This window comes from Tympanuchus pallidicinctus, unplaced genomic scaffold (assembly GCF_026119805.1).
Source record: "Tympanuchus pallidicinctus isolate F22 unplaced genomic scaffold, pur_lepc_1.0 scaffold7, whole genome shotgun sequence".
Classification (NCBI taxonomy): Eukaryota; Metazoa; Chordata; class Aves; order Galliformes; family Phasianidae; genus Tympanuchus; species Tympanuchus pallidicinctus.
In genome coordinates, this window is record NW_026294791.1 from 12,283,338 (window position 1) to 12,571,695 (window position 288,358).

At 36.8% G+C, this 288,358-nt stretch overlaps 1 protein-coding gene and 2 long non-coding RNA genes across 19 annotated transcripts; 1 reads left to right on the forward strand and 2 right to left on the reverse strand.

Moving 5' to 3' along the window:
• Positions 1–15,684: 15,684 nt before the first annotated feature.
• Positions 15,685–171,478, forward strand: ADGRL2 (adhesion G protein-coupled receptor L2). Of its 14 annotated transcripts, XM_052667109.1 has the most exons (23): positions 45,197–45,372; positions 98,427–98,640; positions 118,393–118,502; positions 124,081–124,881; positions 133,368–133,664; positions 134,206–134,309; positions 135,127–135,312; positions 136,360–136,398; positions 139,288–139,471; positions 141,385–141,507; positions 141,762–141,967; positions 143,020–143,193; positions 144,227–144,436; positions 145,427–145,647; positions 146,920–146,986; positions 154,732–154,823; positions 155,660–155,704; positions 155,993–156,019; positions 156,687–156,855; positions 160,413–160,541; positions 160,957–161,053; positions 163,697–163,825; positions 167,108–171,478. In XM_052667109.1, exons 1-23 carry the CDS (start codon positions 45,297–45,299, stop codon positions 167,860–167,862), a joined length of 4,455 nt encoding a protein of 1,484 aa, XP_052523069.1. In that variant the 5' UTR covers positions 45,197–45,296; the 3' UTR covers positions 167,863–171,478. The 14 variants fall into 14 exon arrangements, with proteins under 14 accessions (XP_052523055.1, XP_052523056.1, XP_052523057.1 ...); XM_052667095.1 differs by lacking the exons at positions 155,660–155,704; positions 155,993–156,019 and adding an exon at positions 15,685–15,793; XM_052667096.1 differs by lacking the exons at positions 155,660–155,704; positions 155,993–156,019 and adding an exon at positions 25,187–25,530.
• An 11,538-nt stretch (positions 171,479–183,016) lies between these two features.
• Positions 183,017–195,857, reverse strand: LOC128072708 (uncharacterized). Of its 3 annotated transcripts, none has more exons than XR_008202409.1 (3): positions 195,505–195,857; positions 188,731–188,860; positions 183,017–186,770 (listed from the first exon to the last, which is right to left on the reverse strand). It is a non-coding gene; the product is annotated as an uncharacterized LOC128072708 (long non-coding RNA). The 3 variants fall into 3 exon arrangements; XR_008202410.1 differs by lacking the exon at positions 195,505–195,857 and adding an exon at positions 193,970–194,218; XR_008202411.1 differs by lacking the exon at positions 195,505–195,857 and adding an exon at positions 192,586–192,682.
• A 12,658-nt stretch (positions 195,858–208,515) lies between these two features.
• LOC128072527 (uncharacterized) lies at positions 208,516–215,033 on the reverse strand. Of its 2 annotated transcripts, none has more exons than XR_008202327.1 (4): positions 214,827–215,033; positions 211,821–211,915; positions 210,161–210,234; positions 208,516–208,677 (listed from the first exon to the last, which is right to left on the reverse strand). It is a non-coding gene; the product is annotated as an uncharacterized LOC128072527 (long non-coding RNA). The 2 variants fall into 2 exon arrangements; XR_008202326.1 differs by lacking the exon at positions 208,516–208,677 and adding an exon at positions 208,891–209,493.
• Between the last annotated feature and the right edge of the window lie 73,325 nt (positions 215,034–288,358).

The following is a 288,358-nucleotide window of genomic DNA, read 5'->3' on the forward strand; positions in this document are numbered from 1 at the left end:
TGTGTTTCAGCAAAAGTTAAAGAATTGTGGGTGATATTATGTGAATGTCTGAGTGCAGGATAAAGCGAATTAAGATAAACTAATTGGCTGAAGACTGATTTCTCTGTTTTAGTTATCATCCAGTCAGAGCAGAAGAAGGACTCATTGATCTTAGTGGGGTTTCTTCCCTTATTTAAGAACTGCAGGATTGAGACTGTAGGGCTTCGCTGAATCATCCGTAACAGTATTTCTCCATATTTCTCCTAATAAGGATTGAAAGAGGCTGCCAACAAAGTAGAGAAAATACATTAAGGTGGGATAAAAAATATAGGTTGGATTGGGAATATGGAGATTTTCCCAATCAAATTCATTGAGCTTGCACAAAGAGGTAGATTATGAGCCTTATTAATAAAATACAAAGCCCCAGAATTTATTCGTGGTTTAAATTTCCACGCTTTAGCCAATCCTTTTTTTAAGAGACCCTTCTCCAAAGAAAAGCACAGAGCACTATGTTACAGTAAACACTAGCAACTCTGCCCACAGTCAAATCTAAATAATACTTAAGAAACTAAATCCAAAACATTAGTAATAAAAATACTTAGCATGTATTTCTTTCCTGGGAGCCTACATGGAAATTGAATTCCACCGAGCTGCACTTACATGGCACAGAATTCAATTAAAAAAAAAATCCGTCTGGATTCCATGCTGTGAAAAGCCCTTGCAAATTTATTTTAGGGACTTGGGGTGTGGAGCCTGGACATAGTTTTATTTTATTTTTAATGGAATCAGTCTTAATGTCTAAGGTTATTCTTTACTTGCCTCTGCTGCACAGTTTTCACATATAAACCAACTGAGGACAACTTGTTATTAAAGAAGTCAGCAGGTGTCCTGTGCTCTGAAACATATTAAATAAAGAACTCACCGGGATCATGTTGACTGTAAGCTCCACAAAGGAATTAAATAATGAAGACAGAAGCTCTTCAACTACGACCATTTCTGAATTAGTAAAAATGCCTTGTCAGAAGGTGGAAAGTTCTCTTACAGATTTTTACTGGAATCTCTGTTGTGGTATTTCTGAAAACACACAGTCAATGGTTTTTAGAGACATAAACTTTCTGACCCAGGTCTTACGCAATAAAATGATCAGAATGACAGGAACTGAAGAGACAAAATCTGCCCTTCTCAACAGTCTTATTGCTCAACAAAACAGCCATTGCAAAATGGCCTTGTTATCACTCTAAAGTTTGTTAAATTGTCTTACCCATGTCAATATTAATATAGAGTAGCTGTGGGAAATACAAAGAAAAGAGTAGAAAAGGGTCCATTGTATATTTTTAGTTAATGTTTTTCTAATGGATGAAGCCCTCCAGCCATGGTAACCTTTAAAATACAGTCTCCCTTGAGATTTAAAGTATATTGGGATAAGGTAATTTTAAATCACATTAGCAAGATTCAAAAACAATATAAATACCATTTTGAACTTCCCACTGATTCTGAGTTGCTGTGTAATTGCAAAAGACAAATGTCTTTAGAGTGAGCCTTAATGCAAGAAATCACAAAATGTATTGGATGTTCACTTATTAAAAAAATGTTGTCTTGCAGTAAATGTTTGAAGAAAATTGACAATTAAGAAATGTAACTAAGTCCCTTTTTGAACAAAAATAAAACTTGATTTAATTTTCTTTGAAAAAAAAAAAAAAAAGTCAACTTCAATAGGTCTGAGCATCTCAGACTCAATTGGAAAATAAATTATGCTAAGTGCATCCAGACTCACCCAGCATCTTGAAGAAACCATGTTTATTATAAACCAAAGTCTTCCGACAGCTTAATATGACTTTGAAATAACTAATATGAAAAAAATACTACAAACTCTTTGTTGACCAGGTGTTCCCTTTTTATCACTACGGTTTATTCCTATAATGACCATCCCATGCTCTGTCATTAAAATTTAAGCTTTCCTTCCAGGCGCTCTGCCTCAGACATGTGGAATTCTCATCTGCAGTTTTTACTCCAAGATAATCACACAGGGCTCTGGGAGCAGCAGCTTGCTGCAAACAGCTCCACGCTCTGGGAAACAGCAAGTATGAATTTACAATTGAAAACTCCTTCTCCAAAACCTAACATCATTTTTAATATAAGATGTAAGGTGACATATTTCCTTATATTTACAATTTCTAATATTGTTGATGAAATTCAACAGGCATAACTGCTTGTAGGACCAAGTATAAGGTCTTGGTTCAGCAAAAGTTTGCTCACACAGTTTGCCTGTGTATTTTCAGAAGTGGGACCTCAGCTTCTGTTAAATTGCAGGAGAAAAAGAAATGTGAGGTTCCAAAGTTCTAATGCCATTCATCCTTACAAATATATATATATATATATATCTTTTTTTTTTTTTTTCAAGTAGGAAACAATTCTGTAGTATTAATTCTTCCCTAGGCATAAGATAAACTTTACTTGATTTAGTTACTGTTTGCTAATCTCTTGTTTTTAGCCTTTTGTATTGGTAATTATTTGTTTAGCAGAAACATTTATCAGATAGTTCAAATGAAACTGCAGAACTAGTCCAGTTATATGCACTTCAGCCTCAATGGATCATGAAACATTTTTCTTGCCCTATGTTTTTCAAACCTTCAACTTGCAATTGTCAGATCCCTGGCACAGTGATGCTCATCTTTGCTCACATCAGCCTGCCTGGGTCAAAAATCCTACCAGTGCTGCATCACGATGACCCACAGCAATGCAAAAATACATGTAATGGACCATGTGCTATGCATGCCAAGGGTTGCACTGCTAAAAGTGAAAGCAGATTTTGGAGCAGTAAGTAGACAGAGTTATGCTTGTGGCTTAGTCTGTATGGCCGTCTAATGCTATAATCCCAACTCAAAGAAGGCAGTAGGGAACTTATTCTTGTAGATCTCTTGAGTGATGCACAAACGGCACTTCTCTAAGTGCACTGGAAGAGTGACTGACCAAATAAATTGAATGCATTCAATCACTTTTAAGACATCTCATCCGTGTGTAGCATTTTGATCCTGTGCTTCAGTAAATGTATGATTAAACTTTTATTAAAAGGTAATGCTCCTGTTTTAATGATGGTTAATTATATGTAATTAAAACGAAAGGATTAATAATATTAAACATTTCTTCAGAGGTAACGATAAATATAAATACATATATTGTAGTATGATTACATATGAATATATAATACTGAGCATATATTACCCTCAATGCATTATGTAAAATAGGAAATGAATAATATAATACATAAAATAAAATTATGCTCTGGGTATTATTTATATTAAAGGCCTGGTTCAGCGCTTCTATGTCCATAAAATCTATTTGATTTTTTTGGGGTGCAGTATGCAAAGAATCTTTGAGGTAACCTAAAAAAAAAAAATTATAAAAACGTCCCTACACAAAATAAATCTTCTGTGGAGTCATGCATTAGAATTTGGAAATACCTCATTTCCAGCTAAACCCAAAGTTATGCATCTCTATAGGCTTAACTTCTATTGATTTTCAGAATCTTTGCATCAGTCCTTAAATACTCATATACAGGCTTTTCCTCTTCTGTGCCATTTGTTTATGTCCAACACATCTCATTTTGCCTCATCCTTATAAAATTCCATATTTAGTGAAGCTGACTTCACTTTGTAGATAGACTATGTTTTAAGTTATGCCTTTCATTCCAGTTGTCATCTCTGTCCTTAGACAGAGAATCATAAAATCATTAAGGTTGGAAAGACCACTAAGATCATCTAGTCCAACCATCAACCAATGTCTGTGCCTGCTCTAAACCTCACCACTCTGTAAGACATTGACTCTTTTCTTGAGTACCTCCAGGACAGTAACTCCACCACCTTCCTGAGCAGCCTGTTCCGATGTATCGCCAATCTTTCTAATAATTTTTTTAATATCCACCCTGAACCTGCCCTGGTGCAGCTTAAGGCCATTACCTATTGTCCTATCACTAGTTACCTGGAAGAAGAGGCGAACCCACATCTTGCCACAGCCTCCTTTCAGGGAATTGCAGGGAGCAAAATTCTCTATCTTCATATCTAAACTGTAATGCATCCGTTCAACCTTTGTCCTGTAAAGTTTTGTGTTTTAGCACAGTCTAATAAGCTGAGAAATACATTAGCTTTTAAAATAAATCTTTAAATTGTGTCATTTAAAATCAGAGATATATTTTGGTCTCTAAAAACTCTAAGGAGGTAGTATTTGTCTAAAAAGACCCCAAGACCCTCAGAAGAATTTTAAGGATTTTTATGAACCTCTCCATGCATTCCTTAGCTAGATTTTGGCAGAGCTTCAGTGTAACTCCAGTACAACTCAATCAGTTTACTTTATAATTAAAAAGAGGGAAATAGTAACAAAAATACATAATATATGGTACTCGTGTTTATTATAGAAACATCCATAAAGAAAGAAACATGTTCTAACTCTTCTCATTACCCCAAAGGGAATTGCATCTTTAATCACACAAAGCACAACGGCTTTCTAATTTTGTTTAAAGTGTTTCAGTACTTACAAAAACCAGATCAGGTTATTGTAAATCTAGAGCAAATTAGAATCATTGGCCTCTGCTCAGCTGTATTCAGGAATACTATGTAAATCATAAATTTAATGGCATACTAAGACACACATCTGTTTCTATTTTGTGGAAGTTAATAATCTAACTTCAGAGTATTTAAACATTACTTGCATTAACTGGAAAATTGTGAAGAACAGAGACTGTTATAAGTCATAATGTGTGATGCATTATGCAAAGGAAAATATAAAAGTTGCAAGCCTGTACAAACAGAATAATTTTCTGAGAGATATATGCCATTTTCCGTCTCATGACCTTGCATCTCCTCTGTTTACTTAGAAAAACATCACTTACACCAATAGAGCTGCATGGCTAAGTAGAATCTGCACCTGCACACAGTAGATGTTAATATATATTTTTAGTAGCAAATGTCTTTCACAACAAGGAATAGATGATGCCTAAATATCCTGAGACTACATAATGACCTGGTGACTTTTCTCATAGTTAGAATGCAAATAATCCAACTAAATAATCTGCAGATCAGTAAGTGTATCGCTACTGATTTGAAGTAAATTTTCATCACTAAAACTGAAAACAATTGATTTTCAACATATATTCATTTTGTAAAATTTAATTTGGGGTCTTGAGTGTGCAATATCTCATAAGTTGCTTCGTACTAATATTCTTATGGAACAATTGTACTAATCTTGTACTAATCTTTTAGAAAATGCATTTGAACTCAGTTGCAAGGCAGAACTGAGTTGGCTGGCTAGCTTTAGTGCTGTAATAAAAGATCTAATTGGTAAGGTTTACTATGGTAATGGATTGTAAGGTGATAAATTTTGACCAATAACTTCCTTGGAAACTCAGAATTTCATTGCATTAAGTGGCAGAGTTAAAATATGCAGAATACTAAAGTAAATAAAGATAACAATGTCAAAAATGTAATTTCTTATGGAATTTTTTCTTTCCATATAATCCGTTTATTTAAAGACACTGAATCTTTGCGAAATCAGATGTCACTTCTGTGCTGTTTCGCATGTGCTAAAATTACCTGCGGTTGTAGATACTTTGCATTAAAGCTTAGGGTGCATAAAGTTGAATGGGATTTATGTAAATAACTGTATGAATATGTATCTCACCTTTTACCAGTACTAATTTTAATGAGCTGTATTTGAGAGGGAATTATATTAATATATACAACTGATAGGGAATTTGCACATTCATTTTACTATCAACAAAAATTCTAAAGAAAGCAAATTAAACCAATGCATCCATAATAGCGAGGGGACAAGAAGAGAAAACAGAAAGGCAAAATTGGGCACATAAATGGCATAATGCAAATTTGTGGTTTATTCTTCTTCAGTAAGAGTCAGTGGCTGCATATGCAGGAAGTTCTCCCTCTCCTGTGTAAATGCATACGGAGTTCTTACTTTGCTTTCCAAGCATGCGATAAAAGCTTAACTGATACATTAAATGCAGAACTGTGATTTACCTGATAAAATAAAAAAAGTCATACTTTGGTGATGATTATTCCAAGGACAGCAGCCAGTGCTTATAGTGGGATAGAAAGTAGCATCTTAATTAATTATTGAATATATTTTAATATTTATAATTAGCAGTAATACTAAGCAGTCAATAGATGTTCCTCATAACAGGAGCATGGTAGTAACATCATTCTTTGACTGCAGTGTGTTTAGGAAGGCGTAGCCATACCTTCAATCAGATTCAAATACTATTTGTCAAAAACATTGAGGTCTGTCAGAAGTAAATGATCATTTAATTAGAGATAAAAAGGTGGAATATCTTTGATCCCTATATTTTAGTGATATTAATTTCTGTGTGCACCAGGTGTTTGTAATGTATAACACATCATTACTGAAACAGAGGCTTTTATAGGCAGTTTCAATGAAGGAAAAATGACTGTTCTTACAGCTACAAGTTACACCTGGCAATGTAACATGAGTGTGACAAAATATGAATGAGAAGATGTAAGCCTGGAAACAAATCTGGGTCTCCCTCTCTGTTCTCTGCCCATGCCAGCCAAGATGGATTGCAAAGCAGTACTGATGTATGGAGTAGCTATGGAAGGGGGAGACTGACTGTGCTGCTGTTCCATCACTCCCTGACCAGTGATCCATGATGCATCTCTGGTATCTGCTCCAGAGGGAGCCAATCACGTAACTGTCAGCATCTCAATGGCAATCAGCACCAAGAGGAAAAAATAGATTCTTGTAAAAAACATAGAAGGGACCAAGTCCTTGGCTTAAACCACAAAACAAAATCAAAGCAAATATAACAAATCAACTTTGGGTTATGAGCTCTTCCAGAGCAGCATGGGAAACTGAGAGCAGAACCAGATGACATGTACTTAAAGCATCGTGCTGCCTTGATTAAAACTACCAATGGAACATTTTAAATAAAACTCAATAAAAATATCGACAACAACAAAAACATTCACACAAAAGAACAACAAAAATAACAAAAACAAAAAACAACAAAACCCCACACTTGTTCGTACAGAATAAAAGCTGGTGGAATACTGAAAAAACAGTAGATACGAACTAGAACATGTAAGTTTGGAAGCAAATATGGCTCTCTCAAGCCCTGCCTTTTGATAAGGGAATTTGAAAGTTGCAATCATGAGGTGAGGAATACCCAGTGTGAGATTCTTTTATTTCATGATTGATCCTGAACACCCTGTTCTTTCTTGTTCATAATCTATTACCATATCTCCGAACTTGATGATTATGATTATGGACCAGATTTTCATTAGGCATTGTATAGAACTCCGACAGCTAAACTATAAAGGAGAAACGTGGAAGGAATATAAGCCCTTAAGCTTAAAAATTTCTTTGCTTCAATGCTGCCTACTTGGGGAGGACATCCCTGTTCAGTAGGCATTTCCATTGATTTTTGCTGAATATTCCTGCAGCTCTAATGCTCATTATGCCAAATACTGCTTCAGTCAAGACAAATCAAACTAAGAAGGTCTATGTCTATGCCATCGCTAAGACTGTCTGTAAAACAGAACTGAGCATCTAACGAGCACCTGGCACCCACCAACACAGCTATCCTGTCAGAAATTCATCAGTAATCACCACTTTCCCTTAAAGGTGTACCTTTATTCTACAGCTGGCAGTAGGAGACTTGTCCTTTGTGAAATAGGATCAGTTCTCTCCTGCCAGAAGGGACTCACTGGCACCTCACTTTCCAGTTAACAAGTTCTCTAACCCACAGCTTGATCACAGATGGAGATATTCTTCACTTTTCCTGTTAAAACTGTGTACCAGGCAGAAAGCAATTCAGGATTCACTGGGTCAGAAAGAGAGAGCACCAGAGGGAACATGACTGTAGTTCAGTGGTCTGGGTAGTTAGTTGGAATGGGGAGGCCTGAGTTCTGGCTGGTGGTCCAATAAGTTGCTGTATTTTATGCCATAACTTCTTAAGAAAGTAATCTTACACCAAGTAGGGGCATTTAAATCTTCATGGGTTCGTAGAGCCCTGTAGATAAAGATGAATATTTACCCAGGAAACTCCAGGCTAGTCAGCCTCGCCTCCATGCCTGTGAAGATGATGGAACAATTTATTCTGGATATCATCTTTAAGCAAATAGAAGAAAAGAAGTTTATCAGGAGATGTCACCAAGGGGAAATCATGTTTGACAAATCCAGTAACTTTCTATGATGACTATGACGGGTAGATGAGGGGAAAGTGGTGGATGTTGTAGACCTTCATTTCAGCAGGGCTTTTGATGCTGTCTCCCATAACATCCTGTAGGTAAGCTTAGGTTGTGTGGTATAGATGAGTAGACAGTGAGATGTATTGAGAACTGAATGATTGGCAGAGATCAGAGGGTTTTGATCAGTGGTGCAGATTCTAGTTGGAGGCCTATAAATGGTATTGTTCCATAGGGATTGGTACTGAGTCTACTCTTGTTCAACGTCTTCATCTATGACCTGGATGAAGGAATAGAATGTGCCCTCAGCAAGTTTGCTGATGATACGAAGCTGGGAGGAGTGGCTGACACACCAGGTTTTGCTGCTATTCTGCAAGACCTGGACAGGCAGGAGAGCTGGATGTAGAGGAACATTATGAGGTTCAAAATGGATAAATGTAGAGTCCTATACCTGTGGAGGAAAAAACATAGACATCAGTGCAACTTAAGGGCTGACCCGCTGGAAAGGAGCTCTGTGGAGAAGTATCTGGGTGTTCTGGTGGCCAAGAGTTTGTCCATGGGTCAGCAGTGTACCTTTGTGGCCAAGAACACCAATTATATCCTGGTGCATTAAAAAGAGCGTGGTTGGCAGGTCGAGGGCAGTGATCCTCCCCCTCTACTCTGCCCTGTGGAGGCCACAACTGAAATACTGTGTCCAGTTCTGAGCTTTCCAGTTCAAGAAAGGCACGGAACTTCTAGACAGAGTCCAGCAGAGGACCAGAAAGATGATGAGGACCCTGGAGCACCTCCCTTATGAGGAAAGCCTGAGAGACCTGTGGCTGTTCAGGCTCAAGAAAAGGAGGCTGAGAAGGGATCTTATTAATGTATATAATTATCTAAAGTGTGGGTGTCAAATGGATGGGGCTGGGCTCTTTTCTATGGCTGCCCGGTGACAAAACAAGGGGCAGTGCCACAAACTGGAAAACAGGAAGTTCCATCTGAACATGAGAAAAAACTTCTTTACTGTCAGGGTGACAGAGCACTGAAATAGGCTGTCCAGAGAGGTTGTGAAGTCTCTTCTGGAGATATTCCAAACCCACCTGGACACTATTCTGTTTGTAACTTACTGTAGGGAACCTGCCTTAGGAGGGGTGTTGAACTCAGTGATCTCTAGAGGTCCCTTCCAACCCCTCCAATTCTATGACATAAATAACATGGATTTTAGTAATACCTATGTTGATTATATAAGATTCTTGGGTAAGAACAGAAAAGTCTTCATGGACTCATAATGACAAATATGGTTTGTCTTTGAATTCTCCATAATTTGTTCACCTTTTTTGCATCATCTTTCATTTTGTGGCATGAGACTGACCAGCTGTACTAGATAATATTCTAGTTAAAAGCACTCTTTAATGGATGTAACCTTTAGATCCACAGCAGGAGATTCATAAAGCAAATCATAAGAGATAGAATGGTTTGGCATAGACAACCAGTTCTTCCTGCATCCAGTTTGAAATCTTCCTGCTGTTACATCAAGTGGTAGGGCAGTGAAGCAAGGAGAGGTGTGAGAACACACTGAGATCTCCACACGTTCCCCTCTGAGATATGGGACACTCCTCTGGCTGCAAGTTAGTGACTGAAAGAAATATAGAGATTGAGCAAAGTCATAACAAACTGTATGCAAGAGGGAAGAGGAGAAGAAGCTTGCTACCTGCCAGACAAAATTACATTTATTTTAAATAGAAAAATATACTTAATTTCTTACAATTCTCCTGAGCCTTCCTTCTTTCCATAAGAAATGTTATTTGCTGGCTAAATACAGAAATAATGCCTAAGCAGATATAGAAGTTGGATAAAAGGAAACCTAGAAAAGTGCAAGACTAGTTAAAGAATTAGGATCTCATTACACATCTCTTTCCACAAAAGCTCAGACTGTAGCTCCTCTTCTGATATCACTGTTTCAGTTCCTGTACTGAGCTTTTATATGAAAACAGGGAATTGTACTTGTCTTTTTATAAGCATGTTCTGCTACATGACTCCTAACAGCTCAATTTTGAAAACTCTTTGGCCTTTATACATGCTTGTAGAATTAAACTGTAAACTCTTGTCCACCAACATATACACACAAATACCCAAAGCCTCTAGTAGACAATGTACTTCTTCGACAACACAGAGCTGTATCACTCCCCTACATTTACTTTTCATAAAGAAGAAAGACAACTGTAATATCTTAGCATGAACATAAAAACATGCATCTGAATGTTAAAAATCTTATTGATGTCTTCTTATTTCTTAATGTGATACAAGAATCCTGTTTCAGCATACCTCGTTAATATGGAATACACATGTTTTTGTTTCATAGATGCATTTTCTGTGAACAAGGTTGCTTCTAATATTACTTAATTAAACCAAATTAAATTAATTTCTATCTAAGAAACAAGAAACAACAGCTTTGTTGAATAAAATGATCTTCATTTTCTTGAAGCTATTTAAATTAGAAACATGAGTTTCTACAGTTGGAAAAAAAACATCCATGGTTAAAATGTTTGAAGCCCATCAATCTCTTTAACCACACAGCTAATGTGTTCCTTCTGTTTTCTTTGAATGAAATCACCATGAGTGGTTAGATGTTGATTTAACATAAAGCAAATGGAAATGGGTGTTTCCCTAGTCATGTGTAGAATTTATTTTAAAAAACAATTAGCAAGCGTTATGAGTAAGTCAATGATTTTGTCATTTCTTAAATAATGATATAGATTATAAGTCACTGAAATTGATTACTGAAGTAAACTATGTTTAATGCAAATTCATATTGTGTTTATTTGTTAGGAACAGCTGCAGAATTCTCTCACTTTATTGATGAATTTAATTTTTTTCCCCAAGTGACACTTAAATCAATTACTTAGTTTAAAAGACCAGTAATTGTAAAGATATATTTCCAAAGTTTTAAAACAATACATTACATATTTCCTATTATAGTTTATATCATTTGCACTTTGTTTGCATACATTTGTCTGGAAAAATAATTGGTGGTTTTTTTTTTTGAAATGAAGCAAGCAAAATTTGGCCTTCTCATTTGAGCTGAAATGCTGAGATCGTAGAATAGTTTGCTACCTTTACATGCACAAATTAAACCACATCTTTACATCACACCACTTTTAGATGATGCTACTATACTGTATATATTCAACCTCTTCCATCAGTCTTTGCTAATGTTACATCTAATTATTTGTTCGTTGATACGTTGTTCACACAAGTACATACATTTAGGAGGAAATGTCAGCCGCTAGTATTTAAAGTTCAGTCATTTCATAAAACTTCAGTAATGTAAAAATAGGTTGCATAAAACCCATGCTAACCATTTCTCGTGGAACAACTGACTGTTAGAGTAATACACAAAATATTTATCAAGATACCCAAACGTTTTGAAATATTTTTTTAAGGAGAGGCAGATGTAAGATGCACTTCTAGGGTAAAAACTCTAGGGAACTCTCCCTCTGGGGAAGTCAGCAGTATCATATTTGTAGACATCACAATTTGGCTATTGTTTGCCATAACTTAAATAATTTTTCTCAGATACACCATCTCCAAGCACACAGTTGACAATCACATCTCTTCTAGTTCTTACCATCCTATAGACAGTCCCTAGAAATGCTTACTGACATACAGATCTTGTGCTTATTCCAAAAATTACAATGAATTTGCTTTTAGCTTTTCAAGGACACAAGCCAGCAGGTTCACCAAAGTAATTTGATAGCAAAGCACGCAGAATATACGGCTTAAGCTGGAACATTACAAAATTTAATGTTAGTGAAAGGAGTAAGTAAAAATGTTATTGAGTGGTCTTACTAGGAATATGACATTGCTTGCAGTATTTCTAAGCTTGACATTTTGTGATGTAGCAGAAAAGCAAGAATTTAAGGGAAATCTACTTTCTGTAGATTTACGTGTGGGGTCTTGGAATGAAGTACTCATTTTATAGGGATGCAGCAAAAAGCAAACAATGAGCAGTTTCAATGGTGAAAAGAGACTTGATTTGTTGCAACTCCTTTTTGTGTATCTTAATATTCAAATCTGGCACTAATTGTGGCCAAGTAAAAAACAAAGGATCAGATTTAAGGATGCTGTGACTACAAGTGTATAGAATTTTCCTGCTTTAAAGAAACAGATGCTGATTCATACGAAGTCAAATTAATTGCTTGAATAATAATGTTTTACTTGCCAAAAGGATATACGCTTCTGCCAGGTATTTTTATATCCTAGTTTGGATTCAGTGAGAATTATGGAAACATGTTTTCTGAAGAAATGCTGAAAGGTGTCTATTTACATTTTTACCAATTGTTTAAAACTCACTTTTACAACTCAGAGCTGTAAAACTCCCTTCCTGCATGCAGAAATAAATACGATTCCAGAAGTTTTTAATGAAAATGGGGAAAATAAACTTCAGTCCTGCAGCTGAATCCGTGTAGGTGAATCCACTTCAGCAGACATTAACACAAGCCCCAGCTCTGCAGATATTTTCAACCTTTGGGGAGGGTAAAAATGTCTTACAGAAACCAGTTGATTTTTTTGCTCTAAATGGAAGATTTCCTCTCTCTTGCTTCCTCTCCAAGGAAAACTGCCAACCCCACATAATTCTTGTTGTATTCTCAACTGTTTTCTGGCTAAGTCCTGATCTCATCAACTAAGGAAAAGACTGTTAGCTCAGGGCAACTTCTGTTTATCTGCAAGTGCATTTATTTGACAAAAAGTAGGATGTGTTAATTATATATGTTGGATATATGGTAAAATGAGAGCTAATTGATACGGATCTCTTTACATCTCTGTGGTTCCCTTTTTAAGGATGTCTCCATAAGAGATGCGTCCAGTTGTCTCAAGGAAAACATTTCTGATAAAATATATCCAAACGCCTTTATGATTGAATCCCAATTAGGGCATAAGGGGTTCTTTAGGTTTCTAAAAAGATATCTATAGGGATATTTTCAGCAAGAAAGGGCATACAGCTATACTGGTGATGTACAGAGAACTTAAAAAATGTGTGGAAAAAAATAGAAAACCTGCTCTTTCACTTCATTTTGCACTCATGTAACCCATCCTTTTTACTTTTAGCTATACATAGCAGGTATAAAACTATCACACAGACACACGATCTCCTCTCCTCCCATGCTGAGCTTGTTTCAAGGCAGCCTGCAGATTTAACCCAGCTGAAGCTGGCTTCGGGAAGACGTCTCACAACACCTCCTTTGGTGCCAGGCAGTGGGGGCTGCTCCCCACATCCCTGGGCTGTGGCTGGAGGAAGGCCAGTGTGGTGTGCAGGGGCTTCCAGGGACTGATCAACAACATTACTGCTGTTCAAAACTTCCTGTAGGTTTGAAGTGCCCTGGGCCCATTCTGTGATTCTTACAACCTCCTGTGGCAAGGACTTAACAATCCAGTTTCCTTTAAATATGTCATGTTTGTCTTAGTACATGTTAAAATTTTCAGAACTGGAGCACCAATTGCATAGGTATGCAGCGGAGTCCAAATAATGAAGTTAAAAAATAAGCCGTCAGCATTAACAAAAGGTAACTACCCCGATTTCCTGGTGTGGTGTGGGCGTTTTAAGCTGAATTGTCAATGCGCTTTGGACCTAGAAGAGTTTAACAAGCCCTGGGTCTTGTGCCAGAGATCCTGTGGGCAGATGCAATTGAGAGGGTTTGTGTTTCACTGCTGCAGCTAGAAAAGGGAGGGAATGGTTTAAACTAACTGAATAAATAACTGGTGGGCTGATCAGGCCAGGTCTGCGCCGCTTTGATCTTCCGCTGTGCCCCTCCGGCCACCGCAGCAGCCCCAGCCCGGGAACCGCGCACGGGCGCTCCCAGTGGCCCCCGTCCCCCGTGTCCTCCCCGCCAGAACGAGCCGTGCAGTGCTCAGCTGCTTCTCGTTGACCTTGAGAGCCGGGCCCCGTGCATGTGGCACAGCCCGAAACGTCGGAGTAGATCCTCACAATTTTGCATCAACACGGAGGGCAAAAAACAAAAAAACAAACAAAAAAAAACAATCCCAAACCCTCATTTCTAAGATGGGATTTGGAGAAGGAATGCAACAGCGCTGCCAACCTGCATTCTGCATCAGAGCAGAAGAATGAGTCAACTTAGCATCCTTTAAATCGCTTCCAAGTGTGTTGTTTACCCTGCCCTGACACGTTTTCCCCAGCGCATCGCTTCGCAGCGCCGGCCCTGGCGACGTCTGCGGGAGGAGGGAGAGCCGGGGGAAATCTGGCGAAGGGAGAGCCGCGGGAGAGGCGAGGAGCTGGGGGAGCCGCAAGGCGGGCGGGAAGGAGTCGCCGGTTCCCTGCCCGGCCACCCCGCCGCACGGTGCGTTCGGCGTCAGCGGGGGAGAGCCGGGCTGCAGCAACCGTCACGCCGCGCCGCACCTGGGCCCGGGCCGGCCGCACAAGTTGGGCAGCGCGACGCGCAGGGCACGACCAAGGAGAAAGTGCGGCGGAGACGCCTGCCGGCCTGCGGCGCTCCGGCAGCCAGCGGGGCCGAGGGGAGGCGGCGGCGGGCGGGCGGCCGACCCCGCTCTCAAGCAGCGGCGGGCCCCCAGTAGCCGGGCGGCCGTACTGCGTTCCCCTGCAGCCCCGCACCGGGCCGGGAGCGGCGGGCGCCGAGCGCTCGGCCTTGGATGCGAGCGGCCGCCGGGCGGGTGCTGGCCTTAACCCCCGCGGCTGGGAGAAGGGAGGGGGGAGGGAAGGAAAACAAAAAGGAAGGAAGGGAGAGATTTTTGTCCTTCGCCGGTGCCGCTCTACGTGCTAATATGTTTATATGATTAGCTGAGCCCAGGGGTGGGGAGGCAGAGAGAGAGGGGAGGAGATTGGAGGGGGAGGAGGCTGGAGGTGACTCCAGTTCAGAGCCGCCGGAGAGTCTGTGTCAGGACTTGGCGATCCCCAGTCACACACGGAGAGGTGCATGAGCAAAAAGGAGGCTGCGATACGATTCATTGGGGTTTTTTCCTGCTGTGTACGTACTGCGTTTTTCCCAGTGCCGCGCGGTGCCCGCCCGCTCTCCGGCCGCCGGCGGGGCAGCAGGGCCGGGAGGACGGCGGGTAGCAGCGGCGGGGCCGCGCGAGGCCGGAGCCTGCCGAGGAGATGTGAATTAGGTCGCCGCGAACGCCAGAGAGGCAGAGGAGGGGGGGCTCGTCGCAAAATTTGTGAGTTGCTCCCCGCTACTCCTGCCGCCGGCATCGCCTCGGCTCCCTCCTCCCGATCGCTGCGCAGAAAGGACTCCAACCAAGGCTGGGCGCACCCGGCGCGCCGCACCTCGTCCCCTCCGCTCCTTTCGCCGTTTAATTGAATTTTTCCTTCGCCTGCCTGCGGGAGCCTGGCTGCATCGTACGTTTCGCGCGGAGCGGAGCGTCGGGAACCGCAGGAAAATGTTGACTTAACCGCGGCGAAGCCTCCCGGCCGGCTGCGCGGAGAAGCCACCGTGCGCGCAGCCCCAGCCCGCCGCGCCGCAGCGCCCAGCTCCCGCCCGCCGCCCCGAGCCGCCGACGCCGCCCGGGGCTGACCCCGCGCCGCCGCCCGCTCGGCGGGGCCGCCGGTCCCGCTGGGGCCACAGAGACCGGCCCGCCTTCGGCTTAGGGAGGTAAGCGCAGCCCCGCGCCGCGGCTCCTCTCCCGCCGCTCGCTCGGCGCTGGGCACGCGTTGCCCGCGGCCCCTCCGCCAGAGGCGGAACGCGCCCTTCGGCGAGGCCCATTGCCCGCGGCGCGGCCCCGCACCTCCTCGCTCAGCCCCGCGAAGGTTCCCTCGCAGCCCCCCCCCCCCCCCCGTCTCTGCGGAGGCCCCGCGCCTCCCCTTCCTCCCCCCCGCCGAGCTGCGGGGCCCCCGGAGCAGAACAGGCCCCGGTGCGGCTCCCACGAGGGGAAAGTTGCGTCGGTGCTCGCTAAATGATTACCTGTTGCGGGTTTATTTGTGTGCAAGTCGGCCGAGCGCCCTTACGTGCGAGGCGGAGAAAGGGGGGGGGGGGGAGAAGAGGAATAAATCGCCCTTTGTCGGTTGTGGAGTGAGAACAACTTTTTTTTTTTTTTTTTTTTTTTTTTTTTTTTTTTTTTTTGGCTATTTATTTTCACATATAGAAATCTGGGGCCATCTGGAGACAGAACGCAGAGCGTGTCAGGAGGCAGCGCTGCTGTGTCTGCCTCTAAAAATACCACCGGGCTGCTTCGGCCGGGCCCGGGCGGGCGGGCGGCATGGCCGAGGCAGCCGGGCTCAGGTATTGCTCCGCCGTGCAGTGCCCCGGTGCGGGCCGGGTCGGAGGACGGGGAAGAGGTGGCCACGCTGCACTCCGCTGCCCCCGGCCCCCGCCACCCCCCTCCTTTTGTCGCCCGCCCCCTCCTCCTTCTCCTCCTCCCCCCCCCCCCCCCCCCCCCCCCAAGAGGTGCCATTTCTCATCGTTCTGCACAAATTGTTGGAATTAATGCGAGTGTGAATCCGTACCGTTTGAAGGGGAGTATTAGCATATCAAAGGGCTCTCGGCTCCGGCTCAATTGAGAAAACTTCAGTTCGTCTTCCATTTGCTTCCAAGCGGAGGCCCAAAGGGCAGCAGGGATTGAAAAGGGGCAAAATGGGGAGGTGGGTGTGGGTGATGTTTCTGAACTTCGGCTGTTTTGCAATTACGCGAGTGAAAACCAGGGTCCGTTCGCTGCAAGCGCTCAGACAATTCTATTCTATTGATTAATGGTTTGCTCCGAGAAAAGGAAAAGTGACCTTTAGTGACGGCTCCCACTGCCTGCTGAGGGCTCCGCGCGGGGGGATGTGCGGATGGACGGGGCCGTGTGGTGCGAGACCACTCGTGCGGAGCCGGTCAGCCAGCCCGCCCGCTCCTCATGGCCTCGTGCCGTGCTGTACGGGGTGCCTCGAGAAGTTAGGAGCGCCACCGGCCTTATGCTTCCATTTACTTTCTCTGCTGGGGGGAGGGAAAAAAAAAAAGAAAAAAAAAAAAAAAAGAAAGTGAAAATGAGCTTTTCTTGTAATCTCATTTAATCAGTTATAGTGAGTTTGCTGAGATAACTTCATTTGCAATTACTATTACCTCGTAAAATACTTTGATAACAGATACGGTAAAGCGTTCTGGTGGCGGTGAGGAACGTGTACCGCCGTTGTACATGGCCAAACGTGCGCAGCTTTGGGCCGTTTGTGACTATTTCCATGGGTATGAAGGGGAGTAGGCCGGCCTGGCCTTTCATTATCTTTGCAAATCAACGCTCATAATCCACCAGCCCAAAAGCCAACCCAAATCCAGTTATCTGTCAGCATGATGGGGACCTCTTCCAGGGGCCAGATGCCTCTCAGGGACAGAGGGGCCACGCTGCTCTGTGTCTCTGGTAGGAATTAAAAATAAACAAAACAACAAAACAAACTTCCTTGGTCTTGATTTCCTATTCCTCTATTTCTTCCTTCCATACCTTGCAGTTAAGGGGTACAAACATGGAGATAAATATTTTGTTTTCAGAAACGTGTTTCAAGTGTTTGGTATGTAGCAATTGTTTATTTATTCATTTATTTATCTTTCTGGTGGGGGTGGTTCCTCATTTGATGATTGGGAGGGTGCTTTTATTTTTTATTGTTATTATTATTTTCTTTTCAAGCCCTGTAAGCGCTGTGCCTTTAGAGCAGGATGTCCTCACTCTTGCTGCAGTTTCCTTTCATTTAATGAAGGAACTGAGTAGATATGGTATGCCTTGCGAAACCCCCTGCAATTAAATAATTCATATAGATTTCTGTTATCCTTAAATGAGCGTTTGGGCATTTTGTAAATAGGCGTGTTTAGTGGTCCTAAAATTGCACATCATTACTTTCCGGTAATTTTCAGGGGTTTATTTATCTAGCATCTTCAGCTGTCTGGAGCAGTACCTTTTGGTTGTACAAAAGGAACATATTGGTGTAATTGCCTTTATCACACTTAAGTTGCTGTTAAGTAGTCTGCTCGGGATGCAGAGTGCTGGGAAGAAAGCGCATTATCCTTACAGCTATAAGGGATAATCTAAAAATTGTACTGAAGATGTTATGCTTCAGTTTATATGATGGCAACTCCAAATTTGACAAATCTCCCAAGATTTGGAAGAAAAAAAAAAAAAAAAAAAGTAGTGGAAAGAAAATTTTCAGCGTTCAGATGACAAAATTGGACCACTTAGAGAAAAATTAATGTGCTGCAGCAGCGCTTCAGCTGCCATTTTCAATCAGTGTAGGTTGGCAACAGAAAAAAAGTGCAGACGACGTTCAGCTGGCTCAGGGCGCTGGTGGCTGGGGGAACCGGGATATGGGATCATGTGGGGTAGGAGAAACCAATTACTTCAGGTTTTGACTTGAGAATTTCCAGTAAATGTTTTTTTTTTTCTGGCTTTTGGCTCTCCTGCTCATTAATAGACCAACATCAAAGCAGGCAACCAAACTTCCAAATGTTATAAAAACTAATGTAAAGATACAGATCTCACATGTAGTCTTGCAAGTCTTAATTTAAGACAAGCAGTTGGAGTTTTTATTGCTGCAATTTTCACAATCAGCAGAGACATTAACACCAGGCTGCTGGGTGTTTCCCTTCTCAAAATGAGCAAGAGGAGAGCTCTGAAAAAAGCAAAGTTTGCGTAGTCCTTGTGTGATAGCTTCAGAAGCTTTCTCAATGTTTTATTTATCTCTCACTGCTTGTAATGCTTAAAGTCAAGAAAGGGCTGCTCAGGAATTCCAGTATCTTGTAAGGAGGCACCTTATTAAAATCTGAGTAAACTAGATAGTGCAGTCCTAGGAGCGAGTAGCTGTTATGGTTAATAATGTGTGTTGAACTGTTAGTTTTGTTTTTAAAAAGACATTATGTATAGCTGACACTAAGGCGATATTAAAAAAAAAAAAAAAAATAGAATAGTTCTGATGAAGAAAAAATGTTCCAGTCTTGAGTTAGAGCTTTTTAGAAAGGTCCATGACTTTCACTGAAATGAATGTTAGAAAGAGAGGTCTCTAGCTAGGGAAAACGTTTTTCCAAGTTGTTCATGCAATACAACCATGTAGTATGTCATAAATTCAGACACATAGATAGTAATATTCATCCAATACGAGGTGGTATAATTTAATGGTTTGAATGGGTAGATTTTTTTATTTTTATTTTTTACTTGAAATTTGGTCTAAAAAGGTTACATATTTCCAAGAGAATGAGAGCTCATCCCGTGTCCACCTGAAATGTTGGCATGCATATAAGAAAAACCGTTCAGTTTTACTGCAACTCTCATTGAGAACAGGGCTGTGCCTGGGAGTAATGGGAAAAAAACAAACCTACCGGTGCCCACCTGGAGATATTTTGTATCAAAAATCGCTGCTTGTCTTCTCTGCCTTCCTCTGAGGAACCTGTGTGGATGACTGATAATAGAAGAATTTGGTGTAGCAGTTAAGGGTTTTAGCTGGTGAACGCGAGGGAAGTTAAACTACATCTGGTATGTAATTGAAATAGTCTTCATGCATAGGTAGACAAGCAGTCAATTACAGAGCAGTGAACTTAAGGGCATAGGTTCATATTCAGACGTGTTACTTGGAGATGTCATGTTAAACAGACAGCTTTGAAGCATTTTTTTAGGATTGATGTTTGCGATGTACAAATGAGAAGCTGAATAATGTGTAATTTCAAATCACAAGTATTTGTGTATTGCTTTTAGTCTTAAAAGCTGTTGTTTTTTGTTTTTTGTTTTTTTTTAAACTCAGTTTGAAACAAGTAGAAGATTTGGGCCATCACGGTTGTAATTGGATGTCAAGAAAACGGGAAAAACAAAAAGCTATTTTAGGGCCATTCTCAGTAGTCATAACAGTCATGTTTAATATTTAAGTAGTTTTCAAAGATATGCATTTTGTTTCCAACATTTCTGAAAATGAAAGTACTAGTGGGTCTGTTGGAATACAGATGGAACGTGCGATATTATGTGACTATATAGCTGGCTTAGGAATTACTTCCAGCTTTGCTTCATCAAATACGATTCTTTTCTTTTAATCGTTCTTCATATTAAAGCTGAAAGATGGCAGGCTTAGAGCCCCTTCCAGTCAAACATTTTCTTGGATTTCATATTTTTTTCTGCCATTAATGTATGAGATATGTTTCTACAGCAAGGATTGCGAAGACTGTATTCCAAGCAGTTTAGTTACAGAAATACATTTCCTTAATGAATATTCAGATTTTACAGCATTCTGTAGATAGACAATCATAGTTAACCAGAAATGGATTGCTTAAAAAAAAGAATCTTGTTCTAATTTGGAATTGTAACATCTCCAGGTTATGGATCGTTGAATTAAATGGGTTTTTGTATGGGTTTTTGAAGAATGTGTAATTTGTGCACGCCACAGTTTTTCTTTTTGATTTTTTTTTTCATGAGGTGCTGTAATGATTCAACTTCCTCTAGCCTGCTATTTCCAAAATTATTTAGAAAGGCTTAATAATAAAAAAGAAAAAAGTCACAGGCTGACTGAGGCAAGCACAATGCTTAACACCTGCATGTAGAGTGCAGTCTCCAACAAAATGCTATTGATTGTTATCCTGGCAGAAAGCAAGCTTAAATACAGCTTGCTTAATTACCACAAAAATGCTCTTTTATGAGTAAGGTGCTTCATGTTTGGAGGTTTTTTCGTATGTTGTCTGCTAAGTAAAATCCCATCACACTTGTATAAGTTTGCTCAATTATCAGAGCGGCTAAGAGGAGGGAAAAAAAATCAATTTACCCTGAAAAGCGCAAGAAATAAGATTACCTTGGTAGGTAGGAACTTGCCAGCACTGTCCAAATTGCTTAATATTATCAAACATTGCCTTTTTTCATGTTCAGTAAGAAGGATATTGACTATTCTCCATGTCCAGGTCTGCTATTTGGCTGTTTCTTTATAAGATATAAGCATGTCTTATTTTTATTCCTACAATAGCGATTATAGATAAATCAGAGGATCTAACAATAACTTTATAAAATAGATGGAATAATACCATTCACTGGAGAAATAGTATTTACTTGAGATAAGTGATCACCACCAGTTTTTTTTTTCTCCTGTCCAACTTGTTGTTCTTTTAACAGACAAATGTAAATACCTTAGCAGACATTTCAGAGTGAAAGGCAAGAGATAAAATGTAATTACTTTTCGGAGTGGCCCTGACGATGCTCGTGTTCTTGTCTGTAATACAAGAAAAATCTGTGCTCATCACCTCAGAATATGAAGGCCATTGTTACCCCTGAATATAAAAATATTTTCTGATTTTTAATGTTGACCTCAGTATTTATCTTCAGCTCTTCTGTGTAAGCTGGAATCCTTATAGCCGTAAATTGTAGTCGCTCTTATCCAACCGAGCATTTAATAGAGCACCTAATGGACTCTGCTCCTGTATTTTTCTTGAATGCATAACATCTTGCTTCATTCAGTCACCAAAACCAACTTTGCTACAAGGACAGGCTACACGACAAGTTAGAATCAATGGACCGTTTGTATGTCACAGAGTCAGTTTACTGGAATTTCAGAGGAAACTGGTTGAAAAGAGAGGACAAATGTCACTTTGAATAGAGATGTTTAAATCAGACTTCTGCCTTAGGGTAAAATTTAGGTCTGTTGTAGCCTAGATGTAATGTCTCCCTCTACAGAGCACAGCATTAATCATGGCTTGACAAGTGATCATGGCTGAGAAAAATAGGGCCTGTCTTGGTTCTGCAGGTTTTTGTGGGCTTTTTTTTTTTTTTTTTTTTTTCTCCCTTAATCTCTTAGGAGCACATTATAAGCACTAACATTTACACAGAAAGGTTTAAGTATTGGTGCCTGTGTTTCAGTCATGTGAAGAGCTGGCTTCAGAGGAGATCCAGTTTGAGCTATTGAGAAGCTGCTTAGGTTTCTTAGGTAGATTCAGTATCAAGAATATTTTCCTTCCAAAGTAATGCAGCATTTTTTCTCATAGCAGATTCATCTTACTCCATTTCATCATACAAACACTGTAAAGTTTAGGCCTGTTTTGTCCTGTGATCTGTGAAACTCCTCTGAAGTGACTGTTATTGCTGCTGCGTAACCACTGTCCTGCACTGTTTTATTGTGTAAGAGAGGTGCTCCCTTTTTCCTGAAGGGCCAGCATGGGGTGACAGTAGATTAGTTTTAATGTAAAGTGGCTGACTTGATGCTGATAAATGTGTGTGAGTTTTTTTATACTATGTTTATATTTTAGTGATACATTACTTGGCCACCACAAGCTACAAATGCTTGAATGAGGTAAGAGGAGCAAAGGCTGCTATTTAAGATCCTGAGTTCTGATACTGTACAGATGGAAGCAAGTTTTATATGTTAATTCTTACATTACGGAGGCCTTGATGCACAGATTAGGTGTTGGGAGTGCTCATACCTTTTATGGTAAAGAAGATTGGTAATGAATTAACACTGTGAATAAGCAAATTGTGGTGCCTTTGCTATTTTCTCTAGTGGAGATAGCATGTAGAGCAGCTTAGCATTCCATATGCATGCCTTCCAGAGAGGTACACCTTTATAACGTGCAATTAGATTTGTATCTGTGACTGTTGAAAAATAAAGATAATCAAGTAGGACCAAAACAAATCATCACTGGCGAACCGTGCTTTTAAAAATTATACTCTGTTTATTTATTTGCCTCTGGATGTGATAAAATCCAAAATCTCATTTCGAGCAGGAAGCTGCTTTCCTTTTTGCCCTCCGTTGGTATTTTTGCATCAGTCAACACCTCAAACCAATTATTGCTCTAGATGACAGAATAATCTAACACCGATTACTGTAAGAATTGTTTCTGGCAGCTGGGGAGAGGATGACCAACCTTGTTCCTGGTGGTGATGCTTTCCTTGTTGCTGGTGGGATCCGGTGTGAATAGGGAGGCTGGCTCTGGAATCAGTGCAGTGGTAGTGTGAGGGGTCACATGCAGAAGGAGACTGGAGTTCACCTTTCTCTATATTTTCTTGCTGTATGTATCTATTGCTTTTTTAATATAGCACTCTATAATGGCGTGAACAGTGTCCAAAATTATTCCTGAGCAATAGGTGCTGTCGGCTTTAAATAAAGCGATTAAAACATCGATTTATCGCTTTAAAGAAGGATTCCCAACGAGAAGTTCTGCTGTTGATGTTGCATTTCTCTGACAAATCTACAAACCCTGTTTTTATGGTAGGCATAATTCTTTTCGTCTGGTCCAGACGTCCCTGTGTTCAGTCTTTGAAGTTTAATTTAGACTTTTTCCTATGCAAAGTGACTGAATTGGAAAATTCTTTCACAGAATGAGTAACGATGCATCTTCCCTTTGAACAGCATGCATTTTATCCAGAAGACCAATCCATAAGTATTTTCCTGGTAAATCTGTCATTTAAATATTGAAGGGAGGGAGGTATCTCGGTGGCTGTGATGTGCCTCCCTGCTGCAGGTACCACTCCCGGCAGCGGGTCCCTGCCTGCAGAGCACTGCAGGGTGCAGGAGGGAGAGAGAGAAGGAGGCTCGCAGCATGCAGGGGAGGGGGCAGCTGGGGCTGGGAGCCATGTGAAAGGCACTTGAATGCTGACATTATTTGAAAATGAGAATAAATCCTTTTGCCCTTCTGGCAGTTGTACCCTGTGATGGAACAGAGTATCATCTCTTCCCAAATGTTGGATTTTTTCTGCTTCATCTCCTTCCTCATTCTTTTCCTCATTTGAGGAGGTGTATAATAGTATCTAATAATACGTGGTTGTGGATCTAACTGCCAAAGGTGTTCTGGCAGCAAGGAAGAGCTCTGGATGCAGCCATCAGCATCTTGAGGTGAACGCCTCAAATCTGCCCTACATCTGTCCCTTAGAATGCCTGTAAACTTAATAGAATATCACGAGCCTACTTCTGTCTTTTTCTGCTGGGGTTTTTATTTTTTATTTTTATTTTTAATCGCATACTGAATGCTTGAAACATTTTATTTTGGAGCTTATTTTTCCAGCAAAATTCATGTAGGGCCTAATTTTTTATTTTATGAATATACTTGATTAATCTAATGGCATTACCCGTTGAAGGAAAGAAAGTGGGATTTGGCTTTATAAGAGAAATAAAAACCCCAGCATACTTCCATTCTTTCCCTGTTAGCAGAGAAATGGACAGTGCCTCGTGTTTTCCCAGGTTTTTGATGGTGTGTGGGTGCTAAAGGGTAGCAGGACGGAGACTTAATTTTGGTCTGCTTAATATTTATAGCTTTATTCATTGAAGCTTCTTTGCATTTGTGTTGGTGGAATTTTTATCTGAAAACTTGTGTTATTAGGAAGAACAAACTTAAGATACTTTAAGGTAAGATAATGCCTTTCATAAGAAAAGCAATTTTAATCCAATTGAGTGAAAATTACCTTGCTACTTCATTATTTGATATCAACTGCTAGAAACATTGTTGATTTTTGACGTAAGCTTAACCATTCAGTTCAACTGATTTTTAAATTTGGATGGCATGTGTGTCTCATTGCACCCAACAGTGGCACTGGGTGTTGTCTCACAGCAGTAAATGCAGTGATGGCTTGGGTTTGGGTTAGGCAGACTCATCGGATAGCATTGCTTTGTTTTTTTTCTTTGGGGTGAGCTTTTGTTTCTCTTTGGTTCTAGATAAGCAGTACATCTTTTAATTCTTATATTTTTTTTCTTCCATAAAAGGATTTAGATGACTGTAAAAGAAACACGTATGTTTCGATCCGGGGAAGACTAAAGCTGAATGTTTTAATTTTGAGGGAAAAGAACAGACACAGACATGAGGAGTGAAGTGTTTTCTGTGTTAACTCTTTATGTCAGGTAACAGTCAAGAAGGATTGCTGAGGGGATTCCTTTTAAATAGTCAGTGAGTTTTTGGGTTCCTGTTCCAGCTGTTACCCACATTTTTCACATATTTTTGCTAATTCTTCTTACTGCCTGCAGAGGGAGCTTGCATATGAGATAATCAGAGTAATCAGGACATTCAGGGCTGAATTGTTTCCAGTAAGTACAATTTCCTTCTGCTGTGCATGCTTTGCTATGCACGGCAGAAAGGCTCTGCAAGACAGCTTTTAGAAAGATTGTCCATCAGTAGCAGTAAATAACAATGGGAAAAAAAATAAAATCGTTAGTAAGCAAGAGCTGGCATAAATGCTACTTTTTTTTTTGTTTTTTGAAGGAGTGCCTCTATATTGGAGGTGTGAGAAGGAACGGAGTGAAACAGTTCTTGCGTGTCGAGGTACAGGAGAACAGTTTTGGTGCTCTGTATGACAGGGAGCAGATTTCAGTTGCATAAACTGTCTTCTCTGATTCTGAAAATGTCATGTCAGCATGAGAGACAACACAGTGCTAAGGGCTTCAGTTCCTCTTGAGCAGAGTAGTGCGCTAGCCAAAAAGCAATAGGTAAGTCTTTTCTATTTATGCAAGCGGTGTTGTGAATCATAATCATGGTGATTGAAGATGCAAAGCTAACTCTTAATTTTGCTTTTTCTGTATTATAAAAATGTGGATGATTCTATCCTGGTACGGTTGATGAATTTATACAGTTGTGCTTAAGCAGGCAAACGGTGGAAGGTTTTCTAGTTTAAGCTTTTAACAAAAATACAGACAAGAAAGAGTAAGGAGTATCAGAACATAACTTTATTTGTAAATAGTGAAAAATCAGAAATGCTTTTAATTGTTACTTTTTAATCTAGCACAATGAATGAAATGTTCTAGTGTACTATAGGTTTTACAATTTGTATTATAATTGACGGTGAAAGCATATGATCCTTCAAAAAAGTTGAGACCTTTTTAATGAAGAAAACAATTCATTTATACTACAGTTTTGCTTTCCAAACAAAAGCATAATAGACGGAACTTAGATGCGTTCTACACTTTTTATCTCTGGGAAAACAGTGGCAATCAATTTATTGTAAAATATTCAAGTAAATTTGAAGATGATTTACTGTGATACTTTTAGGAGATAAAGCAGTATGCATGCACATTCCATAAGACAGACACAGCATTCTGTAATATGCTCTCCTGTAATAAATCTGCCACGTAAATTGATATGAGAGTTGAATTTTTTTGTTGTTGTTTTGTTAAGCTTAAAGTTTTTATAGCTTAAACTAACATGTTCAGCCTCAGTCTGGTCTTAGGGTTTCAATTTGGATTTTCTTTTTAAACACCAGGAAAGACTTACCATATCTAAAAGAGCAGCAACTCAGTGTCGATTTATTATTTATACTGGCTAATCCTTGCTAATGTGAAAAGTCAGCTTGTTATTGTAACACCAAATGGCCCTCTAAGTAGGGAAACAGTTAAGTAGATCTCCTGTAATAGGTTGTTGTCTAATAAAGAGATTTATGGTATTGGCAAAGGCTATTGTATAGGTATTACCCTCTCACAGCATGATCATGTATTATCTTAACAACTCAGTGCCACATTTATGTTGAGCATTTTCATAACAGAGTAAGAATATTAGCCACAGCAATTACACTCCAATAGGATTATAATGGTAAGACTTACAGAAAATGTATAAATGATGTCTTTTGTAGAGATTTTGGTATGTACTGGGAGTTGAAAAGTTACAACTTCATTTTTGCACTTAAGGATACTGATGTATTTGCCATGATGAAGAAAGTGGTTTCTTAATTTGTAGTTTGCTGAGGAATTTTGGGGAGGCAGTGGACATGATCTTTCTTGTGTCTTTTACTTTCCCTGTGAGGTAAGGGCATTTCAGAAATTTAGTTCAGTGGAAATTGCTGTACAGTACAAAAATTGAGATGTGTATATATAACTCCAATTGTGCTGTAGGGATAATATGGCTGAGATTAAGATACATTCTTGTACAGCCTTGTGTTTGGAAGGTAGAACAATGATAATTTACTTGCTACACTGAAGAGCCTACTTGAATAAAGTCATATTCCTTCATTTTAGCAGCAGTGTAACTCATTTTCTGTTCCATCAGGTCTGTTTTTTTATAGTGATAAGTAACTTAGATACTTTAAAAAATGGCTACAAACAACAAAAATGACAATAATGTCATACTTGTACAGTTTTCATGGAAGTGACATTCAAGCTGTTCCTTAATTCTTAGAAAAATTCCATCTGTTTAAAAAAAAAAGATGTTAATATTCACTCACTTTGCAGAAGCAACACGTAAGCCACATTTAATAAAACTAATTATGTTTTATCAATAAAAAAAACACAGTGAATGATTGAACAAAATACATTAGATTGTGCTGGCATTTATGAATAACTGCGCTAAGTGTAACAGCAGTCAGAATTACTAAGGGTAGCTAAATTGCCATATATTTTAAGATGTTACCTTGAGACATTTCAGTAAATAATGAACATATACACAAACATACCGTTCTTCCTTAGTGTGCTGTAACAGAATGATAACTGGGGTTATTCCAATTTAAGAATATGTGTAGATGGCAGTTATTGTTGTAAAGAACTTCCCAGTATATGTTCTGCGTATTATATATGTCCATGAGTAGTATTAGCTAAAGTTGAGGAATGTGTTTCCTAGATGTATGGGATTAATTGTATGTATAACACTTCATGTAGAAAGATCTTGTGTTTATCTGTCTTAAATTGTTATTGATTACCTGAAGTAAGAGGTAAGATACTCCTGTTTCTTTTCACAATAAATACTTTTTATCAGTGTGTTTTAGAAGCGTTGCACACAGAGTTAAGCGTTTTCTGGTGGATTATTAGATGATAGTTGAGGATTGAAAATTGCATATTCAGCGCTGAATATTCAAAAGTTGGTTACTTCTGTAACCGTTACAGCACTGTATGACTTACATTTCTTCAGTAATTCATACATCTTGTATTTACACATCTAGAACAACAACAACAAAAAAAAAACTGTAGAGCTCTTTTAGTGTTATATTCAGAACAAGAATTATGATCTGAAATTTTTTTTTTTCAATTTTAGAAAAACTTCCATAGCTTCTTCGATTGGCTTTACATCATTCATTCTGAGCTGTGAAAAACTATTGTATCTTTTATCTGTAAGTAAAAAGTAAATGCATAAGGATGAATGTTAGTTACCCCCTGATGAACGTGGAGCTCCAACCCATTTAAGAGCATGAATTGTGGAGAGCAGAGCTTGACTTGTAGATGGTAACTAGGAAGCAGATAGGAACAGGAAGAAAAATGCATAAAAATTCCATAGCAGTTAAAGCAATTTTTTCAATGTTTTGATTGTTAGAATTCTTTATAATTTCTTAAAGTATTACAAATAAGATACAGTAAGTTTGTTTTATACATTTCTATCACTGTAAAATGTTTTCTAATATTTTAGAAGGAAAAAATACGTACAGAATTCCTCTTGATTGTTATCTATGTGCTTCTTAAACCACTTATAGAGTGCATATATATAACCGTGAGATAAAGACTATGCATTTTTCTTTCTGTACAAATCCCATAATGAATAGCTGCTTAAAATTAGAATTCTTCTGCTTATGAGACAATAAATCAAAGCACAAATCCACATTGCAGTCATTTTACTTGTGGCATGAATTAGAAATGAAGCCACACTAAGTCATACTTAACTGCCCCTGGACAACTAACCCTGGAGAAGGGATAAGTGTCTTTTTTTTTTTTTTTTTTTTTTTTTAAATTATAATATATATCTCTTTGTCTGTTTGGAACAGCAGTGTTGTTATGACTAATAAGGGTTTTGTATTTGGCAAATTGAATGCAAGTGATCAGTAGTTTTTGGCTCATGACTGAAAAATCTGCCGAACAGAGCACAGAAAGGCAGTCTAACATTTAAAATATACCTGTGAATGAAATTCATCTTTATGCTTCTGTCACTTGCACACAATTCCTGTATCATCATCACTTGATAGGATTTCTGGTGATCGTGGTATTTACATCAGTGTTTCAATACTAGCACGATTAGAAAGTACGTTTTCAGCCTGCTTGTTCAGCCGCTTAGTTTTTTTTTTCATTATTATTATTATTATCTAGGGAATATAGTGACTTAGAGTGAAATCAGCTTTTGTTACCTATCTATTTAATAGTCATTTTAAAGTTCGGTATATTTCAATTATATTCAGCTTAATTCTTTGTCCAGCCTTGATCTTTGTATACGTTGTCTTGCCAAGAGTCTAAAACCAGTAAATTTCTTGCTCCTAGTTTATTTTTCACAGGAACACTGGATGGAATGAAAAAGACTAACTTTACCTGAAAGAACACTTATTTGTTGTAGTTTTATGTATTTATTAAGTGCTTATTGAAATTCCTGTGCGGTAATTGAAGAAAAGTAAATGAAAGATCAGCTAGGACTCAACATAGTATTTATACTTATTTCTAAGGTATTTATGTCATAACCAATGTGTCAAATAAAGCTATGGTATTAACATTATTAAAACTCATCCGTAGGGATTTTATGAAAAATACTAGGTACACTGGAAAAAATTGTTGTATCTTCAGTGCTGTGTTTAAGCAGTTTTTTCATGACTTCTGCACAATTGAGAGATACGATTAATGTCTCCAGAATTACTTTTTTTTCAGCCATTACTATGGCTTAGGCGTTGTTCAAGTACTGCGTGCTGCCAAAACAAATTTTAAAATGTAGAAAATACATACATAGAATATTTAATAATATATACATCCAACTATGCTCTGTGGAATTTTCTTTGATTCACAAATGGAACACAGAAGGAGCTTCCCAGTGCTGAACTCTGAGATGTGTGGTTTCTTTGGTCGAGTCCATTTGACCCTTGAACACAAGGTGTCTTTTTCTTAAAGTGTTAATGAAAAATGGTGGGTACAACATGTTTTAATCTGAGTTAAAAACAGGTGCACTTTTTTTTTTTTTTTTTTTTTTAATACTGTTGGCTGGTGATTGAGAGCTTTCTGATGACATTGCCTGATGCTTATCTCTTGTCGCCTTGCATGCAGTGGCGGCCCTGTCATGGCTGCCCCTTGGGTCTTTGTGGAAGTGTGACTCTTCCCGTGATGCAGATCTTAACGCAGGGCCAGGTGCTTTCGGTTGCTTTGTAGTGAAACAAAGCTGCAATCGGTGCTAGTTCAGCTAATCGTCGGGGACTGAAACAGCTCCGTTGCCCCTCCCTTGCCTCCACAAAATCGTTGTGATACAAAATATCTGAGATGAACGCCGAAGTCTGAGATGAGCTGTCTTCCGATGATGGTACTCAGAACCCAAGTTTGTCCTTTTTCTGTTATTCACAGTCAAAAAGTCAAAATCTCCATTTTAATGAAGACATTTCAAAGAACAGACAGGCTTAGAAAGACATTGTATATCTTTACATGCTCCTTCCTTTTAAACATGGAAGGAACCCTGAGGCTATAAATTAGAGTTTTATGTTTGGTAGTTGATCGCTGACTGCCCAATAGCAAGGAATAGTTAAAAGTTCTATAAAAAAAAAAAAAAAAAAAAGTTGTAAATGGCTTGGTGGTTTCATGCTTTTCAGTTTGTGGTTATCTTATGTGCCCCTCATGTCATGTTTTTGTCAATATTTTTCTTTCACCTAAGAACTATAGCAAGTGGGAGGAAAAGTAACTTGCTTGAAAGAATGTAATTATACCAGAGATGCATTTTCATGTGGGAACCTTTATACTGCCTTCATGTAAATGAAGTTTACTATGGAAACCATAAGAGCTCTTCTGAGCAGAAGACTTTATCCCATGTTTCATGGGAAGCACTAGTTTGCTTCACTCTCTTCCCAGAAACGAGAGGTGCACGCACGGCGGCTGGAGCGGATCAGTTCTGTGGTGCTGTGGATGGGTTGCCTGGGGACTCCTGAGTGATGGTCTTGGGTGACAGAGTGCAGGATTCTCTGCACTTTCAGTAATGTGCAGGAATTAGAGCCACCTAAGTGGATAATCCTGTTTTAAGGTTTTTATTTTTTTCTTGGTAGGTTGTTACGTTCTTTCTTTTTTCCCCTAAGTCAGTGTGTTCTCAGGCATGCTCATTGACATTCACTTCATCTGAATGCTTATTTCTGGAGACGGAAACTACTGCGCAACAGATTTAAAACCAGTAAATTCTCAAGCCGTGCTGACAAACCTTTTGCACTACAGCGTAGTGCTCAGCATCCAGTAGTACCCTGGTGTGATGCAGACAGCGGTGCCGCAGCCTCTGCTGTTTGGGCTGTGGGGTTAGTCCTGTGGACTGTGGCTTCTGTGATCCACTTTTCTTCACCTGGTACAAGGAGAGACATAGATGGTTTTATTTCAAAGGCTCTGCGTTTCTGAGGTTTGTGTACAATTTTAAATATTTCTGTGATGTTTTCTGTTCTTCAAAGTTAATAATCTCTTGAAATACTGTTTCCTAATCAATTTGAATTATTGACGTTTTGGTCCTTAGTAGAAGGACTCTGGTACTTTTTGTCGCAGACAACCAGTTTAATGAATTATACCTTTGTATCTGTAAGGGAATAGGGAAATGAAAAAGAAATTTATAATTATACTGCATGGGGCTCAAAATGAAAAATAGCACATAGCCTTTTGTGTAGGCATATGCGCGCATAAGTGTGCATCTCCTTGTGTGCTTGTGGTGGCCTCTCTGGTAACATTTGGTGCGTTACCTTTCTCTGTGTAACATCTTCAAATTGTTATTCAGAGAGATATGTGCCTTCTGCTGTGGATTAGAGGACTTTTTTGGGTGGATCACAAAGCTTACAGCTGCAGTTAGCATGGCTTGCTCTTAAGTTTGGTCTTGTGCGTTGGGTTATGGGCAAGTGGAGCTGTTGGCAATCCAGTTGGAGGAGGTGGCATTATGTACCCCCTCACTTATCCTTTGCTTTGTGCACTGCTCTGAGTGCTCTGTGCTCACTGTTGGCTCGTGTCCCACTGCTGTCAGTCTTGTCGTGCTCCCTCAGCCACTGCCACACCCTGTGCATCCCTTCTGCTGCCGCCACAGGACCAGGGCATTGGGATGTTGTGCCTCCCTCAGGCTTTCACATCCACCTGCTCTCTGGCATTCCTGCTGCCACCTGCGGTGGAGTTCCATGGAGCTCTGCCTGCTTCCCTTTCTGCTTTTTTTTTTCCCTTTCTTCTCTTTTCATCTTTGTTAACGCACAGTGTGACTCTCACTGACTACTGGTGAGTAATCGTTCAGTCCATGGTTGACTGTCTGATGGGGAATTCCTCCTGGGCTGGATTTGTAATCTGAGGCTGAAGTGCTTTCAATGCATGAGGTTGTATTATTTCATGTTACAAAGCCAATCTGTTTAAATGTGTAGAGTGCCACTTAGATTGGTTTGCCTTACTGAGTAGCTATGGCTGATGTGGCTTAGTAAGTGAAGATTTTCAACAATGAAGTGTCTTTGGGCAAGGTGTGAAATAGGTATTGCTTAGGTATTGCTATCATACCTGCAATACCTTGCTATCATATAATACCTTAGGTATTGCTATCATTCTCCATATTGATTGGTGAATGAGAAGCTGGTAAAATGGCTTGTGTTTTCTAACTGGGGACAGCAGTTCTTCAGTTTACTTCCTGTCTGTTGTGCTGTCAGCCTCCCTATCGCTGTTGGTGTGATAGCTGAAGGCTTAAAAATGTATTTGTGAAAGCAAGAATTCGTTGCATTTCAAATAAATTGCTATTTTTCTTATAAATAGAAGATCAGACCTAAAGGTTAGACTATCTTCAAAGTGGCGGTAAAAATATGTTTAAGACCCCATTCTGTTCTCTGCTATCACAAGACAAGATGACTTGTAAATTGCCTTGCATGAAAGTGAGTTTGATTTAAGGTATTAATAAAATCTAAATTTGTGCGTTCTTGCTGTGGGGACTGAAGATTTTAATTTAGTGAAATGCCAGAACAGGTTTCTTTGTACGCAGTTTGATGAGTGTTATGTGAGAACTCCATCCTACTAAATTAGGGCAGACATCTATATTACACTGTTTACAAACTGCTATGATTAAAACCTGTTAAATTTCATATTTAATATTCAGTCATCTTTGAGCAGAAACGTCGTCTAGATTTCGCCTCAGCACTGATTCTTGTGTTAAAACAGATGTAATGGCAAAAGCTAATCTGAGTGGTAGCGAGAAGCCTGGCATGTGGCAGGGAGGGCATGTATGGTGACGGCCTGAACGAGAGCCTGGTGCCACCATTGTCTTTACTATGCTAAACGGAAAGGGTATGAATTTGTCACTTTAATGTAGAGCTGTGTTTTTACAGGCAGCAAGAAGTAATTTAAACATTTTTATTTTAAAATGCTAATCTAAAAGTCAAGTGTCTTTGCAAAGAAAGACTTTGCGGCGCTGAAGCATTTGGGCTCTTAATTCCCATGCACTGCTTCCAGTGACAGGGATTCCTGTCCTTGAAATGTGTGTGGGAATTGTAGGCGCAGGCTTCAACATAAAGAAACCATTGGTCCAAAGAATAAATAAATATTAAATGTGCTTACATTTTGTAAATACACTTTTCCATCAGTGCCTAAATTCAGCCCCGGTTGCAGATATTTTATAACCTGATGGCATCAGAAGGTCCTGAATGGTAGTTGTCAAGCATAGATATTGCTACTCTTTTTAGTATCTTACTACTTCAGTTTTCTTCATCTCTCTCTTAACATGTCAAATAAGAATGTAGGAGATGTCAGGAGAATATGATAATAATTATTTTTTAAAGCAATGTTTTGACTTAAAAATAATGTTAAAACAATCATGTTTAAACAATTCATAATGCAAGCATCTGGGGAGATTCGTTGCTAATTAAAAAGAAAAGCAAATTAAATATATTCTGCATACTTGTTTGATCCAGTTTGCTGCTCTTTTATATCTCTAGGTACTTCGATACAAATTTCATTTTGAATGAAAGAAGGAAATGAGCTTGCTGATACTGCCCCATATGTGTTCATACAACGAGGTGATGCTGGCAAAGTTATTTCAAGTGTTATATTCTCAACTATTGCAAATTTGGTTATCGATTCTTTTCAATTAATAAAGAAACAGTAAGAATGTAGGGCTTACAAAGTGTTCTGGAAATAACCCCTCTTTCTTTCTTTCTTTCTTCTTTCTTTCTTCTTTTTTTTTAAAGGCATTTTTAAAATTGCCAATACTCTCAAATGATAATACCAGCTGGAGTATGACTGTCTCATTCAGGGTGTAGTAGGGTGATTGGCAGGCTCTGCTATTTAGCTGTCCACAGCTGAGCTGCAGGGGTTGAGAGGCACTGGCAGGGCTGCATGTAAAAGTTTCTGCTGTGTTTGCCAACTGTGCTCTTGGCTCCAGCTGACATTACGCAGCTCTCGGTTCCAAAGCACGCTCGTTTGCCAAATTCTACCTAAAAATTTATTCTGAAATTCCTAATTAAATAAAACCTTTGATGTTTATTTTATGTCTTAGAAAGGCATGCCTTCGTTCACAGTGGATTCTGCTTTGGTGGAAATACAAATGAAAATTAAAAAAGCCCAGTGTGGATTAAAAAGCTATAACTGGTATTAGCAAAGAAATTGACTCTTGGAGGTAGAGTGCAAGCTTCAGTTTCTTGTAGTATTTAAATTATGGGACTTTACCATGTTCTTCCCTGCAATTCTTTGCATGCATATGTTTTTATATTTCGAATGTTGTGAAAATTGTTCTACTTTGAATGATAATTGCATATACAATTTGGTTGATTTTTTTCCACTATATAGCAAGATAGCTACCTTACTGTTGCCACAAGCTAAAGTTATCAGTTGCGTGATAAAGGTATAATTTATGCCAAACCAGTCTAGAAGCTTTTTCAGAAGACTGATAACAACTGCTTTTATACATATTGCTATGTAAAATGCTTATTAATGTTAGCAGATGTTGCACTTTAATCCCCCAGAATGATTGTTTGGTAGCAGCAGGAGATTTATTAAGCTTGAGTTGTGTGAAATTGTGTGTGCATAAGCTGCTATTTAGATTGTAAAAATGCCATTGAAAACTGTTAAAAAGTTCTAACTGTAATTGGCAGAGAGGTATTAGCTGTTCTAAAAGAAGTGTATGTATACGGTTGGCCTGTGTGCTGTAACCTCTTTTATCATTTATCTTCTTGTATTAATGTCACTGAATTATTAATTCATGAGCAGGGTTGGATAGGGTGAAGGCACTATTTAAATGTGTGGCACATGTATTCTTATCGCTGTAGACTTGAAAAGAGTCATTTTGTGTTATCTATAAAATGGAAAGGACATTTAAAATTTCATTTACAGTAATCCACTTCACTTCCCAGTAAAACACCTAGATTATTGCTACCGTAATATAATGTTCATATTTAAATTTTGTAATCTTTCCACTCTGTTCACTTATAAATATTGTTGATAGACAAATGTAGACTTTTTTTCTCTTTTTAGTTACACTTAGAGTTCATGAGCTGGAGCAGAACATACAAAAAGCAAGATTTTATTAAAAAAAAAAGAAGAGAGAATTCCTTTCTTTTCTGGTAAAAAACTATAGATAAAAGCCATCAAGTGTTTGTAATCAGGAAAGGCTAACTAAGCTATCATTTAAAACCATAACCTAACCCAATTAAAGAAAAAACAATATTTTTTTCAAAGTAGAGATGTCTGTCACGTTGAGCTAACGAGACCTGCATTATTTACAAGAAACTGTAAACGTGTGACAGAGTTCTTAGTCTGCTAGATAAAACCATGTAACGTTAGAGGGCTTGTGTTCATTTGATGCTCTAACTTCTAACTTTACCAGTGATATGTGGAATATGAAATATATATTTTATATATTTATATTATACATATATATATATACAAAAATATATTAAATATGTAATGTTTTCTTTCACTCCACTGAATAATTTTCCATTCATTCTTTTATGAAATTATTTGAGTGAAAGTGACTGAGTGATCCTGTATCCTCAAACACTCGCTGTGGCTGTTACAGCGGTGCTGGAGATGACCTACATTCCATTTTGTTTAATGATGAGAATATATCACTTCACAGTTCCCTTTCCACGGTGCATGGCCCAGACCTTAACTATTTCCAAAATACGTTTTTTTTTTTTTTCCTTCACAGGGAAGAGGAAACACTACGTAAGATGGTAGGGAGGTGTGCCAGTTTTAGACAGTGGTACATGCAAGCAGTAGGAACTTTTCTGTGAAATTATTATTTAGAGTTCTTTTTGCTTGTAACTGCTCCAAGTTTAATCATTGTAGTTTTTCAACTTAACCTTTTTACAAAGGGAATTTAAAAGTTGACTGAAATAGCTTTGTATTTTCCCATTATAGTACAAACAAATAAAAATGCCCATGGCTTACCTCAATTCAGTGACTGGTATTCATCCAGTTGCCTTGCTCAGTGAAGAATAGTCATGTAAATGCTCATTGCTCATTAAATTCTACAATAAAATACTTTTAACTGTAGTTGTGCCATTAGGTAGCTTTGTAGAACCAGTAGCAGAGATGGGCTCTTCATGGGGGTTGGACTCGATGATCTCTGGAGGTCCCTTCCAACTCCTACAATTCTGTGATTCTGTGATTTATTTGCAGAATCAAGGACTTTTTGTTAAGATACTGAAGATTCTATGATTATCCACACCCATCGCATATGTTTCATGCAGTCTTGGTGATATGTAAGCAGTAGTGGGGCAGAGCGTATGTATTTGTGTGTAGATGCAAGGAAGCATTAGTGCTGTCTACACAACACTGGCGTATTTGACTTTTGAGTGATTATTTCTTTTCTTGATTTTGCTGTGCGTGTGTGTTAGAAAAGCTAATTATAAGTGAAGGAAAAAAGATAGTTGATTATTTTTATTTCACAGGTTTTGAGATTTAAGCTTCCTAACTTTAAGTGCTACTGGTATAAAGAAAAATCTAGTAGGTCTTCTGCCAGTGTTTGCTTTATCTGTGTGTAAGTCTTCCAAAGGGCTATATAAGTTCAGAGACATTTCTACCTGTAAATCTTGCTTACCTGGAGAATTTCAGATGTGTTTAAAAAGTAGTTGGAAGACCTTTCTTGGTTGATATTTCTTTCAAAGATGACACAGTTGAACCGCCTGCAATTTCTTTCCCTCTTCTGTTGTCAGCATTTCAGATTTTGATAATGCTATGGCTCATGACTGTGATTTGGAGATAATTGTACGCAGCACTTTGCAGATTTCTCTGCCACCTTTTAATGACTAAATGGTTTGTCACATACATGAGAGATAAGGCATTATGAAGTGTTTGTTGTTGGCTTTTTTTGGAACTAATATGTAGACTTCTGGAGCTTTTGACTGTCAGGCTGCTGATTTGAAAATAAATAAATAAATAAAAAGGCAAACAACCTAAACTGATTAACATATCACACAAAACACAAACAAAGCTAGTGACATATCAAGAAGGGATTATTTGAAAGAAGAACAGTTCTCAAGTACAGCGTGCTTTAAAACTTAATTATAAGTATGTATCATTGAAATAGTCTTACAGCAAATGCACTATTGTGATGCTATAGTAAAGGCTAATACTTGAGAAAATGATGAAAGAAAAGGTATTTGAAAGTACCTTTCTCCTACTGTCTGTATTTAGCCAGAGGCTTTTTCACATTTCTTTGCAAACTCGTCTGATATATTTTATCCTGGATTACCTCATTGCTCCCAAGAAATCCTTTTTGGTAATATTGATAACCTAATATGTGACAGATTTTTGGTCATTATTATTTCATTTAGTGGTCATATATATAGACCAAGAGGGAATCTGAATATTGATTCACTGAATGGCAAGTAACAGTGATTTATGAGTCACGGATTCAGTGCAGTGAGCCAAACACAGCGGAGATTACATCTTATGTGCCACCATTGATTTTGTTTCATATTTCGCTGCACAGTGATTAGGCCAGGGCCTCACAGATGTTGACATTGGAACCACATTCCTCTGTAAGCATAAAATATACTGCAAATTACACCTACTGTGCTGTGTACATATTTATTTACCACCTGCTTCTGATTTTGAAAAAATGATAAATACTTTGTACTTCTGGATGAGCTGGTATTTTTATGGTGACATCAAAAGATTTTGACAGAATTTTTAAAAGTAATCAAAAGGGACTTTGCTGTCCATACAGTTCTTTCAAAACTTGAATGGTGTCATTTATATTGAATGCAGACTGTATATACTGACCTTAAGTTCCACTGATAGAAAATAAGGTACTTTAAAATGGATGCTATTGCAGGCCTTTATTAATCATGATGATATTCTTTGGGTATATGCAGAAATGCAGTCATTTCGGGGAACTGGTGCTCCCAAATAGAGATTTGCACATGACAAAAACCAGCAACCGTGTACTGGAGCTGAACAACTCTCTTAGCCTGAGTTAAAATTCCATGCTCTTGTCGACATGAGACCACAGCTTGTTTTTGGAAGTTAGTAAACCAAGTACATGTTACTCATGGCAATCTGAGAATCTAATGAGTGTGTTCCGCCTCCATGTCAGCTGTACAAAGTGTATCTGAGCCCAGTTGTCTGCTGGTGCCCAGCAATGGAAGGTTGGAAGGCAGATGAGGCCCCCTGCCACCCCAGCACTTGACCACACAGGCCAGAGGTCTGTTGGGGCCTGTCGGACTGCTGCCTCGACTTGCTTCCACATTGGTTTGCTTTGTCAGTCTGCTTCCACTACAGACAAGCGCTCTGCTGTGAAAAATGCTGGATGGGGCTGGGGGAGAGATCGGCTAAGTGGCATAACAGCTTTAAGAAATATGGGCCTTTGCAAAGCCTTGTCAAGGCTGTCAGCGAACAGTTTACTGTCTTACAAGACTGTGGTGTCTTTGGTTGATGTTAGTGCAGTGATTTTTTTCACGAGAAAGGAATGATATCTTTTAATATAAATAGATTATTTTGAGGATCTCTCTTTTGTGAGTAGTTTGAAAAGCCTTTGAATTTTCTTCAGCTGTTACGATTACTGCTTTCAGATTGTCATCTGGTTCTCTGTGTGTTTTTTATAGCTATTCATTATTTTCTTGTTTATTCTTGATGTTCATAAAGTCTGTACTACGCAGGTTTGAAAATGAGAGCTATTTGTTTTACAGTTTAATGAAGAGAAGGGCAAACAGCCTCAGACTGTGCCTCTGGTGTCCAAAGCGATCAGCATATTTAACATGCTCAGCGTGACACTCAGATATTACAGCCGATAAGGGTTGTAATTGACTTGCAGCATCTCTTTCCCTCCCCCGCTCTTTGGATACTGGGGATTTATCTCGGAGACCCCAGGAAGATCTCATGACACAGAGGGCAGCAGTGTTAAAAAAGGTTTTACCTTAGCTGTTTGAACTGACATGGTACTGCTCAATCAGACCACCTCAATTCAAATGAAATACAGGAAATTTGTAATGAGGATTGAGTGACACCCCTACCCCCTTCTTATTCAGGAGCATTTAGCAAAAGCAGAAAAGAGAAATTGAGTCTTGGCAAAAGGAGAGTGCCTGAAGCCAAAAAAAGCCATTCTTATTAGTGCTAGCAAAGGTTTACTTTGCTGGCTTATTGAATGAAAACTCCCTAGAGTGTCCAAGCTTTATCCTGTGTTAACAAGACGGGGCAAAGCAGCCTTGTTCAGAATGGAGCTTGGGTAGGATGTCTGTAAAGCACAAGAGTGAGTCCAAGCTGGGCTAAATGAGAAAGAAAAATCTTCATTTCTTCCTCTTAAATCCTATTTATTTTCTCTGTGAATGAATGAGGTAGACCACTGAGCTGCAGTGTACTGATGGACTGAATTCTTGTCTTGCACTGTTAAAGTCGTGTCAGTGCACTGTTTAGTGTCCAGTCTTGCATAGCTAGGTCTCGTGTTTTGGATAATCTGCTGTTCTCATTAACTGGGAACCCAGAATTGGTGAGGGTGGGCATTTTTGTGTTAATTCTAAGTTTAAGATACAACTGTTTATTGCACACTATTTCAGGCTTTCCTCCAGTGAGGAGATGTCACTTCAGAGCACAAGGCAGCTAAATGCATAGAAATCTCTGTTTCTGTTTTAAGATTGTATGACCTTGGGCAAGTCATGTTCATTATTGTGCTGTTCCCTTCCCTGATACATATTCCTTCCATGCAGCTTGGGAAGAGTTGTTTTGGGTTAAAAATCCAGTGTTCAAAATGTTAATTAATGGGGGCTCTTGAATACAGAGTGGAAGATAAGGCTCTGGTACATTTTTAGCATTGAGTTGCTTTTAATGGAAAATAAATGTTAATTAATGGCAGGTTTAGCCTTTCCTTTCTTCTCTCAACGTGTGACTTGTTTAATTGGAACTGATCAGGTATTGATTCTTTATCATAGCTGCCACAAATACGCTAACTAAAGCAGTATGGGGTCTTGCTTGACCTCAGTTTTGTTTTGTTTTTCCAAGACTTTGAAGTCTTGAAAATGTTATGCAATCTGATCCTGTAGCCCTAATGTGAAAGTTATTCAAAAGTTGGCTTACATTAATAACCTTATTGAGAATTGGGGAGTAACTAATTGTATATATCTGTAAGTATGTTAAATGTAACAAACTAGACCTAGTTCTTTGTCAGTCTGTTCTTGTAAGTGCTTATAATGCTATGTATCTTGGATCATAGTCTCATTCTATTATTTTACTAGAGTAGCTTAGAAGCTTTTACTAATCACACTGCACTAATTGAATTCTCATGTTACAGACTACAAGTTTAACTTTTTTTTTTTTTTTTTTTTTTTTGATTGGGAAGGTCTCATGATGGGAAGGCACATGGACACATGATTTCCCAGGAGACAGTGCAGTTTATTATAATGTATGAATATATATCTACTCAAACATGCCTCTTCTTCCCCCTCCTTTCCACTGCAGAATGTCTCAGATATAATACAGAATTACTTCGTTTCATAAACTGGGTTATGAAAGGCTGTGGGAGTGTTGCATATGTGGCAAGGTAGGTCATACAAGATTTATAAGGAGCACTAGCTGGCTTGTGCTCAGCATGTATAAGCTGTATGGCTGTGGCTGCCATTCCTTACTTCGCTGTGCACCATTGTCAGTAAAGCTAGTGTAATTCTTATTTGTGTAATAGAGACATTAGAGCTTAACTAAGATTGCAAGCGCTTTGTAGTTTCTAAGACCGTTTGGAAAATTAAACACTATGTTGTGAAATACATCACTGTTAGTCTGAAAGACTTTTAGCTAGAGGAAAACATACTTGCTTAGCTGGAGGCATCTCTGCAGTCCTGTTTGGCTTAATTGCCTTAAAAGCTTGGAACTGGAGGGGAAAGACAGCTCTTAAGCATGCTGTGTCAGTTGTCCGGAAGCTCTTAAAAGACCCTTTTTTTGGCTTTTGAAAATAAAGTCTTGGGAAGGTTAAACAGAGTAGAGTTGGGAAGTGGCAGTCCTTTAGAGGCCTTTCTCTTCTAAGATGAAAGTATTTCAAGGACTATGCTTGGAGCAGCTTTCTCTTATCTCTGGGGTGCTCTTGAGAGCAAGCTTGTGGGGAGGGAGCTGGCTGGCAGTGGCACGTATTCTGCAACACTGTTTTGTCTGTAAGAAGTTTTAGAAGTACTGAGGAACAAGGCAGCAAGGCAAGGTGCTAAGATGTTGGGGACTTGGAGCACGGTTTATGGATACAGTATTAAGAGATGCCCAGTACCTTTGCAGTGTGCAGGTCTGAACATCAACTCTACCATTACTGATCTAGCCTCCTTTAACAGCACATATGCAAAGGAACTTAACAAAGTGAACCTTTCTGTTAGCAGCAGTCTTTTTGTTTTCCTGTCAGAGACCACAGCATGGCCCAGAGGTAGAGATTTAAGTTACAACTGAAATTTTCTGTGCAGCTTTTATTGCTCTCTGAAATTCAAGCAACCTTTTCCTCTAGGGAGTCTCTCTCTGCTCCACCCACAAGCCCGAGCAGTCAGTGATCCAGAGAAAAGGTTTATTAAGGTCTGAGGGGAAATAAGTTATTTGCGCAGGATAGCCACTTGCCATTGTCTACTTCTGTTTACAGAGAAGTAACTTAATATGGCTTTTCCTGGTGCTGCTTGTTTGGTTTGGGATTTGTTGTTGTTGTTAGGTTCCACTGACAGTCTCCGTATCTCTGACAGATGCATAGTCAGGAAGACACGAGTGACGGCAGCGTCTGGAGTCAAAGTGGGCTTTGGCTCCAGCTCATGTCTGGGTACCTTTTTCAGGGTTAGTCTTTGCTGTGTTGATAAATAGCTGGTCCAGGATGGTAGCAGTGCACATTTGTTTGAAGGCACAGAGAGCTACTCAAGTAGATAGGTTGCATTAAAAATTGTTCACTGGGAAGTAGTTAATTTTTAGTAAGAAAAAAACAAAACTAAAACCTGTTTCCTCTGTTTTAAAACATTGACAAATTTATTTTTGCTTTTTTAGAAAAACGTGTCATTGGTTACAGGCAGGTTAGTTTATTTTGAATTCTATTTGGAGCAGCGTGCTGTGTTGAATTTTATGTCTGTATGCTACGGCAATCTAGAGAGAACAATACATTGCACAGAGTACATACGTTTGTCCTAAAAGTAATTTGCACTTATTCCTAGTTGAACAGTTTTTGCTGACTTTGATATGACAAAACCATCAATATGCTTTCAGAAACATTTCTTATTAGAATAGTTAAAGTTAGTGGGTTTACAAGGTCAGAAGAAACAAATAACAAAACAAAAAAGCAAGTATTTGCCGTGAATTTTGCAGCTGTTTCCTGGGAAGATCTTAGATGCTTCTGGTGCTGCTCTGATTTTTGCTTTTGTTTTTAACACAATGCTTCCGTATTCCTCCCAGATAAAGAAACCACAAGATGCAATGAGGTGAAGGATGCTAAAGTGCAGGTATGTCACTATCCGCTTGAAGGTGAAAGAAGATATCTCAGAATCTGGGAATGCAGCTGTATGTTGTGGAAATTATGCTAAAAATGGAGTCTCAGGAAGTCAAAATCTTCTGGTCAGCCTGGGAGCAATCAGGAGACTGGCAATTTCAGATGTAGCCATTATTGTTCCTCATTTATTCTCTTGGATTATTCTGATTGCTTACTGAATTTATACTGATTAGTCTGTAGCGTCTGTGAAGTAATTCTGTGACTTTTCCTTTGAGTGCTACAGGTTAAAAAATAATTTGGGTTGTTCCCAAGCTTTAGCCAAACTATCTTCGGGCATGGTGGGTTTGCTTGTTTTTGTTGTAATTTCTGGTGAATGCAGCGCATCCTTTGCAGATTTTTAGATGTGTATTTTTTTTTCAGTTGCAAAATGCTCTCAGCCCAATGTGAAAGGTCTAGAGATACAATATGAGTCTCTTCATGACTGCTTCTGGTTGTCCTATAGCAGATGGTGTCTCACCCTCTGAGTTGAGGGTGCAGCTTTTACCTGCAGACACATGGGACTGTGCCAAGGAGAACCCTCCAACTGACCTGCCCTAACACACCCGCTTGCTGTTGCGTGCTGTTTGTTCAGATACATGTGGGTAAAAGCACCTGTGATTGAGAAGCACTTGCTTGTAGTTGGGAATTGGGAAAAGGGTTTGTTTTTATGTGTAAATAAACATAAATCAGTTGCCCTCAGATGTCAGTTCCCTTTCATTTTCCTGTGTGTGAAATCACAAGCGTGCTTGTACACTGCAAGGGGGATGCCTGCACTGAGCGGCACTGCTCCTCTTACATAGGAGCCAAGCAAAAAAGCCTACTTTGCAGTTCAGTGATCTCCTCTTCTGTTGCCTTTGTTTACAGCTGGAGAAATTGTTTCATAATGGTGTTTTTTTTGTTTGTTTTTCTGTTTTTTTTTTTTTTTTTTCCCCCTCCCTCATATTTCTGTCCTTGGAGAAAAAATTATCAGTCTGGTCGCTGTCTGTGCGCTCAGGGAACAAACATATCCTTGATTAACAGTAAGATTGACTAATACAAAAGGAGTTAAACTTCTGAAAATGATCTGCATAGAATTTCTTTCCCTGGGATTGTGTGCTTCTCATCCTTTCCAATTCTTTTTGGCAAAAGAGTGAATGTATTTTTAAAGCCATAAACACGTTCCAGTACTCATAAGACTCACAAGTGGCTCTTGGATCCTACCAGTTACATTTTCTTAGGCGTTGGCACAGTCATTGCGTTCTGTTTATAAACTAATGTTAACTTCAGATATTGCAGAAATGTGTCCACACATGGAAGAGCAGTCCTGTTACTAGTCTTGGAGAGACCAAGCCAGTGTGGCACCAGATGCAGCTCTTCAGAGCTGCAATTGCAGCTACGTGCAGTCGTTCTCTGGGAGTCATTCTGTGTATTTGTATAAAACCGTTTTTGCACTTTAAAATAATTTATACTTTTATACTAATTTTATACATATTCTGTGTAGCTTCCCACATTAGCTATAGTAGTTGGAGCATAGCATCACCGTGGTAGTGGGAGGGGGGCGAGGATGTACGTGGGTGCTCAGCTATAATTTTATTTTTCAAATGTGAGTTGATAGTTTTAAGAATTCCTTCTTTGGACATAGCTCACAGGAGCAGTTTGTTTCGTTCTTCTCAGAGACAAATCTTGTCAGAAGCTAATGATGGTAGAGCATTGCTCATTGCTTCCTGTTCTCTGTAGATGCTTGTTGTGTAAAGACCCACTAGACTGTAGTATCCCAACGATGCCTCCTAACCGAACCGCTTTTGTCAGCAGAGTTGCTGTTATTTGTTGGAGGATGTTGTGCATCGCAGCAGGGAGCACCGTAGGCGTGGCGGGCAGTCCTGCAGCAGTGCTGCTGCTGCACAGCTCAGCTGCTCCCTGTGTGCTGTGAATCACTGGGTGTACAGAGTTGCCCTGCACTTAATTTTATTGCTTTTCTTTGAGGTAGGAAAGTGCTGGTTTTGTCAGATTTGGAAGATTGGGAAAAGCTTCACCTAGACATCTACAAATCCAATATATTACATTAAGAGTAAATAGTCTCTTTTTTCGTGCATCTAAGTGCATGTACATCAATAACATTCCTACTTTCAGCTTTAGCGTGTATCATTATTTGGCATTCTGCTTAACGATGACTGACCTTCAGAGATTAGAGCCCACAAACCTGCCAAATTCTCTGCTACAGTACAGGTGTCATGCCAGTTTTTATTAACATTTCTGTCTTCGTGTCAAGTAAAATTTGGTATTCCAAATTATTGGTGTTTCAGCTATTGATGAGCTTTCTTTTTTTTTTTTTTTCTTTTTCCAAATCCTCTCCTCCAGATATGAAGATGAATAATGCAGAGCACTGGTTTCGATGATGCTGGGCTTTTATGACTGGATTCATTAAGGAATACAAAGAAAATTCTTACAGGGATCAATAATGGTGTCTTCTGGTTGCAGAATGCAAAGTTTTTGGTTCCTGCTCATTGTCAGCTTCCTGCAGTGTACTACTGAAGGTAAGCTTTAGTTTATTTTATGCCTGCATTTGGAAATGAGATGAATGGTCTGTACAATTAATTTTGGTTAGGTGACTTAACGCTTTAGGATTTCAAACTAAGAGTATATGTGTCAGTTTCTACGTTGAATTTATAAGACTCAAATTATTCTCTTTTTTAAGAAAAAAAAAAACTTTTTTGCTCTTGTTTTGATGCAGTGTAGTATGCTGTAACTGTAAAGTTCAGGCACCTGAAGAGACAGTATTAATCTCCTTGGTGGGTAGATTCCTCAGCTTTGAATTCATCTATTTATCTTCCATTTTTCTGTTCACATTGTGCCATTTATGAACAATATATACTATTTTAAATGTGACATATAATAACTAAATAGTGCAAATGAAATACCTATTTTGCTTTCCTAATTTGGCTGGCTGGAAATAAAACAGCACTCACTTCATTAAGATCAGAGCTATGCATGTTTAATTTCAGGAAATAGTTCATACAGGAATAGCATCTACTTAAAAATTTTTTGCTTTAAAAAAAAAACAACTTCACTGCTATCAAATGTACTGTTTAAAATAGCTGTTGAATTAAGGAGATAAGGAAGAAAAAAACGTTTTTAAAGAAAACTTCATAAACTCCATTTTATTTAATTAGTCTGTCTTCCCAGCTGTTCTTATAGCCCTCCCACTTAGTAATAGCCAGAGCAGCATGAATGAATGATCATTGAAACCTGGTTTTTGAATTTCTAATGACGAATATTTGTAAGGAACTTCAGGCTATTTCTGGTTATAATCATTTTATTTTACTAGATTGCAGGTGAAAATTCTGGTTTGGTAATAAAATGGTACTTCTGTGCCTTTCTTACATTATTCAGTAATTGGTATATAAAATATAGGCTGCTTTGGTACATCTGTGGTGTGATCTCACCATCTTTTAAAGCAGACACATACAGACTATTAAAATTCTTTGAATTTTAAGGCTGAATTTTTAGAGATGCTTCAGGAAAGCTGCTGAGCCTCCCCCTCTCTTTCCTCCCAAATCTATATAAACACAAAAGATCTAGTTCCTAAAAATGGTAAAACTAAAGGTTAAAAATATAAATATTGTATAAGGTCTTTCACATTTCCTGTGTAATTTCCTAGCATCTATTCCAGACTAAGACTTGGATCTTGACAGACAAACATTGCTAAAATATATTGTTTTTATATATATATATTTATATGTTATTTTATAAAATAAAATGAACATAGCCAGGAGTATGTATTAAGAGTCTTTCTGAAGGTTTCTGGAATGAAATCTAATTCCATTTAAATCGCTTCCACAGTCAGTTTCTCGTACTTCCCCTATTTCTTCTGAAGCATTGCTAGGATACTATTAGAAATCTGCCTTCAAAAGGCGTACTGCAGCTCTTGCATGATTTCCTCACTGATCATGCCTCCTGATTTAGTACCTGCTGTACTGCTTGCTCTCTTGATGTCTGCCAAGTCTGTGGTCTTGAGTAGAATCTCACTTGTGTAAGAAAAGTCCCAGCTGGAAGGTATGTTACCTTTCAGCCTCTTTAGGCAGGTAGGGAAGATAAATGTGTATTGGGAGAATTACTACCTTTATGAAAGACTGGTTAGTTGGTAATGTGTGATAATTTTAAATGTACTTATGTAGCAAAAGTGGTTGCACTAGTGTGCAGGAATTAGAGATACTCATTTATACTTTAAAATGCTAAGGTTTTATCTCTTACTGTAACAGATATAGGGATTTACAGCAATTGCATTTTAGAAAGATTCACCAGACTACTTGCAGTTTAATACTGTGCGGTGGTTGAAAACTCCTGAAAACAGAAAGGAAAAGGAGATTAACAATTTACTTACTCTGGTTTAGCAACAGTAGCGAACAGCATGCTGCAAGTAGCATTTTATCAGCTGAGTTTGGAAAGGAAGAAGTCAGCTGAGAACTTCTGCAGATTGATTTTTTTTTTTTTCTATTTGCAGAAAGCTAATTTTCATTGTCATCTGTAATATTTCAAGTTCATTTTGTTCTGTCCCTGTTTTTTCTTGCTTTTAGTAGCCAGTAGCAATCTTTTGATGCTTCAGTTGTGAATTTACTTTTTTAAAGTCTGCATGAGAGCTGCTTTTTCAGCTAAAAGAAACAGGGAAAGAAATTGGGAGCAGATAACAGAATCATACCAAATTAATTGTAAATTCTTAAAATAAATGAAATATTGTGGCTCTGTATACTGAAAATGAATATTAATATAGAGTTGGCTTCCAGCCACAGAAGCAAAATGAATACCGCATTATTACACTTTCTCACAAGATTACATTGCCTTCTGCTTCAGTAATAAGTGATGCCAAGTGTAACGTGCTTTAGTAGCACTTCATGCCTGGAAGTACGAACATGAACAAAGGTTAAAATAAGAGCATCTAACTTTTGCTAGAAATAAGAAAATCTTTAACTCTCACTCGGAACTTAGTTTTTTTTTCAATAGAAATCTTCTGTGTGTATGCAGGTTGTTGCAGTAGGTGTGGGAGATGAAACCTGGCTGAATTCCCTGCTGTTACATTTTAATGTTGCTGTAGAGAGAGGGGAAGAAAGGAAAAAGACTCTGGGTGTGGACCAGTGATTCATTTGTTCGTATAATAAGATATTTTCCAATCAAGATAAAGACTTCATTACTCTCACAGCACCTTAACTTTAACTCTCTGGGGAATTAACAAGCACCCATGGTCACAGGAATGCTACAGTTTTATTTTAGTGTCACCTATCTAAATAAGAGTCATATTTTCAGTGGAATAGCTTTTGCTTTTTTTTTTTTTTTTTTTTCCTGGATAGAGTGGTCCGGGTGAGGTTGCTTTTGAAGCAGTCTATCCCTTCAGGTGAAATGAATCTGGAACACACAAGCACTGGCAGCTGGGAGGAGAACAGCACCAAGTTATTATATACTGCTGGTACATTGATCAACAACAGGTCAATATTCTTGTGTAGAGGCTTGGAAAACATTATTGCCATCAACAGCAAGCATTGCAGCCCTAAACAAGGAAAAGATGAGAAGCATGAAAAGGGGATTAAAAGCGGAAGTAATGACTTTGAATATTAACATTATTTCAGAATGTTTTTCTTTCCTTTTTTTCTAGCATATTCTCATAGGTTTATCTTTAAAACTATGGCTTTATTACAAAAGGCAGATTGAGAGGGCAGTCTTGAAAAGTTGCTTGAAGTAGAGGTAGACAGGTGGTTGGGTGAAGCGTGGCCTCATGTCCTGGATGATTGCCCAGGGAGACAAGGCTGAGGCTGCACAAGGCTCTTTCTTTGGGAGGTCAGTGCTGCCCACAGCTGCCCCGCTTAGCTGATTCCTCTTCATTACTTCTCTGTTTCCTTACAATTGCAAGAAAGGAATTAACTTTTGACACCAAGTCTGTCTTTATTTTTTTCTTCATTCCAATTAGGTGAAATCATGCAACACGTTAAAAATTATCTGAGAAAATACAGAAAGTCAGAGATAGTGGGACCACACGTGCCTTGTTTCCATAGCAAAACAGAGTAAAAAGCTTATTATATACTATTGGTTTCTCTTCAAGCAAGTTAAGACAGATACACTAATATGCATATCAAAAAGTAGGTGTCAGAGCTAAACATGATTAAAATTATTTTTTGTGCAGTATAAATTAAACTATTTTAGGCCTTACTGTCATGCAAGTCCACCTTTTCTGCTAATTTTGGATGCGTATATATACTTAATACTCTTCTGATTGAGAAGCACAAGCATTTGGAAAACACTGAAATAATTTTTCTTTGCTTGCATTTTATTTTAATCAAGGTTTAATATAATTTTAATTCATTTTATTATGAATTATTATCTGTGCTTTGTCCAAAGCAAGAAGCATCATGCTTTCATTATCTGTTTCATTCTGTTTCCTTAAACTGCATTAATGTTGTTTAAAAAGAATCCAGCTTGTCTTTGCCTTTGAATGTACGTTTTAATTAACATTACTCTGAGAATAATAATTCCTGTAAATTCCATTTATGCCAGCCAAGAAGCTAAGTATTCAACTGGAAGCAGTTCTAAGTGTATATCATATCCAATGCTAGTGCATTCACTAAAGAAAATACATACGAAATGCAGATATCATGCATTGGGCCACTACGAAGTTGTTCGGTATTTTACTGTATTGCTTCAAACCTTCAGCTTCCTATAAAGCCACTCAGACTGCATAGTGTAGGCACAGGTCACAGGTAGTCAGCAAATGGTAGGAGCACCTCTGTTTTTGCGCTCATGTATAAAGTAGTATTTGGACATTGCTCAGTATAAAAATTCAAACTCTCATACTCTGAGCTTGAGAAGAAATCAACTTCTGTTAATTAGTGGATTTAAGTTCTGCAAGGGGTGAAACCCATTGCAGTCGCACAAGAGCAAATGGGAGTTACTGATTTGATTCCTGGCTGTGGAGCTTAGCACGATGAAGGCTGTGGGGCATGCAGTCAATAGGCAGCTGTTTGGTTTAGTGGAGTTGTGAACCAGCACGGTGGAGCAGTGAGATTATTGCCAGCCTTTTGATAGCTCATCTTAATACACAGCTCAGTTCTGTCTTCGTTTCTATAATGTATACCTAACATTCTTTAGCAATTCTTTTTTTTCTTGATTGGTTAATGTAGATTGCTTAGAAGAAAATACGTGTGAAAGAAGCTGGGATATTGTGCAGGTTTCCACTGGAATATTCTGATTCATACTGCCTACGACTCTTTTCCTTTTCCTGAGGGAGGTGCAGGCACAACATATCTTCTAAAAAGGAAATTGATCCAAACAATGAGATGAGATTTCTTCTTAAGGAAAAATAACTGTTAAACTTTTCAAGTGCATTTTCAGATAACAGGAACTGACAGACTGTCTGGAAAAGCCAGAGATTCTTTAATGTACCGGCAGTGAATATCCTTTCATATGTTCCCTGAGTAAAGAGATCTGCAGGATCCTATGCTATAACCTTATATTTTTTGAAATAGAGCAATACTGCCACTGTTTAAAATGTAGAAGAACCTTGGAGAAAAACACGTGAAGAACCTTTAAAATATTGTGCTGTCTTTTCTGTGAGAATTTTCTAGGAAATGTTAATGTAAGGGTCTTAGTAATTTTATATTTTCCCCCCTTAAATTTTGTTTGATTAGTAATAGTTCTACTGTCCTTTTCTCAGTTACTTAAAAGTGTTCTGCTTTGTGAAGGGGAGATTTGTCATTATCTCAAGCTCAGTATTCAGAAGAAGAAAGGAATGTTGTACCGTTTAAAACTGTATAAAAGCAGCACGTTTCTGCTAGGGACAGATGTTATATTTTTAGAGCCCTCTAAGCTATTAAACCAGTTCACTATTTTTCATTGCAGTAACCTTCTGGGGACTCAGTAGGCAAGGCCAGCAGTGCCACTGACCACTGCAGTGAGAGGGAATTGGCTTAACTTCAGCTAAGCTGGACCAATGCAGTTGCCTGAGGGAATTTTCTTTCCTTTTGATACTAAAATCTTATTATATTTTTGGATCAGTTTATTAAAATACCTTTCCAAGAAGACAGTAGTGGAGTTTGGATATACTTTAAAAGACTTGTAGGCTTCTTAATATTCTATTGACTAAACATGCAAGATACATTAATTATTTTTATTACCAGTTATATTTTTTAAAGTTCTCTATTTTAATTATTTTCATTTTTGTTTTGTGTTAAGTGGAAAGAATGCTTTTTGTTCTGGAAATCAGGTTTTTTATGTAGCTGTCATGACATTACTTTATATTGTACTTTGAAGTCATAGTACAAAACGGAGGTGTAAATACCTGATGCATCTCATATCAGTGAATTTCTCAGTGTTGAATTTCTTATTAGATTTACAATCCTTCTGATGGTGTTATCAAAAATTATCATTAAATATAAAAATTTTGGATTTAATATGCCTTCCCAAATTCTGCAAGCACATAGATGGATTTTATACCAGCTCACAGATCTATTATTGTTTATGGTCTCTGAATAAATAGTATGGAAAGGTAGTTCATTTTATACTTGTGTTTAAATTAAAGTGTAGGTGTTGTATTAGCAGCAAATTATTTAGAATGAGAGTATTACAATAAGAAATTCATTCAGATTCTCAGCTCCAATATAACTTTCATGTATGTGCCTTCCTCATGCTTTGTTTTATTATGTACTGAGTGAGTATAAAATCACAAGAAAGGAAGGTAAGGAAATAAAGCAAGCATGTATATAGTAAGGATTCTTAAATGATTTTGTGGTGCTTAACATTTTCCATAGTACTATGGGTATATTTCATTAAGATCTTACTGCAGGTTTATTATTATTATTAATCATTTCAAATTTGATAAGTTGATAAAGCTGGATCAGCTCCAGTTTTACTAACTTTTATACCTAACATTAGTCTATCCAATGATGCTTTGTTTGGATTGACATTTGTAATGTTCTTCCTGATAATAGGAGCTGAAAGAATCCTTTTGCTGGAAGCTATTTCAAATTTCTGCCCTTCCAGAAAGAGTCCTGAACTACTCCAGTGACTTTCAAAACCCAACTGTTCTAAAGCTCTTTGTGTTTCTGTAATCTCCGCCTCCTGGCTTTCTTTTGAAGTGTAAAGAAATAGAGCTGTATGAATGTTGCTCTAATGGTGGATCTTAGCTTCCTTCAGTGATGGAGACAATTCATCCATGCCCCACTGACACTAAGGCAACCTGCTCAAATGTGTGCGTGTATTTGTGGTTGCACAGAAGATTGGACAAGTTTAGGTAATTGGGAATACTACTTTTTGTTTTCTTGATTTATACTATGATAAATGATGTTTTCTTGGTGTATGAAGTGTTGTGAGGGAAACTAGTTGTGAAGCAAAATGATTTTTTTTTTGGTCTGTTGCCTGAGCAACACACACATATGAGAAATCCAGAGGGACCTCATAACTTTCAGCTGTTGGTTACAGCACTGAGCGAGTTTTATGAGGGATCTTGATGATGGAAGGAGAGCTGTCTTCTTTTGTTCACCATTATCAGGGATTTTGATGTCTCACTCAGGAGTTAGATAGTTTTATTCCATCCTGCTAGAAGGTACAATTAATGTTTAATTTCAGTTCAGTAATACATTTAGGAAATATGATAGGAAGTTGACACTGAAACCAGTTTCTCCTATCTGCTACATTTTAGTTGAAAAAGCAATGAGAAATGTTTTCTTTTTAAAGACTTCAGTGCTATTTCATATAACTTTTAATCATCTTAATATTACTTTTTAATCATCTTCTTAACTAGTTTGAGTCAGACTTGCCTGTTAGCCACTGATCCTGTTTGACTATGCATGTAGATTGATCTTGCAATGTGCTTCACATTACTGTCTCCTGTTTCTCCCCATTGAGCTGTCCTAGTTTTTTTCTCTAACTTAAGCAATTGCCCTTAGTATTGTCTCACTTAAAAAAAAAAAAAATAATAATAATAATAAAAAAAAAAATTATTGTTGTCATAACTTCAAGACTAAAGTCACAGTTTATTCTGCACCAATGCTAACATCCACCATTGTAAGTCTAATGGAAAAAATGTGGTTTTGTGGCTCAGAACTTAACATACTTTTTAGTGGCTTCAAGATAAATATGCCTTTAGTAAACAGAAGAGAATAGCTTGCTGCTTACTCTGTTGCATCATTTAATTTGCAGCAGATAAAGTTGGCATGTGTGAAGAGTGAAGCATGGAAAGTACTAGAGGGTAATTGGATGGTTTGTGATGTGGATTATTACCTGTAAAGATGGATTGTGTCCACAAAGCATCACTTCATGTATTAATGTTCCAACTGAGGGAAAAAAATTATTAGTGTAGCATATCATACATAAACAGTTGTTCTAGGCCTTCAATTCAAATCCTATTCAGTAATCAATAACTTCAGTTCTTCAGTGTCTTTATAGGAGCATAAGGACATGTATCTTTATCTGTATATAAAGCATGCCATGGAATTACATTTTAAGAAAATTCAGAATACAGAAGTTTGGAAGTCATCCAATATAAAAATCTCTTGAAGGGTTTGTAATAGGCAGTGTTTTGTTCTGCAGTATAAACTAAGTGCTGGCTGAAGAACCATCAAGAAATGCATCAAGCCACCAGTGTTTTTCTTTACCAGTTGCACTGCTGTCTAACAATAGAACAATTGTTCTGTTAAGTACAAAGTATAGCAATTAAGTTGCTATATAAGGTATTTTGAATTTCGTACTGTTAAATCAGCAGAGTTTTCAGTTCCGGCAACACCAGCTATACACAACTTTAACTCTTGGGTGCATTATTTTCTAGCTCCTGGGTTTTTTGTTGATCCATTTTACAGTACTTCTGTGTTTCCTTCTTTTTAAAAACATTTTTTTTTAAGTGAAGAGATTTTCTGAATAGTCGCTATGAAATGTTTTTTGTTGTATTAATGCCATTTGTAACAGATTCAATAATTCTAATTTTGTCCTTATCTGTTTCCATTTTTTTAAAGCCTTTTTTTGACATTTTTATTTATTTTCCAATAGTGAAAATAATGGGGAAAAATTTTACTGAGAAAAGTCTTTGATCTAAGTGCAAATGATTGTGATCTGACCAACATTTATGCTCTTGATATTTCACTTAAAATAAGAGATCAAATCATGACAACAACAGCATAAATGTACTCTTAAAAGCATTCAGAGATGTTAAGCAGCAATAAAACCATGTAACTATTTAAATGACAGCAGCTGACTATTTGAATTAACTTTGTGTTTGACTTAATTTGGGGTCCTAATTATTCTTAACTTACGTGAGTAGATTTCAATTATACAATACTGCAGGGATTTGTAGCTAAGGCAACTAGAGGAATCCTTTTACATAAAGTACTTTTGTTCAACTGATGAGGCAAGTTAAAATGGAATGATAGAAAATTGAAACTCTTCTCTGATAAGACCCAGTGAATTGTTTCAGATGACACAATGAAAAAATGACACGAGCTTATTGAAGACTGAAGATTTTGAGAATTTTTTGTGCGTTTGCATCTTGACAGTGTCTTATTATTTTCATGTTATTAGTGAACCGCTTAGAAGCAAATGATTATCATGAGTAGTAACAGCAGATATATCAATAAAAAGTGATTTCACATTTTTGTGGTGCCTTAGTTTTGTCTGCATGAGGCAACCATTTCTAGAAGCTTGTTATCTAAGAACGTAACATTACGTACATAGTTTGATTTTAAAGGTAGTGAAATATTTTAAAAAAAGGAAAAAAAAAAAACCAAGCTTTTAAAAAGAATCTGTGTATGGTCACATGAAAATTCTCTTTTTTTTTTCCTGAATATTCATGAATAAAGTCATGCCTTGTAAATTAAATCTGAAGCCTGGGTAGGTGTCTCTGATGATGGCAGGTTAACATCACTAGACATGGAATGCTTAGGTTTGGTTTTCTCTGGGTTTTTCACAGACGTGTGCTTGGTTTTGTCAACCAGAGTATTGAAGATTAAGGGAATGCTTATTCTGCTGACTCACGAGGACAGGCAACACTATAGTATGTCTGCAGCCTGAACTGCTAAGTTGCTTAATAGACCTTTTAGATTTGCCCGTCTTTTGAGTATACATCTAGAGCTTGTAGTCAGAGACTTTCAGAGAAGCGCTTTAGTTGTTTTCTATGTACCTTATATTTAGGAGAACCTGAAGTAGCTCCAATGAGGTCAAAGTAAGGCTTTGATGTTTTTTTAAAGAAAAAAAAAAAAGCATACAAATCATATGGCTATAATATGTAACAGTAATTTATAGATCTCAAATAAACCTGAGGACTGCTCTGAAAGTACTGCCTTGTATTTTATTATGTTGGCCCTTGATGTCAGAGGCAGATGATGGTGATATGGCAGAGGCACCTTTCCATCGGTACCCAATTACATTTTGCTGCCATGCAACAGATGACAGCAGACAGTACGTGTGAAGCAAAGAGGTGTCATTGAATTCTTTTGTGCAGAAAAAAATGGCACCCATTGACTTTTGTTGATGCTTGCTGAACGTTTGTGGAGATGAAACAGTGGATGCACCATAGTGAGGTTATGGATGGTGCCATTTCAGTGGTGGTGACATCAATGTGAAAGACAAGCCACATTCCAGACAGCAGATTTTTACAAGTCTAACATCCACCTCTTGTTCATTGCTGGCAAAAATTCGTAGCTAGTTGTGGTGACTATGTTAAAAAATGTTATTTTACAGCTGACAATTTGCTCTATCAAATGATGTTATTGTGCTCTTTGTATTTGTTGTAATTTCTGCTGGAAGTAAATAGGAGGCATTACTTTCAGAGCAATGTACATACTTTTTTGTAAAAACAACTGAAATATGTTTTCACACAGATCCACATGCATCTCTTGCCTCCCCCAGCAAATTCCAATTTTCTGTAGTAAATACGTATTTCTGCTCATATATCTGATGTTAACATATTAACACTACACACTTTTAATTAGTACTGCTGACAAATTATTTAGGAAAGTCTCTGGAGCATGTGGAGATGTGCACAGCTTTTCTGTGTCAGGTGTTTGCTTTCCAAAGCGAAATTATTAAGATTTAATTACCAGAAGACGTTTGCAAAAGGCAGGGTAGTGTGCCTTTGCAAGACTTTGAAAGGCAAGGCTGTGGGTGCTTTGCATGCTGGGGCAGGAGAACATCTGTCCCTGATCAGCTATGCAGGTGGGGCATAATCAGTCTTTTGGGCATGACCCAATCTGTGGGGCCAGCTGGCCTACATTGTCTTCATCTGGTTGTGCTGGCTCTAACACCTTTGTCCTGAGATGGGCTGACGGAGTGCAGGACTGGCAGAAGGCACTTGGTCCTGCTTTTAGGGCCATGTTTCTTTTAGGGCCAAATGCCCTTTACTGTCTGATTACCCTGTAATCAGAGTGGCAGTTCATGTCATGGCAGACCTGTCACAGTGCTCTGCCCTTAGGTAGGTGGAACCTGAGTAAGATCTGTGCGTCCGCTGTGCTTGGGAAACCACTGTGCCAGAGGAATAGGTGTGTTATTTTCAGGAGGAAAAACAAGTTCAAAATGTGTCAGGTTTTGTTACAACCTTGTACTGATTTGACTGAGTTAACACAATTAATGTTACTTCATGAGTTTCTGTCATCTATGTAAGTGTATCTAGAGCATGAACCGCCTCGATTTAATTATGAAGATGGCAAAGGATATTTCAGCTTGTCTGCAAGTGTTTTAAGCAGTGAAGGCAAAGATTGGCGTTTGGTTTTACAAGGGTTCTGTTAGGTGGATTTCAACAGAACTGCATCTGATCTCAATCCTAAAGGGAAAACAGTATCTTTCCAGAAGACTCATTTCTCCTATTAGCTAGTCCATTCAAATCTTCTCTAGAGATTTTAAGAGTGTTTACACTTTTACAGGAACTGTAATTTTTTTTTTTTAATCATATGTTTGGTCTTTCTAGTTCAGGTTTGTTTTCTTTCTCTGATAAGTGTAGTGAAATGCTAAATCGCAGTTTGAAACAGTGATTGAGCACCTGGTGGGAAGGCAGGGCCAACCCAGAGAGCTCAGGTGCACACAGTGCCCCTAAGTGACTGGAAGGGGTGGAGCCAGGACCTTTCCAGACCTCATTTAAGTGTTGGCAGCAAGGGTATCTTGCTGGAGATTCTTGTGTACCTGATGCCTTCCAAGGGTAAGCAGTTTTTTTTTTTTTTTTTTTCCTCTCCTTTGTTTTTGTGTCTATGGCTGCTGCATTTGGACTTATCTTCACTTGGTTCAGCCTAAGAATTTGCTTCCCTGCTATCGTTGTTGTGCTTTCCATTGTGTTGCAGTGTTACAGGTAGTATGTGAAGCTTCAGAGGAAAGTGCTAAAATAGTAAAATATGTAAAGTAGCCTGCTTACTTTACGTATGTTTCTTAATTATCCACTGTCAGTGAGTCCTAGTAGATTTATCCTGACTGATTACTCAATTAAATTGCTCAGTTAAAACTTAGGATATAAAAAAAGTATTTATCTTAAGGTTTTTGAGTTCATTACTGTGATCATAAAACTCGTTCTTTTTTTGTAGACTTCACTTCTAGAGGAAATTATCACAGAGGAGACTTCTCACCCCATTTTCAGATCATTTAAAAAGTATGCTGAGCCAACACCATGGCCTTGTAAACTTTGTCATCCTGTTTTTCACCATCAGCCTTTTCTGATGTTCTGCCCCACTTCACAAACATCACTGTGCAGAGGAAATCATTTAGCCTCTCTGCATTGTCTTGCTTATCCTTAAATGATTCTCAAACTCAGCAAACATGTCGTTTATCTCACAGGTTTCCTACTTTTGTTATACTTAAGGAGTTTCTCATTATGAAATAATAAGAGACAATTTTGGAAAAACACCTGTGAGTTTTAGATGTCTGCAGAACATTGGCATGAAAAATATACCTCAGAGTCAGAGATACTTCTGTATTTTGCCATGGTTTAGTTAAATTTCTATAGTTATAAAATTACAGTGCCAGATATTTTTCTTTAATTTTGAAGTATTGTTAAAAATTTTGCTATATCTAATTGCAGCACACTTTTCCTGCTGAGCAGATTTTTCTTCTTGCTTAGCAGGTAGTGTGTTCATATGAATGATACTTAAGTACATGTACTCAGTTTACGGATGTTCAAAAGCTTAGAATTTTCTCTTTAAAGTCAAACATAATTTTATTTTTATTTTTTAATGAAACGATTTTATGGCTAGCACATGCCTCATGGGGGAAGAAGAGAAAGTTACAGATGGTCCAGAGGAGAAGGTCTGCTTCATACACAAAAACTTCACGTCAGCATTTCAAGAGAGCATTTTCTTAGGGTATCTCTGTTATCACTGACACTTTCACATTGACAAGCATATGGGATGTAGTGCTGAATGTGTAAATTGAAATGATCACATCTAGCGTTTCCCTTTACCAGGTGCCAGCTTGCTGCTGCAGCTCTGCACTTAATGTTGAAGGAGGAGTGCTAGGAATAGTTTCATTTGCTAATTATCTCTTATCTCCAGTACATAGTCCTTGGGCAAACAGCTTACCCAGGTGTTTTTGAGAACACCTGTATGGGCATTGCAAGATTGCAGGTGGTCCTGTGGTGACAGTGCAGTGTGAGCAACGTGTGAAAAATCTCTGTCCATCTGTGTATGGATTTTTTTTTTTCAAGTCTTCAGTGAAAAACAGGAGGCAAATTTGAGAGAATTTCTCTCTCTTTATAAAATTTGTCAGTGAAAAGCTGAAGACAGCTGTTTCTCAGACTTAAGAAAAATCTGTGTTGTTTTTTATGTTGTTGGGCTTTTTGATTAAAAAAGTATTAATCGTTCTGTCTTGTGACTTTAGGAGAAGGGAAGTATGTACGATCAGAAGAGTGTTGAAAAGATCTGCAAGTTAAAATAAATAAAAAGTGGTGGTTTAAGGAAGCGGCAGAGGCTAAATTGCCTTTCAGTACTCCTTTTTCAGGATCCAGTTTAACAGGATTATGTAATTTTACTAATGCCTCTTTGATCTGTCGTTTATACAAAAGGGCAGGCTTTCTGAAGCATTTGCCTCACATGTTCTTTTTCAGCTAGACTTAATCACTAGCAGAACCGATTATATTTTCTCATTCTTTAAGAATTGTAGTCTTAATATGACTGTGGTTTCAATGTGGAATGGTAAAAGAAGACTTCTAATACAGTGTCCAGCAATTCAGACTGTTGAGTTTACCAGATACTTACTAAAATGCGTCCAAAGAAACTTCAGAAATGTTGGTGTCACCCAATAGCCATTTTAGTTTTACTGTGAGCTGTTTATAGAAGAGATACATTCCTTACTATGAGCAAATGCAACATCCGTTTCTTTATTATTTCTCCTTGCGTTTTTCTGCAGTTCTCCTGGAAGTCAGTTTTCATTCGCAGCCAGAATTCATGAGCATTTAAGTAATATATGTATACATAGGTTTTAGAGTAGCTGTACCTTCATGCATGCTTTGTTTCTTGCCTCTGGTTTGCAAGTTGATATTTCCTGGCACTTGGGAATCTTTATATAACTCCTTAACAGCAAGTTGAATCTGAGCAGCAGTGCGCCCTGGCAACCAAGGGCTGACTGCACCTTGGGGTGCACCAGGCCCAGCACTGCCTGCAGGAGGTGGGAGTGCACAGTGTGACCTCACCTCCAGTACTGGTAGGGATTGGGATGCGATCTAATTGCAATGCCACTGCTGTGGGCAGGGTCACCAACTGCTAGACCAGACTGTCCAGAGCCACATCAAGCATGGCCTTGAGTGCCTCCAGGGATGGGGTATCCACAACCTCCATGGGCAACCTGTTCCTGTGTGCGTCACCACATTCTGAGTGAAAAGTTTCTTCCTAATATCTAACCTAATGATGCGCTCTTTGAAACAGAATATGAGGAGTTAAAAAAAAAATAAAATAAAATAGAGAAATGCTAGTTTGATCAATAATGATCCTTCAATCTCTAATTCATGCATGATATGTACACACTGCTACATGATTATTTTTGTTTAAAAAATTAAATGATCTTAAGTATATCAAGAAACATTATTATCAATCCTAAAGCATATTTAAAGGTTTCAAGGTTAATTCTCCAATGGCTGTGTGAAAAAAAAATCCATATATCTGTCTACTTCTCTTTCATTTATTCTAACACCCTATTTGGTTTGCAGAGTTACCAAAAGGAAAAAAAAGGAGTTTGTGTTTCAACAGCTAGAAAAAATTGTCATTTTATTATCACTTCGAGTAGAAATAAAACTGTTCAAGCTAATGTCTCAGGTTAATATATGAGGCAAGGCTGACAGTTACAGGTGTAGTTCTGAATCTGTTAGGTGCCAAACTTCCATTTCAATCAGGGTTCTTGTGGTGTTTTAAAAAACTCTTAGATATACAGCCCTTGATGAGAGTTCTCACTTGAGCTGAGAAGAGCTTTCACGTAAATCAATGGATTTGTCTTTGCCATTTTTTTTTTAAATTATGAGGACTAACCAAACAGAAGTTGAATCTATGTAGTGCACATAGTATTACTAAGTTAAACATAACTTCTGTTGCTCCCATCCCAGCTGCATGCATCCCTTGCTGTATTTGAACTGATCCTGCTGCCCAATCTCAGAGAAGTGTTCAGGGGTCTTGTCAAGGATCCGGATTGCTGTGTGGGTAAATCTAGCTGTGTGGCTAACTCAGCAGGTTTGCTCAGCTACACAGCTCACCTTGGACCACCACCAACCCATTAGCCACTGTATTCATTTTCCCTGTTTCTCTAATATTTTCCGCGTAACTTGCTGGACGAGAAAACACAACTTTTATAACAGGAAAGGACAGCTAGGTGCATCCACTCCATTTTATTTTCCCCCTATTAAGACCTGGTTTTGTGTTAATAACCTGCTTCTAAACAGATTTCTTAACTAGAAAAGTAAAAATTAGAAAGAAATTTAGAAAGGAAAATAGAAAAATTACTTGAAAGGAGAGCAGGTGGGAAAGTGCATTACATCTTTGTATTGCAGTGTCTTCAGAACATCTTACGAATCGTAAACTTCTAGTGCTGTTTCATTAGCGTTTCTCTGTTTTATAGATGAATAAATCATGGATTGAAAGGTCAAGTTATTTGCCCTAAATTATAGAGGGAGTAAGTACTGGAACTCTGAGCATCCAGGGGTCCTTTCTTCTTGAACTAAAGATGCTAAAGGAAACATTATTTTAAAAATAAATTAATTCACTTAATGTTGAGTCATTTCCTCTGGCATCTGTTGCATAAAATATGTATTCATAGATGAACAGTTTTAACTAAACACTCAGCAGGTTCCAAAGGGGTAGCAAATATCAGATAAAAAATTATTTTATTTATATATATAGGTAGGAAATTATTTCTAATTGTGAAAGGAGTGCATCTCAAACAATACCCAAGCTTGCAGTTACCTAGTCAAAATCAGACTGCCTTAAAAATCAGTGTATAGGTTTTGATGTAATGGTTTAATCTCTCTTCCCTTTGCATATCTAAACTATTGGCAGTGCATGTTAATGTTTGTGCCAATCTAATGCAGAATAAATGTTCATGATAATTGGTTCCAGCTCCCTGAAATTAATTTAAACTTTCTCCATGTGCTTAATCTGTGTTGTTTTCTGTCCCTGAGTTTGTAGGCAGCAATTCAGCAAGCTCTGAGAACAATTAACTTCTCAAATAATTTTTTCAATCAATTAACTCTAATTTAAATCTGTATATGATTTTAGAGGTGGAATCATCTGGCTCGTTCCTGAGGACTGGAGTTTACTTGAAATGTAGCAGTAGCGTTGGTCAGTTTGCTTCATGGGTTTTGGGGACACAAGTGTTTCCAATCCCACTGGTGATTCTGACCCATTTCATAGTCTGCTGTTGGATTCCTGGGCCGTGAGGGTGGAGTGAAGGGCTGAAAGGTGGTGAGGAGAATGTAGGGTTCACCCTTCCTATGTCAGTCCAGTTTTATCGTGGATTAAATTAACTCTGAAACTATTTCCTTGAATTTTTTTTGATGTCCTAGTTTATCTGCGTTTTAGGTACCTAAAATGTAGTCATGGGGAGACTATGGTAGTATTTTCTAGCTCTTGTTTCTGCTAAAGCGCGTTAGACGGAGAGAAATGGATAAATAGCAGAGACCAAATAGCATCTCATGCATAGGAATTTATGTCAGTCCTCTGAAAAGCTCATTTACCTTGTTCAAGGGGTCACTTCTGTAGGTGACTCCTAGACCAGGAAAAACAGGATTTTCAGAGAATACCTTCAGGCCAGGTAAGGCCCCAGACCTTTTAACTCTGATTTTCATTATAATAGGTTCCCCAGTCCAGACATGAATAGACATCTGGGAAACTGATCTTTTCATCCAGTAATAGCCTGAGTGAGAAGTCAGATCTGCCATTTCTTGTCTTTCTGATATTTATTGTAGCTGTTTCGTAAGTTCTACATGAGATTTATGAGCTCAACTGGGATGGATAATGTAGAAACAAACTGAATTCAGAGAAAGCTGGATGCTTTTGTGAAAAACTTGTCTTTTTCATTGCTTTCTAAAACTTAAAATAGAAAAAAGTGCCTCTAAGCGAAACAAATGGGAACTTTTTAAGTAAAATATTTTCTATTTGGAAAAAGAAGATTTCAAATATTATATTTATGACACCATATGTTAAGTGATAATTTTTAAATTCTTAAAGCAATGAAAAATTTGCTCAATAAGCTACGTTCTTTTTGAACAAGTTCAATTTTCAAATACTGTAATTCAGATTTACTGTTGATTCCTTAGTACTAACAATATAATGATTATTTGAAGGATTTTTATTTCCCTGCTTTTTCACTAGATTACATGGTTGTTTTTTTATCAGCCTTATAACCTTGTATCCGTCATATTCTCTATACACATAAATGTGTAAGGAGATAAGTTGAGCTACAGAAATAAATGATTCCATTGTTTTCATCATACTGATCTTTCCTGTTGTCAACATTTAATTTCCTTTATTTCAATTTTATTTTTTGAGTATATTTGTGTATTCTCAAGTATATTGTTAAGATATCTTTACTCACGTGGCGGTCTGCTGGCCTGAAGACATGGCATTTTCTTCCGTATAGATTGCTGAAAATGCTAGGTATGATGCACAAGGCACTGTCTTTCTATTTAAATTTTTTAAAAGAAAAGCTTGCTTTTATTTTAAGAAAGGTGAACTGTATTCTGTCACCTCCTAACACTTGTATTTTCTGTTTGTGAAGATTAATGAATTTGAACAAAGAAATCAGATTGCTACAACAGTTCTGGAAATAGAGATCTGTCATGTTTGATGTTTTTGCTTAAGATTCAGCTGAAGGGAAATGCATTCTGTAGTGACAGGTCTCCAAAGCTGATACAAAATGGTAATGGATGGTAATCTAGGAAAGGCATCTTGGATGCTAACCCTATTGCTCGTATGTTGCATGCCGCCTCAATGAAATGCTTAAAAAATGGGCATTATGTAATAAGTAAGCTAGGTATATATTGAATGCTTCTGAACGCATAAGATTTGTAATTCAGTGTTTTCCTTCATAGCAACTCTCGAACCTTATTTGAGTGAAACCCGATTCCCTAACGTAAGGAGAGTGGTGTCCTATTTAGTTAAATTTTCATTTTTTTCAATTTTTATTCCGGATAGCAGCAGGGAAAAAATATCGAATTCTCACAGCCATGTTTGGTATGATTATTACTGGAAACAGTGAAAGGACTATATGCCTGATAGGAGGCTAAGGTATTCCACTTTGATCGAAGGGAGAGGAAGGTAGCCCTGAGCAAGTGCTCTGAGCAGCCCTGGGGGGACTCCATCTTTAACAAAACAACAGAGGAAATGTAGCTTCAAGTAACTCTCTGAAGCAAGTTAGATGTGGATAGAGGAGGAGCTTGAAAACCTGCCAAATGAACCAACATAGTGCAGGAGCTATGAAGGATTTCCTTGGGAAGCAAGCTTTAGAATTTCGCATTTGTTACATTTCTTACTTTTTTTTTTTTTTTTTTTTTCCCTCTTACCTAATCCCAATTTTGTAATCAATCTATGCTAAAATCTATGTTAAAATTTTTGTCTCCCTAGTATGTGCAGGGAGAATCTAGGATGCCTGAGAGGCACTGATTTGCTTGAGTGGAGTCAGTGGGGCAATTGGTGCTGAGAGGTGTTAGGCAGAAGGAAGGTGCTCCCCTGACTGATGTCTTGCAGGCAGTGAGATGTCCCTGGTCAGTGAGAGGCTGAGCAGCAAGGAGGGAGGAAGAAAGTACTTTTTATGTAGGGAAAAGCTGCTGCGACCTTTCTGTCCCAACCGTGCTCAAGAGACCTTTGTTATGAGTAACATGGACCATTAAAGCGATGAAAACAAAATAGTAGTTTCCTAGTTAATTTTTGTGAGGTGGAGAGTATTTGAAAGGTGTCAAAAAAGGAGGAAAGCATGCAGTCACCCACTCTGGGTTTTTCCACAGTGGTGTGATTGAGTGGGGTCAATGCAAAACAAAACAAAAAAACCGGCAGCAACCCAAACAAACAATATTTAGTTATGTAAACACCTTATGCTTGTATACTACTAAAACCGATCAGCACAAATGAAATCTTTGCCTGTAATCTGTTTTCGGCATGTAGCTAGTCAGAATTGTTGATACTATAAAGAGTTAGAAATGATAACATGTATCCTGCATCTCTCTGAAGAACTATTAGGTTGTTAGCTATAATAATCTCATGAGAGATCTGAACCCTCTCAACTCTTTATCATTTTAAGGAGTTTCATTTTCCTTCTAATTTCCCCTACAGCTGTTGTTCTCTATTTCTGGTGTGTACAAAAAAAAAAAAAAAAAAAAAATTAGAACTCACTTCTTGTTAATCCCTTTCTTTCACAGTGTTTCCCTTTGGGGCAATTCTTAATCTTCCACAAGTATCAAGGCATTCAAGTCAATGTTGGTTTAGTGGCCAGTCAGGATAAGAGAGCATTCTTTAGCTCATGTTCCCCTATCTTTTTTTTTTTTTTTTTTTTCTTCAGTAGGATTGTAGATTTCCAGAAAGGTTTAGGAGTTGAGACTGCATATTAGTTCAGCTGCTAGTCTCTCCCTCCCACCATCCTCCTCTATTTTCTTGCCAATTGAAACAGCACTTTCCAGATTTTCTTAATGAAATTCAGTTTGCCTTATTCAGACTAAAGTGAGTAGTAGAGGGATGGATTAATTTAACCTAGAAACTTGATCTGTGAGTTATCTGAGATCTGTCAGCCTAGGTGCTTGTTGAGACTTGGATCTGAGTCACGGGAATGAAAAATTCTTGCCAGAAATTTTAACTACAGTCTTAGGCATAGCTAGCATTGTTGAAATATGGAAGAATTAAGTTGTCTCATTACTGTTTGCTTTGCAGACATGAGAAGTGTGTCAGAACCTTCCCACAATAAGTATTTCAGATTAGATATTTTTTTTCTATTATTTGATCTCTTCCACAAGTGGTTATTATTTTTTTCCTTGCCTTGCCTTTTTAAGACTCCTATTGGAATACAAAAACCATGCTGGGCATCTGGGGACAGTGCTTGACCCTTGGGAAGTATTTTACTGCAGGATCTCTACTGTTGTGGTACAAGTCTTGTAATTTGAAATGCCTGTTCTGCATTTTAAACTATAAGAGATGTGATGAAAAATTAGAGACGTGATTGTGAGGTCTTTTTCATCTGCCTGGGAACTAAGGTTCTCTTGTTAATGTTGTTAATATAGTTAGCCAGGAGAGGATCTGGATGAAACAAAGGTAAGTATCAGTAAAACTAGAAATGATGTCAAGATACTAAAGAAAATGGTTACTGAGGTATATCATTTTTTTAAAACTTTATTTTTATTTTGACATAATTATATACATGTTACCGGCATTTCATAAAACAAGATGCACCATTTATACAGGCAACTGAAAGCCAAGCTCTCCCTTATTCTGACTTTAGCAGTATGAATTATATACGTAAGCAGAGCCTTTAATGTAGAATGACTACAGCACTGGTATCATCTTTCATCGGCTTTCCCTTCCCTGTCTCGTAGTTACCTTTAATTTTGAAGAGGTCGTATCTGTTAGTGTAGGTGGTCTCGTATACTGGTATCAATTGTAAGGGAAGGGAAAGGCAAAGGAATCTCTATTGCAGGGAATTACCAATGTTTATTGTTTCGTGTATATTTCAATTATTATTACTTCATTCAATAAATTCTTCTACTGCTGAGAGCAACAGTAAACCAAAATACTCACTTGCTATTAAAGTAAGCCAGCATGAGCACTTTAAAAAGCAGTCCTACTTTTCTCTCTCATTCTTGACACTTGTTTCCAACTTTATTTTACCTGTTGCTACCAAAATGTGGTCTGAACCCTGATCAGTTATGCAGCAAGGTTGATCCGTTTGCTTAGTAAGAAATAATAAAAAAAAATAATTAAAAAATCCAAGAAAACAAAACCCAACCACGTAGCCAAAACAAGGGAGGTGCAGCTAAGATGAAAGATGAAGTGTCCTTTTTTAAATTTTTTTCGGTGGCGGTGCTCATTCGTGCCGTTTGGAAATACAGCCTTAGTCTTTTTAAACTTACTTTGTACTTGGAGAATTAAATTTTCCCAGTGCAGCAGGATATGAAAAGACAAACTGAAGGATAGAACCCACGATATTTTTACTCCCACTTTTGGGAGGAAATAAGAGTTTTTTATGACCCTTTTTATTTAACGAGAAAAATAGAACCCAGGTTGGATTTGATTTTACAAGTATTCCCATGCTTATAGTTTTGAGGTATTATCAGTTTTTATAGGTGGATTTAATTTCCATGGAGTAAAATTGGTGCTAATTTCAACATGTGGCATGCTACTGTAATGTTATTTCTTTTGCTGTCCTAGGATTTCACTTTCTGTTTCTTGATAACTTTTATTGTAAATCCACAAAACAGCTGGCATAATGCACAGATTAAAATTACACTTTTACAAGAAAGATCAAGTGTTAAACTATGCTTACTCTGACACTTTGGGCAGCTGGATTTTAATTATTTGACTGAAGTTGTTAATTCAGCTCAATAAAAGTCATATCCACATGATAGATGTAGATGTCAAAATGCCACAGAGGCTTCCACGTCTTTGATTAGAGGTGTTACTATGATGTTAAACCCAGATTACAAGAGCATCTTAAATTCTATTGATTCTGTCATCCTTCTTTCTAATGTGCTGTTCAAAATCAATATTAAAGAAAAGGGAAAAAAGGCTCAGAATGACACTGTATTCCTCCCCAGACCTGCTGGTTTCTCTGTAAGTTACCAAGAGACAGAACCCACGTCTTTTAGCAAGGAAGGACTTGATGAAACGGGGATTTAGTCTGACTTGGCTGTCGTGCTTTAAGTTTCATTTTGTTATACATGTTTCACCCATCTTGGGACGTTGTATCAGAGCATGTGCTTGGGGGATGCAGCTGTCAAGCATTATTCCAGATAAAAAAGAGCCCAAGCTACATCCTATCAGAGAAACTGTCCAGAAAATCAGATACAGCTTCTTTCAGGGTTAGCTTGACTTTTGCTTACATGTGGCAGAAAAGAGCTTGTGGAAAGGAAGCGCTGTACTTGGCACGTTTTGACTAGTTGCAGATTCATGAATACTCTGTATTCTCTCTTTGTTTAAGGCTTAGTCCTGATGACCGCAAGCAGCCCTTATTCCTTTCCCCTTTGCATTACCCTGCTGTTCTTCTCTCAGGGAGATAACAACAGTAATTCTGCTATGCAAGTGATGCAATTCTTAAAGCCAGTATTATTTAAAAAAAACCAAAACATTAGTGTTTTAGGAGTAGGAGAAAGAGTGTTAGTGTTTATGGGAGTAATCCTGCAGAATACTGGGAATACAAAGTATTTGAATCTTTTCATTTGTTTCTTCCAGTATATTTTGTTTGAACTTTAAGAGCATCACCTTCTAAAAATAACTGTTGAGATCACAACTTATAAAGTAAATATATGGATCAAAATTTGGATTTTGAAGGTGGAAATGCAGTAAGAGAGCTTAATTTCAATTGCATGGAGCAGAACTGTATTTTTTTTTTTTTAAACGTGGATGGTTGTAATCCTAAAGTGCAGTAAGACATGGAAGAATAAAAATTGGAACCAAGTCTTAAACAGTTCACACCATCATGCTGGAAAGAGAAGCTTTGAATATCTGATTCTTTTTCCCTAAGACAAATATTAAAAAGCAGCATGCTTAACTTTATAAAATTTATTTTATATTGGAAATCTGTGGAAACTGTAAATATAGTGCCCTTCAGGTATTTTTACCTGGGTAACTTAATGGCAGTAATACTGTGCAACGTAAAACATTATTGTCCTTGGTTGTTCTCTCAGGACTGTATCATTGCCTGATCTGGTGATTGGGCAACCCTGCTTGTGGCAAATGGGTTGGAACTAGATGATCTTTAAGGTCTGCTCCAAATTAAGCCGTTCGGTCATTATGCACTGTGCCTTGGCCTTTATTGTATTTCAAATTGTAACTGAAATGGATAGTTTACATAGGAATTAAGACAAAATGACTTTTTTTTTTTTTTTTTTTTTTTTTTTTTTTTTTTTTTTTTAATTTAAGTAGTTGCAGGGAATAGTATGAAAATACCATCTTGTAATCATGAATTAGAATGAGTTATACCATGTAGCTGTGGAGGCCATTTAGTATTTCAGCAACACAGCAGGGGACCGTTTTTAAAAGACATAATTAAAAACAACTGATGATATAGGCTGTTATGGATCTTACGTCCCAGGCTTCCAGAATAATGTAAGTTTCTCTCAAGTACCCCTTGCTGTTGCTGCCTGTTAGCATTGCTGTGATATTTCTCTTCAGATAGAGAGATTTCAATAAGTCATGTCTGCATTGGCTGCTTTTGTAACATTTTGGTCAAACATTTTTTCATAGGTTATATAGTTGACCATTTGAGCGAGTATCTGAATAACATACAGGAGTTTTTCTGTTGCAAAAACGTTACCGTAATGAGTACGAAGACCATCCTCTGCCACTGTATGTGAAACTGTTTCTATTGTTAAAGACAAATGGAAAGGTTGTTCAAATGACTAATGGTTAATTTTCCTTAAATAGCTGCCGAAGTTTACAAGAGCTGTGCGCTGCCAGCCCTTGGCTATTTAGTCACAGAGCACTGTGCTTTAAGATAATTCTGCAGAGCTACACAGGGATGTATCTTAAATTTCACTGTAATATCAGCAGTTTTTGCTAGAGACTGTGGTATCAGAAAATTTCTTGTAACTAATTGTGAAGATTCGTGTACGTTTTTCAAAAACAGAGAATGTAAAAAGACGCATAACATCTTCAGTACTGTAACAATATTGCTAACGAATGTTTAATGGGTTTTGAATTGAAACCTTATTCTTTCCCTATTGCAGTGTTGATCTTTAATCGTTATATACCATTCTCTAAATTCCAGTGACATATTCATTGCTGTAGATGTGGGTCAGTAATGTTGTGACACCGACCATTGGCATCTTTAAACAGGATATTGTCTAATACAGTTTATAGCTTCATTCCCTTTACCATTAAATAAATAAAGCATTCAGTGTGTGCATCAGTGCCATCAAGCATGAATACTCTGGTGGACTGGGAATTAAATGCCAAGTGAGGGTCAGAAGCAACAAAGGCTGAATAACACTCAGCAAATGTATACATATTAGGTAAGGAACAGTGCCCTGATGCAGAAGAAATTGAATAAGCACCTTGCAACATCTAGATGGAGCATAAAGACTTCTTTTGTTTGCCTGAGCTGCCGTCGTTGACCCAGGTGGAATATTCCAATATTGAATGAACTGAACAATAGTTTATTACAGGTAAAAGGAAATCTTTGGATTCCAAATTCTGCGGGGATATTACACTGATAGGCTTGATTATTGTAAGCTCTGTAGCCCCTTAGGCCATATTGACGGGCAAAATATATTTTGCAGTATGTTCTCTTAGCTGTCTAAAAATATCATACTTCTGTTAGATTTTCTTTGTCTTAAAAATGCACGTTACTTTGTATTCTTACAGGAGAGAAATAATTGTTGCTGTGCTTATTGTGCTAGTTTCAGTTTTCTAGTTGTTCAGTTCTGTCTCTGTGAAATACTCTGCTTTTTCCAAATTTGAAATGAATATCAAATTGACATTATTGCATTCTGGTTGACCAGCTTGAAGTTACTGCTGAAGCAGCTTTTGCTCATCTAATTTGAACAGTTTTCCTAAATATATCAATTATATTTTATGTTCTAATATAAATGTAAAACATTGTGTCTAGCAAAAGTTCCCAGAGGCTGAATAATGATATTTCTTTCTTGGGTTATGTTTGAACAGTTCCCATAAAGAGACACGTTTTTTGTAAATACTTAAATTGGTTATTCTTCATGATTGTAGTTTGGTTTATTTCATATTAGTCTGTAGTGTACAAATATCTAGAAATAGTATTTTTCTTATTAAGATGTAACAGGAATGAGTGCTTGAAAGAGTTACCTTCTTAGCCTAGAGAATGAATAATGAGCTTTTTGGTCAATCTAATACAGGTCATTTTATTTTAGTATTGAAGTATCTTGTGTAAGCAACTGAAATGAAATGGTAAAAACTGTATTATCAAACCTTTGTTAAAAGAGATGGGCAAAAAATAGTTTGTTTCCTGGTAAGATGAATCAAGGGATAATTATTGTTTTGAATGAGTAGTAACCCAGAATTCTGGAGTAGTGATAACTTTCTGCTTTCCCATAAAACCATTTTCTTCAGTCTTCGTATAGAAGAATTGAGTTGGTTATAACTCTGTCAGTGGGATGGAAGAATAATTGCCAGTAGTTAAAATGGAAAAGCATGGTTATGACCGAGTTTGCCACTCACTTACTTTAATGTGTTCTAAACAAAGAAACTCAGCAGCCGAAAAAGTCAGTGAATTGCCCAAATTGTTGGGAATTTAATCATGATAATTAAATGAAAATTGTTTTGGAAATAAAAATGGAGAGGAAAAAATCAATAACGCATCAAACTGTCATAAGAGGGTATTCAGTTTCTTGCATAGTTTAGGTAATTTATCTCCTGAACTAAACTGGTGGATGTGCTGATATATGATTCTACACACTTACCAAATTTTGTAATTTAATCCACACTGTAACTCAATAGCCTTCTGCCTAAGATGCTGTAATCTCTTTAGGATGTGCTTATCCATGAAAGTAGACACTACCAACTTCTGTAAGACTATATGTGAGCACAGAATTTAGTATCCATTTAAGTAGTCCCATACCCTTTTTGTTAGATAGTTCTAATAGATTTGATTTTTGTATTGTTTTTGTTTTCTTCTCTGAATAGATAAATAAACAGAAATTAATCTAAAGTGAACCAATTAAAACATCATGATAGTATTTTCTGCAGCCAAGAGATGTCAGACGTGATCCTCTTCAGATCAAAACAGGTTTAATTGCTGTAACTTCACTAGTCGTAAATTCAGTGCTAGCTTTCTCTTCCTAAGTTATTTTTTTTTTGTTTGTTTTTTAATGACTGTGAATGTCTTGTTTTTGTGAGAGGTTGAAGATGTGCATATTAAACTCTGGAATCGATGCGTCTTCAGTATCTGCACTGATTCTACGTGCACTTATGTGTTCACAGCTAACAGAAATATGAACAGGTATAATGCTGGGGACTTTCAAGGCTTTTCTGTAACTTCTTTTAGTCTTTTTATTTGTAAATTGGATAGCTGCATGGAAAATGTTGTCTCCTCTTCATTAATTGGTAGCGCAGTGTCTTCAGCAAAGACTACAGTATATTTGCATCTGATCATGAGGAAAATATTTCATGTCTATCATTCACAGCAGTTCTGAAAGTGTAATTAAGGTGTATAAAATAGGGTATTTATGTGGTAGTAATGTGAGGTAGATAATGTTTCAAATTCTAAAAAACCAAAGATTTCTCTGTGACTGGGGCAGTTCACAGTTAAACAAGGGTCTTAAAGTGTACAGTTACAGGAAGGAAAAAAGATCAAGTCCTCCATGTTCTCCCATTATAATAATTATATTACCTTCTTAAAGATAAGCAAAGAATTATCACTTGGATGGAAGTAAATGGAGACTCTTGTGGAAGAGGTAATGTAGATGTGGGAAAATAACATCAAGGTGAGCTTGTAGATATGTCCTCCAAGCTCACAAGAATCTAGGGCCTCACATGGATGGACTCAAATTTTTTTTTTTAATGTGCAGTGAAACTGAAGAGAGACTGTAAAATAAATTTTTAGGCTCAACATTTGTAGGTCAGGAACACTGAAATATGTTCTACCTCCACTTAGTTTCCTCTTAAATGCTAATCTCTTCAGGCCAATCTGTGTGTAAAAGAAGATGCCATTTGGGGGGCATTTTTGTAGCAGTAATAACTATAAATAAAAAACTAATTTGTGGAGATTCTCAATACCATACAATTTGACCCTATTAGATTTCTCAGAACACTTCATCTATCCACATCAATTTATACCTGAAGTTGTTAATTTGTAAAATTATAATTAAGGTTTTGTTAATTAATTTTTTTTATAAGTTTTAATAAGTGTATTGTACCACTATAATGAACGTGCTCAATTTGTGCTTGTATAGCACAATTTCTTCTTAGGTATCCTATAATCTCTGCTTCATTATCCAAACAAGATTTCAACTTCCCTTTCAAGTACATCTTCGTGATTAATTGGGCTATTAACTAGAAGGTACCTCATGCAACTAAAAGGGTAATGTAGCACTGATGATTTGGGATGTGCGCGTGTGTGTCATCTAGAGACCGAAAGAGGCACCCCTAGGGTTCTGTCTATGACAGACTTGAGATAGCCTGCTTATACTTTACTAAGCAATTGAAACAAGTAAACTAGTAATGCATCATTCTAAGTAGTGGATTGTAGTTACTAGAAACTGAAACAGGATTTTATAAAACAACTGCATTAACTTGTAGATTTTTGCTGTAAGTCTGGACTAGATTCAGTAGGTGAGACAATCCTGTTGTACGTGCGTATATCAGATACATGTTGCCTGGTGGATTTGGATTTCAGAGCTGGTTAGAAGGAGCTGCTTTTTGTCTTCACTGCTTAAAAACTTCATTTATTGCTAACAAAGCACTTTATATGTATTTGTCGTGTTTTGCCTGCCTGCATCTTTGCCTTTTCTAGCTGTGTTGAAGGAGACAGTTGCTAGTGAGCTATTCCCACCTGTAGGTACATACACATCAAATCACCTTGTAACTTTCAGCTGAATTGATTTTGTGCCCCATGTAATGGATATTCCTAGATTCTAAGCCATTTCTGTAATTCTGTAATAAACATTTTACCTCAGAAGAGCTACAGCCTTTTACATGCAGGGCCCTCCAGCAGCCCCGCTGCATCTAGCACAAACAAGCCTCTGTGCCAGGGTGCTTCTTTTAAAAAGTCCACATGAGGTTAGTGATGTACATGAAGGCCAGGGCACCAGTGTAAGAATTGAAAAACAAAATGCTGTTTTCTTATCTGGTTGTTCCCCATCAGGCCTTGCCCCAGGGGCCTGCTGCATCCCCACAGAGCATACATGAGCATGCACAAAGGTGTCTCCTCCCTGCTCCAGTCTTCCCAGTGCAGCAGAAGTGGGTCTGCCCTCATCTTGCAAATGCACACAAGATTTACTTTGATGTTGGCTACACAATTTTATTTGCCTTGGTTTACATAGTAACTTCAACAGCTGCCAGAGTATAATGTTGCGTAAAGTGTGAGTGTGCCCAGAACTGCCCAGCTGTGTAACTACTTAACGTTACTCTGCTTCCTTACCCTCCCTGAACCTTGAAGAAAGGCAGTGTAATATTTTATATGCTGTTCCGTGCTTGATCTTGCCGAATGGTAAAACAATAAAATATAAATGCTAACTGATTTTGAAATCAGAGCTGAAGAACAGTTTTGCCCAGGCATGCAACCTGGAGTGCTGCATTAATTCACCCGCTCTGTTCCCTCCTGAGGTGTTGGGGGCTCTTGTCTGTGTCGTGCCAGCTGGTGAGGTACACTTGTTGGGATGAGGATGGCTCTCTTCCAAGTTGCATCGCTTCCAAACATGTTGAAGTGACTAAAATTTGGATTTGAAGTATTTAGTTACTCAGAGCCAGCTCTTCAAGGTTTTCTTCCTCCCATTCCCTGTGTCGTCCTCTTTGTTTGTTGTACTGGGAGGTACAAAAATTGTGGGCTGCTGCTTGGAGACTTGAGCAAAAGCTTCTGATGAAAACCAGATGAAGAAAAAGATTTATTTTATAGATGTTTATATTTCAGTAAAAAAAAAAAAAAAAGCTCTTCCAAAGCTTTTGCAGTGTCAGACTGTTCAGTCTGCTTAAAATTTGTGGATTTTTGATTTTGTAGTGCTTACTTGAGCTTCTGTTTTGACTCTTGGGCTCTCATTAGTTTGGCACATGCCTTGCTCTCGAACCGTGCTATTGAAACTTTATAGAATGCTTGAGGGACTTTTTTCAGTTATTTTTGTTTTTTTCTATTTTCTGTACCCTGTTTATGTGGCTGGTCTTTGCCTTTTTGATACTAGTTTTAATTAGTACGTAATAGTTAATTCTGGAAAGACAATTTTTAGACATTTGCAATATTGATATGGAGGCCTTGAAGTTTGGACACAATTTTATCTTACTTAACATCAGACATCTGGACCCATGCCTTTATTATGTTCTTTGTACCTTTGTATTAACCTCAAATGGAATCTGAAGCTGCTGGTGGCCTGACTTGGAATTGCTCACTGCTAGTCAGTAGGAAAAAAGGGTATTCTGGGACTTTGAGTTAGCTCTCAGGAGTAGATAGGGCACCTCCTTGCTCATGAGAACCTAAACCTAGCATTTGTTCCTGTAATTGCCCTCTTTCAAAGATGAATGTGCCAGGAGGATTCTGTTACTGTCTGCCACCTTTACACAGAAGTACTCCAGTGTGGATGCACTTGCTCAAGGATCTGGAAACTTGCAAAGTGTTTTCTCTGCTTGATAGGAGTGAAAAGTTATCCCCTTGGAGGGGGCACTCTATGCTCCAGGTTGAAGGGGCCTACTCTGTCCTTCCTGTTTTGAATAGCACAAATACTTAGAATGAAATTCCTGAGGCCAGAGCAGTGACTTATGGTGGGGAGGAATGTAAGCTCATCATTGCATAGTTACTAGCACAGCATCAAAAAGTTGCTTGGGCAACTGTGGAACAGACAACACTTCTGTTTTGTTTTGTTATTATGATTTAACCAACTGCAGGGCTATTAAGGCCCAGTGTAGTGATCTACTTTTTCTTAACGGTGTAAACTAACTTGCTCGGAGAGAATACAACATGTAAGATGCAGTTGTATAAGTAGGTTGATGCTGATGTTATGTATGTATCCTCCTACTGTGATCAAGTATAAATTATTTTAAATTGTACAGGCTTGCTGCCAATGATCTCAAATGTGAGTAAAAGCTTTAACTAGGCCACTTAGCTCCTGGTCATGCTTCTGATCAAACAACAGTAATCTATATGTGTTGAATTCTAGGCCAAGTTAGATCTGTAGTCATAGTCAAAATTATTTGTTCAGTCCTAAAATAAAAGAATCTTTGACTGCCTTTGGGTTAAAATTTTATAATAGGTCTCTGAAACAAGCTGGTATTGAGAACTCACAATGGTATTAATGTGTTACCTAGGAAATGCTAATTAATACCTACATATCATTTCTACGAAAAGCAAATGCTGAGTGGTTTATTAACCTTTTATCTGAGGGAGGTGGAGACAAAATGTATGCTCACCATTAATCTGTCCTCCCAGAGAGATGGGCAGAAAGGAGATGAAATTGCAGTTTATTATTTCTCCCCTGTAAGAACGGCTGTGCCAAATGCAGAGTTGATCAGCTTTTGCCTACAGGGAAGCAGGAGAAAGAAGGAAAAAGGGAAAAGTCATTCGTGTCTGCTTAGTAATAGTGATTTTTAGGAGCTGGCCTTGTTAATTCCCCTGTGGATGGGAAGGAAGAACAACCTAGGGGTGGGAGGACAGCCAGGGAGAGGCAACCAGGCACACTTCAGTGATGCTTCTGTGGTTCTTCTACAGAAACATCTTGATTTGTCTTTAACAAGTAACATCCAAGCACAATTTGCTTCTGGTGAATGGTGAAATCATCAGTCTGGAGCAAAAGTTTTGGAGGTGCTACACTAGCTTTCAGCACAAGTAGTGTCTTTTTTGCAGGTGTAGAAATAATTTGGCATTTATTTTTAATTTCCATGTGTTCTGTTTTTTCCGATTCTGTGACAAGTTCATTGAAAATTAATTATCTATAAGTAGGAATTATTGTTTTTTCTATAATTTTTAAGCAAATTTCTGGAGATAAGAGGATGAGACGAACCTGGTTTTAAAATTTTTGGAGGGCCTGTTGCTGAAATTAAGAAATTACTTGGTTTTTTTTTTTTCATTTCAGAAAGTGCTATGCATTTTTAATCCATTTGTAATGAGAGAAAGTTATGCAGATAATTTAAATGGTCTTAGTACATTACAATTGAAAGGGTGCGCCCTTATTTAAATTCTAAGTTTTTTCTCCCCGAAAGGTTCAACATACAAATAAGGTTAAGAATTTGATATTCATTTAATTAAAAAAAAAAAAGACTTAACTATTCTAGTGTAACAAAAAAAAGAGTAATGAATCTAGAAATTGGCAAATGGAAGTGAGAAGCAGTGTAAAATCGATGTTTATCAATGTCTGATTATCAATCACTGAGACATGGTTTCTTTAATAATAAAAATAGATGTAGATCAGAATAAATTGATTTTTTAAATATAGATTTCTTTCTGATGATTTAATTACTGAACTTTGAATTAACAGCAAGTTTAAAGTGATTCAAAGAAACTTGATTTACATTAATTCATTCTGCTTTTCCAAAGCCATAGATGGCAATAGCTGTACTTGTCATCCATTCTTTGTTCATGCAGTTATTCTTGGCTAGAGATTCGATAATTATTGCATCAACAGACTGTTCTTATTTCCTGTATGTAAATATCACAGATGATATTTCGTGTCATATGTAGGAGCAATGTGTGGCAATGGGAACCAAACACCTCTGAGCTTCCCTCTAGATTTCCACATTTCTGAGTTCGGAAAAGCTTCTATTCGTTCTGGGAGTCTGAGGGATGTCCGGGACAATCCTGTCTCTCCACTTCCAAAGGAATGTCTAAGGAACACTTGTCACCGGGAGGGATCTCTTTTATCTTGATGGCTTCCAGTGGAACTTGGTGGAAGTTCTTTTTTTCCTATCAAGTACCCTAGGGGTTTGGCTAAGCACTGTGGAAGTGACCTAAATCTCTGCCTTTATTACAAAATTAACATCATAATTTAGGGGTGGAACATGCTTCATTGTTCTGTGGTTATCTTGAACTCACCTTTTAAGAACAAAAGGTAAAAAGGATCCGAGAATGTGTTTGAGAATGTATTTACTAAACTTAAAGGCAGACAGGAGATTTATAGCACAGGAATAGAATTAGAACGCTGCCTCTGTCTGCTAGTGATTTTAATGAATTCCAAGGGGTTTCTTTTGTCTGTTTCAAGCTGATAGGGCTTTTGTGCAGCCCTGTGATTAGGGATCAACCTCCCAGCAAGGCATTCGATCCTAAAGTTTCCCTTCATGGGGAGAAAAAAAAAAAAAAAAAAAAAAAAAAAAAAACCCAAAACAACAACCACCATATTTGAGGGCTAGAACTCAGACTTGGGGATGTCAGATTTACATTCCCTTCTCTTCTCCAGGTTTCTGTGAATGTAACTTAATTAGTAAGCTGATCTTAACCTTTTCCTGCTGCTGCTTAATTTTTAGAAATGCTAACAACCTTTGGGAATGGTTAGGTGGAGTTATTCCTGTCTAGACAGTAAATACAGCTTAATGACTGTCCTGGTCTTTAAACAATCTTTAACTCCTTGTGAAGTACAGGTTCCCCTATGCTTTGTAGCATAAGGGACTCCTTCAGCATCCTGACATCTCTTTGCATAGAAAAAGAACCCTCTGTTCAACTAGATAAATGTTTATAAGCAATCAAGTGTTATTGAGATCTGGAAATGAGAATGATGCACATTCATTTTTACTAACACTTAACTGAGGCCAGAAGTAGTAGTAAACAGGCAGTCTCATGTTACAGTGAATTTGTGGACCCTGACCCCAGCTTAGTCTTTCAGGGATACTGGAACAGTGTATTATGCTTTCTATGCCCATTCTCCAAAATGTGGAAGCTAATTTGCTATAATCTGTACTGTCTAGGGAGTTATTACTGACCTCTGTGTTTGCTTTCAAAAGACAGCATTCTTTATAGAAGTTTGAAGCCAGACATCAAAGTATTAATTTTGATGGACACTGCATTTCACAGAAATTCTGAGGGAGTTGTCAAAACGTGAAAGCAAACATCACAGAGGAAAAACAACCAAATGCTGGTTTTAGTTGCTTTAATCTATTCTAGTTTTATATAAACACATTTGTGATGTTGCTTACTGCTGGCTCTGTATTCTTTTGGGCGTGAAGATGTCCTTGATTCCTGTCTTAGGCAGTGTGTTTCTTCTCACTTCATCAGAAATTGGTCCTGATTGACAACAGACATTTGTGTTTTTTAAACTGGCTTTTAGGAATAGTCACAGAGCCACAAAGAAAAATAGAAGACATATGTCCCTGGAAGTGTGTAGTGAACGTAATCTATTCAGAGTAGTAGTTTCCAATGGGCTAGCAGCAGGAAAACTTAAACACATGCATCCAAGAGTCAGTCTTCATCTGCTTATCCTAAAAATGTGTGTGTTTAGGGGGAAAAAAAAATCATCCATAGAAATCCATTCCTTGAAGATATTACTCAAACCTTTGGAAGTTTCTGAGGTGATCGTGTCTAACATTCAAGATTAAGGTGACTAAGTATAAAATTTATTTTTTAATGTAGATTAAAATATGAACAAAGTAAGTGCTGTACTTATTCATGTTCTATTACAGCCCACACAAAGAAAACAGGAAAGTTAAGACTCAAGGTCTATTCTATAATTCAGGGTTTTTACTGAAATTTGAAGGCAATTTAAACCACCTACTTATTTCAAAGGTACTATCGATAGACCACCTGCTGTTGACATGCACTAAGAAAGATGGAAGGATGTAAATGAGTTTTAGTGATTTGCCTGTCTTTGAATACAAATGAGGCTAAAAACCTCCTGTCCTGTACTCCAGCAGTTGACTACCAGAATGTTTTCAGCATGCTTTATTGGAAAGTAAGTGTTGTCATCACAAATTATCATTAGACTTCACTGTTGTTGACTACTTGTTAGCAATTGATAATTTGAGTGTAATTCAGAGTATTTCAGAACACAGTTTGTGACATACCTTGGTAACTGCTTTTTTTTGACAATGACAAGTTCCTTCCAACCGAAACTTGGGAAGATGAGTCTGTGCAGAGATAACTTTGGAAGCGTTTCTGGTGGAAAGTCAGATTTCCTCTGAAAGAAGGTAGAGACTAGAAAACTGCCTATCCTGAGGTTGTAAATGTTCTGCCTGGAGAAGATGAGTAAATTTACCCGACAGTAGTCTGCTTTTTTGTTGAGAACACCACTAGCCTTAGAAATTAAAACAATGATTACAGAAATGTCAGTAACTTTCTTTGAATGTGGATGCCTTTGTGATTAATGCATTATTTCTTCCAGTGACTTAATAGAAACTTCCAGTGGCTTAACAAAAAAGTAGGAAACAAACAATTAAGAGCAGGAAGAGCTGAGCTACTTTTTGGGCTGACGAGATAAAAATCTGAACAATTGGGACTGTCCCCTTGGAATAGAACACTTGGCTGCTGTGGAAGGTTTTTGGACTGATTTCCATTCATTGTTTTCAGTGAGCCTCCTTCAAGATTCTGAGAGACGTTTTTAAAGTTAGAACCTCTTCTTTCTTCACTTGTGCAGAGTGCTTTCAAAATACACTAATTCGTCTGTGATTGAAAACTGCCACTAGCTGTCTCCTCCCATAGTACCATCTATTCCTTTGAATGTTTGCCACCTATTCCTTGCTTATGCGTGGCTTCAAAAGCACAAAGAAGCAAGCTGTCCTAAATGACAGCTTTCACTGTCTTTAAGATCACAGGTCAAATGGGAGACAAATTTTCAGTATGATCCAATAGCACAAGATAGTATCTAAATGCCTTTGTATGCTGATTTTACAGTTTAATTCAACACTATAACACTGTAAATCTTCCAAGTGAAAGAAATGTCTCCCAGTCTTTAAATAGACAGCTATTGTAGAAGTAATTTGCTTATGAGACGCTTTTCTTTCTGAAAGACCAGTCTGTCTCAGTTCCTATCAAAAAGAAATCAATTTCCTGTGGAAACTGCCATAAGTCTTTCAGATTGTTTCTTAGCACTTCTGCAGCGTTTGTCAGAGTTGCTGTTAGTTATGTAGCTTCCTATTGTCTCATAATGAATTGTAGCAGTAGATGAAGAAGAAATATTAATCTGTTTTTGTTAATCCTATTTTGTAATTAAATACATCTTTTATATGAATTATGTTAAGATTTGAATGAAAGGGGATTTATGAAAACATGACTTGCTTTTTATAAGATAGTTTTAGGATTATGAAATCAACACAGGGAAAAATAAAAGTTTGACTTGCTCACAGAGCAAGAGATTTTCTCTTTGTTATTCTTGCTTTGCTGGTGCTATAAAAAAAAAAAAAAAAAAAGAGCATTCAAGCTGGGTCGCCTGTGGTTTAACTCTAATTCTATAGGCTGCACACTCTTTCTCCCCAAAATCCCCACAGCAAGTGACCTTGTCAAACAAAAGTGTGGAATAATGGGAGGCAGCCCAGGGACTGTGGCTCATTTACAAGCAGCTGTTTGCTACTGTCAGAACAAAGGCAAATCAAAGTTGCATTAACGGGGTATGACAGGCACAGTGAGCAGCTCCCCAACAATGTTCATCCTCTCGTGTTGTTCTGGTTATAATACTGGTTTGCCTGAAGGAGAACGTGGTCATAAGGTCAAGTCAGACGTGGATGTTTTCAAAAGCCTTTCAAAATTGCGCACATTTTTCAGCTGATCAACTATTGGTGTTTTTTTATCAAAATTAGCATAACAGTAAATAAATACATATTTATGTGTATGCCTCGCTTTTGCTATGAGAATTAAAACCACACAGAGCATTAACAATTATGTCTTCAAGGCAAGATAAGCGTCATTGGTCTTCCCTGGAATCTGAATCATTCAGTCCAAGAAGTAAAGCAATTGTAGGTAAAGCTGCTTTTAAATTCCTAGATGGCATCCAGGCATGGCCGAAGGATTGCTCTGTTCTTTTGTACTTTACTACTTCACTAGAACTTTTCTCTGCACCTTGCAAGACAGCACCAAATTATCTCATACTTCGGTGGAGAAGTTACACATCTTCCTGAAATTCTGTTAAAAGTGTATTCTGAATTCTGAGAAAGTCATGACTCAATGTCTACTGTGCTTAGGTTAAGCTTGATAATATGTGTTGATTGGGAAGATTCAGAAGCACTGAAAGTCAGAGATTCCTTACAAAGTAGTGGGAATACTTAGCTAAAAAGGGCCAACTGTGACTTCATGTAGCATGCAGTAGGATTGTTTTTTAGCTGTGTGAATGAGACTTGTATAAGGTGAGCCTGTGCTGCTCGACAGCAGTCTGTTGTCTGAAATTGCTCTGAATCAGTTAGGCTTGGTGAGAACATGTCTGAAAATGGCTTGGAAGTAACAGAAATTCAAGTAGAAAGGACAGGAGAATTGCTGGACATGAGCTTTATAGCAAGGTACACAATAAGCAGTACATTTCTCAGTGTTTATTGTACCTCATGTAGCATGATAAAGGCTGAAGGCAGTGACTTTAACAGTCCCTGAAGTGCAGTGTTTCCCAAGAAATGCACAGTTTGAAGTGCCAGACTTCCATTATGAAATTTATAAACAAAAATAAAGGAAACAGTAAGACTTATCAAGTTGATACAGTTACAACATCATTAATAGTGGTCAAAAAGTTCTATTTTTTCAAAAAAAAAAAAAAACAGAAAACAACAACAAAAAAAAAAACTGAGAAAGCCTGTTATGTTTCGCAAGTATTTTACTACTGTCATAAATTCCTGAATTACTTGATTACTTTTAGATGGGGAGAGGAAGACTAGGTAGAGCAAAAAGGAAAAAAGCTTTTAAAGTGAAATATCCTCCAGCAATGCAGGCAGCAATGGAGTGCATTTTGTTAATGCCATTTGACATCTGTTGTATTTCACAATTCAACATATGAAAAAGTTCTTCTAGAATTAAAAAATTTGAAGTCCAATTACTTTGTGTTTCAACTCAATTTCTGTTAGACATGGTGGGAATATACAGTTACAAATAATGGAAAGAAAGGCCCATTAAGATGTGACCAATATATCCAGTTCTTCTAACTTTTAGAGATAGCATGCTCTTATGTGATACCTTTTAGGGTAAAACTTTCAAAAGTGCAGTGGTTTGCATGCATACTAAGTTGTACTGACAACATCTTCTAAAGTGCTAACATGAATGTGAATTTAATTTAATTTATTCTCACAAACTTGCAGTTCTAGCTGTATGTGTTATAGTATCATGTACAGGTGCCAGCCAAGATTACAGCTCCATTGAGCTCTACTCATCCAAAAAGTTCTATATTTATCAGCCTGGAGGGCTTGTCGAGTTTCCTCTTCTGCTGCTGTTATCAAGTGTTTTGAAATATTCAAAGCCTTAAGTGATATTGAAAACTTACTCAGTGTTCGAAGCACATTGTATATTTTGAGGTGAGAAACAGAGCTCTACTTGTAGAAGTGTTCTTGCATTTAGCTTAATGCTGAAAATAGAAGAACATAATTTTCATAAGAGACTTGGTAATATTAATTTCTTTAAAATGTTTAGATTTCTTGTGCTACGCTGAATGGCACCATTTTTTGTCATCTTTGTAGTCAGTATATTCAGCAGTAATTAAAGAAATAAAGATTTTATTTTGTTGTGAATCAGTCTGTTAAACTCGCATGATAGTATCCTAAAATCCTTCCAGTTAATGATCCTATTCTTGCTGGGGAAGGAGGACATTTTGTGCATTACTTTGCTTGAATGGTAGTAACAGACTAGCAGATGGTCACTTTCCAACTGGTTTGCCTTGAAAAAAGAAATTAAAATATTATAGTGCCAGGGAGAGATGTTGTAATGTGTCCCTTTCAAATTAACAGGTCGTTTTTTCTACTATTTTATGATTGTAAAATAGCTCAATGTCACATAAAAGGTTAAAAGCTGAAGTAAATGGCATCATGGGAAATTTGAAATAAATAGGGACTCATATGGTTTATGGCTCTATACTTGAACACACAAGGAATATATTTCTTTCCTTTAAAAGGCACTCAGTAAGAGCTTGCCATGTTAATATGAATTGTGGTCACAATAGATTTTATTTTGAGTAGTTTTAATTCACAGGGTAACATGTTTTGTTTACTAAATTACACTTAGTAAAAGACAGTTGTTCAAACTGTTTTCAAGCCTAAGAGAGAATGAAATATATTTGGGAAAAAAAATAAAAATAAAAAAAAAATTGAAACTCTAGATTCCAGTTCATTGCATTATTTTGCTTGTGTCTTAACGGTTACCTTTCATAGAGTGCAGACCTTCAGAACTGATTAAGTTTTAGACTCCAAACTGTCAGATATTTCATATCAGTGCCAAATTTGTTTTTCATGGTAAAACTGTCTCCGCTATGATATTTTGTGAGCCCTTGTTCCAGCAACCCTACTGAGCAAGACTTGAACAAATTTTTTAGTTAGCGTCTGTCCCGATGGCTGCTTTATTGCTATGCAGGTGAAGAGCAGGTTGATGGGAAAGCCGCCATAAAGCTTGTCAGAGTTAGCCCTGAGCTCCTCTGATACACGATCAGCTGGGAGTTGTTATTTTGGATTTTTTTTTCATTCTTGTGCTACACTCATAGAAAGTGGCTTCTGCATAAGTTGACTATAAATGAGCAGCATGGACAAGTTGTTTCAATATCTCTCTAATTTTTCTGTTTTGCTTCCTGCTTCCTTTTGCTCAATATATTTGGTAATCTGTGAGGAAATGCACAATGCGTTGACTTTATTTCTCAGTAGAAGACTAGCAGTTGTAATTGCAAAGATAGGCTATTCAGATAGGTGATGAAGATGTAATTTCACTAAAAGCTAGTTTAGACCAATTAAAATTAATAACCATTTCTCATAACTCCGGCAGAAGGAAGCTGGGGTTTTTGTGTGGGATGTTTTACAGATACATACTGAAGCAGCTTTTGAGCTCGGAACAGGTCAGACCCTGCAGCTGGCCCAGCCCAACCACTGGGCTCTGGTGGCTGGTACTTGGTGTGGAGCTGCCTGCTCCATGGCTCTTAGCTGTCTGCAAGTGCAGATAACTGGAAGTTTAGCTTGAACCTAAGCACAGAGGTAAGGACAAAAAGATGATGGATAGAGTCTGTTCAAACAGATGATATAAACGTTCCAAAGAATTGACAAGTCAAATTGACAAGCTGGAAAACAGTTTAGAGGAGAAATAGCAGGTTGCCATGGCTTCCTACCAACAGAAGAGACTGAGGTATTTTTTTCCACAGTGGATTATGATGGAGCAGGGGTGGGTGTTATTGAACTCATTCTCCAGCATGAGGTGGTGCTGGGAAAGCCAGTCAGACGACATTAGGAGTGATGTTCAAACTCTTGCTTAAAAGAGAGAGGTTGTCATGGAGATGCTTAGCCCTAAAGGTTCAAGATCACTTAAATGTTGCAAAAGACATAAAAATGAGTGGGGTGCCATCATTGTGTTTGGGTACCCAGACTAATTTTTCAAATAAGAATAAAATAGTAGTAAGAGTGTGCCATAGTAAATTATCTGTAAATCAGCTGAAGGCCTTTTTTTTTTTTTTTTTTTTTTCTTCTGATGGATGCTGCATGCGTATGTGGCAAATGAACATGTTTATGCCCAAGTGGCACATTCACTGCTTTTGCATTATCTTTCCTAATGGAAACCTTGATTTGTCTTTTTCATGTTTGTTTTTTTTTTTTTTTCCTTAAGGTTATTGAATTGTAGTGGCAAATGCAGTGATACAGTCACTAATATGCATTATTGTAATTGGCTGTAATTAATCCATAATTGCACCTTTTTAAGAGGGATGACAAGGACAAGTTATTAAATGATGTAGGAATAATTCTTCGTATATACAATTTAGCTTTTTATCTGGAAGAAGTATTTGGATTAAAGAATATTTTGGGTGGGTGAGAGAAGGAAGGAGTCCATTTTGGTCTGAATTATCCAATGATGCTGTGATATTATGACCTATTTTATCAAAAAACTCAAAGATGATTTTGTCCAACTTCACTTTCAAAAAACCTACATCGTACTTCCAGGTAGGGAAATATGTAGAGGGAGTTGTATTCAGTTTGGGAAGGGTTTATTCTGCTTTGAGCTTTATCTGGAACAGCCACTTAATACTTTTTTGTGTTGCAGATTTACAGATCTGTTGAACAAAAAATTTTACCAGTGTTCTTAGTTTATGTTGCAATACTTGAACATTGCAGCAGAAAAATTGTGTTGCGTTGTTTTCTTCAGATGCTTGGCTTATGGATTAGGAATTAAGACCAGATTTATCCATTATTAAAATAGCAAGATGACAGTCAACAAGTTGTAGCATTTCAAACAAGAATCAGTCACAGACCTTCCTTTAGAAGCCCTTTTGGTAGTGTTTATCTCGCTAGTTCCTAAAGGGAGATTTTCTTTTTTCTTTTTTTTTTTCCCACCTAACAATCTTGTCTCACTGGATTTTCTCTTGCTTAAAGATAGCTGGGAACATAATGTACTTGCCTGTTGTTCCTCCTATTTCCTTACTTTGAAGATACTTCCTTTAAAATCTTTCAGGATTTCTTGAGGGATGAGATAGGGACACTAATATAGCATTTTCCCTCTATTGGCCTTCCTGGTGTTGAAGTGCTGGGAACTGTATATGCTCCAACTTTTGTGTGTGTCCAGCAGCGATGTGCAATTCCACCAAAACCAAAAGGAAAAAACAACTTTAGGTATGTTTATAAAAGGTAATGATCATTGTAGGGGGAAAAAAGACAGTAATGCAGTCAGCTAATTAAATGGCTTGGCACTGAATCAATTTTAACCTTTTCTGCTCTGTTTTTTGTTGTTGTTGAAATGTTCATTTTGTTTCAAACTTCCTTTTTCCCTGTGCACCTCTTTTCTATAGCCATCTCACATATCCACAAGTAAAACAGGGAACAATCTCTGATGGGAAGACATGCTTGGGAAGTGGGAGTGCCATGGCAACTGTGGAGGTTCCTGGGACTGTGGTGAGCTGAGATAACCAGGCTCAAGATTTGAGCAGCAGTAAATTAGGGGTGCCCATCTAGTAAACACAGTTGCAGAAACCTTTCAGTGCCACAATCAAGCCAGTCAGTCCCATTTGTAATGTCAGAGGTGACGGAAGCATGCTGGAGTCCTGCAGTTAGCTGCTGTGCAGGTTGGAGGAGTGGCACCGAATGGTGGGTGGCATTGCGGCCTGTCTGTCAGGCCAGCGCCATGCTAGGTGCAGGGCTGCCGGTGAGGAACAGACCAACTACTTCCTCAGTCTCTGACCAGAATGCATGATAAGGCTCGATGTCAAAAAGGGCAAGATTGGGCTCACAGCAATTATGGCAGAGGCATACTAGTTTCCTTGACAACCAGATTGAGGATTCTTTGTGATTTATTATTTGCCACTTCAGACTCTCTTTCTCTGATTTAATTAAGGAAAGGAATTTCCGTAAGCCCCCTCCCTTCCAAATCTGAGTACCCCTTACTATTGTTATGACTAGCCACAACCATCCCAGACCGATGCTGCTTTAAACTGACTGCAAATCAGACTCAGCATTGAGCTTTTAGAATTTCAGGCAGGTTGTTCAGACAGCAGCTAACTGAAATTCAATGAGTATTATGTTGAGTGATGATTTGTTAATCTGCTCTTACTAAAAGGTATAATAGACATCTGCACTCACCACTTCTCCATCCCTGCCCCCCACCCCAGGAGTTTTTCAGAGGCAAGGGACTTCAACAAGTGGCGCTTTTCTCTGTTATCCTTACAGCTGTAGAGCTCTAAGGCACCGGTTTCTTCCCTTGTTTTGGTGCTACGTGATCTTTCAGGTAGTTTCCAATCTAAGCCATTCTATAATTCATGTTATTTTCACCTTGAAGGCCTTATTAACAATAGATCAGCCACAACTGTGTACACTAATAGTGCAGTCTGAGGTTTTTTTTAGTGTACTAATTGCACAGATGTTTGAAAAAGAAATTCTTTTAAACATGCATTAAGATAGGGAGTACTGTTAGTTTGATCTAACGTCATGTGTATTTCAAGTATGTGTTTTCCACATTTATAAAGCATTGGCTAAATCATGATTTGCAGGGCCTATTCTAAGTTTAGTAATTCAGAATAGAATTTTGAACACAATTTAGGTAATAGAGATTTTTTTTATTTAAATATCATTGGCAAATCTGTGTTATTATATTTCAAGACTGAAATTGGGTCCTCCAAAGGGCATTTTTTTCTTGAAGTACTTTCCTGGATTGCATATTTTTTTATTTCGTATTCAGCATGAGGTGTCTGCTGCATTTAATAAAATAAAATGAAGGTCACAGAAGATCACTAGTTTTTTCATAATGTTTCCCAGTGGATGACTGGAAAAAAAGGTAGCAATTGAAATGGGTTGAGGATCCTCCATGCAGATGATATAGAAAATCTGTGTCATTCTGAAATTATAGGGAGGGATTTTAGTTTAGTTTTCATTGTGTTTATTTTACGGTGACTGTTGTTTTTGCACAACCTCAGACATAACTTCAAAAGTTTGTATGTGTTTGGTTGGCTTTAGTGCAGGGTGTTCCTGAAGTAAGTCAGTGGGTGTTGCTTATCCTTTGGATTGAACATGAAGCTCATTGAGTCCCTAAAAAGACTGAGAGTGGCTCAAACTTAAGCTCACTAATACACGTGGTCCTAGATCACTAATGTACCAGTGCCCATTAGGCTCTTGAGAGAACTGACTACTGAAGATTCTTCTTTAAAATGGAGTAGCATAATGAAGCTCATTAATGTATTTTTCATTAGAACAAGAATATTGAGTGTCCAGGTTAAATTCTAAGGAATCTATCCCACAGGTTAATGACAAAGCTCACAATGACATTAGTGGTGCAGGATGAGAACTTAATTGGGGTAATTAAGATTCTCCTTACCTAAAATTCTGTTATTTTCAAGTAGATAAAATATTGTAAAATGAACATTGTTCATTTTGATGAACAAAATGTTGCGTCTCAACACCTCATTCAGAGATGATAGCATTTCAGTGAGAGATAATGTTATTTCTGTATTTTCTGTTTGATTCATAAAGTACCCTTGTCACCTTCTAGAGGCTTGTGCATGTGAAACCATCTTTGAAAGAAGCAGAGCTCTGTCTGGTTTTGCTTTTCCAACTTTTTCTGCATTAAGTTTTTAAAGATAACATGGGCCTTGCATTACTGAAACTGATAAGAATCTGATCTTCAAATTCAGTAGGGGCAGAGAGTGAATAGGCATTGGAGCTCCACCATGGAATTGTGTTTAGTCTCTGACAAAAACTTACTTTGGAGTAGCACAGACTTAAAAGAAATAGTATTTGTACAAAATAAAAATTTTTAAAAATACAGCTTCTTTACTAGGTGTTTTCAAGGGAATCTGAATCCTCAGTTATAAATGACTATGTCAGAATACCTAATTTAAATGGTTACTCTAACACCTGCTCATTCCTGCCTCCTTTGAACACCCCTAACCTTCTCCATTCCTTCTTGGCATTCCCAAAAGATTAGCAACTCCCTCCTTAATTACACTGCCATCATGGCTGCTTTGATCACACTCTCAGCTTGCTCTGGAAATCATCTCGATTAATAAAACTCAGCACTGTTGGAAAAACAACAGTGTGTGCATGGATTGACAAGTTGTGGAACCCTGGCAGGCAGCTGAATGGGGTGGAGTAGGACCTGCAGTCTCACTGGTGCCTCCCACCCGGCCATTAGCTTGCACATCATCCCCTCGGACTTGCTATAGCTACCCGCCTGTTTGTACACCTAAATTATGTATCATGAGAATGTGGTGCTTTCCATAGGAAAGTGATGTTTTGTTGTAAAGAAAAGTGAAGCAATTGCATCTTTTGTACTTCACAGCTGCCTCCTCCAGAAATACTTGCTGTAGACTCTTAGGGAAAGATGTTTTTAAAATAGAACTGTGACCTGGTATGGTGAAAGACTGTAGAATGAATTAATTATTGAGGAAATTTACCTTCCACATCTGTATAAACAGTGTAGTAGTTCTGCCTTGCTTTCTGTTATTACCCTTCAACATTCTACTGTATATTTTTTTCTCCTTCTATGATGCAATTTTCCTGGTTCTTTCTTTTATTATTGGTCTTACTAAGATCAATAAACAACACTGGAAACATGGTCTTTCAGCTATTAGATGTGTACTTCTAAATAGCAGTAATTAGTAAATGCAAAGTTTTCCTTTCTCTAGTGTGTTACAGTGTGTATTCATCCCTTTTGTGACTTTCTGATGTAAATAGCATCAATTATGGAACTCTATCACATAATTAGGGAAATTGTTTACTTTCTGTCTCAGCACACGGGTTTCAGTAATCCTGATTTTTCATTTGTTTCATTTGAGCATGCATTAGATAGTTCTCTTGAAAACTGAGAACATTTCTTGTTCTCGTTTTTAACACTTGTGACAGAAGAAGGAATGAATTCTGATAATAAAAGCAGAACCCGGATTCAGAAGTCCTGAATTTGAGTCCAGGTGGAATTTAGCCTTTCTGTCAATGTATCTCACTCATCCTTTGTATCTGTTTGCAAGAGGCCTATGGATATGTAATCCCTTTGTAGGTCACTAACAGCATTTGGACAGAGTTGCAGAGGTGCGTATTTCCTTTATTTATCTGGGAAATGGTACCTCTGTTGCTATTATTACTCCCTGCTGTGCAAGGGAGCATGGAAGAAATGTGTATATGCCTTAAGACTTCTTAAATCACCTTTTAATTTGTAAACAAATGGTTTCCTTTTTTTCATGAAATTTATTATGCAGAGAATGCTGTCAAGTATCTATGCAGGATTACTACATTATTCCTGGAATTTGCCAGAACTTTAGGTATATTTTAAAAACTACAAATGGTATATCCTCCTCTTCTCTGTAACAGTCTTTCAGAAATCCACACATTTCAAAGAAGGTAAGGTCAGGAAGAAAGCCTTTCACTCTGACAGGCATTTTCTGAGTATTGCTTGCTACTCTTGTCTCATATCTATTTGGGGGAATATTTGAAGTGACGGCACATTTACCTTCAAGTAGATTTTTCATGTTGTTCTTCTACTTGCTTTCAAAACGTATGACTGTGTGTTTTGGGTTCTCAGTTTCATCAGTGGGACCTTAAGCCTTTGTTTCCATGGTCGTCTTTTTACTTCTGAGTCTTCAGTAATATTTTGGAAGCTATACTGAAGAAGAAGGGGTATTGCTTTGCTGTTTGTATACTCATAAGCACTCTGTAAATCTGAAGTGGCTTGCTGTCATTAAAATTAACCACGTAATTTTCCTACTGTAAATTATAATGTGACAATTGACTCCACCCCATCATTTTATTGAAATGAGAGAATATGTGAACTCTTAAATTGTTGCTTGGTTCCACTTCTGATGTATACATAATTCTGTTTATAAACAAGAAAATGCCCCCTTTATGATTTTATAACTATAGTCTCAGATGTTATCACACCTCAGCATTTGTACTGTATTTTTTATTAAATATCTGATAATTGTTTTCAACTATATTTATTTAATATTTTTAAACCATTGCTTGTTGAATGTTGTATTTAAAATGAGCCAAAATGTAAGAGTCAACCAGTTCTCTGCATTTTAGTGAGTTTTGATTTTTCTGGCTAATCTACTTAGGAATCACACCATTGGTTATCACCGACACCACCGTGTCATCTGGAATGATTCAGCTTTCACTCATGTGCTTATTCCCAAAGCACTGGTTAATCTCTGCGTGGTTTCTGAGGTGATGAGGCCTTGGGTTTCTTCAAAATGGAAAAGAGAAACACCAAAAATGTGTCATTTTTGTGAGCTGATTGCTCTAAGTACTACTGATGGAAATCATAACCCTTTCTTCCTCTTCACCCACCCTCCCTCAACAGATGGTTTCCAATAAAAAATGATTGAGGCAAAGGGAAATGCAAATTGTTGTGCAAATACATTTTTATAGAAAATAAAAGAATATTTATTTTTATTCAGCTACCAGTGTCCTGTGTAGAGGAGGAAGTAATTCAATGGGAAATCCTGTTGACACGACATTCCTGACACATCACCCTTTGTGTGTCTTACCTCCTTGTTTCAGAGCTTGTTTCTAATTCAGAAGCTTCTCCTTCCTGACAGGTGGTGTGCTTAGTGAGTTCACAGTTGGTAAACTGGAGATAACCTCCAGGAGGGGGATTTACGGAGACCATGGGACTTATTTGCCTGGAGAAATTTTGAAGCTGCAGTGTATTCAGCGGTGAGAAAGAAAAAGGGTAGTGCTTTCTGTGAGCTGGAAAAGTATCAAGTATGTGTGATGTGAAGGAAAAAAGGAAGGAGATTCTTGCAGCCTGAGAACAGACATCTGGCTGGCAAAAGAAAGGAAATATCATTGACAGATGAAGACCATTTCAAACAGGGGTAATTTTAGATCAAGAGGGCAAAGTTTTGCTCTCGCACATGGAGCTCCCCCTGAAAGGGACAGGAAAGGTGCGTGCAGTTGAGAATAAAAGTTGGTTCTAAGCGAGAACCGAACAACATGCATATTTTTACACTAGATATTTAGACTTTAATGTTTAGATCACATGGTTTCCATCTGCCGTATGTAGGCATTGCTAACACGCTGCCAGGAACCAGGCTCTGGTTTGGTGACTTTCATTAAAGGAATTAGTGGTTTCTTTCCAGTTTCTGTGTGGTGGGATTCAGAGTGCAGAAGCCCATTTTCACAGTTTAGCATTAATTAGCACTCTTGTGGCAGCCTCAGCAGGGAGGTGAAGGATTAAATGGGCATGAAGACCAAACTATCTCTTTTCCCATAGTGGTGATTCCTTCAAAATAGAGTTAAGAAGTGATGAACTAAAATGTGGAAGATTGCCCGGCTGCTGTCTGGCCGTTCTTGTTCCAGGTGATTGAAAGACTTCAGTCTGCAGTTCTGTCAATGTAGCACACTTTTCCCTCCTGCTATTAAAAAAACCCAAACCTCAAACCACAGAAAAGCCACCACCTCCAAAAAAGGGAAGGAGAAAAAATGAGAGCAACTTGGAGAGTCACATTCTCACCCTCTGAATGAGGGGTGAAAGATGTTAGGTAAAATTTAAATGAGGTCTTTGCCAACCATGTGCAGGAAGGATAGGCACATTGAAAAGCTAAGATGCTGCTGCTAACTTATGATTTTGCTGAATCATTCAATGAGCTGTGGAAGGCAGGTGTAAGTTTTTTTTTTTTTGTTTTTTTTTTTTGCTGAAGAGAGCCTCACAGGGATATTTTTGAGAATTGCATGGAGACTGGAAATGCACGAGGAAAATTGTAATAAGTTTCAGTGAACTGGGAGACAGGACTCGTCCTGGTGAGTCAGAGGGTGTAACTTAGCCTTTGTCTTGAATTTCATTAATCAGCTGTATTGTGCTTTGTGTTCGTGCACACTGAATATTAAGTATATAATTACAGAAAATTACTTAGTGTTGTAATTCTGCTGCTCACGCTGAAATTTGACAGATTTTTAAAGTTAAAGGTTTTTTTTAAGGCTAAATCAGTCTAATAAGTTGTAAAAATTGATCAGTAAAAAGCCATCGTTAGTTACTTAATATTTCTAAAAGCTCTGACTGCTAGCAAACCCTATTTCTGTTTTGCAAGAGATAGGTTTCCAGATTTCAGTCAAATAATTAAAATATGCCTGAGTATGTCTGAGAAACTGAATTCTGGAAACCAGTGCTAAAAATCATCCCTCACAATTAATTTATTCAATGAAATGGTTGTCTTGCTTCAGTGTAATTTATGTGCACGTTTAAATGATCAAGTGTGTTCATTAGGGCTTAAGACCTCTTTGTTAAAGTTCCAATTAAGGACGCACTTTCATGTACATTGTTTTCAGTTAATCCCATTTTTATGAATGGGTTAAAAAAAAAAAAGTCTCTTCCTAGAAAATAGATTTCCTTCAATAACTTAATAACTAATTTTTTTTTTTTCTCTAGCTGTCCCCTGCTTGCATCATCTTAAATGAAAATAATGAGTCTATACTTAAAACTACAAAGAATACAGGAGAATAGTTTTGAAATGATCGCTTCCTGCCTAATTTTATCCAGACTGGAACAGTGGGGTTTTGTCTGCCGTGCCACAGCTCTGGCTGTTCGTGTGCTATCTGGTAGCTTTCAGTGAAAGAGGAGCAGAGTGCTGTGAACTCCAGACCTCTGTGCAGTATCAGAAGCTCTCACTGTGCCAGTGTAATCTTTTAATAGACATGCTTGCCAGAAGGACTTTTTTTCCCCTTCAAAGACAGAATTAGAAAGCACAGTTGTCATTTTAAATTGCATCTATCGTTGTAGTTGTTGGTAGTGATCTGCTGACCAGTATTGGATAATTTAAAAGCTGTTTAACAAAATCACATGCTTATCTATATGAAACGTATACGGTGCTGAGAGACAGAGAGAAAAGCCTCCCTTGACATACGTAGTTCCTAGGATTCTTTAGAAAATGCAGGAAGCTGAGGCTTTTTTCAAGAATTATAAATGCTCTGCAGAGCCCATGTTCAGAATTTACACGATTTTCAGATGGTGAAGTGTGTTTGGCTGCCCTGTGTAACATCTGTGCACGCGTCTGCACCTCACCAAGCAACTGAAAGGATGCTGAGTGCAGGTTTTACTGGGCTCTGCGTTTGCTCAACATATATTATTGAAATTCTGCCCAAGATGCATTACTTCATCTTGTGTCGAACTTGAACCATCATGTTTCGTGATTTGGTAAAATAAAAGAGATTGTGAAAGATACAACTGTAAACATTCTGTTTCAAAAGATGTGCTCTTTTTAGAAGACCTTTCTGTTAGAGCCAAATAACACAAAAAGCAGTATTTCCTTACTCACTGAGATTTTATATATATTTCTGCAAAGATTTATTTTGGAACCTCAGTTCTTCCAGTATTCGCATTCTTTGAAATAATTTTATATTTCCATGTTTACTCTCTCAGTGCTTTAAGTTTTAATCAAAGGTTCCTTGCTTCTGATGTTGAGAAGTACTGATGTTAGCCTGTTTACATTCCAGTATTTTTCCTCTGTATGGGGTGAACATTCAAATGTAGTGGCTCCTTTTTGCTTTTATCTACCAAACTTAGCACACACTCTTATTATTGACAGCTCAAAAAGATGGAGTGCTAGTGGGCAGGAAGCTGTGAATTATTAACTTTCCTTTGGACTTTGACAAATTTAGGTTATCTTTCTATAGTCAAATCATTTCTTAGTAAGGAACCAGTGGTAAATAAGGCATTGCAAATTTATATTAAGCGTTTTTTAGCCAAATGTGAATCTGATATATTTCAGAAACACAGTTCTGAGATACATTTCTTTTGTAGGAGATGTATGCTTTAAATTCACAGACTAAAGTACAAGAGGGAAGATTTTTATTTGTGTTGTTTCATTTTGATATTTTTTCTCAGTGTTTCTGTATTGATCAGTGAAGCATTAAAGAATGCTTGTTACCACTGAATATCCCCTCTACCTTTTTTCCTTAAAATGGTGATTTTGTAAAAGAAGTTTTTCTTTTTTTCAGTAAAGAGCTCAACTGATTTGTGAGAAGATAAAATGTGCAGGAAACATGTTTGCCAGGAAGTTTTCTTATAATCAAAACAGTCAGCATGACAGAAACCATGCTCTTTTTTTCAGTAGCTATTATTCTTCCTTCATTTAAAAAAAAAAAAAAAAAAAAAAAGGCAAAACCCATACATGTATACAGCTGAATCAGAGACAGCGTATGCAGTAGCAGATGTGGCATTTGGTAATAGATAAGTAATAGATCTTATGTGGGTTACTGTTCATGATGTATGCAAAGTGCCAGTCCTGGCCCCAGAAGTGTTTGTGGTGATCAGGAAGCTCTTTACAGGGACACTCCTCCTTTGATGTCACTGCTCAGTTTGCCCTGAAGCAATTAGCACAAGGATGGAATGGTGATTTCAGCTGTACAGGACACCCAAACAAAATATATTTTTGCAAGGTATAGCAAAGCAAAGCTGAGCAGGCTGAATGCAGGTTGGTTAGAAAATACGATGTTGGAAGTACTCATGAGGAGTTGCACTGGAAATACGGATTTACTAGTGACAACAGTAATTATTGACAGAGCTACATGTTTATGTCTGAAAAGACCTGGAATAGTGCAGAACTGGGCAGCAGTGTTAAGATGCCGGTCTTTCAGGCTTCCATCCTGTGGCAGTGCATCTGTTTATCGGGAATTATCTCCTGAATGTAAATGAATTTCAGTCCTAAGTCATTGCACCTGTTGCCAAGAGGTATTTATTCCAATCACTTGCCTAAAGCACAGGGAGTTATTGCTTGACATTTTATAGCTCCAAAAAAAGCTGTCGTTTCAAAATCATTTGTTCAGAGAGGAGAAAATGGAGCAAAACAGTTCATTTTACCCTAAGCACTGCTATTTGGCAGTATTCACATTTGCACGACACAAAGCTGCAATATTGATTTTTTGCTCACAGGGCCTCCCACTAGTTCTTTCTTCGATTGTCAGGGTTGCAAGATGGATTGAATTACACTTTGCTTGTTGATATGCTTATTTTTTTTTTCTTTGTTGATAGGGAAAGATTACAGATAAAGCTTCAGAATAAACATTGCAGCAGTTTTCTTAGTGGACTTAAATTTTATTTATTTTATTTAGTTAAAATTCTGTGCCATGACAATTCCTTAGACTAGTCTTCCCACCTAATACATGCTGCATTGTTTGGTTCTATTTACTGCTGCTTTTGCAATATTGCAAGTACATAACAATCTCTGATGTGTCTTGTGTTGCTGGTGGTGACCTAACCTTGGTGTAGTATTTTGAATATTTGTCCTAATACGGAACTTCTCCTAGATGTCTGCAGGGGGAAAAATTACGCATGTTGAAATACATGAACAGTGCTTTCAGCAGTGCCCAAATGCTGCAAATGTTGAAGTCGGATTTGCAGGCAGCTAATCTCTGCAGAAGTATGGCATTCTTGTCTTTGAATTCATCCTGTCTGAAGTACTGGCTGCGCTGCTGGGTCTACAGGAAGGGTTTGATGCTCATCACAACCAGCTTGGTATGGTTGTGTCAGGCTGGCACCGTACCTATCCATATGCTGGACCTCAGGATTATCAGCCTGCAGCCTCTCCTGTTTGGCAGAATTCCCCTTTGGGTAGCAGAACCAGTGGTTTCACTTTCCTTACTGATGGAAACCTGAAGGCAGGGCTGTGCGGTGGCATGCAGGGGGCTCCCGTGGGAGGATGCTGCCTGAGCCCCTGCTGGAGGCAGCTCTGCTGTTTGCAAGGTGTGCAAGCAGCATTTCTGTGAGCTGGAAGGTTCGAGTTTTATGGGGATGGTGTTAAATTTGACAGGATTATTAGGACGTAGGAATGGCAATCACCAGCAGCATTGCTTTTGGTCCCGCTGTGGCTGTCTTGATGGTAATTAATCAAAAAACTGCTGCATGTTTGTGTGGTGTGGGCCTCGTTTGGGCCCCTCTCTGTGCCTATTTCATGCCCTCGGTGAGCTGTGCACAGATTCTGTCTTCATTGTATTAATTTGCTGCATGGGAGGAATACATAGGGTGTTAATGCGATAGATTCGCATTTCAACTCTTTAGAGCTTTCAGCTCATGATACTTCAGCAAGCCTGTAATAATAGTGTTTGTTATTACATATGACATGTTCAGCCAAACCTTCAGCCAGAAGTGCATTTTAAATGGAATTGTGCTTTCCACAGCAACATGGTCTTTTCACTCGTTAGTGAATACTAAAGCATTGGCAGGCAGCAGTTCCCCCTTTTGCATAGGATGCATAAAATTTAAAAGAAGCAAACTCAGCTACGTCCAGAGAGGCTGGGTGCAGTGTGGCCTGGTGCTCATCCTCTGCACATCATCCACTTGAGCAAAAGTCAGTGGTGTTACAGAGAGGAAGACAGGTGGATGGGAAGATGGCTGCTAGGGAGCCATGTCCGGACATCAGCATGGCGGTTACCAGCAGCACTTCCTCAAAATCGTAGCACATCATCACGTTCATATGGTAGGAGTTTGAATCTACAGATCATTAATTCAGCAGAAGAAGTGTCAGCCTCTGGTTCATATGAAAATTTACTATCAAGGGGTTATCTTAAGTTATTCTTGATCTTTTTAGATCCTAGCTTCCTTGCCTCTTCTAACGCATCAGACTTCTTTTTTTTTTTTTTTTTTTTTTTAATAAAAAAAAAAGCTTATTTTCTTTGCTTTCAAAACACTGTAGAGTTCCAACTTTGTATACTTACTAGCTGTTTTTCTTTGCTGTCACAACTTGTCTCCAACAGCCTGCACTGAAATATTAATGGCCTTGTGCTGCTCTCTGAGGGCAACTTTTTTTTAAAAAAAAAAGGAAATACGTGTAATTCTGCTGAAAATTTATCAGAGATCATTTTAAAGATACAGGTATTTATCACTTACCGTGTTACTCAGCTTGTCCTCTAGTTCTTGGTAGTGCCCTCATTTTGTAAGAGACAGAAAGATTCTATTTAATAATAATATACCAGTAGCTATGTACAAGGGATTGTACAGTTTTTTGATATTGTATGTATGTTTTCCATAAATTAATACTACTTCATTAGAGAGAGGTTACCTATTTACTAGAATTTGCTCACGCAGAAAAATGTGTTTTCAAAATAAGAATTCTTTGAAATACTTTTTTGGAGGGAGAGAGACATTCTGTACAGTGCTCATCTGCAGTTTGTTGTACTAGTCATTTATGCATTTGTTCAAAGTCTTTTTGCTCCTCCTGTGGTTTAATTTCTGTAAAACGTATAGCAAGAAGTGAAGTTCAGTTAGGTATCAGAATATATATTAGATCTAGTGTTGCAGACATACCCATGCTGGGGACATAAAGTAGATGAGCAAAAGAAAGTGAACTGTTCTTGGGAATGGAGATAAAAATTAACTTGAAATGGCTTTGTTTCTGTGTGGGGGGGTTTTTCGTTTGTTTTGCTTTGTTTTTTAAATCACTTCTGTTTCTTCAACTCTAGCCTGCTCTACTGCTTCCCCACTTTCCACATGACCAGTGCCCAAAGCAGGGTGAAAGAAGCAGAGAGAAGAGAGGTGAGAGCAGGAATGCACAGAATAACCTTGCAGGCATGCTGCCTTGTCAAGGGTTAGAAGTAGCGAAGAGGAATTTTCTCTCTTCCCAGATTAAGGACACAGCAGAAGTGATGTCAGGATGTGACAGGTTCATGAAGGCTGCTTCACTTGGTAGCGGGTCAAACTGTTTCAAGGTGCACTTCCTTTACCTCTAGCATACTGTTGAGAGTTACTGCCTATGCCACAGAAAAAAAATATATATCCTTTAAACTCAATCTCATTTTTTTTTCTTTTTCAGGTTTCAGCCGAGCAGCACTACCATTTGGTTTGGTTAGGAGAGAGCTCTCCTGTGAAGGCTACTCCATTGACCTCCGGTGTCCAGGAAGTGATGTTATTATGATAGAAAGTGCTAACTATGGACGGACAGATGACAAGATCTGTGATGCTGACCCTTTCCAGATGGAGAACACAGAATGCTTCCTTCCCGATGCCTACAAAATTATGACACAAAGGTAAAAGTATATACGTGATTTTGAGGATCAAAGAGAAAAAAATCTTAAGTGATACTGTACAAAATACTGTATTGCACTTCTAAGTTTGATATTGAGACAGTTTATTTCTATACAGTAGTATTAGAAAGAGTTAACTACTACTAGTTACAATTAAGGAAGTTTTTTTTTTAATTGTGTGCAAAAGGAAAAAGCAAGAATATAAGTGTAAGGAAAATGAAACAATTCACTTACTTGGAGATTCCTTATATTCTTGTCTTTTAAGTTGTCAGAGAGCACTTTGGTATTCAGATTACTGTAGCTTCTACAGGTGATGGAGTCACTGTACTTAGAGGTGTTCAAGAAACATTTGGATGTTGTATTGAGGGACATGATTTAGTGAGAAATATTGGTAATAGGTGGATGACTGGACTGGATGATCTTAGAGGTCTTTTCCAATCTTGGTCATTCTGTGATTCCCTGACAAACATACATATTTCTTCTGAAAGCAGCTAATAATGCGCTTCCCATGCGCATAATTCATAAAGTAGAAAATGCCAGGATGACAGTATGTCATTATACATGTGTATGTATGCATACAAGCACATGCTATATTAGCTACATTAGATGTTAGCAACAGTGACTGTCATATAAGATGGAGGATGAGCCAGTACAGAATTTGCTTCAGAACCAAGATGCAAAGAAATTCTTGTACTGTAGACTGCATATGAGCTTACGTCTGCTCATACTGACAGTTGTCGAAGTGTCAGCACAAATCATTCACTAGCGTTTTTACTCATTAAACTGAAGGATATCCTAAGACTACATGAAATGTATTTGGCCTTCTATTTTTCTCTACAGATAAAAAAGAAATAAAATAATAAATAAAATAAAACTGCTCATAAGTTGAGGGAGCACAGTGAACAAAAATATTCAGGATTAATGGGAGGTTTTTCTCCCATACGGTAGAGTAAAATTAAGGGCATCAAGCCTTTTATTCCTGTTCTGTGTTCAACCTGTGACTTGTTCTGTTATCTGTGAGAGAAAAACTCCATTGTTTAGGTAATAAAAAGGTGATATAACTTCTTTAAATCATGTTTGAATTATCATTTTGTGGTTCTAGTTCGTTGCTGTTAATTAGATCAAGCCAGATTTCCATTGAGACTGCAGCAGCAGTGTCATCATCTTCTAATCTGTCAACTCCCTTTGAAACCCCTTTCAATTGCTTTTGTAAATGTAGTGCCTCTCTGTAGACTTCCTTGTTGTGTAAAATGCATGTTGTGTTTTGATCAAAGTCCTCCTTATGTTCACTGCAAATACACAGATTAAGGCAGTCAGAAACAAATACAGAGGCACAATCTTGCTTAAAGTGACATGAAACTGTTTCTGGAAAGCTGAAATTTCAATCCTCCCCTTTCAGTTTATCAACTGTAGGTTGATGGTAGCAGACAATATTTTTGAACTTCCTTGCTCTTCTAGTCTTACCCTTTTTTCAACAGGCCAAAATAAATATGCGATCGTATGTATGACATTGATTCAGCCTTTTTGTGCTCAAGAAGAATTTATCAATTTCATTCTATTTCATTGTCTGAAGAAATGACAAAGACTGTTTAATGTGCTGCTTTCTATTTTTGTGTGGCATTTATAGTAATTGGAAAGTCTTGTTTCATAGTATTCTTTCTTAGATCCTGTCATTAAGTAGGAAAGCTTGCTTCCTTTGCCTTATTTAATCTTTTTAGAAAACTGGTCAATTTATGCTATATTGAAAGCATAGTAGAATGCTGAAAATGTCTTATGGAAAAATTAAAATTCCTGCATCTCATCTATTTATTGTGGATTGTAATTTTTTTTTTTTTTTTTTTAATTTTTTGTTTGTTTGTTTTCTAAGGCAAACTATTGTTTGGCACTCCTTTCGTGTCTTTGATCTGTTATCTAAAAGTATCACATCAGCTCTTTTTTGATGGCAGTAAGTGCTTAGGAAATATCTCACCTGAAGGACTGTCAGACTCATTGGTTTTCTTTTTCCATTGACTAGAAAAAAATAGTTCATCCATTAGAACAAATGAACACAAAGAAAACTTTTTTCCATACCTTCAGAAATAAGCTGCAATGATTTCTACATTGCTACTTAACGTTTTAGAGTGTTTACTTTTAAGGATTAATGAAATGTTTTTATCGCTTCAGACAGCTGTATCTTTACCACTACTTTTCACCACTCCAAGTCTATTTTAGATCTGTACTTAAAAGTAGTTGAGTCAATTATTAAATACTCATCATTCATTTGCAACATTACTCCACAGCTTTTGTAGAGCAACTACATTTACTCTAGTTACAATGTGAAAACACTAGCTTAATGAGATCAATACTGTGAAATCTAAAGATCGAAAAATAACATGAGCTTTTTTTAAGACAGCCAATCACACCTGCTGCTATGTTTTGAGAGATTTTGAGATTCTAGCAAACTTTGTGTTGCATCAGTTCCTCTTTATCTGAGAAACTTCAGCTATTCTCCCTTCTTTCGTTCTTTTCTACAGTTCTTAGAAGATTTTTTACTTAATGTTTTCCTAGGAAGCCCAGCTAGAACACTAATGACTTCTCTGCTATGCTTTACCTTTATAAAGTGGTTATTAAATTTTTAGTTCCTGATTGAAATTACTTCCCAATTATTCTAGAATAAAGTCTTCCTCATGTATTTAGATTCTAAACTTCAGAGTAGCATGGGTAAAATTGAAGCTTTGAAGAAAAGGGACTAGACCTTCCTTCCCCCCTCCCATACTTCTCTGATAATTAACCCCAGCATTTGTATGTAGTTAAGTTGGAGATCCTACTAGGATTTAAGGCTTAGCATAGAAATAAACTTATTTCTAGTATATTTGGGCAGTCAAACTTCTTGGTGCTCTGCTCTCCTTTACCAGGGACAAATTTTTCCTGCTTCCTTTCTGTTTTAAAAAGGAATTACAGGAACAGGGAAACTGAAGATGTAAAGCAGCTTGAGGAAATTACTGCAGTTGCTCACTCGTAAGGTGTGTTCCTGCGGCTGCAGCTAGAAATTGTCACAAGACTTTGAAGTCGGTAAGGCTGACTAATACTGCTCTTTATAGACGCAGCAGAGATTTGAAAATTAACAGGATAAAATTTACTTACAACCACTTCCATTGTTAGTAGATTGCAGGTGGATTGTTGGAGTTATTTTGAAACTGCCTGGGTGTTGAGGATGTTCTGCCTCCAACCTCCACTTCAAAGCCCCGCTCTGTGAGCTCCAGCTGCACCTGGGCATGGTTTGCTGTTAGGACAGGCACTGAGGATTTCATACATACCACACACTCATTGGATTTCTGTTTTATTAGCTTAAAATAAGAACAGATATTTGAAAGTACGTGTAAGCACATACTCAGTACATTTCAAATGTTCAGAAACATTGCGTATGCAATTTTATATTTTAACACTAAGCTGCAGAGAAGCTTTTTGGCAGTGGAACCTCTCTCTTATGAATTAAAAATGGATATATATATTTTTAATAAAAATAATTTTTCCTAATCCTGAACTTTTTGCTCAGGAAAAGTTCCTGTTTATTTTAAAAATTATACCCCTTGACTACTTTTATGGTTTCAGTACAGTGAATTGAATTTTTTTTAACCTGTGTGTTTAAATGCTTAGTTGGTCTGGCAGATACAATTTACTAACACTGAATCTATGGAATAAATATACACTGAGGCATAATTCAAGCATGTGGAGTGTTGAAAGCTCAATAAATGTTGACTTCAGGACAAAAAGCATTGTTTCTTTCCTAGTAAAAGCTAAAGCTACTTTGAGGTTTTAAAGAGGAATTTCTGATCTGAGCTTTGACTCAGAGACCATAGTTGTAATCATTGAAAAGAAGAAAAATTCCCTATTCTTTAAACTACAAATTTTGCATACATCATTAACAATATAGTTTTACAGTTGATATATTCAATTTATTACTGTTTTGTCACAGAAAGTTGCATCAATCTTGCACTGTGAAATGGTCTTGAAATTTTCATGTTAAAGGTATATGTATCATTCTTCCATATTCAGTAACTATCATTTTCTTTCTTAACTATGCACTAAAAGCAGACTCATTGTAATACATAAGCATAAAGATAAAAATATATAAATTATATACATATTATTATAGATAAACTTGGGGAACTTTAATTCTTCAAAATACCATTTTAAAACCTTACTGTAGAAGGTAAACGGATTAAAAAAGGCATAAATCATTTCCAGCAGTCAGGATGTTGTCTGATGCACTCATCCTGTCCTGTCCCTAGCCTGTGGAACACTTGTACCATCCATTACCATGTCCATCAATGACAGCAGTGAGCAGTTCATGCTTGCGTTCTTGTTATTGTGAACTTTTCTCTCGTGGTAATGCTCATAATCAGTTAGATCCATCATAAGTCCACAGGCCAGTTGCACTCAAGTGAAGGTCTTCAAAATGGAAGTGGAGCGCCTTCTGCCCACAGGGTGATCTAGAAAAAGGTTAAGGAAGGGCTGAAACCATTCCTTTTTCTGAGGTGTTGTTTTCTACTTAATCCCTCCAACATGAGGAATGGGGGAACAGGGATATTTGTTCTTTTTTTTGCATTCACATGTCCAGCAAACACACAATTTTAAAAATACTTTAAACAAATGAGAGTTAAGCATTTTTGGAAGAAAGCAAAATAAGTTCTTGTTTGAAGAAAACACATCTTTGGAGTGTTTTGTCTTTTTCCTGCTTGTCAGGTGTGCAGTAGAAACACTCATACTGTCTTAGTTTTCTTCGAAGTGAAAACGATTTTGATTTCTCACCTAACATGAGTGAATACGGAAGATCTGCCAGTAGGCTGTTGGCTGGGAGGGACAGTAGTACCTCTGCTGTAACTGATTAATCTTCCTCATCAAAGTGAAGCAGCCTGGACAACACAAACCTCAGACAGCACATCTTCTCTAGCAGAAAGCAGAACAAGCTATGGGGTCACTGCAAAACAGAATTAGAGCTCTGGCAGCATTTCCACAAAGAAGCATTTTAACAGTATTATGCCACCCACTTGCATTTCTTAATGTGACTTAAGACAGTTTTCCCGGGCAGGATTTGATCCTCTGCCCTTCAAAACTGCCTGTGTGCCCTTGAAAAAAGCCTGTAATTGTGGTAATGGTGCAGGTTTTCTTTGGGGTCTGCCAGGTTCAGACAAGGCTCTGCTGACCCCTGCTGCCATTCATGCTTTTTCCCTTGCATTTCCTTCTGTGGATGGAGATTGCCTCCCTTCGCTACAGATATTATGTTGTGGAAAGCATCTCAGAGCAAGGGGTATACCTTGACTTTTGCTATTTCTGATCATTAAGCGCTTGCATTTCTGTCCTTTCTGTGTCAGAGAAGCACCAGTATTGATCACAAGATAGCATAGGGTGATGTGTGGAGGGAAATTCTCGGAATTCATGTGCTGCAGAGCAGCTATGGTATTTGTGCATATCTCATCTGTGAGGTTCGCCTTTTGCTTTGGCATGCCAGTAGTATCACCTTCAGCTTGCTGACAGCAGCCTCTCTAAACGTTTACCATACATATAAGGCTATCAAAATTTGATATCTGTTTTAAGTATCCTTAATAAATGAAGGTTTCTGCTCATCTGAAACAGACATAGGTCCTTAGTACAGCTGCCACCCCGTCAGTATTTTTCTGCAGAAGAAACTTAAAATGCTCTTTATTTTTTTTTTGAACTGCATATTTCACAGTACCAGGCCTTGGCCTGATTGATTTTTTGTTTTGTTTTGTTTTGTTTTTTCCTGGGTGTTAGTTTCAAAACTTAGATATGACTCACAGAGAGAAAAAGCAGTAATACACGTAGCATATTTTCATGAAGTAGGCATAATCACAAAGCCTAGAATATTCATGACGCACACCATAGGTCCTTGGCTTTACTGCAGGAAAAAAAACTGGAACAACCATGACTGAGAATAACCTTATCTAACATTGTTCATTTTCACGGTCATTAATGCTTAATATGAAAGTAGTAGGTCTCGTTTGCTCATTAAAAACAGTGTTTGATTTTTTTATTTTTTATTTTTTATTAATGGAGTTGTTCCACTGTGGTATTACGTAGTTGATTAAATACAAACCCTCAAATTCTAAGGTTCTGAACAGTAAGATAAGGTGGAATAGCTTTCAGTAGTACTTACTAGTGTTTTTGTGGTGTGTTCTCTTATTATTTTCTGCAGAGGAAATTATGTTACGCATGTTCAAGCACACACGTGCACTACTGTAATCACAGCATTGGATGAGCTACAAAGAAACAATAAAAGAATCATTGATACCAACTAATGACATTTAAAATTTAGATATAGTTCAAAAAAAATTGAATTAATTATTTTGCCAGGGTGTAGCTTCGTATTTTACTAAGTATTTCCATATATATTTAAGTTGCTTTTATTTCCCTTATTACTGGCAAAAAAAAAATTCAAGCTCTTCTTAGGTCAGCATACATCTTGTCTAGCAAGATGGTATGTATGTATTCATCCCTTTCCTTGCTCTTTATGTGTCAAAGTAAATATAAATATCTATATATGTGTATACATACATTTCTAATCATTTTATAGTGTTGTGTATTTGAGTACTGCATCAAATAGATTCTTCAGACTGTGGCTTTCTTGCATTTACTTTTTTTCAGATTTCTGAAACGATCTGTGCTAGCTGTATGTACTGCTTAGCCTACAACTAATCATATATTATATACTTCCATTATTTAATTACCTTTCTTGAAAATTCACAATTGTGAGGATTTGACATAAGCAATGCTGTCTAACCTTCAGCACCTTGTAGTTAATATTACTTTCTCTTGGACAAAGTTATGTGACTTTTAATATAGTTTCTGAATTTTTAGTGTAGCCCTGAGAAGTTCCAGTTGCATTCATAAGTTCAGTATTAAAAAATTGTAATTTACTTATATATTATTACTGTGTCAAATACAGTTCATATGGAATAATGCTGTAATAATTGAAGCCTATTAATTCCTCCCACCTCAATATATCCTCTGTAACACTGAGCCAAACCAGGCACGTTATCTGATAAGTTGATTTAGGACTTTCTACATGTGTTCATATAACCATTTATCTCAATCCTTGCCGAGGAGACCTTTATTAAGCTGTGATGACTGCTGAATATGAAATGTAACCAAGATTATTTTTTTATTCAAATATAATTTAAATATTCATCAAAGAGGAGTTATGCTTGAAACTGACAGAGACTATTAACATCAAAAAATATAATTAACTGCACTGGGTATCATGAAGCAGAGTTAGCCAAATAGCCGAAAGGTCTAATTGCTCCAGAGTCTGAGAAGCAATAGTTTTATTTTACACTGTTGCTGTGGAATTAATAGTGATGTGGTTTCCTATGCGAGGCAATTAAAAGCTGCCTGTTAAGGTTCATTGCACTATAGGAAATCCGTTGAATATCACTTAGTAAACAGAACTGAGATGGAAAAGGTACATGAAGATGGGCAGAGCAGAGTATAGATCAGAAATTAGAGTAGATTATTATGAATTACATATACGTAAGTAAATTATGGCTACTTGCTAGTATCATAAAGCCAGCTCTCAGAAAGAAAGTGAAAAGTTCATTAGTAACACAAAGGAAATAGAATTTTAAAATTATTACAGTGAAGCTTTTTTATTCAGAAGAGAACAGTAACAATGGTTTAAAAATTAAAACATGTCCACAGAGTAGTATAAAAATGAGCAGATCTCATATTCTGGAAACTTCTTTCTGCCGCAGAATAATCTCCTACTTATAATAAAAAGGACCTTCTGACCTCTGTGGCTCAATTAAGCTTTTTAGTTGAATTCAACAAGAAAAAAAACTTCTTTATTGAATCCCATAGATTACGCGTGTACCCAGGCTATACAGCCTAAAAAGGGGCGGTCATATTCATGACATTTTGACATTAATGAGCTTGCTGAAATGGAAAAGTTTAAGGATCAAAGATACAAGCAATAGCAGTATTTTAAAGCATTTCTCTCTTTTTTTTTTAATCTCTCTAATAAAGAAATTGCAATCTAATTGCTTAATAAATAGGCCATGATTACAGAAAGACACAGATAATTTGACTCTTTCCATTTTATTTCTTACTTATTGCAGAACAATAATTAGCAAAAATTCTATGGCCACAAATGAAAAAGGTCTTCATTTTTTTTCTTTCATACAATAACTAAGGCTGAAATGAGTTTACATGTATATTTTTTAATTTATTGTGATAGATAATTTTTATGTTTAAGAAGCAAGCTTAAGATCTATTATCATACTGGTAAAATAAAATCAAACAAAGAATTCAACTAGAATTACTGCAGTGGATATAAAGATGGGCTGCCTGTTTCATACATAATTTAGCATGCTTACCCTGTTTATATCAGTGACATAAGAGTGCGTGCTACTTTCTCAGAAGAGCGCCGTCTTTGCCGCTTCACAGCACACTGCCTTGTACTCCCAGGCTTGCACATGGTGTTAGCAGATATTTAAAGCACTTCAGCCTAACATTTTATAGGTCATGATGAACTGAGCCTATAAAACAAGTTACTGCAATGAAGTTAATGCAGTCTTGAGAGTGTTACATAGATTGAATACTCACTCAGTATTTGATGTATTTTTAGCCTGGTATAGGCACATCAATGGGGAGGAAAAGCTCTTAAGACACAGAATTCTTCCATGTCAAATGTCTTTCGTAGTACACTGTCAATATAGAATCTTTACTGTGAGTTTAATATTGAGGACTGTGTTTTTTCAGTTATTCACTGAAGTACAGTAACTACAGGAGCCTTTGAATTTTTATTTTCTTCTAGCATGCACACAATGCCCCCTGCTCACTCCAGGTTCTGTAATGTTTGTCAAAGAAGTTAGATAGCAGAATAATTTCACGGAGCAAGTTGCTGTGACCAAAGTCGTACAGTTCTAGCACCTTGCAGGAAAAAGTCTTACTACTACTTAATGACACAGAGCTGTATGTTGTTTCGTATCACAAGATACGTGTTTTGTTGTATGTACAAGAACGTCTGTCCTCTGGTCTTAGTAATAATCTATGCAGCTGTGACCTTTAACCTTACTATTCATTGCTTCTCAGGTATCATGCTCCTTGTCATACACATATATATAAGGAAGAAAACGGTTTTAAAATGACTTTAATGCATGCGTTTTTCCAGCACTCCAAAATTATTGTTCAATACTGCTCAGATTTTGTGCTCCATTTTCTATGTCCATATGATACACGAATTTAGTCTGAGTTATTTAACTGTAACAATAACCTATAACCTTTCCATGTTAACTGAATTTCTTAAGAGTATTGAAATCAGCTCAGCTATTACACTTACGAAGCTGTAGGTGTTTTCTCATCTAGGATGTAGTGGTACTGATACTGCCTTCAAATGTATTATTCTAGTGCCAGAATCACTGATGGGTATGAAAAACATCATTTACTTTGTATATCCAGCTTTCTTAGATAATTTTGCTGCCTTTGTTGGTTGAGTTATAGCAAAAGAACACCTCCTGGAGCCGCATTTAAAACAGGAGCACTTTGGGTAATGTGCTGTAGACAGAACACTTATAAGTTAGTGCTCAGTTATCATGAATGCCATCAGCAATGCCTTGTTGCTTTCTTATCAGCCACTTCCTGCTGTCAGCCCAGTGCTTATTTCAATAGAAAAGGATTTGCATCAAATGTAATACAGTACCATGTATAGCTAACATGGGGTTTTTAATTGTTCAGGCACATGAGACTCCTTCAGTGGTAGACAGTTTGATAAAAGGATTAGATTATGAATATTTTTGACACAATTAAAGATTATCTGTATGTTGACAGTGTCAAGCCACTGAATTTTCTGATGGGTTTCTTACAGAGGTGAATGTGCTTGACTTACATAGAAATAAAAGCCACACAATCCACGGGATTCTTGGAGATGTAAAAGTGAGCAAACAAAAGCAATCCCCTAAGTGTTATTGGGTTTAAAACAGGAAGTTTTAACTTAATCCCTTACCTTCAAGTCACAAAGAAGTGAATTGTGCTTCCCAGACTGGAGCAGAAGGATATGCTTCTGCTGGAGAAGTCCTGTACCTGGAAGCCTAGTGAGCTTTCCACACGATAATTGAATCCAGCCATCACTGTGGGTAATGAATAACAGTGCTTTTGTGGCAGGCGTTCCTCTCAGAAGAAAAGAAAGTACTTATAGTGAGGACTCTTAGACACATTTTAATAGAAAATGATACCACTGTTACATAGTTGGTTAAAGACCTACCAAGGGACAGCATTTCTGGAAAAAAAATGAGCAGATGAAATAAAAAAAGTTGTAATTTTGTTAATAGCTATCAGTTCAATATATATATCGTTAAAGCCATGAGATCCACATAAAGAGTGATGAGCAGAAGGATCGTACCAGCTTGCTAGCAGATTGCACTTTTATAAATCTTGTAAAATAACCAAGTTGTCTTTTGGCCTCTTGCTCAGCACTTTGCTCCACGTTCTGTTGAGCCAAGCAAACAAATCACTCCCCAGCCCTGTGGAGTTGGAAGAGATGCAGTGGTGGCACATGGCCTCTGCTGATGAAAATTATAACCCAAAAAGGGGATATTCCCTTAGGCAAGTTTACGAAAAACAATTTATTTTTTTTCACTCTGTAAAACTCATCTTACATGCAGGATCTCTTGTGTTATTACAAACTCTAATCCTCTGAGTGGGTAATTAACGGACCAGAAAAGCCATTTGTGGAAAGAAAGAGCCATCAGAGTGAAAAATATTTCTCTACTGAATGATCTTTAAGGAGTAAATAATTACAAGAGTGAGAGGTTTGGGATGACCAATCTAAATCTGAACATAATTAGGATGAACACAGTTTGAAAATCGAAGCAGTTGTCATGTGCAACAATTCTCATATCAGAAGACTAATTAAATATTTAAAAGCCCCAAACCCCTCACTATTCACAGAAAAATAACCTGCCACAAAAGGGTCTGTAACTTTGCAGATAATTAGGAAGGGTTACAGAGGGAAAAAATCAGATTGGCTCCAAGGTTCTGCAAGGTCATGTCTTATTATGGTGTATCTTTTATATGGTCTGATAACAAGTTTCTTGCTAATTTAATCTAAGTAGGGCATCCCATAGTGATTTCCCATTTCCCTTGTTAAAAATGTGATGGCTTTTCTATATTCAAACTGCAGTAGGTGAGCATTTTTATAAATAATTGCTCCTAATTGATACAGGTTGTAATATATTTTCATTACTTGGGGGGAGCGTGTGTTAAAGGTCAGGGCCCAAGCCTACACACACGTCCCATTTGAAACTGTGTTCATTCTGCTCTTTTGAAAGGTAAACCAGAGGACCTCATGTTGCCTCAGTGGTCAGTTCTATAATTAGTAAGTTTTGCTTACCTGGAGGCTAAGCTGCAGTTACAGTGGGCATATGTTTCTGCAAGCAGAAGAGCTTTGCTGAGTTTGTGAGACTCACAGTGATTGAAGCCTGCTTTGTGCTGAACTGTCTTGAAGAGTGTGAGTGGTACAGGGGTATCAAGACTTCCATGTTTCAGAAGAATTTCAGTAACAGATCGCCTCTATCATTTAAAGTACTTTAGTAATTAAAATGGGTGATATTTAGAAAAGTATTTAAGATCTGTACAATTTGATGTGAAGGATAAAGCTATGCATTTTCAATAATGTAATTGTTCAAGTTGCTATTCATATGCTATTCAGTAATGATTCAGAAGCTGTCTTAAGTGATTCAACTTTTAACTACATTATGAATTTTCTGAATATCAAGCCTTGGATAACAAAGATCTACAGTGCTGCAAGAACACGTTTTAAAGGGCTTTTACCATTATCCTATGATCTCTGCCTGAGAGTCTCTTCTCTTCTGAGTCTGTTGCAGTTGGGTCTTAGGCACTGTGCTTGAAGATTTGCACTTGGATTTGCTGTGGCTCTGCTCTAGTACTGTGCCTCCTAAGTAAATGCTGCTCGATGAAGCTCGTACGTTCGTACCCAACCCTACCTATTGCATCTATAACCTGCTTGACCCACAGGGCATGATGCTGTGCTCGTGTTCGCTCAGTGTGAACAATCTGTGTAAATTGCCCAGACATTACGATGCTGCACTACTAAAGTTTTCATTAGTAAATAAACATTGCTTTAGGCTATTTATTTTGCTTCAATTGTGAGACATTTAATTGGGTCTTTTGAACTGATTACTTTTCAGCAGTGCCGATCTGCTTAGCTTAGTTTGTGTACTAAGACATTCACTGTCTTTAATCCCTGCTGCATTTTGCTTGCAAAACATACGTGCATGAATAATATGACAGGATTATGAATATGACTGTACTTACATTTCTTCTTCCTTAGGCACAAATATTTTCTCTAAAATGTTGATGTCTCTGCTCTTATAAGGTTTTGGTTTTGGTTGCGTTCCAGACAGAAGTCAGTGTCACTGGCAGATTGTTCCATTTACTTTGTGCAACTAATTGTGGATTTAGTTGTCTGATTTTTCCTGTCTCCGCCTTGCAGTCAGCTCCTTAGAGGCTCTTATGGCTCCTGTAGGCCTTTCACATATGTGATAGAAAGATGGGATTATAAAAGCACTTCAGAAATTATCAAGAGTTGGCACTTACATATTCCACTGGAATCTACATTTCCTTTTTTCTGTGGGTTTTTTTTTTTTTTTCCTTCTATTTTATCTAATGCTGCAGTTTCAGGTTAATAACAATTCCATAATAATAGCTTTTACACAAATAAAGAAAGTACTGGAACAAGAATGACTTGGAACAAGAAAAACTACCACTGGTGTAATAGCTAGTGGGAATAAGAGAAAAGATTTGTCTTTTTAACAAGTGACTGCTTTGAACTCACTGAACAGAAATACTAAAAAGCAAATGGGTCATAACAAAACACATTAAAATTGTAAGAAGAGGTTGAAAGCAAGAAACAAACACTCAGTTAAATTACTTTGTCATACAGTTCTGATACATGTTCATTGATAGTGAATCAGATTGGGTAGCCCTAAGAAAAGGCCTGTGGGAGTTGGTCTTTTCTGCTGCATTTTATTGTCTACTTCAAGTTATCATCCTTAACACGTACCCTTAGATTCCCACAAGATTACATTGTAAAAAGAGAACAAGATTTCATGTTATTGTATATTTATTAGGTAAATGAAAACTATAGTGCACATTCTTGTACAGTAATAAGTGTACACTATTTAGCTTCTTAATAATATGTTTACTCAGAAATTACAAAGATTCAACAAATCATCAGTATTTTGATTTAAAAAGAAAATAAAAACAATTTTGTTAAGCTTCTTTTTTCTCCCAGCTATATTTTATCTGAACTCACCAGGGTTATTGCTTTAGTGATCATGTTTCTAAGTGCATAGGAAATCCCTTGTGAATTTTTCAAACTGATACCTTACTGCTTTCATGGTCACAGGAAGATTTCCAGTGTTGAAGCACAGTTTCTATGGCCAAATTCTGCCTTTGTACGTGCTTCTGCATCTCTCACTTTATTCTTGAATTATGAAAAGTACCACCACAGCCTGCTAAATCTGTTTTCACTTCAAGCTAAGTAAAAGTAGTACTTATTTTCTTTAGCATGTTCATTTCCCTGTAATCGTTTCAGAAATTCTAACTTGAAAATAATTTTTACAAATCTTACACAAGCATAAGCAAACTGCTACTGTGGCATCCTGTTTGTTTGTTTGTCTCAAAGCCAGCTGCAAGTTCATATCCATCACATTCGTCTTGGCTCCCTACAAAGGCTTGTGTTTACTCTTCCTGACTGTGTAGGGTTGCACTTATGCTGCAGAAGTTGCTTTGGAGCTATGGGAGCTGGTTAGCAGCTCTTTTTTTTTTTTTTTTTTTTCAGGCTTTGGTTAGGTCTAGTTGCTAAATAATTAGCTTTCATTTCTGGTTTGTAGTAATGTATTTCTTGTGAGATGAATTTTAAGCTCAGAATTTAAATGCGTTGTTTTAAGTAGTTTCATCTACTGTTGCATGTATGTGTGCAAGCATGTATGTGTAACATTCCTAACATAAAATCACTGTTCTCTGGCTATTTGATATGTAGGTTTTGTACAAGCTTTCTAAGATAAAATTAATAAAACATTACATTTAAGTAATATTTGACATCTTCATACATATGTAACTTAGAGTTTAATAACAGAAGTTGAGGTCTAGTGAATATGCATACGCAAGCAGAAACACATCTCACACAGCAGTTGTAGACTGTTAGGAATACATATGTAAAGATGGACATTTATTCTGGGTAAAGAGGTTCAGAAATTTTTCTATTTAAAATATGCTGTCATTAAAAGTCAATACACGAAACAAATTCATCCCACATTCCTATCTCTTTTTACTCAGACTACAACTCACACAGGGTGAATAAGGAACAAGAAGACCATATGGAGTACGTGATGCTGTAACTCAGAGTTTATGTGCTGCAAGTGGTGTCTGAGCAGGTTGCTGCAGGCAATACGCAAGAACATGCCGTTGTGCTAGCTTTTAAGTATTTAATCAATATGCTGAAAGAGAAATACCTTCAGATCTGACTTAAACATTCCAAAACATACCCAAGTGGATGTTCTAATATATTAAGAATTTTGTAAAAAATTAATTTTATCTATTAAAATAGGGCTCTAGACTATTTTTTTAGCTTTTTAAAGTGAAGTATGCACGACTTTCCTGTATTTGCCATTTTTACCTTGCCTAAAGAAACACTGCATTCACAGAAAGCTGCAACTGGACAGTCTGTCTGTGGATGTTAGACATTAACCTGTACTCTATTCAAACTAGCAGTGATTTTTCTTCTATGTTGCTATCTTTGCCAAAGTTATGTATATAAAACAGAAGCATTTGAAGGGTAAATTGTGATGTGAACATTATTTTGTACAAGTCTTGTGAAACTGCAAGAACCGCTTAGAGAGGAACTGTATGTATCTTATGTGGCATGTGGAACCTACCCATGAAGACGATCTCATGCCTCTCTTTGGCCCATCTCATGCTGAAATCTCAAAAATGTGCTTCTTGGATTCTAGTATTTCGCTTTCTGGTCCAGTCACGATGCACTGGGCTTTTCATTTTAATGCTGGAGTATTTGTTCAAGTCCATAGACTTTGCATTTTTAATCTTCCTTAGAACAGTGGTGAATAATGGCCCTTGGCAGGAGATAATGAAATTTTCTTAATTTATATTTTCAAGCAGAAGCTTCAATTGAAAATGGCATCCTGTGGCCTGGAGACATAGCTCTAGTGCAAGTTTCAGGGGAGCTATAATAATAATGCAGTGCCAGCGGTGACGGAGAATGATAGGACAGTGAAGAAGTAATTTAAGAAAGAAAAGAGAATGTACCAAAGCTTTATTGTAGCATATCTAATGATCTGCTGAAGATTCCCAATAGCTTTTGGAGCATGACAGGGGAAACTAATGTTATCTTGCCAAAACAGAAGCCCCTGCTTAATCAGCAGAACAAGATTATTGATTAAAACACCTCACACAATAGATTGCACATAGAATCTCATCTCCATACATTACAAATGATAAAGCACAATAACGGCCATAAGATAATAAAAAAAGAGCAAAAGCAATTTGTTGGGAATTGTACAAATCAACATTAGAGTTGAAATGCAAACAAATTATTGTGGGAAGTACAGCTGTCCTTAGAGCTCAGCAAGAAGGGGCTTGGCTACACAGTGAGGGGAAGATGCAGGCTAACAGCGCTGCTGAAACTAGTTTACTTCTTTTTTTTATGTAGTCATCTGAAGTGTGAAAGGGCCATTCCTCGTTTGCAGTCTTTCATCCTGAGGTGAAAGGAGTTCAGACACTGTACTGTAACTGTTAATTAAACACTCCATTTGATTTTTAGATTACTTTAAGCGATGCATCTGCATTATGAAAATGTAACCTTTCTTCGTTCATACTAAAATACCGAAGAAATGACTGTTAAGAGTACTCAGTTACTCCTTGCATTCACACGAACAGTGATGTTTCCTACATTCTCCTTCGCAAAACTCATGCTGTGTTAGCACAGGAACTTGAATCATCATTCTTTCAGCGCTACTGTTTGTCTTTCCCTAAGTCGAGTTTCATACTTAATCCGTGCATTACTTTTTCTACATCAGCTGTTTTTTGCAGATCTGCTTTATTTCCTCGTAAATGACAAAGTCACGGTGTCATAAATCTTTGTGAATATCTTGAATGTCTCAAGTGTGGAGATATTTCAGTGTCAGATCATATGAACTTTAAGATTGTACATAAAAATCTGTGAATTTGCATAGTTTAAAATATGCCAAGAAAGTATGCAGTTAACTAGATTACAGAACACTTAAATGATACTTAAAACCAAAGAACACTTAAACACTAGGTTGCAAACACTTAAACATTAAAATGTTTGTGATTTGACTTCTTAAATTCCCAGCAACAACAAATGCTAGTTTGTACCAGTAGGAACAGTTGTAAAACAGTTTGGTTAGATGAACTGAATGAACAGAATGTTGTGTAGTAAAAATAACGCTGGTTAAAATGCATGAAGGACTTCAAGTTAGTTGGCAAGTCTTTTTGTTCTTTTGTTTGTTTCTTTTTGTTTTTGTTTTCTGATGGTGTCTGGGCCAGTTTTTCAAATATCCGGGAATTTTATTTCTGTTAGATCTTATTTTGGAGAATACCATGAAGTAGCCACGTTCATAAAGTTCAAAACGAAATAGAAATCTGCCGGGGGATTATGTTGCACAGATTGTAGCAGTGTAGTATGGTCTTCGTTGGACATAGTGTTTCTAAATGTATAGATTTCCCAAAATTGTGAACCTTTGCTAAAGTGGTAGTAAGGTAACTTAATATTCTGTAGCTCTATAAGATAAGATGCTGTTTTATATAGAGTATCCTTTGGCCAATATATCTGACATAAAGAATGTCAGCTGAGCCCTTTAGCAGTTCGTAGAATGGTCTTTGCAGGCAGCAGCAGAAGCATAGGTCAATAACTAATACTGAAGTTAGTGTCCCAGGTTTTATAGGGGGAAAGAAATAACAATTTTGAAGAAGGAAGACTACTTTGTATCCAGAGAACAAATGACAATACTGTAAATTCTCTGAATGGCTGGTCTCAGAACTACCTCTTCAAAGCCCAAATATCCTTCATCTCTTCTCTAGAACCCTTGAATTAGGACTGAAAACTGCTCTAATTGCTGTTGTTTATGACCAACTTAACTGAGTAACAAACAGTTACTTGAATGTGGATTTTGATTTTTTATTTTTTTTTTACATGTGAATGTATAAATCAAGATACTTTAATTTGAAATGTTAGAAGCATATGGAAATCAGGATCTTATGCCAAAAGATTACAAAGTTTTTAAAAATGCAAGCAGTAGTTTATTCCTAAATACAGGTCAGTGATTTGGATGTAAAATCTTTATTCTTTCAGTTATACACATAATTGCTCTTGCTCTAAATGGGGACGCTTTGAGCAGTACTACTGTGTACTTCAGCAGCAGGCATAGATCATTGCATTTCAGAACTGTGATCTTCATTTTGGCCAAAGGTGAGCAGGAGGTGACCATATGCAGAATACATAAATTCTTACCTATAGAAATAGTCAATAGTCATAGTTTTTACAAAGTCAGCAATTCAGTGCCTGAAATTTGATACTGGCTCTTACTGTAATAAGACAAAAATAGTGCACTTCTGATTTATTATCATTATACATCCTTTTGATACAAGTTTGAAACTGATCTTCATCATTCCTCCCAATGTGTATCCATTTTATTTTGTAATAAATCAATATTTCTTTCTTAATTGCTGCTCTTTCAAGTGTAAGATGAAATTTTCATACAGCTCAAAGCTGTGGAAGCCATTACATTGAGTGATGCACTACAGAGAGTATTTTTGTAGGAATGCTTATGGCTTCATTTTAATTTAAAGAAATTAATTACAAAATATTACTTTTTGTGTGCTGGTTTGTCTGACTTCAGCTGTGGGGTTTAAAATCCTGGTAGAGTGGTAAGACCAAAGAGGTCTGTGAAGTTTAGGATCATGTTGCCTCCTCCTAGTTCTGCAGCCTCCTCTTACATCATGCACCTGAGAGCAGTGCAGTGACTCTGCATCACTTCCACATGGCTCTGAAAACCAGTGTGCATTCTGCTTTCTCCAAACCCTAGTACACTGTGTGGGCTGTTGCAGTGAGTGATGTTGGCAGCCTGAGTGGCACAGTACTGGGCTGACTGACAAGTGATGGCCACAAAGTGAGCTCCTGATCATCTACCTGCCTGCCTATCTTGGCTTGTGTGGGTTATTTGCAATCAGTTTTGAAATTATGAGCATCACAAGACAAAATAAATCGGTTTTTTTTTTTTTTTAATAAAAAAAAAAAGAACAGAAAAAAAGACAAATGATCTAATAAAGTCAGAAAAGATTTTGCTTCTGAGTTTACTCTGCAGGAGTCGCAGTTTGTTTGAACCTGTTCACTGCTAGCTTGATTAGAAGGTAAATAGGAACATTGTTTGTATCTGAGTTCTTCAAATAGGCTTGTTCTACTTCTCATGAGATAGCAAGAATCACTCTTATACCTGTTGGCAAAATACAGCTGGAGAAAGCTGTTGGTAAAAGATAGATTATTTTAGCTTGAGATTTGTTATTCAGTGAGTGTGGGAAGTAGTAGGCAATAGAGAAGCTGATGTACAGCTGGAGTCAAAGGCTAGGTTATTACTTAAGTTCAGACCTCTCTTATTCAGTTTGCTGACAAACAAAAGTAACCCCTGAGAAGATCAGCCAAACTCCCTTTTCTTTTAGTCACCAAACTCCCTGATCTTCTCTTTTCCATTGTAATACTTCTGTTTTTTTCTATATTTCTTTCTGACCATCTCTTCAGAGTTAGGTGATAGATTTTTTCATTTAAAATTCTAATCTTATATTTGGCCTGGAAGTCACAGATAATTATTAAAAAAAAAAAAAAAAAGACACACAAACACACAAAAAAAAAACACTTTAAAAACCATTAAACTCATAAAATTATTATGGCTGGAGGCACTGCAATGAATTTGTTCTTTGCATCAAAATGCGTTGGCTTCTATTGTTCAACAAATCATTTATATTTCAGTATTTTGTCTCCTCTACAATACTTTGTAATTAATTTTCTTGCAGTTCTTCTTAAATTTTTTTCTAATTTCCTCAGACGGTCATTCTTTACTTCTTCCTGTAACTTAACAGGGGAAGCATAAAGAACACCAATTGCTGTTAAAATAATTAAAATTGAAATACTGATGTTCTTTGTCTGCAATAGCTCTTCCAACCAAAATCATGGTTACCTTCAATCGCAACAAACATTTCTCTGAGAAATAAAGCCATTCAAATGTGTATCTGGAGAGATTAAAGGAATTGGTCCTTTGTGTGAATGTACTTTACTCACATTTACACTTCTTTTTTTTTTTTTTTTTTTTTTTTAAGTTGTATATCAACTTAGTATTTTGCTTTGACTTTACTGAGTAGTAGTGTCAAGTCAGTATATGTTTGGGGCAGCTATGCTGGCTACTTGAAATGAGTGATATTTGAGATACCAATGATACTCAAATTTAAGAGTGTTAAGCCTGAACTGAAGTATTGTCTTGAAGCCTCGTTTATGGACTTTGACTGATCTAGTATTAATTAACTTTGTTGTCTTATGGATTGAACTGCCCAAGTGTGAAGAAAGTTAGTGCTGTACATAGCACTTTAGCATGAACTTGCAAATTAAATGTAATCTTAAATTAATTAGCCTGCTTTCTTTTCCCATTACAGGTGCAACAACCGAACACAGTGTATAGTAGTTACTGGGTCAGATGTGTTTCCTGATCCTTGTCCTGGAACATACAAGTATCTAGAAGTTCAATATGAATGCGTTCCTTACAGTAAGTATAATCTTTTTATTCTTATTCACTTCCCCTGGCCCTCACAATTAAAGCTGGAGTGCTGTTCCATGGAAATGAAGCATATGTTTATGGCCCACGGATCCATTATGCATGCAGAGCACTTACAGACTAGGGCCTCCAATTAGCTTCACGAAGTGTGGAAGGAAGCCATGGTGCAATGCTGGCCAAGTGTCTGTCTATGTTCTTAAGTGTTTGGCTTTTAAGGCTACTGTTTTTCCAGAAAACAAACTCAAATTAGCTATTCAATAGGCCAGATAGAAATTTGTACTTTTGCCCAATACAAGTTGCTGACAAATTGGCTTGGCTCACAGACTTCTAAAGAAGAAATTGACTTCAGTTTTAATCATGATCTACTTGAAAGGCTCTCATGGTGAATTTCGGTGCACAGCAAAACCCAGCACTAACACTCCTGCTCAGGAGGTGTTGTAAGAAGACTGTGCTTTAGGGGCACATTCATTAAGTGAACTCACTATGATTTGTGATTCATAGTGAATAATTCATCACTAAGTAACTAAACCACATTTCTTGAAAACAGTGGGAAAAGGAGCAAGAAGAGTTGTTCACTTTTAATAATAATAATAAAGCAAAAAATGTGAATTGTGTCTTCAAATCAGATGTCAAAACAGAACCATTAACAGAAAAAAGTAAATACTGAAAACATTGAGATAAAAAAATAAAGTAATAGCTATTTCAGCAGTTTTGTACAACATTCTTTCTAATGCCAGAATTCACTAGTTTTAGACATGCTACTTATTTTCTTGTAATAATTAATATTTTTTGTTTTTTTTTTTCATTGACATGTATTCACGTGTATAAAATTTCTGCAGATTCAACACTTTTAACTGGTTTTGCTTTCTTGTAAGATCATTCTTTGCAGTGACTAATCTCTCATCCTGTAACTCCACAGAGAAATAGCTGTGCTTGCAATGGAATTTGAGCAGTGCACTGATCATTCCCTTAAGTTATTATTAAGTGTGAATCTCTTGATCTGCAGTAATCCTTAACCAAAGTCACATTTTCTGTTGGTACAGGAAACAGGCCAACTCTGAGATGCAGAAACACTGTGGTGACAGTATACATCCAAAAAGGAAGGAAATGAGTTCTGGCATAAGCAAAGCTATGTCAAAACTGTCCATAGTGTTTACTGCTCAGTTTTTAAATTAAGTTGTTTTAAACTGAAATACTGTTCTGTATTGCTTCACCACATTGATCATTCACTGTTGTTAAAGGCCAAACACAGATCATCTGTTTTCTCTTCATTTCTGCTGTGTCATTGTGAAATGGATGCTTGCTGATTTTTTTTCTGTACCATTTGTAGGATTGGAAGCCTACTGCATACAGTGATCCCAAATATCATTCCTCCTGTGTGTAGTATTGTTGGCTTGTTATGCCTGTTCTTCTTGTGCCACTTTTTAAGAGCGATGTCTTACCCCAGTCTAACCAAAATTTTGTTCCACAAAGATCACTTTTACTTTAGCTCTATTCTCATTTCCAAATTCTCAGAAAGAGGGCAGTGCAACTGTTTCCAAATGATGGGGTCAGTCATATGACAAGAGATCACGTTTCCAGTTCCAGTAGGCTAGTTCATAGAGAAAAGCTATAATGCAAATAATGTTCAAACAATTTTTTATGCTGTTTTAGGAAGAGAACTGTGGATATATTCTACCAATTGGGTATTGCTATCTACAGGAATCTTTTCTTTTCCAGTTTTCAGAAGTATAGCGCGGCCTACCCTGTACTCTAACATGTAGCTATTCTGCTTTTAAAATGTTTATTTTTGTTTACTGTCAATTGCATTGGCCTGCCCCTTGAATTCTGTAATTCTATGTCTATCATAACTCAGGATTCTGGATACTTCTTGTCTTTCCAAGTCCGAGATTTGGAGTTTGTTAACTGCACCATGTACAGTGATGACACTACACCTTTAATTCCAGAATTGTAAGAGGAGTCAAGTGTTGTTACAAGCATCAAAAAAGGTTGACAGCTATTAGAATCAGTTTTGAAGTTTAATTTTAAGCCTCATAGTGCTGCCGTTTTGATTATTGACCATCTTTTTTCCGTGTCCCACAAAGCTTGTCCTGATATTCTTGCAAGTCTTGATCAACATCCATTATCAAGTCTGATAATTTTTTTTCCCTTACTTGTTCCAGGGCTGCCCTTCTAAACATATGGAATGACTGAAATCATTAGGTTTGCAAAGAAGATGGGATAGGCTTTTGTGGGTCTAGGAAGAGAGGTGTTTAGTCATCACAACGCTTCTAACCAAAGTTCAGTTCTGATTTTTACTTTATCTGATTTTACCTTCAATTAATACACAAAATATGCTATGTTGACAACTTTCAGCTCATGAGAGATTACAACTAGCAGTTGTTACTTTTGTGATAAAAGTTGAGAGCTCTTACATGTTGGAGTTGGTGTCACCCTTGTACAAAATGCAGTTTATGAGCAACTCTTATTTTCTGGCCTTCAGAAATATATAGCTGCTTTGCTATCCATGCATATTGACTGAGCTTTCTGTGGGCTCAGTATTCATTGTCCTCATAAGAATGTACTTAATGAAAAGCTTACTTTTTTGCATCTTGTAATGTAGAACTGTTCAGTAGTGTTTTTCTAATCCTGTTTAGCTGAAAAAAAAATCTATTGAAATACTCAGTTGGATCTCCAACAAAACTAAAATTCTAGACAAATTTGATAGGCATTGCTTTGTCTTAAAATAAGAGTGCTATTGATTAAATTACAAAGAAATTGAGAGTATCATACTTGACATTTCTCTCAGTTCTGCTTCGCAGTGTATATTGACACTGACTGAGTAACAGAAGTCTGCCCTTTCATTAAGAAGTACATCAAAAGTACCATTTTGTACATCTGTGCATTTTTATTTTACGCCTTTTTTGGACTCAAGAATTCAATAGAAAATGTTTTAAAGTGCTTTATACTCTCTCTGTCTGTATTGATTGGACTTTGCAGCATTTATTTATTTCAGTAAGCCCATCTGTCCCTGAAAACTGTACAGCTGTACACCAATGCACTCTGAGAAGATGTGCCAGTAACGATTTTAGTTATCCCTATCTTTTTCACACTCTCCTATTACTAATTCTAAGTAGGTACAGTATCAGTATTGCTCTTTGGCAAGGAATAAGCTCATACATGAAAATTCACAAATAGAATCATCTGTAAGTCATTAACACTGAATGTGAAACTCAGAAACTTGCTTAAGAATGCATCTTCTCTTTACTGAAGAATTAGAAAATGTAGAAAAACAGTTGTTACCTAAAGATGCACAAATGAACAAAGGCTAGGAAAACTACTGCTCAGTTTGACAATGTTCCTCCTCCCACTCCCCTCACAGAGTTTTGGAATTGTTCCCCAAACGAACACTAGGCCGGCTCAGTCAATGTCATTCTCCCAAAATAACCATATTTAATTTTGTTAAATGAAACTGAAAATCCAAAACTTCATATGGAACATACAAATACATTTTTCAGGTTAATACCATAATACTGAAAATGTAATAACTGTGCAAATAGTTTTGATACACTTCCTTGGTATCAGCAGTTATTGTTACACAGATTGGTGCATCTGTCATTTTTCAGGTCATTTTATGAAACTAGGAGAACATATTTCAAAGGCTACTGAGTATGTGAAATAGATTTTATTGCAAATAATTATTGGAAAGCTATTTACTATCTGGACTTCAGCTTCCTGTAATAAGTTCCATAAAACTTCCTTGGGGAGAAATTGCTATAGTAATGTAACTTTGTTAATTGGGTTTGATTTATATTTTCCATGTGTGGTGGTGGAATGGATATTTGTTTCAAACATTTAGTATGACTGTCCTCGCATACTAGCTTGCTGTTTCTGGCTTAATCGATGATGCTGGAGAATATTTGAATGAGCTAAATGTTAATTTTTTTCTTCTCTTCTTGCTTACTGTGCTTTTGCTTCCTTTTTCTAGATGTTTTTGCTTATTCCTTCTAGTGTGATTTTGCAGTTATAGATAAAGAAGTGGCAAAAGTTCTCAAGATTACATACAGACAAATAAAATGGGGCTAAGGAGAGCTAAAGGATGCAAGCTGCTTTCTTTACAAGAAGTAAAATTTGAGGGAATATGGGGGGAAATTCAATACGCACGCATACATACCTATATAATTCATATACTGTGTTTTGGATTTATAGTTATCTAATTCATATAATAAGTATATGTGCACTAGCACATATATGATATATTAATGTGTCACTCTTAAAAGTCAACTTGATAGCATTATGCTTTGAGTTTGAGAAGAAAAGTGTATCTAGCATGCATTAGTAAAGTCATTCATTATTTATTCAGGTTCACTAAGTGAAACAACATGCCAACATATCTGTATTGCCTCCTTAATCTACAAAAATGATTGATCCATGTTCACTTATGTAACCATAGAATCTCTCTCCTGCTAGGTTTTCCTGTTGTCTGTTTCTCTTTATCCAATATAGTGCAGTTCTTATTCTCCCTATATTTAGCGTCTGTTACTAATTTAATCTTTAGATTAATAGTCAATTTATGTTAATCTTCTTTCTTTTTTCCTTGCACTTTTTTATTTTTCTTCCGATGCTTAAAATAGAAGTGGAGCAAAAAGGTAAATAACGTATACAGTCCAAACCCCAGCTCCTTGTTATGTGCCTTATGGATGTTAACCTCTTCCCTTCCCCTCCCCACAACACTCTTATATTATGATAATCAGCAGGATCTCATAAGTACACCTCATAAAGAAGTCGACTGTTTGCAATAAAGTGACTTGGCTGCTTAAAGTAGGTGGCGGGGTATAGTGTCTGAAATACTTGGGCTGGAGGGAAGACTCCCTTGCTTTTTTCTCTCCCTTTCTCTTTGTCTTTCTTTCCCTCTATTTCTCTCACCCTTGGGTAAATTCTTGTTAATAAAGTGTCATCTTGCCTGGCTTCCAGAACCCTCTCCATAGCATGCCATGGTTACAGGGTTTCCTGGTCTGTTTCATTCATTGCTTTGGTTGTGTTTTGTTTTATCTGCTCCTAATTGCTTTCTCTATATACCTGATGATTTGTTTTGTTCCTTTATTTTTAATCGAGGCACCTCCTTTTTCAGCCTCACCACTTCTTAAAGTTCTAAACAAGTCGATGTGATTTTTTTTTGGACTGAAATGACCTAGCACACTACTGCACACCAGTTAAAAGCTCTGGAATGTTAATGTGTACTCACTAAAAGTCTAAGATGAAAATGCAAGAGTAGCTCTACATTTTCAGCTGTCTGTGTATGCCATTGAGCCTTGATCTGTACTAGTGAAAGCTGTTCCCATCCACTTTCCAAACTGGTACAGCAAGAACATGGTAACTTTAAGAAAAGTGGATGATAACGGGTGATAATTGCATTAATTATAACATACGGTATTATCTAGTGCCAATTAAATTGATTTTTTTTCTTCCTGACACAGTCATTATGATTTACCTACTTTTTTCTTTTTTCTTTTATTTTTTTCTTTTTTTGGATTATGAGACAGTTTTAATTTGACATAATTCTTGTCTTACTTCTCTCTGTGACTGTTAGTTTTTGTTTGCCCGGGAACGTTGAAAGCAATTGTGGACTCACCGTATTTATATGAAGCTGAACAAAAAGCAGGTGCTTGGTGCAAAGATCCTCTTCAGGCTGCAGATAAAATATACTTCATGCCATGGACTCCGTATCGCACTGATACTTTGATAGAATATGCTTCTTTGGAGGACTTCCAAAATGGACGCCAGCAGACAACGTATAAACTCCCAAATCGAGTGGATGGTACTGGATTTGTAGTATATGATGGCGCTGTATTTTTTAACAAGGAAAGAACTAGGAACATAGTAAAATTTGACTTAAGGACTAGAATTAAGAGTGGAGAGGCCATAATCAATTATGCTAATTACCATGATACTTCCCCATACCGATGGGGAGGAAAGACTGACATTGACTTGGCAGTTGATGAAAATGGCTTATGGGTAATTTATGCTACGGAGCAGAACAATGGGATGATAGTAATTAGCCAGCTGAACCCCTACACCCTACGTTTTGAAGCAACATGGGAGACGACATACGACAAACGGGCAGCATCCAATGCATTTATGATATGTGGTGTCTTGTATGTTGTCCGGTCCGTGTATCAGGACAATGAGAGTGAGACGGGCAGGAACTCCATCGATTACATCTATAACACCAGGTTGAGCAGAGGAGAGCACGTGGATATTCCTTTCCCTAACCAGTACCAGTACATTGCTGCAGTGGATTACAACCCCAGAGACAACCAGCTCTATGTGTGGAATAACAACTTCATTCTCCGATATTCTTTGGAATTTGGCCCACCTGATCCTGCCCAAGGTAAGAGTTGATTTTTCTGACTTTCTTATTCTCATTGTGCATCTATTCGGACAACTATTTCAGATCTCTTTAGTCTTAGACTTAGCTTTTAGCAGAAATGCAAAGAGGATTGGTCTCTGCACAGCTGAGCAGTGCAGTGTTACATTGGTGCAAAGAAAATTTACAGTACTTGTAAAGAGAGAGAATTATTTCATTTAATTTTATTTGGCTTGTGTTTTTGTTTTGTTTTGTTTTGTTTTGTAAAACTGTTTAGCTTTTCTATGTTTTAGAATTACTTACTTTATACCATTAGTTTGACCTTCTATAGATAAAATAAGTTTGAGTTCATTCACACTGAGCTCAAAGCCTGTTCCCTTTGGTTCTGTTACCTGCCTTCTGAATTGATTACACCACATATGCAGACCTTTTAACTTCTTGGTGCCAGCAGCTGAAGAGCAATGTTTATTGATAAGTCCCAGAGGATACATATGGGGTTAATGTGCAATAGCAAGCATAAATACTTTTCTGGAGACCTATTTGCATGGTTACCAATGTTAGTTTAGGCAAGATTATCCAACATCTTTTTTGCTGATTTCTCAATAAGTTCATTATAGCTTCAGCTCCATTGGATTTAGACCAGAAGAGGGAAGAAAAATGGAGATCTTTAGGTCTCAGCTATTTTTAAGAATGACATAAAAAGGCATAGCCACAAATAAACACTTATGGGAGAGAGTATCAAAACAAATGGTCTGGAGCAGCAGAAGTTGTATGTATCAACGGACAAGGTGTTGATAAGCATGTTCAGCAGTAAATTTTTAAACTTTAAAAAAGTAGTAATAGTGACTTCTTCTCATGGAAAGTAACTGTTCTGTTTCAGCTCAGTTAATGAATGCATAGCAGAATAAACCATGTAGTGGAGCACCTCTCTCACAGAGGTTGGTTGAGAGAGCCAGGATTGTTCAGCCTGGAGAGAAGAAGCCTCCGAGGAGACCTTCTTGTGGCTTTTCAGTACTAAAAGAGGCTTACTAGAAAGCTGGAGATTGAGTCTTTATCGAGAGTGTAGCAAGAAGACAAAGGGAAATCGCTTTGAACTAAAAGAGAGGAGATTCGATATTTGGAAGAAATTACTCATGTTGAGGCAGTAGAACAGGTTGCCAGGAGAAGCTGTGGATGCCCCATCACTGGAGGTATTCAGTGCCGTGCTTGATGGGGTTCTGTGCAGTCCAGTCTAGTGGGAGGTTTCACTGCCTGTGGCAAGGGGGTTGGAACCGGTCTTTGAGGTTACTTCCAACTCAAACCATGTTATGATTCTGTATCAACATACATTTAAATTTTTCTATATGTAAAAATACTTAAGAAGCAGCAGAACAAGGCAGTTTAGAACTAAAGCATTAGTAATCTCCAGAGCCACATGAGGGCATTCCCAGTCTGTCCCCCCACACCTCCCCATGTATGATACTAGGCTCAGGCCAGTTCCCGTGTCTAGCTCTAAGCTCCAGCACAGGGAGCTGTTCAGAAGGCCCTGCACCCCGTTTCATTACAGAAGTTGGTGGCTGCTCTTAACAGAGACATACCCACCTATCTCATTAAAAAGCTTTCATTTTCATATGTTCTTAGGCATGTCACTTTTCATTCAGTTTAACTCAGATGAAGTTGTAGTTTAAGTTCTCAAAAGCTTTACAAGTAAGAGAAGAAAAGAGAGGTGCAGGCTCTGCCGTAAATAATGTGATAGAAGCTAATCTTAACATCATTGCATTAAGGGAAGAAGTGTTAAGGATGAACAGGGAGAGAGAAAAAGGCTTTGTATGGTCCTTTCTTTGTGTTAGTAAACACCCAATGTGTCCAATGAAACATTTCATGATGTTTTTATTGTGAGTCTCTAACATAGGATAAAGTACGCATCTCAGCCGCATCCCGTCTAATATCAAAAAGACACTTGTGCATCCACTAGCACCCCCTCATGTCCTGGGGTTTCATGAGAAGAGGCTGGCATGCAAGGCAGAGGGAGAAACACATTATTGCAACCAGACCTAGATGAGAAGGGGCCCGGGGCACGCTGCGGGGTGCTTGTCTCTCTTTTAAGCTTTTTACCCATTCATCCATGAAGATAAAAGAGGAGTATTTTTTGTGAGTGAACTGTGAGATTTTGTTTTAAGTGCATTAAGACATCAGTAAATACATTTTTGATTGTGACCTTTTAAAATATAGAAACTATTTGAATATGTAATACATATATTCACAAAAGATTTTTTCCTCCTATATAAAGCCAATAAACAATATTTTATTTCTATATGGATCTGAATGTGGCAGTTCTAAAAATGTTTCAGTTCATTTGCTCTTTTGCCTAAGCCAATTGCCTTTAGTTAAAGACTACTAAATTAAAGGAAAAATTATCTTGCTTGTCCTTGAGATGTACTGCTATAAAATGAAGATATTCCATACAGTTTATAACTCTATTTTACTTGTATTATATTCTCAGTTCCTCTTTCTTTCAGCATAATATCTATATAAATTAGAGATCAGTTCTTCTATTGTTATGGAACTTAAAAATCTATATGTGTAATATCATGATCATGGAATCATTAAGGTTGGAAAAAATCTCTAAGATTGATCTTGAAGTCCAGCCATCAATCCATCCTCACTATACCCACTAACCAAGTCCTTAAGAAACCACTCCTACACGTTTCTTAAACACTTCCAGGGGTAGTGAATTTGCCGCCTTCCTGGGCAGCCTGTGCCAATGTGTGACCACTATTTCTGAGAAGAAGCTTTTCCTCTTATCTGACCTGAACCTCCCTTCATGCAGCTTGAGGCCATTACTTGTATCCTATTGCTAGTTACCTGGGAGAAGAGACTAACCCCTACCTCATTATAACCTTCTTTCAAGCAGATGTATAGAGCAATAAGGTCTCCCTTGAGTCTCCTCTTCTTCAGACTAAACAAGCACAGTTCCCTCCGCTGCTCCTCATAAGACTTGTTCTCTAGACCCCTCAACAGCTTTGTTTCTCTTCTTCAGACATGCTTCAGTGACTCAGTGTATTTCTGATAGTGAAGGGCCCAAAACTGAACAAAGTGTTTGAGGTGCGGCCTTAGATCAGATTTTCAGTACATTTGACAAAGGATGTGTAAAGGGCATTTTTGTGTTTCTTTTGTGTGCATGTGTGTTTTGGTTGACTTAGATTTCTTAATCATCCACTCAAAGACATAGGTGTTAGGATAAGATTCTTTAAGTCTCCTAGTAGGAGAACCTTCTTTTTGTGTTTTTTGCAATGGTACTTTAATACCAAGTTCTTAATGGTGTCACAAGGTCAGTGGCTCAAAATTGGAAGTCATGGTCTTTTCTGTTTGAGTGGTTAACTTGGGGCCATTGTAGAAAAGTCAGCAATCTGTGTTCCTTCTGTTGCTGTGGGAGCAATAATGATACAGACACTGATTCGTTTTTTCTGTGTCTTGGCTATCAATTCTGGTCTGCACCTGAACTTCCTACTATCAAGTGCTTCAAAAACAACAATCTTCTTCCTTCATAAAAGACAAATTTATCACTTTTGAGTCACATTCTGAACTGCAAGATTTGAGTTTGCTCCCAGGGCCAAAAATTGTGAGACTCACTTGTGACTCGAAACCTGCCTTTTTTCTTTCTATTGTTTCTTTAATTTTTAAATCTGCCTATTGAAATCACAGAAATACCTATATAATTGACCTAATGATGACTTGAACTTCGCTGCAGACCTGTAGCATTTTTGTCCTCCTGTAACTGTGTGTGTTACATGCTCCTCATATCCTTATTTTCGTAATCCTCAGGAAGACTTCTGATTTCTAAAACCACTGCTGCTGCAGCCAAGCTACCATCTTACCCTGGAAACTGGGTCTGCTGCCTTTAGAACTCTCCCCTTAACCTCAGTCTCTGTATGTTTTTTTTTTTTTTTTTCTCTCTCCTCGTGGGAATTGTAATACATAGATGTAGAAATGGCTTTTGGAGCTACAGCTGACAAGTACCACTCAGATACTGCACAAGAGCATATTTTCTAAGGTTAAGTGTAAAAATTGTATTTAAAAGTCAAAACCTTAACTCAGAAATAATTCAGAAGTATATCAGGACCTGCAGAGAAGCAACTACAAAAAAAAGAACATATTTTTATATTTCTGGTAAATTTAGTGTCTGTGTTCCCATATGTGATTTCTAAAGGAGACATCCAAAAATCAAAAAAATCCTAGCTGGAATAGGATTTTTAAAAGGAATTTTAAGTTAAAAGATTAAGAAGATTGAAGGGAATTTTCCCCTTAAAAAGTGAATGAGTATTACATTGTAAGGTTTCCTTGGGAACAAAAAGATAAATCCTTTTGTTCTGTTTCAGTGCGTTAGGGAGAGATTTCATCTACACTCATCCCAATTTGCGCAGACTGTGCAAACTGTTCAAACTGGGGTTGTCTCCCCTTTTGTACCATGATACCCATCATTAAGTTTTATTGGATCACTGCAGGAAAATAAGGATGTTGTGAGTGTTGATAGAACAGAAACTTGTCAGCTGCTATCACCGAGGGCTTGAAGTGACAGTAAGCAAGTGCAAATAAATCTTTATAGCACCAAGAATCTATGACGAAGTCATGCAGCAAATTATTAAGTAAATTAGATCTTTGCTATTTTAGTGAATCTGTTACGCTACAGATTGATTAAAGAGAGGCTGTACAAATACAGATAACCTAATGGGGACCAGATAACACATTCCTCAATCGTAGGCATTTTGTTAATTTTGTTGTGTATTTATTATAATTTTCAGGGTGTACATTTATAAATGGCCATGTAAACATTTCACTTTCAACTAAATGGGATTTTGCAGCATCTGTAGAGTACTGGCCAGCATAATAGCTGGAGCATATAGGTAATTAAGTAAGTCTTAGTGACTTCTCTGGTATTCACTGAAGTGTAAAAACAGGCACATCATGGTAATAAGCAGAAAGCAGGAAAATCTGGGTTTGCCCAAATGTCTGATCCTTGTTGCTTTACACAGCAGCCCAGTGTATGATGCCTTTTGAAAATTAAGGTGTGGAATTAGGTTTTTGAATGTTCAAATATATTGAAATTTCTGGCCTGTAAAAACATATGTTTAAATGAAAAATCCATGCAGCCAATCTAGAAAATGATTTAAGTCGCAGAGATGAAAATGGAACTATTAGTGTTTTCAGAAATGATTAATCATCTGGGCAGCCCAGATCAATTTTGAACGTATGGGTATGGTTATGTTTTGAGGTTTTGGTTTGTTTGTTTTAATGTAGTTAATATCTACTTACAGTAGAAACCTGTTAGCAAATAATACAAAATTGAAGAAAAAATATCTCTAAATCTATTCCTCACTGTCAGTTGGGGAAACAAAGTTACTATTCCCCCGCTGTCCTAAGCAATTGTGTTATGTTTTTTTTTATAGACATCACACTGTTAAGCAGGTGTTAAGTTTTACTCCAGTGATGTCTTAATTTTTAGAAACACAGTACATATATAGCTGTTTAAATCAACTGTTAGGAACTGCATGAAACAAATGTAAGTTAATTACTCTCAAAAAGTCTCTGAATTTACTTCCCACTGATGTTATTTTTTTTTTTATCGTACAAAGACTGTCTTCAACTGATAATGTGACCTGACTATATTAAAAAAAAAAAAAAAAGGAGAAAAAGGTTTGTTTCACCCTGGCACATCAATCATAGAATCATAGACTGGCTTAGGTTGGAAGGGACCTCAAGGTTCATCAAGTTTCAAGCCCTCCTCTACAGGCTGCCAGCCGCCAGATCAAGTCTAGATCAGATTGCCCAGGGCCCCCTCCTCCAAACTAGCCTTGAACACCTCATAGGGCAGGGCATTCACAGGCCCTGCACAACTTGTTCCAGCAATTATGGTCAAGAAGTCACGTGGCATTTTATAAAAAATCTTTAGCCTTCTGCAGACTTTCCCCAGCTGCTCAGAATGATAGGTCAGTGACCCATACAAGAAGTTTGTTTTTCCTTTTACTTGCAGCTTGTAAATCATCAGTATCATTATCTTGTATATGTAAGTGCTCTGCAGGTGCCTGGGAGCCTGTGGGTACCATCACCCTGGGCTTCAAGCATGGGACACATCAGATAGTGGAAGCCATCATGTGTCTTCTTGCAGCTCAGAACAATGACCTTTCAGGTTAAATTCCCCAACAGGTCATTAAAAACAAAATGATCCACCTTCTGAAATCTGGATATATTCCTAATGATGTGTTCCTATTTTTTCAGCCTTCTTCTTCCTGAGCTTTCACACTGTCCTGAAATTTCTTGGTACATTCTTTAATATTCCGACTTCTTAATTTTCTTATTTAAATAAAGAGAAAATATCTTAGATATTGTCTCTTTTTCTTTTTTGTGTGTGAGAGAGAGAGAGAGAGAGAGAGAGAGAGACAGTTGGAGTCTTTTTTCCTAAAAAAGAGATTACAAAGAGATGCTTGGGAATTTATTTCAGTGTGTAGCATTAAGTTGCATAAAGACAGCAGAATATTATAGCTGATGGTACAGCACAAAGTATGTTCTGAAAATTGTTGCCTCACTACTTAACTCTAGAGAATAGCTTTGATTCTTACTGTGGTGTTTTGCTCCTGAGACAAAGGTATCCTAAACATTACAGGTTTGAGCAGTAATTGCAATAATGCTAATACACATTTAAGTGATTAAATACGTACCTATTAGCACAATGTGTTGGGGACTGGATAGAAATAATGGGTTGTCCCTTGCAGCATCCTGTGTCCCCTGCAGCTTCCCATTCCTTAGGACCTGATTCAGAGGCATTGCCTGACACTGCTGCAAGTGATTGCAAATGCTTTTGACAAATGTTAATTGGGAAAGGCTGGATGCATTGTAATCAAAATAAAATTACAGCAGTTTCACAAGATGTCAGGCAAACATTTGCAGAACAGATTCAGAGATTTCAGTAGGTTTCATAGTAGCTGGCTAGGCCACAAATACAGCACAATTACACAGACTGTCATCAGACAGCTGAGAATTGGGCTGAAGAGAAGACAGCCGCTGAAGAAGTTTGTCATTTGTGAGTAAGAAAGAGATAAAAAACATTTCTCTTTATACGGTCTCTAAAAATAGATGTCAGTGTTCAAAATCTATACTCTAAATTCATATAAAAATTAAAAGATTCTTTCCAACTCAAGGCATTCTTTGATTCTATGATAGTTGAGTCTCCTGAAATATTATAAATGAAGTATGGTTTAAATATCTTCCAAACAAGTGAAAGTTAATCTTATCCCATATGCAAACTTAAAAAAAAAAATAAATTTGGTGACAGAAAGCTTAGCAGAACTTCTTTTGATTTTGCTAGTGAACTTACTTAGAGAACATGATAAAAAACATAATTGTCCATGCCTCAGAGGTCAGGGATCTAGCTGCAGCAGAACCCAGCTACAACAAAAAAGTCACCTTCTTCAGTTAAGTTAATCCTAAAATTAGTTTCATTTATTTCTGTATTCGTTAGGATATAAAAAATAGTTGATTTGAGCATATTTAATCTCAGAACAAGGATTTGTGGTTGCCTGTAAAGCACTATGAACACTAATGAAGATTTGGAAATAATTAATGGTGACTGTTTCAGTTACATTACTTGCATTTTTTCAGCTGTTGCTCCATATACATTTCAAGGTAGTGAACAGAAATTACGGACTGTTATCTTCACAAGCATTAAGGAGTGCTATCTCTGCAAAGCCTCACAAAATGAGCCAGGCCCACTGCGCCTCCCTGCCCCAGTAGTACCAGGGAGTGAGCAGTTCTATGTTTCGGTCAGAAATGATTTGGCCCAAACCTATCCGCAAGTGGCATGAAAGACTGCACGAGGTGCTTGCCACCTGGCTTTGCATGAGACATGGCTTCATACCTGCTTTATCAACAAAGGATGTTAGAGCTCGCAATGTTCAAACACCAGAACACCACGTCCGTGCTATGCGTTCGTTCTGCTTGAAGCTAATCAGGCATGCTGCAGCTCTTTCACGCAGAATGACTGCCGGGTAGGAAGATGTAATCGGAATTATTTCCCTGGAAGGTGTGTAGTGGGTGACTTGAAGTTTTTGGATCTGTTTTTAAAATGTGCCTGTTAGTTACAGCCCACTACCTTTGTTTTTAAAGCTGAACTGTACTGTGTATGGCTCTATCTGTCGAGTTCTTTCTTCTGTGGAAGCAGCTAAGTAATCTTTATTTGCTTTGAGCATGTTTGTTTTGTACTGATAACTCCCTAGGACTGCCTTTCCGCCTTTAGAAATGTAACTACCAATTTTTTTTACGGAAGAAAGTGTTTAGAGAATGTGTTGAAACTTCATGCTGGTATGAGTTGGGAGGAAAAAAATTCGTAAGCACTCAGGATAGCAATAACAAAAGAGTAATATTAAGGTTAAAAAAAAAGGAGACACCAGAGAATCCATTAAAACTACACAAATAACTTTTTTAAAAATAATTCTGAAATCATTCACTTTTTTATTACTCTTATTTTCTCTGTGCAGTGCCTACTACAGCAGTGACAATAACTTCTTCAGCAGAGCTATACAAAACCACAGCGTCAACCACTAGCACTACATCACAGAAAGGTCCAGTAAGCACAACATTAGCTGGAGGAACAAAAGAAGGAAGCAGAGGACCCAAGCCACCGCCACCCGTTTCTACAACCAAAATTCCCCCTGTGACGAGTTTTTTCCCTTTGCCAGAAAGATTCTGTGAACCGACTGAGGCAAGGGGGATTAGTTGGCCTCAGACACAAAGAGGAATGATGGTTGAACGGCCTTGCCCCAAAGGAACACGAGGTATTGCCTTTAAAAATATATCATGATTCCAAGCAGACATTTCAAAGGCACTGTGCCACTCTCTCATGGTGATTTTTCTTAAATCTCAGCCTGTCAAACAATTTTTTTTGTTGCTTGGAGAATGCAGTATCTAAAGGCAATGGTCAGGTTCTAATCTACAAACTGCATTTGAGTGTAGATTCAGAATTACTTTGCATGTATGCTTTGAGAATCCAGGTCAAATTTTAGGTCTTTACTTGAGGATTGTTATGAAATATACTTACAGCTGCCTTTCTCATTATGAGCTCCCCTTTGGATGAGCTCCAGGAAAAATCAAAGGCTTTTTGTTTGTTTGCAGAAACCGTCTGGTACTTTTCACTTGACTTTTTTATTGCTGTTTATCATCTACCTTATTTCCTTACGTTTTTGTCAATTATTGTCAACTGCTTATACTAGTGGTATTCAGGATTCAACACTGCTAAGGAGCACATTGTTGCTGATTTCCTGAATGCATGCAGAAAAATGGTTTCAATTTCACTGTAGTTTTCCCCATCTGTTGTAGGAACTGCCTCGTATCTCTGTGTGGTTTTAACGGGAACATGGAACCCCAAAGGCCCTGATCTTAGCAACTGCACCTCACACTGGGTAAATCAGCTGGCTCAGAAGGTTGGTTGAAACCTTTTAATCTGGTGTTCGCTCATTACTAAAGATTTTAACTGCAAGCATTAATAATTGAGCTTGTTGAAGCTGTCCTGATTACTATGTGTTCTTTTGAAAAGGAGTTGCATGTACTTTGTATGTAAAGCATTTAAGAAAAGCGTGGCTCATAAGTCCAGTAAGGCACACTCGTGCTCAGTTATTGAGTGGAGTCTGTACTTACGTGTTTTCATAGCATTTTAAAGCAAAACAGCTCTTCTAGTGTTCTTGCTTAATAAATAAAATATTATAAATCATACAGCAAAAAGTCTGGTATGCAACTAGGTTTATTGGCTCAGGGAGAATTTTACTTGAATAAATAGATTTTTGTACGAGTGCATTAATAACAGTATGATTAGAGCACAGAGCCACTTTCTGTGTTTTCCTTCCCTACTGAGATTTACTAAGTTTATGAAAACTGGATAATTTGTTGTCAGTACCAGGCTACTTGACTTTCAAATGCCTCAAGCACTGGTGTGAACAAATAGATTTCTTACTGTCTGATAATGGCAGAAAAATAAAAGTGAGGATGAACAGAAGATCTAGCCCAAAAGTCCCAGTCTGATTTCTGGTTTTGATGACTGTTAAGAACTGCCTTTGTGTGTCACGGATCTAAGAACCTTTAATCTTCTGAGATAAAGAGAATGTTATTGGTCTCAATTAGTTGCAGATTTCAATGTATGTGCAAATGGTTATTTCACCACAACAAAGGTACGTGGGGAATTGGAATTAGGAGCCGCAAGCAGAACAAGGGACCCTGCTGAGATAATATAAATTGTCATTTCAGATCAGAAGTGGAGAAAATGCTGCTAGTCTGGCCAATGAACTGGCTAAACACACTAAAGGACCAGTCTTCGCTGGCGATGTTAGCTCATCAGTGAGGCTGATGGAGCAGCTTGTGGACATTTTGGATGCTCAGCTGCAGGAACTGCGACCCAGTGAAAAAGATTCTGCTGGAAGGAGTTATAACAAGGTACACAACTATGTTCACCTCCGCTTGCTGGGATAACCATTGCCCTTGATTTTTTTTTTTATCCTTTCAGAAATATTAATCAATACTTTGTTCCTGCGTGTATATAGTTCTGCAATAAACGTGTAAAACAACAGTAGATACACAGCGGAAAGTTGCAATTACCTTCTTTTTAGGGCATAAGATAAAATTCACAGTAGAATAAAATTCACTGGTCCTCAAAGATAGCTGTGTGTCCTTTATTAAAATCTTGTATGCATTATAAATAATGTAGGTAAATGGCCAGTAGCTTACAGAAATCCTCAACCAAAGCAGTATTTTTATTCAGTGAAGATTTTATCCCGAGCAATCAGTGGGATGCAGCATGGTTGCACAGTTTTGCTTTAATCTGAATTGCTGCAAAATAATAGCATTTTCTTAGACGTTTTAAGATGCCAGCATCACTTACAGTTGATCATATCTCCTAGGATGATCTAAACCACAAAGACATAGTTTTTTGTTTTTGTTTTTTTCTTTCTGGAATAGTATTGAGAGAGACATTTCAGAGAAAAATTATGTTGTTGTGTTTTAGGTACAAATCACAAAAGCGTTACCGTTCCAGTTTTTCTCATAAGAAATGCTATATTTCATGGCCTCTTCCTTTCCTCAGCTCAGTCAACAAACTACAAATAAAACATTTTTCAGCCTGCTTTAAAGAGAGCTCCGTGTACTCCTCTGTTGACTGGGCAATAGTTTTATTTACAATCTCTAGCTACACTTAGAAGAGTTTTCCCTTGGATAGATAAAGTGTCTACGCCAGGATTTTCTCCTTTGACCTTTTCACACAAATCCCACTGCTGGGACAAAGATCCCCGGGCACCTTTATAATGGTTGGGAAAAAGGTTTCCTGTTTGATGTTTTTCTGTAGTCATCACTGAATAAAAACTGAATTAACGTCCAAACTCTCCACAGTTCGAATTACGGATTTGAAACACCAGACTAAATTTTGGGTATTTCTGAAGCTTTCCAGAATGTGTCTAACTTCTGATTTTCTTTTCTCTTACTAAAAAGCTCCAAAAACGAGAGAAGACATGCAGGGCTTACCTTAAGGTATCTCTCATGTGCTGTCACCCTGCTTTCTCCCTGCTTCAGCAACCTGCCACGCTTTATCATCTTGCTGCATGATCCTATGTATTTCAGTCTTTGATAAATGTGTATTGTGCCCCATATCAACTGTACAAATGTTGGCTTTGCACAGGTATAACACTCAGAAGAAAAAAAATAAAAATCAAAGTTTATACCTCTCTAACCTCAACTTGTTCCAAAGCAGAAACAGTTATTACCTGAATTGGAAGTAACGTCTCTCTCATAATATGACTTTGGGTAGACAAAAAAGCTGGGAAATGAACAGAAGTGACTTCAGCTTATAGCGTTTTATATCAAAGACTGCTTAGAATTAATTTGCTTGCATGAAGTGTACATTATATAGCCTGCTTTGTTCTTTGTGTATTCTTATACCTAGTAGAATTACTCCATCTTACAGTTTTGAGAGTTGTTACAAAGGCCAATTTCAATGATTTCAGGATAAAATATAAATACAAACTTTTCTCTAGCTTTACTAGTAAAATATGTATCATGTGTCCCATTAGTCAGGCTATATGGAAGGTGCATAACACATTGCTATCTGATTTTCTGTTTCTTTTATCTCTGGTAGAATGGTTGCCCATAGTGGCCAGCTCCTGCTCTGTGATACAATGCCAGTAATTCTACCTCACACCTGTGATAAGGAGAAAAATATGTCCTAGAATAGATTGTGTCTGTGCTTCTGAAAGATTTTATTGCACATTTTTTCAAAGTTTCTTTTAAAATATGGTTTTTACTTGTACCTTCTGTGATAAAATGTAAGAACAATTTTTAAAAAGAACTTTGAAATACTTTGCAACATAATAAATTCAAACTCTTACTGGAGGGACACTTCTCTGTATTAGATGGTCTGTCTTTTATCCTACTGCTTAGAAAATGGGATAAGAGATGTCCAGTTACAGCAAAAATTTGACAAAAAGAGACAAAGATCTGGAGAGAAATGCACTTCTTAAATAATAAATGTAATAGGATTTTATCAGAAAGTAATTTTGAATAGGAGAAGGAAACCCAGCAGACATTGAGCAGACTGAATTTTCATACTTTGTTTTCAATAATAAACATTAACATGAGTAGAGCAATAATTGGCTTGCTTGGACAGCTGTGTCAGAGGGGTTCCACCTCCCTGATTGTCTTTGTCTGAGTGGAGAGAATGCCTCAGAAATATTATTGGACAGGTGATCATTTACCACAGGAAAAATGCAGAGCTAGCTTGTCCTATAATAAATAAAAAATGCTTCATATTAATGAATGCATACCATCAGCACTATATAGAGATACATAAGAAACCGTAGCACAACCTTAATTTTCGACTGGTGTCATTTTCTGTAAGTCTCAGATGGGCTTCTCTGCTTAGATAAGACTAATAACCCTCTTGAAATTACAAATCAAAAGCTGACTTACACTATGCAAATGAAGCAAGTTCCCACTTTGTGACAGAGAATTCATTTGTACCTCAGATTAGAGGCTCCAATCTGTATTTCTTGGTGACTAATGAATCTGGCCTCTGCAGACCAATTTCTGTTCCACTCTAGTTAATGGCTGCAGCAGTATCAGTGTGAGCATTTTGACTATTCTGTCTCCCGTTAGAGAAAGAAAAAAGGCTTTAATGTCACTTCGAAGTATCTTCCACCTGCCAGGAAGGTCGTGGTGGTTCACAACACAGACAGAAAGAGGATATTAAAATGGATTAGGCTAATTAATCTTGCTCTGACAAAAGCCTTGACCAACTTTTCCTATTCTGATTTGCACAATGCAGTATTCCAGACCAACATCTTCCTGTTTGTACACTACATTCTGTTTCCATTCCTGATGCTTTTAAATTGATCAAACAAATTATACATAGGCTTAATGACACATTATGAGTAGGCAAATGGGACAGAGTAAACAGGGTGTTTCAGCAATGCATGGCGTACTCAGTGCACAGCAAACTCAATGCACAGCTACATTATGCATTAATGTAAGTGCCTGCCTTCAATTGATTAACTGATTACTGTGATTGATTGGATTATTTTGTAAAAATAATGTAATCATGTCTCTGAATTCATCTTCTTCCTTATTTACTGTTACTTTATATGCAGCTTAATGAACCTTAAAACATAATGATAGAGTTGTTACAAGAAGGACTTAAAATGGCAGCTTTATTCAGCTTTTCAGTTTTGCCTACACTGATAACAGGGACAGTCAGTGGACATCTTGTTTGCTCTATTGATTTCCTTTTTTAACTGACCTTTGTGCAGGAATGGGAGTTAGTAATTTTTTTTTAAGTATCTAGGAACAGGTACAGGAACAGGAGGGGGAGTGAGAGTGGCCCAGACTAATTTATATCCACTGAGTCAGCTTCATTTCATGCCTCCTGTAATAAAGAAGGCAGTTTGTCATAGACAAGTAGTTTATAGCACAGTGGCTGCATGAGTTGTGCTAAGTTTTCAGAAGAGTATTATTGCCATTTTAGCCTAAGCTGCAGAATGCCAATTTTGGCATTAGTATTTTTAAATAGAATTTGTATATTTTGACATTAATTTTAAGATGAAAGCTTCAGGCAAAATTTCTGGCATTTATTTTTACATTTTTTCAGCACATTAATATGACTGTCTTTATATCTGATACGAGACAAGTCAAATCTGCATGTTTAACACTTATAGACCACACAATGCTAGTGGCTAACTGCACTTCTATTAATGCTAATCCAGCAAGGGAATGGAAAATATTTTTATGTTGAAATAGTTTTCTAGTGCCATTAAATCACAGTAAATCATTCTGACAGTTAAGTATTATAATTGTCACCAGATAATGCTGAAAATTTTCCCCAGCTGCCTAAAGCAATCAGACCTAATGATAGTTTTCTAATGAATGCAGGCAATTGTTGACACAGTGGACAACCTGCTCAGGCCTGAAGCTCTGGAGTCCTGGAAAGACATGAATTCTTCGGAACAAGCCCATGCAGCCACAATGCTACTTGATACATTAGAAGAAGGGGCTTTTGTCTTGGCTGATAATCTCTTAGAACCAACCAGAGTCTCAATGCCCACAGAAAATATCAGTAAGTGAATTTCTTTTCAAGTACTAATTAAAGTGCTGTGAATTGCTTTTACACAAAAAACAAGAACAATTATTCTTTGAAAGCTGAGCTGTGCAACATTTGGTAGAAAGCTGTACTTTACCTGCCGGTGTAGGAAAAGAGTTATTCCTTAGTAGAGGTGAAATGCTTTTGTTTGGTTCTGCAAAATTAGCATTCTTCTTCAGTATCCTCAATACAGTGTAGAATAGAAAGTACTTGATGTTGTGAAGTTGATTTACCACTGAAAAATCATTAGCAGAGCCTATGGATATGAAGAATGCTTAAACGGCAAAGTATGGATTTTTTGAGGTAACTGTTTTCTGTAGGGCTGTGGAAATGCTTTTCTATTTTATATAATCTGTCCTTAATGAATTTAAATTACTTTTTACGATGCACTCTGCCAGTAAAATATTTTAGGCACTCAGAACATAGGCAAAATGTTTATATTAAACATGACTGCCTTCAGGTAAAAATGTGTTCAGTGGACTACATCTCCCATAATGCAGAATAGCTATGCTCCAGAGACTACAAAATAGCTGAAGATAGTTGGAGCATAATTTAGAATTTAAGTGGTGACAGAGAAATGAAAGGATTTGGTATTAGAGATGTGCAAATATTGGTACAGGGGATGTGTTAAAGCAAAAATAATTGCTATGCATAAAATTAAAATTCCTTCATCTTATTGCAAAGATGAATGTAGTTTCAGCGTAAGAGGAAGCTGAAAGTCTTCCAATTTAAAAGTTACCAAAATGGAGACTTGGAGTAGACTGCAGAAATTAGACTTTCCACATTTCAGTATCTGCATATTAACTGTGTAAGATGTTTCTACCTAAGTTTATATTTAAGAAGGAAGATACTGGGAAAGAAATGTGAGGTGTTACAGCTTATCTTAGGAAGCAATGTTCAGACAGTCTACTGAGCTCCATGGAACAGTGTGTACATACTAAGTGAGATGTCTGACTATATGTAAAGGTGCATTTGTCTTAGAAATGAAATACATCGGAGGGAAAAAAGCAAATAACATTTTTCAATTACCAAGTCCAAGTATACTTTCTTATACAAATGAGAGGAAATAAGTAGTTAATTTTGGACTGCATTCTCAGACACTGTTCTGCAATTCTACCTATAAACCATCAGAAACAACTTTGATAACAGGCTGTAGCACATACATTGTGATAGTTGAACCAGTTTAATGTACCACTGATACTTGATACCAAATTGACCACTCTAGTTTATATGTTTTACATATCCAAGAGAATCCAACCTTTAATGTTAATCCCATGAAAGCTCCCCAGTATGCAGTATGATATAAAATTAAAACTGACTGTCTAAGTGGTACCTTAAGTTTTCAGTTTAAATACTATTTTAACATTACTATTTTATTTATCAACCATTCTACAGAATTAGATATAGGGGGGAAAAAAGCAAAATGGTATGAATATTGTTTAGCTAAATACACAGCATAAGTGTACTTAGGCATTTATTTGCTGACTTTTAAAACCTCTTTAAATCAATACTTGAAGTTCTAAATCTGCCAGCTGTGGTTGCTACATAGACATTAGGAGCTTCAAAATTAATGTTTCTCTGCAATACGTATGTTTGCAGTATTTTTAAATGGATTTTTTAGGCCCACACATTAAAGCAAGGTTTGATGTCGTTATTTTCTCTATTAAAGTGCTGTCATTTTCTTTAAACTTTAATTAAACCTAGTGCATACTACTAAAGCAACTGTGTAATTGAAACATTGCAGTACAGATCTCTTTTGATGGCAAATGAGACCAGCAGTGTGATAAAACTGAATATTGATTGGGGAAAAACAATTGTAATCTGGCCAAAAGATGCTTTCTACATCCTTCTTTTTAACACTTTTTTTTTTTCCCCTTGAATCTGCTTAGTTTTGGATGTTGCAGTGCTCATTACTGAGGGCCAGGTGCAGGACTTGAAATTTCCTCAGGGCAGTAAAGGAGGCAACTCAATTCAGCTCTCTGCAAGCACTGTGAAACAAAACAGCAGAAACGGTGAGTCCTGAGCACATAGCATCAAAACTCCATTAAATTCAATACATTACCTTTCCTAGTTAAGAAACGAACACACGCAACAAAACTGTTCTGTGTCTTTTTCTCAAATATAATAGGTACCTAGGCATTTTTCTTCAAATTTGTAGCCTGAAAATGCCTCTGTGTTTTCTGATATTTTCCATTCATTACAGTACAGACTACAGCTTTCCTGTATGTTTCTGTGGCACAATTATGGGATTTCTTTTCTTTTGTAGGGCTAGCAAAGCTGGTTTTCATCATTTACAAAAGTCTGGGGCGTTTTCTTAGCACGGAAAATGCAACCATAAAGCTGGGCAGTGATTTTGCTGGTAGAAACAGTACAATTGCAGTCAACTCCCACGTCATTGCAGCCTCTATCAACAAGGAGTCTAGCCGAGTGTACCTGACTGATCCTGTGTATTTTACTCTGGAACACATTGACGTGAGTTATGTTAATGAATTAATGGGAGGGTCATAAAATCAGCAAGAAAGAAAAGCAATGCAGAAAAATAACCTTTTTTTCCAGTTGAATTTTAGATGTTGGGCTAGGTCAGAGACATGAGCTTGTTTAAGTCTGTGAACATAAAATTAAATGAGCCTGGTTCAGTGATTATTAGAACTTAAGTGTATTCTTAATGAACGCTAATTCAGTAATCAACGTGAAAATGTAAATGACTAATTTGTTTCTAACTGAGAATTAACTCTTACCTCAGTAGCTGGGGAGAAAGTAACCGTTAAGATTCTTGTTTGTCTGACGTGACAAAATAACATAAACTTTCTACAATGATTTTGGACCAAGCTCTGCAAGTCTATACAACAGAATTGTTTTAAATACATTCATAACGAGAAGGAAAGTGTTATATCTGGGTTTTCTATGCTTTCGATCTGTGTATATTGTGTCACGATTTATGTTTCTTTGCTCTTCAGTTTGATCCTTTTTATTTTCGAATCTCACATGGGGAAAGTAAATAATCAGTACAGTGATAGAGAAAATAGTTTGATTTTCCTTTTGCCACTTTTTGTAAGTGTTCCAATTGTTTCTTATCAAAATAGATAGACATTGAGGAATGAGATTTTTCCTGATGTCTATTCACATGACTTTGGCCAGAACATAGGTGGGAATCAAAGGATAGAAAATTCATTTCTCTGTCACTTGTAAAATATCTCTTCAGAATAAACTTGCTGTCCTAATTTCACAGACACCAAAAATGGTTATGTTGTACCATTGGTGCATAAAGTTGTAAGATGGAAATTGTAATTGTTTAAAATTGGGTCTACAGTAATTGGAACTACACTTTAGAGTGTTTCGGACTATAAAGTCCATTCAAACTAGATGTCTTCCTTGTATACATAGTCCACAATTTTGCTGATGAAAACTTTATTGTCCGAAACATGCAAAGTTTAATCGAAATTACTCTTTACACATATTAAACAATTGTTATTGCCATCTTAATGTGTGAAATCCTTATTTTATTTTATCCTTTTATCTCTCAGCCTGACAATTATTTCAATGCAAATTGTTCCTTCTGGAACTACTCTGAGAGGACTATGATGGGATACTGGTCAACTCAAGGCTGCAAACTGGTTGACACAAATAAAACTCATACAACGTGTGCTTGCAGTCACCTTACCAACTTTGCTATTCTTATGGCTCATCGGGAAATTGTGGTAGGTAATGATATTTCTAGCCATGAGCAGGGAACAAGCTTTTAAAGAGTTAGCTTTGAATTTTTAGCAAGATACAAAATTGCTGAAGTTTCTTAAGTATTTATAGTTTCTACCCACTCACTCCAAAACAATTTACTTTCTGTAGCAGTTTTCTTCCTCACCATAAAGTTACAAGTAAAATAACAAAAAAAAACCCCAAAAAACACCAATGAAAGAAGGACAAAAAACTTCTTCCAGTCATATTTTGAAGTAAATGACCAATCTTACAGTCATTTTACAGACTTTGCACTATGACTGGAGGCTTTCTAGGGGGTAAGTATGCAGGTTTTCCCCTGGAAGCATAAGTGTAATCTCCTGAAGCAGGAAGGTCAGAGCTGCTACCGGTTTTCTAATTCCCTTTTTATACTCTGAAATTGTTGCCTAGTTAAGCACTTACTGGATGTTTAGTGGCCAACGAAGATATATTTACAGAGATATGGGGCTTTTCATAAACCCACTATATTCTGAAAGGTAACTGAAAAGATAACTGAGATGACAAAAGTGATTCTGTTACAACTGAAGGAACCATCTTTACCTAAACATGACATTAGATATGGAATTACACATGCAACATATTCTGCATTTTGTTCTAATTGATCTTTGCTTTCTTCTCCACTGTGGAGTTGCAGGTCTATAGGAAAGAACATGTACACTTACAGGAGGTCAAGTAAAAGTTCTCATCTTTGCATCAGAGCCTAACGCTACATTCAAAATGTTGTCTCTTATTACTTTTGCCTCACAAGTTTGCAGAAGATCATAGGAAAACTGAAAATACTATCTAATCAGGCTAAAAATAATCATCTTTTGCTCTCAGACCTGCTCTTCTACTTTTGTTCTTCTGGGAAGCTGATCTGAGATTCAGAAATTACTGAGTACATCTTGCCCATCTCACATGAAGAACAAGCAACTTTTCTGGATGCTACCTATGAAAATAGATTTCTGTTTATACTCATAAGGATTCATATTAATTTTCTCCATTCTTGGTTATTTCTAGTACAAAGATGGAGTACACGAATTGCTCCTCACTGTCATCACCTGGGTGGGAATTGTCATCTCTCTTGTTTGCCTGGCCATCTGCATCTTTACATTCTGTTTTTTCCGTGGCCTGCAAAGCGATCGTAACACTATTCACAAGAACCTTTGTATCAACCTATTCATTGCTGAGTTCATTTTCCTAATAGGCATCGATAAGACAGAGTACACGGTAAGTCTTCTGTGTATGTACTGATGTTTTTCTCTGAAATGACTGTTTGAAACATTTGAATTAAAACATGACAACTGCCAACTTTTCAGCATTCTGACACAGCAAGGCTGAAATAAAAATTGTAAGTGAAAATAAGTAGATATGTTCATAAATAGTACTTACATTCATCAAAAATATACATGGTATTAATTTCTCAGTTAAAGCTCTGTTTTTCACTTTCTATTGAGAAATACCAGCTATTAATGAAGCAGGTGTTTTAAACTTCTGAAAGAGGAACTGAAATGTTGATTTACTAAGAACGTATATTCTCATGTGTCTTAAAAGCTATTGACTGTTTTTCTCACACACACAGGCAGACTTATGCCTTATGTTTTTTGTTGTTGTGTGTGTTTTTTTTTTTTTTTTTTTAAACACTGAACATTCATGCAAGTTCTTTGGCAGTATTCATGACATTTAATTTGTCATTCAGAAGCAATTCATTGTGTTGAAATCTAGTGAAGTGGTAAGAGTTTCATACAGAATTCAACTAAAGAGGAGAGAATTCAGACTGATTCCTGTTATGACAGTAGAAACTTGCAAAATTACAGCAGGCTTGATGGCTGCTTCATATTTAAAATAAGCTGAATTACATTGTGCTTCTGAACCAACTGTTCATGTCTCACATAATCCAAAGTACAAGCCCTAAAATGATACCAATTTAAAAATTAAAGGATTGTATATAAAAATCAAAAAGCACTGCATAAATGAAGACAAGTGAGGGTATGGTTTCTGTATCTGCATTCTGTTTAGTTGAATTTACTTTCTGCACCTACTATATATACATTAATATTGGCAAATGTTCAGCGTATGTTTTCAGGTTAGAAAAATGTTCCTGAATTTGTAAAAGATCTCTGATAGATGTATGTGTTCTTCTATTATGCCCTATTTAATTAGAGATGTAATGATGTAGAGATTTGTGGTTTATATTTCCATCTTTCTTTTTCTTTGCAGATTGCATGTCCAATATTTGCAGGTCTCTTACACTTTTTCTTCCTGGCAGCCTTTGCCTGGATGTGTCTAGAAGGAGTGCAGCTTTATCTAATGCTAGTAGAAGTATTTGAAAGTGAATATTCTAGGAAGAAGTACTATTACGTTGCTGGCTACCTCTTCCCTGCTACAGTAGTTGGTGTCTCAGCAGCTATTGACTATAAGAGCTATGGAACAGAGAAAGCGTAAGTAATTGCAAGTGACCTGAGTGTTTTTCAAGTGAATAATTTTTTAAAGCCTATTAGCTGTCAGGGGGTCCCTGACAGACTAAAATACCATCTGAAAGCTTTATTGGTAAGAGAATGGCAATACTGTGCACAAATTTCAATCAAGTCTTTTGTAATTCTCTAGGTTCAGAGGATTTGTACTCTAGAGAGACAAATTCTAAATTATGGTCTTTCTTTTAGCACAAAAGACTGACCTGAAACAAATTGAAAAAGTAAATAACTTTTTGGCCTCAAATGTATATGAACTAAAAATTCTTCTCAACTTAAAGTATCTGACAGGCTTAACCATCCAGTTTTAAGCTAATGCTTCATTAGATCTCTTTGTTCAACTGGCCCTGTAGCTAACTCTCATCTTGAATATGACAGTACAATATTCTGGCCCATATGGTTCACTTTGATAATATTTTATCATGCGGGTAGAGCAGGATTAAAATTAGCCACTGTCTTTTATTTATAAAAGTACAGATATATATAGGAAGTGACAGAAGGTAGACAGAAAACATTTCTGAGGATTTGAGTTGCTGGAGGCATGAATTTGCCTTGCAGTAGTGTTTACTTTGTCCTTTGATTAAATTAGTTACAGAATGGGAAGATAGTGTTGACTACAAGAAAGCTGCTTGATTTTGCTACTGATGAAAGACAAGTAAGAACAATTCAGTAGGGAACTGCGCTGTATGAAAAACAAATCACTAAGTGAAGTTGGCCCTAATAGGTTTACACGTCATTTGGTTTGGTATCATATGCATTCTTTCTCTCTAGTTTTACTCCCAGTTGGGATGTTTCATTTATACCAGATTGTTTTTCAGCCAAACGTGGTAACAGAATGCTTTCTATCTCATATTCCTCGGAAGTAAGCATGTTGCATATGCTATAGAGTTAAAAGCAGATTCTAAAGATGACTTGGAAAACCTGTGAAAAGTATTTGCTGATGTCAGATTCAGTAGTTCATTACCACTGCAGTGACTAAAGCTTTTGACCATAAGGAATACTCATTTTGATCGTTTCTTCTTCTGTGTTGTTTCTGATAATGGATTTTGATGTACAATGGTTTTATTAAGGAGGACCCACCATAAAAGTTACAGGTTAGGAAACATTGCCTGTGGACTAAATGATACTGTTTGTCATTATTTACCAAGATATTAGTTTAAGAAGTATTTTTGTGTTTTTCATTTACTGGACTGCGGAGCTATTGAAATAGTTCACCTTTCATTTTTGGTTTTTCTTCCACAGTTGCTGGCTCCACGTAGATAACTATTTTATATGGAGTTTCATTGGGCCTGTTACCTTTATTATTCTGGTAAGAGCTTTACTTTTTCTTTTAGACTATCTTGCAGAAAAGTTCAAATGATTAATTGTTAGAGCTCTGGGGGAACTTCAGTATAGCCATTTTTTGCCATTAATGGTTTGAATCTGAAGGTCATATTGACATGTGTAGTCATATGAAAAAATCATTGAAGTACATTAAACACTTTTTTTTTTTTAAGAAAAGGAACTGTTATTATTGCTTTCATTAACTCACTGACTCACTATTATACATGTTTCAGAGTTTAACTGCAAATTTTCCATCATCATTTCAAAAGAGTATTTGAATGCTTTGGATAATTAAGACAATCTTACATCTCAGAGTATTTATACAGTATTTATATCTATATTTGCATATGCATGTTTTTCAAATGACTGCTTCTGTATGTATTTAAGCTGTATGTTATATATATCAGACATATAATAAGTTCATGTGTTTCAGCATAAAAATAGAATATTATGTAACTAAGAGAAAGCTTATAGAACTTTTTTTTTTTTTAGTAAATTTATCATATGTATGCATACCCATATATGCACTCATGCCTGTATGCCCTATTGTCCATTCTAGGTTGAATACTGTATTTATACACCCATCATCTGTTCTCTGAGCACTGCTTCTCAATTTCACGTAAAAAGTGAAGTCATTTGTCATCCCAGGGAATATCTCCCTGTTTTTTTTTTTTTTTTTTTTTTTTTTTTTTTTTTTTTTTTGTTTGTTTGTTTGTTTGTTTGTTTGTTTTTCAGGTTAGTAATGTTAGCACTGTATGATGTAGGAACTTGGAAGAAAAGCAAATGCAAAATATGTATTTTGGTTTTATCTGGTATTTCAGTATCTTTAAACTTCACAATCTTTGAAAAGCATTCTAGAAGGCTAAAGCTAAGCACATAATCTGAGTATAGAGAGAGCTTTTGTCATAACTACTGATAGTTAGAAGGGATGAATTAGTTTTGTTTTAATGTCTTTGAAGTTCTAAATAATTACCTGTTCCCCTACCTCTATTCAGCAGTAGAGTTGTGAAGGGCATGCATCCAGCACAATTTTGAAGTTTTTTAGTTTTATAGAATCATATGCCAGACACAGTTGGAATGTTTTTGTAGCTTTTAGTTTACTTCTGTGTGTAAACATAAACTCATACTTTGATATCAAAAATTTCTATTAAAAATGTAGCTAGCCAATCTTTCATAAGTTCTTTATTCCCTCCTAGTAATTTATATATTGAAATGAGGTTATGTGTATTTTAGGTCAGTTTTTGATGTAAACAGAAAGTAATACTATTTTAACCCTTGAATAAGCAGTTAAGAAAAGATAATTGTGTAGTGTGAAAGGTTTAGTTCATTAGCATATATAATGCAATGGAAAGCATAGCAATGACAGCAGAGTAGCAAGGTCCTAGGCTGTAGCAAGTGAGGATTTGCTCAAACGCAACAGCCACTGACACAGGACTAAAAAAGAAAGATGGTGCTTACCTTTAGAAGCTTATAGATACACAGCAATCTCCAGCACAATACCTTGTCACTGCCAACCCTTAAATGAGGTCTGGGAAGGGGTGGATCCTGGCTCCACCCCTCCTGGTCACTCAGGTGCACCTGAGTTCTCCTGGGTTGGCCCTGCCTTCCCACCAGGTGCTCAATCACTGTTTCAAGCTGTGACTCAGCATTTCTGCTTCAGCACATTTTCAGAGAAATAGTTTTTAATGAGTGTATTAATTGAATTAGAAACATTGAAATATTTGCAAGGTATAAGTCTAGATCTTTATAATAATTATACAGTTTATTCTAAATACATTTAAATTTAATCGAGTATGAGGATAATGGGTGCTTTTTAAAATGAAACCTACAATTACAATTGAAATGCAGTTATTATTTTCAGTATGATAGGAGATATTTTTCAGAACAAAGTTATTCATTGCAGTTGTTGTAATCCTTAGTAAGAAACTGAAGTTTCCTGTAGCTATAGTTCAGTTACCCAAGTCTGATTGTGTGATGAGAATTTCACTTTCTATATCTTGCTTTTTATTTCATTGTTACTGCAAGTATTTTGCTAAGTCACCTCTATTTCTCTCTTGCTTTAAAATAACGTTTCATATGGGAAGCTTTGGGCATTGCTCACGGCTTTTTCACTTCCTCATAACCAGGTCAGAGTGAGAATAGAGGTGAAGGACATTTAATCATATTGACCATGTACAGACATAGTTCACTATTATTTACTGGCCATGACATTATTATCCTCCAGCAAATCATTTAGACTGAGACGCAAAAGGCTTTAGGGAGCAGTATTCCCAACTTCAAAAATATGAAACAGCAGGTAGCAATCACAGCACAGTTCCTGGGAGTAATTCTTCTCTAGCAATTGCTTTGCCCTCTAATCGTCCCAATTGAGAAAGCAAGAGACTGGAAGAAGTGTGAGAAGTGTAATAGCTGAAAAATAATATGTCATGGGCAGTGTAACTAAAGGCAAACCATGGTTGTACAATAGTGTACTTAGTAACATGACAGAATTTCTCCTTAGTAAGCTTTTTTAACATGTTAATCTAAACACTCCTTTTTGACAATCTTGCTTACTTCTCTACTTTACACAATTTTCTCTGAGTTTACAAGTGTTTGCACTAGTATCTGTATACATGTTTAATCAAAATGAGGGTAGAAAAGTAAGGGAGGGAAGTATAAAGTTCCTCAGTATATCTTCTGAGGATCTTCCAGCTTCACTAGTTCCATAGCCTGCCATGCCTTTGGGCACCAGGGTTATTATATCTATGAGAAAAGAACATGTAAGTAATGAGCGATGGGAAACCATTAGTATGCCTGAAATGGCTTAATGAAAGCTTGGATCATGACACGTCAGGAGCTGTTCTTATCATTTGGACAGCTCCATCTGCATCTTTAATAATTAATTCAGTTCAGTAAGAGTTCAGCTTGCACGCTCATTTAGAAGCCTTCTTCAGAGAGTACCTCTCTTGCTGCCAGTCCCAGAGAGAAATAGGCTTCTGCATGGCTAAGAGCAAAGATCTGGAGATACAAGAGCAGTTTTAGAGCTGCATTTGCCAGGTAACAAAAGCTCCAGGGAGTTCAAAAAGGGTCAGAACATGTGCAGTTCAGCTAGGTTACTTCAGAGTGGTGTTTCTGTTCTTCTGTCTAATCATATCCATGTCAGCACTGCAGGCTGTGTGGAATGAATTTTAAACTGCTAAGCTCAGGCAGACGTGATTCAATTGAGCAAGCTGATGGCTATAAAACAAACAGTGCTCTCCTATAATCTGTGGTCAGAAAAGCCAAAGTATTTTGACTTCTATGTAGATCCATGATCATTCATATCCAAGAAATGAAGTTGGTTTGACTTCAATTCAGCCAAAACTACTACAGTATGCTTCTCACAGATGGAGCCAATATATTGGACTACCAAATGCTATTTAAGCAGAAATTCCTAGGCCGGCCTGTTTCCCATTTACATGGGGATGTGTGAGACCAAAATCTGGATGCATACATACAGATGTTCACATATCTATCTATACATTTAAAAACTGTGTTTACAAGCTTATGTATTAAAAATATACGTAAGTATATTTTAGTAGGAGCCACTTGATAAATGGTATTTACCCATTGCTCATGGGGAATTTTATTATAATTATTGCAAAAAGTGGCTTTTTTTGGCTACTAATCAATTGTACCTGAGACTAATTCCAACCCATTCATCTTCTCTGCAGATTATTGCATCCATTTTTTTTGAAAGTTAATTTGACTTGAAGACATTCACTCTTAAAATTACATAGATCCCAGATGCCAAAATTTTACCTTGTTATTTATCATATCCAGTACATTCTGATGTCCAGACCAGAACTGGCATTGTTAGTGTTAGATATGAAAGAAGCATGATCTTACAGGGTACTGCTTTTGATTATTTCCATTAAAATTCTACAATTTTTATATTTTAAAGTAGTTATATTTTAACTTATCTTAATATGTATTTGTCTTTCTTCTGCTTGATTCTATCTAATTACATTTGCCATATCAAGCATTTGATATCAAGGGTAGGAACTGGTACTTTAAAAGGTGCTCATGTTCTTTCTTTTCTGCTTTTACATACATTTCAGAACTGTATGTGTATAGATTAAAGTAATTCTCTATAATTCAGTGTCCTGTGTCTCACAGTGGATAATATATTTTAGCAATTATAACCCAATATAAACATTTCAGCTGTGTATACTGTCGTTGTGTGTATGTTTGCAAGATGAATTTATTTTGGTTGCCACTGAAGGAGAGCAGTATTTTTGGGGTGGAGATTTTGGTTCATCTTGGATGGATGGAGCCCAGTTCTCAGGAGGAGGCCTAGCCCATCAGCAGCCCATTGTGTAATAAGAGTAAGAGAAAGTCATCACTGTCTTAAACCCATTTTTTACCTCAGAACCTTTCAAATACCCATCTTACTGTTCATATGGATCTTTATGTGCCCCAGAATACTGCATGTTTGTGGTGAATGCTCTTCTGAAATAAAAGTGTTCTACTCAGGCCTATCTGTCGAGCTTGGAAAACATCTATGAGTTTATTTGCTTAGTTTAGGAATAGTTTAGTAATCACACATGCATGGAATAATGCAGGTTGGAAAGGTCTTTAGACAATTTGTTGTCCAACCTCCCGCTCCAAACAGGCACAGCTCTGAGCTCAGTACAGCTTACTCAGGGCTGGAAAAGCTTTTCTTATACAAAGTCAGTACAAATGAATGTGGAAGTACTAAATGTGTTACCTTCTTGTACAGACTTTTCTTCCACATTTATTTCTCACCAAGAAAAATGATTTAGCCCTTCCTTCTAGAAGTAATTACTCTCCAACAAGTTCCCTTCTCTCACTGCTTAGTGTCTGGTGTAATAATATGGCAGGATGCCCAAAACTCATGAGTTCCCCCAAAACAATCAATTTCTAGATGAAAAGCTGCGAGGAAGCCAAAAGTGACTACATTTATAGCAGATAGGGTTGCAGTTTTTGTAAGCAGGCAGAGTAGGCTTTTGGTAATGACACAATGTTCTAAAGGATGCCAATGTGTTTGAACAAGCGGCAAATGATGGTCTTTGACTGCTGAAACTATGCAATATTTCACAGTGATGGAGTAACAAGTATCATATGCTCTGTTGTCATAGTTACTTTGTCTTCAAAGTACTGTGTTTTGCTTTCTTTTTTTCTTCTTAAGAAGGCTCCCTCAGCTATTGTGAATTATTTTTAGAGTATTATTTTCTGTCAGTTGTTTTTGGAGCTCTATTTCCTAAATTAGGATTAAAACATGTAGTAAGAAAGTGTTATGCACAGTAGTGCATTCTGTACATTCTGTAGTTCAGTGAGGACATATAAACAGACAGAACTTAGTAGCTACATAAAACCTGAATACACAGGAGCTTGGATAAGGTTCTGTGGTAGGGCCACACCTGCTTGTATGTCACCAAAAGTGCCTCAGTATCTAAACACAGGCTTTTGTTTTTCATATGTCAGACCAACACTACACTCCTACAAAGAATCAGAGGATGAAAACCTCGTGTTTCATAAGGTAGTCATTTATGAACATAATTGAGACTATTGAGTTTTTGATCCAAGAACGATGTCGCAGCTACAATGCAGGATGCTTCAGGGTGGCTCCTTAGGCAAAGAGCTGCCCTGTGAATGCTGTTCTGAACTGGGATTGTGCAATCCCAGAGGCACAGGTTGCAACCAAATTTGATTTCCATATTAGCATTGGCATGGGGCATCTCTTTAGCACTTAATCTGTTTGTTTTCACAAAAATTAAATTGAAGTTAAGCAAGCTGGAGGAGTTCATCTTATACTAGCTACCCAAACGTGCAAATAACTTTTTCAAATACAGAACAATGAAATCTGCCTGACAAGGCATGGAACTGAAGGCCAGAGCCCACTCTCATTTCTGCTACAACGGCCAGAGATAGGAGCAACTTGCTTAGTCATCCAAGTGACATAAGGCTGCACAGTGGAAATGTAGATAAGAGAAACAAAATATCACGATGATGCAATGAAATGTTTCTCAACTGGTTAGTCATAACTCAGTTTATAAAAGACAGTCGACACAGACATGAGATATTAAAACTTTTATTTGTAGCTGTGGAAACTGTGCTTAACCTACTCCTATGTACATACTTGCACTTAACGTTTGCATATTTTCTGTCAGTTCTTCTCAATACTGAGAAGTAAATTGTAAAAGCTTATTTTTGTTATTTGTATCACATACACTTTTTGTGTGAATGTCAAGATGCAATTGTAAAAACATTTTATTTTGAATCAGGACTGATAAGGTCAGAAGCTGACAAATGCTGCTCTGGTGTTGAGAACTCCAGTATGGAACACAGCGTCCATTCTGATTTTGAGGCTGCAGCAGCAGAGATAACATGGTTGCTCTTAGCAGTAGGAATTATTTCTGTAATAAATGTTTTTATTAAACAGACTGGGATCAAAGTCTTCAAAATACTCCTCTTTTTTGTTAAGATCTTCTCTTTATTAGGATTTCAATTACATTTCTGACTATTGTGGCACAGCTGTAGGAACACTTCTGGTATGAACCCAGTGTTAAAAACACTGTGAGGATTTTGATGTCTCAAACCAAAGGCTACCCGAATTAGAAGTATGATCTTGATGACTCTGCGTTAGTCAGCATTTAAAGATACATAGGGAAAATTCAAAGAATGGGGTTATAATTCGTATCTATTTAATATGTCAAAGCATATTCTCCTGTCTTCTATTAGTTTTTGGGTTAGGTGTTTGTGTACTGTTGTACTAAAAGATAGGGATGTATTTTTTTCTTCACAAAAGGATGTGGCTTTTGCTGTTTTCAAACACAGAATTTTATTTGAATTGTTTGCATGACAGGGGACATCAAATGCTAATTATTCAGACTGTTTACAATGTTTCAACCCATTCTTGCAGGCATCCTTCTATTTGGTTTTCTGGGATTCTTCACATGGTTTGAAATCACACAGTGCCTCTGATATCTGTCGTGCCATTTCACAATTGGAGATATGTGAAATAAAGAAACAATAATATAAAAAACTGTTTTCAATATCTTCCTCGGTGTCTATATGTAATGCAAGAATAAGACAGCATAGTCCTTTCTTTCAAGTGGCATGCAGTCTTTAACAGAATCCAGACTACAGAATGAGAGTGGGCAGTAGGGAGGGTATACCCACAGCATATACCTATGGCTTTGTTAAATTTGATGCATTTGCTACATCTTTATATTTCTTTTTCTTTTCTGTTTTTTTCAGTTACATTTTAGCTCTTTTCAAGACCTCAGTGGGATTTGTGAGAATAAAAAGGGAATTTTTTTTTTTAAAAAAAAGGGTGAAACCAGCAAAAATGAAAAATCTTCTGAGGGCAGAATGAGATTGTGAAAAGGCAACTGGTATAGCACAGATGGAAAGCAATGCCAGAGTTTAGAGGTGGAGGTGAACAGGGGTTGAATGCAGCATGCTGGAAGATGGAGCTAGATGGACACTGACACATGTTGGATATGAGCTGAATATGGCTGGTTCATGGCACTGGTCAATTCAGCAAAATTAAGTGAAACAATAATTTAAAACATTTTTGCCCTTCATCTGTATTTGCAATCACTTTTTGCAGACATTCTGATAAAGTTACTCAGTTTCTCTACATATTAGAAAATAAACTATGGAGGTTTTGTTTAGTCTGTAACATCATTATTATTCAACCTTTCACTTGAAGTAGTTTAATTTCATTCTTATCTGTTTTGACAGCTGAATCTTATCTTCTTGGTGATCACATTGTGCAAAATGGTGAAGCACTCAAACACTTTGAAACCAGACTCTAGCAGGTTGGAAAACATTAAGTAAGTGCTTTGTGTTCAAGTATGAGAACTGTGATTATTTTCTGATTGCTGAACTGATTGAAGGCTACTTTCCATTAGTAGCACATGCCATTCTCTCCCAGCAACTGCAGATGTCAATTAGAAGCAAACAGAACCAATCCTGCTTTCGTCACATTGTTTCTGTAATGTCACAAATGCTGGTCAAAATTAGATAATTTCAGCCTGGAAGTAGTGCCAAGAAACTGTTTCATGGAAATACCACTGCACTGTAGTAATTTCATTTGCATTTAAAATGCAGTTCAAAAATGATGTTCCTGTTTGCATGACTGATATGATTATATTAAGTTTATTTTGTTAAATGACTTTTTGATTTAAGGATTCTGAGCAGTTTCTACTCGTAATCCTGTTCTCCCAAGAGAATTGACTCTATTATTATTGTTAACTTGAAGATTATCTGCTGTTTTCATGCTAATTTAGCAAATGTTTACTTTATCTCGGTGCTGTAATGCAGTATCCTTTTTGCAGAGTAATGCAAGTGTTATATAATTAACGAGGTTTTGACAGCTCTTGCTTCTTTAGCTTATAGCTTTATGTTGTACTGAAGGTTCTTGTTATCAACACTGAAGGGATGGTGCAATTTTATAATACTAAGGGTTGGATATGAAAGGGTCTTAGAGATTTACTTTGAATTTTGAAAATGGCAAAGGGAGATTTTCACTAAGGCTAACATTGTGACTAGATGTTATGGATAGGTCAGTATCAGCTTCATTGCATGTTGCATGATGAGAGAGAGAGCTAATCTTTAGCATCTCTCTCTTTTCTTCCTTTTCCTCTTTCTGTCTTCTCATCCACACCAGTAATTACCGTGTTTGTGATGGCTACTATAATACGGACTTACCTGGGTAAGATAGAACCCTACATTAACAAATTTCTGGCATGACTTTTAACTTTACAAACTCGGTCAATATTGTGGATTGCCCTTAATTTTAATTAACTAGTTTTGAGATACCTGATTTGCTAAAGAATTTTTAACTATTATATGCCTTTATAATTTTAAATTGCTTGCCTCTGCATTTTGAATTTCCTAATTTTGACTTATTTTTATAGACAATTGAAAATGCTCTTATTAATTTCTGTTTCAATTCTGTCTAATAATTTTGTTTCTCTTTTCTGCTTATAATGCTTTCTAGCTATGAAGATAATAAGCCATTTATCAAGTAAGATCATTAGTTAGATGTGGAATTCACTGACTAAATTCCCTTTCCCTTTCATTCTGTGCCGTTCTCTACAGTTCCTTTTCCTTAACCTATTCATGATGGAATCTTTTTTACACTATTCTATAGAGCAATTTCCATATTTTTGCCACATTTCAGCAGAGTTTCTTCATGCAGAAGTTAGATCATCTAGCTTCAGTTTAGCTGAGTTTATCAGAGCATTAAAGATTTGGGCTCTAGGCTCTTAATCTGCTGTTTAACCTTTGTGTATTTGTGTTACATTATTTGGTGTCATTTAGCAGCACCACTGTTTAAAATCTATGCTGTGATTAGCGTCTAAGCCAGATTTATCAATCTCTTTTGTAATAGCAGATAAGGCAATGGAGTAGTTGGGGTTTGCACTATACTTCGACATTTCAAAGTATTTTTGACATCCTATGCAGTTCTTGAGAAAGTAAAAGGTCATATCTACTCTTGCTGTTTTCGCTGGAGACTAAAAGTACCAAATGGAATTGTTCTTTCTGTAATAGATGAAAGGTTAAACCCAAGGAATTTTTACAATTGAATATGAACTTAGTAAAAGTCAACTGAAGGAACTGAAATGTTAATATTGGATTTGGCAACATGCAGTCTTATAAGTAATGTTAGTAAAATTAATTTTCTTTTACAGATCCTGGGTCCTGGGTGCATTTGCTCTCCTGTGTCTTCTTGGCCTAACGTGGTCATTTGGCCTACTGTTTATCAATGAGGGAACAGTTGTGATGACGTATCTCTTCACAGTATTTAATGCTTTCCAAGGAATGTTTATTTTCATCTTTCATTGTGCCCTTCAAAAGAAAGTAAGTTACTGCAAACAGAGGCGTGTGCTCTATATGTCCTTAAAAATACCACATATATTTCGTGAAAAAATAGAGTACATTTTGAGAATAGGAGTATTTTGAAGAAGTTTAAGGAAGAGACTAGGATCGAAAACAGTTCTTGCTGCATGTGCTTCTGAGAGTCATTTAACTGCTTTTTGGCCTGCATGAGTTTAAAATGGATGCAGTATTTCCAACTTGGGCTTTAAAGTTTAGAAACTTTGGGACAAAAATACAGAAGCTGTATTTAACATTTGTGATGCGGTATGTATAATTTTGAATCCACAGCCAAAAGTCTTTATGCACTTATGAATCAAATCCTGCCTGCAGCACTGCAAAAAAAGGGATCTTTTACAGTATCAGCCCATCTCAGCCTGGAAACATTCTCGCAGATCAAGGCAAAGACTTCTCATGAGGTCCTATTAAGCTGCCACATAAAACTACAGGTGATAGGCAGGGATTATGCTGCGAGCGCTTGTTCATTACAAAATTAAGTCAGATCTGAAAAGTAATTTCACTGTGAACTTCAGCACACCTAAAGAAAAAGTAGCCATTAACTGCAGACAACTGGTAATGAGGGGAGTTTACTAAGTACACCAGCATGACTACTTGTTTTCAAACATTTGCCTCCCCCTGCACACCAATAGCTAAGTGCTCTTAGCTGGAGAAACTGGTATCCCCTGGCAACTACCTTCCCTAATGAAGAGATGCTCTAAATTAGTTCAGGCCCCCTTTGCCCAGATCTGCTGAATAGAGGGAAGCTCATAGAGGAGAGATAAACAGACAAGTGAGATGGAATTGAAGGACACAGCTAGGCGGGATCAGGTTTCCCACTCTCTCTCTGTGTCCCAGACTGAGAATGGAGAATGTTTTCATGCCTTAGAGATGCTCCAATGAAGGATAAAAGTAAAATGCTCATAGAAAGCACAGCAAATGAAAATAAAGAGTTGAGAGCAGAGGGGAAATGTGTACGTCAGAAAAAGCCCACCACAGACCATAAGATAAAATGCAGTAAGTCCGTTGTTTGGCAACACCCAACTTGCAATATTTAGGTTCTAAATATTTGTACCATTTTTAGGCAGGAGGCCTAGCAGTTATTAACTGCCTTTATAATTAGTTCACCAGAGAAATATTTAACTGATATTTATAAAGTGGTTAAAGATTCTTGGATAAAAGGTTATTACATAAGGGCAAAATCACATTCTTGTGTGTTCTCAGCTCTTAACAGTGCCAGTGTCTCGAGATTTGGTGTAGACAATGGCTTTCAGACATGTTTTGGGAAAAGATGTGGAAGACAGAATGGATTTTATCCAGAGGAAAATCGTATAGCTTTCATTTTGAGATAATAAAAACACACTTGGAGAGGAGAGTGATCATAAGAAAAGAGGGAAGAAATTTTCAAAATGTAAATAATTTCTAGATTAAGGTTTCATATCATGTTGCTTTTTTATCACTTGTGTTGGGCTTGAAAATAAAAAACAGATTCTATTTCTTTTTACAGCTATGCATTGTTTTTTTTTATTAAGTGGAGTCAGCAAAAAGCAATATTAAAATACCAGTCAAGTGTGAAAAAGCATAACCTGGAGCAATAAGATTTATACCTGGAAGAATGTTAAAGATGCCATTTAAGATTTTTAAGTTTCAGTGAGTTTGACTGGATATTATCTGATCCTCTGTCTGCATAGCTAATATAGTCTTTTTATTCTGTTATTACTAGTTGGTCACTAAATTGAACAGAGAAATAGAATTGTGAAAGTGAAAACTATTATGTTTGCAGTTCTGACGGGATGATAGTGCCGTTGTTTCCAACTATTTCCAACAAGCTATAATTTAGAAATAATGACAGAGGAACGCGCTGTAGTGACGGATAATGCACATTCACAGCAATATAGGCATTAGGCAAAACCAGCCCTGGAGGGTGGCATTTGGATGAAAATATAGTTCTGATTGCTATTGTCTCTACTATATAGTGTTCTGGAGCATTTAATATCCATTAATGGTCAGGAATGTGTTTTCTTAAGTGTTACAGACTTTCATTTTTGAGAATGTGAAGATAAAGGTTACAATTCTATGTCCAGGCCTTTCTGTTTTTCCTGTTTTCCTTTTTGTATGTGTGTTTTGTGCTGATATTGGTAGGAGTTAACTTAAAATATATATGATATTCTTTTAAATAGATGAGTTGTTGTCCTCTGGTGGAAATTAAAGCATTAACTATTCAAATTTTCCTGAACTTCATGGTTTATAGAAACACCACATTAGTGGTGATAAAGTTATTGGAGTATTGGCTTATGTAAATTCACAGTTAACTTTTTGCCTTTTTCCTTCCTTCATTTCTCAGTTTTACACACACACAAGTTTATTTCTGTGCCATATATTCTGTAGGCCAAGCAGAATTTACAGATTAGCTGAAATGTCACTTTTCAGAGGAATTTAGAAGTCTCATCGATGCACATGAGACTCCAGGATTATCAAGAATCTGGCAGAAGATTTGTGAATGTAATATTTGGCATCTTTACAAGTTTTATCCAGCGCGTCCTTTCACTGATCATGTTGCCAGGATACATGTGCTCTTTTGTGTTATTGAAAAATAAATAGCAATGTAGCAGTCATCAAACGTGAGAGAATTAAAAGCTCTGTAATATCATCCAGATTATTTCTATGACAGTATTAATGCACATTACAATGTTAATGCACATTACAAAACTAAAGTTTCCAGTAGCTCAATGGAAACAGAAGGTAAATCAGTGCAGGTCAAATACTAAAATTATTAAGCCATCAGAATAATGTTGTTCTGTTAGACAGAAATTTCATATACTTAACAAGTGTGTTCACATCTCTATGGTCAGAAGAGACAATAGCAAAGATTCTACTTTTTGGTCCTAAAAACAAAAGATGCTTAGTTTCCCAGCCTGTACGTTTCAACTCCTGGCTCTGACCTTTGCTGGTGCCCTACTGCTGCAGCTGCTGAGCTAGCGACTATTTGAGTTACCCAGAGTAACTTCATATGAAAAAATGCTCACAGTCCTTGCAGTTTAGACTAAATACAGTCTTCTTGGCATGCTTTCCTAAAAGGAGTAACTTAAATGGGAAGTACTGAGAAGCTCAAAGGCTCGTTGCCTCAGCCTTTCTTGTATGCCAAGATGGGAAGACAGGCTTTCTATGGCTTGTGCACCAAAAACTATTGCAAAAAATGACTATTTTCAGCCAATATTCCATTCAGGTAAACAACTGTATTAATCCACAATATGAAGACAAAACAAAAATAATCCTGTAACAACTCAGCAACAATTATTCATATATGTCTAAATGAAATACATGTATACTTCAGAAATAATTCAAAAATGCTGGCTAACCAATAATGCTGCCATTAAATAAGGCAAAATATCTAATTTTGCTAAAGGCCATCATTTCAGTAGGCAAGAATTATGTATTTGTTCAAAAAGCAGTTGAGTGTTGTCAGTGCAAGATTGATGTCTTTTTTGTCAATAGAGGTGTTTGACACTCTATTTTTTGCGCTAAAGTATTTTTTTTCTCCATAGGTACGTAAGGAATATGGCAAATGCTTCCGACATTCCTACTGCTGTGGTGGACTACCAACTGAGAGTCCTCACAGTTCAGTGAAGGCATCAACAACAAGAACAAGTGCTCGCTATTCCTCTGGCACTCAGGTAACAAAGATTTTGACAACATCTTTTAATTAACCTTATTTATAAAAAGCCCCCTGAGATCTGCTCCAATCAGAAGTACTAATTGTCTTCTCATTATTATCACTTAGGTAGCAAATACATAGTTCTGCATGCTAGAATTGATTTCTTTTTAAAGATTTTATTTTAATTTGGTCTAATGCAAACGCCTTATTTTTCTTATAATTATGGGCTGGTTTATTGGAAGGTTTATACTATCATGTTTCATCTAAATGAAATTTAATAAATTAGAATTGTAATAACAGAGGATGGAGCTTTGCTCTCTACTATAAGAATGGCTTACTTTAGTGCAAAATAAATGAGAATAAATAATAGTACACAAGTAGGAAAAAATCTTCTGTAACTTAATGCGCTCTGTCTTACTGCTTTACATTAACAGAGTCGTATAAGGAGGATGTGGAATGACACTGTGAGAAAACAATCTGAATCTTCTTTTATCTCAGGTGACATCAACAGCACTTCAACACTTAATCAAGGTCAGTCACTGGGAACATTTCAGTTTTAGAAGACAAATTTTTTACAGATTTTATATAATTTAATTTAACACAGAAGAATTGAAAAGAACGTGTTGAAAAAAAAAATCTGTAACAAATGTACTCTAAAAGCAGAGTTTTAAAGTCATCCACCAGCACATTTTAAAGCCATGTTCCCTCAGCTGGCCCCCTGATATAGAAGTTGAATTCCTCCATTCATGGGAGAGCATTTAAATAAGTTTCATCAATAATTTAACTTAAAAGCAAGATCATAATTTTGAATCTTTTCTAACCTTTATAGGTTAAATCTGAAACAGAAATATGAGTGCAGTAACATTTTAATGCATATTTGACTATGATTTTTAGGTGCAGAAATTTTCCCAGTGAAATCTAATTGATATCATTTCTATGCAAAAGATGTCTGTAAAGCATTTATCTTTTTTATTTCAAAGAGCATTGTATCTGTCATATGGGATAGGATCCAGATTTTCAGGCACAGAAGCCAAAACTTTAAGTTTCTTATCTTGATTAGACTTTGAAATCTGTAACTGCATTTTCATGTCCACTTAGAAGACGAGGATATTAATCAACACAGAATGTCCCTTCTTTTTTCTCCATTTTCCCCACCCCTTTTAAAAAAACAAAAACAAAAACAAAAAAAAAACAATTTAAGTAATGGAGGCGAAGAGTGTGAAAGCCAAGCTCACAGCCTATTGTTCCACTCACATCCCTAAGAGACAAACGTAGTTCTGACCAGTTCCTGCTTGGCTTAAAAAGTTTCAAACAGAAAATTCACCATTGTCAGGACTACTGTAAAACCCTTGTGAACCACAAATGGCAAATTTTCTCCCTTGTGCTTTTTTCAAGATTTGGTGGTGGAGACCTGTACTTAACTCATGTTTGCTTTGGAAGTAAAAAGCGTAGTATTTGGCAAAAGACAAGATTTCAAAAAGCATGATCCTACTGGCTTACAGAAATATCTAAGACAACTTGTGTGTCTTATTGTTCCCTCCTGAATCTTTATGTTCTTCTGGCAAAATTAATATATATATATATATCCTTAGTAGAAAATCTATTTCTTATTTCATTTCTTAAAAGCCCACAAATATGTTATAAATATAAAAGTCTGGGATTTCACCATAGGAGGTACACTTTGCCCATGCTACAGCTTCAAGTGGTTCAGAGCTGAGCACAGATCTTGGAGGCTTTTCCCTGCTGTGGAGCTCCAGTCTCATCACTTGAGATGCTCCACAATGGCTAAAAAAAATTAATTGATGCTGTTGTTATTCAATTACAATAATTCTGCTATCTCAGGGGTAAATACCTGTAAGAAAAGTTTAGTGATTATCTAGTAATTAGTGTTTTCTTTAAAATAAAAATCAGCACCTTAAAGTAAAAGAGAAATACTTTGGATTGGATAACAAATTTTGCATACTATAAATAATTCGAGATTGTAATTCAAATAACAATATTAAACATGGTACACAACAAGAAGTATTTCAGTTAGTTTTTCTTGTAGGAATTAGATTACCACTGAAAAAAGCTACAGTGAACCGTTTTGTAGTTGTTCACTGACACAAACTATCATTATCAGGCCCTAGATCTCTGCATCTTAGATTTTTCTGCTTCTGTACAGTACCAAGCATTAATATAGAATATAATATCACTTTTTCCATTGCCAAATAAAAATACAGTATATAGATATAGCTGGCTTATTACTTCCATTCTGATTTGTTGCTGTGCAGTGCAACACAAAAGGAAGTAGAAATTTAACTTTATTGTTTAAAGTAAGTTTTCTTTGTCACTTTTCCAGACAGCTTTTCTTTCAGTATCTAGAAGTCAGAGATTAACTGTCTTTTTAGATCTCAAAAGATGCTTTTTTTTTTTTCATTCTTTAAATGATGTTGCACTAACATTTAAACTGAGTTTTAAAAGGTCCGTTCATTCCTGTAGTATCATGCTTCGCATTACAGTGTTTGTGAACTGATTGTTTAAATAAATTTGTCATTCAAGAAATTCTTTTTTAAAACCTGGCAGATAAATTTGTAGCATGAATGTCCCAGGAGAAAATGTGAATGCTCTGATTTCTTAGAGCAAATATTTTGCTTTCCCCTCAGCATGCATATTTTTGCGTATACTAAGATATGCTTGCAGTTCGTCATCTACTCTGTGTTTGAAAACACAATTCCCTTCCACTCTCCGTGTGTTTGTCATAAAGTGAATAACAGCTCTGATCCTGTCATAAGAGATTTTTCAATACCTTTAGATTTAAGAAACTCAGTTCCCTCCATTCTGGACAGAAACATTCCGTGATACCATTTTAAAAGTTGCAGTAGCTTTATGTAGTACCTTGATCTCTACCCATTTAATTGCTATTCTTATGAACACCAATTTTGTGTACATTAGTAAATGTCACTCTCACCAGATGTTTACTTTGGGGATTTGGACAGCACCTGTGAATTACTGGAATCTAACTGTATTTTCCTACTCCCGTTTCAAACATATAGCTCAGATATACTCAGAAATTTTCATCTGCATTACATTTGACAGGTTCTACATGATTCATGATGAATAAAAATATTCTTTATTGAAACTGTCAGAATAAAATTAAAGAACTGACATTTTTTTCTGTTTCTTTTGCTTCAGGAATGACTGGCAATTACCTACTAACAAACCCTCTTCTTCGACCACACGGCACTAACAACCCCTATAACACATTGCTCGCTGAAACTGTTGTATGTAATGCCCCTTCAGCTCCTGTGTTTAACTCACCAGGTGTGCTTATACTTCCTGAATAAAACCGCTTTTCTTGGCTTGCTCCAAATCCCTTCTTTTCCCTAGGTAGAAACTCAAGTTGCAATACCTTAGCCATACATTCAAAATTTCTGTCAGTTTGAGAAATGCAGTATTACCAATGTCAGCTTGTAAAACTGCACTATATTATAGTAATGCCTTTGCCGTAACAGTATTTACCAATAATTATCCATGTTTTTAACACAGGTGGCATAAATCTTAATATACTATTACAGGACTGACACCACATGGTCCGAGAGTCCATCTTCAAGATATATATCACTTAGAGGTATCATGTCTATACAATGTAAGGTTGACTCTAAAGCTTGATGAGAAAAACCTGCTCACGGAACGGATTAGGTACTAAAGCAATGCAAGGCATCTTGACACCTTTGGATACCGCAGCATAGAAAATTGTATCCAGCGTCAAACAGATCTATAGTATAGTGCAGCTTTATGGTAGATCATTTCCTGTAGGAAAGTCATGAGATTAACAGTTAGAACAGTTTAGTTCTGTCAGCATAAAGGGTGTCATCACTTACCTAACATTTTGTTGTTACATCCTCTAGTTGCTTTTTTTAACTACAGTGCAGTTCATCAGTAAATATCTCGCAGTTTCTGTTAGATGAGTCGTTAAGATCACTTTAGTATTACTGGAACAATAAATCTTTGATAAAGAGCTCATGTTTCCAGATTTTATTTCAAGTTTCCTTTTTAACTGAACTGTAGTTTCTATTTTCATTCTCTTGTTTTCTTACTTTCCTTATGCTTTCCTCTAGCAACCTACAGAGAGACAAGTATGGGAGTAAAACTTAACTTTGCCTATCAAATGTAAATTTTTTCAGCATGATTTTTAATGGGCACAATTAAAACATAACTAGCGGTCATGAAGTAGACTCAGCGGGCAAGTGGTTCACAATTTGCAAATGAAATGTTTCCACATTCAAAAAGTACTTGCATACTGCTTTTTGGAAAACAACATGAGGTCTGTAGCAAACCCCATTGGTAACGGAAGTTATACAATGCTGAAATAATTTGCTGTTCAAAACCAAAGCAGTGTCAAGCAGAAACGCTTAACAATTTACTTATATTTTTACATTCCCACAGTAATCTTGCTACAGGCTATGGAAAGATTTCAAATAATTACCTGATCATGGGCAACAAAATTTGCCTCATCAAACCAATTTAAATATATTTTAGTATGCTTAACTCTGCAGTATATCATAGAAAACTCATTTTGGATTATCAGATACATTTTGGTATCTGCTTAGCAAAAGAAAAGAGAATTAAAATTATAGAATTAAATCACTTTCATGAGGGAAATGAATGCCAGCATGTGGTCCATGTGTTGTCTACTTTTATAAATGCCATATGTTCTGCACAGCTAAAATCCATTGCAAGAAAAAGCCTTAGAACATATATGAAATTGCAAAACTACAAAGTTGTTTAATCAAAGCTTAAGGAGACCTTTCAAACAACCTTCATCTCTGTTTAAATCAGTATACATGAAGAGGAGCTAACAGTAACAGAGTTACAAAATGATTTGCAAATTACTTCAGATTTATTCGGAAATTATTACTCTGCTTTCTAAAGTTGAAGACAAAACTCTTTCATGAGAAAATGCAATTACTTTTTAATTGAAAACAGTATTTTCCAGAGAAGATTGAATTTTCTAGGATAAGCTGCAGCTTTAATTATGCAAAAACAAACAAACAACAACAAAAACAAAAAATGTACAATCTTCTCCAAAACAACTTTTTTCTTATACTCCTCCAAGCCTTGCATATAATGCAGCAGCCTCACAGTGGTCAGTCTCATTTCAGTAGTCACTCCATTCTTTCTTCTGTAGATGAAGTGATTTACTAGGAATGCTCTAACCATCCAACTTTCCATGATTCAGACTGTTTATTTTCTTTCAAAGTTTTTTCTTTTCCTTTGCTTGAGAAGCACTGTGCTGTCATAGTTTACATGTCTTTGTGTCTGTAGGAAATCCTTTTCTTTATTGTGTTATCCCCCCTTACTACCACCAAAAACAAAAAGTCAAAATCAAAGACCTTAATCATCATAAGACTTCATTTTCTCCCCCTAAACTTATTTCATGTTTCTTAGCAGACTTACCCAATCTGTCATTTGTCCAGCAGCTACGAGATATCAGCCATGGCTGATTTCCTCTTCCCATTCCACAACTAATATTTATTCTTTGGTTTAATTTCTGTGACACATACTTACAGAAATTTCTAACATTTCCGCATTTGACTTCCATGCCCATGGTAACTGTGGGCCTAACTCTTAATTAACTATTCCAGTTCATTCAGCGCTGTCACTGTGACTGATGCAGACTGCAGGCAAACTTTGACCTTTAGAAGCCTGGGGCCATTGTTGGCAGACAGAATTAGTACAAAAAAATTACATTAAGTGGGAAAAGAAAAGCTGTTATTGCTTAGTAATCTAATTTGCTGAACCCTTGCTCTGACTAAGTTGCTGAGAAGCTCAGTAATTCTTCATCATGTTACAATAAATCATTTTACTTTCTTTTATATATCAGCTACTCTTAGGCCAGATAGCCTGAGCAGACAGACATGATGTGAGTTGTCCAAAGTGAGTCATTCCACCTGCTGTCTATCGTGTTGTTGGATGGTGCTTGTGGGCCCTGGTCCCTGTAGTGTGAAAGATGGCTGTCCTTGTTTAACATAAATTCTTTGTATTTATCCATTTTTTTTCATTCTTTTCTTTACCTCATCTCAAAAAAAAAAAAAAAAAAAAAAAAGGGAAAAATGTTAGAAACGTGTTAAAGTAGTTGCTTGCCAGTTATGTGGGTTTATGTTGTACATTTACCTTCAGTTATGTCTGTGATCTAATTCCTTTTTAATTTAGTGTTGTTTAGGACAAATTCTGTTAATTTTCTTTCTTCTAAATCATGGTGACGTACTTCAAAACATAGATGTTTCCAAACAAATTGCTTTGCATTACATATGCAAGGGCATGGAGTGAACAGTTCCTTGTGGAAGAGTCACAGAAATGACATTAAATTAAGAAATTAAAATGCCACTATTCCCCACAGGAAATGCATGTTACTATTGTATAAAGGCATCTTTCCTATAAGGCGTGCAACTGTTTACGTTTGGGAATGTTCAATAACCTAACTTTTCTCAAGTCCTACTTTCAAGTACAACTTTGTCCTGAACTACATTAAAGAATTTTGTTTAAAAAAAAAATGTGTTAAGCATATCAGGCAATAACCAGAACCGTCCTTTTCTGTTTCAGGACATTCACTGAACAATGCCAGGGATACAAGTGCCATGGATACTCTACCGCTAAATGGTAATTTCAACAACAGCTACTCTTTGCGCAATGGTGACTATAACGACAGTGTGCAAGTTGTAGACTGTGGACTAAGCCTGAATGATACTGCTTTTGAGAAAATGATCATTTCAGAATTAGTGCACAACAACCTGCGGGGCAACAGCAAGAACCACAACCTGGAGCGCACACTGCCAGCCAAGGCTGTGATCGGTGGGAGTAGCAGCGAAGATGATGCCATCGTGGCAGACGCCTCATCTTTGATGCACAGCGACACCCCTGGGCTGGAGCTGCACCACAAAGAGCTCGAGGCCCCACTTATTCCTCAGCGGACTCACTCCCTTCTGTACCAGCCCCAGAAGAAAGTGAAGACCGAGGGAACTGACAGCTATGTCTCACAGCTGACAGCCGAGGCTGACGACCACCTCCAGTCCCCCAACAGAGACTCTCTCTACACAAGTATGCCCAACCTCAGAGACTCTCCGTACCCAGAGAGCAGCCCCGATGTTGAAGAAGATCTCTCTCCTTCCAGGAGAAGTGAAAACGAGGACGTTTACTACAAGAGCATGCCAAATCTAGGAGCTGGCCATCAGCTTCAGATGTACTATCAAATCAGCAGGGGTAATAGCGACGGCTATATAATTCCCATTAACAAGGAAGGATGTATTCCAGAAGGAGATGTTAGAGAAGGACAAATGCAACTAGTGACAAGCCTTTAATAGTGTAGCAAAGAAATATTAAAGGCCATGTACAAGTATTAAAAAGACTTAATTGGCCCTGTGCAGGCTCCCTCGTATCTGCTTGAAGAGACAATTCTGTTGACCCTGTGGTTCTCCTCTGTAATGGGGATGACTGGACCTCGCAGTTCTGTGAATTTTTATAAAACAAAAACTTTGTATATACACAGAGTATACTAAAATGAATTATTTGTTACAAAGAAAATACCAACAAGGTATTTTAAGATATCTTCTGCTGCTGAATTTAACAAAATTGTGAAAAAAGAAATAAAACACTTTCCAGCCATTTTACTGCAGCAGTTTGTGAACTAAATTTGTAAATATGGCTGCACCATTTTTTTTTTCCTAGGCCTACATTGTATTATATACAAGGCGTAGGCTCTAAAATCCTGTGGGACAAATTTACTGTACCTTACTATTCCTGACAAGACTTGCAAAAGCAGGAGAGATATTCTGCATCAGTTTGCAGTTCACTGCAAATCTTTTCCATTAAGGCAAAGATTGAATACATGTCTAACCACTAGCAATCAAGCCACAGGCCTTATTTCATATATTTCCTCAACTGTACAAGGAACCGTTCTCATGAAAAAAATGGCTAAAGAAATTATATTTTGTTCTATTGCTAGGGTAAAATAAATACATTTGTGTCCAACTGAAATATAATTGTCATTAAAAATAATTTTAAGAGTTTGAAGAAAATATTGTGAATCGCTCTTGGTTGCACATATAAGCTGTTTTTCTTACACTCTGTTCATAGTACAGTAGTAAGTTTAAAATGCAAGTTCTGCCCGTTTTTCACTTATTTTTCACTGTAAACAGTGTTCTGCTTTGACAAGTTAGGTTTTGTTCTTTTCTTTTTTTAATTTTTATTGCCAAAAACATAATTTGGGGAGAAAATTGTTTTAGAAGCCAATTATGCCAAGCCTTGCACAAATTTGGTATAGGTAACAAAGATTGTAACTCAGTTCCCTGTTCATTCTTAACCAGGGTTGGGTGGTAAGGGGCAAAGGGGACACTGGACACTTCTCACAAACTTTCTCGTGAATAAAAGGTGCCTGTCCTTTAAAAAAATAAATAAAACATAACTATTACTCTTCCATATTCCTTCTGTCTATATTTAGTAATTAATTTATTTTATGATAAAAATCTAATGAAATGTAAATTGTTTCAACTAAATTCTGCTTTTTTCATCCCTTTGTGTAAACTTGTTAATAATGAGCCCATCACTAATATCCAGTGTAAAGTTTAACACCTGTTTGACAGTAAATAAATGTGAATTTTTTTCCAAATAGGTAAAATGTGCATTATTATGTACAAAGCATAATTGGCATCAGCAAGTCCTTTGACCCAGCTGTATCCTGCTTAGAATGGCTTCTTTACATTTTATGATTTAAGTGTTGAGAATACAACAGAAACTGTCTGTGTAGTGCTACAGAAGAGTTCATCTTTACTATTCATTACCTTAGTCACAATTAAATAGGATCAAATTCAGACATAGCAGGGTCATTGGGAAAAAGTACTGTAATTTCATATATTTACACAGTTTTTAAGTAGGCATATGTATTGAAATAAAATACCACTATCATAGTCTCAGCAACAGTAATTAGCAGTAATTATTATAGTGATGAAGATATATTCTTGTAGCAGGGAAAACGTAAGCAGCATTTGGGTAGTACTCAGAGTGCTATACAAATAATCAATCCATCACCGTTTTGAATTAGATAAATGAGCATGACTGCCCTCATTTCTATCAGACAGGAAAACTGCAGAAGGCAGTCCAAGATGTTATCTACAAATAAGTGGCAAAATTGGAAGTCTGAAATCTTTGTTTCCTTGGTTCCCAAGCCTCTTTCTGTCCCTCTAACACCAGGGCTTCTCACAGATCATGCCAAGGACTTCATTTGTTACAGCTTCCGAAAATGCTTTCCTTCATTATCACAGAGGCCACTGTTTCACGTGTGGACAGTGTGACTGAATACAGGCATGACAACAGCAAAAATTCATTTGAAAGCCTTATAAATTCTAAGTTGCTTCTAAACTGCTAGTATGTATAAAGCTCCATTAGGAATATATATTGATGCACGATAGTTTTGCATAGGTGCATTTTGAAAAAGTTTGGATTTCAAAAAAATTCTGGGGGCAAGAATTCCTGGTATTGAGACAGATCTAACTCTATAAAAAATACCTGGGTAAAGGTAACCTCATAGCTCAGATAACCTCAGTATATCTGTAATCAGGCCTGTGACTGTAGCAGTTATCACTGAAGACAAAGGCATCTTTACTGTATCCTACTGGTAGTTCTTGCCAGTAAGTTCCTTAATACTTAGAATTTACTATCTTCATGTCAAAGTCATTTAAAATTTAATCAGAAACTGTTTACTTCTGTGTAATAGAGATGCTTTAAAAAAATCTGAAGTCTCTGTGAAGTAAGGGTTTGTTCTGATTCAGGGTATACCAGCAGACAATTTGGAGCAAAATGATTCCCTTGGTCTGCCTGGCAACTTAAAAACATACCTGCTGCCTTCTACCTAGGAAATCACATCTTAGGGATTTAAACCCATGGTGCTCAAGTAATTACAGTACATGACCTAGTAACATCACCAGCTTTCAGCAGAATATTCCACCCTAATTCAAGCGAGTACTCCTTTGTGTCACATTGTCTAACTAGCAGTGGTGAAACTATATGCTGGAAGGTTTGTAGCATTGTGATACTAAAAATATAACCAATTGCAAATGTAACAAGTATTCATAAAATAAAAGAAAATTGAGCTGATGAACCTAAGATGAACCAGCTGAACCTAAGTATCACACCGGAATTCTTTTGTTAGCTTCTTTGTAGTAAAGATGTTGCTTTTTAGCAAGCCTGTTTTTGTTTTTTTTTTTTTTCCTTTTTATTTTTTCTTTTAATGTTTTGATAGTGAAATGTCCTGTGTTTAGCTAGCAGCTAGCAGGCAATAGCTTGCCAAATTTCTGTTGGTGTAACTTCTCAGTGTAGTAGATTACAATATAATTATATAGCCGACAGCTTATTGTAATTTCTTTGTGTTCTCTCTCACGTTCCTGCCATCTTGTCTTGGGATCAGAAGGACAGAAGAATTGAGAGGAAGAGTTCAAGAATGGCAAAATAATGACAGCAGAATTAATGGAAACAAGTGTTTGTCCAGGGTCACCAGTTAACCAGTTCCTACGATGGTGCCAAGGATATGCTGCTATTTTAGGCACTGTCTTTCAGAAGAGCTGTAATTTTCTTATGGCTAGTAATCTCCTGTTAGTATCAGTGTTAACCCTACTGGCTCCATCCAATTCTTCCTTGTAACTTCAGTCCAGTTATATTCCAGCAAAAGATTAAATGGGATGTGCATTTAGTGAACTGTTGTATAATGGTGCTATGCATTGTTTAATATAAAATACATCTCAATTCTACATAAGTGAACCATAACATGAAGAAATGCAACACTGGTAATACCTTTATAGTTAGAATTAACCTTTATCTGTGAACTCTACAATCCACCTTTGCTTCTTTTAAATTGGAAATGAAATTACTAATAAAGTTTACATACATTCACTTACATAGACAATAAAAGGTGTTTCAAATTGACGGAAGTTATGGATAAAATATGTGTCATTTTATGTCCTAATTTTTAAGGAATTTTTCTTTCTGAACTGAACAGACATTAACAGAATAACAAAAATAACTGTTCCCTGTATACTGTTATCCAGTTTTGCCTCAAAACTAACAAAGCCTGTCTTCCATAATTGATTATGTGACAACTTAGGATAAAGTTCTCTCTGAATGTAGCTTTTTAAAAATCAAGAGTAGCTACAGGCAGACAGCTATATATACACGTACACACCTTCACAGGAGTTTCAGCTCACACATTCTAAGGGATGATTGAGAGTGAGAAGCACTGGGAGACATCTGCAGTTCTTCAGTTTCAGCTCTGCTGTAGCCCTACAAAACACTTCAGCCCTTCAAAGAGGGAGCTCACAGTGAAACATACTTCAGATTTTTTTCAAATAGTTGGTGACAATTGACCTCCACATTTATGAAGGGCATTGCTACCATTCCAGGAAGCAAGGGGGTTGCAGCATGGGTCCATATTCATGGCTGCCTGGCATGCTGAGTCTCTACCCCAGAACTACACTAGAGGTTGGAATCCAGCTCCGTACTGAAGTTAGCACAGCCCTGGATGCAAGAGATTTGTGCCTCACGTATATAACCAGTAGGAATTCAATTAACGGATCCAGCTTGGTCATCCAGCTCTGGCAAAAAATCTAGAGTAAGTGTTCATTAGAACCCTGTCCATTTCAAGAAAGCTTTTTTTTTTTTTTTTTCCTTCAGTAAAATACTTCATGTGATTTTTAGAATGACAACTTCCAAATCCCTTTATTCATGCAGGATAAATTCTCAATGGTATTTCATTAATTCATGCCTAAGAGCATTAATATCTCTTCTTACTGTATTATGTCATCATTAATCTCAACTGCACCCCATCAACATTCCTGGCATGTGAAACAGATCACACCAATATGCAGACAGAGTGGGTAGCAGTGCTGCAGACAGCCACACAAGCCCCAGCTCAGCAGCAAGGAAATTTAAAGCACCATTCCATATAACAGACCAGCATGAAATCCCAGACTGAGGAAGTCACAGTGGCAGAAGTAACATTCAGAATAAGTAGTTTTAATCAAGAGAATCCTTCCAAAGCAAATTTGATCTAATTTTTAACCTTTTTTGTTGTTGCACATCACCTCTGCATCTTTGAGTAGGGGACCTGGTACAATGGAATTGCTGCACTGCAAGCCAGTCTGAAGCTTAGGCAGCAAAGCTGAGCACAGGAACACATAGGTACATTAAAAGGTCTGTTCACATCAACCTATATAGTATCTGCATGCATTGTTGTTTTATTTTTAAGGAGAAGTAAACTGATAAGAAACATTCTTTGAGAAAGCCATTCTAGCCTTGTAGAATAAGAATAGTTTTTAAATAGCTTAATGCTGAGTTTTCAGCCTCCAGATTGCTTAGAAGAGTTTCAAAGGTTAACAAGGTTTTCATGAAAATAATTCATTTTCACTCACTTTGAATAGCCCAGTTTGCTTTTTTCCTGCATTAGTGGGATAAATAGAAGTTGCTTAGCTTGCATTCTTCTTAGTACTCATTAAGTATTTCTATACTATCTCCTGCTACTCAACTCCTTTCTAAACAAGTTCTTATTTTCAAACTCCTTCTGTTTCAAAATCATTTAGTTGCCAGAATTACTCATTTCAAGAATGCTGTAAGAGGGAAGACAAGCACAAAATTATTCTTGGGTTGTTTTTGTTGATTTATGGGTGGAATTGTATTTTCTATTCTGTCCTTCTCAACTTCCCCACTCCTCATCCCACATGATATTTTCTTACTATCTATTCACAACACAATTTTTCCTACTAAGCTGATCATGGCAACATAAATAGTTACAGTTAATGTAAAATCCAGGAAAGCTTACAGGATACTTCAATTATTCCTTCAAAACTGTGTCCAACTTTATCAGCATTGCATTTCATCTGCTTCACATGGCCCATTTATTCACTTTGTTAACTCAGGTCATTCCCAATCATCCCTAGCTCTGATTAACTGAAATAATTCTCTGTTAAAAGAAAATGTTGCCACCTCTCAGATAGCATGCTCATCCCCCTCTTCAGATAGCATAAGTTTTAATACAGAGTGTTGGGGTATTATATCATTAGCCTATTGCCATTGATAAAGAAAACCTGACCATTTAATCCTGCTCAACCCCTTAATTTTTAACACACAACTACTTTAACTTCCCAAACTCTGTTCTGCTTTAGTAGCCTCTTGGTAGGCATGTTTTCACAAGAATTTTTCCTTTTAAAATCCAAATAAATTACATCAGCCATATGACTGGCTTAACTTCAGTGTATTAGAGAGGCACCATTTTCTTGCCCTGACTATATCCATCTCTTTCAGCACTGCTTCTTCTAAGCCACATGCTTTTTTTTTTAACCTTATGTATGTATTATGGCATATGGAGACCTCCCTGTCACACGTAAGGAGGGCAGTGATGTCTGAGCAAAAAGTACTTGCCTGATCAAAGTGAAATTCAGATGGAACTTAAGCAGTGAAATTCCAAGGTATATAACTCACAGGCACAACAGATGTCACTTCAGGGACAGAAGTAATTTTAACCTTGCATTTTGTTTTCCTAATTCCTGCTGCTCTGTACATGCAGCCACATGGTTATGGTGAAAACGAGACAGTGAGCACAGTCACTACCCTTCTTACGTGTGACAGGGAGGTCTCCATTTGCCATAATCCATGCATAGGGTTAAAAAAAAGAGACTCCCTTCTCTCCATCTGCTGAAGTTACTGAGTGCACACAGCCCACAGAGACTGTGGGTGCCAGCAATGAAACGCCAAAGCTGGGCCAGGCTTTACAGCAGCTCAGGGCCCAGCAGAGCTCACAGGCTCCACAGGCTCCACAGAGCTTCTAGCTGAAAAACTGAGTCACAGCTGGGCTGCCCAGAGTGCATGGCCCCTCAGCACACTACTGCCAAGCTACTCATAGTGACCTACTTCTTCCTGACCTGTTACAGTCACACTGCTGTCTGAGATGGGCATGCAGCCCACCTGCTGAAATTCTGAGGAGAGCTTCACAGTAGCTGAAATTGCTGGTGACAGGGAGACAGCTCCATGACAAAGCACAAACATGTGCCAACTTGGAGACCAATAGAGGTTTCCAAGCATATTAAAAGGTGCCTGCAGAGCCAGTCATGTTTCACAAAACCCAAGAGGGAAGAGAATGCACAGAGATGGGGGAAGAAAATAAAGGAGTTATCAAACAAGGTACAGGATTAATTTTGCTCTTACTTCCAACGCAGCTAACCACACTCCCCACCAGCTAGGACAGAAAAATCTCATCTGTGTCCATCTATCTGGGCAGTTCAAAGTATTTCAGTTTAGCAAAAAAATTTATAATACTTTAAAGTTATTAGTTCACGTTAACATCCTAAATACTTCATTTTACAGTTATTGCCAGATCCCCAACAGTTGAGAAATTTATCACTCTAAGCATGTCTTGACATTTTCAAAGCAGACTTTCAAAGCTGGATTGATTCAAAACAAATTCTTTCAGTAACCAGAATTCCACCACTCACAAAACCAATGAAAATGAAAAAAACAGCACATTTAGTAAAAGAAATCCAGTTAAGCATTTGCTTCGGCACAGCCTTTCCATGCACCACCCAGCACTAAGAGCATCCCCTCCCTGCCAAGACCCACCAGCACAAGCAAGGCATTGACATCCATCCAGGAGCACCAGTGATTCACAAGCCCAGCATTGATAAAGGAATCTCACCTAAAGGAATATCACCTATACAAACCTATATATCCACCCAATGCTCACCAGTTATATTTAGAGTATTCATTAGCATTTGCTTCGGCACAGCCTTTCCATGCACCACCCAGCACTAAGAGCACCCCCTCCCTGCCAAGACCCACCAGCACAAGCAAGGCATTGACATCCATCCAGGAGCACCAGTGATTCACAAGCCCAGCATTGATAAAGGAATCTCACCTAAAGGAATATCACCTATACAAACCTATATATCCACCCAATGCTCACCAGTTATATTTAGAGTATTCATTAGGCCAGCACTCTTAAGAAAGAAATCAGTATAACTGTGATATCTATAAGGAAGATTAATACTCATTTATGAGCCAAACTTGTCCTACCAAGCACTACATTATTTACTCAGGAGCTTTCATGATCCAACTCACGGTGTGTGCAGAGACTGCTTTTCTCGTGGCTACAGAAAGATTACAGCAGTTTCACCCCAGGCAGTCCAACACTTGAAAGAAGTGGGTACTGGTGCAGGGGGTTCACCAAAGTCTCAGCAAAAGTTTGTTGGAGATTAACTGGCACTTAAGGGATTGCTTGGTCCCCCCACATCAAGACAGAAACATGCTACATGCTGCTTATAACTATAAGTGCTCTAATTAGGCTGACTTGATTATTGTTCTGTGGTTTGATAGATGTTGTATTTAAAGTAATTTCAGGTACTAATTTTCAGACCTTTTTTGTGAACTAGTAAATCAAGTGCAATTTATTCAGAGAATTATTCTTTTCTTTCTTAATGTCTATTCCCTCTGGTTTGCAACTTTAATTAGAACCTGCTATCTGCTCATACTAGTAATGGCAACAGTTGTCACTAGAGTACAGATGCATAGATTCAGCTCATATTGCCACTTTGACTTTATATTTAAAACCTAACAATCTTCCCAGCTATACATGTGAGAATACTGTCCATTAATGCTTTATTTCACTGCCACCCTGAACTCTAGATTCAACACTAACAATCTGATTATTTTCTATATATTATTCAGAAATGCATTTTCTAAAGAATAGAAATAAAAAAAAAAAAAAGGAAAAAAAAAAGCTCTATTTGGAGATAAATATCTGCCTAAAAAGGTTATTCAATCTATCTAGATTTCTTTTTTATTGCTATAGATTTTCCCAAGGCAGTATTGTTTCTTGAATAATTATTGATCTAAGCAATTGTGTGCTAAAGTAGGCTGATTAATTTGTTAAACATATGCACAGAAAAGCTCTTGGTTGCCCTGATAAAACACAAACAATTCCCCTTTTTCTTTCCAGTCTCCAATATGATGACTAGATTAAGATGTAAGCAGTTAATATTTGATTTGCATTTATCAGGAAACAGAAACAAATTACATTTCTAAGGAGCAGAAAAATTATACAAGGCCTGGAGAATCATTCAGAAACCACTAGTCTTGTGTGGTTTGATCCTTTACACACTAGTTTACAAGACTCAGCCTTTGGAAGGGAGTCTCCCAGCAACTAGTTGCAACCAGGTTCTAGAAGCTTGCAAGTTTATTATACAGACAAAATTGCCCTTTTAGTAAATTTAAGTACTTTTTAAGCTTTTGCAGAGAAAAGTTATCCACTCCATATTCTTACATTTCACTGCAGAACTAGACAGGCTGCTTTTGAAGCATTTTGCATACCAGCCAGCGTGCCTCACGTGAGTCCACAATACTAACAGTGAGCAAGGTTAAGAAGGCATCTGCTAGCAAACACTGAAAACACTGACTTCTCTTCATTTTCTTACGTGCTCCTTGGATAGCATGAAGTTGCTTTCAGTCTGGGAATTCACGTCTAGAAATACCAGCACCATTTCTTTGTGAAGAATAAACTTTTCCCCTGCTTAATATTATATTATCCCTTGATAACACTTACGGAACTAAGGGGAAGTATTGCTTCACATCAAATATTTACATTTTGTCATCCTCCAAAACTGGAAAACAGGAAAAAGGACGTACAGAACCTCTCCATGAAATGGTGAATCAGCATGCTGCTGCCTGCTCTGTGCCACACAAAGAAGCAAAGTAGATCATATGCTCAGCCAGATCAAACAAGTAAATTAATGCCAAAAAGGTAGCTCCAGAAAAACAACAGTTCAGAAGTTTTTACCATTGAGCTACACAAATGTGCTCAGTATACTGATATCTGTGAGTCCAGCAAGACTTATAGAAAGCATCCAGTTGAGGAAAAAAGTCACTGTCAGAAATGACATTTAATTTTGTGAGATATTACGAAGATGTCTGATTGGCTTTGGTGAATTACAGAAAAATACCCGTGCCCTACTGATACAGCTTTCAGTGAATATTTTCGCTAAAGTACTGAAGGATTATCACAACCTTCTCAGCATAGGTACAAGGCAGTGCATGCACAGGCATTCTGTTACAACCCAAGATGGTTCAGGACATGCAGACTACACCCAAATACATTTTGAATCAATTTATGTCAATACAAAAATCAGCATATCCTGATTGAGGTCTGAGGGATTATTCCAGACCTGCACCAGTTAACAGCAACAGAGTGATGTTTGCTACATGGTACCATTTCCTGATACTTCTTTGTTACTCATCACCTCCATTTTATTACCTTGTTGCAGAGCCAGTGCTGTTCTACACCCACGTTCTCCTACTTCCAGCATCACTAGTAAGTTTAATGCTCACTGCTTTTCCCTTTCAACAGGTAAGGAATAATTAAAAAAAAAAAAAGGGGGGGGGGGGGAATGATAAGATTTAGTGCATAGCTTCCACTTAAACAATAAGAGAACATTTGTATTTACACATATTCAATTTCTTCCATTTAGTGAAATGACCCAGTAATCTAGTTCAACTAGACAGGCAGGTAGAAAAATCACCTGTGCCCATTACTCCAAGCCCAACTCTGGGCCATAGCAATGTCTTCAGTAGGAGAAAGTGAAAAAATGAGAAGCAATTTCTCCACATATTTTTTGTTGATGTGTTTAATTCTGCAATCATCAGCAGACTACAACAGTAAAGCCTGTAGTGAAGCCCTGACAACCAGTTAATAGCAAAATTTTTGCTGACTTCAGTGAGCACGATTACTCTTCTGAACCACTCCTGTATTTCAGCCTGTTGACTCTTAGTCTGGGGTACTGGCATTTAAAATAAAGACAAACAAGACTTTCATTTTTCAAAGTGTTTCCCAGCCATGGATAAATGCTTTGGTTCTCTTCACTACTTGTAACCTTGTTCCTGCATGCATCACCCCCATAAGTGCTATTTCACAATGGAGAGCATATGCTCTTTTTTTCCCCATCAGATCAATACCTGTCTAAAAGTATTTACCCTCCAAAAGGGCTCCAATCCTTTTCATTATCACCCTTGAACTTTTTTTCTGCTCGATTTTTCCTTTTTTTTTTTTTTTTTTTTTCTTTTACTTCCTGGTTATTGCTTGCCCTTAATAGGATGCTTTTTCTTTGCTCTTCTTTTATCTGAAATTTAGTTTACATCACAGATTCTCCACTTGTTTAATCAGAGTTCATTCATTTAGCACTATAGCTGAAAGGAGACAAGACAATGATGATCTAAATGAGAAATGGAAAAGACTGACCGAGAAACTTGTTTTATAGAAGGAGGAGAAGAAGAGGGCAAGTAATACATACAGGTAAGCCACACTATATTGGAATATGGCAGAACCTATTGTATCATACTACTGTGAAAGTATTCAACTAAACAACTTATATTTTGACTAGCAAAGAATAAAGTTATGAAAGAAACTGGAATGAAAGGATATTAAATAAGTTGACTGCAATATTCACAATGCTTGGAATCCTTTATCTTTTCTGCAGTTGGCCATTGACACATCATTTGTTTTTGAGGAGCTTGTGCTTCTGTCTCTGCCAGAGAAACAGACAAGCCATGCTCACCCTCAGCAGGGATTTAAAACCTGTATTCTTAAAACAGTATCCAGAGAAGAAAAAAGCAGTTTTACACTTCCTTCATCAAACTGAAGGCTTCTTACAGAGTTACAACAGGAAAACTAAGGTATTTATCCTTTTACCACCTTTACCATGCTTTGAATCAGCCAAAAACAATTTAACAAGGAATCCCTCAGCCTGAAAAAGCAGCAGCTAATCACATCAACACCAAGTTCCCAGCAAACATCAGTGCCTTCCCTACTAAACCTAAACACAAAATGACACAAGGTGGCCTGGTTTGGAAGTATGCCTTAAAACAGGACTAGAGGTCAACCACAGGCCAAAACACCATCAATTTCTATAGTGCATGGACTTTACAAGTAGAATATAGACTGGTTTGGGATGGAAGAGACCTTTAAAGTCATTTTAGCTCCAACCCCCCTACTACAAACAGAGACATCTCCTTCTAGCCCATATTACTCAAAGCCTCAACCAGCTTGGCCTGGAACACCTTCAAGGAGGGGGCATCCAAAACCTCCCTGGGCAAACGTTCTATGCAATAACATTAAATATAATATGTAATCTGGTATTTATTAGATGTGTTGAGTACCTAAGGAAACAGCCAAGCTTTACACACAATCCCCCTAGCTGGACTAGATGTAAAACCTTATCATAAACACTTTCTTCTACAGAGAAGTTTTCTTCAGCCAGCACCCCAACCTGGAAGTTTTAATGTGACATTTACCCTACCTGGGAACCTCCTTGATACAGGACAGTTAAAAAAGGAGGTGGTAGTCTCTTATTTCATGTTTTTTGTTGTTGTTGTTTTTTGTTTTTGGATTTTTTATTTTTATTTTTATTTTTTTACAATAATTACCTATACACTGACCTCACTTCTCCTCATTCTGTTCTACTGCACATAGGTAGAATCATTTACAGATGAGATTTTTGACATGAGATACATATAAGACTTTGAAACCTGAAGTGTGCGAATCTCCGTCAGTGCAACTGAAATACTAAGAATACATTTTTTCAAAGAGCAGCATTTTAGCATATTTCTGAACTTGACATAGAATAGCAATTTTGATAGTGCTCTTACATAACAAAATGCATTAATTAATTCACTTTTTCTGATTTCTAGTGGCAGTCACCTTTTTCAACCTTAGCAACTAGTCAGATTGCCATAATTACAAAGAGTACATTGTGCATAATGTATGATCAGAAGCATATAATACACTTGAAGTCTAAAATGCTCCAAAAATAAAGCTAGAATAAATGTATTGTTTATTTATTGGCACAACTGAAATACTAACTGCATTCAAATATCTCTGACACTGAAATAAATGCTTGTGCATAATTCTTGCCATTTGATTGATGTTATTTTTCATTTAAGCTATAGGTTAAAGTTGAAGAAAATTCTAATATGCGACTTACAAAATTACATTCATATTAAGGCAGTGTTTATTTAACCATGATGAATAACCACATAAAGCACCAAAATTCAATTGCCTTCTCAAGACAATCCTCTGTTTTCTGCTCAAAGTCTACTGAAAGGGTATACAAGATGATAGATATAAGAACTGAAAGGTCTTCAGAATTTTTTTTTGTTCTTATATCATCCTTCCAGACTCCAAAGACAATTGTAGTTAATGAGCATTTTGGTTCTGATTTGAGCAGGCTTTAGGTTATCGCACTGCTGCTGCTCTTTCAGCCTCTCTTTGTTCCTATTTGTTACTCACTCATTATAGCTCATCTACAAGGGTCAACTGTAAGCTTTCTTGGGAAATGACTACATCTTCCCCTGTAGGAATGAAAAAGATAATAGACTTTGACAATATAATTAGCATAGCTAAATTCTAATATAAGCACAAACAATAACATGCAATTATTTGCATTCACTGTCTGACACTTCAGCCACAAATTCTAAACTGTCTTAGTATCTGTTCATGTCATCATAACAGGAAAAGTTCATCAAGCCATTAACTTGGCCAAAACAGCAAACAGGCTGCAAGAAGACTAAACAACATTAGTGCTGTGGGGGTTCAAGAACACTTTCAATGATGAGTACTGTAAGAGAACAGGAACATCACATATTACACAGCCACCAAGATAAGATTTTCATACTTCCATATGCTTTTTCATTTACAGTTCTTTCACTTGTTCCAGAGTGAACCTGGGAGGTATTACAAGGCAGAAATATTCTCCTGTTTCATACTGTTTTCTCTTTAAACACCTACAGCAGCAACCTAATGCAGCACAAATGACTTGAAGCATATAATGCCACTTGTAACTTTAGCAGCCCCATAGAACCTTTCCTCACATACCAATAAAATGACTGCAGCTGACTAAGCATCAGCCTGGTTTTAAAAAAAGAACAGCACTGGAGGCAGTATCATATCATTTAGAAATTAGCTGTTGAAGTCAATACAGATTCAAAAAAGATGATAGAACACCTTCATTTTCTACCATCTGCCCTCCCCAAATCCTTCCCCTCACTCCCAAACATTAAACTTACTTCATATGCATAAGATCTGGCAAGGTAGAAATTCCTCATTTCAGAATTAAAATTGGTTGAGCTATTTATCTTATCACCTGCAACCCTAAACTAGAACCAAAAAAAAAAAATATTCTGCCATCTATATATTACTGCAGAACAAATTCCAGTCCAGCTATATTTTCAATAGCATTCTGTGGGTTATAAGCTAGTTTGGCCAGACTATTTCAAGGTGACTGCATTTTTACATAGCATATGCCTGACACCATGGGTACAATTACTACTACCACGTAACTTCAGTTTTCATGGGTAATTAATTGATAAATGACAGCCAGCTCCTTTTTAGCTGCTACATAAGTCCTTTATTAACACATTTAATTCAATAAAGAGCAAGATAATACAAATCATAGTGAAGGACAGAGAATCAATTTATTCATTTTCATACACTGACTTTTGGAGTGCTGAGTAACAGAGCATGGCTCATTGCTTTTTCTTAGGATGGGTCATCTTCATCCAGGGGAAACAAAGCAAAATCAACAAACACCACTCTTTTAACAGAATACTTAAAAATTAAGCTGAGGAAAGGATAAGAATCACTCAAGCCCACCCCTTTAGGTCAGTAATTGTGACTGCAACATCACATGAGGAAAGGTAAATGAAAACACTGAACACAACATGACCCCCTGGAAAACAAAAAAGGAACAAAAAGCAGGATAACAAAAGAGAAACAAAAACTGCAAAAGGAGGATGAGAGCAAAAAGTTGAAAGAAAATTAGACTGTGTTTATAGAAAAACAATGACCTGGGTTAAAAAGGATCACAATGATCATTGAGTTTCAACCCCCCTGCTACGTGCAGGGGCGCCAACCACCAGACCAGGCTGCCCAGAGCCACATCCAGCCTGGCTCTAGGGATGAGGTATCTGCAACCTCCTTGGGCAACCTGTTCCAGTGCGTCCCCACCCTCTGTGTGAAGAGCTTTCTCCTAATATTTAACCTAAACATCCCTTATCTCAGTTTAAAACCATTTCCCCTTGTCCTATCACTATCCACCCTCATAACAGCTGTTCCCCCTCCTATTTACGTGCTCCCTTCAAGTACTAGAAGGCCAGAATGAGGCCTCCCCAGAGCCTTCTCCTCTCCAAGCTAATCAAGCCCAGTTCTCTCAACCTTTCCTCATAGAAGAGGTGCTCCAGCCCTCTGATAATCTTAATGGCCCTCCATCAGGCCTGCTCCAAGAGCTCCACATCCTTCCTGTACTGGAGGCAGTACTCCAGATGGGGCCTCACAAGAGCTGAGAAGAGGGGGACAATCACCTCCCTCTCCCTGCTGGCCACTCCCCTTTTTTAAAAAAAAATAAAAAATAAAAAAAATGCCTAGAACACAGCCTTCAGAGCTGCAAGCACACAACTGCTGGCTCACATCCAGCTTCTCATCTACTAGGAACTCCAAGTTCTTCTCCGCAGGGCCCTCAAGGAGATCTTCCCCCCGTTCATATAAATACCTAGGATTGCCCCGACTCAAGTGCAGCACCCTGCACTTGGCCTTACTGAACCTCATTAGGTTCTCACGGGCCCACTTCTCCAGCCTGTCCAGGTCCCTCTGGATGGCTTCCCTTCCCTCCAGTGTATCAACTGCACCATTCAGCTTGGTGCCATCTGCAAACTTACAGAGGGTGCACTCGATGCCATCATCTATGTCATTATGAAGATGTTGAAGCACTAGTCCCAAGACCAACCCCTGAAGGACACTGCTTGTGACTGGCCTCCTTGTGATTTGACACAGAAACATTGATCACAACCCTTTGGCTGCATCCAGCCAGCCAATTCCTAACCCATCAAACAGTCCGTCCTTCAAATCCACAGCTCTCTAATTTAGAGAGAAGGATGTGGTGAGGAACTATGTCAAAGGCCTTGTAGAAGTTCAAGTAAATGACATCCACCACTCTTCCCTCAGTCACCATAGTTGTCACTCCATCATAGAAGGCCACCAGATTGGTCAGGCACAATCTGCTCTTGGTGAAGCCACACTGGCTATCTCAAAACATCTCTTTATCTCATATGTGTCTTAACATAGCTTCTAGGAGGATCTGCTCCATGATCTTCCCAGGCACAGAGGTGAGGATCAGTAGCTTGTAGTTCCCCAGGTCTTCCTTTCTCCCTTTCTTAAAAATGGGAGTAACATTTCCCTTTTTCCAGTCACCTGGGACTTCAAACAGCCATGATTTTTCAAACATGATGGAGAGCAGCTCGGCAACCACATCAGCTACCTCTTTCAGAATCTTAGGATAGATATCATCTGGCCCCATGGACTGATACACATTCAATTTCATGAGAAGGACTCAGACTTGTTCCACCATTACAGTGGGACAGAAACCACTCCACATACCCTCACCTAGAGGCTCACAGTCCTGGCAGACATGGGAAGCCTGACCACCCATGAAGACTGAGGGAAAGCACTCATTGAGTACCTCAGTTTTTTCTATGTCTATGTCTGAAGAAGCCAGTTCCCTATTACCTACCATCAGAGGGAGAACACACTCCTTGGCCAGTCTCTTCCTGCCCATGTATCTGTAAAACCCCTTCTTGTTATCTTTCACATCTGCTGCCTAGCTCAGCTCCATCTGCACCTTAGCTTTCCTAATCTTATCTCTTTACACACAGACAACAGTCGTGTATTCCTCTCAGGATACACAACCCTGATTCCACTTTCCATATATTTCCCTTCTTTCTCTCAGTTGATGAAGGAGAGTGAAAATTTTAATGATTCACAAAAATATGTACAAGTATTCATCCAGTGAGAGATCTAAGTGTAAAGACAAAGTTATTGAAGGACACTCAAAATAGATTTCACTTCTGTGGCACGAAGAACAAAGAGCTAGTGGAGCCTTTACTGGAGCTAATATGGTATATTTTAATATAAGAACTCCTGCAAAATTTCTAATAAAAGTCATCTATCAGAGCCAGCAAAGCCTCCTTTTCACTTTTGTGAATCCAAATTTTAGTTGGGCATTAAAATAGAGCTATCTAGAAACTCACTATACTGATGTTGTCAAGCTGAAGTGAAACAAATCATTTACACTTCTGAGACTGAATCTGTAAAAGGAATTGCAAAATTGAAATGCACACGTCTAAAGAATACTCCTGATAATGCTAATTACAAACCATGTCCTGTCCTAAACTGTCATCTACAAAACAATGATGACAAAAGTTGTCGAACTGCTTTTTCATAAAGCGAACTGGTTCAGTACCTTCAGACAGGCAGGAAAACACATTTCTGACTGGCTTCCAGGAGAAGTGAAAAGGAGTACTTTTTAATAGTGTCTTTAAGTACCCTAAATGCCTTTAAAATATTTAGAGCAATGAAAAGCTATTGGATAATTATAGTCCTGTTATGATATTGCAGCACTTGTGAAGACTTTGGCTTAGATTTAGGAAACTAGTCAATCAGCTAATATCAACCTCGTAGAGCTTTTAAAATGATTACCTAAATAAAGTTCATTTGGATTAAGATATGACCCAACTACTTTCGTATATACTTTTTCAGGCTTGTGTGGAGGTTCAAAATTGGAGCTACTCTGCTATATTAATCCAAAGAATAAAGATGAATTTAATGTGCATGTAGTAATTCAATACAGAAGTTACTAAGATATGTGAGAATACATTGCTTGTATCAGTAAAGTTTGCCTCAAGATTTTCTCTTAAAATACTTTTCCCTAACTATGAGGAAGAATACTTTCACTAACAGGTATTTTGTTTCTTTGTGCATGTTCAGTCCCTGGAACAATTCATACAAGAAAAACTGGTGGCAAATTTCTCACAGCATATTCCAGATCAAAGACAATGGGGCACAGTTCTTTTTCCACAAAGACAATGGATGGGCATAAACGTAGAGAAAACCAGAAGTATTCCCTAGTGTAGGTTCCTGTTAAAATAAGGCTTCTAAGCAGCTGCTTTCCACACAACCTTTTGCAAGCTTCAGGAACAGCTGTAAAAAAAATCCACAACTTAGATCTGCACTCCAAGGGCAAACCTCCACGGCTGTCTAATTATATCTGAGATTTTTCTACTCCTGTAAGACGCAAGAAGCAACCAAGCAATAAACAATGAAAACAATTCTGTGCTTAAATATTGATATCTAGTGTTACTTTAGACACTGCAAGCAAAGACATCTGCCCAGAGAGCATCTCAGATGGGATTTCAGGGCAATTCTAAGAGACAGGGCAATTGCTGTTACATGTCTAATTCCTTTAACAGAAAGTTTACACTGTTTCCATATTTATTAGTTGAGGCTATGATCCTTAGAGTATCACACACTATTTTACTTCAATCACAACAGAATTACATACAAAGATAAGAACATGCAAGTCCGCTGATCTGGAGGTATTACTAAAATATGTAAGACATATGAAGCCCATAATTTTCACAATATCTGTAAGATTTTAATTCATTTAACCTCATCTTAAATCATCTCATCTCTCAAACATTTTCCTGTTAATGCACAACTGTATGAAGTGGTTTAGCAGAAGAAAGTGGGATATTACAACCTTTGCTATTTTATATTCAAATACATTGCCATACTCTCGTGCAAGGAGATAATCATAACACTCCTTTAATGTTTGTATTAATACTGTAGTTTAAATTGGAAATACTGTGAAATAGGAATCTTCATCTTTGTTCAACCACAAATGTATACCGAAAGACATAAGAAAAGTTACCATACTACGAACAAACCCTGCCCCATTTTTAAAAACATATTCAAGTTTCAGTGACAAAAGTAAACCCAATGTGTAAATACACATTCATCTTTTTTGAAGTCCTAGTCTTTACTCTCAACAGATCAGTGGATCTTTTAACGTCCCCATCCCTACCAGAGGTCAGACACACAGAGAAGAGCAAACTTAAAGAAGGGCAATGGAGATGTAAAAAGTGGTACAAAATGAATGATAACTCTTTGAAGCACTGGTAGAAATGGAGAATTAGTGGTTCAGAGTAAATCCAAATCTTACATCTTTGCTTCAGGCAGGTAAAAAAAAAAATATCATTCTAGTTCAGTAGTAAACTTTACTTCATTTCTCCAGATTTTAGGGCTGAAAATGAATCCTCTGCAGATGTGGTTTTCTGTACTTCTGGAGCTCAGCAGCAGCTGGGGAAGAAAACAGATATAGTTCCTCTTTTTTTCAGATTGCAACTTCCTAAGATTACCCACTTTTCCCTTCTGACCTGGGTTATTGTGTCAGATGAGCTCTCCTCAATAAAAGCAGAGATTTGAGGATACAGTTTTCTATTCCAACCACCTATTTAAAAATAAGGTATTTGGAAGACAATAGCAAGACCTATATGCCTGCTGTCTAAAGCCTGCAAATTATGGCAGGGCAATTGCTTCTCCTGTTGCTAGGAGAACAGCCTGGAAGCACAGGGATTTGCATAGGCTCTCTTCTTCATCACGAAGGGCAAGTTCCATTGGTAAAGATTAGCAAGGAGTGCTATTGTCACCTTACACTGTATTTAGAAATGAGAAGATGAACTTAAATTTGCTTGTATCTTGAGAGTTTCAGTAGTTATTCCTACTTCCCCTCTTTCCATCCTATAATTTTAGCTTTATATGGCATGAGAACAAAAGCTGGAAAAATGCAACCTGACAAGTTTTAAAGTCAGTCCAGGGCTGCAAAATAAATCCTAGGTCAAGATTATTGATTACTTGGCATTCATTGCAGACAGCATCAAAAAGGTAAGAAAGATGAAAATCTAATTTTTTTTTTTTTTAAACCAAGGTTATTGAAAATAAGACAAAGGAATGATTTTTTTTTCCAATTTAAAATGAACGTCTCAACAGCTAAAATATTTGAAAGATAACAGCTAGTAAAGTCATGGACAATTTTAACCTAGTATAGAGTTCTGTCTAAACTTAGTAACTCGAATGAACCAATTAAGTTTCTTTTGTTCATATTTCTATTAACCCTAAAATGTCAAGAACAATTGTAAGTTAATGGGTTGGATGTATTTGACATAGCATGCATTTATATTTGACCACGTGTTCAAGAAGACCAATTACCATTGTACAGGTACCATAAGCTAGAATTAAACCCACTGTCAGCTGCAATTAAAATTTTTTTTTCAGGTAAGCCTGCAACCACATAAAAATTATTTCCTGAACATTACAGGTGGTTAAAAAAATACCCAATTTTTGGATACTAGATTGAAGTCCTTGGGAAGATTTCTCAACAGGTCTCTTCCACTTCTGATAGAATACATCTACTCATGCTGCAATCATTCCTTGATAAGAATTGTTTTTTTGTTTTAAAGACATCTTCAGAAACATACAAAAATTTCTAGTTTCCTTATCTCCTGCTGAATTATCACAAGTACCTGTGCCACAGGTACATATATGTATCACTCATGGGCTTTTCTTTTTTGGCAAGGAAAAACAACATGTATCTACTCCAACAGCAGAGGAGAGTTCTCAGTAGCCCACAGGTTTCTAAATGACTTAGATGACATCAGCTTGTCAGCAGCTGCTACAGCAGGAAACACTATGGCCTGAGAATCCATTTCATAATATTAATTCTAAGCCACAACAGGCCATACAGCATTGCTTAACAGGTAACATTCACCTCACACTGATAGCTAATATAAGTCTAGACAGCTTTCAAGTCACCTGCAGTTCAACATATTTAAGTGAAATTGAGTGGTACATAAACCTTATATAGGATGTTTACACAGGACTAACATTTATTTTGCACATAAAATACAAGCTTGCTGCTGAGTGATGAAAGAGGCAAAGGAGGAAAAAACAGCAGAGATCAGAAATGAGGACAGTTCTAATTAATATAAGCAGAAGTACAGCATAGCATACGAGACAAAATTGCTCTTTGGAGACAAAGGGTGGTTTATTAGCAGTTTCAGAAGAGCAATTTTACACTCTAAGACATCAGTTCAATAGTCTCCAGAGTGAAGGCTACTGCTTTCACTACTGAGCTGTTGTTTGGCTCAGTATTACAGTTCCCAATTTGATCCTGCCTCAAACAGAAGCTTCCATGGTTGGTAGCACTGAAAACACAAATTAAAACTTTGAGAAATTACATTAGCAAGAAAAAACTACTCACCCTTATCTACCACAGCTTTGTTTTGGAGTCAAGGTTGCTTGAACATCTCCAATTTAACTATTCACACCCTGAAAGATTTTCAATTTTCCATACTTACAGAGATCCACCATTGGTCCTCTACTGCTGCAAACTTTAAAGAAACTTAAGTGATTAAGGGAACTATGAAATAAGGAGGATGGTCCCAATATAAGGATATACTAAACTACTATTTGTGAATTAAATAGGTAACAGTAAGAAGCAATATAGTCATACCATTGTGCACTTACACATGCTTGGAAACTCCGATGAGGAACACATTTCGTCATCAATACAATTACTTCAGCAAAGCACCACTCTGTGAACATTGTACTGTTTCTTATACCACCACTAACCTAGTAATCTTTAAACACATCACACTGTAACACAAGTTCTTTCATAGATTATGGAAAGTCAAAGAGCAGAATTGCTTTCAAGACTCCACAGTACTCCTCAGAAATTCATTGTTATCAAATATAATTTTAAGAATTGTTTGCCAGAACTGCCCATTCACCATGAAACTACTTCCAGGAGAAGTAAGCAATGAGTTTAGAATAGTTCTCACTTCACTAACAAAGAGATGTGTTATCTTTGAGTGGATAGAGATAAATCCTGAGGGACAGATCTTTACTGCCTTTTGCTTCTCTGTTTGGCTTTGTCCATTCACTGACAGTTACTGATAGCTATCAATTTAAGAAGCATTCTCAGTCCCTCATCTTAAATTCTCATTCACAGATGACTTATTAGGGCAAAAAGAAATTAAGCAACTAGCAGAAGTACTCAAACTATAGTAACACAGGAAACTACTGTAATACAGACTTCCCTTAGATGCACCGAGCTTTGAGATTTAGCCTGAAGTTTGTACTGTCGCATCCACAACAAGTTAATGAACTGTGTTTGTGCCCCCTATATATTGTTACACTGCATTCAGTTAATGTCAGTAGGAAGCCTGCATACTCTTGCTTTCTCTTTGACTTGAAGAGACATGCATTTCCTGATCTTACTTCCAAGTAGGTTCTAGATATGAGCTTTTCCAAAACTAAAGAGAAAAGCAGAGTCAAGTGAAAGTCCTGTGCTTATCTCATGTATTTTAGAGGAAAGTGCTAGACTTCACTGTGGTTGACCTTGCACAGTCAGTCTATGAGGCTGCTTCATCTTCAGCATGTTTCCCTCCACAGCAGGGGGAAAAAAGAGCAACTTTTGAAGCCACATAGACAGAACCAAGTTTAAGAAAAAATAAAAAACACCACAGAAAAATCTAACAAAGTATTGAATGACAGTACACATTAACTGCTTAGGTCAGTGTTTACTGCAGCTCACCAGGAGCTGAGAAACCAAGCCTCACTGCCCTGCAACTGCTTCTGGATCATGCTAACCCTCCAGCACCTCAAAGCCAAGATCCTTAGGAAGACAAGGTTACACCTTAGAAAGTAAGAGAAACTACGAGCTCTACAGAAGCTGTAAAATCAACAGATACACAGCATTTCACATTTGTAAAAACATCTGCTTCTGGCTTCCAACCCAACTAAATTCAGTGGCAGCTCAGTTGCTAAACCCAATTTCAGGACTAAACTCTCCAGTCAAGTGCTGCCTCATATAAAGCAAGCAAAGATCACAGAGCAAATAAAATGGTACACATATAGCAGCTGTAGTAGTATGGTTCCTATTAACTTATCTCCCTTTACCTCCCATAAGCCTTCTAATTCCTGGATTCCTCTTGGCTTGTACAGAATTCTGCTGACACAGGTAAAGGGGCAAATAGCAATCACTGACTTGCTTGCATTGATTCTGCCACGGAGAAGCATAAACAAAGCCTTCAAAGGGCCTGATCCAACCTCTTACTGGAAAGCCAATGCCATTCCTCACTAAATACATAAGTAACATGTGTCTAAAGGGAAGGTCAAACATCTGTGCACAAGATGTACATAATCCTACACAAAACCACCAATTCATCATCCCCATGCAGACAATATAGATACTTTGCTGAGGAACTCTCAAAGACTTCATTTCTTAGTTCAGCTAGGAATTTGTTCGAGTAACTTCAGGAAACCTAGGGGAAGAGGGAATTATAAAGGTAACAGCAGAAGTAATGTGTGTTTAAATCACTTCCATAATTTTCCTGTGAAACTAAATGTACTGAAGATGCTTTCCGCTCATTTTCAAAGAGCATCTGGTCTTCTCTAAACAGCTGAAGCACAATGAAAGCATCACTCCAAGTAAGGGAAAACACATAGCTTAAGCAATGCCCACATCACACTGTTGTTACTAGCTGTGCTCTGCAGCAAACCTAAACTAAACCAAAAGGTCTGTCAGGAAAAAAGTCTTCTGAATATTTCTTATTTGTATTCAATAAGAAAAATTCATTTGAAGATGCCAAGAAAAACAATTTCTGACAGTAGTTTACTGGTACTACAGATGGTAAAACTCCTGAAGCCTCCAAAACAGAACAACATTTAGCAGTCCATCAATCTAATGAATTGCTTACTTGGGCTACAGACCTAGCTTCATGCCCTGGATCTAGACTTAGCGGAAAGTTGCAAGCAAAGGATAGTATTGCAGTATGCTGGATCCTGTGCTGTGGTAGTATAAATACAGGCCTGTAGGAGCTCACAGATTTTTGCTGTATTTTTGTGTTTAAATAAAATAGAAAGAATAAGAAGTGGCCATATTGTTTCCACTTCAACTAGTTATCCTATAGTTAGGCTTCAAAATGCAGTGTTCTCAGTTTATTTGTAGGATAAGAACAATAGCATCAATAAAGATAACAAGAAAAGACTCAAGACTCTGTAACAGGGCAAGAGAATGAGGTGCCATACAAAATAAATAAGGACCACTAAGTCAGACCTTGTCAATAACATAGGTCAGCAAGAATGTCTAGGAGTAAGCCTGTACAAGGTATTTGCAATTAAGAAAAGACAATCCTTTGACCTCATGACAAGTCTTCCAAGCTGAATTTCCCATGGCTACAATTAAAATTACTGTTTGGATTGGCTAACCCTTTCTGCACACATACCCTGAGCTTTTGTAGTATTTGCTCTTTAAGGTGAAAGGAAGAGATCATGATGGTAAAAGAGGTCGGGTCTAGAACTGAATTGAAATGGGAGTTGCCACTGGCAAATTTCACTTCCCCCCCTTAATTACTAACTTCACTATTAAAAACAAAAAAGAACACAGATTTACTTTCAAGGCAAGATTCATATTGTCTTTTCCCTTGTTTATCCATAAGTTTCATTTTGTTAATTTGATTTAATTAGATCAGCCCACATCTCTCTTAAATAATATTGAGTGTTCAGACTCCAGATGTACATCCAATGACTAATAGTGCTCTCTTAATAGAGGCTAATCATTCTCATAGCTTCCAGTCATGCTCTGGTTTTTCCAGCAATATTCACAAACTCTGCAAACACTATGAAGAAAGTAGAAGACACAGATCATTGTTTAGTGAAAATATGCCTCTACCTATTGTCTGGTGACCTAGAGCAATACCAGCAATGAATGTAGGAATACATCTGCTTGGCATACTGCTATGTGCTTCTTACAGCATTGCATATAATTCTGACACAAACTAATTCAAGAGATGAATTAACTATATCTGCAGTTATTATATATCAACATAGCTTCATTACAGCTAATAGAAATATACCAATTTATGCCACAATACATTTTAATTTTAAAATCTTTAGTAAGCCACAATATGATGCAGAGACATTACTTAATCATTTGTTCCCTTTCTCCAAATTTTCTTCCCAGTGAAATATAACAGCACCGAAAAATTGAAAGGGGCATGGGCACACTCAAAATTGCGTACAACACTGAAGAAGGATGCATAACAGTACTTACCTTGCTCATTGTGCAAGTCACTTTCCTAATCCCACCGTTCTTCTGTGTTTCATCAACTTTGAGAGGGAGAGATTTTACACCCACATGTATATATATATATATATATTTTTTTTTAAAAGTATCCTTCCCCCCCCCCCCCCCCCCATTATTCTATGAACTGGCAAAAAAATCTAGTTGATTACCGCATTGCATGTGGGAAAAAAAAAAAAAAAAGACAAAGAATTGGAAAAGATACAGATTTCCCTGGCTTTCAGAAGATAACATTTCATGCCACAATGATTTTTTAAAAGGAATTGAAAGTCTGAATAGTTTGAGAATAAATTACTCCAATATAAAGTGAGCTCTCATTCACCAATACTCAGAAATAGCTTAAGCAGAGATAAAATAATGTGTATTGTAATTAATATTTTAATTTGCTAAGAAAAGCTAAATAGTGATTAAACCCTTTCTCCTCCTCCTTTCCCCTGGTAATAATGAAGACAGGCAATTTCAAGAGAAGCAGAACAGCCAGGAGTTTAATGTCATTGATTAAGAACATGTTTCCATGGTGGCTATTATGTCCCCCTTTAAAAGAAAAAAACAAAACGAAGCCTTATTTCCTTTTAGACCTACAGGGCTTCTTCAGAGTCTCCATAAGACAGACAACAAGAAAATGTTTAGGGATAATTAAAGGCAATTAGGCTCATCAAGGCTCATTTCTGGTCTAGCTCCACTTCTTCTCCCTACAATGTGTGCTAATTGCTGCTTCAACATACCAAGTAGCATGTTTCTTTCTTTTTTTTTTTTTTATTTCTACAAACAAGACTATTTGGTCATTACCAGCATTTGACAGTGTGAATAAGAGACTCCTGATTAGCTTTTTGTTTGCTTTTTTAAAAGTTTATACTACATGTCCTATTGAATACTATTGATAGTAAAGAATACTAAATTAACTCTTTGCAATTGCGCAGTACCTTCTGCTAGAAGATTTCAAAACTCCAGGCAAACATTAATGAATTAATTCTTTCAACAATTATGCATAATAGGTATCATCACCATAATTTTGCAGACCAGCAAACAGGGACAAAGAGGTTGGGTAGCACATTTAGCATTACAGTCAACATATAATGATGCTGGTTCCCTGTTTGCACAATAAAAATATTAGCTTGCCTGCAATAAGCACACCTCCTGTGTAATTTTATTTCTCTTGTTATATCTACTTTTGGTTCCTTGATAGCCAAGTAATTGAAGATATTTAAATGCTAAACTTTAAAGGTAAGTATTGTTCTGCTCACAGAGAAGTAAAACTGCTTCTGACATGTACTCAGTGATACCAGGCAAGGTATTGAAAGTCAGGTCAATAATCATGCACAGAAAAAAAAGAAAAAAAAAAAGCTGAACTCACCCAACTGATGAATGCACTCTCCAGTCATGCAGCACTTCTCAAGAAGCAGCATAGCTTGAGAGAAACTCTCAGCAGCTGGCTCCATCCGGGGTCCACTCTCTCGTTCACACTGGGAACACAGGTGCAAACAATCTGCCTGTACTCCCTGTGCCAGCCACAGCCCTTCACCAGGTGCTCAATCACTGGCTCAAGCTGCAACCTAACAGTTCCCCAACAAATACCTAGAGAAGAAATTCTTAAGAGGAACTTGTCCAGAACTAGACACAAAAAGATTCAAGTGTTGTAGTAGAGGATGTTCAGTAGCTTAGCCATTGGAAATACAAGAGTTTTATTAGCACTCTTCAACTCCAAATTCACGACAGCACCATTGTGACCAGCTCAACTTCTATAGGTTCCATGAAAAACTGCAATCCACCTACCCAAATCAACATCTTGCCAGTCCTGAAAGTAGTTGGATGACAAATTTAAATTTTTTCATCAGTACACTGTTTTGATAGGTAAGAGAATTGAAATGTACAGAAGAGGAGAGACCTACACTCAGTTTACCACACTATGGCTGTTTAATCCAGCTATGTTAAAAACCACGTAACAAGGTATCACGGTCACAACACCCATTCCATTATCCTGAAAAATATTTAGGATCTTAATGTTTTAAAGACATTATAACATGCTGTTTCAGCTCCAATAACTGAACTACACGGTATCATGTTATGTGACAATGGAGATCCTGCAAAATCCACCCAATAAGCAGGATCCTGCTGCTACTTTTCTGCATTTCACAGGTAGAATTGACACCAGTTCTGCAGCTTTAAAGCACTCTCAGCTATCATCCACTCCCAAGTAATAAAAGTAAGTAATAAAAGTAATAAAAGAAAGTCACTGATGTTACGTTAGCTACACTTAAGTTTTCTTTTGGAGCTTGAGAAATAACAAAGGAAACACCAGACCTTTTACAAAAGTATCATGTGGAAACTGGTATATGCAGGTTTAAGTAGAGATGGCATTACCACTTCCTAGGATAAATAATAAGAAAGCTTTTTTTTGGTGCACAGAAGTATGTTTTCTAACAGATATGGTTGGCTGTAGATTTCAAGCAGTAAGCTGTGCTTCTGTGCAGTCACAAATTGAAGCTGAGAGCTATAGTCTCTCTCCGTGCTTCAAGCACAGCTGTCACTACTACTACTCATCAGTCTTTGCTCAAGGCAAGTAAGGAGGACCACCAAAAACATTTCAGCTGCAATTAAACCATTTCTTCCCCAGTACTAAAAATGACTCCTTCAGACAAGTTTTACTAGCACCACTAAAATCTAAGCATGCCTTAAGTTGTTAAATTAGAATGCGTTTTCTACCTGTTTACATTATAAATCTCAGTGTACCTGTCTCCTCATAGACACCTGTTATTTTCCCAGATATACAAGCAGAGCTATTGTAGCAATTAAACAGATCAATGCTATGAGAAAGCTGTTACAACAAAGGTATGATAACAGAAAGACCAGGACGACAGAGAGGGGCTATAAAGAAAGAAGATTGCTCACCCATTTCAGAAAAGCCCAGATTCATGGAGAAAAGCTTCACTAAAGGGAGGCCTCCAGAAAAAGATTCTTACCTAAGGGCAGTCACCCCTTAAATGAGGCCTAAGAGAGGTGGAACAAGGCTCCACCCCTTCTAGTCACACAGATGAATTGCCTTCACCTGTGCTCCCAGGGCTGAACAGGTCTTTTCTCCAGGTGCTCACTCAGTGGTTCAGCCCATGGCTCAACAGTTACCATACGACTGTGCACTGACTTTAACTGAGAAAATTGAAATAAACCTTGCTTTATGAGTTTGTGCATGAGAGGCCATCTACCTAACAACTCCCAATAAAATGTGTTTTGGGATGAAAATAGAATGATTATACTTTTCCTCAATGGAACTATAGTGTTTTTACAGATATTGTGAAAACAGAAAGCAACGATTTGCATGTTAATAGAAGGATTATGATTTAATAAAAGAATATAGTGCACTTGAAATAGTTAGAGATAAACAAATTGGCATAACTCATTCTTAAAATAAAACTACTTTCTTCACTTCCCAGAAGCTGTTCCCATTCTCAGCATATGCCCCTCCACTCAGATAATGTCTTTACGCTGCTAAAAATTAGATATACAGTGTACTATATTCTTTTAGCTCCTTGGCATTCTGAAGCAGTAGAAACAGAAGAATTTCTCATATTCATAAATCAAATCAGTTTTAAAAACTTTTAAAAAACATTTACATCCACAGTTCTTTTTAGCAGACCTTCTAAGTTATAACTATTACATCTGCATTAACAAGCGTGTGGCCAGTAGGTTGAGGGAGGTTCTCCTCTCCTGCTACACTGCACTGGTGAGGCCACATCTGGAGTACGGTGTCCAGTTCTGGGCTCATCAGTTCAAAAAAGACAGGGATCTGCTGGAGAGAGTCCAGCAGAGTGCCACGAAGATGATTAAGGTCCTGTAGCATTTCCCTTATGGGAAAAGACTGATACAGGATCTGATCAATGTTTACAAATATCTAAAGGGCAGGTGTCGAGTGGATTGGGCCAATCTCTTTTCAGCATTGCCTAGTGACAGACTAAGGGGTAATAAACACAAACTGTCCTATATAAACATGAGAAAAACCATCTCTGAGAGTGACAGAACACTGGAGCAGGCTGCCCAGAGGAGTTGTGGAATCTCCTTCTCTGGAGATATTCAAAATTCACCTGGACAGTTTCCTGTGTAACCCTACTGCAAGGAACCTGCTTTAGCTGGGGGAGTTGGACTAGATGATCTCCAGACATCTCTTCTAACTCTTCTTATCCTGTGACTAAATCCTGAACAATATCTGATCTAAGACCCTATTCAACCATATCCCGCATAAAGCTTTCCACATAGAGGATAACACATTATTTAGTTGCTTAAAGCTGAATGAGAGCTTAATTTTCTACTCCCTGTGTCCTCACATCTTGCACAATTTCATTCATTTATCTCTGGAAGGGCATACTGCATATATATATATATGTATATATAAATACCAGACACCTCATATTTGCACTCCAGGCTTTTAACTGAATCCAGTGTTGGAGCATTCTGCATCTAATGAGAATGAGTATGAGAAACCTAAAGTAGAACTTCCAAAGCCTACCTCAGAGAATCCACTTTACCTACTACACTTTTGATCAGAAACAATAGACATTTTCAAAGACCTCAGCTGAGACAGATCCAAGGTTTTCCTTTGCCTGATAACACAAAGACAACTAGATCTTGATCTCATTTAGTCCATTGAAGATGATCTATTCAGTCTTTAACTACCTCTAATATCAGCTACAAGTTACTGTGAAATAGCATGCTCATGTTTTCTAATACTAAATTTGCTGTCTTAACTGCTTTCAACTCTAATACACTAAATAATGCAGAAACTTTCCCCTTAAATCTTCTCAAAGTGATAGGCTAGATACAAAGATGTTGTATTTCCAGCTGTAACTGCTCCCATATTGCATGAAAACAAAGGTGGGGCAATAGGGCCTTGAAAGAGCTAGAGTTTAAATAGATGAAACACTGCTAAATTACTAGTCACTGTAAGTTTACTTAGCCTGCACTCCCCAGTCAAAGGAAAAGTAATTTCAAGATCCCAAACACATGATTTTATGTCCTCATCCCTTCAGCCAGTATATCCCAACCCCACTTCCCCCAGGTTATGCACTCAACAATAACCCCTTGCTGACCATATGCACTGTGGCATTTTATGGGTGGCACTTAATGATTTATGTGAATGGAGCTGGTCACTTGTGGTAGACGGCCTTTTCTTTTTTCTCCAAATATCCATTTCAGAACAAGCTTCCATTTTCTGTACTAGTTTTCTCAGTTGTACCTGCTGCAAAAGGGGAAATGGGTAACCTAGCCTGCACAATGTGGGTCTGAATTTTTCAAAGTATTGACTGCTTGTATCTGTAAAAAGAGTTACAAACAGGTTTGTGTTTGGTCCACAGTAGGTAAGTACCTGGGACTGTAATTTCTCTGCTGAGGACTCTCAGTAGCTCAGAAATTTTAGTCTCACATACAGTCAGAGCAATAGGCACTCCATCAAAAATCCTATTACTTTGACATAGACTCCCTATGGGAGTTCATGATGAGCCATTTTAAAGACTTAACCTGTTGGAAAGTATCAAACAGATCGAGTACTTGAAACGCTTTTCCCTCTCTTGCCTTTCCTAAGAGTCCAAATCAGATTTGTTTTTCATGATATGTATATTGGTCTTTCTGCAGCCAGGAGTCCACAGTTGTCTCATACTCTCCACAGCATAGAGATCAAGTGCAATTTGGACTGTGCACAATTGGCATTATTCTTTCAAAGAATAAGATACTTTACAGCCATTATCTCTAAAACAATTCTTTACATAAATATGACCTTAGTACTTAAGACAACTTTTTTTTCTTAATGTTATTTCAAAAACCTATAGAATGGGCAAGTAAAATATTTTCACACTGTAATAAATAGAAGGCATCTCTATTTTATTTTAAAAGAATGGGGGATTTTAGAATAAAGGCTGGAGAACCCCTGATACCTATCATGAAAATCAACCCTGCTGGAAAACAAAGCACACAGTTACCTATCATTCAATGATGGCAGGACAAAAAGGGCAAAAATTACAATACCTGTGAAAAAGGAATAGTCATTGTTTCAGATTTCAGCTTCCAACTCCCAGGTATGGTACTTCTATTTTTTATAATATAAGTTTTGCCATGTGCTTCTTATGTTATGAATGAGTCTATTCTGGGGTTGCAGAAGCTGGGTTACAATATGACTAGATACAGGGCAATACAGCAGGAGCGATTTACAACATGTCATTTCTGTGAAAGAAATTGGCACCTAACCTGTAGCATCACTGTTTGTATCTGGTTGAAGGAGATAACACTGTTTGTGAAGTACATCACATTTGTTATCTTGTTATAACATGGATTTCACTGGAAATGACTTGATCTTGTACCACTTGTGAGTAGATGGAAGAAACTTGGCATGGGTGCTTTCATGTAAAGAAGTGAAATGGAAGTCCTTTTGCTAAGATCTCCAATTTAATTTCAAACATACTTACAATTTCATCTGGTAACACAATTCTGACATCATTTACAAATATATTTCTTCAAGAGATCCACAGCATTTTAGTTTTTAATTTGTCCATGATTATAAATCCAGATTATGATCCATGATCAAAATGCTGAGTGCTGAAATCACTCATATGATTTCAATTGCAATTATTACTCAATTGCATATAAGTAATTACACATGAGCGGGAGGAATGGCTGCAAGCATTTCCTTTAATCCTGAAACTTTTCAGAGACTCTGACAGCTTTTGGCTTCTAACTGTTCCTGGAGAATGTCTATTCTGCCTCTCCTGTTTTTCCTTGACATTTTTGTTCTTGTTGTTGTTCTTACTGAGTAAACTGGCTTCAGGATAGATTTAAGAACATTAACATTGCAACCTGAACAAGTTGGTGGAATCTGTTAAAATATAAATTTGCTTATATAAATCTTTTCCCCAGTTTTAATTTAGTGCCAATAAAGGGGGAAAAAAAGCCCCAGAAATGCCAAATTTAATGCTGGTAAAGGAAAATTAACTGAAACCAGCTGGCAAGATTTAATGTACTTAGATTTTCTCTTTGTTTGGTTTGTAGGCTTTTTTTGAAGACTGAGTTAATCAGTCAAAGTTCAGAGATTCCCATCCAATGAAAATGGAAATAGAAAAAGAAAAGGACAAAAAGAAAAAGTGAGGAAGTGAGGGAAGGCCTGAAAATAAAAAGGGCACCTCAGTAGAAAGTAACTCATATACTTCTACATCATAAATTTCACTGTGAGTTGAAAATGCCAGTTGCAGAGTCCAGCTTGCCTGTTTTTTGTTGCTGTTTGGTTTTGTTTTGTTTGTTTTTAATCTCTTCTACATGAATAGTGGTCTCAAGCTAGCAAATTAATAAAACTTTTGTGTTCCTTCTGAACACTTTTTCTTAAGCACTTTTTTATTCTGAGGGTGACTGAGCACGGGAATGGGTTGCTCAGAGAGGTTATGGAGTCTCTTCATTGCAGATCTCCAAAAGCTGCCTGGATGTGATCTTGGGTGTCCCTGCTTGAGCAAGGGGGGAGCAGACACCCAGAGATCATTCTGATCTGATTTCCCCGCCTTTCAAGTAGTGTTGGTTATACCTTCTTGTGCCTGGTCCATACAGCAGCACTTAGCATGTGGTATGCAGCACTTGGCATTTCTACCTCTGCTTGTACTGTACTGTGGGATATATGATCAAATACTGTCTTGGTGCTTTCACTCTTTCCCTTTTTTTCTTTTCAGCCTTCTGAAAATCCATTCTGTGTTGCTTTAGCAGTTAGCAGAGTTGCTTTTCCATCTTTATTAAAATGTTTACATGCTCTAAATGTGAGCTATGAGTTCAGCTAGAAAAGTTAGTTCAGAGATCATCATTTTGGAGTACCAGCAATTGGGAGTAGGAGTTCAGCAGATGTGTACAAGCTGGAAATTACAAAACTTGCAAATGAAATCTTACCCTTATAACTACGAGGAAAACAGATTTTTAGTGGATAGGTACAAACACATCAGCTGAACATTTGCACATACCATGACTAGTCAGGCAAGTTATTTAAATTTGCTGCTACAAACAGAATATTTGCAAAATAAGTAGGCACACAGAATTCTGGGCATATCATACATAATTTAAAAACACTGGTCAAAGGTTTCTTCCCTAATGAATTTTTCCTAAGAAGCAACTATCTTAAAGCCTTTGTTAGAAATGCCTGCGAGAACTACCATTAAAAATCAAACCAAAACAAAATGGATTTCTCTTCTAAATACATTTATATTTCCTTTCACTTTAGAACAGGCACAGCAAGTGTACTTCTTTTCTTGCTGTCTTTACTGCTAAGCTTTCTCAAGATTCTGTACCTAGTCAGACTCCGTTAAAATCATCAGCAAATAGAAATGTCTTCAGCCTAGATTTAAAACCACTGCCCAATCCAATACTTCAGATCTTGGTCAGGAATTTGTTCCACAGTCACCATCCATAATGACTGAGAGGTCAGAGGCTACTTCACTACTCACAACCATAAATGGAACAGCAAATGTACTTCAGTTCACTTGCTGCCAATTGTAAGGCCAAGAGTTGTTTTGCATTAGGGCACGAAAGATTAAAATAATAAAGGAAACTTGCATAGAGGATGGGTCCGAGTGGACTTTGAAGGAAGTAATTACTTTGTAATAATGTACTCCCTTCTTCCTCCCTCTGCTCTTCCATTTCTTTATGTGCTTAATTGTAAATTACCCTCCACTCCTCCTATCCTTGTAGCTTTTCCTTGTAGCAGTGAAGTGACACGGGAGAAAGTGAAAGTGCTGGTACTAAATTCCTCCTGTAAAACCAGTGCCAATATGTGGTGTCTATGATCTTTGGAGCACTTTGAGCACTGGAGCTAGTGACATTACAAAGCTTGTTAGCGTAAAATCTTCTTTGTGTTATATTTTTTGCAATACGTTTTACAAAACCCTACCCTAGGGAGCCAAGGGGCAGTTGCTTCTTCATTACATTTTAGAAGAGTCACATTATTAGCTTTCCAGTCTATATATTATGAAATTAAGTGGATACCCTTGGGGTTAATTCCTTGTTGTAATTGTAATGAAAAGAAACAATTTCTAACCCTCCATTTAAGATCTATAACTATTAAAATCCACTAGTCTTAGTGACTCCTGGGGCCAGTGAAGTACTTCAATGTATATGAAAAAGAGCACTCCTACAGTGTCCAATATCAGTAATTTATAAAAATAACAGCCTCCAAGTGAGAAAACTAACAAATGAGTTTCCATTGAGCCCCTCCCTGCTGTTTACCATTGCTTGCTGGATTCATCAACTACGTAAAATTATATGCATATAGAAATTATGGATCTTGGTTCCAAGATTGTATTTTGCATAGAGTAGAAAAGGTAGAGCAGCAATCATACAACAAAATGATTAAACACAAGAAAAATCACACAACCATAGAGAAACATATAATAAAAAACGTAGAAAAGTAACATTTCTCTGGAGCTAACTATCTCCAACTTTGGCATGCAATTCTCTTTTTTAGTAGCAAAATAAAATACACATCATCAGGTAGTGCTTTTCAACTTAATATTCTTACTAAAATCATTGTTTCTATTAAGCTAAGAAATTGTGTAAGTGTATTATTGTCTAATACAGAACACATTTCCATTTGGTATGCATGCATGCTCAATAGCTATACTAATTTAATAGTAAGAGACTTTCTAGGACTTTGCTAGATTTGCCTTGTGAGAAAAAATCCCCTAAAGATTTCAGGAATGGCCTGCTTTTTTTGATAAAAGTACTTCTTTAGCTGTGATTGATGTAGTTTTATTACCATTTATCTGTCTCTTTTTATTCATCATAGTATAAACTCCCTTAAGAGAAAAGAAAAGGCTCTTACCGGATGTGAAAGTAAGAAATAGTTGTTGCTTTTAAAAATATCATTCTGCCAGTTAATAAAAAATGATATAAGTTGCTGTGTACAGAGGACTTTAGAATCTACCAGTTATTTTTAAGGGAAAAAAGGAATGAGACAATTTTTATACCACCCATCATTGAAAAAATATGTTTATTCTTGTAAGTACGTACTGAAAATTCATGTTAATATCATCTCTTTCTATTGGCAAGCAATGGTGGAGAATGTTCTTATTTCTCCAGTGTTTACAAACCATTTAGAAATCTGATCATTCACAGCTTGTGCACTCTTTAGTCATCATGCCAGCCAGCACCGCCATCTCAGACTGGTATCACAGTGAGATTTAAATTGCCAGCTTGAAAGGACAAGGACCTGTTACTCTTGCCTGCTTTTAAAGGATTAGGGAAGGTTGTAATAAAATAATTGCAATGAAAATAAAATTGGAAAGCTGATAGGGAAAAACAACTGCTTTCATTTTTACCATTGGCATTATTTAATGTGCTGAATATATAGATCTTTAGCAATTGATAATTATTAGAATTTACATAAAATGAGCAGGTGGCCTTCATCTCACCAGACAGATGTTAGCCTCACATCTAATGAAGCTAAATAGAACCACTGTCAATAGAAGGCCTTAAGTTTAACACTCTTCATGATCATTACATCCCTTTTAATAAATCAACAGCTGTTAAAAAAATACATGGCTATCCCTAGGAAGCAGAACATTTTCTAGCATTGATTGTGCAGATGGTAGAAAGGGCTCCACTTCTGAAGAGTGGTTGCTAATTATCCCATATCAAATATGGATAGGATGACTGCTGTGCAAAGGACTGAGCAGAATGTTGATACTAGGAACCTCAACAAGAATTGGAAATCATTAAAAAATTAAGGAGAGAGCTTTGACCTATGAACTTCTGATCATTTTTTCCTTACATCTTCATAGAAATGTTTTTAACCAATAAACAGCCTGACTTCAAATATATGTGCAAGCCTTTATAGTTCCACTTCTGATGATGAGTTGAAGAGCTGCCTAGAACTGAGAGAGGGAGACTTCTTGAACCAAGGATAGAGTAATACACAGGTACAGTTGGGATCATGGAAATCGTTGTCCTGCTTTGTAACAAGAAGCACACCTGTTTTATTCTTGTATCAGAAATCATACACAACTTGGGCATTAATATGCTACCAATAAAACTACATATATGTTGAGAATGGATTCTTGTTATATGTGAGGGAGCAAACATAGGGTGAATGTTAGCTTGATGATAATACCACCAAGATGCTGAGTCTGCAAATTATATCAATTTACTTTGGTAGTTGTAGTGGGGATTGCACTGGTAATGTGTACTGCATGTAGTCAACACAAATTCATGCCAAAAAGCAAAAGTAAACTTAAAACACAGCATAGATGCTAACCACATTCCAACTTAAATAACTGCAGTCTAATGGCCTTAAAATGTCTTATAATTTTAATTCCATAATGCATACCTCTCTTTTCTTTTCTTGCTTGTATTCTCTACTTCTGCAAACATAAGCATCACTAAATTTGTGAAAGAATTTATCCACCATATGGGCATTTGCAAGCTTTGAATAGTAAATACATATACAATTACCAGTGTTGTTTATCTAGTACCAAACATTAAATTGTTAAAAAACTTCAAAGCAAAGCGCTGTGCAAGAGCATTGCGGAAATACAGAAACATTCGTATGTCTACCATTAGTTTTTTTATGAAACATTGACCAACACTAATGTAATGTAATTTTCTTGTTATAGGAAAAAAAAAAAAAATCAAACAGAAAGACACATTCAGTTTAAATAGCTTGCGCTCAATTTTAAACCTTGCAATCTTAGCTACCGATATAATCTTTTTTGGATCCATCCCTAGCTTAAGGTAGCTGTATTTTGTGGAAGGAAAAATAGTCACAAGACAGAATCCTTCCTCTCTTACCATGCTCTGTCAGATCATAAAAGAAACACTACAGTGCTCTTGGGTTATGATGTAAGTTGGTAACACATAAGTAATGAAAAGCTCAGTAGTTCTTATATTTAAACAAACAAAAGCCCACAAAAATCAAACCAACCAAACAAAAAACAGTCCACAAACAAACAAACAAAAACCAACATTGGTCAAATTGGTAAAAATTAGAATAAAATTTTGCCACTGAAGTGAAACTATTTTTTCACTTTAGTAAATGAGCAAATCACACATATATCATTTATTGTTATGTTTTAACTATGAAGCCATGGACAAAATATGGAAAGTAAGAACAAATATTACTTTAGAATTCAATTTTTTCAACACTCACCTGGGGGAAAGGAATTCTGTTTCCAGTTTCTGTATCCAGTCAACATCTTGGCCACCACGGGATGTGGATTACATGTCAAGAATGGACAGAAACTGAAGCCAGGCTGATCATGCTTGTGATGGTTTCAGCACTGCAAAGTGACATTAAGTCAGGTATAGCCTCAAGGGCAGAGAGGGATTATCTAATGCCTTTGACTCTTTTGAGAAGACAGAGAACAAAACAGCTAGCACTGTAGGCCATCTATGTACCCTGAGGAGAGGAGCCCTTGTGGCTCTTCACATATTTTCTTTTGAGGTTAATTTGCAACATGCTTAATCCATGAAGGATTTATTTAAAACAAACAAACAAACAAAAACAATTTAAAGAAAAAAAAAAATCCTGTCATCTCATTGGGGAGGAAATGGGTCTTCAGAGTAGATGATATAACTGAAGAGTTGGTAAGTATTGGCTACCACTACCTCATTCAATTGCATGGGCAATGGCACTCCTTCAAATATTCTGTTTAGAGAGTCTGAGCTGCTTTGTTCTCCACATACATTGAAAGCACATTCATCATTGAGTTAAAGAAAATAACCAAGTACTGCCCCTCCCCTTTTACTCTTGGCATTGTTATAGATGAGTAAGAGAATATTGGATGCTTGCTGCAGAACCTTGGGCTGCTTCCTTTGCAAAAGATACTTGGAGTATTTTGAAAGAAGCATGTCCTAGTTTCAGAAGAAGATATACCTCTATGGAAGTTTCATTTTAATAGCTGGATAAATGCATGAATCTGGCTGCCTGTTATTGTTTTTATTTTTTAAGTGGAACTGTGACAGTTTTCCTTTACACTATGTAAGAAGTAACTAACAAACCTGTCTCTGATCAATGGTGTTCATTTTAAATCTGATTGGGATTTCCCACTTAGAAATATTGAAGGAAATATTCTGCAAAAAAAACCCAACCAAGCAAACAAAACAGTTTGAGAAATGTTTTGACACCTGTGAAAGTAGTGTTAAATTCTAAATGGTAAAAGGGGTCACATTATTTTTGTCAGAATCTTCACACTCTGTACACATTCTATCAGTGACACTTAGAAGTAAAATGCAGGATACCTGTTAGATATTTCCTCCTGAACAAAGCCTGGTACTCCTATCTTAAGCAAATGTATCCACTATTCTTTTTTCAGATCAGCAGTGGCTTGAATCACTCATTAACTCTGGAAGCCTTCTTCAGGCTTGTTGAAAAACTTACTTGTTTAGATATATAATGATTTCCAATTAGATTGCTAATGACCAAAATTTTGAGTTACTATGACTTGACTTACTGGAGATAAATATTTTACTAGCATATACAGTATTTTGAGTGCTCTGTCAGGAGTTTTCAATAGCATTAAGTGCTAGATTCAGGACTCAGAGTTCTTAACAAAATGGAATTAGAATCAGCCCATTCCCACACTAAAACAGAGGGAAGAAATATTTTCTCTGGATCACTCACTGGGCAATGCATTCCCACTTGCAAGCAAAAAGTTTCTGTAGAAAGCAAATAGTTCATTAAATGGAACTGGAACACAGCATTAGTTTGTGAAAACACAACAGAGTACATAAAATAAGCCCACAAACATGACCTATGAGGGCTGTTCTGACCCCTCCTATTTTATTATAAGTGGCCCATGACATCAGAGGCAGATTTTGGAGGGATGGCAGTAGAGGGTGAGCCTTCCTACCAATATTCTACTATATTTTGTTGCTGTGTGACAGAAGGCAGACAGCCTAACAAAATGGCGCCTGACATGGAAGTGTTTGTGAAGCAGAAGTATGCCACCGAGTTACTCCCACAAGTAAAAAATGGTACCCATTGACATTCGTAAATGCTTGCTGAATGCTTATGGAGACCAAACAGTGGATGCGAGCACAGCAAGGCAACAGGTAGGTCACCTCCACTGGTGCAGATTTTTACGAGCACGACATACAGGCTCTTGTTCATAACTGGTGAAAATGCATAGCTATTGTTGTTACTGTGCTAAAAAATAGTGTTTTGTAGCTGAGAATTTGGTCTATTAAATAACATTACTGTACCCTCTGTATCTCTTGTCATTTCCATGGAAATAAGAGGGATTACTTTCAGAGTAACAACATAGAACAACTGACTTTTTGGTTTGGAGTCTGAAGACATTTGTACAGGCTCCTCTTCAGGCTGCAGGAGCAACCATTACTGCACCTCTTCTTACCTGCATTGCTGGCTCAGATCTCTCCTGCTTGCTGATCTCCTGTGCTGAAATGTCATCTCTCTTGCACCATCTTGGCGTCAGTACTTCTATGGGTATTGTGAGGGACTTTTGTGGTGCTGGACTTCTGGGGTGTCCCCAAAGATGCAGTCCCTTCTGCAGCTGCAAGAAGAAGTCCAGGCACTCATCAAACCATAGAATCACAGAATTGCTCAGGTTAAAAAAGACCTTAAGATTGTCAAGTCAAACCACAAACTAACCATATTCCCCTAACTCCAACAACCCACCGCTAAATCATGTCCCATTTATCTAGATGGTTTTTAAACACATCCAGGGATGGTGACTCAACCACCTCCCTGGGGAACCTATTGCAGTGATTCACAACCCTTTCTAAAAAAAGTTTTTCCTGATATTCAAACTAAAGTTTCTCTGGCGCAACTTGATGACCTGTCACCCGTCACCAGTGAGAAGAGATCAACCCTGCTCTCACTGCAATCACCTTCCAGGTATTTGAAGAGAGCAATAAGGTCTCCCCTCAGCCTCCTCTTCCCAGACTAAACAGCCACAGTTCCTTCAGTTGCTGCTCACAGGGCATGTTCTCAAAGCCCTCAACGTGCCTTGTTGCCCTTTGTTGGATCTGCTTCAGCACCTCAATGTCCTTTCTGCCCAATACTGAGCACAGCAATCAAGGTGGGGCCTCACCAGTGCCAAGTACAGGGACAGGATTACTTCCCTAGTCCTGCTCATCACATATTCTGATAGAAGCCAGGATGCCACTGGCTTTCTTGGCCACTTGGATATACTACTGGCTCACATTCAACTGACTGTCCATCAGTACAACAAGGTCCTTTTCTGTCAGGCAGCTTTCCAGCCACTCCTCCCCAAGCCTGTACGGTTGCCTGGGGCTGTTGTGACCAAAATGCACTTTGGCCCTACTGAAACTCACAGTTTTCCTTGGCCCATCAATCCAGTTTGTCCAGGTCCCCCTGTAGTGCCTTTCTCCCCTCAGGCAGATCAACACTCCCTTCCAACTTGGTGTCATCTGCAAACTTACTGAAGGTAATCAGTGATGATCTGTTGCTGCTGGGGAAAGGGAGGTCTCAGGACAGTTTGTTTAGATCCTGAAGTGTTCTACAAACTTCTCATTACCTTCCAACATGCTGTTAAGTCTCTGTTTTCATTCTTGTTCTTATGTTTTGAAAGAAGCTTAACAGAACACTAGAGTGCAGTCTACAGATACACTGTACTGATACACTGAACTCCAGTTTTGTATCCTTAGTGCATCTTCTGGCCAAACTGTTGGAGTAGAACATATACTTCTATTTTTCACAACAAAAAAAAAGAACATACCAAAAACCCAACACTTAAAATTCAAATGGATATTTGTACTGCCACAAGGCTCCTAAATGGCTTTGTTTGTTATGTCCCTTCTTGCATTTAATCGAACATGAACAAGTTTTCAGCTGTCATCTGTACTAAGCAAACTACATCAATAAACACTGCAGTTAAGGTTAGCCACATTTTCATTTTAAGTTGATTTATATTGCATTGTGGTAATTTTAGATGTAGCTCCTATAGCTTTACATTCATCTTTCATTTGTATTTATCGCTTTATTTTGTGCATATAGATGCCGTTAAAAAAAGTTCCTTCCTGGTGACTTCTCATGTGGTGGTTATCTTCTTAAGAAAACTAATGCAACTCCAGATGTATCTGTATTCAGAAATACTAGAATAAGGTGACAAGCAATAAAGTATAACGTAATTGGACATGCATAACTTCTTATCATCATCATATTAGCTCAAGAACACTAAATTAATAAAACATGAAAACCAAAATTCAGATCTTGGTATTTATTTTAATTCCAAATTCTTGTATTATCTGTCAGTCCTCAACTGAAATTACAGAAAATACTCGTGCTAGGAGCATAAAGAGAGTTTTGTTATACATAAATAGAGGATGATAAAAGTCTTCTCTTGCTTCATATTTTATGAATATATGCTTTAAGAGAGACTTGTAGTTTTTACTGTAAGATCACAGATATCCATAATAAAATATACTGAAAACATACTTTGACTCTTTAGTTCTCAGAAACAGACTGAGGTCTGAATATTGCAGGCTGTACAATATTAATACGAAGATCTTTGAGAGTAGTAGCACAGCTTTTCCATCACTTTCGCCACATGGAAAACAATGAAACATCAGAAACAGTTTGGGACAAACCGATATTTTACTACACTAAATAAAGTCAGTCCACATTTTCTACAAGTAACAAGGACAAAAGGAGTAGCTTGAGAGTTGCAACGACTGTGAATCTTTGTTTGTTGGACATGGTTTCATTTCTGTTGTTGCATTCCTCTCCATTGATTTTTTGATAGCTCAGAAAAGAATGGAGTCTTCAAATCTAGGCCAACACATCTGTTGCCCAGATAAGAAAAGAGATAAACAGTCCCATAATAAATGATATCTCAAGGAAGGATACCAGATATCTTGATGAGTACTAAGGAATTCCCATGTGGCGAACAAACACTATTAGAAAAAAGGAAGACATAATAAAATCAAAAACACTTCAGGGATGTGAGGCAAAGAGGAAACTGAGGAAACACAACAGTTGTCTTTGAATCTGTACTGAAAGTTACTCTTTCCATGTAAAATTTTTTTCAACTGGGGATCTGTAGCTTTTATTGAAACCTTTGTTATTTCATTTGGACTCTGAAAATATTCAAGTTAAGATGGATCACAACAGTGTTCTTGCATTGGAATTCCAATATTCTATGAAAGAATGGGAATATTACAAGAACTGTTAGAAATCCATTCTTCTCAAAAACCCTCTGCCTCACCTTTTTTTTTTTTTTTTTTGCCCCTGACATAGATGATGATTAGTGATGAGTATTTAAAAAACAAACAAACAAAACTAAACTAAAACATAATGTTAAAAGGAAACCATTTTCAGAACAACAAAAATTCTATTATATGAACAGTTAATTCAGAATTTTATGGCAGTCACTTTATTGTCCTCACTGCACATAATTCCCATTTAGAAAAGCTTTAACCCTAGAGTTATACTAGAAGCAGTAGTGCTTACGTTAGTATTTCTCTTCCTTAATCCAAGATAAATCTTTATAATTAGAATTGACTGCTTTTTAAAGGAACAGAAATGGCAAGTGGCCCTATCTTAAATTAAAAGATCTATTACCTTTGGTCGTCTAATTCTTCTCAGCAACGTGTTGTCTCTGGAGGCACTTTTTCATCCTTATGAAAACTAACTTACTGTAGGTGCAGAGGGGAAAACAAATCACTGGAGTTATGACTGCATAAGGAAGATATATACAAGTTTACAGCATTTGAAAATAATTGCCAAGTATGTCAGATATGAATATTTTATTTAAAAAATTCTGTAGCATAAGCTACATCAAATAATATGTTGTTATTGAGAGCTACATTCATGCAAATGGGAAAGCAAAGTAAAAACCGAGGTATGCCACTATTTTAGCTACCATGAGTTGAAGGCCTAAATGCTTAGTGGCACTTTTGCTACACCAGAGCTTTGTACAGCCATACCCCAGGACCCCTTCATGCTACACAGAAATACACAGTCTACAGGAAATGCCTCACCACAAACTGCATGCACCTGCAGTTAGCTGTTTATTCCTCTTGCTCCCCTGGTCTTCTTTCTTGTGTTCTGCACAGACAGAAAGCATTCTTTTTAAATTTACCCTTTCCTTTTTTCCCTTTCTGTCCAGCTTTTTATATGTCTGTGGCTTTACATTCTGGACCTTAACGATCCTGTAATTGTGTATATTCATCAGTCTCTCTTTTCCTAGTCAGACAAGCAGCAGATGTCCTAAGGTCTGCCAGAGGATTTGGGATTTTTAAACCCATCATACCTTCAAATTAGTGAACACTGGCAGCATGTACTACAATAACAGTGCTGGAAGCTATCTGTTGGCTTTGATTACAAAGTCATTTATATAGCAGTAACCAACACCATTTGTCTAACTATGCACAACGTTAAATAGATCATATGCATCTCATATTAAAAAGACCAGTTCAGCTTTTGTTTACCTCAAATAAATAAGTAATAATTTTTTTTTTTTTTAAAAGCACACAAGAAACTAACCAAATGAAACACAGCCCCAATGGAAGAATAATTCTCTCACCATCCCGCTCCCTCCTCCAAATGCTTAGTTTTGCTCATTCTGACAATTATTTTATCTAGGTAACATAATGCATTCTATATTTCAGTACTTTCTGCTCTTCAGATCTTTATGTATTGTCCATTAAAACTACATTCTACAAACACACTAGCATCCACAGGAGGGATTTTAGAAATCATCAACAGGCGAGATAGCTTACGGTTGCTGAACACAAGGTATTTTGACTCTCCTGGCTAATTCACTTATTTCAGTAGAGCTGAGCCAACAGTAAATCTGAGCCCTCTATCTAAATTTAATCTGTTCATTACCTCCAAAGACTATTGCAAATAAATAGGCAATCAAGAAGCTGGAAGGACAGAAAAGAGGGATACAGTTTACAATAGGTAACTTTATATAAGACAATTAGATCTCTGATTCCTTTCCTTCCAAGCAACAGACAATAACAGTTCAAACTAATCACCATTCAAATTTTCATTTCCACACTTAATTGATACTCTGGAGAGTTTTTTCAGCTTACTCTAAATTGTTCCCTTGGTAACTGACTTCAGTGATAACTGGATCAACCTGCAGGTAAGAGTGGGACTGGAACCTGTAGAGCATGAAGCTCTTCGCTTTCCATACTGTTGTAAGCTGCTCAAGCACATGCACAGTGTAAGCAGCCATTGGGAAGGAGTCAGATGCCTTGGCAATGTACTTTACCTTTAAATGGCAAAACAAGCTCAGTGTTTACTGAGTTCTTGGCTTCTTCACTCCTGCTGCATTGAGAGCGACACTTGTGAGATCGACATCATTCCCTGGAGAATAACGTGAAGAACAATTCAGTTTACTAACTCCAGGCTATGAAGGACCTTTCAGATAATGTTTCTAGTGAGGACAGTCTGAGATGTCTCTTTACCTGGAGCAACTCACCTCTATTCCCCTGAAGACTCCAGTCACCTGCCTGATACTATCTATTCATTACCAAATAAAATTCTATCTATTTAGAAAATTTCAATAGACATCACTACTTAAAAGACTTTCCAAAGATGTAAGATAGCAGAATGTGTCTTTGGGTCAAAGGAGAATCTTATCTCCCTATGGTTTCTAAATCTGTAAGTTTTTCTGAGGAATGGAGTGTTGAAATCTGATTGCTGAGGCTGTGCAACAAGAATGAAAGCTAAAGAGAAAGATTAAATATGTTTAAAGTTCAGATATATCTTTACTATCTTTCTCAGCACATTGACATAGGGATTAAATACAGTTTCTCAGAAAAGTGAAAAAATCATTTTAATAGAGTTTAGTCAGAATTAGGTAACACAAGGATTGTTATCTGCACACCTACAAAAATATTTTATCACGCAACAGAATAACCCTTGAAGTAGGATATTCACTAATAACACTCCTAAAAGTGCCTGTTTATTTTTTTTATCAGACTTCAGATTTTATTCTATTTTCACCCTTTGGGAAGACATGTATTAAATTTTGGTGTCCTTGCACTGCTGTTTCTGAGTTTTTCTTTGGAAACAGTTAGTTTTTTTTTTTTTAATGTGTTCTCATTCTAAATACCTATAGTGTTATACAAAGGTTTTCCATCTTAGAGCAACAGTAGAGTTCAACCATCTAATGTGTGACATAAGTTTCCATTTTGCTAGACCACCTTGACCAAACGCTTAGTATTTGAGAACTTGTTAGTGCATAACCAGTGTATGGCTAATGACCAACATCTCCTTTGTTCACTGGAAGAAAACCATCTCTCTTGTCTTCTGCAGCTACCCTAGAATTCTGCAGCATAGAATTAATGAGAAACCCTGGAGACAGGGTGGATAAAAATCTGAGAGCAGCACAGGTCTCTACAACATTACCCCTAAGCAATGATCTTTCCTCATAAGGTTATTAGAAGCCCTATCATTGTTATTTGATCTTTGAATAGTTCAATCTTTCTGCCTAATCATTCATAATTGAATTAATTCCCAGCCTTTATCACAGCTGTTTTTAGCAACTGATTACTCAATAAAAAAGGTGTGGGAGACAATGGAGGAGGAAAATGGAGAATTGTAAAAAAGGAAGGGCATTTTAGTCTAAAATATATTTGCATTTCAAAAGATTAGAGTAAATCATATGCACTTAACTGTCACTTGCTTTTTAATTTAATTAATGTCAGAAAGACACTTTAAGACAAAGTGCTCTAAAGGTGGTTGGAAAGAAAAAAATTGTCCCCCAAGTGTCTGCTGTGAAGAGCCCCTGGGTGACACTCAGAGTAATGCACTTTTTGAGTACTTCAACTTACTAGTGTCTTTCAGCACTTAATTAGCATAATTTGACACAATTATAGATATAAACACTTTATAAGCACTTGGTACAAGGAGTGTCAAAAAAGTGTTGATCTCCATCAGTTTTTTACTGGAAACAAAAAGCTCTAGCACTCAAACAAGTGCTTAGAAGTGTTCCACACTATCAACAACTTTCAAAGCAGCAAAGAAGAAAAGCTGCTTTCAAAGTGTTATCCAGATAAATTCTTCAGAGTTTTATACACCCATCTAGGAGGCTAAATCCATTAAAACTATATGAAATGCACAACCAAAGTTACTGAACTCTTCTGCTCACTAACTAGTTGCAATGTCTGGGTGAATAAGTCATTGGGGAAAAAGAAGGAAAACAAAAATGGCACTATTCAGAATTGCACTTATCATCTTATATTTACACATTAGAGGTCTTCTGAAAGAGGACAACGAATATCTTTGTTGTATATGCCCAACTCTTAGAGCTTAGGAAATGATGGAGGGAAGGTATGCCACATGATGTTGGACCTAAAGACGTTTTTTTCTGTTAATGTTCCTTAGCTGAAAATACTGTGAAAAAAAATTTGAAATGAAACGCGCTGCATACTTTCTTCATACAGCTACTGAGTCCTCTATTTGCATTATGCACAGTGAAGAAAATTTTGCCTCCCAGAATACATTGCTGAGAACAGGTTCCAACAGGCAAAGTCTGATCAGCAGTGATTCCACCCAGCTGTCTGATACCTATGCTCCTTGACTGATGAACAAACTTGGGTTTGTGCTGAAAGTTTGTTCTAATCAATGGGGAAAAGAGCAAAGGCACAAAGCTTAGGTTTGCTCAAAGGATACTGCAATATCACCTCTCCCTCTGTTTTGATCCATGGATTTTCTTTTCACAGAAACTGATTTTAATTATTAAAAATTTAATTAATAACTCCTGTGCTGTTCAAAACTTCAAATCAGGATGAGAACTATGTTTTGTGTAAACATATGGTAAAAAGATTTGTTTCTAAAGACTGATCTAAAATTAAAAAAAAAAAAAAAAAAAAAAAAAAAAGCAGCTTGCTTTTTCCTCTTTCCCTTTCTATTTACATTCATAATTTAGCATACATTCACTTAAGTCAGAGGCTGTGCTTTGCAAAGTGAATGAAGCACATAAACCCTTATATATATTATGTCTTTGCATGTGAGGTAGGTCAGATAAATTTATTAATATTTCTCCTGACAGTTACATTAATCATCTTAACACCCTGTAATTTATTTTTGCCAGTGAAGTGCAATGACGATCAATATTAAAGAGCAGTCATCGTATTAAGAAATAACATCTACGTAAACTGAAGCAAACAAAAAGAAGATATGTGACATTTTCAAAATCATAACTTACTTTTGATAGGGTTAACAACTAACTGCTTTCAAAAATAAACTATTGGAAATTGTTCCTGTTTACCTTTATAACTGTTGGTAGTATTTTCCAGTGAGGTCCATCCATTTTGATTTAGAAGATGCCTGATCTGCCTTCAAATTACCAGTGACACTTGTAATTTTTAAAATATGGATTACTCAAGCTCCACCAGAATATTTCTTCATTCAAGTTCATCTTGTTGTTGTTGTTTTTATCTGTTTTGTTTGGTTGTTTGGGAATGGTGTACAACTGAGGACCTGAAGAAGACAAAACAAAACTATAAACCCTCAAAAGAGTAAAAGTAAATTGGAAGCACTAGGAATTACAGGATCATCTGAAGAAATAAAACCAATATTTTAGGCACCTACCAACAGAAATTGCAAAACCTGTGGCCTTCCTTTCTGTGTCTAAAATTTGCCATCTACCAATTTAGGGCACTGTTGCAGCAAAGCACTTAAGCACTGCTCAAATCCTCTTGAAGTCAGAGGGATTTAAGTAAGTGAATAAAATTACATGCATACTGAAGTACTTGGCTGGGCTAGGTTGCATTGTTGAATTTGACCATGGACAATTTTAAAAGATTACTCCAAGACTGAAACTGTTATCTGTAATTTCCTTGACAAAAAAAGATGTATTCTGCCTTTCTCCTTCTAAAACATTTGAGCTAAATAGAACAGAAACAGTTATTTTTCAAGAATACTGGGGGTGCGGGAGGGGGTGACAATCTCTCAGAGAAAAAAAATGCAAGCTGATTTTTTTTATTTCCTTTACGTATAAATATGATTTGTTTCATGTTCTTGATCTATCTTTTCTGAAACAAATGTATTGCAGCCAGTGTTCTCTCTCTGTCTACCAATTTACATGTTATGTCCCTCAGCTTTTTGGGCACTATTTTGAAAAACACTAAAGGCCTGACATCTTAAAAACAAAGCACAAATCCACCCCCTCTTCCCTCAATTTAACTGCAGTTGGGGAAAAGACTAATATTGTAATTCAAAAAGCTCCAGCTTCCCTACTATCTAACTACAGAGGCATCTCTTTTTCTGACTTAGTCTAATTCCTCCAGGATCTATAGGAGTCTGCTTCAGAGCATGTTCAAAACCATTCCAGTTTTAGCAGTTCATTTACTTTGTCTTAAACCTGACAGGAATCCAAAAATTATGCAGAGGATTCCTTAAATCCTGAAGGGAGCAATCAGTGGATGGAAAACATACATAACATACAAAAAGAATTTACTCCCAGTGAAAATACAGCAGAGTATCCTTTGGGAATGAATGTAAGAGAAGGAGGGTTAAGCATCCTAAAAGGAAGAGTACTTGTTACAAATAGGAAATGTGCTGAATTTGTTCATCCTCAGAGGGCTTATACCTATATCTCATAGAAAAACAAAACAAAGTAACCAAAAAGCAAAATCAACCAACCAAACCAACAATAAAATCTTAATCATATGGTTTCATTTCCACAGGCACATTTGAAAGGAAAACTGCTAGTGCTCTGGTCTTCCAAAAAATGGTTCTAGGTGCAAAACCTGGTGGGCTTTGGGACTGCAAGGCAGAGTTCAACCTAAAAACCCTTGATGAATCAATTCAACTCTAGAAAGAGAAGGAATACAAAGATGTTTCTTGAAACATTTCTTACTCACCACACAGGTGTTAAGATAACTTTTTGCAGGTCAGGTAACATGGTGCATGTTCTATTCAGTTAGTGTAGATGTCCTGAACTGATTCTGAGATTAAATAACTACAACTTTGCTCCTGAAGCAAAATCACTTTTGAGTGGTTATGATTTATATTTAACTAATCTATTAGAGACTAGATTTAGCTATCCGCTTGCAACAAATGACTTCAGCTTAATGGTTAGTGCAACTGTAATCTCATTTTTAGTTTTCCTTAGAAAGAAATTACAGAAGTTTTTTTTTCTTTCTTTCTTTTCTAAAGAAAAAAAAAAAAAAGTGGTAAGTCTTATTTTTATATAATATTTAAACTTAATTCCACTAAAAATGCCCTTTCCAGATCTGGTTAAAGGTAAAAAAAAAAAAAAAAAAAAAAAATTAAAAAAAAAACAACAACCACTTGGTAGTGGAAGAATTGATCTAGATGACAACTGTCTGTCCATTACTCCTCAGCTGCCACAGCTTCATGAAAAGCCTGCTGCACTGTAGGACTAGGCTGGTTATACAGCAAACAGGGACCATTTAAACATGCACCATATGTGCAGTGCAATGCCAGATTTCTTAATAGAAGTAGTCCTGGAACAATCAGCCTATTCCTCTGCTCATTTTCAAACCCTGAATTCATTCAGCATATATTATAAATCACTTTGTTCCCTATACAGTAGGTATTTTGGATCCTCTGGCATCCCGAGGTCCTTTATTCAGGAAAGGTCTCATTTTGTCCACTCATAGTTTTTCCCCTCTCAGTTTTAAGTCATTAAACATTTTACTTAGAAGAAATGCATTAAGTGAATACCATTAATGAGTAGGAAGGAATGTGTAAAGGACAAACTAAGAAAAAAATTATAAGAGTTAAAATTGGGAATACATAAAACACTGATAGAATGATTATGACAACACTGAATTATGTTCACATACAAATCTTTATAATGCAAACAATATAGTATTACTTAGTTTGTTGGACTATGTATCCTATGACTGTATTTATGCTATTGAATGAAAAGGTAATAGTTCAGCATGGATTTGACAACAGAACACAGTACTCAAGTGGGAAACATTAAGCAAGCTTAACATCACCACAATCAAACCCACTTAAAACATCATACTGCCACTGCATTTTGGGAGGCAAGCACATTTGTTCAGCATCTATCTTAATATTTTGCATGTGATTAGTCTAGCTCTGTCACACTGTGTAAGCATGCCAATAACATATTCTTGAAGTTAAAGCAGAACAAATGTGGTTTATTTTATTTATTTATTTATTTAGTCAAGGACAATAAGATGCACCCAGCAAATTGCATTACAGCTAGGCCTGAAACTTAAACTGAATTCTGGATATGTATGGAAATCCAGTGCAGCTGAGGTTGATTCTCATTTACCTTCTCTGTGCAGCTGGATTTAATTCACTATTAACTATATACCTCTTTGTCCAAAAGTTTGTTTAATTTTTTTTTTCCCCTAAGATTACCATATGCAGCCTTTTCTTGTTATTAGAAAGCTTTGATGATGGCTTTGACAGGCATCACTTATTTAATAGTCTGAGTTGCTTTCAAATCTTGGCCTGCTTCATTTATTATCTGTCACACATATGTTCCACTGCCAAGCCAACCTTTGCTCAGGTAATGACTGGCCAGCATGGACAAACACATTTTGCCTACACCTGCTGAGAAGATGGCAAGAAAATCTTGTCCTTCCTTTTCTTAAGCCTGTCATATGTTGTTATTAAAACACTGATGCTTCCCTCTTACAAAGGCAGAGCACAAATTTGCAATAATGTAAGCTTAAGAATCTGCACAGAAGGTTTTTTTTTTCCTCCTCAAATCACTCATATCAATCTATGTGTTTCTTTATTCTTTTTCTCCCCACAGGCCTACTGTTTCTAATGAACATAGTCTGCAGGTGCGCAGAACAGGGTGGCTAAAGCCATTCGTGGGGGAAACAGATTTGTGAGAGGCACCACAGAGCTCAGCTACAGAAGAGCTGTGATGGGTGTCACACGCAACAGCTGCAGATCACACAGAAACAGGATGGTTGGCTCCTATTCCAGAGCAGATTTCTGATTGAAATGGATGGGGAAAAAAACAGCTATGTAGGCAAGTGCAATCACTTTATGTGATGCAAGTGAGTGTGCCGTACTCTCTTGTGCTGTTAGATAAGAGGTATAAAAGATCATCCATAATATCCATGTCTTTAGACAGAATGGAGGTTATTGTTTCTGTTTTGTTTAAAAAAAAAAACAACAAAATCCATTAAATCTTTGTGTCTTCATATTTCTTCTCTAAACTCCTCAGTGAGTTTCTTTAATTAAAAATACTTCCTTACAAAGCTAATACACAAAGAGAGGTACGTAATAGGTATTGTTGTGTAGCTAAGTATATCATAGTAGGTAGAATTATAGATCTAAAACTTGAACAGAATCAGTGGTGTGAAAAATCCATTGAATTGTGTTAACAAGGACTCTCCAGATAGGTGAGACATGGTTTTAAGAGATGATACCATGATCCAAACATTGTCCGTATGGATTTTAAACATTAATGAAGTATCAGTGCGCAGCTTTGCATACTTGAAAATGAATTCCAGTTATTTAACTATGTAAAGCTAAACTGATCTTTACTTCCTTACAACTAATGAACCAAGTTTCTGAACACTTACACAATGAATTTATACATACAGGATCAATTTCTAGGTCAATTTTTCATTTATATTTAGCTCTACAACAACAAGTTGTTTCTCCACTATGAAAAATTGCCAATCTAATCATCTCTCATTGCCTTGGAATTTAGCTTTTGTGACATCAATTAGATCATATTTTCTGTATTGGAAGATTAACTTGTGACTGTATTTTTGTTGACAAGTCTTATGCTATTCTTTCTTTCTTTTTTTTTTTTTTTCCAGATAATTACAATGATCAGTTTTCTAGATTATTAATTCCTTTCTCAGTATTAAAAGGATAATCATTGTTTGCCAAGCAAATGTTACTAAACTTTATTAATAGATACAACCAAGGCAAATATATTTCTATTAAGAGACCCTATATCTTTTTCTATTCTATATTTGAAACATGGTAGATAATGGTTAGAAATAGCCATCTGCCTCTATAGATCTTTATTCCTTATTACTGCCTCTTAAAAAAGATTTTCATTGAGAATTTACAGTGTTTTTGTTGACTTCTACACAGAAGGGAACAAGATAACATATATATAAGGCATTGGCATGTCCAATTCCAGGAAAGTCTTGATTCATGGTATGCCTGCATAAAAATACTGGGTCATTCCAAAAGTAATGCCTCCTATTTATTTCCAGGGGAAGCCACAAAGCGCACAATAACTTTTATGGAGCAAATTCTCAGCTACAAAACACCATTTGAATACATAGTCACCACCATTAGCTATGTATTCTCACAAGTGTGAACAACAGCCTGTATGACCTGCACGTAACAATCTGCATCAGTGCAAGTAGTAACTGTCACCGTTGTCACTGCTGAGATGCACCACCAACTGCCTCACTGTGCTCACAGCCACTTTTTGGTCTCTATAAAAGTTCAGCAAGCATCGATGAATGTCAATGAGCCCCATTTTTTTTCCACATGGAGGAATACAGTGACACCCCTTGGCTTAAAGCATGGTTCCACATCAGATGTTATTCTGTCAGGCTGCCTCTCTACTACCGTCTGTCAAATGGCCACAACATGTAACAAAATATTGGTGGGAAGGTTTAACTTCTTCTGCCGTACTACAAACATATGTCCTCAGTGTCGTGGACTGACATAAAATAGGAGGCATTACTTTCAGATAATCCCTCATATTAATAGAAATTAATAAGGATACTTGGGATAATCAAGTTAGCAAGAAGATAGTCATTTTTAGCGCTAGATATGATCTAAATAATAGAAAAATATCTCCTGTCTATGCTATGGAAATTGTTTGAAGTATAAAGGACAACATGATCAGAAGGTAATCAACAGCAGCGCTGCACGTACACAGGACACATTGTCAGAGATCCTGGAGATGTTCACTCTGGAAAGCTGGATAACATTTCCAAACCATTCATTCTCCAGATTATGTAAATAAATATCACATACCACAGAGAAGATTTACCATCTAAAACATACTATTAAAAAAATAATAATTCAAACACATTCTCCCAAGTTACTTTTAAAGTACACTTAGCATGTATTGGGATCAGAAGAAATTTGATTCTATCTAAAATAATAACATTACGTAATATATTATGACATTTCTTCATATTGCATCACTAAGTAACACACACAAAACAGTTGTAAAAAGATACAATAGCATACTGAGTGACATCAGATGCTATCTGTAACAGTGGAAGAAGAAAAAAAATCTTTTGGTTGTAAAGCCAAGACATTGTGAAAGAAATAGACTTAATGAAGGCTAGATAGAACAGCAGGCCATTGACTGGAAGTTTATAGGCATTTCAGATCACTTGCCTTTCCCATCAGTTTTGGGAGCTGAAATCCAAATCTGTACTGCTGAGAAATTTTTAGACACATAACGTTGAATATATAAGGAAAATAGCTAGCAAGATAACATTGGTCAAGCCATAAACAATTCTCAAGCCATTTGCTTATATACATATTATCTACCACAGGATGAAGTACAAGTTCTTGCTGTGCTTTCTTAGTTAGCCTACTGTATAGACTTTGCTCAAAGTGAGTCAAAAGAAGGCTCAATCTTACAAGGTATGCTGCAAGGTATCCAATGATTTTTAATAACTAAAGTGAGAACTTACTTTTAAATTCAGTGGAATCACTGCCTAATGGAAAAAATATATTTCTTCAAGTAATCCTATTTCATAAGAGAATTTCTTTCTGTCGTCGCCTTCAGTGACTAAGTTCTGTTAGAATAAGATCTTTACATTGGTTGCTGTCATTCACTCTAAATGGGCTCACTAGGATCTGGCAGGGAGGAATCAGGCCTAGTCTAGGGAAATGTAAAACAGAATTCCAAAACAATCAGGAGATTAAAATTTCAATCGCACTCAATGTATGGAATTTCTTTGTAGGAAAGAAGCAGATTAATTTAGAGAAGAATATGAATATTTATTTCAAATGACCACAAGCTCTTTGTGAAGTGGGCAAAATCATTGTTAATGATCATAAACAGTAAAAATTAGGGCTCACTCTTTGTTGCTTTTAAATATGTTTCCTCTAAGCTTTGAACTTAGTCCAATTATATCAAAAGTAACCATTAAAAAGGAAATCAATGTACATATTCAAACTAATGACATTTACAGTACATGGAAAATAATAAGTATTGTAAACTTGGGTCGTGAAATATATTTTTCTTGTATAACATACAATTAAGCTCAGGGAATCTTGTGATCACAGTAACACAATAACTCTAGAACAAAAGAAACAAAGCCTTGTTATATTATAAGAAAACACATCAACATACATCAAACAAATTAGACTTCATAGGTATAATAATATGTGTAAACAGGAGAATGAAAGATCAAAACAACTTAATTAATTGTCAGACTTTACAAGCATATCCTCACCTATGATACATAGACTTAAAAGTATATAGGCAAGACTCACAGTAGGAAGCATTCTTGATTTTATTAATTACTGGAATAGCTAAATGGCACTTACTGAAGAAAATAATCATTTAATGGAAATACAAAAGTTCATAACAACATCCAAAGTTAAAAAAAAAAGAGTGATTTGATCTTGTACCAGTTATAGCTAGCTTTTATGAACAAAGTTGGAAAATAGACATAACTAGAAAAAATCAAATTTAAAAGAAGAGAGTACTTTTTGAGCTGATTAAGGAAAAATGACTGGACTATAGAATTCTCAAAAAAGACAAAATCTATTGCAGATTTATTTTAAATTGAGAAAACATCTCAGATATGAGCTGTGCAAACTAGAGCAATGCAGCAAGTTACAGTTCATACAGTCAGTATTTTACACAGTAAAAAATGCAAAATTGCTCTGCCTTGGCACATTTCTGGGATAATATTTTCTTATTCTCATTCTGGAAAACTTTTTAAAAATATAATTTTTTTAATACAGAACATGGCTTCGTAGAACTCTGAATTAACTCCTAACAGAGTGAAATATTAATGGAATGATTTCAGGCTAGATGGCTACAGAAGAAGATATCTAAGACTCCTGCTGAATTCCTGTCAATTCCTTTTTCCACAACCCAAATCCTGCCTTCTTCTTTAGTTGTATTAAATCCAAGATATAATTCAAGTTCACAAAAACAAACAAACAAACAAACAAACAAACAAAAACCATCTTTCCATCTCTTAATTGGTTATTACCTATCCTTACCACACAGAAGTTTCTTCTCAGGAAAAATGAAATTATTGTTCCTATTTTATATAAATATTATTCTCATTAAAAAAAAATAAAAAAATACAGGTAGAGTTCAGTAATAAAATTGTAAGGGAACCAGCCCCAGATGTAGTGATACCAAGTATGCTTTTCCATTGAATTAGAGCCTATGAATGAAATTTGAGACAACTAACCTCAACACACTCAGTTAATTAAGAACTGAGCTAGAACAAAGCTCATGGCTTTCAAATCAAAAGCTGAAATGGTCATTACTGCCATGGTTTTATTATTTTTGGTTTTTGGTGTTCCACATCATAACATCATGTGGGGCACTGGGAGTTTAACTGTTAATGCTCAAGTCCTAGGTACCTGCCTAGAAGAGAACTACATTCCCCAGAGAATTTTGCAGTCACGGAGAGGAGATAGAACTGGCAAGGTCACCTGATGCGCTCTTTTTCGTCTGCTGTTCTTCGTCGGCTCTCCTCCGTCTTTTGGCTGCTCAACTGGACTGCGCATCTCACCCCAGCTTTATGGTGAGACCTATCCACCTTTCGGACATTCTCTCCCTCATTATATTTGATTTATTAGCTTCAATTCTAATTATATTGTATTATGGTGTGTTATCTTGCATCCCAATACCATATTTAGTAAATTAGTTTGTTTCTCCTCAGATCATTGCCTCTGTTTTCAATTATTTTGGGGTCCTCTGTTTCCCTTTTCCAGAGGAGCGGATCCACGGATCCCTCCACCCCACTGGTCACAGAACCGGGCTGAACAAGTCTGTAAACCGTTGACAATTACGTTTCATACCTGTACTAAGCTGGAATGTATGCTTCCCCCACATCCCGTGTTTCTCCACATTGCCTCTGGGCTGTAGTAAATGAGAAAAATAAAAGATTTAGGACAACAAAACAAAATTAGTCTACAGTTAAAGAAAATGGATTCTTTATTTCCAAAATGACAAAAGACATTCTTCCCTCAATGAAGGGGAAGTGCAAAATGTAGATAGAATGCCAGCTATTTATGCAATAATGGTCAGATATTTTATTTTAGTGTTTATAGAACTATTCGTCATTTCATTGTAAGAACAGACAGCTAGCACATTTTTAAATATCTAGTGAAAATGCTGTGGTCATTACGTTTCACACCTGTACAAAGACCTCATGACTCATGCTAGAAAACTTGGGATTTCATAATGTTAGTGAATTAGCCGCCTCTTGAAATTGGTCTCCAATCTTCCCTGACACTATGCTCTATTGTATAAGTAGTCCATTATCTATTCCATGAGGAGATAATCTAATGACCATGATGTAGCTGGTCATTGATACATGAATCACTTTGAATACAAAATATTTATATTATTTAAGCAACTAAGGAACTGTTTTTCCAGTTTCCTTGGCAAACTCAGAAAGAATTGCTAAAAAACTTAAGTGACAACTTCGTGATTGATGGCCATTTACATGTAGAGACTTAGGCAAAGATATTAGGCATGGTTTAGATTAATTTGAAATAGAAGTTTAACTTACAATTGAACAAAAAATTCTACCTCATAATTATGATTAAAGAGAAATCTGTCAATAATGCTCAAACATTTTGCATCAGAAGAACTACTGCATTGTTTTACATATATGGGCAGATGGCATGTTCATAGAATGAATTTTTACCAAGATACCACACTACCTCTATGAAGGAATGAACTCCTGAGGCCCTTGATAAACATCTTTGTTGTGATGGGAAAGAAAAACATAAAAAGGCAATCCACAAGTGAAAATATACCTCCCTTAAAAATAGGACGTGAATTCTGCATTTATACACATTCACCTCATGCCTCCTAAACTAGTAAAGAGGTGAAGATACAAAGGAAGCTGCATGATAGTGCCATGAAGAAACAGCCATTGTTTCTACAATTTAGTTTCAGCATCATGATACCAAAACTTAAAGAAGCAGCAACCCACACCAAGTAAATACTCTACTGCCTATTGTACATTCAAGAAAGAACATAAACTTTCATGAACAAAGTTGTTGTGTTTTTAATTTGTCCTCTACGACATTCATTAATTTATCTGTTCTAAAATCACTCATTATAGATAATAAGTAAAAATCACTGAAATTCATTTCAATTTTTAAATTAAACAGCTTTTATTAATTTTGGTCAGATCTCTGCATTTACTAACTGATTAGCTAATTCAAATTACCAGAAAGAATTTACCATTGCTAAAATTGAATTGCTTTGTATATCTCTGCACTGTTATACTAATCAATTGTGGAACAAAACAGAAATGATAGGATTCTTTTTTCTCTAGAATATTATATATATATAAATGTAGAGATAAACCCACTTAGTATTAGATCTCTTTCTACATCTTATTTTAACTGGCATTATATTGAATATTCTTATTAATCACTGGGTAGTTCCAGTAGCAGCACTGTAATATTAACAAGTATTTTGCAATTTTTAACTGAAATTATTTCAGTAAGGTTAATAATAAGAGTTCTTAGACATCTTTTCAATTTACTAGTCTGCTAAAACTGTAGGACTAGTATTTCATGTTATTAATGTTAATAATTAATGTTAATAATTCTCCAGTCAGGAGTTAAGGATTAAATAATGGATAGAAAAAGACTGGTAGGTTTACAACGTCATTTAATTTTGGTAGACATATGAAAATCAAAAACTGGAACAATGCCCAGAAGAAAAGTTTTAAAATGCTTGAATTTCTCTTTAGTTCTGTTTAACCCTCAGGTTTTTTTTCCTGATAAATATTTGTCCTGATGTCTGTTGGGCAAAGAACAATATGAAATTCACCAAAGCTTCCCAACCTGTATCAGTGGCTCTTCTTGAGTCATTATCTTGCACCTACCGTAAGTAGTAATGAAAAGTGTGATTCCACCACTCTCAATAGGGATTCAGTGCAAAGTATTCTGTATGATGTTTCATACAGAGAAATCAAGATCTAGAAGATCCCTCCTTACCTTTCTAAAGTTAAAAATCTCCAATGCTCAAAGAGAAACTTTCTTAGTACAATTAACATATGTGATTCTGCTTTCTGTCCTGGAGTGAAACTGAAGGCATTATAATTTTACATAGCATATTAAAAAGCATTGGCCTTTAATACATTAAAAGTTTTCCTTTGTTGACAATCTTTTACCTTGGGAATGCCAAAAGTTTGCTTTTCAGCCATAAAAACAATTACTGTGAATCAGGAGGCTGCCTTAGAAATAACTTCTTACCAAATTTACTTTTCCTCTCCCTATATTTTTGATATTCTTAGCCTGAAACAATTTTTAATCTTTAATTTTACCAATATTTAAAATATAGCTAACAGAAAAAGGTTTTGTGTGTGTATGTATATGCACATGCACAAACATATACACAGAATACATGGTTGAAAGAATGATTAATTATTCTCTCCATTGCCTTCAGTGCTTGCAAATCAGACTTCCCAGGAAGAACATTGCTATATTCTACACGTACATTAATAAATACGTAGTATTCTTAGAGAACATACACAGTACAACTGCTCTTCAACCAATTTCAGAGATTCAACAGAGGGTGACTGTAAATAACAGTTTGCATCAATACCATATCCACTTGTGATTGCAATTTGCTTTTAGCTCAGAATGCAAAGTTTCCATCAGTTATCAGATACAGGCAGACCTGCAATAATGCTTTTTAATTAGCAAATATGATAGTAACAGGTTCAGCATTTGCTTCAGCAGCGATAGAGGAAGAGGATGATATTCAGTAATATACACTCAAAAACTAAACAAAAATTAGAGTTCTGCTCTGGAACTAGATTATGTCTGTGACATTTTATCCAAGAATTGTTTCCGTCTCCCTTGCTATTCTTTGGTGGAGATCTGAAGGTATAAAACTTCAAAACTCTTATGGGGACAAAGCTCTGGGGATCAGAGATAGAAAAATAGCCTGCATGAAAGGTCATAAGTTGTGGAAAAGGGCATAAAGTGAAATCCAAACACAAGTACCATGTGTGACAGATTCCTAGGTATATTTCCACTGAAATGATCACTGTCTAAAAATGCACCTAAGTGCACCTAATCACACAGAATAACACATAAACAAGAAAAATATATATATATATCAGTGTCAGAATAAACATAAAAGCTAGGAGACAGTGAATGATAATGAAATGCTGAAGTTATACACAGAGAATACGTCAATGACTTTATAGTTCTTTTGATTGCAATTTTTTGAATTTCATATTCATTTTTAGTAGGAATCTAAGTCTTATTTTAGCCTCTTTTAAACTATAGATTGCTATGCAATAACACTAATTTTTCAATTAAGTAACAGTATACATAGATGAAAATATGTAAATATATTTACATATTTATGTAGATTTATATATACAATATATATAAAGAAAATTCAAATCTTGTCATCATTAAAGTCTATCTGCTACAACTAATTATTTTCAAAAAGGCAAAAATGATCTATCTAGATATCTCTGAATTGGAAAGATATAGATTTGAAGAGTGGTCTATTCAGTGGATAAGGAATTTGTTAAGTGGTCACCTCTCAGGTGCTGTTATCAATTGCTCTAAATCCTGCTGGAGGCTGGTGACAAGAGGTGTCTTCCAAGGGTTTATCTTGGGACTGATGCTCTTCAGTATCTTTATCAATGGTGTGAATAGTGGGATTGAGTGCACCTTCAGCAAGTTTGCTGAAGACACTAAGTTGACTGCTATGGTTGATACAACAGAAAAATGGGATGCCATCCTAGCAGGCTTGGACAAGCTTGAAAAGTGGACCCACATGAATCTGAGAGGTGCTGCACTTGGGTTGTGGCAATTCCAGATATATAGTTACAGACTGGAAGCAGCCATGTAGAGAAGGACTTGGGGGTCCTGGTAGATGAAAAGCTTGACAGAAGCCAACAATGTGCACCTGCAGCCAAGAAGACCAACCATATCCTGGCTGCATCAATAGCCAGGGGTGGCCAGAAGCAAGAGGGAGGCAGTTATTCTCCCCCACTCTATCTCCTCTTAAGGCCCCATCTGGAGTACTGAATCCAGGCCCGAGACCCCTAGTAGAAGGATGTGAAGCTCTTGGAGCAGGTCCAGAGAAGGGCCGCAGAGATTATTAGAGGGCTGGAGCACCTTTCCTATGAAAAAAGGCTGAGGGAGCTGGGCTTGTCTAGAGACAAGAGAAGGGCTTCAGTCTAGAGAAGAGAAGGCTCCAGGGAGACCTCATTTCAGCCTTTCAGTATTTAAAGGAAGTTTATAAGCAGGAGATCAACTTCTTGCATGGTTTGACAGTGACAGGACAAGTGGGAACAGTTTTAAACTAAAAGAGTGGAGGCTTTAGATTATATATTAGAAATAAAGTTTTTACTCAGAGGGTGATGAGGCACTGGAACAGGCTGCCCAGAGAAACTGTACCATCCCTGGAGGCAGTCAAAGTCAGATTGGATGGGGCACTGAACAACCTGATATAGCAGGTAGCAAGCCCGTCCCTTGCAAGGGGACTGGAACCAGATGATCTTTAAAGCTCCTTTCAACTCAAGCCTTTCTATGATTGATTCCATGAAATAGAAAGACGATCCTATGTCATATAACACGATTACTTTTATAGAGTTTTGCATGATTACATCTGAATATATAAGCAGCATTCTGACACACATTAGAAAAAAACACCAAAGTATTAAATGTGAACATATTAAGCTTCAGTTAAAAGTTGCCACATCCACAAGTATAAAATCTCTTATACTACCATTAATAAAATAAAACCAAAAAGTTACTGAGCACAATTTTACAGCCCCATGAAAAAATATTTTTCTAAGTGTAACACATAATCAGATACCAGGCTGTAAAAATCACACATGCTTGTTAAAAGAAATAAATACCCATGTCCCTATGAGAAGACAAATAATTTCATTTCATTAGTTACAACGTGTAAGGCCTTCATCGAACAAAGATTTATGCATGTGCTTACACACACAGTCTTGTGGTTAAATCTAGCATATGTAGTTCAAGACAGACTAGTTGGTAGAGAATCAGATCCCAAATAAGTGCTCACTCAGATGACTGGAAGCTGTTCTTGAGATTGATATGCAGCCATTCTCCATGTTGGCTAAAATTTAATTGAGTAATTCAACTGAGTGCATTAGAATTTTATTACTTGCAGAGTTAATGCTACACAACATAAGAAAAATGGGAGCTTTGCACCATTAGAGATGACAATTTTTGGTTGATAAACGTGAAGGTATAATCATGCTGCAACATTAATGAGAAGCCTGAAAAGGGGAAAGAATCAAAGGAATGTTTCCCTAATTAAAAAATATTTTAAAATCTTTAGTCGTTTTTATCATCAAATTATTTTCATCCATTTTTTGGGACAATTAACTAAGACAAAATTCGAGATACCATAGAGCAAGGTCTTAAAAAGCTATAAATGTGGGACAGAAAATGACTTCAGAGAGTAACGTTAGCATACAGAAGGGGCCAAGACGATTACCTGGCTCAGCTCACAAAGAAACTAATTCAGTACAATGATAAGAAAGATATCTAAGTCATTGTTTACTTTTGAAAGCTTATCTGTCCTGCCATGCCAGTACCAGTTGATGGGTAACAAGGAGCATCAAAGCAAGCTAATTAATGGTAATGTGAGAAAGATACTGCATTTTAATTATGGTATATTAATTGTACCCTGCAAAGGCACACTGTGGATAAATGGTCACTGCAGAAAACATTATTAGTGCAACTTATTCTGATTTTGTGAAACAATTAAATTCTATTTGTCCTCTTAGATTCCACAATTCCAATGAATTGTTTCAGCTCACAACACTTTGTCAGAAATTTTATTTTTGAAAATGATAACTGAACATAAGGCCCACTCCCATAAAATGGTGGCTGAAATAAAATGGCTGCCCCAGGTATGCAGAGAGGGAAACTTCCCAGTCCTTATACCATACAACAGGAAACGGCATGGCTTATGGGGGCAGGCCCTATACTCAGCCTCATCTTGAAGATTAAGACCTGTACACTGTTTATATTTGCTCTGTTATATTCTTATTTCTTATATTTTCCTTATATTTTAAAATTAAATAAAATTTAAAATTGTAATCACGGAGCAACTACATCACATGACATATCCATGATCATCTACATAAAATACACAGTGTGGAACATTCAAAGGCAAAAGGATGTCTGCAAAATTCTGAGTGAAAACCAATTCATCAAAAGAAATCAAATCTTGCTTTCTATAATTCCTAGCAGAAAATTTTATTGTCCAGCATACATGGGATTATTTCCTGACATAGGAGGACGTTTGCTTTCTTTTCAGTATGTAGACAGTGATTCACAGAGAAGTATTTGTAGTACTCTGTGAGGAAAGTGACGGGATTCAGGCCACATTGGACAGACCTTGTTGCACCTCCTTTTAATAGAAGATGTGTATAATTTAATAGAATTATATTCACTTTGGACTTATCTTGAGTGGTTAAAAAGGTGCTGACCAACACTGGCAATGAATTAATGGAGTGTTTCCATCTCTAGTACAATGCAAAGTAATTTCCATCTTAACATCTGATACTGTGCATTCCACCTGGAGAAAATGTGTTTTCAAGCCTGAATTAACCTACTTTTAATTAAGTATTTCATGTGAAATACATAAATGTTTTTAAGCAACAGAAAGAAGATAGATGCCAGAGTTGATTTAGGAGGGCAATTCCAGTTGGACTGACAAGACTTCACCAGGTAAAAGAATGAGGAAGAATTCTAGTTGTGGCTATAAAGTCCAGAAATAACAGTCTATTTTTTAAAGGGAATTTTAAAAAAGAAAATAAGGAAAGAAAAAAAAGAAAATTCATCCTAAAAAAATCTTAAAACTATTTCCACAAGAAAAAGCATTTAAGTTAATAGTCGAAGTGAAAAAGAAAATCCCATATGGAATGAATAATTTTCCTAACATGTCTTTTTTAATTTGAAATAAGATTTGTGATAACAATGTTAATACTGCAGATTTTAAGTGGCAGAATATTATTCTAACACATTCCTTTAAATAGTCTCAAAAAAAAAAAAAAAAAAAAAAGGAAAAAAAAGCTCCTTTGTTAGGCCTAGTTTAGGCCACCTTAAAGCTCCTTTCAATCAAAGTACAGCTTCTCATTAAGGGAAAAATGATTATTAACATCCTCATTTTGCTTCCTCTTGTGAATTATTTGCATTCAAAAATGTGCACGGCATTAGTTTCAGGGTAAATGCAAATATGACAGCAGGATTTCTCACTAAGTTCCTTTTTATTATTAGCTCTTTTTATGCCCTCCATTTATTATTTCCTCATCATTTTTCACAATGTATTAAAATGTTACATTTCATAAAATAATAATATTTTCCTTCATTTGGTAATTGTCTCAGTCCAGTCTACAAAAATCTCCATCACAGTGTCTACTGTCTATAATTTGGAATAGTTTATAATTATTCATCATTGCTCTGGGGAAGACGATTTGGGCATTAGCTATCATGGTTACAGAATTTCTTCTCCCCCACTGAGTACGTGATTATTTTAGATGAAGTTCAGGCGACAGGTGGAAAGGGCAAGAACACTGACAAAGCTTATACTGTGACTCTTGTTCTGTGGTTTGAAGGTAAATTAAGATATTTTTCAGTTTTTAGGCTTCATTTGTCCCATGTCTAACAGAAACAAGATCAGCTCTGAAACAGTATTTTCAGATCACTTTAAATAAAACACCAAGACAAAATAACTAAGCTATTGCTCTGACTCATCTTCCTGACAGAAACGATCTTGGATGCCGAAGATTAGTCAAAACATTGTGTGTTCACTTAGGACAAAATCAGGTTACCAGTGGCATACTCTCTGCCAGGGTTGTGTTTGATAAACTGATTACAATTACTCTTTTTTTTTTTTTTTTTTCCCTGGTCATATTAAAAAAATGGAAATAGATCTGACTAATAAAAGTAAACTAATAAAATCATTTGATCATCCTGATTCACCACACTTCATCGTGCCAAGCTTCCCTGTTGACTCTCAAATTGTTATTATCAAATTCTCAAGCATTTATTACACTCAAGATCATTTATATGTCCCTTTTTTTCTATCGCTGTGCTGATGTCTATCATCAGAACATCATCACCATTTATCTGAAGCCAGGCAAAAGAAAGACCACTCTAATATCACCCTCTGAATATGAGATTCTTTTTTTCTAGAAGAATGTATTCTGCAATAAAATTATCTACTGTGATCTATATTGACATGAACATGCTAATATAAAATTCAGAAATGTATTTAAATACATTTGGAAGACCTCTTAATTGCTCTAATTTTTAAGTTTCTTCAAGGGTCATCTCTAACATTTATTGTTGGATCATTTACCAGAATTACTAGTTGAAACACTGCTACTGAATTTGAATTACTGATGTTGGAAATTACTGAGAGAATTAGTTACTAGTAGGACTTATTTATTCCTTTTGTATGCTTCATTCTGCCTCATTAATTTGCTTTGTACTCCTGAGTGTCAGTAATAGGAGTAATCTATGTAATTCTGAGTTCAAGAAACATAACTTACTACCTCAGCATTTTTTCTTTTTCAAAGAGCTTTCTAAGTTATTGTGGATTGGATTTCAATAAGATTTTGTGGGAAAGACTTAGGTTAACCTAGGGCTTATCATAATACAGGACCACAAGTTGTTGAAGATAATGAAAAAGGCAGATACAAATTGTCCACTTCATTTTGGGTTAACTCACTTAAATTAAAAGTAGCCTAACTGAACTCCAAAGCTTGTTCCACCCATATGCTTGTGCAAAATCAAGAAAAAAATGAACTGGGCTGAGGAGGATGAGACAGTGTTTGTAAAAGCCAGTAGTGAATTCCACACTGAAGTAAGCTTTTGAACCTGAGAAATTCTGAGTGTTCTTATAAACTCTTTCTTTAAAATTGAAGTTATTTCCTTTATTTCCTATAGCTTACTCATGTCTTCCCTTCACTTTCCCCTCCCGTCCCCCCCCCCCCCCTCATTCTGATATAAGGATGTGAAGCAATTACCAATTTTTAAAGACATATTTATCTCTGCTACGATTTTGATATTCTTTAACCACAGGTAATTACATAAATAAATTAACATAAAAGATATCGGTTGCACAGAATTCATTCCCAGTTCTTTTTGGGAGATTCTTCAGAGAACTAAGCTTTTCATTTGGGCAAGTAGTACTGCTTATTAAAATAAATTCACTTTAATGTCACCTAATTCTGCAATAATCAGTTAATTATGGACTCCCATTTATTTTCCAGTCCAAGACTAAGTCACAAAATCTTCAACTGAGATGAGAGGAGCGTGTTTCTATGATTTAAACCATACTGTTGTACTCAGATACAGTTTAAGTAGCTCATTATTTCAGGAGTAGTAAAATTGAAGGTTGCAGCAAAAGGCTGTATTGATTATTTATTAACTTGCGCAAATCAGCACTGCTTCCAATTCCTTCACCTCACCAAGATTTTTTGAACAACACACAAAAATAAAACAATACCTACAGTACAGATGGATCACAAACACAAAATCTGAACTGTCAAAATAAGTAATACAGCGTCATTTTCAAGAAATCATTGATGTGTCTGCTAGAATTTGCAATAGAACCTCTTCTTTTTTTGAGAGAGATGAATTTGATACATTTGATATCTTCTTTTAAAAAGGTAAAAGTTCAACCAATCTTCAAACAATCCTTCCAAAACTTGGGCACTGGTGGTTTCCATCTTTGAACCTGACCTGGATTTCTGTGTAATGCAGTTTTTTTCCTAGTGGAAACTGCAAAGAGTTACTTCAAACATATTTCAGGGAGTTACATTTGAGAATGATTAATCGAGTGATTTCAAGTCTGTCTGCTTCTTTTGTTCTACAAAGCAGAAGGCCTTACAACTTTTTGGCTAGCAAAATAAGAAAAATTTTTCTTTTGCTGCACCAAACTACATTATAAATCTTGCCTCCCTCCCCTTCAGCATTTGTCTTCAGCTGTTTCAAAGCCTATCAGAATGGGACGGTGATCTCTCCCTGGATTTAAGACACACCTAGATGACAAGCTGAGCAACAACCGTCATAACACAGTGAAAGAGGTCAAAAAGATTCACCAGTGGCAAAGTCTACCACAAGGACAAGATACAAACTGAAGTTGTCAGGGTGCTTTTACCACATACAGGCTAAGAATAAACTGTTTTTCTTCATATCTATGAGGCCTGACCTACACAACCACTGCCTTTTGGCTGCATAAATGTTTCCTCTAGACCAAATTTATTGATGTGCAAAATCTTACAGAGCTTCAGGCAGAAGTAGGAGTATGAACAGTAACTCAGCTTTGCTGAGGTCATAGTGTTTACAGAGCTAATAGAAAAGACTGATGTATAGAAATGGCCATTAATTTTCTCTTGTATGATTTTACTTTTCTGACTACATGCAAAGCTTTTGTTCCAGACTCACAGCTATGGCTAAAGGCTGGGGAGAATGTATTTCTGTGAATAAAAGCTCATAAAAAAAAAGCAACAAAAACATGACAAACTGCAACATCAGGGTTGTGGTGGCCCTAATGGTCCACAATGGGTCATAGCCACAAAAATCCACTACACTTAGAAGCATTTAAACTATAAGCAGACATTTCAAAGAACATTACTGACAATTATTTCTATTTCCACAGCTATTTTTATTTACCTATTTCACCTTTTTTTCCCCTTTTCAATCAGGTCAGTGATTAACCCAATAAAAAAATAACCAAGACATTTCCACTCAGTTCAGTACAAGAGGATGCCCTCTATTCATACAGGAATGAGAAAAACTGCTTGAAAATATTTTCTAGGAGAAAACTACATCCTTCATCTACTCTGTATCATAGCATGCATTTGTATATGCACAATTTAATTTGATTTTTATCATATATGCCTTTCTACCTGCCATGGAAATTGACACATTTCTAAGCATATAGCCAAATACACAAAAGGTCTGGTGCTTTTATTAGCACTCATTACTGAATATATACTCTTTTCAGTTGAGCAAAGCTCATCCATGATAGATATACTTCTTTCAGAAGTTTATTGATTGGAAAGAGTTTATTATTAAAGGAAGGGTAAGGCATCCACAACATGTTGGAATGGAAAAAAAAAAAAAAGGAAGAGGAAATTAACAAAATGTAGAGCTGAAAGGACATCCATGAAGAAGCAGCAACAATTCTATCAAACACATCTTCTTCCTAACTTCTCAGAAGATTAAAGAATACCAAATAAAAGAACCAACACAATATTCAACTAGAAAATACTACTTCCATAACAAACAGATATGATACAAACTGTGCTCTAAAAGTGTATTCCCAGGATTGCATCTGTGGGTCTTGAAGCTTGCTCTTCATTGCCTGACAAAGCACAAACAGTGACTTGACTCTTATCAGGGCTGATGAATTCCTTTTGTAATACTTAATGATATAAACAGAAGTCTAGGAAAATTGTGCTATAAGAGAATAAATAATTATAATAAAACCCACCTAGTTACAACAGCATTAAAAACATCAGTGCTACGTACATTCTCTTCTCATTTCCTAATTGCCTATACATATTCTTTTGACCTTCTATAACTTCCTCTTGTTACCATATGATGTCCTACCACTATGCAAGTCTCAGCATCATGCTTTGCTTTGTTATTTGCCTGGAAGTAGCAGAGTGCTGGAAGCATCCAGTTAGCAACAGACGTCATCAGTGGAGCTCAAACAACAGTGGCTACTCCAACAACATGCCTCTACTTGGAGAACAAAAATGCTCACTTTTCAGGCTGTGATAAATTCTGAAAAACATGAACCCCTATGGATTATTGTAGATAACTTTTTTGCACATGAGTTCTAAGTAAGACTACAGTGTATAGAACTCTGCTCAGCTGAACCAAATTTTCTAAACAACTGTTATCCATAAGCTATAGTATGAGAAAAAATAACATAGATACTGTCTATAAAAAAATAAAAGATACTGTCCATTTCATTTTACATACGCAAGGTTCACAGGGTTATGAATTTTACAGATTTTGCATTGTAGCTGGGAAAATCAAATCCTGAAATTTTGCCCTGACAATCTTTTACACAAGAGCAATTATTTCAGATTTCATACTAATGCCTTTATCAGATGAATATTTATTAGTCATATTTATATTAATTTTAGTACTCAGCTTAGTGACACTGCTTTCTAGGGAGCTATCTCCTGGTTTCTTTTCTTTAAAAAAATATAAGCAATTATTTCCACTTATGAGAGCAATGGGAACAGCAATGCACTAAAGATAAAAATATATGAAATTATCCACAGAAAAATTACAGAAAAGCTATAGCTGCAGTAAGTGTTCCTACTAACTACCCATTCACTGACCTTCTTGAATTACTTACTTGAGTGCATGAGGCAACAGAGAGACAAACTGAACTAACATTTCAGATATCAACCTACTGTAATTGTCAGATAAGCTTGCAGAAGAAATTTGTTCATGTTGAGCAACTGCTAAATACCTTAGTACAGTGAAGGCTTAGTAAGCATACAGGATCTACATAAATAAAGGCACAGATCTGCTTGAGTCTTTCTAGCATGATCCCTTTACTTGATATGGAAGTTGTTATTGCACTGGGAAAAGTAGTTTTAAAATGTAAAAAAAAAAAATAAAACGGTGTCTAGAACAATGTTCTGGTTTTGCAATGAAATTATTAAAGGAAGGATTTGTTTATCTAGATGAGTTGGCAGTTGTACAAATGTTATTTGACATTAAAAAGAGATGTATGCAGTGTGATGGTAGAATATACAGACATGCTACATGTTAGTTCTTTTTTTTTTTTTTTTTTTTCAGAAAAGGCAGCACACTTAGTAGAACAGTTTTAGTTCTCAGCAAAATACTATTTTATTTTGTGTCCCTAATTACTGAACCGTGCTTCTACCCTGACAGATGAACCTGTTTAAAATTCTTGTGGAGGCCGAAAACAGGTGATGTATCAAGCCCAAAGCACCTTCCACCACATCTCTGACAACATTCAGCTCAAGGCACTCTGACCCCTTTGTTGATTATCTGTGACTTGACAGTACTGTCTACAAAAGAAACGCCAGAAAATTAGCTTGAATGCTTGTTTTGTATACTTCAAGTACATTATTAGAATTCATTTGTCAAAAGAAGCATGCTATACCATTGTATTCATAATAAATATTCTTTGATTGGTATGACTTTGCTTTTGTAATACACCCAAACAAAGATCTCATTTGTTTTGCTGGCAAAAGCTAATTGGTACAAGGATTTGTTTTAATTATTATTTTCTGCAAAAACTGCCTTTCTGAGGCAAGAGATTGGGATAAAAGCTTCACATGTGTTATCTTTAAGGTACCATGTTAATGAAAGGATTTTAATCATTGACATTGCTATGTGAATTATTATTACGCAAACCCCTGCTGTCGAGTTAGACAAAATTAACCCAGTGTAAGGGGCATTAAAAAAAAAATCACAGATAATTAGTAAGCCAACAGGAACAAAGAGAATGTATAACAAAGATGTTGAGAGGAAGACACTTATGTAAAAACTGTAACTTCCATTTCAACATTGATCTTTCTGTATGGAAATCTTTTTTTTCTGTCTGATTTGTTCCATCAGACCTGAGCATTTTTATGTTTTGTAATTAGTTTTCTAAGCCACAATATCTCACATCTCTCAAACTGTAGAAATCCAAAGGCTCATAATAGAAAATGGAAGATATTTAAAAATGCTTTTAAATTATTTCCCCAGCGATCTATATCAGAAGCATAAAGCAATTCTCTGGATTATTCTAGGAAATTATCTCCATATTCTCTGCTGTTCTCCATGAATTGGAGAATACTTTGACTAATTTAGCCAGGTTCCTTTGGAATGAGCCCTTTATTTTAATGGATTGATACTGTCGTCCAGGTTGCAATTCCATATGGAGCAGATAAACGAAGCTATAGGCTTAAATCACTGCATTCCTTGTCTTCTACCCTCCTAGTCATGCTAATTGCCAATGGGTAACACATCACTGTGCTGATGTAAGAGCCAAGGATGAGACTATCAAACCTCAGAGAGGTATTCATGCTGGGCTCCATTTGTTTATAATTGCTCTTTGTAAGTTATAGTATCAGATAAAGCTCCCAAAATGGAAGGAAGAGAAAATAATAATTAAGTCTGTTTCTCTTTTTGAACATGATAAAGCTTTATTTATTTTTTTTTTAATGTATTTGTCCTTCCATTCACTATTCTACATGTTCCTTCCTCCATTCTCTCTTTTGTTCATCTGGTTTTTCAGTCTGATAATTAAAACTCAAAATATTTGCTACTGTTGTTTTTTTCCATGCCATCATTTGGTTTCTGTTGTAAAAGTGGAACAACAATCATCTAGTTCTCCTGTGTGCTAGTAATTTAGTATTTCAATAATCTCCGAATGTTGAAAGTTTTAAAGCAAATAAACATTTTTAGCAGTTTCCTGTTCTTTGTGGGGGAAAAATATGTGAACATAACATTTACTGCATATACTCTTACATTTCCTTCCCCTTTTTTCTATTATTATTTTTGTGATTTTTATGATGGAATTAAAACACAGGGCAATGGCTGAGCATAAAACAGAAGACTCACTTCAATAAAAAATAACACTTTTGCTCAGAAGCGGTTTTTACAACCAGTATCATTGCTTCAGCTCTGCTTGCGATGGATAATTCCCTTAACTACATATTTTTTAAATCCAAATTCAAGTAAAATAAAAGAAACAGGTAGTATCTAATATATTCTGCAAGGAGTAGTATATTCCTCCTATGTAGAAGTGTCCATGGAAGGATACAACACTGTTTTAGTATTTGCTAACCATGCCAAAGAGGTATAAATAGAAATTGTTTTAATTCCACAACATACATAAAGGCTCCGGGGAACTAGGTGTTAAGCACCTCAGAGCACAGCTAAGAGAGTAATCAAATTTATTTTATTTCCAGAAACCCTGAGAAACATTCTTCTTCCCATTAGGAATTTAATGGATTTAGATATCCATTTGATATAGTACTAAAACTGTTTGCCAGCGACTTGCCCAGAGTCAAGTAAATCAAGTAAGTCGAGTAAAGAACCTACCTGAGAGTCCTCATTCCCAATATATATATATATATTTAATTCAACACTTACTTATCAGGAACTAAACATAATTCTTCCTACATTATGTATTTTCTTATAATACAGCTTTTAGAACTCATAAAGGCAGCAGAAAGTCATTCTAAAATGTTATAAAAATTCACATATGATTCAGCTGAATACCTAGTATGTATATTTGACTTGCAGACAAGGGAGACTGCGGACTGCTCTGATTCCTTTAGAAACTGGAATTGAATCATTAGTCCATTTGAGAAATGACTGGCAGTCACAGAAGTCACCCTTCCCAGTGTGTAACAGACAGCTTTCTGGTCTTAGTAGTGAGGAAATTTTTAGGCAGTGAAAACTAACAAAGCTGCTCAGTAACATAAGCTCTCTCTACAGCCAAAATTCCTGTAATGCCATCCAATCTTTGATTAGATTAAAACCTCTGTCTCTAAAAAAGAGAGCTGTACACATATGGACAAAACTCCTTTGCATAATCACACAATTCACAAACTTCCTTCTAGCTTTTATTCTGACAAGGATTTCCCTAGTCACCAAACTAGGTTACCTTTCCCTTCATGTACTAAATAACTCAACAAAATGACCTCTTGTGAATCTTGTAATGGGAAAAACTATGGACAGTTTTATCTGTAACAGACCCTTACTTACATATCATTCATATTCTGGATTTAACCGAGCATGAATTGAAAATAAGACATCTCATAAAGAGAAAGGGGCAGACTCTCATATGTCCACAGCAAATCTCCATTTTCTACTGAATGCCATTCTTTTACCAATAGTGGATATCTAGAAACTCATGAAAATTAGATACAGGTCTATCTATTTATGTTTTCACATATTTCTGTATGTATGCTTTCACATAAAAATATTTGTGCACTTGCTTGTAAGAACTGCATGAGAAAATTGACTAGAAAAGTAACACTATCAACCCTCAAACATTTGTGATTTTCAGTTTCATATGCTACCAAATTATTTGCACAGATTTCATACTGAAGTCAATGAAAACTGTTCAAGCAATGAATGCATTATATACAATAGAAAATTGTTATTTATAGCAGAGAGATTTACTTCTTCATAAATATTACTTAAGCTAGCCACTAAAATCTGAAAATACAAAGTGCTCCTGACAATGAGTTCTTTGAACAAGGATTTCATGCTATTAAAAATGTTTCTAGCTCTGGTTCTTCAAAGCACCTAAATATATACTTCCATATTACCATGTAGTTAAGTACCTTGCTGAGTGAAGCTGAAATGCTCCTTTCTTTTTTTTTTTTTTTTTAAACATACATACTGAATATTCAAGTGATTAAAAAACAAACAAAAAAAAACCAAAAAAAAAACAAAAAAAAAAAACCCAAAAACAACAACAAAAAAAAAACCCAACAAATCTGCAACCCTACTTTAAGTCTCACATAAATGATTTAGAAAGTTTCTGAATTTTCATTTTTGCTCTGCTGAACTGCAAAGCAGTTATCAGCCCCTATTGTGAACACTTTGGAAAAACACAGCCTGGTGGACAAATTAGTAGTATTTGGTGTTAATATTACTAATTCAACATTTGAAAGGGATACTCACTGGGGGAAAATAACATGTTCTGTAAGTCACAGGAGAAACTAGGGAGATAGTTAATAGGTGTTGGCTGTGCTACCCATATTGTGCACAATGCTGTTCACATTGCACCTGACTGACTGCCAATAGATGTGGAAGTAATTGTCAACAAGATGTATTGTTACTTTCACATTTATACAGTTAGAGAGGGAAGGATGAAAGAGTTTTGTGAAGTTCAGCACTGACTTCTACTGAAACATGGCAACACATACTGATTAGCACTAATGCATATCATTGAAAGAATTTTGCATCTTTGGAGGCCTCAAAAGTCATTATTTCTTGTCAGAGCAAGATCTCCCACAATCCTCAGTAATTTTATTTTGAGATCAATACCTGATCTCTAACTTCAGTTATAGCTCGCAAACTAGCCAATTTTTTCTATGTACAACTGGACTTGGAAACTCCAAACATTTTAACAGAGTTAGGACATCATGACAATTAAAAAGTAACCACTAGAGAGAAACATATGCGTTAACTTTAGGGGGTAAAGGGTGAGGCACTGGATCATCTTTGTCAAGTAAAGACCTCAGCTCACCAGTCTGAAAGAGAACAACGCACTTCTGAAAATGTATAAACTTTGGAGGCATGAATTTCAACTCTTATTTCAGCTTCTGTTCCTGTGGTTTATGCTTCTAGAGAATGATTTTAATCAGGCTTAACTAAGGTAAAACCGATTTACATATCATGTTGTGCAAATATATATACACATACACAAAAGGTCACTCCAAAAGTAAAGTCTCCATTATTTTCATGGAAATGACATCAAAGAACACAATAACACTACTTGATCTTGATAGAACAAATTCTCAGCTACAAAACACTATTTTTCAACAGTCACTACAATTACCTGTGCATTTTCATCTGTGATGAACAAGAGCTTGCATGCTGTACTTATAAAAATCTGCAATAGCAGAGTTAAACCACTTTTTCACAGCTGTTATGATGGTGTATTGCTAGGAAAATGTTGCCCACACAGTCCATCTTTCATTGGCCCAAACAGATGGAAGCCAGAAGGTGCCAAATCCAGGCTGCATGTTGTGTGTGATAGGACAGTCCAGCCAAGACTGGCAATGTACTCCATGGTCTACAAAGTGATATAGTACCTGGTGTTATCATATTGCAACAAAGAAGTTGTCATCTTCTCTGGCCTAATTCAAGTTCAAGCCTTTAGCTCAGTCAGGATTGCAACGTAGCAGTCAGATTTGAAAGTTTGTTTGGGTTCCAGTAAATTCAGAAAATCACCCCTTTCCTATCCCCATCACTTTGTCTGCCAAGAGCTGCACTGAACATCTTTCATGGGGAATTCACATATCGCCACTCCAGAGACTGCTGTTTTGACTTCAGATCTTGTCACCAGTAATGATGTGATGCAAGAGACAATCTTCAGTGTTGTATTAGTTCAATAGGTCCTAACAAACTTGGACACAGTGTTCTTTCTGTTCCTTGTATGAAAATTTGTGGAACCCTCCTGGCTCAAACTTAGCAATATTCCAACATTGCCACCATTGTTTCAAATGCATTGAAGCTGATACTGAGCTCTATATACAGTTCCCTGATTATAATCTGCCAATTAGTGCAAATGAGCTGATTGAGATGCTCTTTATTTGGTGTTGTGAAAGCTGTGCATGGCCATCTGGAGTGTGGCCTATCTTTCTCACTGTCACCACTGCTGAACCACATCACCTACTGCCTCACTGTGCTCATATCCACTGTTCTCCACAAATGTTCAGCAAGCATCAATAAATATCATTTGGTGTGAGTTCTTCTGCATGAAGGAATTCAGTGACACACCTTTACTTTACACACTTCCATGTTAGATGTCCTTTTGTCAGACAGCCCCTCTGTTGCCATCAATTGCACGGCAATAAAAACAGAATATTGGTAGGAAGGTTTAATTTCTACTGCCTTCCCACAAACATCTACCTCTGACTTCAAGGGCCAACATAATAAAATAGAATACATTACTTTCCAAGCAACCCTTGTAAATATTTATATACAGATATTCATTCTATCTTAAAAAGACTAGATTTATTTTACCAAATGCAGACAACTTAATCTGAAACTAAGATGTTGGCAGGTGTAGTCACTTTTGTTTCAGGTGAAAATCAACTGAGTTAAACTTAGTTAAATTTCTGTCTTTAGAAGATGTTTCCAGTTCTGGCATGCTCTTAAGTAACAGCCTGAGACTCTGACAAGCAACAGCCACCCTGATTCTTTCAAACATTTCTGCATGGATGGTCTAACACACAGGAGGGGAGGAGCTACAGCAGAGGGCTTACACAGTGCTGCTGTATGTTGCTTCAGTGTGTATCAAAATCTTTGATAACAAGTAAGAGATGTAGACTCACTTATGCATGAAACATACCCTTATACACATACATAAATAGATCTGTGCAATTACTCCAACTGTGATGAAGGCAATTATCTGCTCATACTCTAAGGTGGAAATCTACATGTTCATTTAGCAGAATTTTTGGTCAGTTTACGTGCACATAATTAGTGCTATTAAAGTCTCTAGTTCTATAGTAGAGATGGTACTGCTGCTGATTATTTTTTAATTTTTATTTTACTTTAAATGTTCAGTGTACCTAAGGACAGTGAGAGTGTTTAAAAGGGCTTCCTGAAAGTAGAATTATGCCTGGTTACAGTTCTGTACCTATCCATTAGGAAGCATGACTCTAATGTGAACGCTGAACATATGCTAGGTAAATAGCTGATAAAAGTCTCTGTATTCCAATTTCAGGTGGCATTTCCAGGCACTGTTACATATGCTCAGAGAATTATCTTGGTAATGAAAGACATCTGGATAAAGAACAAGTGTGTCCAGATACGTGGAAAACTAGAGGGTAAAATAGTTATGGTAGTTTTGGTATGTAGCAGCTCGAAAATGTTCTAACAAATATTAAAAAAAAAAACAAACAAAACAACAACAACAAAACAAAAAGCACAAACAACTACCAACATTTCAGAAATTAAACTTGTTTATATAAACAGGTTTTACCTCCTTCCCCTCCCCTCCCCTCCCCTTCCCTCCCCTCCTCTTCCCTTCCCCAAATTGACTACTATTTAATATTACTGTACATAAGTTCTATACTCATTAAGAAAAGAAAAAAAAGAAAAAAAAAGAGGAGGGATAGTGTATGTGAAAATAATAATATAAATGTTATCTAGGTATAGGAAAAATGACATGCTGAAGGCTCCATAACCCAAAACATGAACACACATGCTCAAACATGCACTCCTGAATTGCCTCTCCAGGTCTGCCTACACTGACTGTCCCTGGGGTCACTAACAAGCCATATATCCTCAGGCAAATTTAGTCCCTTATAGTCAAATAGTACCCAGAATTAGTAGAAGTCTGGATAACGTGGAATTCCTAGAAATCATTGATGACTGTTATGTATCTGCATGTGACTGCAAGAGTCAGAATGAGAGCACTCACATTTTTAAGAGAATCAGAAGGGAAAGCAAGGATAAAGCAGAGTATTAGTAAAGGTAATTTCTGAGAGAATGTGACCAGAGAGTCAAGTAAATGCTACATTGCCACGATGCCCAGAGAAGATTTCCTGTGTCTCTTCAAGATAGTTGTTCTGTGTCCTGCATATGAAATACAGGAAAACTAGCTACAGAAATATGCTAAATGGAGTAGTTCAAATTCAGTGGCTTGGGCAACAGAAATTTGTGCCAATTATTTCTCCTCTGGAGAATTAAATCCAAAGTTTGACCAGATAAGTCTGAACAGCCCTGCAGACTGATAACAGGACTGAAGTTCTACACTGTTTGGTCTTCACCCTGGGTGAAGTCATGAGATACTATTTAAATAACAAGAAAAGCTTTCTCTGTCAAAAGTTAAAATCCTGGCATCTTTCAGGGCTCACATCACTTGTGCCCTCAATATTTAAGTGCTCTGGTTCAAAGAGGAAAAATGGTAAATGTTGTAGGAAAACTTCATAGGATTCAGATCCCGTATCCTTGAAAGTTACTGTGAGCTAATAGGTACAAACATAACAGTTTTGAAAATAAGTTAATTTGTTGGGCCATTAAAGACAATATGCATTGGTACAGATAAAGTTGACCAAATTTAAAAAGAAGTAAGGCAGTGCAACAAGCAATTCAGGAAATGAAAAGAATTAAGCAGTTATGGAACAAAAATACATCCTATGACTGTTTTTTAAGACAGCATTACAGGTCTCTCTCATCAAGCCTACATGATAGAGGCTGTAATGGAAGAGCTACATTGGTCAAAAAGAATCAGTGTAGCACATACTGCTATTTGGCAGCTGACTGGCATTAATGCTGAGTAATGCAGAATGTTTCCAGAGATAATATCTTCATTAACAAGACTACGATGTCCTGCACTGGCTTGCTTTTAGGCCCACGAGGCAGAAACACAAATATTACAGACGAAACCTTCAAATATCATGAACAATTTTGTTCCATGTTTGCTGGAGAGAAAGAAAAAATGTTGAGGTATTGAAAGGTAAGCTGGTGACAGACAGAGAAAGCCATCCAGTGCCCTGTTTTTCTTTCTCCCAATTGCAGCAGAGGTATTCAGCTGTTTGACATCAGCCCCTCACCCCCCCTGCTCACCTTCCCTTTTATGTGTCAGTAAAAACCTAGTACAGATAAATTAAGGTGGTTCAGAGCATATCCCTTGGTTTCATCATCTCTACAGTTACCAGCCATGGGACAGATTACAATTTCACAGATGCTAGGAAAGGAGATATTATAGGAAAGAGTAGTGCCACTACAGATAAGGTTAAGATGGCACTTCCATTATAAACACCTATTTTCAGTGGCTTATAACTTCAGGCTACAAATTTCTCTCAGGCTGAAACCTGGCATATTTGGGCTCAGCTTGGTAATGGCTTTCCCTGTCTCCTCAGACCATTTTGATTAGGTGTTTGCAATACGAGAATGCAAACAAATGTATGTCTCTGGTGGTTTCAAGTGGCACTGAAATACCTTTCTGTTGTGAAAGAGCCTGGAGGGCAGCATGTTCCTGTCATTCTAACACCCATTTTACTGTCGGCTATTTTCCCAAGAAGATCATTTTAAAGTGACAAAATTCACATCATTATTTCCAAAAAGCATTGAGAAGAGCTAAGAAGTATGGTTGCTGCTGGCTGCTCAGAGGGAACCATGTAGCCCTGTGGTGGCAAGGTTGCCGTGCTCACTAAGGCCATGGAGTCCAGGCCAGGCCTGTGATGGAAGCCACCACTGGCAGAGCTGCATCCCTGGCTGTTCAGCGTCTTAAACAAAACTTCCATATTATACACAGATCACATTATTTTAATGAGACATTCATTCTAATTGTCTAATTATTATGAATTCTTCCTCATTATTTAAATCCTTTTTTTTTCTTTTTTCGCCCTGGTCTTTAACAAAGGATGTAATGAAATCCCTTAATACAGTTCAGTCTTTTTCTCTTCTTCTGTCTTTCTCTTTCATAAAGTTTATTATTATTATTATTATTACTATTTTTGCCACAGATGGTTTTTCACCAATCTTCCAAAGCAATAATGTACTGAGACCTGTACATTACTTGTCTGTCCATCTGTCTGTCTCCCTTCATGAATTTCACCAGCTATGCAAAAAATAAGGAACTGCAATAAGCCTAGTGAATGACATTTTTTTAGGGAGTAAAATACAATTTTTTTGTTATTTTTCCTTTGTATTTCACATGTACCAAGCTATGCACTGGATTATTATATCACAAGCAGGGCATGATCTTACGGTGCTTTTAAAGGGCTGAGAGGATGATTTATCAATCAAAGCATAATAATAAAGAGTCACATTGAACAGAGTAGAAGACTACAAAGAAGTGGGAACAGGGAAATCAGAGCAATAAAAGGCATACCAAAATTTGGAGAGGGAATATAATAGTGATTGAACATCAGTTACTGAAATCTTTATTTTTTTCAAAATTTATAATTACCCACATCAATTTAGTTTTTACCAACTATCTAATACACAGCACAATGTCTTTGTAATTATGAAACATGGTACATACATACTTCAGGAAACCAGGTTGTAATAAACCTAATGTGTGCACTCCTCCGGACACCAAGCCTAAACATGCAGGAGAGTGGAGGCAGTCATAATGGCATTATGCTAACTAAATCTCCCTATAGCCTTCTAGGGATATGGTACTGATATTTATTTTAGAAAGTAGACATTCAGATGTGGCAGATAGTGACAATACTATGAAGCACATGGGAAGAGGTGACATCCTTCTTACTCTGGTCACTCTCAACTCAAAACATTTAGCAGGATTGGAAAGACGCCAAAGACAGAAACAATTAAAGATTAAAAGGGGATATGATGAAAGGTTAGAGCAATAAGGGAAGCAAAAGATAATTGGGAAATTCCTGCGTGAAGCATACCCAACAGAAAGACATCCAGAAACAGAAAAGCAATGAATTAAATGTATGTATACACTGTACTGCAAGAGTACATCAGCAATGACTGCAGTACACTAGAGAGATACCCACACCAGCTTTAAACTAGTGAGCCCAGGCACTGCCAGCAGTCAGCTAAGGCAGCGCAGATCTCAGCATGAGCTAATTTACCCAGCTTCTCAGCAAAGTAAATTGGCTGTGCTGAGCTCAGTGCTGCCTTGGTTAGATTGTTACCGGTGTTTGAATTTAAAACTAGCTCAGGTTTCTGCACATTACACTGCAGGCACTTGACTGATTGCTGGATAAACCCACAGAAAGACTTGTACAAAGACAGTTTTTGGATAAATTGTACACCTATGTAACTTCTTCTAAAAATATTATTAACAGTGTAGTGCAGTAAGACTCCAGTCCAAATACTAGATACAGAGGCAGCAGGAACATTCAAGGTTGCATTGCAGAGAATGAAATTGCCAAGGCTATAAGCAAAAGATAGTATGCTTCAGGACATAACCCTCAATTTAAAGCTCCCTTTAAACTGCTGGCCCATATAAGGCTTGGATAACAATCCCATGTAGTATATCTTATACGGATGACAATCTTGTATGGTATATTTTATACTTCTAATTGGATATCCTCATTAACCTTTGCAATGATTGCTGTAGAAGAATCTTTTCAGTATATATAGGCCATCATTACAAACACTGTTTAAAAGCCTAATCTGGTGGAAGGAATAACTTCCTAAATCAATATGGGTATACCAGCAAAAAAAACCCCAACAACCATCAGACAAACCAAAATACTCTAACTTAGGAATGATTAACATGTAGTTCTAAATTCCAGCTCTTAAATGCTGCCATCTATCTCACATGTTAATTTAGTAGTGTGTAGATTTAGATGTTGTGGTCACATCAGAGAAATGTATGTTATATTGAAGCATTCCTTGAAGACATATATGATTTTTCCTCTTTGTAAGAGAGATTGGCAGTGGTTCAATGGGAATGTGAAAATGCTTTTGAATTAGGCATGGTCTGGTGATAATTGTTAGTCACTGAATGTCAATGGGTGAGAGTTGGGAACAACAACATATAATGGCAGATAATGGTATATGAAAGTGCTGGTTGCACTGACAGAGTATCACTCTATCAGACTTTCTAAATGCTGGGCAAATTAAATTATGTTAAATATACGGTTATTTAACAACAGTCAACCAAACATTTCTTTGCTGGATAGCAAATATGGCTTGTATTTAACCAAAGATTAGTACATTCCAATTTTAATATCGATGAAGTTTGTTTTTATAGGAGGATCTAAACAGCACTTTATGTTGACATTTCTACTGCGTATTTAATGAACACATATCAAATATGCATGGCAAATAAACACTGTGTTCCACATAAACCTTTCCCATACACTCCCTATCTTTTCTGCTTTGAAATGTATTTGTTCTCATAAAAATGCATATCACTGCAATGTAACTAAATCTTATTTCATTTTATTTTCCAGACAAGAAACAGAAATTTAGGTCATTATAAGTACAACTGTACTGATATTTAAAAATGTAGCCCTGAACTGTACTCCCACCTCACTCTAATCAGTCATTCTGCTGAGAAAGTACCCTTCTGACAGAACAGACTAAGACTATCTAAAACTCCTTAATCTACTGTCCATACAGAATAGCACTGTGGCATTACAACAGATGCAACCAATAAAAATCAGACCTGGCAGCAGATCCTAGCTATGCTCTCCAGCCTACACAGCTAAATGTTTCTTCGTGCCCAGCAAGACTAGAGGAGCACTTTGTGTGATAGCGACCAGTTTGTTCTATGTACATACAGAGAGTACATTTGCAGCTCAGCATTCAACTTTCCTGGATAAAAGGTTTATCACTCACATCCCAGTGGATTCTAGATGAAGTTTACTTCATTTGGAATTATAGGGGACGTAGAAATATCTGGCAGAAATTTCCTATGTAGGAGCCTAAAATTTCCCTATTGTTCACACATTCCGTTAATCATCCTTTATACAGAATATGCAAACATATATGTCTATTGCACATATCTTCTGGCTACTTGTAAACAAGCCTAAGGTTATGAGAATTTTTTCAAGTTCAGTTTTAAATGACATAATATAATCAATCCATTTTTTGAGTGCCCTGAGTTTCTTACTATTTCTCCTGAACAAAGAGCAAACAATTCCTTTCCTGTGCAGAGATATTAACATACAGGGAGTTAATATTATTATTATTATTATTATTATTTTTACTATTCACAAAGGCTTTCCAAATAATATTGCAGATTTTTAAAAGAAAACACAAACATTGTATTTATTTGGTACCTTTGATTCCAGAAACAAAAACCCCTGAATTTCTTAGCTCAATGGATTCTGACATGAATGCTTATTTCTGCACATCTTCAGCTTCCGGTATTTATAGAGGAGCTTTAACACTCTGCCTAGTAATTCACTATGGGATGTCTTTATATACCACTGACAGTAATACGACTCATTTTGGGTGATTAACTTAACCCCCAGTATTGCAAGTGCCTTTCTACATTAGCATATCTTTCAAGGAATAGTTGCAATGTGAGAAAATTGCCTGTAGGATTATTTGCAACTAGGAACCTGTGAAATGTAAAATAAAACTGAAGACTATAAAGTAAAACATCAAAGCTACCTAAAATATTAATAGCCAGTACTCCAAAAAGTAATTTAGAAGAATTGTATGAGGAAGTGAAAATTACTAATTTAAAAACAGATAGCCTTGGCAAAATAAAGTTGGACATTTTGAATAAACAATAGATGATACAAATTCTTTGTATACACAATATGAAAAGAATGCAAGTGGCACAAGCAACCTTAGTAGCTGAAAAAAGCTAGGAAAAAAACAAACAAACAAACAAACCAAAAACGCCTGACCAAGCAAGCAAGGAGATCTGTACAAACAAAACAACCAAGTCGTAGAATATTGAATTTAGACTTCTGGAGAGTAAGGAAAACAAGTACTCTTTAATCCACCTAGCTTTTGTTACATTTTCATTCTAATTGAACACAGACAAAATTAGTGGGCAGAAGGATTTTCTTTTATAATGGACGCATTTGGAGGTAATAGACATTGTCACGCTGTTCCAAATCATGTTTTCACCTGCTCTCTATGGGGCAAACCATGTTGGAAGTTTCAGTCGGTTTTCTGTAGGAGATTACAAGCTTCAAAGCTAACACTATGAAACCTGTTTCCCTTTTGATATGTACTTTTTCTTTTCATAATTTTCAGAGCAAAGCAATAAACTTAGATGAATCATAAAGGCACAGAAAATAGAGGGAAAATTCTTTAGTCTTGAATCAGGCCCCTTTATGACAGAGCTTCAAGTTGGATTTGTGTTTAATCTTCTTACTAAGCCACCACCTCAGAAAAGTTTTTATGTCCTTACATCGCTTATGGCTCAGAGTGCAAATGCTAGGCTAAGAGTAGAAGAGAACAAACTCCGCATGGGTCATTCAGGCTGGAGCTATCTGGGGCTGTCCAACATCAGCCCAAGCACTTGTCTCAGAACTAGGCAGGCCCAAAGGTGACTGGAAAGCCTCTATAAAATTCAAAGCACATTCAAAACTATTACAAGTTGAACAGAACACCTGCAAGTGAAATCAATGGGACTCTTCTGTCACTGACTATGCTTGACTTTGTATAAGGTGATTCCAGGTAAAGCCGGTAAGAAGCTGTGATGCACCAAAACACACAATTGACTTCTGAAAATCTATAATGTACTGTTGCCAGGGCTGTTTAGTGAAACCACACTGATGTCATAGCAGGTGCAGATTTAAACTCCATCAGTAAAATATATGCTATAAAGCAAGGAGGAATATTTCTGAAGAAATTGCCATACAAGGTCATTTTCTTGTACAACAGAATAGTTCACAGGCATGTTTTACATGTTGTTGTTTTTTTTTTTTACTGAAATGGACAATGCTCTAATGCAGAAGTCTCCCATGATATGACGTTAGTAAATGTTCTACAGAAAACAATATTGTTTTGATTGAAGGGGCACTGACTTAATGAAGAGGTCTTTGTTTAATCTCTCATAACTGATCTTGCTGTTTCCATAGTTGGCCTATAGTAGAAGATAAAAATTGATTTTGTTTGGGAAGACTTGATACTTAAAAAAAAAAATAAAGAATTCTACCAGTTGCTTCTAATACAAGAAAATATTTTTCTGTTTTAAATACTTCAAACTAAATCCTATAATATGCCATATTTTTTTTTTAACATGCTATTAATATATCTCAAGACCCTGTTTGTAATCATACTCACTTTTATCACCATGCAATATGAATGAAATTATTACAAAAAAAGAGCTTATACGATACTTCTAGCTTATATTAATAGTCAGGGATGGAAGTTTTTTCAAACTGACCTACCCATCCAAGTAGCAGATGAAGAAAATGGCAAGAGCTATTTTCAGATGACCTACTCTAGTACTGACTGGAATGCAATACCTTAAAAGAAACTTTTTGCTATTCTTTGAGCTTTAATGCATAGAGCAATAAGGGAAAGGCACCTTAGATTGAATGATTCACTCTCCTATAATAATGTGGCTATCTTGTGCCAGCTTATGCAGTCCTATCAGCAGCAGTATAGCAGCAGTATAGTCACTGCTTTGCCTTTCCTTTGGGCTTTTTTTTTTTTTTGTGAGGTTGCCTGGTCTAGACTGATCTCTACTGAGCTTTTTGTTTTACTGTTCCAAGCACTGGGCACCTCTGTATGCACCAAAAGCAGTACGAAAGGCAAGTGTAGGAAAGACAAATTATGCCATTTCCTTCGAAAATCTGTGCAATATTTACATTATGTGGCTTTTCCATTAGCTGGAGTAGCTAGCACAAAAAAGGTTTGCAACTTAGAAGGGCTTTGTTTTGTGAGGACTTCCATTCTATTTAGGAGCATACAGTTCTACGATTAGTTCTATGTCAGAAATACTTGTTTCTGAAGTACACAGCATTCCTGTAAGAATTTGCACTTCTGTGTGTGTGTGTTGATAACAGTACTATTTATTACAGAAGCCTAAAGTGTCTCTTTAGAAAAGAAATTACCAAACATAATATTTCTCTTTCTACAAATATCCTGTAAAAAGATTATTTTCATGAATAGCAACACTTCAATTTGTATGCCTGTTTGCAGTTTCAAAGGGCCTTTTAGATAGATCAAATTTCTATGAAGATTTGATAAGACAACTCTGAAGAAATACTAAACAGATTCTACTTATAATGGACTTGCTGACTATCAGTCAGAAAAGCCTTTTATGGATGAGGTCTCTACTTTGAATTGATCTTCACTGGGATAAAACTATTATCATAGGATCCTGCTCAGTTCATAAGTATGCAGGGATTTGATTTAATCTGAAAACAGATCTAAGGAAAAAAATTCAGTACTTGTGGAACAGTAGGTAATGTCAGCAAACTGGTTACTGTCTTCTCAATTTCAGGATACTTGGGGAAAACTCAGTGTTGCTCCTTCAATGTCAGAATGGTTTCTCATCTGGTAATATTCAGACTTAACCAGTTTTCCAAAGAATAAGGACCTATCATACATTTCTTTGATTTGCTATTGTTCTTAATAAGGGTTGTGGAATTTATATACTGAAAGATGAAAAGTTCAGGGGCTGACTTTCACAGTAACGGGAATCCCAAGCTTCTACGTGATTGAGTGAGCTGACTGGTGAGTTGCATATGTGAATACGAGGGCTGCTTTGAAAGCAATCCCTCGTATTTTATTTTTATTGGCTGATATGAAAGTACAGGTGGACAATTTGAATCTGCAGGCCCATTCCCACTCAAAACATTTGCTTGTTCATTTGAAGAGCTGATTTATCAAATCTGATTCCCCTAAGATTCAAGGCTCTTTAAAATCCTTCTTATTTTCTTGTTATGTACAGAACTTAATCTGTATAACAGAGATCTATAAATAGTTCAGAGCAACAGTACATTCACTCCTCTGCTAAAACAGCTCTCTAAATGTTTTTCAAGACCAGGGACAGGAAAATGCACAGCAGTGGGAGAGAATCCTTTTCCATAGTAGACAACTGAGTTGCTCTGAAAGTTTCAAGCATGAAGTCATCTCCAGTGCTTCACTGCTTAAGTCTTCCTGCCCCACACCACTGTTACCACCTGATCAGGCTGTCTGTGACAGACTCAGGAAACAGTGCAGAAACAAATGACACAAACATATTTAGAGCAGTTATCTCTAAAATGTTACAAAGGAATTGTAGCTCAATGGTGTAAAAGAGTGGAAAAAAACCTTGACTTTAAAAGCTTTTTTTTTTAACCACTGCAATTTGTTGAAGGAAATAAAAAGTATAAAACACTTCACCATTATTTTAATGGATACATCATGTTCCCCAGCATCAGAATTACAAAGGTGTAATTTGTTGTATTTATAACCTCTATCCTCATTTGCAGTGAAAATCTTATGCATTTTCTTTAAAGAGATTTCACTTGGAATACTTACCTACCTTGCAATTTAGCACTTATTTATGATTATTACATATTTTATTCTATTCTTTGTAAGAAAATAAATGGCAAAAGACAAACTCATTATACAGGATCTCATAAAGCTCTCATATTTCTTCGAAAAAATGGTTTACCTTAAGATTGGTACTGACAAGCACTTTTTTAATTGTTAGTAATGTTTACACAAAGATTACAGTAGATACTATAACTGATAATACTATTGTGGCTATAGTAATTTTCTCTGTAACAGGAGTCCATAATGGCACTTTGTTCTCCAGAGGATATGGCTTGATTAGGACAGTCCCATTGTTTCATCTGAAATCTCAGCAGATTAATACTTTCATCAATTCGTCCCACTTTTCTTTTTGCTGCTCTTTGTGACTGACACAGCCAAAGGAATGCACCTCTTTAAACTGTCATTCAGTTTAACTCCTCCTCTGCAATTATACTGGCATGCATAATACATCATAACAAATTGGATTTTGCAAAGAAGCAACAACAGAAATTATATTTGCTTGTGGCATAAGATAGAAGCTGTTAGAATAAGAGAGGGAGGGGGTAAGTGAGGGATAAAGAAATGTAATGAATTAAAATCACTTACAGAAAACAGTGGTTGCTATTTATTTTCTCAAGGTTTCTTCTTCTTTAGCATAAAAACCAACTGCAAAAGTAAAATGTGGGAAAAAAAGGAAATATTAAGTTAAATACCATTACAATTAGTTAAGGCTTTAGAAAATTGAACAGTATATTTGTTACTCTAGAAAGAAGACTTTCTTCTGGCTTCAGAGATCCAAAATAACTGCCTTATATCAAGGCTTTTTGTTTCTACAAAATTTCTTAAAGAGACATCATCGGATGAAAAATTGTATATTGTATAGAACAAATACTTTTACCGGATCTCCCAGATGGAATAAGGACATTCCTCTTTCCTTTGTAAATATCCCCCCTCCCTCATCTACCAAACTCTGTGTGGGTTTCCCAAGCCTCTAGCAGACTCAGTGGCTCATGATCTTGCTCCTTGCATCTGATTGTCAGAGTTACTGAAGATAAGAAGCAACCCTGAATATCATTCAAGTAGCTGACTAAAGCCAACAATAAATTCCCAGTGTAAATGGAACTTCAAGACAGTAACCAGATTGGCTGTCTGCTCCAGATCCCTCAGAAAAAAAGCCAAACTATGCACTTGGCAGAACATCAGCAAAAAGTCTTTTGGTTTACAAATGAGTTTAGATGAAACAGAGGAATGTTTCCAATGGAATACTGAAACCATTCTAATGCTTTAACTCTGAGATTGCTTTTCTTCAAGATACCATTCAAATCATAAAGTGCATTTTTTTCTCCAAACACTGTTAACTTTGATTAATCTCAATTTTATGGCAAGTGCATCACTTTAAAACAGAAAAGGGGTGGAAAATATCATCTTTGTAGGAATTTGGAAGAATATCTTTGTTCTTTGAAAAATACAGGCATTTTTCACAGTATTTTTGTACAATGTTTAGAAAACAAAATTTTGTGGGTAAAATCTGAACACTTAATGTGGAATTAGAACTGCATTGATCAGAAGGCTTGTCTTTTTTATTATTATTACTATTTATTTTTTTTTATTTTTAGTTCAGACATCTTACTTTAATGACCTAAAAACACACTGGCATGCCACAAAAATGAAAAGAAAGAACTATAAATAAGTAAATGTGAATACAATAACCAAAAACATAAAACCTAAGAACACCAAATGGAGGCATCTATGAAATCCCAAACCTTTTTGACATGTTGACTTCATAGAGTTAGATATTTCCTGGAACTTTTCCTGGAATGTTTCATTTAGGTTGGGAATATGAGTAGCAGTTGTGTAGATGTGACTTTACATGTCACAGCTATAGGTGTCCTAGCTGTAAGGGATTCTATGGATAAACTGATATAAACTGTGAGTTTAGACAAGTGTATAATATTTAAAAATACTCATTTTACAACTATATAGTGTATCTTTATAGATAAGGAATTCATTTTATCTTCTCTATCTGTATTTTACTTTTACTTTAATGATAGACAACAGTTTCAACAGTTGCAAAACCTCACAACACAAAGCACTATAATACCAGTTAGCAGGAGTGTAGAAATTAGCAGTAAGATGACAACTTCTAGACTGATCTTAAAGTAAGTAGGCTCTTTTCTTCCTATAATTAAGCCACGAAGTTCCTTTTCAATTAGACTGGCTGGTGGATATAGTTATTTCCAATAGTATTAGTCTATGTCACAGGAATAGAAATGAACTAAGAACTGAGAAAGAGGACAGCCTTATGTTAACAGGCAAGTTTGGCTGCCAGTTATTTTGGTTGCATTGGCAGCCTGCTATCTGAGATCCTGCTATAGCCAAACGTGAGAAAGTTGATATCTTTGTAACACATTCTGTGTTCATCTACTTGACATCCTAGGATGCGGCATTTGGTTGCTTACACAATTATCATATTAGTGACTGTTTTCAAGAAGTGTCCTCCAGCTGTTTCTTTTCTCACACTAACACTGATAAAATTCAAATCATTTGAATTCCACTATGATTAAAATGAATATATTTTGAGAATGATTAAAGAACAGACTCAAAGCACATTTCTGCAGTTTAATATCATCCTGTCACTAGTCTTTGTTGCAGTAAAACTTTGGCTTGCACATTTATTTTAATACTAATTATGTGACTGCACTGTGACTGTAACTCCCAGATAATTGTGGGAGTTGACAATTAAATTCTCATTTATGTTCAAGCATCAGTCTGCTCTTAGTTCCTTATGCACATGCATAACAGGAAGTCCACCTCTTGTAAACAGCAATATGCTTGATATATGCAGTTATTCTAGTTTATCAGATGTTATTACGCTGAAAACTTCTATTCTCTTCACATTTTTTTTCTACAGTGCAATACTGCATAAGCACATACTACACATATATATTAAGCTTTTTTCAGACCATATTTTAAAGTTCTTTTTTTTAACTTTGAAATAGAAAATAATAATGAAAATCTCCCAGTGGGTTATGTCCAAATATCATAATCAGGACAATATCTGGATGAGATTTCTAAAAATTACTTTACTCTTCTGCTGAAGGTAGACAGCATATTAAGTGGCACTATTCCTTCTTAACAGTAAGAAAATCTCTTCTAAGAGCAGGGCAAGCAGATTGTGTACGTTGCTCCAAAAGTAATGCTTTCTATTTACTTCCATGGAAATTATGACAGATACTAAGACCACAATGCTGCTATTTGATAGACCAAATTCTCAGCTGTAAAATAATTTTTAAATTTAAAGGCCCCACCATTAGTTGATTTGCATGGATGATCTAACTGACCAAGAGGCTCTTCATTTCATGGTATGACAGCTGTGTGTGGCCACCTCGAATGTAGCTTGTCTTTCACATCTATGTTACCACTGCTGAAATGCATCACCCACTGCATTACTGTGCTCACATCCACTGTTGGGTCCCCATAAACATTCAGCAAGTGTCAATGAATGTGAATGAGTACCATTTTTTTTTTTTTGGTGGAGGAATTCAATGATACACCTTTGCTTCACACACATTTCCACGTCAGATACCATTCTGTCAGACTGCCCCTCTGCTGCCGTCTGTTACATGGCAACAAAATGTAAAGATTTGCAGGTGGCAAGGTTCAACCTCTATTGCCATACCACCACCATCTTCCTCTGACATCGTGGGCCAACATCAAAAAGTAGGAGGCATTACTTCCAGAGCAGCCTTGTACTTGCATGATAATAGCTAGTGCTGTCCACTACACAGTAGGGACTTTCACACAAAAATAAACGAGCTGAGTTTGACCTAGCTTTTCATGATTTTCATGCTAATCAATAAGCAAAAGCTATAACATCACAGGTAATGATACCACTCAAAGAAATATTTATTATGTTTTAACACTTTTTCCATATTTCTGAACCCAACCAGTAGAATACAACTTAGTTCAGAAAACAGGCTTTTCACTTTGCCCTAAATAAACAGGATGTGGACTAGCAGCAATTGGTGGTGAGAAACAAATGATAGTTTGAAAATTCCATCATTATTCTGCCACTGCAATCAAACAAAGTTTTGCAGTTGATTTCAAAAACTCATATTCTAGCTTTGTAACAATACACATTTGTCTAATACACACACTGATCTGGATTAGTGAATACACAGACTTTGCCTAAAAAATTGAAGACCAGAAAAGAAAGGCTGCGCTGGCAGCCTAATTTGTAGGCTACATTATCCTGCCCAGACATTAACTGCATGCAGACTGAAAAAAAAGCATTAGTTATCTTCTCATAAAATGCAACATATGATGCAGATATTTAACAGTCTCTGCAGCTGGTGAAGAGTTAGTCTCAGAGGGCTGGAGGTTCAGTAACTTCCTTAACTTTTAAATACTTAATGGACCTCCCCAATGAAACTAGAAATTTTGTGAGATCAAGCTTTTGAAAAATACCCAGCTCAGCCTATTTCTATCCAGATGAAATGTGCCAAGAGAGCAGCTTATATAATTAGATCCATGGTTGATTCTAATTTTCTAAGTCTACAAGATATGCTTGAAATTCTGAAGTACCAGATGCTGTTTCAGACATTATTGATTATAGCAAAGATTTGTTTTGAAACTGAACACTCAGTAATGGTAAGAACTTGAGACACACTTATCACCTGCTTAGAAGAAATGATGAATCCCACTGGAAAGCCTTCCCAAATTCCATGGGTTGCTCTGCCCAGATGTGCAGAATAACATTTGTACATTCATGCATACATACATGCATACAGTCCTAACATTTCATCACACACTGCATTGTAGCACTTCCAAATTCAGTCTGTATCTTCCCTAGTTAAGAAAAAATGGAAAACCAAAACCAACTGTTGGGCATTCTTAACAGAACTAATCAGTGCATCATTGTAGCAAGGACTATCATTGTGGTCTAGCTATGAAGAATTCCAGCAATGCAATGAGAGTGAGGTGATGATCTTGCAGAGACTAAAGAATCATAACATGCACAGGTGAATGACAGAACAGATGGTGGATGGTTAAAGAGGACAGAAAACCCTTTGATTCCTGGTATCAGACTTCATGTCAACCAGAAGAAGAGATCTAGACTCTTCCCTTTCTTCTTCAAATACACCACAATTTCCTCAGCCTTAATGATAAGACCACCATTGTGTAGTGGTAATTCATGCATACTTTAAAAAGCTCAAAACTAAGATAGAAAAATAACTGAATGAAAGGGCTACTAATATTCTAGATCTGAAAAAACATGGGTTAAATCCAGGCCATGAAACTAAAACTGCTTAGAAATAAAAATGTAGCTTTGATCATAAATGGGTGGAGGTTTTATATGCTTATTGTCCAAATATATTCAGCAGTTTGTGAGAAGATGTCTTAGTATTTTTCTTAAAGAGTAGAGAGGAGTGTATACATTTCTGTTCTAATAAAAAATAATAATGAGAAGCTTTACTTAATTGTTTTGAGGTATCCTATGAGAGTCCATTCTCTCTCCAGTCCTTCTCTATATTACTGTCAATCACCCAAGGAGAATTTCTTAGGTTATCTAGTCTTACGTGACAATAAAACAATGAGGGTACTCAGCTCTTCCTATTTTTTCCCACATCTCTATTACACGAAGTACTTAGACGAGATCAGTTAATTTATAAAAACATCTGGCTGCACGTGACTCTAAAAGAAACTTAGAGGCAGATGAAGGCATTACAAAGAATTTGCAGGAAGGAGCATTGTTTTATTGAAAATGCTGGCCACAAATTATCCAGATCAGTCTATAGCTTAAGGGTATTTGGAATCCTTGACGCAGCTATGTTCCATGGTAGTATCTATAAGCAGCAGCTTCTATTATCACTGATTGCTACAAAGCTCCACCCCATCTTGGCAGATGAAGTCCACCCTTTGGTTATTTACATGTATCACCTCTCAGCTGGATTACAGCCATGTAATTCCTGGGCATGAAGCCATCACACCTTAGGAAATTCCAATTAGAACAAAATGCTGTAATACACGATCTGCCCTGAGCAAATCTATCTTCTCTTTTGCTGGCTTCTTATTGATTTTTAAATCAAGTAAAATTCTCAGTTATTACTGTTAAGATAAACAGTAGCCTGGGTCCCAGATTTTAAGAAGACTAAATAAAATTTTGAGATCCACAACCTTAAAGTAGAGCTTCAATAAAACATAATCATTAAACATAAAACATTCTTGGTAGCATAATCCTCAGTAAGAGAGTTGTCTACACAGAAGACAGTACATCCCTAGTGACTGAAGACAGAAACAAATTCAGTACTCACTTCTGTGATACTACAGCCCTTAGCAAATACATACAGCTATCAGAAAAGAAAGAAAAAAAAAAAAAAATCAACCACCACCAACAATACTACTACCAAACTCATAGCCTCCACTACACATGCTTTCTTCTCCTTAGGGGATTACTTCGAAAACAAACAAGAAAATGCAATACAGAACTAAAATAAGAAAAATTAAATATATATTTCCTTACAACATACTCCAAGGCACTCACAAAAGATTAATGAGGGCAGCACAATGCCTGCATTGAACTGAGAGCATGGACTACCTGACCATGCCGTCATGCTTCTAGTCATTCTTCCTTCACCTATCAAACATATGGGTTAAATGGGACATCATTGACTTAAGTCCTCATAAAAGAGAAGGTGCTAGTGTGATGACAAAAGCTTCATTATTATTACCTACTCAGAATTCATATCCTATTTCTGAGAAAAGCCCAATTCCTGGCCTATCTCCAAAAGCCTATCTCCAAATTAATACCAGTGCTGAAAATCTCCCAGCGGGCTATGAGCCATGGCACTGTGTTTTCCTCTCCCTTGGTGACTTTCCCACACATCATGGTGAGCAAATTGGTGATGGTAAGGGTGCTGCACTGCATCTGTTCTGCATGGAACATAGGCTGAAGTCCTGGGGTCACCATCCGGCACCTTCAAAAAGCACTAAATTAGCACAGAAAAAAACAAATTCCTGTTGCAACTGAGACGTGTAAGGAAATGCCAACTCTATGAATGATGAGTACTCTGCTTACCATGTTGAAATTGTTTGTCCTGTTGTGCATATCCATAAATTAAGCAGCTGTTATTTTTTTTTTCAATTAAACACAGCCCTTACAATGCGTAATAGGTCATTCAGATGTGTGTCTAATCTGCCTATCCTCTCTAAACAAAAGACTAGATTCAGACTTATAAACAAGGAGTCAATTGTAGCACATTCATTAAAAATAAACACATACACACACACAAAACAAAACAAGACAAAAAAACACCAACAAATCTGTAGAGTTGAGATCTAAAAGGATTAACACTGGAAAAAGTTTCAGACAAATAAAAGAACCAAATAATAAATAAAAGAATAAAAGAACAAGTGTGTCTGTACTCCAAACTTGAAGGCAAAACTCTCTCTCTGTGCACTGTGCTATTCTAGAAGATAAAAGGATAAAAAAGGTTTATGTATAATTAAAATATATATATATATATATATTTTTTTTGCCCTTGCTAAACTGACCTTCAAATCACAGACAACTTTCAATAAAGGACATACATAATGCTTTGTTAATTCATCATTTTGGTATTCAGCTTGTATGCTGTTTTCCTTGGACAGGTGAAAGTTATGTCAGAGGTCATGAATCAGCTCTCATCTTCTATGTGTACAAGCAAGTAGGGCAATTGATCAGTCATCCTTAAAACTGTCCAAATCGAAACAGCAAGAGTTCAACTTTTCATAAAATTTGCTGAATTTCATTACAAACAAACTACTCTCCTGCCGCAGAGAGGCTGTACTAGATAACTCAAAGGAAATGCTGGAATTCCAAACTGCATGTACAGTAGTATGTCCTTCGAATATACTGATTTCTTCCCTCCTCTCCACTCTCCAACTTCTGTGCTGATGAAAGAACACATCTAAACTTTATGACCTTGAAAGTCGCCCGCAGTAAACACCTGCACTTTTCTTATCCACATGAAATGTGATTTTCAAGGAGCTCTTATTCAATTATTTCTGATCAGTGATATCTCAGAGCTCTACAGATAAGGATGAAAGCAACATGTGTCAACACAAGTGATGGCTCCAAGCAGGATCCTCTGGTCCAGCTGAGCTGGGCTCACTGAAGACTCTAAGCAGCTGAAGACAGAACTGAGGATGGACTTGAGTTGGTAGCTTCAGACACATTCTAAGGAGACAGTCATTTAAGAACTTAAAAGTTCTGTGTCATACACTGCCACGTTGGGAGGAAACAAAGGGAACATTTTCAGTTCTCATCTCTTTTTGCAGTCAGAGTGAACTGACTGAACATAGTATCTGTATTATTTAATATCCTGTTTGGCTTAGAATATGTGTATGCCATTGCTGTGTAACAACCAGCTCTCCAGGGCATTACCTGTTTTCTTCCCTGCAGGTTTGGAGTGGGTAAGGGCTCATGAGACCATAGTACTTCAGGCAGGATACAGTCAAAAAGCATATGAAGTCTGGGCAGGTCTCAGATTTCAAGCTCAAACTCGGCGTAGTAATTATCTGGGCAATTCTTATTGAATGAATTCCCACCCACAGGATTTCACACCTCCACAGGAGTGTCCGCTTTATTAAAAATGCCAAAGATCTCCCAAAAACTGAGCATCAGGTGGAAAAAATTTGTTTAACTAAAATGAAAAAGTCAGTTTAGTGATATTTTCACCCAAGTTTACTGTCAGTACTGGTTTTACTGGTCCAAACCTTTTAATCTGCCAGGGAACTTTATTTCTTCCTGGGGAGAATTGGGTCTGGAAGAAAGAAAGGAAGAAAGGAAGGAAGGAAGGAAAACAAAAAAAAAGAGAAAAACCTATGGAGCTCACAAAATTTTCTTAAAGAGATTTTACTGAAACTGTTGGCAGCCCTAGAAGTTGGTGATGATTGTGTCTGAAAGAATAAAATCAATGCTAATGAAGCTGCAGACTGTTAGATGACATTTTCCTCGGGAGACAATGTTCTACTACGTCTCCTGGCATTATTATCTTCTCATTGACTTTGGGACAGTAAAGAAAAGAGTGGAGAATGGATTTGAATCAGAACAAATACAGGACAAGGCAACCGAATTAAGACCTTACACACGAATCTTGCCTTCCCCAAATATGCATTGTCTGCTTCAACTGCAAGGATGTCAAACAGGGATAGCTTCCTGCTGGAGCTGCTTCAGGGCCCTGGGCACCATACCAACAGCCACTTACTCTCACCACTCATCCTCTTCCACTCTGATAATCACAGCAGCAGGTTGATTATTGGGTTGTAAAATACAAGGGATTTAGTGCTGACTGCAGCACTGAGTGCCTCCTCAAATTTCTCCTTGCAGATCATTTTCATAAAATTTGTCAAAGGTCTTGTCTGAATTGTATTTTCACATAGTTAATCCTCTGTCTGTACAGCAATCTGGCCCTATGCTGCTTGCTCTGCAAAACATGCCTGTGGCTGACCTCTGTGTACTTTCAACACATTCATCAGGATGCAACTGGCCCTGCCACCCACTTAGCTGGTCCTGACAAACACAGCTACATGCGTATGTGGACTGACCATAAAGAAGAGTAAAGACAGCGAGGAAATGAAAAATATCTAGAGGAGGTAACATGAGATTACTGCTGACAGACTGCCTCTATGCGCACCCTGAAATGTGTAGGAAGAGTCCGTGGAAATGAGTAAGATATCTGTAACTCTGGGCCCTGAACTTTGTCAAGACTCATGGAAATGTTCAGCAGAAGCTAAGCTTAGCATTTTATGATAAGGAGTGAATATAACTGATGCCTAATAGTAGTAAGGTAGAACAAGATCTGACTAAGGGAAAATGCAGTATTAAAACAGAAGTTACCTGCTTGTCCAGAGAGAGAAATGGGGAGTTTCTACCATCTGTTATCTGGTCCAGCCAGTTAATTTGATATATTTCTGTTTTCCTTCCTTTCTTTTTAATTATAGATGCTAAAACTATTGTCACCTTCACTCTCACTTCTGACTATATTTAAGGTATTTATTCTCTGCAGCTAAAAATCTTTTTTTCTGGTTCTTCCTCACAGATGTCGAACACGTTATTACTTAGAGGGCTGAAAAGAACCACAAATAAATGTCAAGAAGTTGGTTGGGACAGAGCAAGGGAAATATGAAACAGGAATGCATTGTTCTTTATCAAGACAGACAACAATACTCTTCTTAGGTCATGTTTCCATTCTGTAAAGTGGAAAACAATGAAAGTACTTTTTAAAGGAAACAAAGATTATATTGTTCAAATAAGGAAAGGAAGTGGTACAAAAATACCTCAAGAGGAGACAAGAAAAAAAGAAGTCAACTACTTCAATATTTATTTTTGGAGGCTCCATCATCTTGTTTTTAACTACTATCTAGCAGCTTCTATCTAACAATAATGCTTTCTTCCATATTATCCTTCAAGTAGAAGACATTTCTGTTAGACAATCATTTCCCAAAGTATTTTTAAAGGATAGTTTTCCTAGGAAGATGATTGATTTGTGAAAGGAAGAAAAAAGCTTGTTGTACAGCTGAACTGAGAAATAGGACTTTGCTCACTCCGATTAATGGATCAAGGGACTCAAAAATAGAGGTGTCCTTTCTTTTGAAGGGCAGCAGCTTAGTTTGGTAAATTCAGCTAAAGTTTAATGAAGTCTTATTTAACCAAGAATATAAAAATCTATTAAGTTTCTTTTCTCAAAAGGCTGTGAGAAATACATACATAGAAATGTTCAAAAGATAAGAGAAATAAGTAAATATAAACTTTTGAACACATAATATTTTTGTTTCTGTAACAATACTAATGTGGCTGATGACCTGAATTCCACAGCATTGCAGCATGTTATTTTTTACGCAGCAACATGACCAGCTGTGGTTATTATTCCTAACACTTCTTTCACATGCATTTTAAATAGTCTCCATAAACAGCAAAGTAATAACAGTAGTTGCAAGCTTCTGTTACAGTTTGTCAAGTGGTGTTGCAAAGGTACTTTAAAATCATTGTTTTTTCTGTGTTCAAATCATTGCCTTGCATTCATAGGAAATAGCTGATGAAGAAGACGCCTGCATGCCTATATTATTTCTTTTGCTGAAGCATAAAAAATGCTTCATAGTGGACTCTTTGTACTCAAAATCATTACTTTGCCACTAATGATCTACTTTAAAATAATTCCAGTGTTTTGTTACATATTCTGTAGCACACATTTGTTTTTTTTTTCCACAAGCCCACTGTCGTTTCTTAACTGCAGCCTTATTACCATATAATTATTTCTGATAAAAATAAGATTATATCAAGTATACGTGAATATATATACATGAAGTACTTCTGTTAACTTTAGGGTGGTGCTTCAAACTTAAAGCACATAGTATCCTTAAGTTCCAGTACTCAGTTTTTAACTCAAAGGTGTTACTCAGCACCTGAGGATTGCACAGAATAAGTAAATCCCTATTTCTCATTTCCTTAAATTCAGAATGTGTTGGTACGGCAGTGTTGCACTGACAAAGTATTGTAAGGAATAAATTCTTTATGAGCACTTTCTATTTAAAATTCTGTATTCTCTTTTTTCCTCAGATAGCAGCTACTGAAAAAAACCACCATATTGTAATACTGAGTAGTGAACAATCACTATCACCCCCAGGCATTCTCTATGTAATGTAGTAGAAGCCTGTGTTTAAACACATTCTGTAAGTCAGACACACATATGCTATATGATAAGCGCCTGTCATGATGGTGCTGTCCTAGGGCCATAGACTCTGAACTACTTCCTTAACCCGCAAGGGAAAATTTTTGAAGATCAGGATTGAAATACCGTACCAATGAGGAAAAGTAAAGATGCTACTACCTACCCTAGGAACTTATTACTGAGTTATTCAGCTGTGTTCTCTTTGCAAACAATAAAGATTCCTTAAAAATACATAGAATCCACAAGAACAAAAAAAAAAAAAAATGGTAGTTTTGCTTCTCAACACAGGCAAGGCTGGAGGCTTGCAGCTTCTGGCAATAAGCAGAAGCTCTCTTCTCATCTTGCAGATCTGCAGCTGCAAAATAGGCTCTGTATCCTGGAGGCAGATGAGGGTACAAAACCTCTGTTTTTAGCAGTGTCATAGCTGGCCAAGCCTTAACCATCAGCCAGCACTGAGAGGAAGCAAGACTGATGGTAGAGTGAGATCTCCTGCTTTGGAGGTTGTCTCCATTTGCCACCGGACTGGGAGGCTTGTGTTTTGTTGGGGGCCCTGACTCCAGCTGAGCAGTGCAGCAGAGAGAGCATGTTCTTTAGAGATTCCCAAAGCCCAGCCCAAAGCAGTCTCATTCAAGCTGATGAAGGGATGCACTAAAGTCTTCATAATGTCCTTTCCAACATCAATTATTCTGTGATTCCATGAGACCAGAAGGATACACTGCTACAATTATAGGGAAACTGCTATTTTACCTTCCCTCAGCTACAGTAGCATTAGATCATGTACAAAAAGAATTTGAGTAAATGAATGCCACTCTACACAGAGGACTATTGGTTGGCAACATGAACATACTAAAGAGAAAGATGTAGAGCAATTCCTGAAAACAGTACATCACTATGATGTCTTTGGTGTGTAGCTTTAGGTCTGGCCAGCTCAAGTGTTACAAGAGATTTTATGCTTTAAGATACATTTGGCATGCACAGCAGCGGCAAAACTCTCCTTCAGTGAAAATTCTCTCACATTAACAAAGACAGAATAAAAAACACGTAATTCTTATAATTGTGGCTGTACATTGCAAGTGCAATAGAAAATCTTCAAGCCAGCAAGATTAGTCACCAATGTTGTAATCCCTCACTCTTTACATCCACATTTAATGTATTCTCATTTAATTTATCCCCATCAACACAACTCTTCGTTTACTCTACTATTTTCTCTCTGGCTATTGTTTCAAAGGAGCACAGAAAACACTTGGACATTTTCCAGACAGCTTTGAATCTTGCTCCAAGCCTTCAGCCAAGAAACCAACAGTGCCAGCATTCTCTGGGGAGAAAAGCATGGCCAGAGCCATCATTCCTCTCCTGCATCTTCAGGAGAAGGTTAGCTATCCAGAGAGCTTTGGTGGATGCCTACGTGCTCAAACCACAGGTGCAGAGAATATGAGAAGCAGGCTATCACAAAAACCTGATGTCATTGTCAAGTCTGCTCTGGTTCTTTGCCTTGCCCTTTTTGTAGTCTTCCAATTAAACGCTAAGAGGGTCTAAAACATTTTCCAATGGGATTGGTAGTATTTTACACACCCTTTACCCCTGCACTGGCATAAAGAATCTCCCCCATGCCCTTTAGAATTAGTGTCAGTGATTTCAATGAACTCTTTTGGTGTTAAACCTACTTTATCTCTCTCAGCCTTCCTGATGTGAAATGTGCATGCTTGGAGTTTCATCCTGGCTCTGTTTCCCACTGGTAACCAAATAGTGTTTTAGACAAATTATTCCAGTAGTCAGCCAGTTGAAGAGGCAGAGTAAACAAGTTACTCATTTTTGTTAGGAAACTGCTCTCCCTTTCCATGAGAAGATACTGCATCTCACAGTGAGCAAATCAATAGTAGCTATACAGAACACTTTATTGTAGGAGTGCATTCAAAAAAGACGACTGCAGCTCTTATTTTTTAAAAATATATACCTCTGCCCAGAAATACATATTTATGGCAAAAACGTTGGTTTTAGTTGGAGATGTTTAAATTATAAGATCTCAATTTTAATAATCAAGGTAAACAAGCCCCACGAGCACAGACTGAAACATAAGTACTCATTTTGGTGATTCTAACTGAAGAATGTTCTACCACAGAATTCCAAATAAGAAAAAAAAAATGAAAATATGTGATACGATGAGAAAAAAAATCACCAGTAATTTATGTTATTCAATCATCGGTATAACTGAATAAACATTGACAATTTTTACTTACCAATAAATATAACAGCCAATGGGAATTTTCAGTTGAAAAAAGATGCAGATGTATTACTTATTTACTTCATACACGACTGTCACAGTCATCTTGTAAAACCATAACAATGACTAAATACTTACATTTGCATCTTGTTCCAGGTTTTCTGTGCTCCGCTGTTCCACAATACCACTGTACTTCATTACCACCATTCCAAGGTATTATCAGACTGACCCAACTAAAAATTAAAAATTTCTCACCTCAGCCTAGATATGAGATTAGTCTACATAGACACTGTCATGATCAGACCACCTGCTCCCATGTGACTCAAGCTGGTCACTGTTGCATTTAATACCAAATAATATTTAGCTGCTGTTGCTAAAAAGGCTCTTATCAAAAGGCTACTATTGAAAAGAACTAATTTCTTTTTCCTCTTCTTCCACATGAACTTTATGGCATTCCATGATCTGCAGATTTACAAAATCTAGCACAGAAAAAGGTCTTGATTCATGACTAAATCCTAAGCATTTTGGTAATATGTAGATATGTTATTTCTGCTTTTCTCTTTGAGAAACTTTATTTCTAAACTAGGAATAGCAACACTTTGTGACATCAAAAGACCTGCAATACTACATTAATATATTAAAAACTTTCACTGTGTACATCAAACAGAAAAGCTTATTTGTTAGCAAACATGCAAGTCATATAGATTTATTTGTCTGCAATAATCTGCTTGGCACACTATATTCTTAATGAGAAAACTTAAGTGTCAGAACAACCACTAGGACAATTTGCACCCTTGCAGGTAGTTGAGGAAGAATTTACAATGACTAAAAGTACATAAAAGACTGACTTTTCTGATTGTAAAAATTCTGCCAGTTGAGTGAAGAGTCTCACATGCTTTAATTGTAGCTACACTGCCTACTAAAAGTTCAGTTAAGTTTAATGTGTATAAAACTCAGAACATTTTAAAGCTATGAGCTCTGGAATCACAGAATCACAGAATGGCCAGTGTTGGAAGGGACCTCAAGGATCATGAATCTCCAAGCCCCTGCCACAGGCAGGGCAAAGCATTGAAATATTTGACCAGATTTCATACAATATATTTTTACCTACACAGATATCTATTTATTGATCTAATGTGTTTTTATACAAAATACACAAATGTTGTAGAAAAAGTATATAGTAGGAGATGCTTTTATAGAGATTAAATATTATTTTTATACATCTCTGAAGTCTGTGCCTCACATTAATACAATGGATTGTCAGATTTTTCCATTGTTCCACTTCAAAGCATGCAATTACATTACCTTAATTGGAAGCACTGATGTGTTCTCACAAAGGATGTTTATTTGTACTCTGACTAGTGAGATGTAAATATGGGACCATTTGCTATATTTAGCTTTTGACTTACATTACTTTTTGATCTCTGCATTATATCTTTACAAACTATATTATTGAGTTTATTTTCAATGCAGAAATTGGAAATGAAACAAATATAATCTAAAAACTATTTTCTTATTTGTATCTTTGATCAATACTGTAAAGTTGGGGAACCTGTTAGTTAACTCTCTGGAGTGCAGCATGAAGAAGCATCACAGATATTTGAACCATGAGTCACAGCAGAATCGAGCAGATTAGAAATTCACATACTGCATCCAAAAATCCAAAGAACAATCACGAATTTTGTGTGTCATTTCTTTATCAGTACAGTCAACATGGATACGCTTTCTACAGTTTGAGCAGTAGTGAAAATACAGTGTATCTGTGATGCTCTGAAATGCTGAGAAGAGAATGTGATCCTTCTTTCAGGGTTTTTCATTTAGATGACATTCTTACTTCATCATACAACATCTGTATCAAGTTATACTAATCCTTTTCTAATCCCACAATTGAAAAACATTGCTTTGCCTTACGTTTTGTTTTCTGCAATACACTTCTATTTATCCCAATACACATAGAGGTCTGCACTTGGCTCGACATTCTACTGATACCTATGGTTAATGATGATGAAAATGGTGTGTATTCAGTAGACAAAATCTTACATTTCACTCAGAAGAATGTGCCATTTTAGTATTTTTATTCATATAATTTCCTATTAACTGAAAAAATGTCATTCAAAAAAACTTGACATCACTTCTCAGATCATAGCGTTCTACATTTTTCATCTAATTAAGGTTTTCTTTCACAAAAGGGTATGTCTTGGGCTTTGGTTTGACTCACCTGACGGGAAATAAATGTACTACTGAAGGTTCAGACTTGCTTGGTTTTTGGTCTTCTGGTGATTTACAATTGAATTTGCATAATAGCACCTATGAGACCATTTCAGAAATGCAATACCCAACAGAAGCCTAAAAAGTGCACATGAAGTACCTAGCTGTAACCTTATACAGTCACATCTGTTCACCTCAGAATTGTCTAATTTGACCTTTTTGAAGTTAGCTGGTTTTCTTGATATTCACCCAGTGTTCAGCCCAATGAGAAAAACATTTTGAATTCTTCACAATGTACATCTAAAAATGAAATGTCATTTCTCTAGGGGATGATCAGAACATGTTTAGTGTTACACTTGCATTAGCTGACATGAGTGTTGATTAGTTGAAAAGGTCTGGAGCCTTCCTAAGCTGACAGGATACAACACAATACAGGTACTAATCATGCTTCCACTTTGGCTTGGAGTGTGGAAATAAGTGAAGAACAAAACTAAGAACAAACTATCTAAAATCTGCAGGAGAAATTAAAAAGCAAGAAAGGAAAATATTCAAAATCTCCATGTCCCAGTGAATTGGTATCCATATTTTCAGTACACATCTGGCATTTTGTGGTCTTATTTTTCAGTGGTAAACAGAAATTGAATCAAAATACTGTGAGTCAGTACTCTGGACTCTCCAGTGAAGTTTTTTTATAGGATCCAAAGTCTACTTTGTTTGATCAGACTTAAAAACTGCAATACTGCCCTAATAACAACTTTATTAAACATTTGCTAAATCTTTTACAAAGGAGTAAGAACCTCAACTGTACCAGGACAAAGTGGCTCACAGGTCCAGATGTCAATGTACAAAGTACATAAAGGTACATAAGTGGCAGTCAGGCAAATAGGCTTGTAAAATAAACTGCTTAAAAGAAGTATGAAATAATAATTTATTTTAGCTAATAATTCTTTAATGTAAATGAATGTAAGGTAAATGATTAGCATGGCTGAATGAGAATGGTAGCCTTCCCATTTTGTGAATTCTAAGCAGGATTGAAGCTCTAATGACTGCTGCACTTTAAATGAAATTAAAAAGTCAACTTCCCCATGGAACAAGTACCATGGGTCTCCACATGTCCACTTGTCATGGAACAAATTTTTATATTGCAAACTATCAGGATGATTGAATGGCTCCTCTGTAAAAAGTGAAAAGATATATAGGGGAAAATATTTTAGAAAATGCCATTCTAAGTGAGGATTTTCATGCCTGTGAAGAAGACCTAAGAAAATCTATTTGCAGGATAGGTTTTCACTTTATTATATTAGAACCAATTGCACATTCATTAAAAACAATGTCAGTTTTATAAAACATTATTCCTTCTGTTGCATATTTCTGTGAGTGAACCTAGACAGATCTAATACTAACCTTAGTGGCTTATATATGTAAGATTTAGGAATAAAATATATACGGTCACAAGTCTGTTTTTCCTTTAACTATTTACTAAGGACTGTAGAATTAGGACCCATTTATGTTTCAGTCACATAAAATTAACTTAAAAAAAACTAATTTGTGAACATATCCAGAAATTAGTTACAGCATAATAGATAATATTTCAGTGAAGTATTATTCTGTTGATTAAAGTAATAGTTCTTATTATTTAAAGATTCATCATAAGGAGGCTTTTTCAAGAATTTGTTTTTAGATGTTTTGTAGCTAATATATTTACAAGAGGAATATATATTTTTAAGATTAAACAAATAAAATTTTATACTCTGTAAATCTCATTTTCATAAGGGAAATTTGTAAATCACACTTTTTCTAGCCAATATTGTTCTGTTTTTAAAATTCCTGTCAAATTTCATGTGTCTGGTAACTCCTTTTGAAGTAAACAAGTAACATTTATTCTCAATAAAGCTTTCATTTTAACTAGGCGCATTAGATATCATTAGCACAAATTCATTATAAATTATACTCCAGATTTCACACAGAGTCATTTACCCAGTCCTTATTTATATTTCAAAGTTAACTAAAATATTATTAGTTTTAGTAAATGCCCTATAGTTACCTGAATTTTAATACTAAATTATTTACCCCCATTTTCTATTATATTCACAAGGCAGGAATATGTAATTTATTTCACAACTATTACATTCTGATATTTCTTTTCATTCTTATGGTACGTATAAATTCATAAGTGTAATTTGAAATGATGCATTGTAAGCTACTATTTTGAATATAATTAATTATCTTAAAAGGTATAAGAATTCTAAATAATTGCCTAATTATAAGTGAGCTTAGTGCTGTTTTATATGTTTTATATCCTTCCTTAAAAAGTGATTTCTGCCTAATGCACTGCTTTTAACTTCACCTGTCTTTGTTATAATACAAATTTACATCACTTTTAGTGAATTCCTGGAACAACTCATAGTTTCTGTGCTGCTTGCAGTATGGATAGGAGTGCTGATGGGAGCTGTTGTCACTGTGCAATGCTGGGGCCCTGTGCAGGCATTCAGGGTGTCACTTGTACTCAGCTTATATCTGTTGTGCCCTTCACTGATTCTAGTGCTCCTGATTTCTACACCAGAACTGTCAAGTACTGCACACTCAAGTATAAATCAAATTAAAAAGCAGGACGTAGAGAGAAAGAATCCTCAGTCTTTCATTGACAGCATATCACTAAGTCACTCTGACAAGGCAGCCAGCAAGAGCACTCCCACTTTCCTGCCATACTTGTTTGCTCTGGACCTTGCTGCCCTTGGCTTTCCTCCAAGGCTTTCTCTATGCCACCTGAGACCTATATTCGGGTTAATTGGCTTCACTCTCTTGTCTCAGCTGCCTTCTTCTTGGGGTAGAGGCCCAAGCCCACACCAACACACTGTGGCAGTGATCAAGTGGGCCATGACTCAAACCTATACCCACATTACAGCCCTGAATACACAAGCAAGAGAGCACAAAAGGAGAAAATTCAAGGAGGCTCTGCGAGAGCCATAATTTGGGTTTAAATAGTTCAGCACCTATGCATAGGAGTAAGAAGTGTAACTGAAAACAAATTACCAGAATTTTTCTGTCAGAAAGACTTATGACATTTTTTTCTCCATAGAAATGCCAGGAATGATAATATTGTTGAAGCACAAACAACAGAATACATGTGCAACTGAGCCTTACAATTAAGTAAAGAATGCAAATGGCAAATCTAATGAGAGAGAACGTACATCCATCATCACTTTACAGTTTACCTTTAAATATTTGTTTTCTCTGATTACTTTTAGATATTTTTCCTTTCCCTCTCCCCCCAAAATTAGGTAGGAAATAGAAGCCCGTGTTCAGATTGGAGAAGCTGGAACTCCAGCTGTGCCTGCAGCTAGAAAAGCAGTATGAAAGAGGTAAAAGAATTCTTGTGCTCTTAAAAACAGCCAAACAGTAACAAAGAACAAAATAACCTTTATCCTTTGCCTTTCCTTTTCAATCTTTGTTTCAAATGGGCAAATCACTTCAAAATGACTGTTCTCAATCACCACTCACAAGATTTATTCTGTCCTCGGAAAACAGAAGAAAATATGTGAAAAAATTCAATATGAAGTGTTACATGGTCTGATTTTCAAAAGCTGACAGCAGCCAGGGTTCCTGAGATCTGTAAGTATTTAACAATCAAGTATAATACCTCGCCTGGTTTTGTTAACCTACTTATAATTCATAAAATAATCTATAAATTAAAAAATAATAATAATAATTTAGAGAAGAAAGATGGAAAGACACAATCAAGACTTTTGTCAATTATATAAACAATTTTCCTTCTGTTCCTATAATTTCTATAAAATTCTGGCAATATTTGAGTATCTAATAAATCAACTGGTTTGAATAAATCTTCCCACAAAAATTTGAGAACAACTGGTACGTAACAGCATAGGAAATTAAAAAACAATGAATCATGTGAAAGAGAACGTAGGAGTTTATAATGTTATTTGACTGAAGTCCAAGTACAGGGATGTGTCTTCTTGAGCAGTCTTGAGGACTTGAGCTGTCCTCACTTTTTTCCAAGCTATATGGCCCCAAGATAAGGTACCAATGCAGTAAATTTCTACCTCTATTTTAACAGTGTTCCCTGAGCAGAGGCAACATCACAACTCCAGGTAATTTCTGTTGCAGTTTTAGTCTTCTCAAGTTCAAATCTCAAGACCAAATTCACCATCCATATCCATTTGTCCTTCAGAAGCACTGATCTCACAATCAAATCACTTTGTATTTCTGAGTAAATGGTCTGTTGCAGCACTTCCATCAATACCGTATGGCCTGGGAACTGTTTTTTGTAAAAATTTTGTGGTACGGAAAATTGTGCCTGCAAAAGGGTGTTGAGTTTCCAGACTTCTGATTTATACTGAGATTTACTGGTTTAAGTAGATCACAGATAGCAGCCCTGAAATCACCTTTATGACAACAAGGTCGTTACTTTGTGATAACTCCAGATTGTCATCTAAATTAGACTTTCAAAGTCTAGAGTGACGTTACTCAAAGAAACCTGATAGATTCCCTGGACACCAAGACAGATTTTAGTTTCCTTATTTCTTAGGAAAATATTGATTATATTTTCATCTCTTCAACGATTTTATTACTTTTGTATGTCATAGACTATCCCAACAGTTCATGATGATATCACATAATTAAAGAATTGCAGGGGTTGGAAAGATCATCTAGAGATCAAATCCAATTCCGTGGTAATGCAAGATACCTACAGCAGGTTGCACAGGTAGGTGTCCAGACTGGTCTTAAATATTTCCAAAGAAGGAAACTCCACAACCTCCCTGGGCAGCCAATATCAGCGCTCAGTCACTCCCACTGAAAAGAAGATCTACACATTTGTGATCTCCTGATTTTCTGTTTCTGACTACTGCTTCTTGTCTTATTACATACCACTGAAAAGAGTCTGGACTCATCCAGTTGCCTCCTACACTTTAGATATTTATAAACATTGATCACATCCTCTTGCAGTCTTCTCTAGGCTGAATAGATCTGGGTTACTCAACCTTTTGTTGTACAGGAGGTGCTCCAGGCACTTCACTGTCTTTGTTGTAATCCACTGGACTTTCTTAGGAGAACCCTGCCTGAACTGGGGAGCCAAGAACTGAAAACAATATTTCAGATGTGGTTCATAGCCAACCTGTTATTCACCAAGACACCCAGGTCTTTCTCCGCATTGCTTCTCTCTAACAGGTCATCCCCTAACCTATACTGATACATGTGGTTATTCCTTTCCAGGAGCAGGACACACTATACTTGCTTTTTTTTTGAACCTTAACATGTTCCTCTCAGCTCAACATACCAGCTTATCCAGGTCTTGTTGAATGACAGCATAGTTTTCTTGTATGTCAGCCACTCCTCCCAGATTCATATCATCAGCAAACTTGCTGAGGGTAGACTATCCCTTCTCCCAGATCACTTATGAATATGTTGAACAAGACCAGAATCAGCATAGACCCCCTGGGTAACATCGCTAGTAACAGGCCTACAACTAGACTCTATACCACTAATCACAACCCTCTGAGCTCTGCCAGGCAGCCACTTCACAACCCACCTCATCATCCACTCACCTATGCCACAGTTCTAAGCTTCATTACAAAGATGCTGTGGGAGACTGTCAAACACCTTGATGAACTCACACCCCCTGCTCTCCCCCAGTCCCCACTTTCTACCCAGTCAGTGATGACATCATTGAAGGCTACCAGATTGAGATTGGTCAAGCATGAATCCCCTTGGTGAATCCATGTTGACTATTCCTGATAATCTTCTTCTCTTTCATTTGCTTGGAAATAGCATGCAGAGCAAGTAGTTCCACCACTTTACCAGGGATGGAGGTGAAGCTGACTGGCCTGTAGTTTCCTGAATTGCCCTTGCTGTTTTTGAAGAATAGAGTGACGCTGGCTATCTTCCAGTCTTCAGGCACCTCTCCCATTCTCTAAAACCATTTAAAGATGATAAAGAGCAGTTCAACAATCACCTCTGCCAGCTCCCTCAGAACACATGGGTACATCCCATCAGGGCCCATGGATTTGTGTGCATTGATTTTGGCTAGATGGTGATATCCTGCTTGATCAAAGAGAAGTCTTCTATTCCTCAGACTCTCTCCTACCTCCAGGGTCTGGGACTCCCAAGGGGCAGTCTTTGTAGTAAAGACAGAAGTAAAGAAGCAGTTCAGTATCTCAGCCTTCTCAGCATCCCATTACCAGGGAACTCACCTCATTTAGTAGAAGACTCCCATTTTCCTTAGTTTTTCTTTTACTGTTGACATACTTAAAAAAAACTCTTTCCTGCTATCCTTTACCTCTTCCGCCAGATTAAATTCCAAGTGGGCCTTAGTCTTCCTTGTCGCAACCCTTCAGGCCTTGTCACCATTTCTATATTCTTCCTAAGTGGACAGGCCTTTTTTCCACGTTGTGTGAACCTTATTCTTTCCTTTTATTTTATCCATGAGCTCTTTGCTCATCCACACAAGTCTCCTGCCACCTTTCCCTGATTTCTTATTCTTAGAGATGTACTAATATTGAGCTTGGAAGAACTGGTGTTTGACCAACTGTCGAGGGCATCCTTTCTTTCCAACACTACCCACGGGATACCTCCAAGAAGATCCTTGAAGAGAAAAATATGGTTATCCTGAAGACCAGAGTTGCAATTCTACTTATTGCTTTGATTCTTCCACACAAGATCCTGAATTCCACCATCTCACAACAACTTTGTTTCACTTTTATTTGCTCTTGATAAAATGACATATGTCATTGACTCATATCCAATAGGATTCTCCTCTCTGTGCCCTGAATAACCTCCAAAGCAAACCTCACACATGATGACTTATTGCCTGCATGACTTGTCAAGTTAAAGGCTCACTGCACATCATCACATGAGTGGGGAACCCAGGCTATACGCAGTGAGAAATGCCTTCAGGCTATGGCAGCTGTAGAAACCACAGAGCTGGAGCATCAGAGGCAAAGTATTTGGACAGTAACTGCCAAGGGTTCAAATGCCTTTGTACTGGTACTCCTACAGCCGCCCAAACTACTCATGAGATTGTTCAAAAGAACATTTTATTAGTAAACAACACAATAGTAAAACGCCATGTATGGAAAAATACAGGTAAATGTAGGCTAATAGCATTTTTCAAAATGCCTCTGTATCTTAAGAAGTGTTTATGCAATTTTCCTCAAAATACGTTCACCAGTTACTCTTTCAGCATGTCTTTCAGTTTGATTGTGGTCCACTTTAAACATGGCTGTTTCATATGACCTGGAATGTAATAGTGGAAATACAGCCTCCAAAAAACCTTTGTACTTTTATAAAAATTCCCTTTGCTTATGAATTATTTAGTGTAAGACTTTTTTTTTGTTTAAAAGGGAATTTAAGAGGTAGCCAAACAAAAGCATTCAGAAAATAACAACTTGGCTAATGAAAGCGCCAGGATAACCTTAGCCTTATTGTTACGAATTAACTTTAAAAACATTATAAAACACAGCTAAGAAAATGAGGTTTAAAAATATGGTAAGATAAAGTAAAAATAATACATAATTAATATCATAATAAAAGAGCAATATGATGGAAAACTGTAATGGAACTAAATACAGCACTGTGAAATGCAGCCCATAACTGTGCATAAAATATGCATAAAGGTGCAACTGCTCTCAGCCTGGTCGCACAAAGGAGGATTTCATAAAGTGACTAATGGTTCACTTGTTCAAACCCGTAGCCTAGAAAAATACTGAGAGACAGAAATTTTTATTTATCACTTCAACCACTGGTATTAACTGAGGGAAGAGAGAAGCTCCAGAGAAGTGGTAAGAGGAGGGTGGGGGGAGAAATGATACCAGGAGAGCTGAAAGAGACTGAGAATTACTGAAGTCAGCAGAGGCAAGATTCTTTCTATTATCATTTATTTATACCATGGTCATTCCTAAGTACCATATTCAAGCATCAATGCTCAGTTCTGAGGGGCTCTCAGGCAACGTTTTTGTTAAATGTGGAACTACTACATTGTTTTCATCGGTGCATTTTAAATGCTACGGCAATTACTCTCCAATATATAAATAAAGTACCAGAAAATACAAGCGAAGGGTGATATTACCTTTACTTTTTTTATATTTTAGTATAATATGTAGCAATATTTGGGGTTTTGTTTAATTAATTATATTTCTAATTATTGCCCTAGGCTGCTAAAACATTAAAAGAAGTAGTACAAATTATATTTTTATTACAGGCACTGTTACAGAATCAGGGCTACAGTGTATCTCAAATACACACTGAGTGCTGTTTTTTACAGACAAGGATCAGTTAATTCAAGGACTCTGGTGTACGTGCTAGACTTGGATACTCTAGTCACACGCTGAGCATGAGGCTAACAAGAGTTGACTTTTGCTCAATGAGCAGAATGAAGATTTCTGAGTCTGACTGGTAAATAGCCTGGGTTACACTAGGCTGCTCAGCCCTGAAAAGATAATTTGTGTTCTGTCTTTTTAAGTGGCATCCATCTTCCACTCCATTGGTTATTTGTCCATTGGTATGGACTGACACCTGATTTAACACACATATAATTGGGACATACAACTCTCTGAATAAATTACTTGAAATCATGATCTTAAGTCTTCTGTAGAATGAATAGCTGAGATGAAGAGCATGGCTGTGTCCCATGCTACCATATTCTTTAGAAAAATTCTATTATGACATATTCCCAGACAAACCAACCTACAAGACCTGCATTACATCCCCTTGCTGAAATCAGTGTACAAGCAGAAAGAGAAACACACTTTGTTTTATGATGAATTATAGGAAAGTGGGCACTTGAAAAGAGAAGTAGGAAGAAAAGCTTTATTGAGTACAAGAAATGAAGTCATATCACTAAAGAAGATATATAACATTTTCTACTTACAAAAATGCTTTAGCACCATAATAAAATTAAAGCAACAATTAAAATTAAGGAAGACTGTATTATACAGTATAACATGATAAACAAAACCTTGCTTTTTCTATTTTGAATTATACTTCACAAACCCGCTAGGATTATTTGAAATGGTAAACAAAACAGTGGATAAAGAAAAGGTGATGAATATACTTATGAGTTTTGAAAGGCTTTTGATAAAGTTCCTCACAAGAGAATATTAAGGAAATTTAGTAAGTGCAGTGTAAGAGGTAAATTCTTGTCAACGATTAAAAGCTGGTTAATCAGTGGGGAGCAAGGACTAAGAATAAACTGCCCATTCTCGGTATAGAAAAGGTTAATAGTGGAACACCCTAGAGAATAGCATCAAGGCCAATGTTGTTCAGTGTATGACTATGATGAGAAACGGCCCAAAACAAAACCTTCAGTTCTGAATGCAGGAAAGTTTGAAATCAGGATCACAGAATCACAGAATGGCCTGGGTTGGAAGGGAACTCAAGGATCATGAATCTCCAACCCCCCTGCCACATGGAGGGCCACCACCCTCCACATTTAATACTAGACCACGCTGCACAGGGCCCCATGCAACCTGGTCTTGAACACCTCCAGGGATCTGGCATATGAAACTTGTAGTTCAGATCTCTTCCTTCCCAACAAAGAAAAAGCTCAAAAGATAAATGAGAAACATCACAGAAATGTCATGCATACAGTATAGAAAATGCAACCTTTTTTTGAAATGCACTATCCAAAACATCTTATTTCAAGAGCTATTGTTTGAATATATGTTTGAGGTAGATTGTTTTAATCATTCAAGATGATACTGACTAAGAATAAAGGTTTTTTTTGCGGGCGGGGGGGAGGGAAGGAAAGGGGAGTTGTTTATAGGCAGCAGCTACCAACCCTTTCTTCCAACTTTTCATCAGTTTCTTTCACCTTCTTTCTTTGCAGGAATAAACTTCCATACAAAACTGGCCAAATAGTGACTACCTTTATGAAAGGCATAAATCATAATTGAGGAAACAGTGATATCTAATACAACCTAATATAAAGGAATATAAGGATGACATAAAACAAGTTAACAGTTACAATCCTTTGACTGTATCCTACAAATGAGATCTGCAATGAGAAACGCAAAGGACAGAATTCAGTGATCTTGATAGACTCTTCAGACCTATGTTGTTGTTGTACTTAAACACTTGACAGCAAATTTATTAATAGTTGTATTCAAGAATTTCTGTAACTTTTTTCTAGAACTTCATGACAGTTTAAACCGCAGAATGTACATAAGCAGCCCATACTTTGCACACCTTGCACACCTTCCAGACCAAGACAAGGAAATAAATTCCATAATACATTATTAAAAATCAATCTTCTCTCTATTGACAAATCTCAGATGAGATGCAAGGTGTGGCACAAGTGAGTATACGAGAATAGTGAGTTGTACAACAGGTCTCTCTTAGCATGGATTTATTGCTGAATCCTATTGCCATATGCTCCATACCAGAACTGATTGTATCCTAGTACATAATATTTCAGAGATAAATGAAAAGACCAGAGGAAATATAATTCTTCACAGCTCAAGAGGGCTCAGTGGCATTAGGTATTTAATTTGGTTGGATCACTGGGAGGAAAAGGGGAAAGCTTCGGGGGAGTATTGGGAAGTGGAAAGAAAAAGAAATGCTGTCCCTTACTCTGGGCTGTACAGAGCACATAAGTTGGAGGGCTGAGCAGCAGTATCTAAAAGCAGTGGAAAGTAGGAACAGATTATAGACAAAGCAGATGAAGCAGCTATTCATTTCTTTGCTCCCTTGCTCCTCACTCTTTTTGTTTTCTTTTTCTTTTTCTTTTTTTAAACTTTTCCAACCTTAGCTGAGAGGATTATTAACAGTAAGGAGCTGCACCCATAGCCCTGAAGATCTATCCAGAAGAGCTACTTAGATGAAGTCTGCAAAGTTGCCTCTTTAGAGTCTGGTTTGCTGTCCTACAATAACAATTAACAAGAGCATGTTAATCAACATGAAACAGTGCAGATTAAAATTGACAAGCAAAGGAATGAACTATCTCTGGAAAAGATCCTTTTCAACATGACATGGGTTTTGGGTATTCATGGAAAATTAAATGTAAGAAGTCACTTGCAGCCATATAATTATTATAATAGTCTTTAGGACTAAACTGCTAATTTAATGATTACAAAACTCCTGTGCATAATGGGAATTCTTGTTCAGAAAATCAGTCACTTGTGTATTTCAGAGAGATATTTCCTTACTTAGAGGTGGAAAGTAAGTTTTACTGCTTGCATTTTTTTCTTAGACTCCTGTTTCCTCTACAGGAAAAGCACAGAGAATAGCATTTGGGATGGTATTTCTCTTTATTCATTGCTTTCCTTCATGGGCCATTGGGAAGAACAGGATTGTTTTGTGATTCCTTTAACACTTGCCCTGCTGTAACAAGCTTAATGACTACATTCAGGATGTCTAGCTGCAAAAACCAGAAAGATGTTAGTCTCATTGGCAGTGTCCATCTGTACGAAATATGCTTTAATGCAGATGCTAGCAAACACTAAAACATATTTTCAGTAGCACAATATTCTTTTTGAGTTAATAGAATTATTGTTCTCTGTGTCTCAGACATCTTACTAGGCATATTATACTCCTACATCCACTGCTACTAAACACTGAGCAGTAGCATGAAGATATATACCTAGCAACAGAGACCTACAGAGGGGAGAATTCTGAGGGTAAAGAAAGATGCACAGTATACACAGTCTATCTATTTTAAAAAACAAACAAACAAAACAACAACAACAACAAAAAAAAAACCAGCATTTGTTTGACACTATATTAAAAAAAAAAAAAAATCAGCTGCCAGATTTGATACATGACAGTAAGCAGTTCAGTGCAAACTAAATCACAATTTAAATCAGTTTACTAATTTTAGCGTTGGAGTAGGGAGAATATGTTACATCATAAACAAGAAAGCTATTTTACTTCAAAAGTAGATTACAGTTAACCATAATAGTCCCGCATTAAATGAACCTTGAGAAAAAACTCTACTCTTTGCATGTCATCATACTTAAATCTGTAGGGAAATGACATGCAAGCTTTCAACACCTTAAGAAAAATTGATTACATAAAATATAACAGACCAAATGGTCAAACATAAGGAGTAGCATCAGTAGTATTGACGAGCTGCTATATAGTAAAATTTTCCTTTTACCTCTTTCTTCTACTAACTATACTATGTAATTATAACAAGCTCTCTTGAATGCCATCAGTGTATGCTGAGATGCTTAAGGTCTCTTATTAATTGCAAGTCAATCCCATGTATCTCACATAGGGATAACATCACTTGTAAGGAAAGAGAATTAGGATAAAGACATGAAGTTGTACTCCATTTCTAATTTTTTCGTGCATTTTAAATTACTAAGATCAATCGATGCTTTCATCTATTATTAAGGATTTAATGGATCCTCTTCTCTCTGTTGATTATGCTTAAGATAAGATGCAAAAGATTCTCAGCAGAAGGTGTGTTATTCAACAGCTCTCTGTCATTAATGATGTACTAATGAAAAAAATTAAACTCTGCATTGTCTTGGATGTGTTTGCGCTCATGGTTCAAGTTTGAAACTCAAAAATCGCTTAGAAAAATATCTGTTCATTTTAAACCTTAGATTGAAATTTTCTTTTCAAACAATAATTATTTTTCTGTTTATTTTGGAAAGTGTACATCCACTGAGACCATCACTATCTGGGCAATAATCTGTGTAGGTTTTCTTTTGATAACCTACTTACTATGGATCAGGATCCACAGTACTCAGATATCCAGAAATTTTTAAAATCTCATTAATTTACACTTTTAGACAGAATTTTAGTGAGTAAATGTTATGCTTTTACAGTTATAGAAATTACTCATATTTCTGATAACACAGGACAAGTCTTAAAAAGAAGTTTTAATACAATTTTAGGTGTGCGATGCCAGGTAATTATTTCAGAAACACTCAGAACTTCATTGGCATTTCTTTTTATTCTAGTTTACAAAAACATTTTAAATAAATAAATAAGTTACATGCTATAGGAATCCTGTCTGTGTCCACCCTCATCCTCCCCGGCTCAGAGGCTAACTCAGCAACCAGTGCATCTTAGTGTACTACAAAATAATTCTAGATAGAAGTAGTTTTGTGGCCCCACTTATCCATCACTTAAAAGCTAGCCAAAATGCAAGAACGGCTAAGATCCCCGCAAATAGCACTCTCCATAGCTCCTGATAGCATGTGCAGCTCTATAGATATTTGTAATTCAGACAGAAACTTCTATAGTTTTGCCTCAAATAGAGAGCTAATAGACAAATGTAAATATAATATTAGTGTTCTTCATACAATTAACTGCTACTTTGTATCTTTAGGATAACACCTGTCCATTTTGCAATTTTACTTGATGGCACCTTTTTTTCATGTATGGTTGAACATAGAATAACCAGGAACATAAACCTTACTTAAACTGTGAACACATAAGTTACTGCCAGTGTTGACTTATGGCCATATTAACTTCTACACCTAATTTTTCTTTTCTTTTTCTTTTTCTCTTTTTCTTTTTTAATTAATAGACTCTCTTACATGTATACATTTAACTTTTTCTTGTTTAGCTGACATGGTCTCCATTTGGAGTTTCCTCTGTGGATGTGGGAGAAGAAGATTGATGAATTATAATTTGATGAAGGTCGTTATGATAGCAGGAACTGAGAATTGCAATGTTTGTAAAATGCCAGAGATGAAAGAATAGGATATAGATTATTAAAGTTCCTTTAAAATCAAAACTGTAAAAGCGACAACATCAGTAAGAGAGAAATACTCAGGCATTAGTTTTCCCAGAACATCCATGAACTGTATTATTTAGGCAAATCTTCTAGGAGTACAGGAGATTTGGATTGGTTATTTTCTTCACTGACTACAAAAACAAAACAAACAAACCACCACATATGTTGAACTATAAACATGTATTGCTCTAGGAGTTTTGGCCAGGACAACAGGGAATTGCAATTTTCTAATTTATATGCTTAGCATATGCTTAGCAATCTATACAAGGACCAAACGAAAGGAAGAGGTCTTGAAGCTAGCCCTGGAGAAATAAATAACAGCAGAAGAATCACAAGCAGAACAGCCTAGCAAAGAAGTGAAGTCAGTAACAAAGGACTGAAGAAGCAGGGCTTTAATATAAAACGAATTTCATTGCAGAAAGTTATAGAATGGGTTTTGGAGAATTGATCTCTGAGTCACCAGTGACTTGACTAAGAGCAGGCAAAGGAGCAGCCAGAATGCCATTTAACTCCAAAGTACAGTCATTTGATGCAATTTTTCTCTGGTTAACTTTGTTTCCAAATTTGTTGACAAGAGGTTAATGGTTTCCTAGAAGAAGTTTGTTTTAACTTAGGAATGATAGAGGAATGGGTCCAAAACACACTACTTCTTTAGAGGAAAAAGATAACAAGCCTAAAGGGCAACTCTAAGAGAACAGTATCTCAGGAGATGCACATACTGCTATGTATCAGCCTGAGCCCCTCTGGCATTTCCATTAAGCAAAGGAAAGACAGACAGATCTCATACACAATAAATTCATGTTGTCTACTGTGTGTGCCAGGAACAGCTACTAAGAAAGAATGGAGATATATTTTATGTATTCTCTTCCAAAAAACCCCCCAAACCAACCAAACAAAAACAAACAAGCAAACAGAACACACACACACAAAAGGGGGATAGCAAAAGATGAAGAATGTAAGAGGAAGCAAAGAAAAATATCAAAAATGAAATAATTAAATACGAGTGGTAAAAAGAAAAGCACTGTGAAAACTATCTTTTAAGTAAACCAATATGAAGAAAAGGCTACAGAAAAATAAAACAGACTTGTTTTCAAAGAGAGCACTGAAGCTGCTTAATGCCTCTTTCCTGTAGATCAGATTGAGCAGATTTATCTGCTAGCCCAAGGAAACAGCATATTCTTGACATCCTCAGAAGATATGGGATGAAGTTCTAGAGCAGTGATGATGAGCAGGTTTGGTGCCTGGTGTCATGTATACTTTTGAAAAATCCATGCCTCAATACTATTCCATGTCAGGCCAGGTCTCTGACAGTGCTGACATTAACACTAGTGCCAATGGTTTGCACAGAAACTTTAGAAAACCAACAAAAACTTTCAGCAGAACTAGATGACATTTTATATTATTCTGTTACATATTGTTGCTCTGTGACAGGTAGCGGCAGAGGAGAAGTCTGACAGAATGGCAACTGACATGGAGGTGCATATGAAGCAAAGGTGTGTCATTGAAACACTCCATGAAGAAAAATGGCACCCAGTGACATTCATCAATGCTTCCTGAATGCTTATGAAGACCAAATAGCAGATGTGAGTAAAGTGAGGTGGTGCACTTCAGCAGTGACAGCAGCAGCATGAAAGACAAGCCCAGATGACCATGTATACCTGTCACACATAGAATCTTAGAATGGCTTGGGTTGGAAGGGACCTCAAGGATCATCAAGCTCCAAGCCCCCTTCCACAGGGCGACCAATCTCCATATGTAATACTAGACCAGGCTGCCCAGAGCACCATGCAGCCTGGCCTTGAACACCTCCAGGGACAGGGCATCCACAACCTCTCTGGGCAGTCTATTCCTGCACCACACCACTCTTGGTAAAAAAACTTTCCCAATATCCAACCTAAATCTTCCCTCCTTCAACTTAAAATTAAAACCATTTCCCCTTGTCATGTTACTACCTACCCTTTCAAAGAGTTGACTCCTCCTCCTGTTTGTAGGCTCTCTTTAGGTACTGGAAGGCTGCAGTGAGGTCATCCCTCAGCCTTCTCTTCTCCAGGCTGAACAAGCTTAGCTCCCTCAGGCTGTCTCTGTAGAGAAGGTGCTCCAACCCTCTAATAATCTTGTGACCCTCTTCTGGACTCTCTCCAACAGCTCCCTTCTTTCTTGTATTGGGGGACCCAGACTTAAATAGAATATTCCAGATGGGGTCACAACACAAAATGAAGAGTGCCTTGATCAGCTCATCCACATGGAACAGCTAATGATGGTGACTATATAAATCAAATACTGTTTTACAGTTGAGAATTTGCTCTAACAAATGGAGTTACTGTGGACTTTGTATCTCTTGTAGTTTCCAAGGAAATAATCAAGAGGCATTACTTTTGGAGTGACCTACTTATAAAGCTAACATTTTTGAAAGCAGCCAAGAAACACCTAAACCTGATGATAATTCAGGCACAAAAATCACTAGGTTATTTCTGATATTAATTTAAAAGGAAAAATTAAAGTTCCCTAATGTTATCATGAAAACTTATATGTACATATATATATACACATATATACATTATATATGTCTGTACATACATACATATTTGCTTGAGTAAGTTTTCTGTTTTGTATTAAATTACGTAAGCTTTTAGGAACACAGTAAAGTAACATTCCTAAATACAATCTACTAGCATTTTTGATATATAATGGACTATGTATGTCCTCATCTGTTCAAAAAATATGGTCTGATCCTTTGTTCCTTGCAATTCTTCTCTATTGTCTCATTATGTATCCTTGACACTACTAGCTGAATTTCGGCACTGAAACATTTCTCACATTTTAATGCAATCATTGTGTTATCTTCTTTTTATGTTCATTTTTCCTGGTGGATTTAGCAGACAGAGTGGCCATCTCACTGACAGGACTGGTACTGGCAAACAAGCTTCAAAAATTGTATGAAAGCAAAGAAATTCTTATTGTTTATCTTTTATGCTCAAACTCTTTGAAACCTTATTCAACAGAATTCAGTGATAAGAATCAGGAAATCAAAATGAAACTACTCCTATATGCTAATTTTAAAAAGGCAATACTAAAGGAAAAAGAAGGTGAATTGGTAAAAGGATAAAATTTTAGCTGAAATAGCAAACTTGTTGGTGTATGGATGGAACTGACAAGAACTATAAAAGAAAAAAGCTTTGGAACATGAAATTCTGTTAGTTTTGTATGCATAAATCCAAAGCTCTTTCCATCTTACTACAGTGTAGACTGCAAGTAATACTCCATATACTACAAATCATCCAATCACATTTCTGGTGACCAAAAACAAAGCCATAGTCTTGCTCCAGAATGCACTTTGACTCAGTTAAGAAATCAAAGATTGTGAGCTCAAGAGAGAGGCCTCAAGCAAGTGAGACACTAGATAATTCTCAGTGACCCAGTTCTGCAACCATATTAATTAAGTGCAAGCATAGGTCAAAATCCAAAATGAAAAATATTACTCTATAATCCACTACACAGAAATACAGTCCTGCTGTGCCTACTGTCCATAAATTCTCTCCTGGGTTTTACTAACAGTATTATCCGTTCCAGCCACAGATATTACTTACAGGAATAAACTGGTATATAACTTCACGTGTTTTTAGGTGCTTACATGTCCAAGAATATCATAAAAGAAAGAGACATTAGCTCTGAAGGAATTATGCCACAAAATACTAGTTTCCAATACCATAACATTTACAACAACTACCAAATCAAAAGGAATACTCCAAAAGTGAGCATTTAAGTTATGCTCTGTATTACATAAAACACATACAATTGGAAGGCTGCACTCTAACATAACACATTTTAAGGACAAAAAAGTAACTCTGAAGACTTCAGTTATACTTGGAATACTTAGCCTACAAAAGCAGAGGAGGTTTTAAAACTGGGATTTAATGTTTCTGTTGAACAATATCATTTTTTAAATTTATGAATGTTTAAATATGCGAAGAAATGTATCTTTGTTGTATTTCCTGGACTCTAGACACTATTAACTTGAAACTCCAATTTCTCCTTTCCAAGCAAAATATTTCTCCCGTCCAAATAGAATTACCTCAGAATGAAAATTCTCTAGGTAGAAATGGATTCAAAATATGCCTCACAATGGCTTCTCCAAAATTCACCAGATTTATGATACCATTAGGTAAATGTTATGGTATATTATAGTGGTATATTATAATATGGTATGTTATAATATGAAATTCAATCTGCAACAGCAAGTTTAAGAATCTATCTGTAGTTATTTCTGTACTTCTTAGTACTTCTGCAGTACCGAGACAGTTCTTACACAAAAAAACATCAATCACAGCATGAAGGCAATCTTCCTTCTTCTACCAACTCTGCTTCAACAGGAGCTTTTTAGTGAAAAAAAGGAAGTCCGAGCATGAAACTAATGCAAACTCGCTCTGTCCTAATGTTCCTGCCTAGAAGCTGAAATGCAGTTTCATAACCCAGAGCTAGTGCTGAAAAAAAAGTCTTTTTTTTTTTTAATTATTGTTTTTATTATTTTAAATAAATTTTTTTTCATACATGCATACAATTTAAAAATGTCAGTGCTGGGAATACACGTACTCCTTTTGCATGAAGGATACAATCTAAGCATTAAATCATTTTAAAGATCATACAGTGAAGAGAGTACTGAACATTGTTCCCTACAAATAAACATTAATAAATATTCAAAGCAAAACAAGAGAGTTAAAGTCTAGTAAGAAGTATTAAATAACAGGGTCTAAAAAGCTAGCACGTTTAAGAAAATGGTCAATGCAATAATGAGGACATAGTAAGATTCTGAGATGAGTAAGCTGTTGGCAAACAGCAGCAAGCATCTTGAGGTTTTCTTACAGCTAATGAAGTTTATAATGAAGGCAGGAAATCTCCCCTTAGAACAAGTATTCCCTTAATTCAACTTTGTTTTACTGAAATTATCACTGAAAAACTTTCCAAGACATGCAAACAGTCCCCTGCAAGAGGATCCCTATGTCATGATCTTTGAAATTAGGAGGCAAGCTCAGCCACCCTTCTGCTCCACTGGAACACTTTCTTTCCTAGAGAAATAGAATACTTTGTACCCTTCTCTTAAACAGCACGTCTGACACTAGTTAATACCCTGCCATACGGAGGACAAC

Coding starts and splice junctions, on each gene's coding strand:
- ADGRL2 (XM_052667109.1), top strand. CDS start 45,297: ATGGTGTCTTCTGGTTGCAGAATGCAAAGTTTTTGGTTCCTGCTCATT. Junction 124,882..133,367: donor CCCACCTGATCCTGCCCAAG/GTAAGAGTTGAT, acceptor TTCTCTGTGCAG/TGCCTACTACAGCAGTGACA. Junction 144,437..145,426: donor TCGATAAGACAGAGTACACG/GTAAGTCTTCTG, acceptor TTTTCTTTGCAG/ATTGCATGTCCAATATTTGC.